Source organism: Homo sapiens, chromosome 2, assembly GCF_000001405.40.
Source record: "Homo sapiens chromosome 2, GRCh38.p14 Primary Assembly".
NCBI classification, from domain to species: Eukaryota; Metazoa; Chordata; class Mammalia; order Primates; family Hominidae; genus Homo; species Homo sapiens.
Genome location: NC_000002.12, coordinates 46,447,971 through 46,674,298, shown reverse-complemented (window position 1 = coordinate 46,674,298; position 226,328 = coordinate 46,447,971). Strand labels below are relative to the sequence as shown.

The following is a 226,328-nucleotide window of genomic DNA, read 5'->3' as shown; positions in this document are numbered from 1 at the left end:
AATTATATATTTTAGAATATTAGATTCAACAATCTCCTTCCTTATGCTTGGGTCAACATTATTCCTGTGAATTTCCTGTTTAGTTCAAATTCACTGAAATATAATGCCACCTACTTACTCAGTGGCCTGATTACTTAGAGGTGAGGATCCCACCTACATCTCGGTGCAGCCCTGTGGCATTGAACCTGCCACTGGAAAATTCAGGAAGAAAACTCAATAGAGGCTTTCTTTGGGGAGTTCTAGGCCAATGATGGTTTTGTAGACTACGCTAAAAGTACTTAGAGTGGACCAGTTTAATAAAAGATTTAAGACCCCTGAAGTCCCATTACTATCAAGTTTCATGTGCTTTTTTAAAGCTTCTCCAGTGAATGCATACAACAGCGAATGAAACCTTTCTGAGGACACGCCAGTGGAACATTAAAAAGCATCAGTTTCTAGAACTCATTAACTTATTTAAATGTACGTTGCTCCCATATTTGCATGAATTCTACAGAACACTAGCCCATAGACCATCTAGATGGTACCAAAGGACTATTACCTCCTAAAAAGGGAAAACCCAAATACTCCATCCCATTCTTAACCAGGCCACCACGATTCCCATCTATTCATCAAAAACATTCACAGAGCTAACTAAACTTCCGCCAGAAATCTGCATTAAAAAGTACAACCTACAAGATAGTGGGATATTTTTCATGTAGTCATCAGAATAAAGACCGATCGAGTATTTAATATATATTTCCTGCACCCAAGGCATCATCATAAATCATATCCAATGTTGTAGAGTCTAGTTTTAAAGCAGTTAATTATTACCTAAATACACTTTTGCAATTGGCATTCATAAAATATGAAATGTCAAGAGGTTTTTTTTTTTTGAGACAGAGTCTCTCTCTGTCACCCAGGCTGGAGTGCGGTGGCACAATCTCAGCTCACTGCAACCTCTGATTCCCAGATTCAAGTGATTCTCCTGCCTTAGCCTCCCGAGTAGCTGGGATTACAGGGGCCCACCATCATGCCAGGCTAATTTTTGTATTCTTAGTAGAGGCAGGGTTTCACCATGTTGGCCAGACTGGTCTCAAACTCCTGACCTCAAGTGATCCGCCTGCCTCAGCCTCCCAAAGTGCTGGGATTACGGGCATGAGCCACCGCGCCCAGCTAAAAGCTATATTTTTAAGTTCCATGCACAGAAGATACTGTTGATTGCTAAAATTTATGTGGCTTAACAGATCTATTCACTCCTCATTGCATTAGCTATGCATTAGCTATGCATTAGCTGGGGAATAAGCAGTCTTTTCTTTTTGTTATGTTTTTAACATACACTACGTGAAAAAAAAAAGAAGAGAAAGAACCCCTACAGGCCAGAAGAGAAAATGGAGTTTAGGGAGGGAGTAGAAATAGGTTAAAGAGAAAATAAGGGATATGTAGGGAATAAGGAGAAGGCTTGTTGTTTGGTGTCTTGCCAGGAGGAAAGGAGGGATATATTATGTTTTGCTCTGTTTTGCTCGTTTGTTTTAAGTACATAGATGAGTGCTTAAGTGTACACAGAAAACCAAAATCAGGGAAGAGAATGCAACAACAGCAAGGAGTTTTAAAGGAATGTGCTAAACAGGTGTCTGTTACATTAGGGCTGTTTTATTTGTTTGTTTGTTTTTGCAGTAAGGAAGTTCATATAGCAAAAATGTGTCTGGATCAGAAACATGAATTAATGATAAATGATTGTATGACATACTGACCTATGTATTATTAAGTAATCATGGAGACATCAACCTAAATATATACGGATTCACACTGTCTACATTTGTGTGTTTATTGCCTACTCTTTTGTCAACCACACACATCAGTAAAAACATGAAGAGCTAGAAAATTTTCAGGATGGCCTCAAAAATGACTTAAGGACTGATGGCTTACTGCAGGGTATAAAGCATTTTGGAAGGAAGACCGAATAGGAACATGATTACATTTCATGAAAATATGAAGTTTATATACTATGTAATCAGGAGTGGTTCACCAGATTATGCAGCACTGAAACTGAAGGGGAGAAGAAGCACTTGCATGTTGAAAGAAGTAATTTTAGAACATATAGAAGGAAATTCTACTGTACTCTTTGAGTTATACATTCATCATACCAAGCAGTGCTAGAGACATGAACAGAATACATGCTGAAGGGATTCAGATAACTGCATGGATAAAGTACTCACAATGAGTTGTTAAAGGGAGATAGAGCTGTTTAGGATATGTCTACACTTTTGTAAAGATGATGTACTGAAGATTATTTTTGTTCTTCCACAAAGACATTTCTTAGCTTGTCTATCACGGTAGTCTTCTGAATGAACTAAGTGTCACAGTACCTAGGAAAATGCCTGGTAGGAAGTAGGCTACAGGTCTTTGCTTGATTTGTTGAATCCCTTTTGTACTTCAGAGAGATATCACCTTCAGAAGACTGATGTTGTTGACCTAATATGCTAATATTTAATTTGGATGAGGAAGTTATCTGAGCAATGCATATAACTGTCATTAATAAATAAACAAATGGGATGAATTACTATTAGCAATGGGATATTAATGCATAGGATGCCAGACTTGGTTAAGACACCTGAGTTTCTCTGTGGCTTCTGCTACTGCCCAGGGAATGTTTCATTCCCTTTGAAGTAAATGGATACAGATAATCAAGGCTAGACGAAGACAGACAGCTGTCTGTGTAGGCCAATTTAGTATTGCTTCAGCCCATATTCTTTAAATATACGCTTATGATTTATTTAAAGACAGCCTGATAAGCACAGAGGAAAGAGGATAGGATGGGCCTCTTCTCCACTGGCTTCAACAATTCAGCTCTGACTCAAACTTGTACCCTCTGCTCAGCAGAATGTGACAATAGCAGTAACCAACACCCCCAGCCCTCTTTGAAGGCAGGTAGGTGAAGGGAAGGTCTGTGGTTACTTGAGCAGGCCCTTGGAAGTCTCAGCGTTCCATTGCTACCCCAAACAGCTTCCTGAGAGGCTCCTAGTAAGCATATTATCTGTTTTATTACATATCAGTATACAGATTGATTCAGTATACTGTTTCCATTTTCAGTATATGTTTCATTTACAGAATGGTGCCTGGAGTTCCACCCTTAATTCAGTTCTTCAGCTGAAGCAAAAAGAAGAGTAAGAACGATTATCCAGTAAATTTGAGAATTTTACTTAAATTCTTTGCCGTGGCCACAGATGATCAGTAGATTGGGACTCTATAGAGATTTGTGTTATTTCTGTATTCACATCATCTAGGCCAGTGACAGAACACGCTTAGTCAATGCTTATGGAAATAGTGAATGGATGACTGACGGAAGACACAACACCAGGTCACTCCCTCATTCTCCTCTTCATTTGGTCCATGGATACACCCCAACGACCACTATACTTTATTCTCACACTACTCCTGGTGAGAACTAATACAAGTTTATGAAAGAAGGAGGCCTTCTTGGGAGGGGATACGCATTTAATGCTAGCCAGCAACAGCACAGGAAGTTCAGTTTTCAAGCTCAGCCATTTAAACTATTTTATTCTGTCCAAACAGTTCCATATGCATTGGGTTAGACTGCACCATATGAAACAGCCTATTTTCAACCGTGATTGGCTTACAAAGAGGCAAATCATAGTAGAAACTGCATTGCTTTCAGAATGACTTGGTAGAAGAAACATGGAGATCAGATTGTGGGGTTCTGAATTCAGCTCTCAACACTGAAAATCACTTTCATTGACTCATTCAATAAATATTTAGCTTACATCATACGCAAGACTGTGAGGAATACTAAGATGTGTGAAATACAGTTGCTGCCTTCTTCAGGCCCACAGCTTACTTGGGGAGATAAAATTCACCAACAAAACACTACAATCCAAGGCAGAGTATGATGGCACCAAAGTCGCCCATTTTTTTAATTAACTGCATTTCGAGCAAGAGAAATTACTTCCTGCTGTAATAATCAGGAAGGCAATATAGAAGACAGGACAGTTGAGCTTCGGATTAAAGGATGATTAAGTTTCATTAAGCAGAGAGTTGGGGGAGGGTGGTTCAAGCCAGCGACAAGGCAGGAGCCAGGGTGCAGAGGCTGGAAGCACAGTGCTATTTTGGTTTGGCTGGACAGATGGTTTGCGTGGGCAGACTGTGCGAGATAAGACAAGAAGCCTGTTTCTTCCATGCCATGTAGTAGGCACGTTTTCATTTGAGTTGGTACATTGAATAAATGAAATAAGAAAGATCAGTAGAAAGAATCCCAGAATGGAAATCAGGAGACCAGATGTCAGCTTTGTCACCAATTCTCTGGGCTTCTTCAGACAAGTCACTATGGGGCTGTATTGTTCTCGTTTGTCAAATGCAGGTAATTTGACTAATCTCTACATGGTCCAAAGAGGTACAAAGATAAAATGAACAATGATAAAGAAAACTCTCTGAAAAGGAAAACTGGTATGCCATTTCCCCTAACACGAGTTGTTATGGATTAAAGTTAAGTTAGACATTCTTGGTAACAACAAACATATGTACCTTCTGCTTAGAGTACTTATTGCATGGTAATCTAATTTGTCAGTAACAGGCGATTGTGATCACCTGGGTCAACCAAGAATACAACAAACTCTCACAGATGGAGGCATGGACAGAGACAGTGTGGAAATAGCTGCTCTATATCAAAGGAAAGGCCCATCATGGTACCTGGGGAGAAACCAGGGGAGGAAGCCTCCTGGAAGTAGGAGACTGGATGGAAGAATTCCTTGAGCCCCAGGAATGTTATCAGACAGCAGAAACCTCCTGGTGTCCTTCCAGTCTACCCTTGCTCCAGCAGCTCATAATCCAGGCACAGGTTGCCGATGCAAAGCAGGAAGAAGTGCTCTTTTCTTTGCCAGTAACCTATCTGGAACTCATCTACAGTGCCAGCCAGCCATCAGGGCAGCACGGGTGTGCCTCCATCACAGCTTCTTGGGTGAGTCTTGCTCTTTTTAGCCAATTTTCCTCCCCTCTTAGGTCCTGGGATGGACCCTACCAGAATAGCCCTGCATTTCCAAAACAGGATTTGTTTTGACAGATTCTCCTCTGCTGACTCCAATCCGGTCAGATGCCTGCTGAGACATTTCCTATGCAGGTCCCAGGGCCTGTGGCTTCTTTTGGTGTTTACATTCTGTGGATTTGAGAAGGCTACCAGGTAGATTGACCCATCTGTGTGGCACTGCCACCAAAGCCACAGGGAGCAGCAGCCATTTTCTGGGGAATTGTCCTTGACACTCCTGATCAGTCACTGACATATGTCTGATCAGTGACCGGATGAGCTCATTTTCCCCAGTGCAGTGAGTTGTCCTAGAAAATCCAGGCCAAACCCTAGGAGGCAGAACCTCAGGGACTCCAGTTTCTGCACAGAGTACCTCCCCAGGCATCTGCTTTCTAAGTTTGGAGTCTCCATCTTACTAGAGCTCACAGGCAGTTTCAGGAAAGGAAATGAAGACTGAGTGGCCATGGAATTTAGAATTGCGCAGATGTGGGGCATTGCTCCACACCGTAGGCATCTGCTTCTTCTGTTCCCTGGGCAAGGTGATTTGGGGCCAGTCTTAGGTGTCTCTGATTGGGAGAGCCCCATGCTCCTTCATTCAACCTGCATCACATCGTGGAGAAGCAGGAGTCGCAAGGGGAGAAGTCCAACCACAGTAGGAAAGTACTAATATCATGCAGAAGAGCAATGCTGCCGCTTACCAGGTATAGGTATGATGAAAACAACCAATGTTGCTGCATACAGAGACTTAGAGCAAAACAGCACTTGTCTGGACCCCTTGGGAAAGTTTCTCTTAAAATTCAAGTGAGCAAGAAACATCCAGTCCAAGGAAATTCTCCACCACGTACGTTTTCTGGTCTGGAACAGAATACCAAAAACTCTCCTTTATGTCTGGAAGTAAAATTTACCTGTCATTTCCTTGCATGCCTGTCACTTACAACATAATTTCAGGAAGATTGGCTGGTGCTCATGGTGTGCTTCTGCTACCACGAGGTGGATGAGTTTCAGAAGAGTATTGTTTATAGCATTTGAGAATCTTCCAGTGTTCTATTATCGTAAAAGGAGATAAAATAAAGGTTAGGCCTGAGTTATAACTCCAAGTCGACATGAGCCCAACGTTGAGCTATTAACAGGGCTGGCATTTCACAGCAGAGCTGCCATAAGCGGGATCAACATTAATTAATAATACCTTGGCATATAGCAGGGAATTGTTTGGCAGCTCAGAAAAGCCCTTGTCAAGACAGGCAAAGGTCTAAGCCTTAAGGCTGTAGATCTGCATGCTGAACCATCCGGAGAACCAGGGTTGAATTAGGTCTCTGAATGATAGGGATAACGATGCTCTTGTGACTCCTGAGGACACAGTGAGATCGGGCAGTTGGGAGTGCATGGATATGCTGCATAAGGATGTATCACCACGTGTTTACAGTCTATAGACTTATGTATGTGATTATTCATGGCTTGTTTTCGTACAATGATACATAGTTACAGTAGATATTTGTGTATTGGGTGTTATTTTCTACGAATGTAGACTAGGCCAAATATTTTCTATTCCTCAATCAAGGTACACTTGGAGAATTGACAGGATGTGTCAGATTTTCATTTCCTGACACATACTTTCTAGATATGTGTCCGCATAGCTTCACTGAAGTAGAATTCTAACAGCCACAGAATTGAAATTGGAATGGCTGGGCAAGATCTGTACCTGGGCTTCCTTTGTTTATGACTATTGGATTGGAAAGGGTTTTCTCTTTTAGCAACCTTTTTCCTTCCAAATAAACCTGACCTATTTTGTTCACTCCTTCACTGTGTCTGCTCAATATTTTTAGACTCCTTTCCCTTGGAACTTTCTAGCACATGGTGCTCTGTGACTATTCTTTTCTGGTAAGCCAAAAGCTTGCCAGCACTAGGACCTACCTATGCCTCATAAGTTGGGATTTCCTAAGAGCAGGAAGGGTTTCTCTCCTTTTTGACCATGGGCACTCTTGGGGTAGAGGCTCCTGCCTCTCGCCTCCCCTCAGGGCCTTTGGAGAAGGGGCTGCAGTTGGCTGACTCAGTTCAGGTTACCATTCAGCCACGTGGTTGCAAGGGACCTGCAGGCCAGTAGACCTGTCTTCACAATAAAGAATTCTGTCATGGCCAGAGCAGGTTTACAGACCGTGGAGTTTTCAAGTGGCTCAGTGGGTCTGTTCCTTCTCCCCCCTCTCTCTCTCACATACTCTCTCTGTCCCTTCTCTCTGTCTCATGCTGATTTTCCATAACTTAGCCTGAAATCCTTGAATATGAGACAATCTTCCACATCTGACTTGTACATTTTGTGTAAGCTAAAATTAAACAAAACCAAAAAGTAAAATATATTGCAAATCCCTGGCATTGCCCTAGAGTCCCTGTAGCGGGTGGCATCATTGTCAGCTGGTGAATTTGGGAGGTGGGGAGTCGGGTGATGATCAGATGCCTGTTAGTTTTGGAGGCTTTTCTCTGAGCTCCACTATATCATATAGCCCAAAATTATTTGGATCCACTTTGGGGCAACTGCTTGGCCTAGAATGTTCCCCAAGTGCTTTTTTTTTTTTTTTTTTAAAGAAATGAATTGGCTGTATTTCACAGAGTAGAGTTAGTGTTTTTAAAAGTCTGAAAAATGATATCCAGATGTTCAACACAAAGTTGGGGGGTGGGGGCTTTCCTCCAATTCCAAGCCTGCCACAGTGATTCTTATTTTGGTTCCTCCCATCTGGACAGCTGCCCCGAGCTCTCTGGGGGGCTACCTTAGGAGACCGCCCGGGAGCTCCAACTGGCCCCAAACCTAAAGAAGGAAGGCGGGCCATCTGGAATGCATCGTCCAGATCGGCTCCACGCTGCCCAGGCACCCTGACAGCTTTTTGGGACTGTGCGAAGCTTGGATTTAATCCATCAGGCTCTCTCTCCAGTCGGAGGCCTCCAGACTTCTCTTTGTCTCCTTCCAGCATTTGGATTCCATAGAGGCATAATTAGACCTGCTAGTCACTTCCAAGTTTGTCTTTCTCAGGAAAAGGACCAAGGTGTACTCTGAGAGACACTGTCCAGCAGCCCTTGGGCTGGGAACAAAGGAAGGGGAATGGTTTAGGCAAGAACGTTCTCGCCACCTCCTTTTATTCCCACTGCAACATCTCAACCATCCACTTCAGTCCAATGATCGACGCTTATTTGGAAAGGAGAAAGAAAATTCGTCCAGGATACTGTGGGGAGCCTTACAAAAAATGGCAACCTGACTTTCCATATCATTTCCACACCATGGAAGGCCTGGCTGGGAGAAATAAAGGGATGAAAGTTATGGGAGAGAAAGGGGTTAGGAAGAAATTTAGAACTGTCCTCAAACCAAATTTCAAAAAAGGATTGAGGGTTTCACATTTTAAAAACCCATACATTCCTGTAAACTATTGATGGATTTATTGCAAATTATTTTTCTAGGGCAATAAACACTTTGTTAGTATGGGAAAAGTACTGACCTGTTCCTTTACAAAATCTAAACCTTCTCCCTCTCACTTTGTTTCTACTTCTGATTTGTTTCTTCATAGACAAGACAAAAGATTATTTCCCCCAAACTTCTGACCAAGGAAGCACAGATTCCAAGTTAATTGGATCTAAATGAAAGAGAATCTACCGGTTGGGTGCGGTGGCTCATGCCTGTAATCCCAGCACTTTGGGAGGCTGAGGCAGGTGGATCACTTGAGGTCAGGAGTTTGAGACCAGCCTGGCCAACATGGTGAAACCCCGTCTCTACTAAAAATATAAAAATTACCTGGGCATGGTAGTGGGTGCCGGTAATCCCAGCTATTCGGGAGGCTGAAGCAGGAGAATCGCTTGGACCTGGGAGGCGGAGGTTGCAGTGAGCCGAGACTGTGCCACTGCACTCCTGCCTGGGCGACAAAGGGAGACTCCGTCTCAAAAAAAAAAAAGAAAGAAAGAAAGAAAGAAAATCTATGTCTCACATCAGGCTAGTTCTCTCAAATGGCTAGAGTGTGCTGACAATAAATTCCAGAATTATCCAGTACTGTCATCTAAGAGTTGCCTTTGAAGCCTCTAGTATGTTTGGCAAACATACTAGAGCAAACTAGGTGTATGTTTCATGCATCTATTCAAGTCACCCATCTGCCAGCTGCCAGTTGCATTAAGCTCTCCTTGCTTCCTCTTCCAGCCCCATTTCCAGCCACTGCTCACTCCTCCAGGTTCACCACCTAGAACTAGCAAAGTGCAACCTAGAACCAAGTTACAATGCTGCTAGCTACACGTAGGTCTCAGCAGAGGTGAGTGGAGCAAGCCACACTTCTATATATGGCCCTGCTCTTTCACCTTCCCCCCCAACACATGCCACCACCACAAAAGCTATACAAATGTATCAAGATTTGGAGCAATAAGGAGGTCATATTGTTCTACAGTGGACAAATTAAAATTGAGCGGCGAAAGTCCTCTGGCTATTCCACATAGCAAATTTTTTATTCTGCTTTCCCCATCTATGTTCCAGCCACCTGTATCATTCAAACTGCTCCAATCTTCTCCAAGATTCTCTGTTGTATTTTCTCCATTACCTCCAGTATCTACCAATTATTTATGCAGAACAATTGAGCCAACCCTTTGTCTCCTTCCAGATGACCACCTCCCATATCGACAGAGACCTGCAAACTATTACAACAGACAGGTTAGTGTACTCCTTCCCCATGCTGGAAAAAAATCACTTGAAGCACTTGTCCTCTGCAGGACATCTTTGTGCTAGATCTCACTGGCAGATGAAGGCATGTGGCCAGGGTGAGGTGGGGCTGGGGAAGTGATCCAGTGCAGAAGTTGGCCCTGGAAGTGCCAGTGACAGGTAGACAAGCATCTCAAGGTCAATCTCAGCTTTGATTTCATACCAGGTTGAGCCTGAGGTTTCTAATCTGGCAGGCAGAGCATAGCCCAGGGAATTTGAAAGGGAGTCGGAGCTCAGAAAGCCTCTGGGTGGGCAGATACCACAGGGACGGTTGACCTGTGGGCTGCAGGACTCAGCAACCAAGTTTGGGTATAGACCGACACTCCAGTTCAGGAACGAAGACCAACAGCAGTAGAGTCTCCTATCATGGGATCATCATTCAGAGTGGAGCTCTAACCTCAGCAGAGGATTTAGGTGCTAGGCAGAATAATGAGCTGAAATGTCCAACATCAAGGTCAAAGCCTCAGGAGAACATGGAGAATGTAGAAAGAGCTATATATAACTCAGGGCCAATATGCACACCCAGTAGTCACTACAAAGGCCTCAGATCTCCAATTCATTTACCAGCAATAACCCTTGGACAGTAACATAGACACCAGGTGCTTAGGCACCTGGCTGTGGGGCATGACCTGATTCTAAGCCCCACTGGTTGGTGGGTGAGTGGGCTGGGCTAGGCTATTTCTGTCCTGAGCCAGCAGGGCGGGCTCTGTTGGACTAGGGAAGGCAGAGGAAGAAGAAACCATGCAGGGAATGGTAATCTTCAACCATGAAGGATAACATGTTTATTATTAGAATAGCAACTCCCTGGCATCCTGGCCAGGTACCAGCCGGATGTGGTGGAGAAAGCACCAGATTAGGAGTCCAGAAGTCCCTGTTCTAGTCTGGCTTTAGCCAGTAACCAGTTGTGGGTGCCTGAGCATGTATTTTCATTAACTGTTGGGCTTTTGGGCTTCAGTTTCCTCATTTTTGAAATCAGGAGGTTAGATTAAATCACTGGTTTTCAAAATGTGATCCTCAGACTGGCAGCACCAGTGTCACCAGGGAGCATATGGGAAATGTAAATGATCGGGCCCTGCCCCAGACCAACTGAATCAGAAACTCTGGGGGTGGAACCCAGTAACCTGTGCTTTAACATGCCTCTGGGGGTTCTGATCTACAACAAGGTTGGAGACTCAATAGGCTAAATAATTTCTAAGTCATCATCTGTTAGGAGAGATGAAATCAATCTCTCCGTTTCTCTAAGTCTTCTCTCTCTCTCTTTTCACACACACACACACACACACACACACACACACACACCCCAAGCCACATATAACTTGGCCAGTAAGACAACCCATCTTCTAAAATCTTGCAGTTAAAAGCCCCATGAGCAGGTCTTGGCTGCATGTACCAGAGACCCAGCCCACAGCTTCTTTCTCCTCAGCCTGTCCCTGAAACCAGAGCCTGCCTCTGCAAGGGCTACATTAGCGTTCTAGCCAGCAGGAGGCAAAGTGTACAATAAATTCTTGTCTCTTCTACCTCCTGCCCAATTAGCCAGAGGTAAGATAGGAAGATTTACTTTTTCCACAAGCAAGGTCACAACCTGAAGTCGTAATAGAAGCCAGTTTCCATCCTGGCTCTCCTGAGGCTGCGGCAGTGGATTGGCTGACACGCAGATGGCTCTGCCTGGTAGCAGGGATTTAATAGGCAAAGCGATGCAGGGAGGAGAACTGAAAGGGAAGAATAGCTGTGCTAAGCCTGTTGCCTTCTGGTTAAAAAAATTTATAGATCTATTTATAACCTGCCTTGCTCCACAAAGGATTTGAGGCGGCTGCCTTCTTGTTGGGAATTCCTTGATGCCAATGCTTGGCATCTGATACCATGGACTTCCTGGCCCGCAGCAAGGGGCCAAGTCTTCCTTGTTCAAGAAACCTCTGTGGAGGATAGAATGGCTACTCCTCCCAGTCTGTTGTAGAATATTCATCTTCCTGCTCATCCCCTTCCTTCTGCCTGCCTCCCCTCGGAGAAGATATGGTCACCATGATCCTGTCTGGTTTTTGTTTTTAAATGATATAACCTGACTCCTAGCTTTACATTTTTCCATTCAGGCCAAATAAACAAGATCCGCAAGGAAAATGTTCAAAAGCCCAGTTTGAGGAGTGGTTGTCAAAGGTCTACACATAAAGGGAATTCTTCACCTTTCCTCAGTGATTTATTGCTATGGGAAATATGCCAACCGATCAATCATCTGTTGGATACATACTCTGAGTTGATTTGGGTTGGCAGGGGGCATGGAAATAAGTTAATACATATTAAATGCTTAGAAGAAAGCCCAGCCCATAGTAAAAGCTCAATAAGTGTTATCTTAAATGAACAACAAAACCAAACAACTAAAATAAACCCCAGTAATGAACATGGATTTGTACTGAAACCACCTAAATTCCCTTTGGGAAAAAGCAGGCTGGAGCTATGGATTCAGCTAGGTTTGTCTCTTTGTGATACTAATTGATCCCTGTGAGTCTGAATTCCCAAATCTGGCCTCTTTTCCATTTTCACTTATCTTCTTAGCCTAGCGTAATATTTAACAATTAAGTCCTTCCTAGCTTTTTTCCAATTTCAGAATAAATAATTCCATTTCCTTAATAAACCTCCCAAAGGAGGCTTATGATAAAGGTTTAGTACCTTTGTGATGTCCTTGGGCCACTAGGATAATAGTAAGCAGAGACTGCCACCCATCATGTTTTGACATTGGCTGAGCCTACCTACATGGGGTGGCCTTGCCCTGGACTGCAGACGTGCTGTGGTCTCTGACACTGCTTTGCATGGTCTGGCCCCTACTCTGCCCCAGCATTGCTGCACCGGCATTATTGATCTGCACGTAGATGCTCATCCCTGCCCTTGCTGTTTACCCATGACACTGCCTGCTCAGGCCCTTTTTGGAATCTGATAAATCATTTAAAAAATTTCACAGGGAAGAGTTAACAGCAAAGAATAGACAAGATACTTCTAAAGAAGAAAAAAGGACTTATCCTGACAGATATCAAGACTTATTTCTAAGCTATAGAAATGGGAACTGTGGGCTGGGAACGGTGGCTCATGCCTGTAATCCCAGCACTTTAGGAGGTGGAGACAGGCAGATCATGAGGTCAGGAGATCAAGACCATCCTGGCAAACACGGTGAAACCCCGCCTCTACTAAAAATGCAAAAAATTAGCTGGGCGTGGTGGCACGTGCCGGTGGTCCCAGCTACTCAGGGGGCTGAGGCAGGAGAATTGCTTGCACACAGGAGGCAGAGGTTGCAGTGAGCCGAGATCATGCCACTGCACTCCAGCCTGGGTGACAGAGCGAGACTCCATCTCAAAAACAAAAAAGAACAAAAAAAAAGAAATAGGAACTGTGTTGTTGGTGCAGGGACATAAAAATACACCAGTGGAATAAGAGAGCCTAGAAACAGACCCACATATTTATAAACACGTGGCAGAGGAGGCAGTAAAGATGGGCAAGCGGGGCTGGGCGTGGTGGCTCACACCTGTAATCCCAGCACTTTGTGAGGCTGAGGTGGGGGTGGATCGCTTGAGCCCAGGAGTTCAAGACCAGCCTGGGCAACATGGTGAAACTCGGTCTCTACAAAAAATACAAAAATTAGCTAGGTGTGGTGGTGGGTGCCAGTAGTTCCAGCTTCTTGGGAGCCTGAGGTGGGAGGATTGCCTGAGGCTGGGGAGGTTGAGGCTGCAGTGAGCCATGTTCATGCCACTGCACTCCAGCCTGGGCAACAGAGTGAGACTCTGTTAAAAAAAAGAAAGAAAGAAAGAGAAAGAAAGAGAGAAAGAAAGAAAGAGAAAGAAAGAAGGAAGGAAGGAAGGAAGGAAAGAAAGAAAGAAAAGAAAAGAAAGAAAGAAAGAAAGAAAGAAAGAAAGAAAGAAAGAAAGAAAAAGAAAGAAAGAAAAAGAAAGAAAGAAAGAAAGATGGGCAACGGGGCTGATAGTCTATTCAATGAATGACACTGGAAACTTGGTTTCCATGAATATGAAAAAAAATGAATCCCTGCCATATACAAAAAAATGAAACTTAAATGTAAAAGGCACAATTTTAAATATCTTTTAAAAGAAACTACAGAAAAACTTTAGGAATTCAGCATAGGAAAGAATGTCTCTGATAAGTCACAAAAGACACAAACCAGAAAGGAAATGGTTAATACATTTTCTCCATTAAAATTTTAAATGTATATTCATCACAATTCATTTTTAAAATAGTGAAAAGACATGCCACAATCTGGGAAAAATTATTTGCAGTTTATGTAACTGGCAAAGGGTTAACATCTAGAATATATGAAGGAAACCAATGAATCAATAAGAAAAAATGAAACACTGCAATAGGAAAGTGGACAAAAGACACAAACTGGCATTCACAGAAAAGAAAACCAAATGGGCAGTGAAGAAGTGGAAAGATGCTCAACCTATCAGTAATAAGCAAAACGAAAATCAAATCTACAATGAAATACCTTTTCCATACCTACCAGACAGGCAAAAATTTAAAAAGTCCAGCAATAACAAATGCTGGAAAGAATGTGGAGCAACCAGAACTCTCAAATCCTATTGGTATGAAAATAAGTTGGTATCATTACAGGAAAACAATTTGGCATTTTCTAGTAAGGAGAAAAATAGGCATACCCTACAATACAGCAATTTTACTCCCAGGTTGGTACCCTAGAGACTCTGTATATGTATATGTAGGTGTATATTATGTATATGTATATCTATGTCTTTACCAAAAGATACGTACAAGAATGTTTTGTGCCATGTGTTCAAAATAACCAACCCAAATATCCATCCCCACCACTAAACAAACTTGTAAATTTGTATATGTTCATCCAATGCAATACCATATGGCAGTAAAAATGAACAATAACTACATGCTTCAATATGGGTGAATCTCACAAATATTGACAAAGGCCAAGAAAAAGAAAAATATACTGTGTTCCTTCACTTAAAGATAAAAACCTGACAGAACTAAAATATTGTTTATGGACACAGTATATTGTTATATTATTCACTATATGTTTAACTAATATATATACTATAACAATATGTTGCATAACATATTGTTATATATGTTAGTGTCTTGGCAAGAAAGAGATAGCACACTGGAAATGGGTGACTAAATAGAATGTATTAGAGGGAACTACAAAATATAAGTTGGGTTAGGGTATACATTCCTAATAAGGCAGTATCACCCTCAAGGGGTGAAATTGCTTCTTAGTGAGCAAAATATAGTATTCTTGTCAAATATAAAACACAAAGATATCTACAGTACATAAATAGATCAACGGTATATGTGTGGTATTAAAATTTCATGGCAGGGAGATGACTGGGGGAAAAAGTCTGAAAAGGGTATTTAGGGGAGTCATGATTTTTAAAAATGATTAAGAAACACTAGGTTTGGGAAACCACCAGGGAATGGTTCAGCACCCTAGGGCTGGCAGAGCAGCCAGGAAGCTTTACCATCACTAGACCTGAAGGAGCTGGGGAGGGCATGGAAAGGGCTGCAGGGTGGAGAAGGCTACCTGCCAGAACCAAGAGTGACCTCGGTAGATGAATGCCACCGATTCATGGTGGGTGCCCCAGCAGAGAGGGAGCAGGGGAGCAGACACCCTGGCCTCATTCTCATCCTCTGCTTTCCTGTCAGTGTTTCACTTTGGCCAAACCCACCAGGAAGCCAAGGATCAAGGGAGCTCCCTGGTGCAGTCCAGATGGGCCAGCCTCATGGGACACACGGCAGTATGGAGAAGCCTGGAGACGGAGCTGAAGGGGCAAATGGAAATTATTCAGCAGATGTATGTGGCAACATTGTAAAGGGTAAAGGAGTCATCAGCAGACATTTCAGCATCATGGTCGCCTCTGAAGGGTGACCTTCACGCTACCTTCGATAGCGGTGGTAATATTCTATGCCTTAAATTGAGTGGTGGGGCCGCAAGTGCTTATTTTATTCTTCTTCAGCAAGACACATATATTATTTACATTTATTTGCAGATAGAATCCATTTCATAGAATATTTTTAGCAAGTTAATATGGTAGTAACTAGGTAGGTGAGGTAAAATGAAAAGAGCATTCACTAGGCCTGGAGACAAAAGGTGGATGGAATCTAGGCTTTACCACTAAGTAGCTCAGATTAAGCAAATAAATAATCTTTGACGAACCCTGTCAGAGGCTGGGGAACCACTGTCCCTAGCCCCACCTGAAATTAAGTACTGTTGTATCAGCAGCCTTTTTGGGGCCTAATCCTCAACTGAAAGTCAAGATATAGTACTCTTCTCACATGGTTGCTATGATTAAATTAAAGTATATACAGTATATGAAATCATGTGCTACACTAACTGGTGCCTACTTACATATTTTTGCCTCTTCTCTATCCTACCTATGTCCTGTTGTGTATTTCTTTGCAAGTTCCTGTGCTCTGGCCAATCCAATCTCCCTGACCCCCGACCCTGTCCCACTTGGTGCTATATCCAGACAGAAGTTCATGCCCCAAGTCCTTCCCCAGCCTGGTCCTCCCACGTGTCCATCAGCCTGGCTCAAGCCCCACCCTTCCAGGGTGCTCAGCACAGTGTCTCTGTAGTCCTTTACAAACTAGATGTTAATAAAAATAGGAGTTAAGGTATCATCACACATGCTCTCACTGAATGCAACTGGGGCCGGGCGCAGTGGCTCACACCTGCAATCCCAACACTTTGGGAGGCCGAAGGTGGGTGGATCACCTGAGGTCAGGAGTTCGAGACTAGCCTGGCCAACATGGTGAAACCTGGTCTCTACTAAAAATACAAAAATTAGCCGGGCATGGTAGTGCATGCTGATAATCCCAGCTACTCGGGAGGCTGAGGCAGGAGAATTGCTTGAACCCGGGAGGCGGAGGTTGCAGTGAGCTGAGATCGCACCACTGCACTCCAGCCTGGGTGACAAGAGCAAAACTCCATCTAAAAAAAAAAAAAAAAAAAAAAAAAGCAATTGGGACTGTTGACCAGTTAACAGACAATGAAACACACCAGCCTTCAACATCTTATTTTAACTTAAAATGTACAAATATGTGCTTCTTGGCCACTGTTTTGATGAAAGACCCAGGCATTTTATTTGAGCATGAGCTTGTCATCATCTTTCTTGCATCATTCCAGTTTCTGTAAGTTGGAGCAAGAACATAGTCAAGTGTTCTTGTCAAGTCTGTGACCTTGAGAAGTGCAAGATCTTGCAACAGACCTGGTACCAGAAGGACTTTGTATTCCTAAGCACAGTGCTAACTGGAGTAGTGTCCTACAAATTTAGCTGAATTGCACAGAGCTTCTTGGATGGGGGCCGGAAGAGGATTGGGACAAGAACAAATAGGAGAAGCTGTAAGATATGGTGAGTGCCAAAGGAAACTCGTCTTAAATGATAACACTGCCTCTGGTGGTCAATCTCTAGATCAATAACTGGGCACAGTTTCACAGGTACCAAAGCCTTCCACCAGGTCTGTCCCTCTCATATTCAGTTGCTGAATCCTCTTTTCGGGTGTGTGTGTAGGGGCTGGGGTTTGGGAGGCTGGGGAGAAGAGGACAAGCATGGTGAGTGGGGCAGGCTTCACTTTCCCTCCTGAACTCAGCTTCCTTGGCATCTCTGTGCCATTCTTTGTCCACTCTTTGCTCCCAGGTCAGAATTCAGTTCTCAGCAATTTACAAAAGTCTTGACTTGGCCCTGGAATGCTGGCAAGCTCCAGCGGAATCAGAGACCTGAGCACAGTTCCCTAGGGCTGTTGAGGCTTCATGTGAGAGGCTTAGCAAATCCCAAGGAGAGAGTCAGTATACACACGTGCATATACATATGTGTGTATGTGTGAACAGGTATGTATGTGTGTGATTCTTCCCCCCACCTAAGCCAGGTGAGTAAAAACTGTAAATTGCAGGGATTAAAGAAATGCCCTTCCAGTTTATGGCCCCAGGAATTTCAAGGTGTGTACACGGAGGCTATAAATTATATTGTTTTTAATAAATATAATCTTATTTCCCCCACATGGACAAGGATCTCCCAGGGTGCAAGGGAGGCCAGGAAAGTCCAGCTTGTCTGGTGGGGATCAGTCCTTCCCATAGTGCAGCCAGCTATGGGGGGCATGCGGGCTGTGTAGGGAAAGACAGCCAGGTGGAGGCACGCTGGCTACAGTGGCTGCGGCAGAGGGTAGGCAGGGGTGGTGACATAGAAACCCAGGCCCCTTTAGCACTGTGTTTCTCATCCTCCTGTCCACCCACAGATCCTGATTTAGGAGAGCTGGAGAATGGCTGTGAAACTGCTGCCTGGCAGGAAAAAGGAAGGGAATTCCTGAAGTGCTCCTGATTAGCGCTCCCAGAGTGTTAGTCATTTATTTCTTGTTAGCATGACTTGGGTTCTTTAAAGATTTGGACTGGATGTGAAGAAGTCCCAAGGGCAATTACAGCCTGGGTTAAAAGCTTGTAGGAGTTAGGACCTTCTAGCACAGGCTCCTGACATTAAAGATGTTCAAACTATTGCCCAGAGAGGTCCACTGACTTGCCCCAGGTCACACAGCTCATTGGATGGCATGCTTCATGTTTTTTTTTTTTTTAAAGACTGAAACATTCAGAAAAGTTTCATTGATTTTTACACTAAATGAAGAGCAAATTTGTAACCGGTTTCTTTGTTGACTAGCTTTGGAACTTTGGGCAGTGATTTTTAAAAACTTATTATTTTTTTGTAGAGGCAGGCTGGTCTCAAACCCCTGGGCTCAAGCAATCCTCCTGCCTTGGCTTCCCAGAGTGCTGGGATTACAGGCGTGAGTCACCGTGCCCAGCCTGTGTAAGTGATTTAACCTCCATTTCCTCCTCTGTAAAATGGAGTAAATAACACCTCCCAAGATCATTGTGAGGATGCATAAGTTAACGTGTATGAGGCATCTATCTCAAGAACTCCAAGGACTCAATAAATGTTAGGTCTCCTTTCCTTCCCTCAGTATTCATTTTCTCCTCCCTGCCCTTTAAAATCACAGTTAACAAAAAATAAGTTCACAGCTGATTTCATAGGCAAGCTCACCTCAGTCCATATTGCAATGCAATGCAAATAGAGATGTCCTAGCCAGTCTGGGTAAGTCAGTGGCATAGTAAAAGGGATTGTGAGCAGGACGCTGAGAACAAGGGATGGGATTGGGTGGGGCGGGGATTGACTGAAGAGAAAAGGTCTCCAAAGGGAAGGTCGGAGGAGACTCTTACCAGTTATTAAAAAGATGTACTACAGAAGGACAGGCCTTGAGAGAGAGAAAGGGAGATGATAGTGACAGGACCAGAAGAGGAACTACTCAGATGCCATGGGTGGGAGTCCGATTAAGCAAGGAGGCCTGGGACGACTGTGGAGCCCACAGATCCCAGGAGCAAAACAAGCAGTCATTCAACTCCAGTCCCCCAAGGCAGACAGGTGAGCATCAAAGTGTGTGGGTTGCCTGGCGATGAAGCCCAAAGAAAGACACCTCCTTCCTCTGCAGCCATATGAGCTAAGGGAAGGATATGCCCGACCTTCTGCAGCTTTGGCAGAGGGGGCCTTGTCAGCTTCATATACCAGCTACCAAAGGAGTGATTCTAAAAACTGTTTTATGTTCATTACACTTCTTATTACAGCTCTTGTGCCAAAGATGCTTGGCAATGGAAAGCAGAGTGCTTGATTTGTGTAATAGATATTTTCACATGCAGCATACAGAAACACAAAAACAAAAGTGTCATAAAATGTTTGATCTGGTCTTTTTGTAGCAGCCATGGAAAACACAAAGGTTTCATTATCATGATGTTCCCCTGTAGGATCTGCAGAACACAACAGAACATGAGGGGAAGAGGGTGTTACTGCTGTGTAAAATTGGACTGAGGGAACACTGGAGCAGAAATGCAGACCTGAGCGCCCAGTGTGGGTGGCTCACCTTTCAAGCCCAATGGAAATCTAGCCTTTTCTTGGAAACTTTCCTAGCGAAATCTTAGAGGCACATGATGACTTTAGGGGTGTCTCTCCAGGCCACATCAGCCCTGAGGGGTAACCCAGTTTGTGCGGAACAATTCAATCACCTTTGGCCGCCTGGGTTCCCAGGTGCTCATTTCCTCGCACAGAAACCCCTCCTTACCATTGGAGGTAAATCTCCTTGTTGGGTTCCACCTGCCACATCCCAGCTACAACCTCAAGACCCAAGAAACCAGGGTTGAAATGCAAGGCACCAAGGCTGCTGCAGCCATCATCCAAACCCTCCACACAGGCCAGGGGCCGCTAGGCACTGGCCCAAGGCAGGGTGTAGCATCCAGACAAGAGGGGAATGGAATTTGCCAGATAATGGATGCCAGTGATTTGAGGAAGGCAACAGCCAAGGGAGAAATGGAAATGCAAACCAGGTACTGTCCAATGCAGCCGTCTACCTGAAAGGGCTCAGGAGAGGGAATCCATCTGGAGGCAAAGCAGTACAGTCAGGTAGAATTCCCTGAGCCTGAGAGCACAGCTCCAGTCTCTTTTTAAGAGGTGGAAGAGGAGGAAAGGTATCATGGCTTGGCTGGATGATCACTGTCCACTCAATGCTTACTGCTGTTATCACTTGCCCTAGAGAAGAGTTCTTGTTCTCTCCCTGCTGCTAATTACAACTCTTAATAGGTTTCCAAAATGCAGCTAATACACCCTCTGCTGAAAAATGTGGGGTGAGTTCCTAGGCATTTGCCAAGAATCTAGAGCTATTAGTGAGTAGCATTGCTACATCTCTTATCAGAGATATTCCTTTCACCTCACCACAATTCCTCATCCCTGGCCAATCCTCTTTGCTGACAAGGTTCCCAGATTGGGGCTGATGGAGTGAATGGAATGTCTTGCCTGGAATCAGGGGTCACAATAAAATAATAGAGCAGGTGAAGGGAGTGGGCTGAGGTCAGTGAGCCAAAGATGATCTAAATGGATGAAGTCAGGGAGATCATGTCAACAAACAGTGGTTTCAAGCTGGCACGCAGGAGGGTGGTCATGGCAGAAATCTGGAACATGGGCTGGAGCTGCGGCCCTGCCCAGTCTTTCTGCAGCAGGAGTCAAGACGGGGCTGCACTGATGGCCTTCCATAACTGGCCCAGCCCTGGGCCTCGGTGTGGGCTTTTCCAGACACCTCAGCTCTCCTATCTGGGCTGCTGAGGGCTTCTTCCCAGAGGTGAAGGCTTGCTCAAGGTCCCTCTTAGTTCAGGGAGTGAAAGCCTGGAGTTTGGGGGCCAACTGTCCGTCCTTCAAGTCCTCCTCACAATTTCTCTCCAAAGGCCTACAAAGTGTCTCATGCAAAACAGATTCTTCAGACCTGACCCCCTGTTCCTCAGTTCCTATGGTATTTTATGTCCCCTGCCCCACCCTAGACTTTTACTACCTTGCACATTTGGCCATTTTCTTAAATTACCAGCTATATTTTTGGTAATTATAGCCCATGTATCTTATCACGCCAATTACCTAGTGAGTGACTTTGGGTTTAAGTATGAGTGCTTAAAATGTTTCTGATCCTTTGCTAAGTGCTGTGTATAGACTATCCCATCTAATCTGCATAACAAATCTATGAGGAGATGTCATAACTTATTACCCTCATTCTTTTGAGAGGAACTAGGGACTAGAAATGTCAACAAACTTGCCCAGAGTTCTGGCTCGCTCTGTGAGTTGAGCAAGTTATAGCCACTGTGCGCCCCAGTCTCTTCATCTGTAAAATGGGGTGAATAACAGTGCCTACTTCATAAGACTGCCAGGAGAACTAGATGAACTAATGCATAAAGTGCTCAGGACAGCGCCGGGCCCATTGGTGTTTGTACCTGGTTTGCATTTCCATTTCTCCCTTGGCTGCTGTCTTCCTCAAATCATTGGCATCCATTATTGGGCAAATTCCATTCCCCACCTTGTCTGGATGCTCCACCCTGCCTTGGGCCAGTGACTGGGGCCAGTGACTGGTCTGTGTGGAGGGTTTGGATGATGGCTGCAGCAGCTTTGGTGCCTGGCATTTCAACCCTGGTTTCTTGGGTCTTGCGGTGGTGGCTGGGGTATGGCAGATAAATAAATGAACATCTAAGAGGCAGAGCTGGATGTAATCCAGGGGGTTTGATTTCAGAGCACAAGTTCCTACCTACTATCTGTGACTTCTTTCCTTGTTGACTGTGTCTTGTTCTGTTTCTTCTGAAAGCTTTGGCAGGGACTTTGATTTTCATTTTACAGATGGAAAACTGAGCTATCATAGACATGATCCAGCCAGGGCCACACACCTGTTTCTCTTCCTGAGAATTCCATGGTGATACTTCCTATATTCATATGGACCAGGCACCATTCTGAGCACTTTACACATATTAACTAACAGATCTCACATGCAGTTTTAGGCACAAAGTGCTGCTATTTATCCAATTTTGCAGATAAGGAAGCTGAAGCACAGAGTGGCCTGATTCTGTGATCATTCTTGTCCTCTGCCTGAGCCCTCCCTCAGAACTGGGGCCAACTAATTCTGCATGCAAGGCCTACAGCAGGTGCTCTAGGTTGGTAATCTAGGGACTGAGTACCAAGGTACTCGTTGTACCACGCTTTGCCCACCTTTTCTGCATTGGTCTGTGGCCAAGGCCTCAAATTGACCCCAGATTTCAATAAGTGTTTCGGCCTAACTTCCATGGGTACATCAGATCCTCCCAGTCTGGCTCACTGCCAGGTGACCAATCGCCATAGTTTGCCATGAGAATGTCCCAGTTTTGAAGCTGAAAGTCCTGTGTTGCAGAAAACCTCTAAGTCCTGCAGCTATTTTCTGACCCAGCAATGTTCTGCTCCTTAGTGGTTATTAATCCTTGCAACTTCCTATAGATTTCCAGAGGATAACCTCTCTTCTCCAAATGATCCCCCAAATCATTTCAATTTAGCAGCAGCTGCAACACATTTTAAACCACAAGAGTATAAGCAACATTATTAGGGATACTCTCTTTCCTGATGAAAGGGATCTCTTGGGTTTACTTTCCTAAAATCACACCAGAAGAACATAACTAGCCAAGTCAGCAGTTTCCTCTCTGCCCTTCACACATGACCCACTGGGCTGTTATTTAATTTTCCCGCCCTCCCTCTGCATTTTCGTTCTCCCCAAGCACTTCTAATGGTTTCCTTTCTGTCAAGGCAAGCAGCATAATGCAGAATAAAGAGATCTGGGCTTGGCATCTGGGAGACAGCTTCAGTAGAGGAAAGAGCATGGGCGCTGTGAGCAGAAAGATCTGGTGTGAATCTTGACTCTGACATGCCGTTTTATGTCCTTGTATAAGTTACTTAACCTCATTGCACATCGCCTGTAAAAGGATAACATGAGAAAGTCCGCAGTGGCGTACGTAAAGTGACTTGCACAGAGTGGGATGTGATAGACATTAGATGATTGATGAAACAGGCCTCAGTTCAAGATGGGAGCTCCTGACAGACTGGCAGGTTCCTGATCCTGATGGGGTAAATGTGTCCAGGGAGGTGCCGCTGGGCAGCTGTTACCTGCCTGATGTGGTCTCCTGACTGGATTCTATGCTTCTTACCTTTAATGTCACTTCCCTAGGGAAGCCTTATTATAAACTCACAGGCTACTGTACTCTTTCATAGTGCTTTTCATAAGTTGAATTCAAATTTTATTTCAGTAATTATTTTATTTCTATCTTCCCACCTGACCACAAACTCCCTAAAGGCAGGGACCATGATCTATCTTGTTCACTGTTGTAGCTTCAGCTGCCAAATCAGTGTCTGGCACACAGTAGGCATTCAATAAATGCTTGTTGAATAAAATGAATAAATTAAGTGGCCATTCAAAGGTACTGGAAGAGAGAATTCCGTAAGGAAGCGTAGGCAGTAACACACCACTAGATGGCGCTAATGCCATGCATGTAAACTATCCCACCAGCTTTCTCAAACCAGAGTGATGGGTGGCTAACAGTCAATTTCCAATTTGACTTGGAAGTGATTCCGCCGAGAGTGTAACATCTTGTACTGAGCACCATGCTAGGCAATTTAACAGTTATTACAATTCTTACAACAATCACAGAAAAAAGTAGCCCATTGTACAGATGATGAAATAAATTCCCAGTAATTTTAAGTAAATTTTCTAAAGAGACACAACTTGTAGGTGATGCAGTAAGGCTCTGAACCCAGATCTGTTGGCCCCCAAGCTGTGTTCTTTCCAGAATATCTCAGTGCTTCCACTTTAGTGGTCTAATGCAACCAATAAACAAGCTTCCTGGTGCGATAGGGCCCCCTGCCCACCCCCACAGTTGGTTATTTTATTACGTACCCAGTTAGAACTCTCCACACAGTCATTGATTTCTTAAAAGTCAACTTATAAGAAAGGGATAATAAAAGGCAGAATAGATTCAATGTCTCTTAAACCAGACTTTTACATCTTGAGCTCCATTGATGAGCGAAGTGTAGCATTCTGAGGAAGGAGGAAATAATCTTTAACGTATCAATCAATCATCGATAGGTCTTCATTCAGCACCTCTGTTGCACACACAGGGCTGAGCAAACACAGATGGGCTTACAATCTGGTTGGGGACAGAAGACATGCACATATGGGACATACCAATATACAACAGTACCTAAGTACCTTGTGGACGATATATACAATATGAGCACTAGGAATCCGGAGGCCAGAAAGATTCCTGTGACTGGGGTGGTCAGGGCTGACCCTCACAGAAAACACATTCAAGGAGACAGCAAGTTAACTAGTCCCTTTCTACTCAAGGTATAGACCAAGGACAAGCGGCATTGACACCACCCGACAGCTTGTTAGCAATGCAGAATCTTGGGTCTCTTCCCTGACCTCCTGAACCAGAATCTGCATTTTAACAAGATATCCAGGTGATCTGCAATGTTTAAAGACTGTTGAGGATCCAGTGTTTGTATTCATATCTCTTTAAAGTGAACGAACACTCTAATTTCACTGTTTAGTTTTAATTTGGCATTTTGTTTTGCTTTTAGAAGAATGTACTAAATACTCTTAAGCTTCTGCCATTCTTCACTCCAAGAATCTATGGAAAATCCTAATAGCTAAATCTTCTGTGGCCTGGTGATTTCTTAACTGGAAGAAAAGCTGTTATCCGAAGCACCTTTTCATGTATTTATGCAACAGGAATTATTGTTCAAGAAACTAGACTTTAAAAAACCAAAGATATATTTTTTTGAGTGACTAAAGGAAGTTTACGTTATGCTCACTACAATTCGGGTACAGTCTAATTCTTTGCAGATTGCTAATCTATGTATGCTAGACTATGGAACCACAATACTAGATCACGTTTCCTCAGGTCATTCCCCACCTCCCCACACTGTCCCCCCATACATCATTTTGAATCAGTGGAAGTTGTTGTCATGTGGAATTTGTAATAATTCTGATAGAGAAAATTAGACACTTCACACACCAGTACATGGACAGGACTTGTTTTAACATCTCAGTAAGAAGTGACAGTGGCCCTGTGTCTAACTGTGGTTCCATGTCTCTTATCCACTCGTGGAAGCTGGGTGCGTCCCTTCAGAAATTCAGTGTGGCAGAAAGAAAAGAGCACTAGAAAACTAAGCAAGAAAACATTCCTCTGGAGAACCCTGACTAACATAAAGCCCAATCCCCATCAGCACACAATATAACAAATATGCATATGGACCCTCTCAATCTAAAATGTTTAAAAATAACAATATATAACTAAACTGGCTTGCAAAAATCACTCATTGTGAAAAAAAGAAAACTAAGTGAGAAACCATAGGCTCAGGGCTGACACACGTTAGCTGTGTAGTGCCACTTCTCTGTGTCTCAGTTCCCATCTATGAATGAAGGAGGTGGAATGAGATGGTTGCTAATGTTGCTTCCTGGTCTAGCATCCCATGAGCCTAGTTAACTAGAAGTTAGAGGATGGGTAGTTATTCATTAAACCCAGAATACATAGTCCCAAACAGAAGGGGCCATATGATCCTTACTTCCAGATATAAAAGTTGAGAAGGCTGGTTACCATAGCAACTCACCTTCATGAAGTCATTTATAAATTCAATTTTGTAAAGTGACAATATTATGTACTGGCACCTGCAAAACTCCATAATGTTTCCTTTGCTTCCATTCTTGCCCCGGGCGATGGTGCCAAGAATTGTCATAATCTAGAGAAGCAATCAGAGTTCTCAAGCTGCCTTTCGGTCTGCTAGAACAGAAGGTGCTGACAGGGGTGGGAGTAAAGGAAGGCCTCCTTTCAGTTTACTAATTCTGCAGCCGCCCTTCACAAACTCCAGCAAATATTTTGCGATGTTGCAAGGTGTTACGAAAAGTGAAAAGCAAGCTGTGATTCAGCTGGTACGAAGACTTTGCAAACAAAAAAGAGTGATCTGTTTGCAGCAGACTATTACTTCTGCCAGAGCCCACAGACTGGAATACTAAAAGAGGAATTTCTGCAAGACATTGCCATCATACTTACTGGATTTTCAAAACAAAACCAATTTTAAATTGTTTGGCCTGGTAGGTTTCACCTTGTGAACCTCAGATTCCTGGGAGCTGTAGAGTCACTGCAAGGGATCTGCAAACCAGCGTGCATGTTCCGTCTGTAGAGTGAATGAAAAATATGCTCATCCATATGGATTACTTTTCAAATACACATAAATGTCATTGTGATGAATACAAGAAATTAATTTGCAATGTTAGTGAAGATACCTCAGCTCGTTATGAATTTTCGTAACTGATATTCAAAGTAGAGCCAATATCATGCTTGAGTTTAAGAAAACTCTTTTTCATGTTGAAAAGCAGTCTTCACACTTGTCAGATCACTTGTCTTGGTTCTTGGGGCAGAGGATATGGACACCTTACCATTAGGAGAGAAGCTTTCCCCCAGGATTGGCTCTGCTTTCACGGCATATGTTGGATAATATACCCACCATTTGGTTTCTAGAACCTTAACATTTGATAGGAAGACATTTAAGTGGCTCGTTGAGCCCTGTTCTTCCATGAGATACGTCATCCCTGAATATAAGTAAGATCTGAGCAGTGGACACAATTCTAGTCCAGACATTTATGTAAGAAATAGAAACTAATTTTGATTTCAAGCCTCCCTTTCTTTGCATTGTCAGAAACTTTATCTCAGTGAACTTGTGGATTTCAACCTCACCTTCCCCTGGAGTTGTATCTAGTTTCCGGGAGGGGGCTTCTGAGATGCAAGATGTGCAGAAAGGGAGGGGGGAAGGAGAGAGAGTGAAGGATGTGGTCCTCAAGATCATTCTTCCACACTGGTATTTATTGAGACATTCTTCACTCTTGTCTGTGTGACCCTTTCGGATTCAGGAGCACTCTCCATTTCTCTGATGTGCTCTTGGGCATGAAGAGACATGCTTCTTTCTCACTGGGGCATGGGAAACTTTGCACATCTGCCTACGTTCTCTTCAGTGGGGACCCATTATGCACCCATTTCTCCTCTGGGGCTTCACTGAGGATGCAAAGAACATGTCTTTTCTGCTCCCAAGTCTCACAAAAACATCTGCAATTGTGTCACCTTCCCAGGGTGAAGTAGCACACAGGATCCAGAAACATCTCTGCCCTCTGTACCTTCCCATGAATTCACTTCCTCCCCCTAAGAAACTCTTTTCTACTCTTGTTATCTTTTCTTCCAAATATTTTATCTATGCCACATTTGTTTGTTTTTTCCTTCCCATAAGGGCAACTTCTGAATCCAAAAGCCAGGAACATACTTTTATTTCTCTGCCTCTTATTATCACATCTCATCTCTGAGATAAGGAGTACAAACCAGGCTAGCTGTCCAAATGAGGGGAAGGAAAAACGAGGTAAGGAATTGGCTAATATTATTCTGCTGATTAATATAGATTTCACGAATCTAGGGCCTGCAAGAAAGGAGGTCAGCCCCAAATGAAACCAAACACTGAGCAAAAAGTGAATTTTTCTAGAATAATTAAAATAGGACCCCCAGCATTGGTGCAGTTTTTCTACTGGCTGTTGGTATTTTCTGCAGTCGGGCATCCAGAGCTAAGTGCCTGGACTTCGGGCACAGTGCTGAATTAAAAGGATCTTTTCTAAAGATTGGGTGAACAATTAAAGCTCCATCAGTCGTATATAGAGGTGCTTCACAGCCTGTCAGACTTGGGTTTTGGAAGAGGAGGGATGGGAAGGGAAGAAAGGGAAAGCAACCTAAGTTTCTAGCTCCACAGTCTCTGCCCCAGCCAGATCCGAAGTCCCTTCATTCACTCATTTATCCTTTCATTCAAAAACCATTGAATTTCTATAGTGGGCTATATACAGGGAACAAGGAACTCTGTATTTTAGTCCTGGCAAATTCATCTAAGACTCTCTTTGAAAAAAAAAAAAAAAGACATGGTTTCTGGATTTAAGGCTCTCACAGTGTAGTTGGAGGAAGAGCCCATGCGAAGATAGGCAAAGTAGCAATTTCAAAGTTATGATGAGGAAAATGCAGGTTGTAGGTGACTGTGAGGCAGGACACCTAGCCAGTCCTTGAGAACTCAGAGAAGGGTTCCTGGATAGGCCAGAAAGATAAGTGGAAACTTGACAGAGGGAGTACCAGGGCTCTGGGGAAAGAGCAACCTTGAACAGGCTAGGCCACAGGCTAGACTGCCTCTTAAGTAGAAGAGGGCCCCAGGAGCAGCTGGTCTGGCTCTGAACCAGCCTCAGATTTCCAGCAGCAGTGATGACTCTGCATTTCAAACTTGGTGATTATGAACACACATTTTTCGGATTCAAAGGAGTTAGCTGCTACATGCCTGGGCAAGAAGATTCCATTTCCCTGTTTCTCAACTTGTGCTGTGTGAATCAGGAGCCTGTAGGAGGAACACGGGGGTGGAGGGTCCTTCACAATGAAAAGCCTCAAACTCTCTTCCCCCTCACATCTTGAAGAGAGAGTGGCAGCTGCCTTCGAAGAGCCTATATTCCAGGCAAAGATGAGTTTGTTGGCAAAACCATGTAGGAGGCACCAGAGTGCTAAATTAGAGCTTTTGCAAGCAATATATTTTTATCATTAAACTCTTGGCTAAAGCTCATTTGTTCCAAATGGGCTGCCTTAGAAAGTATGCTCACCTGAGTATGGGGTGAGGGCTTTGAAAATACAAGTTTGTTCCAAAAGATGCACAAAGAAACAAAATTAACATTTATTTTATAAAAGAAGGATAGTGTGAAAAGGGATACAGCTCTTTGGCTCACTAAATCATGAGATTAGACTATATTTCTCCTGCCACGAAGAGTGGAAAATTAACATCCTGTTTGAGGAACCTCAATCACATAACCTAAAGGCCAACTCCATGTCATGGAGACAAATCAGAGAACCGAATTTGAAGGAAGGCCCAAACATTGCAGATCCCACAGGAAATGATTACATACTATTATTCTTGAGTGAATGTAGTAATATAATCCTTGAGTAAATAATCAGAACAGACTAAGTGTATTTGCGTTAAACTGTAAACAATCATCTAGATCAAATTACTTAATATTTTAATCCATGAATGTAGAATAATACGTGCTTTAGCTTATGCCAATAGGACAATCCTTAGAGATGTCTGAGTTACTTCTGGCCATGAATTTAATCCACAAAGTGATTAAGAAATTAAGAAACAATAAAATAGCCTGGGAAAACAATGTATCACTACTGTGCAGCCACTAAGCTTCTGCATCAACCCGAGGATTTTCCACACATGCTCATCATTCCAGAACTAACTAAAACAGGGGTCAGGAAACTTTTTCTTGAAGGGCCAAGCAGTAAATATTTTAGGATTTGCAACTCTGCCATTGTACACAAAAGCAGCCATACACACTATGTGAATAAATGGCTATGGCTATGTTCCAATAAAACTTTATGTGCATAAATATGCAACTGGCCTGTGGACCACAGTTTGCTGACCCTTGATCTTGAACAATTGCATAGGTGTAGAAAGATGGTCCTTTTGGAGAAATTATGAGTTCTTTAGAGCTCCATGGCAGACCAATTTCTGTGGGGCTATATGGTGAGGGTGCATTAGTCCACTGGCCTGCAAACTGCACCCCCCTTTTTTTTTTTTTTTGAGACAGAGTCTTGCTCTGTCTCCCAGGCTGGAGTGCAGTGGTGCAATCTCGGCTCACTGCAAGCTCTGCCTCCCGTGTTCACGCCATTCTCCTGCCTCAGCCTCCTGAGTAGCTGGGACTACAGGTGCCTGCCACCACACCCTGCTAATTTTTTTGTATTTTTAGTAGAGACGGGGTTTCACCGTATTACCCAGGATGGTCTCAATCTCCTGACCTCATGATCCACCCACCTTGCCCTCCCAGAGTGCTGGGATTACAGGTGTGAGCCACAGCGCCCAGCCCCTTTCTTTATAAATATTATATAAGGAAGCCTTTATAAAGACTGATGGGTGCTGTCAAAGAGGCCAGATGACTCAGCAGGCAGCAGACTTGATGTGGGATTCAGGGAGAATTGTTAGTTTGAGGTATAAACCACAGGAATAACCACAGTAAGCCAATCCCATAGTCTTTTCACACTTTCACCTGGACTGTGGCTTTGTGAGGTAACATGGGGATTCTGTACCTGATACCAATTTCAAAAGTTAAGGTTGTACACCAAAAAGTTCCAGTTTCCTTTCTAACTAAGCAAATGTTTCATTTGGGGCTGGGTAGGTACATTTTCCTGCCATATGCATGGTCCCTGCTGAATAAACATTGCTTTGTAAGCCCCCCACCCCACCACTCCCCACAACCTATCCCCTGCCATAGTTGGCCACTCAGTTATGTGTAACTTGCACTCTGTCTTGAAAAGTGGAGCTGGGCCCTAGTTCTCTTTCAGTCATCTGAACTGAAAGCAAGAGGGAAAATGCAGGCAGAGACACAGCCAGAAGGGTCATGTGGCCTCAAGGCCTGGAATAGCCTCTAGGGGGCCTTGTACAAGATGTGTTCAATGAAAAAGCACAAGCAATATTATGAAAGTGTTTCCTGTTGCGGGAAGTCAGGGACCCCAAACGGAGGGACCAGCTGAAGCCACAGCAGAACATAAATTGTGAAGATTTCACGGACATCTATTAGTTCCCCAAATTAATACTTTTATAATTTCTTATGCCTGTCTTTACTGCAATCTCTGAACATAAACTGTGAAGATTTCATGGACATTTATCACTTCCCCAATCAATACTCTTATAATTTCCTATGCCTGTCTTTACTTTAATCTCTTAATCCCATCATCTTTGTAAGCTGAGGATGTATGTCGCCTCAGGACCCTGTGATGATTGCATTAACTGCACAAATTGTTTGTAAAACACATATGTTTGAATAATATGAAATCTGGGCATCCTAAAAAAGAACAGGATAACAGTGATTTTCAGGGAACAAGGGAGATAACCATAAGGTCTGACTGCCTGTGAGGCCAGGCAGAACAGAGTCATATTTCTCTTCCTGCAGAAAGCCAATAGGAGAAATATCACTGAATTCTTTTCCCAGCAAGGAATAACCCTGGGAAAGGAATGCATTCCCAGGGGGAGGTCTCTAAAATAGCCGCTCTGGGAGTGTCTGTCTTATGCAGTTGAAGATAAGGGATGAAATACACCCTGGTCTCCTGCAGTGCCCTCAGGCTTGCTAGGATTAGGAAATTCCAGCCTGGTGAATTCTAGTCAGACTGGTTGTCTGCTCTTGAACCCTGTTTCCTGTTAAGATGTTTATCAATGACAATGCGTGCCCAGCAGGACATGGAACCTCATCAGTAATTCTAATTTCGCCCTGTCCTTGTGATCTTGCTCTGCCATTTGCCTTGTGATCTTTTATTGCCTTTTGAAGCATGTGATCTCTGTGACACACTCCCTATTCGTACACTCTCTCCCCTTCTAAAACCCCTAATAAAAACTTGCTGGTTTTGTGGCTCAAGGTCACCATCACGGTCCTACCAATATGTGATGGCACTCCCGGAGGCCCAGCTGTAAAATTTCTCTCTTTGTACTCTTTCTCTTTATTTCTCACACTGGCTGACACTTAGGGAAAATAGAAAAGAACCTACACTGAAACACTGGGGGCTGGTTCCCCTGATAGTTTCCAGTTCTATAATCCAAGAAGGCCAGTTGTTCCTATTCAGGAATCCTTACATTCCAGAAAGATCACTCTGCGGATTTACAAAAGCTTCTCTTTCCCTTTTCTTGAGTTGCCTTGAGTGGGCCTCTCTAATGAATAACTGACTTTCCAATACGCACTCCAGAATCATGTGATGCTCTACTGGGCACAATTCTTGCCACATCTAACATTGGTTAGTTGCCACAGAAACAAGCCATGAAACATTTTATTTCATGTTTAGATTTGTCATCCAACACAAGCTTCCATAGGCTTGGCTGACATCTATTTAACTTCTATATTGGCTGGAGGTAACAAATCCAATAAAAATTTCCTTGTCAATGCCTTTAAAACAAACAAACAAACAAACAAACAAAGATTAGGTTTCACTATGTTGCCCAGGCTGGTCTTGAATTCTTGGGCTCAAGTGATCCTCCTACCTTGGCTTCCTAAAGTGCTGGAATTGCAGGCATGAGCCACCAGGCCTGGCTATCAATGACTTTTTCTTTTTCTTTCTTTTCCTTGAGACAGGGTCATGCACTGTCACCCAGGCTGGAGTGCAACGGTGCAATCATGGCTCACTGCAGCCTTAACCTCCTGTGCTCAAGCAATCCTCTCACCTCAGCCTCCTGGGTAGCTGGGACCACAGGAGCGTGCCACCATGCTGGGCTAATTTTTCAATTTTTTGTATAAATGGAGTCTCCCTATGTAGCCCAGGCTGGCCTCAAACTCCTGGGCTCAAGCAATCCTCCTGCATCAGCCTCCCAAAGTGCTGGGATTATAGGCCCAAAACACTCCGCCTGCCGTCCATGACTTTTTGATCTGTCCTTTCCATGCCCACCTCGTCCACTATGGCCTAGTACCTTATCACTCCTATCTGGATTTCACCCACAGTCTCCTATAAAATTGCTTTGACTCTACTCTCTCCCTATTCTTGTCCATCTGTTGTCAGAGCTATTAGATTAAACCTACTTTCATCAGATTATTTCTCAGATGAAAAGTCCAGCTGGGCACAGTGGCTCACGCCTGTAATCCCAGCACTTTGGGAGGCCAAGTGTGTGGATCACGAGGTCAAGAGATTGAGACTATCCTGGCTAACATGGTGAAACTCCGTCTCTTCTAAAAATACAAAAATTAGCTGGTGGCGTGCGCCTGTAGTCCCAGATACTCAGGAGGCTGAGGCAGGAGAATTGCTTGAACCCGGGAGGTGGAAGTTGCAGTGAGCTGAGATCATGCCACTGTGCTCCAGCCTGGCAACAGAGCAAGACTCCATCTAAAAAAACAAACAACAAAAAAAGTCCACAGTACTTTCCTATTATTTCCCAGATCCAATCTGAGTTATTCGATCCAGTATTTTAGGTGTTATAATCTGGTCCCACCTAATCTATTTATTATATTCATATCTCCCATGACCCTTCAACATGAACTTCAACTTCAATCAGGTTAATGTCCTATATCCTCTGTTATATCTCACTCTCTATTCCCACCTCCATGCCTTTGCTTGTTTTTGTCTCCACTACTTCTTCTACTAATTAGAGTATCTCCTTTCTGTGTCAAAGTCTAATTGCAATATTATCTATAGGCCACACATTAGGAAGGATGGGAAGAAAATGAAGGAAGGTTATATCTATCACCTTCCACCTGACAACCTACATTCCAAAGTAACGGTCAATGTCTGGCAACCACTGGAAATGTGACAAAAGTCTCAAAAGCATATGAAATTGACATTTCCGGAAAAAAAGAATGAAATAGACTTTTTTTTTTTTTTTTAGAACTGATACATGCCTGCACCTTTTATTTTAATTTAATTTATTTTATTTATTTATTTATTTGAGACAGACTCTCACTCTGTTGCCCAGGCTGGAGTGCAGTGGTGTGATCTCGGCTCAATGAAACCTCTGCCTCCTGGGTTCAAGTGATTCTCCTGCCTCAGCCTCCTGAGTAGCTGGGATTACAGGCGTGTGCCACCACACCCGGCTAATTTATGTATTTTTAGTAGAGATGGGGTTTCACCATGTTGGTCACACTTGTTTCAAACTCCTGACCTCAAGTGATCTGCCCACTTCAGCCTCCCAAAGTGCTGGGTCTACATGCGTGACGCAGTGCCTGGCCTATTTTTTTTTTTATTTTTTTGAGACAGAGTCTCTTTCTGTTGCTCAGGCTGGAGTGCAGTGGCACGATTTCAGCTCACTGCAACCTTTGTCTCCAAGGTTCAAGCAATTCTCTTGCCTCCGCCTCCTGAGTAGCTGGGACTACAGGCGTGAAACATCATGTCCTGTTAATTTTGTATTTTTAGTAGAGATGGGGTTTCGCCATGTTGGCCAGGCTGGTCTCAAACTCCTGACCTAAAGTGATCTGCCTGCTTCAGCCTCCTAAAGTGTTGGGATTACAGGCGTGAACCACAGCACTCGGCCAAAACACATTTAATTTTTATCCTTCCCAAGGGTTCCCACTAAAACTATATAAAATGCTTGTTGGGGGGTGTGGGGCTAGCATAAACTCTAAGGATAATGATGTGAAAAAAGGTATCAAAGGAGCCAAATTTTGGAGGGTGGCAGGCTTGAAAAACCAAGTTGTAAATGGACATTAAGTAAATACAAGAACAAATTCAATATGCACTCCAGAATTGTCAAAATGCTCAAGAGTTGATGAGATCTCTAGAAGTGGCGTGAATTGGGATGTTGGATTAAGGAAGACTGGTTGAATGAAGGTTGTTTGAGAGTCAGGTGAATTCCTGGATTTCTCCTTTCTCCCACTTTATATCACTGGTTGATTGCTCCTCCCACACTTTGGCCAATGTCTACAGGTTTAGGTTCCAGAGAGGGGAAAAAAGATGGTTTCTGGGTGAAGGAACACCAGGCACAGTTGAGGGCGGGCATGAAGTACTTAAAGTAGGGAGAATAAGTGAAGGTATGTGTATTGACTACTCGGGCTCCCTGCTCTCTTCCTGCACTTTATCCTTCAGGCAAGGTAAATGACAGGGCTATTTTCTGGAGAATATGACTATCTCAATATGAAACACCTAAACACAACGACTTCAAGAGTCTCCTCACAAACATCCTAGATAGATACTCTTATATTAGTGTTTCTCAACTGGAATATGGCAATGTCTGGAGACTTTTTTTTTTTTTTTTTTTTTTTGAGACGGAGTCTCTGTCGCCCAGGCTAGAGTGCAGTGGCACGATCTCGGCTCACTGTAACCTCTGCCTCCCAGGTTCAAGCAATTCTCCTGCCTCAGCCTCCTGAGTACCTGGGACTACCGGTGCGTGCCACCACACCCGACTAATTTTTGTATTTTTAGTAGAGATGGGGTTTTACCATGTGGGCCTGGCAGGTCTCGAACTCCTGATCTCAGATGATCCGCCTGCCTCGGCCTCCCAAATTCTTGGGATTACAGGCGTGAGCCACTGCACCCGGCCCAAAGACATTTTTGATTGCCACAAAACTGGGGGTTGGAGGTGGAGGTGTGCTGCTGGCATCTAGTTGATAGAGGCCAAGGATGCTGCTAAACATCCTATAATGCACAACAGCCTCCCACAACAAAGAATTATCCAGTCCAAAATATCATTAGTGTCATTAGTGTCACTGTTGATAAACTCTGCCTTACATTAAACTCATGGTCAACTGGACCACCAATACAAGCAGTTTTCAAACAACCCAATGATCATCCTACTCTATTAAGAGTGAGCAAGATGTCAGGTGCAGTGGCTCACGCTTGTAATCCCAGCACTTTGGGAGGCCAAGGTGGGCAGACTGCTCGAGCCCAGGAGTTTGAGACCAGCCTGGGCAACATGGTGAAATCCCATCTCTACAAAAATACAAAAATTAGCTGGATGTGGTGCCATGCACCTGTAATCCCAGCTACTTGGGAGGCTGAGGTGGGAGGATCACCTGAGATGGGGAAGTTGAGGCTGCAGTGAGCCATGAGTGTGCCACTGCACTCCAGCCTAGGTGAGAGAGTAAGACCTGAAAAAGAAAGAAAAAAAGAAAAGAAAGAGCGGACAACAAGAAATGACCAGATATCTGAGGAAAACCTCCAACAACAGATTGCTAAACAAACAGAACACAGCAACTTGGAGTAATAGAGACTCTGCAGGAAGATGAAAACTTTAAAATTTTAAACTATAATCGATTTCCACTTATGGCCATGACTGACTGTGAGGGACCAGATTTACCTTCCTGCCCTAAGCAGCTAGAAAACTGGGATATTTGGAAAGTATTTTCTGATACTGAATAGCAGGCTGCACAGGACTGTGACTCCTGAGAGGCGTGAGTCCTGAAGACACATTCCATACCCAAGCAGATGTTGTTAATCTTACTGAGTCAAGAAAAACATTAGGCTGGGCGTGGTGGCTCACGCCTGTAATCTCAGCACTTTGGGAGGCTGAAGCAGGCGGATCATGAGGTCAGGAGTTCGAGACCAGCCTGGCCAACATGGTGAAACCCCATCTCTACTAAAAATACAAAAAAAAAAAAATTGCTGGGCGTGGTGGCACATGCCTGTAATCCCAGCTACTTGGGAGGCTGACACAGAAGAATCACTTGAACCCAGGAGGCGGAGTTCACAGTGAGCTGAGATCATGCCACTGCACTCCAGCCTGGGCAACAGACTGATGCGCCATCTAAAAAAAAAAAAAAAAAAAGCACTCAACCCAAAAGAAAGCACAAAAAGAGGAAAACAGGCACAAACAACAGGTAGGACAAATGAACAAGTAGCAAGTTATTAGATTTCAACCTAACCACTGAATAGTTACACTAAATGAAAATAATCTAAACACTTCACAGACAGGCTGAATTTTTTCTAAAAGTCAGACTGGATAAAAAATAATACCCAAGTATATGCTGTATACAAGAAACCCACTTTAATCATAAAGGCATAGATAAAAAGTAAAATCATATAAAAATATGTGTCATAAAAACACTAATTATAAGAAAGCCAGAATGGTTATATTACTATCAGACAAAGTAGACTTCAGTACAAAAAATATTACCAGGGATAATAAGGGATATTTAATAATGATAAAGGATTAATTCATAAAGAGGGCATAAAAATCTTAAATGTGTATGCATTTTTAAAAAGACCCTCAAAATACATGAAAACTGAAAGAACTGCAAGGAGAAACAGAAAAATCTACTATAGTTGAAGACTTAATCCGTCTGTCTTAGTAATTGATAGAACAAGTGGAAAAAAAATCAGTAAAGCCATAGAACTAAATAACAGCATTAACTAATTTGACCTATTGACATTTCTAGAACACTGATCCAACAAGCGCAAGATTGTTGTATTTTTTTCAAGCATATGGAGAGAATTCACCAAGATAAATCACATGCTGGGCCATACAGCTCAATTAAAAAAAAGCTGTTAATATACTCATAGGCAGAAGAGAAGCTAGTATACCCATGGAACAAGAATACTCTAAAAAATCATAGAATAATAACAGCAAAACCTTAGACATTATAAATACACAAGATAGAAGAAATGAAACACTACAGACATGTGACAAGATAAAGTGAGGAAATCTCCCATAAAGTAGAGGAAACTGCAAACACACATGCACACAAGGGGAATGGTAGAGAAAAGATGAAAACTTGTGTGACATCTGAATAAAAGGAGTTTTGGAAAGAGAACAGAAAATTTGGAGGGGAGAAAATAGTCACATACTACTTTAAGAAAATTTTCTTAAAGGACATTGGTGTCTAGACTAAAAGGGCCTATTGAGTATCCAGTATATTGGATGAAAATAGACTCACCCTAAAGCAAGTCATCATGAAATACTGAGGATGAATGAAAGATGCTACAAGTTTCCAGGGTGGTGGGAGCAATAAAGGATCTGAAATCACAATGGCTTCTTTCAACAGCGACACTGGGATCTAAAAGATAATAGAGCAATGCCTTCAACATTCTGAAGGCAAGTGCTTTTTATTTTGAATTTGATAACTTACCAAACTATCGATTAAACATGAGAGTAGAATAAAGACAAATTCTAGAAATCCAAGGTCTCAAAATTTTACCTTCCATGTATCCTTGATCAGGAATTTACTGGAGGATGTGCTCCAGGAAAACAATGGAGTGTTTGGGAAGCTGAGGTGGGAGGATCACTTGAGCCCAGGAGTTCAAGACTGTATTGGGCAACATAGCGAGACCCTGTCTCTACAAAAAAATAAAAAAAATTACTCGAGTGTGGTGGCGCATGTCTGTTGTTCCAGCTACTTGGGAGGCTGAGGCAGGAGGAATGCTTGAGCCCAGGGAAGTCAAGGCTGCAGTGAGCTGTGATTGCACCACTGCACTCCAGCCTGGGCGACAGAGCAAGACCCTGCCTCAAAACAAACCTAAGGAAACTAAGAAAAAGAAACAAACCTAAGGAAACTAAGAAAAAGAAAGACATAGTGATAAAGAAACAGGACATTCAACACGGAAGAGAGGTGTAGGGAAATCCAAAGGTGACAGCTGCACCAGGTGTAGATATAATCAGTTCATACTAGAGTGAATCTTAAGAGACAGGTACACTGGTGGCTATCATCACCAACATGCGTGCTGCCATTATCCTTTTTCATTTTTTAAATCTGAACCTGACCAAGTTTATCTGTATTTGGCTTGCCTAGATCATGTCCTGGTAAAATTCATGTGTCCTCCGCCACACCTTACAGCTTGGATCAGCTGAAGATACTCATTTCATCCTACAGACATGTTTTCTCTGACCCATTCCTGAGAGCTGGGGGTAATTAAGATTGAGTTTAGAAGGCAAATTCCTGCTGCTGTACATGGTCCACGGTACATGACCAGTGAATGGTCAGTACATGGTCTACGGTACAGGCTGGCCACATGCCTACACCATATCAAGTGCTATGCTCCCCAATACTCATTCGTTACTTTGCCTGCTGACTTTCTAGAAGGGTATTCTTGTATACTTTCCAAAACGCTGAAGCCGAAACTATGACTATGTGTAGCTTATCTTCTCTTAGGAACTTTTATTTTGTTTTGCCCTCTTTTGGCACAGATAGGTTTGTGCTTGCTCCTAAGCTTTTATGTTAAAACTTTCATGCTAATTTATATATAAAAATTGCAGAAAATATTAAACATACAATTGACAGATTTGATGACAGTAAAAAACAATAATATGAAGTAGGCTATTTCAGTTATCTCAGCAGAGGTGGGAGCAGGCAGTAAGAAAGGACTTGAAAAATGCAGTGGGTGTTACAAGACCCAAGGAAGTTTTGAAGGCACACAACACACACTTCACATCTCCCCATAAAGACATTTCTCCCTCTGTTCTTATGCACACCCTTCCCTCTTGAAATGTTCAATTGTCTGATCTTTTAAGTGTCAACTCTAATGTCTCTGCTTTAGAGAGGCCTACTCTGACCACACTCCTCACTCACTCTCTGTCACTTTTCACACTCTGTAAACATCTTGTTTACTTGGTTACTATGTACCTTTGCATAGTCACCACCTCAGTGTAAGCTCTGTGAGGGAAGAGAGCTTGTCTTGCTCACTACTGTATCCTTGGTGTTTGAAAGCGTCTGGCAAATATTAATCTCATCAAAAATGACGTTGAATGAATATTACTGAAGGAAGTTGGTTTTTCAAGTGAATGAAGAGGAAGCAAAAACAAAGTTGAAAACCACAAAAAAGTTAAATTACTTTTGAAACATGGAACCTCATTCATATTTGTTCTCTAAAGGTTTTGTCTTTTACATCTAAGTCCTGGGTTTGATTTTTGTGTGTGTGTGCACATATGGTTAAGAGATAGGAATCCAGTTTGAATTTACTGATGAATTTCCCCAGTGATCTACAATACTACCTGTCATATATCACTTTTACATATATGTAGTTATCTACTCCTGGTCTGTTTTTGTGTTGAATATCGTCTCAATATTTCAGCTTTAAAATATGCTTTGACATGTGGTAGAGCAGGTGTGTTACGAAAAATTTTAGGCCGGGCATGGTGGCTCATGCCTGTAATCCCAACACTTTGGGAGGCCGAGAAGGGTGGATCACAAGGTCAGGAGTTCAAGACCAGCCTGGCCAATATGGTGAAACCCCGTCTCTACTAAAAATACAAAGATTAGCTGGGCATGGTGGCAGGCGCCTGTAGTCCCAGCTACTTGGGAGGCTGAGGCAGGAGAATAGCTTGAACCCGCGAGGCAGAGGTTGCAGTGAGCCGAGATCGCACCACTGCACTCCAGCCTGTGTGACAGAGCGAGATTCCATCTCAAAACAGAAAAAGAAAAATTTTAAATATATATAAACGTAGAGAGAATAAGTTCTTCTGGAACTTTGGGTATATATCAGACCTTTTCCTTCTATTGTTCATGTCTCAATTTCTATTTCATATTTTTTTTCTAATGTCTTTGCTCATGAGTGATAATTACCTGTCATTTTGTTTTTTTTTTTTGAGACGAAATTTCACTCTTCCGCCAAGGCTGGAGTTAAGTGGTGCAATCTCGGCTCACTGCAACCTCCGCTACCGAGTTCAAGCAATTCTCCTGCCTCAGCCTCCCAAGTAGCTGGGATTACAGGCGCGTGCCACCACATCTGGCTAAATTTTATATTTTTAGTAGAGATGGAGTTTTGCCTTGTTGGCCAGGCTGGTCTCGAACTCCTGATCTCAGGTGATCCACCTGCCTTGGCCTCCCAAAATGCTGGGATTACAGGCATGAGCCACTGCGCCCGGCCTGTCATTTTCCTTTCTTTATAATACTTGCTTGGTTTTGGTAATTAGCCTTTTAAGTATTCTCATTTTTTCATTGTTTGAAAAAGTTGTGCAAGTTTGGAATTAGCTGTTATTAGAATTTTGGTATAACTTGCCTATAAAATCACGTCATTCTGGTGTTTCAATTATTGTTTTTTTAAGGAAACTATCCATTTCTTCTATTTTTTCAAATATAGATGCAACAAAGATCACAAAGAGACTGTTATGAGCTATCTTAACTCAATATATCTATTTTTTGAGACAGAGTCTGACTCTGTTGCCCAGGCTGCAGTGCAGTGGTGTGATCATGGCTCACTGCAACCTCCACCTCCTGGGCACAAGTGATCCTCCCACCTCAGCCGCCCAAGTAGCTGGAACTACAGGTGTGTGCCACCATAGGCAAGAGCCACTGCGCTTGGCTTTTTTTTTTTTTGAGGCAGGGTCTTACTCTGTTGCCCAGGCTGGAGTGCTGTAGTGTGACCATGGCTCACTGCAGCCTCAACATCTTGAGCTCAAGCAATCCTCTCATCTTAGCCTCCTGAGTAGCTGGGACTACAGGTGCACACCACTACATCTGGCTAATTAAAAAATTTTTTTTTGCAGAGACAGGGTCTCATGTTGCCCAGGCTGGTCTTGAACTCCTGGGATGAAACAATCCTCCTGCTTAGGCTTCCTAAAGTGCTAGGATTACTGGCATGAAACACCATGCCTGGCCTGTTTGTCATATTTTCTATCATTGGATCTTTGTGCCTAAGTTTTTGGAGAGGTTTCCAATTTTTTTCTTTCCCACTGTTCCTGGGGCTAAGGCCACGATACAAAAGTATTCCCACTGTCTTTCTCATCATATGCGAGGGGATATTCTAGTAAACACACTGAAACTGCTGCTTTTCAGGGCTCCATGCTTTGGGCACATATCTCTGATCTAACCTCCTCAACTTGCTCAAGTCCTGGGCTCTGTCTTCCACGCATACGATACCCTTTAAAGCATAGGCTTTAGACCCTGAGGGAATGGCGGATATTCCTAGGGCAAGCATTAGTACTTTTTTTGAATTTGTACTTGCCCTTTTTTCTAGCCTCAGAAGATAATCATTACCTCTTGATAGTTTAATCATACTCATGTTTTAAAATTATATATATATTTCCATATGTATATGCACAAGTGTGTTTATATACCTATTTTTTCAGGCTTTTTACTGTTGTTTAGCAAGTTTCTCTGGCAGTTGTTAGAAACTTGTCTATCTATCTGATCTTTAAATTGCTGTAATTGTAAATCTCTTAGCATGGCAAATTAAAAACTAAGAAAAGAGCATCATTGCCATCTGGTGGAGAGACCTACTATTACCAATCTAAATGAGACCCAATGATTCAGGCAAGGCCTTCTCATTCCTCCCACATTTAGTAACTGAGTCCTGTCAAATCTTTAATTATTAGGTCTTTCAAATCTGTCCCTTGACTTCCATTCTCCCAGTGCCTTAGTCTAGTTTCTTTTTTTTTTCTTTCTTTTTTTTTGCTAAAATCATTGCTTTTGAATTGGTCTCCTTCTTCTTCTTCTTCTTTTTTTTTTCTAAAGAGAAGGGGTCTCACTTTGTCACCCAGGCTGGAGTGGAATGGCATGATCACAGCTTACTGCCACCTTGAATTCCTAGGCTCAAGGGAACTCCTCCCATCTCAACCTTCAGAATAGCTGGGACAACAGGCGCATGCCACTGTACCCAGCTAATTTTTAAATTTTCTGTAGAGATGGGGTCTCACCATCTTGCCCAGACTGGTCTTCAACTCTTGGGCTCAAATGATCCTCTCGCCTCAGCCTCCCAAAGTGCTGGGATTACAGGTGTAAGCCACTACAGTTGGCTTTTCTCCCTTTAGTTACTATTCTTTCAAAATATTTTCCTTGTTCCTGTTGTCAATCTTATTTTTACACTTCCACATTAATTTGATGTTTTTGTTTTGTTTTCTTTGAGACAAAGTCTCACTCTATTGCCCAGGCTGGAGTGCAGTGGTGCTATCTGGGCTCATTGCAACCTCCACCTCCCGGGTTCAAGCGATTCTCCTGCCTCAGTCTCCTGATAGGTGAGATTACAGGTGTGCGCCACCACACCCAGCTAATTTTGTATTTTTAGTAGAGATGGGGTTTCACCATGTTAGCCAGGCTGGTCTTGAACTCCTGACCCCAGGTGATCCACCCACCTCAGCCTCCCAAAATGCTGGGATTACAGGCATGAGCCACTGCACCCGGCCTTAATTTGATGGGTTCTGTATCAAGTTCTTGCTTATGAGCAAAAACTGTGGAACCAATAACAGCAGTCTGGCTAGAGATGAGAACAATGTAGAAGTCCAATAAATGCTGTCTGAATTGAAAAAGTGGCACCATTTGCTCATTTGCCTAATTTATCTAGGAAGCAGTACACGCGCAGAAATTCCCAAGCTGTTTTCTATAATAACATATTAATGAACGACATTCACATGTGTAATACTCCTGTGGGCTTACCCAGAGTTTTTTTTTTTAAACTTAAAATTATTTTTAATTACAAAAGGCATACATACCTAACACTTTAAACATTCACAGTTTTGTGAATGAACAAATACACTGATAATGCTGAGTGCCAGGGTTTTGACTGTGGAAGAAGATAAAAGTAAGGAATAGGAAAAGGCAAGGAAGAACCCTGTAGCGGTTGGACTGGAACTGGAGATATCAGGAAAACTTGTGATTTCTAATACATGTTTCCTAGCTCTTTCTGTCAAAGGGGCCTAAAAGCAATGACAACCCAGGAGGCTCAGATCATGGTTTCTAAAAACCATTCTCCACTAAAAGAAACTAAGGCTCTTTGGAGAAATGGCTGATTCCAAGGCTTTAGTAGAATATTTTCCTTATAGTAGAATGCCACAGAATAAACACAGAAATAATAATACAATTGGAAGAATCCCCACTTGGCAACACCAGAGTAACAATTAATTCCACCAAGAAATATCACTGGATGCTAAAATGAGTGTGTGAAAGTTTGTTGAGAAACAAAATAGTTATCATCTGAAAGTATTTCCCCACAAAATGCTTACTAACTTAACGTAAAAAATTAGAAACTTTACAGTAGAGTAATATAGCAGATATCACCTAATACAAGTGATCAAAATTAACATCCTTGTAATGGGACAACTGACACCATGATACGGTGCACTGAAAAGAACAATGCCATTTCTGTGGTATCCCCGCCAAAAATGTATAAGCTCAGTCTAATCATCAAGAAATACCAGAAAAACCCAGATTAAGAGTTACTCTATAAAAAGTCTACGGGTTGGGAACAATAGACACTGAGGACTACTAGAGGAGGGAGGGAGGGAAGGTGCAAGGGTTGGAAAACTACCTATTGGGTACTATGCTCACTACCTGGGTGTCGGGATCAATGGTGCCCCAAACCTCAGCATCACGCAATATACCCATGTAACAAACTTGCACATATACTCCCTGAGTCTAAAATAAAAGTTGAAATTAAAAAAAAAAATACAACTGGCCCATAACCTTGGCATTTTGAAAGACTGGCTGAAGAACTGCTCCAGAATAAATGAGACTACAGACATGACAACTAAATGTAATGTTACTCCAGAGTGGATCCAGATCAGACTTTTTTTTTTTTTTGCATATTACTGAAACAATTAGCAAAATATGAAAAAGATTTGATAATAGTAAAGTATTAATGTTAATTTTCTGATTTTGGTAATTGTGCTATGGCTATGCAGGAAAACACCCTTGTTCTTTGGAAATACAAACTTAAGTAATTGGGGTAAAGAGGCACCACATCTAGTAAGGAATATTCAAATGGCTCAGAAAAAAGTACTTACTCGAAGTTGATGATAAAGGGAAACCTCTTCCTTACAGTAGAATGATGACTAATTAATACAGAAATAATAATAGAGTTAGAACAATCACAATTTTGGAAACATCCTAGTAAAAATTTATTCAGACAAGAATCGTCAAAGGATGCTAAACCTAGGAGGGGTAGATTTGATGAGGAACAGAATTGTCAACAAGGTCTCAAAGTTTCTCCTCACAAATTACCCACTAATTGCAAAAGGAAAAACAATAACGATACACTGGAGAAACTGGACATCTTACCCAAGTGATCAAAATTAGCATCACCAATAAGGGACAAATGGACATTCTGTGCATCTGGATGTATACCTGCAATACATATCACTTACAGCATTTCAACCCTCACTGCACTACCCCAATCTAACCATGAGGAAACATCAGAAAAACCCAAATAGAAGGATACTCTATCCTTTAGCTGTCCTGTATTTTTCAAATATATTACTATTATAAAAAACAAAGAAAAGCTGAGGAACTGCTCCAGATTAGAGGGTTATGGCAATACAACATATGATCCTAGGCTGGATCGTGGAGCTGAAAAAAATTACCAATAAAACAGCAAATGAAATTGAAATATGGACTGTAAAGTATTATGGCAATGTTAAATTTCTGAACTTGATAGCTGTACTTGGGTAAGACAGCATGCTTGTTCTTATGAAGTGCATGTGTAGTGTTAAAGGGTAAAGAGTATGATGTCTACAATATACTTTCTAATGGGTCGAGGATTCTAGGATACACACCCCCAGTTAAGGGAACTGGGAGTTAAAAGGTATTCGAAGGCTGCCATAAGGATGTAAAGAGTTAAGTCTCTACCCTTACACCCACTCCAGAGAAAAACAGTACTATTAGCTTCCTGTGTTTTCCACATGGATACAAAAACTTTTGCACACATATGTAATTCTTCTATCATTCTGACAGCTATATATTCTAATGGATGAATATATAAAATGTACTTAAGTGTTCTATTGGCATTTGTTTCTAGTATCTTTTATATTACAATCTGATATCTTAACAGATTCTTTCATCACTTTTACATTTATTTTGATAAAAGTTAGGTTTGGCTTTAATTCCTTGTTTTTAAACTTTTTTTCTGCATTTTTCAACTCTGGCTGTGGCATAAGGCCTTAATTCTGTCATCTTATTTGGTTATAGTGTCTGTTTGTATGTCTTCCTTTTAAAAATATTTTATGTTCATGTTTTGTTTTAGGGTTTTCCTCCTCATCTAGTAAATACTTCTATTCAATTTATGACCATCATTATTATTATTTAGAGAATATGGAGATGGTTCTGAGGTACAATACAACAAAAATCTTCATAGGAGAACCTAAGTGCGGCCACTGGATGATCCATTCATGGAAGGAGGCTACTCAAAGTATGAAGATAAAATGTGAGCTGGACAAGAACTACAAAACACGCTGAAAGAAATCAGAGATGACACAAACAAATGGAAAAACATTCCAAGCTCATGAGCTAGAAGAATCAATATCATTAAAATGGCCATACTGCCCAAAGCAATCCACAGATTCAATGCTATTCCTATCAAACTACAAACATCATTTTTCACAGAATTAGAAAAATCCTGCCGGGTCCAGTGGCTCACGCCTGTAATCCCAGCACTTTGGGAGGCTGAGGCGGGTGGATCACAACGTCAGGAGTTCAAGACCAGCCTGGCTAAGATGATGAAACCCCATCTCTACTAAAATTACATAAATTAGCTGGGCATGGTTGGCGGGCTCCTGTAATCCCAGCTATTTGGGAGGCTGAGGCAGGAGAATTGCTTGAACTCAGGAGGCAGAGGTTGCAGTGAGCTGAGATTGCACAGCTGCACTCAGAGCCTGGGAGACACAGCAAGACTCCGTCTCAAAAAAAAAAAAAAAGAAAAAATCCATTCTAAAATTCATATGGAACCAAAAAATCAATCCTAAGCAAATAAAACAAAGCTGAGGTATCACATTACCTGAGTTAAACTATACTATAAGGAAGCTACAGTAACCAAAACAGCATGGTACAGATATAAAAACAGACCCATAGACCAATGGAATGGAACAGACAGAAATAAAGCTACACACCTACAGCCATCTGACCTTTGACAAAGTTAACAAAAATAAGCAACAGAGAAAGGATTCCCTAATTCAATAAATGGTGCTGGAACAGCTGTCTAGCCATATGCAGAAGACTCAAACTGGACCCCTTTCACCATATATATAAAATTACCTCAAGATAGATTAAAGATTTAAATATAAGGGGCCGGGTGCAGTGGCTCATGCCTGTAATCCCAGCACTTTGGGAGACTGAGGTGGGTGGATCACTTGAGGCTCGGAATTCAAGACCAGCCTGGCCAACATGGTAAAACCCCATTCCTACTAAAAATAGAAAAATTAGCCAGGCGTGGTGGCATGTGCCTGTAATCCCAGTTAGGTTGGGAGGCTGAGGCATGAGAATCGCTTGAGCCTGGGAGGTGGAGGTTGTGGTGAGCCAAGATTGTACCACTGTACTCCAGCCTGGGCAACAGAAGGAGACTCTGTCTTTGGGGAAAAAAAAAAAAAAAGATTTAAATGTAAGACTTCAAGCTATAAGAGTCCTAGAAGAAAACCTACGAAATAACATCTGGACATCAGCTATGGGAAAGAACTTACGGCTAAGTCCTCAAAAGCAATTGCAACAAAAACAAAAATTGACAAGTGGAACCTAATCAAACTAAAGAGCTTCTGCACCGCAAAAGGAACTATCAATACAGTAAACAGACAACCTACAGAATGGGAGAGAATATTCACAAACTGTGCATCTGAAAAAGGTCTAATGTCCAAAATCTATAAGGAACTAAAACAATTCAGAAAACGAAAACCAAGTAACTCGTGGCCAGGTGTGGTGGCTCACTCCTGTAATCCCAGCACTTTGGGAGGCTGAGATGGGTGGATCACCTGAGGTCAGGAATTCGAGACCAGGCTGGCCAACATGGTGAAACCCTGTCTCTACTAAAAGTACCAAAATTAGCCACGCTTGGTGGCAGGCACCTGTAATCCCAGCAACTCAGGAGGCTGGGGCAGGAGAATCGCTTGAACCCGGGAGGTGGAGGTTGCAGTGAGCTGAGATGGTGCCATTGCACTCTAGCCTGGGTGACAACAGTGAAACTCCATCTCAAAACAAAAACAAAAACAAAAATACACACACACAAACAAAAACCCATTAAAAAAATGCCAAAAGACTTGAACAGACACTTCTCAAAAGACAACATACAAGCGGTTAACAAACATGAAAAAATGCTCAACATTACTAATCAGATAAATGCAAATCAAAACCACAATGAGTTACAATCTCACACCAGTCAGAATGGCTATTATCAAAAAGTCAAAAAAATAACAGATGCTGGTGAGGCTGTGGGAAAAACGGAATGCTTCAACACTGTAGAAGCCAGTGCAGTGTAGAATGCGCCTACACTGATGGAAATGCAAATTAGTTCAGCCACTGTGAAAGCAGTTTGGAGATTTCTCAAAGAAGTTAAAACAGAACTACCATTTGAACCAGCAATCCCATGACTGGATATAAATCCAAATGAAAATAAATTGTTCTACCAAAAAGACACATACACTCACATATTCATCACAGCACTATTCACAACAGCAAAGACACAGAATCAACCTAGATGCTCATTAATAGTGGACTGGATAAAGAAAATTGGTACATATACACCACAGAATACTATGCAGCCATAAAAAAGAATGAAAATCATGTCTTTTGCAGCAACATGGATGCAGCTGGAGGTCATTATAGTGAATATACACAGGAACAGAAAACCAAAGACCGCATGTTCTCACTTATCAGTGGGAACTAAGCAATGGGTACACATGGACATAAAAATGAGAACAGACATAGGGGACTACTGGAGGGAAGAGGGGAGGGAAGGGGTGAAAAACCACCTGTTGGACTCTATGCTCACTACCTGGGTGACAGGATCATTTGTACCCCAAACCTCAGCATCACAAAATATACCCATATAACTCACCTGCACATGTACCCCTACATCTAAAATAAAAGTTGAAATTATAAAAACAACAACAACAACAAAAAAAATGAAATGTGAGTTAGGCAAGTCCAGATTCTAGCTGATCCCTGAGAAATGTACTTTTCTCCAAGTCAATGAATCCAATCTTTAATGGATCTGGGATGCTCTCTGACCAGGTCCTGTTATGAGTTTCCTGTGTTATAATTAAAAACCCCAAACTGATTAAGCATGAGAGGATACTTCCTGCTCTCAGATAAATTATTTATTATATTCTGTATTATCCTTGTAATTTTTCTGGATATGAATAAATAACAATGTATCTCAGAAAAACACATTTTGAAAAGCCTTATAAAGTTAAAACTTTAAATGCTTTTCATCAAAATGTTATGACCAATAAAAATGCCATTCATGTATCTCATCACACTTTCTATACATTTTGTAGTGATATGTATTTATACATACTGCAGTTGGAAATAGGGAATGCTTTTTTGGTTTCCCACGGTAGGCTGCAGGTTTTAAAAGCAGAAGTCCTGAACCTCTGAAGGCAACATAAGAAAAGTATTCATTTGAAACCTGTAGTGTTAAAAAAAAAAAAAAAAAAAAAAAAAAAAGAGAGAGGCCAAGTTCTGTGGCTCACACCTGTATCCCAGCACTTCGGAAGGCTGAGGCCAGAGGATTGCTTGAGATCAGAAGTTCGAGAACAGCTTGGGCAACATAGTGAGTCCTCATCTCTACTAAAAATAAAAACTAGCTGAGCACAGTGGCACACGCCTGTAGTCCCCAGCTACTTAGGAGGCTGAGGGGGAAGAATTGCTTGAGCCCAGCAGATGGAGGCTGCAGAGAGCCTGATGATACCTCTGCACTCCACCCTGGGCAACAGAGTGAGCTCTTGTATCCAAAAAAAAAAAAAAAAAACAAACAAATTTTAAAAAGGGAGAGTCAAGATGTTTGCTCTATTTATTTCTTTTAGGGGGCAAGACAGGAGGTAAAAAAAAAAAAAAAAAAGTTTGGTTTTTGCTTCAAAGAGCTTTTCTCAGAGCAGGGATTTATTTTCATTACATGCAACATGGACAAACACTGTTCTGGTTTTCATGACAATTTGAATTCAAAGTAATATGTTTTTCTAAAATTCAGTGTATTTATTTGGCCATATGGATGCTCCTTGTGTTCTTGGTCACATATTAAAGAAACTGGCACTTTGGCTGCAAGAACAAATAAAAAATATCATAAATCCAACTGGTCTTTGATTTGGGTCTAGGTTAATAACTAAAGAACCATTCAGCAATAATGGCTTGAAACATTTATATATCCTATGAAACCGCAATTAGTTAAGAGGCTGCTGATTCTAATAACTATGACACCAGCAAGGGAGTGAGGGGAGAAATGTTAACTCTGGATGCCAAATTCAGAGCAAAGTATCTATTATCTCCTTCTCACTTTTGCAGTATCTATAAATAAAGTGGTGGGGGGAGAATTATATGAATAATGTTAAATAAAAGTGCATACAGAACTGAGAAATATTTTCATGGAATTTGCCACTTAGTTCTTAAAATTCTTATAAGGAAAATAACCATTTACAACAAAAGACTAGTTACACTGTTGCTGTTTAGAACATGAGAGCAAAATGAGTAACAATCAAATTCTCTGGTTTAAACTTAATTATCTTAAAACATGTTATTCTGTAAGTTGACATCTATGCCTTGAAAATTCAAGGCAGAAAGTAAAATCATTTAGAAAGCCAGAAATTCCATCAATACATCTAGACAGATGTTTGCTTGTAGTTTTTGGTATCCAAAACCTTTTTTCCACACATCGCACAGATGCCTGAAACAAAAGAAGATATGTGATCAATCAAATCATAATACCAACTGTTTGGTTTAAGTCAATCCTGAAGCTTAAAACATAATTTAACAGCATCAGGAAAGAAAAGAAAAGAAAAAAAAAATATATATATATATATAATTTTAATTATAAACAGGTTTTAGGTTCTATTTTGCCTTAGGATAAAGAGAGTGTTTGGCTAACAGAATTTATGACAGGCTACATCTTTTCTGTTAACCAAATTAGCAGCAAATGAAGTCGGTTTTATGAATAGAAAACGGTATTAAAAGAAACTTACCTTTTTTGTAGGCACAGCCCTGGCAGTAATGAGAACCTGGTTGGTGCACAGAACTTTTACAAATTCTACAAGTGGAGAACTTATTCTTTCCATATGGATCAAATCTAGAAATTTTTTTTAAAGAGAGAAAATTGTATATTACACTAGAAACACTCTTAAATAACCCCACTTACGCAACACACAGGATTAATCCATGCTCTCCATCCCTCCATCAACCTCTACAATTGATGGGTTTAGCCTATTCCAGATGGCTACTGTCTGATATGCCTGTACATCTCTGCTCTGCTCCATCCATGTGAGATATATACTTATAAAGAATCAGTTGTACAGTATTTATTCTTGACGTGTTCATATCAGTCGTATCTGTCATTCTATTTGTGTGACATAAATATTATGGAAACTGATGAAATGTGGGTGCAAAAAGAGTGACTGATTCCATATAACCTAAGTGACTATTTTAGGATGACTAGGAATCATATGAATTGCTATTGAATTAGGTATGGGTAAGACAACTGTTGAAAACTGGGGGAAAATCACTAGGAAAGTAACTCCACACCTCAAGCATCAATTTTTGCTCTACTTTAAAGAAACTGAACATATTCTGATTGTGATTTTTGTGACGACAATCATGTAAAGCACTTATCAGTCGATTTATGCTCAAAAGGCTTTGTTTCAATACCAAATGATTAATGCATCTACAGTTATGCGCTTTAATTTAAAATAAAGTATGTGTATCTTTTAATGACTGCTTACATTAGCTGACATTTTTAATTAACTGACTCAATCCTTTTAGATAAAAGGGCTTCCACTATATAAAAATGCCATCTTATAGTGACAGGAGTGAAAAAAAGAAATACTTTCCCCTAAAATGGCAATAATACTCTGATTTAAATGTGCTTCCCTAACATTTTTACAAAATGAGTTTTTGTAATGATCCTCATATACTAGATACGAAACACCGTCCTAGAACTGGTGTCTTCTCTTGGGTATAGTACAACAGCCCATTTACAAAGGTTAATTTTTCCAAACACAGAGAATATCACTTTTTTTTTTTTGAGACTGAATCTCACTCTATCGCCCAGGCTAGAGTGCAATGGCGCAATCTTGGCTTACTGCAACCTCTGCCTCCCAGGTTCAAGCAATTCTCCTGTCTCAGCCTCACAAGTAGCTGGGATTACAGGCATGCGCTACCACGCCCGGCTAATTTTGTATTTTTAGTAGAGATGGGGTTTCTCCATGTTGGTCAGGCTGGTCTCGAACTCCCAACCTCAGGAGATCCGCCTGCGTTGGCCTCCCAAAGTGCTGGGATCACAGGCGTGAACCACTGCGCCCAGCTGAGAATATCACTTTACTCCCCACAAAAGATAGGTACTCTTCTTCCTTTCAATAAGTTCAATTTGTTTGGACATGTATTTCCAGAGGCTATTTTTTCTTAAAACCATATTTTATTATTCAAAAATACACATTGTAACCTTGGAAATCTTTTTTTTTTTTTTTTGAGACGGAGTCTCGCTCTGTCGCCCAGGCTGGAATGCAGTGGCGCAATCTCGGCTCACTGCAAGCTCTGCCTCGTAGGTTCATGCCATTCTCCTGCCTCAGCCTCCCGAGTAGCTGGGATTACAGGTGACCGCCACCACGCCCGGCTAATTTTTTTGTATTTTTAGTAGAGACAGGGTTTCACCATGTTAGCCAGGATGGTCTCGATCTCCTGACCTTGTGATCCGCCTGCCTCGGCCTCCCAAAGTGCTGGGATTACAGGCGTGAGCCACCGCACCCGGCCTAACCTTGGAAATCTTAAAACTGGCAGAGTTTTTTCTTAAAGTAACAATGCATCTTATAAATAACAGTACCATAGATTCCAAGCAATACTGTAGTACATTTTCCAAAGTAAGAGAGTACCCAAGAGTTACAGCTACTTTTTAATGATATCAGAGTAAGTTTGAGAGCATAAAGGAACTGGAAGTATATAAAAGCATAAAATCTGTACAAATAATAGCTCAGTCAATAAAAACAGAATGGTTCTCAAAGACCTCAATAAGTCAGTCAATAATATATAGTGTGAATCTGCATTAAAGATGCTATTATGTGCTAGGCACTGTATGTAGTTAAGGCTTTATTGTTGTTATTTCTAATCCTTGGGATGACATCAGAAAACAGGTATTTATTCATTCAGCAAATATATACTGAGTGCTTAATATTACATGGTATTTACTGTTCTAAATACCAAAGATGAACATGATAGGCAAAGCCCTTGCCCTCATCAGATAATATTGTAGTGAGAAGAGGTAAACAGTAAGTAAGGAAACAGACAATCTAATAAAACAAGCAAGGTTTTCAAATAGTAGTATTATAGAGAAAATTCTAACAGGATACTAAGGCAGAGATGAGGAAAAGGAAAGAAGAGATTAGTTTAGATGCTGATTAGGGAAACTTCTCTGAAGCTGAGACCCAAACAGCAAGAAGGAGGCAGATACGTAAGCTCTAACGGAAGACTCCTAGGAGACAGCAGCAAGTACAAATCTCTTTGGATGGGAGTGGGCTTGGCAGAACTAATAAAGACAGCATATGATGAATGAGGAGCAGTGTGGTACAATACGAAGCCGGAGAGGTGGGAGGGGTCATATTAAGGAGGACCTTGTAAGAACATGGTAGGGGGCTTAAATTTTATTCTATGTGAAAAAGAAAACCAGTGGCGGATTTTAAGCAAAGGAACTTTGTAAAGGATCACTCTCGTTACTATGAGACAACTGCGGGAAACTAGAGAAGCAGGAAGATAGTTCAATAGTTATTACAGTTCCAAGTAAGAAATAACAGTGGTTTGGAAAAGGGTAATAGCAGTGAGATGTACAGAAGCAGGTGGTTTCAGGTTACATTTTACGTTTTGGAGGTAGATCCAAAGAACTTGCTGATGGATAGGGGAAGTAGGGGAAAGGGAGGACTCAGTGAGGAATTCTAGCTTTTAGGCTTGAACAAGTGGATTAGAGAGTGGTGCTACTATGATGAGAAGACGGAAGGAAAAAGAAGTGGCCTGTTAGACATTAAATGAGGTATGTCAGATAAACTGCTAGATATACGTTTAGAGCTCAGAGAAGTCAGGCCAGAGGTATAAATTTGGGAGTTATATATATATAATAATATTATAATATATATATAATAATATTATTACATATATATATATATAACATATAGCTTGAATTTAAAGCCAGTAGATTGAAGTCACTCTAAAAGGTCACTTGTGATCTCGACAAGAACAGTTTCAGGGCTGTTGTGGGGATAACACATGACTAGAGTGGCTGAAGGAGGGAAAGGAACTTAAGGACACTGAAAAAGTGTCTAGGTAAGACTTTGGAAAACTTCTGATGTGAAGGGGAGCAAAGAAATCAGATGGCAGATGAAAGGGTTCACGAAATTTTTTTTCTGAAAGAGACTCTCACTCTGTCAACCCAGGCTGGAGATCAGTAGTGCGATCCTGGCTCACTGCAGCCTTGACCTCCCTGGGATCAAGTGATCCTCCCACGTCTGCCTCCTGAGTAGCTGGGACTACAGGCGCGTGCTGCCACACCCAGTTAATTTTTCTGTCCTTTGTAGGACAGGGTTTCACATGTTGCCCAGGCTGCTCTCAAACTCCTGGGCTCAGATAATCTGTCTGCCTTGGCTTCCCAAAGTGCTAGGATTACAGGTGTGAGTCACCTTACCCAGCCGAATTTTTAAGCTGGATATAATAAAGTGTGGTATCAAACACTTGTTTTTAAGATGGGACACTTTTTACGCAATTCTCAGGAAAAAGTAAAGTTTAGAAAGGTCACGAAACATGCTTAACTTGCTTAAGGTCATAAGGCTAGACAGTGAGTCTAGATTCAAATTTAGGTCTGACTCCAAAGCTTATGATCTTTCCACATTTGCCTGCTGTCTCTGATTCATAAGATAATTAAGAAGGAGATAAAATAAAAGTCATGTTTTCTGGTGAAACTGTAAGAGAATAACACTAATATCTTCATATATTGATACAGTGAGGAGGAATAAGGTAAAACCAGCAGGATTATAACAGATAGCTTGGTTCTGAGTGCTAGGAACCACCTAACTCTGTTTTATTGCAAATGGAATGATGCACATCAAATTCACTCCAGCAGACTTAATACTAAAAGAAGGAAATTTATGTGACCCATCGATGGATCCTCTTACCCACCTTGCTTTTTTTGAAGTCAAAGCTTTATTTTCATTCAGCTTTCTTCCACCACTTTCTGTATCAGAATAAAAGATATTTTAGTGGGTTATTTCTATACATTTAACATATAATATTAAGAAGTTCATTCCTTGACTTTCTACCAAAATAGTAGTCTATATCTAATTTTTAAATCCTCATTTAATAGGTTATTAAGATACTGCTTAAAAAGAAAATATTTATTAGGGAAACAGTAAAAATTTGTATAAAATACAATCATTTTATTTCTCAGACTCAAGGGAGTACTTTAGGAATGGGTCTATATTTACTCTATATAGCATAAAATCTAGAAGCCACTATATCAGTGTCATAGACCTTGAATATAATGAAAATGTTTATTTTTCTACCCATTGAAAACATACTTTACTATATGTATTTAATAATAATGAAGGTAAATACTTCATCATAAGTAATTAATGATAATGAAGGTAAAATGGGTTAAAGCATTTATTCAAGAATATAAAAATCAGAAGATTAAAAAAATTTCTCCTCAGAAGAGTGCAGAAATTAAATACAGACTCTAAATAAGCTGAATCAAATCAAATACTCTGATAATCAAATACTGTGATATTGCCATCACTTGACAATCATTTAATAATTTTGCTATCTCCTGATATTAGGAACCCGTACAAGTAACTGAGAACTAAATAGAAGATATTAAATCACTTGAGGACCCAGTATTCTTTAATGTTTAATAGATAAAATACTTTGAACACATAACATTTCATTGTACAAATAATGTAAAAACTAAGGTATTATTCACAGTAAGTATTCGGTTAAATTCCTATTTTCTAAAAGAAGAAATACCTGTGGTATTCCTAGCACCATCTTTCCATGTATCTGGAGTGATAACAGTACCAAGTTTCTTTTCACCTGTTAGAACAAGATAGTAAAAGGAAAATTAAACTTTATTATTTAATAAGTGCATTACATTGTGCCTAAGGTTCACAATGGTATCGACTATCAATGGTATTACCGTAGGAGCCTGTTAATGCTGGGAGAGCAGCCAATCAACTGAGACTCATATTAACTGTGGCCAATGAATGACTGACCCTCAGTAAAATGCGTAGGATAATAAGATGACTTATAATAAGCTTTCACTGTTGGTTTATATTTTAAACAAATCTGGTAAGTCTATTTGTTCCATAAATATATACTAAGCATCTATCATGTATAAACTATACAAAGTGCTGAGAAAAATGAAGTGATGAATCAGACACAATTTTAAAGGGATTACAGTACACTAATTTCTTTAACAGCAATCTGTAACCTGGGTTCCACAGGTGGATCTTAAGAGATATGCGAACAAGGTGGAGTTGTACACAAACCTTTTATATATTCATTTTTTTTTCCTGGCAAGAGTCTATAGTTTTCATCAGATTATCAGAGGGATCAGAGACCTTCCCCCCAAAAAGAACCATTCAACCAAAATGTAAGCTTAAAAAATAAAAAGTATAATAATCGACAGCTAAAGTACTAGAAGAAATTCCATGCAGGAAGAAATAACCCTAGCTAAGGAAATCCAAGAAAAGAAAGTTTGGGGAGAAGGCAAGACAGAGGATTTGGATATGTGGCAATAGGACTGTGAACAAAAAGGAGTAAAGAGGATGAAGGCAAACTAGATAAAGGACACATTCTGAGGAAAGGCATAGAAAGCTTAGAGTACACATGGGCACAAAGAGTATTTTGTTTGGTCAAAATGTGAAGAGGATAAGCCTCAGTGAAGATGAAGCTGGAAAAATAAGTTGGGGCCTTAGTGTGGAGGGTCCTGAACGCCAGGTTCCAAATATAGAATCCCCAAATTATTCTCTGCACACTGAGAATTTATTAAAGGTTTTAAGTTAGGGAAATAATAATTTGCACTTACGTTGATTTTCAATTCAAGCATCTTCTGGGCTTACTCTAAGCCATATCCTGGCATAATGACTAATGAGAATGAATAAGGCAAAGTCCTTAGTCTTTGGTTCTAGTGTCTAGCATTTGGCAGGAGAACAATACTTCTTACATGAATAGAAAGGAAAGATCAAGAATTGCCAAGACAGAAAGGTGTCGTTGGGGTTTAACTGCACATTTTTATATGGGAGGAGAGCTGATGAGATCTGGGGCTGGGGGAAGGCAACAGAAATAGACAAGGAGGTGCAGAACTGAGACCATTCTGAGTACAAAATATATAGGACTGTATGGTCGTTGGGAGGTGCAAAAATGGTCAAAGGGTAGGGTAGAAAGACAGCGGATAGAATCTGAGACCTGTGGGCGAAGAAAAAACAACGAGAAAGCAAAGTTCCCGGGAGAGCTCAGTTAGGTTCTCCCAGCCTCCTCCTCCCGCAGAAGCGGCCCCTTAACTCACATTTTTCGCACACCATCCTTCCCCACGACGGTTCCCCTAGCCGCAACAGCAGCAGCAGCAGCAGGCTGAAAACAACAACACTACAACTTGGAAGTATTCCCCTTCCGGGCTACGTCAACCCACTTCCGGCTTCTAAGCCCATACTCCCGCCTACCCCAAACCTGGAAAGCCGCTGCCCCTTTTGCCCGCCCCTCCCTTTCTGCGACTGGCTGTTAGGCGTGGGTCTCCGCCCCACAGCCCTGCGCCTGCGCGTGGGCCTGGGCCGCCCGTCGTACCTGATGGTAGGAGGCAGTAGTTCCCCGCTTCCCTTCCGCGGGAGGGAGAGTTAGGTAAGCCCCGCTGGACGCCCTCGGCGTCTCGCCTCACGAGGTGCAAGCTACCCCCGCGAATTGCCGAAGCAGCCCTGAGCCTTGGCGCCCCGACCCGCCGGCGCTCGCCGTCAGCTCAGCGCCACTCTTCCGGCGTGCCCTGATGGACAGACCCCCTTTCGGATCCGAGTTTTCGCCTCTGTCCCCCAGTTTTCCCTTGTCTTCAACTCCCATGCTCTTTGATCCTGCCTCTCAGCTGGTTCCTCGCTGCCCACGCTTGCGCCGGCGTAGGCTCGGGCAGAATCCCGAGGGACCCGGGTTGGGGTGGGGCTGCCGGTGAAGGTGCGGCGATGCCCGCGAAGGCTCCTCTGGGTGCCGCTCGGAAGAGCCTTCTCTCCGCTGCGGTGCGTAGCGAGGTGGGCCGGGTCATGCCCGTGGCACTTCTGCAGGCGTCCTGGGGGCACGCCAGGGCCTAACCGGTGCTGGTTCCCTCTTTGCTTACTCTGGTTCCTTCATTCATTCAGCAAACATTTGAGTTTGGGTCCTGCTCACTGTATTACATCCACATCTGCTGCTGGCAGCTGCGATTCCGAGGGTGGCTCAGAAAAATCGCTGAAGGGCTATCTGTTGAGAGAATGGATTCCTGATCCCCTTGCCCTCCCTCAATCAGCTTAAGATAGAATCTATGGGAAACTTTCCCTTTGTCCCTTCTTGCCATCCGTTTGCTTTTCATGCCTAGTGTATTTCCTTATACCAGAGAGATGGCTGTAGCGCATGGGACCTTGGACCACCTCACCTGTTTGCCGTGTTTCCTTATCAGTAAAATATCTGCCTTTGAAAAGCATTGGGTGAATTAAATGAGAGCTATTAGGATAAGGCCCAGGTTCGCCTTTCTGCTTTTCTCACTAGTGGGCGCCCCTCCGCCCACGCGCGCGCGCGCGTGTGCGTGTGTGTGTATAGTATTTTTTTTTCTGAGATATTTCTATTTTCTGGAATATTCTCCATAATGTAACATATTGACTGTTACTTTAAATTAATAAAGTCCTTGTTTAGCAGTACAATTAGTCAGCTCTCAGGTAATTTAAATACGTGTATTTTAGAGACGGTAATTTTTTTTTCCTCCTTCCGTTCGTGCTCTACTTTTGGTTGGAATTTAACACCTGTAACAGACGTTGTCATCTTGGTATTTCTGAAGCATTGGGATCCCTTGGTTTAGTGTGGTGCTCTTTGAACTCTTGATTCCACTGGCCACCATTTGAGTATTGGAATGTGCACTTGGTGTCATTTGGCATTTGCTAGAAGATGTGAACTACTGTAATGTTAGACAAGAGTAAAAAAAAATACCAACAATTCAGCCTAAGTATATTTGTGGAGTTGTTGGAATTATAACCTATGCATTCTAGAAACCGCATAAATAAACTTTGGTTATAATTGCAACAGGCAGTAGATAATTTAATCCACACAGTTGATTTCATCTCTTTGATATTGGCCAAAAAAGTTTAAATGAATTGCTTTATTGGTCCTAGGACATGACCCTTTTGCAGAAACCAGTCACAATATTTAAGAAATTAGTAAATTTGTTCTTTTTAGGCTCTGAGAGATGTTTGTACCATATTAAGAAAATCAAAGGTAGAATAGAAAGCTAAGTCTGTATGTGCATCTACACGTCTGCATCTTTTGTGTTTTGAAACAAATACATTGCTCATAGAAAATTGACTTTATGACCTATTTTTAGGGGTCAAAACATTTAAGACAATGGAAAAAGTCGTTATTGCATATGCTCTTCTTTTCTTGTTTTTTGTTAGCTAGCCATCCAAGAAAACACCATGAAAGATAACGATATCAAGAGACTACTGTATACCCATCTTTTATGCATATTTTCAATTATCCTAAGTGTCTTCATTCCATCACTCTTCTTGGAGAACTTCTCAATATTGGAAACACACTTGACATGGTTGTGCATCTGTTCTGGTTTTGTAACTGCTGTCAATCTAGTACTATATTTAGTAGTGAAACCAAATACATCCTCTAAAAGAAGTTCATTATCACACAAGGTAAGGCTTATGTCTCAATAACTGATTTTTGGATGGAGCTAGTGTTTCTTTTAATGGAAGAATAAAGTATTCATCAAGTCTTTATTAGCTTATTTATAGTGAGCAAAGGGAACCTGATATTTTTCCCCCCAAATTGGTAGGCTGTTACTTGGTGGAAGGCTGCCCACAATGTTTGATTGATCCTTGCCTTGCATTAATTATGGAATTATGACTTCTTCAGAGCATATTATAATATTGTGAGCCTATATAGTCATTGTTTTATGTCACCATTGAAAATAAATACGTGTGACAGTCTATCTTTAAACCTTACTCAATAAGACATTGCAGTTTATTTTTATTATTTTTGCATTTCTGAAAGCCACTTAGTGGGATTTTCAGAAATTGCAATATAAGCCTGTGGTAATGCTTGTTTCCAACATGGCCTTCCTTGACTAAACAATTTTCAGATATTAGAATCAATTTTCCAGAATATTCACTGCAGTAGATATTCACTTGGCTATTACTAATAATGTCCACACTTAACATTATTTTCTACCATGTATAAGCTCTGTTAGGTCATTTACTGCCTATGATTGGAAAAGCTGAATGTATGTGTTATGTTTATATATTCTTAAGCTCCAAATCAAGAAGATCTCATGTTTCTTTGTAGATGTTCAGGTCTTTTTTCATACGGGTTGTGTAATATGAGTGTGATTTCAAGAATTATTTAGTATTTTGCTTTTTCAGTGCAGTTTTCCCAGGAATTTTGTTTTAAAATGAAAAAAATTGTTATTTTCTGCAGATATTTCCTCTATCATCGCATAATACTGTATTTTTTGTATCCTAGCTCTCTGATGTCAATCAGTATTTGATAAATATTGATTAATGACATAGCTCTATATTACCATGGAAACAGAACCTCTTTTCGACTCATGTAGGTCGGATGGGTAGAATATGGGCGGAAGGTGGTATTTGCCTTTTAGGCTTTTTTAGTCTGTATCGAAGGCTGTGTATGTGACGGTACAGGACATGTGATCTGATTTGAGTATACCCAAGAACATTTGAACTGTTTTACACATTATGGGAACAAGTTGTGTTTGTAGATGAAATGGAAGAATTTATTGTCCTTTAAGCATTATCTTGAATCTTCAGGTTATTCATTTCTCTTTTAGGTAACTGGATTTTTGAAATGCTGTATCTACTTTCTTATGTCTTGTTTCTCCTTTCATGTAATTTTTGTTCTGTATGGAGCACCACTGATAGAGTAAGTTTGAAATTTTTACCCTAAATTTATATTTTAAAACATTCATTTACCAAACTGTGTGCTAATTCTTAGCAACTAGAGAAAAACCATGATGTGCATCATTAATAGATCAAGTAAGGACACCAACATCATTAGCAGTGTTATTCTTTTTTAAAAAAAACAGCAGAATAACTTAATTTATTAAATACTCTTGTTACCTAGCCTTCTAGTATCCAATTGCATGTTGAGAGAAGGGAGAGTAGAGAAACTATACTATACCAATAAGTATTTGGCCCTTAGAACCTCTGAAAGAACTTACTATGATTATATGTGTAAGTTATAATTAGCATATCAGTTCTTATAAATGTGATTCTAAAGTACTTGAATGGAGTTTTTCTTAACAAAAGTCAATAGATTCCTGTATTCAAATACTGAATAAGCTGGTGTTTATAGTTTAAAGGTAAAATTTAACACTTTTTCTGAACTGACAAATTTCAAATTCTTAGAAACAAAATTCATGAATGTTTCTTACATAATGTTTATCATAGTTTGAGAAGCTTCAGTTTAGCAGTGATTAATGATCATGGTGAAATGAGTGATGAGATACATATACATATACACACACATATATTTGTGTTGCTAAGTATACCATTTTATATATATATATATATTTATACATAGTTTTACGTACACACACTAAACTGACAGGTTATTCTTTTCTAGATGGGAGAGAACAAGACCTTTGTAATGGAAAATGGTGGTTCCTGTCTAATCCATTTTAAAGCAGAATGAATGTGTCTGGCACAGTGGTTCTCAAAATGTGGTTTTCAAACCAGCAGCATCAGCATTTTATCAAAATGCAAATACTCAAGCTTCAGTCAGAAACTCTAGGGGTAGAGCCCCCACCAATCTTTAGTTTATCCAGCTCTCCAGGTGTTTCCAATATATGTTAACCACTAGTTGTAGAGAACCACTACAACTAGTATTCAATAGTGGTTCAATAGTGGTTCAATAGTGTATTGAACCACTAGTTGTAGAGAAAGTTCCAGAGAGACTATTGAGCAGAAAGCTAACTATCTAGAAATGGATTTTGTTTGTTTGTTTGTGTTTGCAGTGAAAGTCTCAGCATGGATCCTAGGGTCTTTAACACTTCTGAAATCTATCATTAAAGCGAAATACTTGCTAGATTGTTTTTTAAAGCTACATGTTGGTGGTAAAATTATTTATAGTCATCATTTTGGTGGCATTCATGTTACCTTTCAAAGTAAAGCATAGGAAGATATTTCACATTTTATTTATATAATAAAGATTATGTATGTGTATGTTTACCTTTAACACTTTTTTAAAAAGTAATCTTTTTTTTTTTCTAGGTTGGCATTGGAAACATTTTTATTTGCAGTTATTTTGTCTACTTTTACTACTGTGCCTTGCTTATGTTTGTTAGGACCAAACCTCAAAGCATGGCTAAGAGTGTTCAGTAGAAATGGGTAAGTTTTAATTTTATATTATAATGATATTGAAATTAAAAAATAATTAATGAAGTATTTTTCTATTCATGGCAGTTTGCTGATTATTCTGAGTGCTTCTCATTGCTGATGGTGCTCAGAGATGCCTTAAGGGGTCACTGCAATTAGGGACTGGGGACAGGGCAGGCAGAACTACAAGCCCCTCCCTCCACGTTAGCAAGATCAGCTCTCCTTTTTTCTGTATGGTAGAATTCCACCTAGCCTTTTGTTTGTTTAAAAAAAAAAAGAAGAAGAAGAAATAAAAAAAAATTCTACTATTAAAAGAAAGCCTTGAAAACCATGGTTCTGGGATAATTTGGCACTGTGATAAGACTGCTGTAAATAAAATTGCTTACATACATTTTATAAGGTAGAAGTGGGGTCCACAATCTAAAAATGTGTTGTGTAACAATGATAATTTCTTGTTTAGCCTTTTTTGTGATAAGATACCAGAGCTCAAGTTTTATGAGATTTCATTTCCTTGGTGGCCGTATATATTTTCAGCATGGCTAAGTTAAAATTTTAGCTTCTTGAAAGTCATTTAAATGATATGCACCAGAAATAGTGGAGATCTAGCTAAGAAAGCCAGAAGGTTATTTGATTCTTTCCTATTTATCACCCAGCAGCAAGAACTTCTTGAGCACTTAGTCTGTGCTCTGTGTTATTGTGTTATGCTAAGCTGTGTGTGGTTTCTGAAGTATTAGGAGGAATCTTTTTTTTTTTTTTTGAGATGGAACCTCGCTCTGTCGCCAGGCTGGAGTGCAGTGGCATGATTTCGGCTCACTGCAACCTCCATCTCCCAGGTTCAAGTGATTCTCCTGCCTCAGCCTCCCAAGTAGCTGGGACTACAGGTGCATGCCACCATGCCCAGCTAATTTTTCTATTTTTAGTAGAGACAGGGTTTCACCACACTGGCCAGGATGGTCTTGATCTCGACCTCATGATCCGCCCGCCTCGCCTCCCAAAGTGCTGGGATTACAGGTATGAGCCACCACACCCGGCCTTATTAGGAGGATTCTTTTGCTGAGGAGCTTATCTGTTCAAGGGACAAAAATGAGCAAATAACATCAGATTACAAATGTGTAAATCCAGCAATAAGTGGTGTAGGAACTCAAAGGGACAGAGCATCAGTAAAGAATGGAGGGGGAGATGGGAATGATCTATGATGGACTTAAGTCAAGAGTATATGATTTGGTGAGACCAAGAAGGAAGAGAAAGGCACCTCGTGCAAGGAGAATGGATAAAAGCATTGAAACTGAAATGAACAGGGTATTTTTGTGTGATTTGAAAGGTAACAGCCCAATGAGAGCAAAAGATGCATGCTGAGTAGCTTGGCTTCATAAATTACCGACTTATTCCCTTTGAAATCAGTACTGTTTGGGACGAGTGTGGTGGCTCACGCCTGTAATCTCAGCACTTTGGGAGGCCAAGGCGGGTGGATCACCTGAGGTCAGGAGTTCAAGACCAGCCTGGCCAACATGGTGAAACCCCATCTCTACTAAAAATACAAAAATTAGCTGGGTGTGGTGGCGGGTGCCTGTAGTCCCAGCTACTTGGGAAGCTGAGGCAGGAGAATTGCTTGAACCCAGGAGGCGGAGGTTGCAGTGAGCCGAGATCGCACCACTGGACTCCAGCCTGGGCAACATAGTGAGAATCTGTCTCAAAAAAAAAAAAAAAAAAAAAGGAATCAGTACTGTTTTCCCTTGGAACCGTCTTCTAATATTCATAAAGTCTCTAGAAAACAGAAGTGTAACAACTGAAAGCATTTTCTACATTATTACCATAATATCCCAAATGGTATTAATTGCTTTTAGCCTTTTAGTTTGAAATTTTTAAATAGTGAAATTGGATTGAAATCTTATTACTTTGGATTAGTGATTTCTCCAGTTTTCAAGTCTATGTCTAATAATGGGTGTATTTGGGGGAAATACTGTCATGTGATTTTACAATTAGTTCTGCTATAATGTGGCCTGTGTGTTCCTAAAAATCACTACGCTGTACAAAATGGGCAGTAAAAACCACAGAGCTTATGGGAAAGATGGGGTTAGGTCATAACACTAAAACAATTCATCAGTGACATGTAGAGAGAAGATGGGAACTTAATAAAAATGGTAGCACAGTTTTACACGTTTAAAATGGTTACAAAATACAGGCATACCTCATTTTATTGTTCCTCACTTTATTGTACTTCTCAGATATTGCTCAGATCAGATACTGTTTTTTATAAATTGAAGGTTTGTGGCAACCCTGCATCAAGCAAATGTATCAGCGCCGTTTTTCCAACAGCATGTGTTCTCTTCATTGGAAACTCTCACAATATTTCAAGCTTTTTCATTATTATTATATCTATTATGGTGATCTGTGGTCTTTGCTGTTACTTTTTGTAATTGTTTTGGGGCACCATGGCTCATACCCATATAAGATGACGATCTTAATAAATGTTGTACATCTTCTGACTGCTTCACCTACCAACGTGTTCTCTCTGTCTCTCTCCCTTCCCCACCCTCCCTCTCTCTCCCGTCCCTGTTCCCTGAGATACAAAAATATCAAATTTAGGCCAGTTAATAACCATACTATGGTCTCTTAAGTGTTCAAGTGAAAGGAAAATTTTACTTGTCTCTCACTTTAAATCAAAAGCTAGAAGTGATTAAGCTTAATGAAAAAGTTAAGTTGTCAAGAACTGAGACAGACTAAAAGTGAAGCCCCTTGTGCCAAATAGCCAAGTTGTGAATGCAAAGGAAAAGTTCTTAAAGGAAATTTAGTCTACTCTAGTAAACACATGAGTGACAAGAAAGTGGAACAGCCTTACTGCTGATGGGGAGAAAGTTTTATGGTCTGGATGAAAGATCAAACCAGGTACAACATTCTAAGCCAAATCCTAATCCAGAGTAAGCCTCTCACTCTCTTCATTTCTGTGAAGGCTGAGAGAGGTGAGAAAGTTACAGAAGAAAAGTTTGAAACTAGCAGTGGTTGATTCATGAGGCTTAAGGAAAGAGGCCATCGCCATCACATAAAAGTGCAAGGTGAAGCAACAAGTGCTGATGTAGAAGCTGGAGCAAGTTATCCAGAAGATCTAGCTAAGATTGTTGGTGAAGGTGGCTAAATAACAGATTTTTAATGTAGACAAAACAGCCTTCTATTGAAAGAAGATGCCATCTAGGACTTTTAAAGTTAGAGAGGAGAAGTCAGTGGCCACCTTCAATGCTTGACAGGCTGACTCTCTTGTTAGGGGCCAGTGCAGCCAGAGACTTTAGTTGAAGTCAATGCTAATTTACCATTTTGCAAATCCTAGGGCCCTTAAGAATTATGCTAAATCTACTTTGCCTATATACTGTCAATGGAACAACGAAGTCTGGATGACAGCACATCTGTTTATAACATGGTTTACTGAATATTTTAAGCTCACTTTTGAGACCTACTGCTCAGAAAAAAAAAATCCTTTCAAAATATTGCTGCTCATTGACAATGTGCCTAGTCACCCAAGAGCTCTGTTGGAGATGTACAAGAATATTAATGTTTTTTTCATGCCTACAACACAAGATCCATTCTGTAGCCCACGGATCAAGGAGTAATTTTGATTTTCAAGTCTTATTACTTAAGAAACACATTTTGTAAGGCTATAGCTGCCATAGATAGTGATTCCTCTGATGGATTTGGAAAAAGTAAATTGAAAACCTTCTGGAAAGGACCATTCTAGATGGATGCCATTGAGGACATTTGTGATTCAAGGGAGGAGATAAAAATATCAACATTGACGAGAAGCTGATTCCATTCCTCATGAATGATGTTGAGAGGTTCAGGACTTCAGTGGAGGAAACCACTGCAGATGTGGTGGAAATAGCCAGAGAACTAGAATTAGAACAGGAGCCTGAAGATGTGACTGAATTGCTGCAACATTATGATAAAACTGGAACAGATGAGGAATTACTTCTGGATGAGAAAGAAAATGGTCTCCTGAGATGGAATCTACTGGTGAAGATGCCATGAATATTGTTGAAATGACAACAAAGGATTTAGGATATTGCATAAACTTAGTTAATAAAGCAAAGCAATGGCAGGGTTTGAGAGGGTTGACTCCAATTTTGAAAGAAGGTCTACTCTGGGTAAAAGGCTGTCAAACAGCATGGCACGCTACAGATCAATCTTTTCTGGAAGGAAGAGTCAATTGATGCAACCAACTTCATGGTTAAAATTTCACTTTAAGAAATTGCCGGCTGGGCGCAGTGGGTCGTGCCTGTAATCCCAGCACTTTGGGAGGCTGAGACAGGCAGATCACTTGAGGTCAGGAGTTTGAGACCAGCCTGGCCAACATGGTGAAACTCTGTCTCTACTAAAAATACAAGAAAAATTAGCTGGGCGTGCTGGTAGGCCCCTGTAATCCCAGCTACTTGGGAGGCTGAGGCACAAGAATCACTTGAACCCAGGAGGCAGAGGTTGCAGCGAGCCGAGATTGTGCCACTGCACTCCAGCCTGGGCGATAGAGCGAGACTCAGTCTTAAAAAAAAAAAAGAAAAGAAATTTCCACAGCCTCCCCAACCACCACCCTGATCAGTCAGCAGCCGTCAACATCAAGGCCACATCTTCCACCAGCAAAAAGATTACAACTTGCTGAAGGCTCAGATAATTATTAACATTTCTTAGTAATAAAGTATTTTTAAATCATGTGCATTTAAAAAACTAATGCTATTGCCCACTTAATAGACTATGATACAGTAGAAATATAACTTTTATATGCACTGGGAAACCAGAAAATACATATGACTCACTTTATTGTACAATTTGCTTTATTCTGGTGGTCTGGAACCAAATCTGCAGTATCTAAAAGGTATGCCTGCACCCAAATATTACAATAAACATAGCACTTTTCCTTGGAAAAGGTTTCCTTGGTAAAGGTTTGCTTCTGGAAATAGACATGAGAAGGGTTGCCTATTGTGAGTTATTGCGAAGTGATGAGATGGTTGTTGGAAATCTGAGGGAAAATTAACACCAGATGTGCGTATGTGTGGCTCATGACACGTAGTAAACTGAGGTAGCTGGGAGGTGGTTATTTTTTAAAACAGTATTGAGATATAATTCACACACCGTACACATCATCTATTTAAAATATACAATTCAATGACTTTTTGCAACCACCAATCTACTTACTGTCTCTATAGATTTGCCTATCCTGGAAATTTGTTATAAATTGGGTCTTATGTGATCTTTTGTGACTGCCTTTTTTTACTTAGCATAATGTTTTCAAGGTTTATCTATGTTGTAGCATGCTTCAGTACTTCATTCCTTTTTGTGGCTGAATAATATTCCATTGTATGGATATATATCAAATTTTGTTTACCCATTTATCAGTTGATGGACATCTAGGTTCTTTCCACATTTTGCATTTTGGTTGTTGTGAATAAGCTGCATCAAACATTTGTGTATAGGTTTTTTTATGGACATATGTGTTTATTTATCTTGGGTATGCCTTGGAGCGGGATTGCTGGGTCACATGGTAGTGTTAAGGGTTTGAGAAGCAAGCTCCAGTGTTCAAACTCTGTAAAGTGCAGTTTGGTACTATCTGTAAAAATTACAAATATACTTCTTCGACCCAGCAATTCTACTTCTTGGATTTTAACCAGTAGGTATACTTGCACACTTACAAAATGTTGAATATATAAGATTACTCATTTCAGCATTGAAAATTACCTAAATATCCTTTAATAAGGGATAGGGTTAGGATAAATTTAACCCACACTGTGAAGTACTATGCATTTGTAAAAACTAAACACATAAAAACAGAAAAAAACCCCAAAACAAAACTCTTTATTTACCGATAAGTTAGTGGAAAAAAGCAAGGTGAAAAAATGTGTACAGGATGCTACCATTTATGTCAAAAGTTGTCAGAGGGCACAGATACACGTATATTTCTGGAAGGATATGTGAGAAACTGATAAAACCTGTTGTCTCTTGCGAGGGGATCTGAGAAGCTAGAGGACAAAGTAAGGAGACTTTCCACTGAATATCCTTTGCTATCTTTTGAAATTTGAACCACATTAGTGTACTACCTAGTCAAAATAAAAGTTATAATGAGTTAGAGTTTGCCAGTACTTAACTTTCTTCTTGCTTATGGAAAGTAGGCTTATGTCAGGAAATTGCTAGATTTCTCTGATGTCACCTAAACTTCAGTAGACTGCAAAAGTTGTCCTAAAATTTCCAACATACTGGAGAACAGCCTAGTCTCCAGAGGACTATGGCTAAAAATTATCAATTTATAATGTGAAACATTTTATATAATATCACATAGCACATGACATGAAATAGCAATGCAAAAATATTTTAATAACTTTTAAAGCATTTTCATTATAGAGTTTCTCAGAGCAATCTAGTGAGATACTCACTTTCACCATTTTCTAGATGAAGAACTTAGAAAGCTGACAGGTTAAGTGATTTGCCCCAGTTCTGTAGCCAGGAAGTAGTAGAGCTGGGATTGGAATCTAGATCATTAGATGGTGTAGAAGTTAGACGACTCCAGTAATTGAGGATCAGAAAACAGGTTCTTGCCCTGTTTTTACTACTTAGCGGCCAAGTGATCTTAGACAAGCTACTTAACTTCACATATGTAATATGATTAGAATAAAACTAATATGTACTTTGCAGGGCTGTGTCAGAACTGAGTGAAATGAATGAAATCAAATAATAGGTTCTTAAGAAATGTTTGTTGAATGGATTAAAAAATGTCAGGGAGCATTTTATATATCATACTTTCAGTCCTTACTGCAATTTGTCTCAGTATTTCTTCCTAGTTTAGGTGACAGACCAAGGAGCACAGTGCATAGATAACTATGGAGGAGGGCTGGTTTTTTCATTTAATTTAATGTGAAGTTAATTTGAACTTTGACGTAAGAGAAGAATCTAAGTCTTTATGTTTCCACCATACACTAGAGTTAGTTCACTTCTTCTTAGTACTTTTATTATACTTCCAAATTTTACTATAGAAAGCATGTCAAATTTTGAATAAGCTAGGAAATAATTAGATTAACTCGTTGAACATTAGAGTTTGCCTTCTTAAATGTTCACTTTTAAGCAAAAATATTTAAAAACTCAAAGATCTATGGTTTTGCAGTGATAATATAAATATTCACAAAGAATTACTAGTTATATTGAAATTGCTCCAATATGTAGTTAGCATTATTCATATTGAATCACAACTTTATTTTTTAATTTTTATTTTTTTGTGTCTACATAGTAGATATATACATTTCTGGAGTACATGAGATATTTTGATACAGACACACAATGCATAATAATCACATCAGGGTATTCACATCAAGCATTTATCTTTTGTATGTATGGTTGTACAAGCAATCCAATTATACTCTTAGTTATTTTTAAATGTACAGTTAAATTATTATTGACTATAGTCACCCTGTTTTGCTATCAAATACTAGATCTTACTCATTCTATCTTTTTCATGCCCATTAATCACATTCTCTGCACCCCCCACCCCCACTACTACCCTTCCCAGCCTGTGGTAACCATCCTTCTACTCTCTATCTCCATGAGTTCAATTGTTTTTTTAACTACCACAAATAAGTGAGAACATGCGAAGTTTGCCTTTCTGTTCCTGGCTTATTTCATTTAACATAATGACCTCCAGTTCTGTCCACATTGTTGCAAATGGCAGGAACTCATTCTTTTTTTAATGGCCAAGTGGTACTCCACTGCATGTATGTATCACTTTTTTTTTTTAATCCATTAGTCTGTTGATAGACACTTAGGTTGCTTCCAAATCTTGGCTATTGTGATTAGTGATGCAATAAACATGGGAGTCCAGCTATCTCTTCAATATACTGATTTCCTTTCTTTTGGGTATATACCTAGCAATGTGATTGCTGGATCATATGGTAGATCTGTTTTTGTTTTTTTGAGAACTGATCTCCATAATGGTTGTACTGATTTACATTCCCACCAACAGTATGTGAGAGTTCCCTTTCTCCACATCCTCGCCAGCATTTGTTATTGCCTGCCTTTTGGATAAAAGCCATTTTAACTGGGGTGAGATGATAATCTCATTGTAGTATTGATTTGCATTTCTCTGACGACCAGTGATATTGAGCACCTTTTCATATACCTGTTTACCACTTGTATGTCTTTTTTTGAGAAATGTCTATTCAGATCTTTTGCCCATTTGTAAATTGGATTATTAGGGGTTTTTTTTCCCTGTAGAGTTGTTTGAGCTCTCTATATAGTCTGGTTATTAACCCTTTGTTAGATAGATAGATTGGAAATATTTTCTTCCATTCTGTGGGTTGTCTCTTCACTTTCTTGATTGTTTCTTTTGCTGTACAGAAGCTTTTTAACTTGATGTGATTCCATTTGTCCATTTATGCTTTGGTTGCCTGTGCTTGTGGGGTATTATTCAAGAAATCTTAGCCCAATCCAGTGTCCTGGAAAGTTTCCCCAATGTTTCCTTTTAGTAGTTTCATAGTTTGTGGTCTTAAATTTAAGTCTTTAATCCATCTTGGTTTGATTTTTGTATATGGCGAGAGTTAGGGGTCTAGTTTCATTCTTCTGCGTATGGATATCCAGTTTTCCTGCCACCACTTATGGAAGAGACTGCTCTTTCCCCGGTGTATGTTCTTGGCATCTTTGATGAAATGAGCTCACTGTAGATGTATGGATTTACTTCTGGGTTCTCTATTTGTTCTATTGGTCTATGTGCCTGTTTTTATGCCAGTACCTTGCTGTTTTGGTTACAGTAGCTCTGTAGTATAATTTGAGTCAAGTAATGTGATTCTTCCAGTTCTGTTCTTTTTGCTCAGGATAGCTTTGGCTATTCTGGGTCTTTGTGGTTCCATATAAATTTTAGGATTGTTTCTTCTATTTATGTGAAGAATAGTGTTGGTATTTTGATAGGGATTGCATTGAATCTGTGGATTGCTTTGGGTAGTATGGACATTTTAACAATATTGATTCTTCCAGTTCACAAACATGAAATATCTTTCCATTTTTTGTGTCCTCTTCAATTTCTTTCATCAGTGTTTTATAGTTTTCATTGTAGATATATTTCACTTCTTTGGTGAAGTTAATTCATAGATATTTAATTTTATTTGTAGCTGTTATAAATGGGATTACTTTTTTATTTCTTTTTCAGATTATTTGCTGTTGGCATATAGAAATGCTACTGATTTTTGTATGTTGATTTTGTATCCTGCAACTTTATTCAATTTGTTTATCAGTTCTAATAGTTTTTGGTAGTCTTTAGGTTTTTCCAAATACACGATTATATCATCTGCAAACAAGGATAATTTGACTTCTTTCTTTCCAATTTGGATGCCCTTTATTTTTTTCTCTCATCTGATTGCTCTAGCTAGGACTTCCTGAGTCACAACTTTAATTTCAAAGAATTCTATTATTATTCAAGGAGATTGTACAAAATACATGAATAGTACATGCTTTTTCCTACTCAATAATAATTTAGAACAGAAATTAAAATTTCAATTTGAAGTTCTTATGCTGTAGTTCTAATTAATAAAAAGTATTTAAAATACCTTGAAGTGTCAACTGAAGATTTTAGAGCTTTAAATATTTTTATCATTCATCCTGTATTTTAATATGTAAAACACAGTAGAGTTTTGTGTGTATTTTTTTTAACTTAAAGACAGCCCTTTTAGTATTATTAAAATGTGAATAATTCAGATGTTCAGTGTGAACAGGCTAATTTTGAATTGGCATGATATCTCAATTAGTGTTGAATCAATATAAATGTTGTATAATATTTTTAAGTGAAATAAGTTTATATACTAGTTTTTAATGTATTTATTTGCATGTTTGTAGAAAACTTATGTTGAACACATGATAGTCATGTGACGACAGAGAACAACAAAGCTTTGAGCTTGTGAACTGTATAGGAACTACATCCTACAAGTTAAGGATCAATTCTGATACTATTGGGATTTTATACATAACTAAAAGACACTATTTTAACAGGATTTCTCCTTACAGTAAATGTTAAGTTACTCCAGGAAAACAAAACAAAAGAATACTATTATAAAGAAACTTGGAAGTAGACAAGGTCATTTGGTTTCTTAAAATATTCTGCCAGCTTCTTATTGGTATACTTATTAAATAATATACTCAGTTTGTACTAATTTAATTCAGTTATTGCATTGGCATTAAAATTATTTTTTTTTTCATTTGCAGACTTTCTTATAAAGGAAAGTAATAATCTGACTACTATACACCCATATAGTTCATTGAAACTTGTTTTTTGACATATCAGTTCTTTTATGCTGTTATTTGAATGTTTAAGTTAGAAGTTGATCACTTTTGGTGAACTAAATAGATTCCTGAATAGTACTAAACAAAAATCTTGCCAAGAGTAGTGATCTAGCCGAGGTGAAAACATTCAATAAGACCTATTTGTGTAGACAAAGATAATAGGCCTCTTTTTGTCATCTTTGTATTGAAATAGATTTTATATTGAAGCAACCACTGTGGACACTAAGAGTGAAAATATAGTGAGTGACCAAAGATTTACTCATATAAAAAGTAGATAATTTAGTATAAATGTGGGCAAAAAATTTAGTGGCAAAGAGGCATTTGTTTTAATATTCAGTGGGGAAGGAAAACATTTATATTAGAATTTTGTAAAATACCTTTAGCCACTAGGAGGAGTTGTACAGTGTCTCTTTTTTAGATGAAGAGACTAGCAGTTCAAAAAATTAAATCTATTTAAACAAACACTATTTTGATGACAGTGTATTTAAACCATGAGTGTTTACTATGAACTACCCTCAGGTGTCTGATACAGTGTCTGGCACGTAGTAGGCACTCAAAATGGCCTGTTTACTTCAATTAATATTTGATGTAATGAATTCCAGTGGAGTCAAATAATTTGGACAAATAGTTGGAGCACAGTGTCATGAAGGCTGGCCTGTAACATTGCTGTAGTCACTTTTTAAGTTTGTTCACAGGGGAGCCATTTATTTATTCTGAGCCCTATTGACTGTGCATATATTCCTTAACTTTGAAAAAATTAGCCAATAACCGTAGAATTCAAATAGCTTTATTATGGAAACTTACAAAATGAGAGTACATCAATGTCAGTGATGCTAGAAATTAGTTAATAGAAAGGAATTTACCTATTTTATTCTTTTTATCTTATTTATTACAAAATAATGTATATAAATGTTTGTAGTAAAAATTCAAACAGAAAAATATAGAAAGTTAAAGATCCTAGTAATGCTATCATGGAAGCAATGAACAACTAGCAGATTTTATATGTTCTTCGAATTTTGTATTAATTATATATATATAATTTTAAAACAAAATAGTTAAACTAGTCATGGCTTTATAACTTTTTTCCCACTAATGTGTTATGAACATCGTTATCTGTGTGTGTGTATAATCTACCTCTTCTTACATAGTATTCTTAGCTACTGTATCTCTATAAGTAACATAAAACTTCAGCTTATATTGGTTTGAATAATAAGGAAACTGATTATGTCACATAACGGAAATTGGATGGTTCTAGACACAGATAGTCATGGTATGGTTGTGCTTCTTACTGATTCTCCTTGTTATTATCCTCAGGCTGGTAGTGGGATGGCAGCAGTTTCTCTTCCTTGAGTTTTCCTAATCATTGAGAAACAGAATGGGATCATCAATAGTTAATTAATTAGTCTCATCATCAGGGTTGAGATGAATGTTGAGCAATTAATCATCATTACAAGTATTCCATGTACCATGATTTATTTAACTAATTTCCTATTAAGGTTTAATATCAAATTTTCATGATAATAAATAATGTTGTTAGGTATATCTTTGTTCCATATAATTTTGTATACTTGTGCAAAGGTTTTTGTAGACTAGATTACTTGAGTAACATTCCTAGATCAAAGGAAGTTAACAGACACTGTCAAACTAAAGTTATAATTTGAAGAATATGTATATACCCCCATACATATTCCTACCAATAGAGTGTAGGTTTCCCTGACTCCCCATCAGGCCTCTTTACCTCTTATCAATCTACCAGGGCTGCTACCTACAGGGATCTGCTAAGGGGGCAGACTGTGCACTATAGTAGCTTCATCTGATTTCTAAGAGGAGGCGTAAGCCTTGGCCATGAATTTTTAAGTCTCAATTATAGAACCACCATTTATTAAATTTCAGTGGAATATTACTAACTGAATCACAGAGATAGCATTTATCTTACCCAGCCTCCCTACCTCCATTCTCTTTCCTGCCTCATGTTACAGAAAACTTATTAGAAAATAACATCCAGTCCTCAAAAGGCAGCTTCAAGACAGGGAAAATTGGGGCTAGTTAAGATAGGATGTGTGCCCATGTGAAGTGTGAGCAAGAGAAAAGAAACGGCATGACAACCCTAAAAATGCACTATAGAAGAAGGAAAAGGGGTGTGCAGAAGATGAAGAATCTGGCCTGAAAGAAAGTGCTACCCTAGAAGCAAAAATAAACAAAAAAACCTCCACACAGTTTACCATGAAAAATAGTACTAAGGATATGAATTGAATAAATTAAGAGCAAAGATGAGATCATGAAACAAAATGACGTGGAGAAGAAGATTGCAGAATTAGTGAAATAAATTGAGAATGCAAAGGTCACTATTACAGGACATAAATTAAAAATATCAAGAAACAGACAAATTAGAAAGTCAGGTTTTAGCATGGAAGAAAGGTTTGAGCTAATCAAAATGAATGCGGGGTAGGGAGGGGGTTGGGAAGAATAAAGCATTTAGAGAAGATGTGATAAATATAGAGGAGAAATGAAAGGGATGCAAACAAGACTAGTTAGTGCCTCTAAAATACCCAACAAAAAATGATTCAAAGATGTGATAGAAGACAGTTTTCACAAATGAAGGGATTCTCCAGTTTGTACATCAAAGGGACTCACTATATCAAGAAAATAATTGAATGAATTGGAGTTGTAGAACAATGTAAATAAAAACTAATACAAGCAATGGAAGTTGAACAGTGCAGGGAGGAGAAGTGAAGAAAATATAATTGTACCCTTCATATCCCAGCTATTCTAGCTGTCCCCAGATACTGAGCCTGTTGGGTACAATCTCTTTGGGGAATAAGTTTTAAACGAAATCCTACATCTCAAACCATGAGTTCCCACCTTACACCTAGCCCCTTTCCCCTGGTTGGCCCAAAGTACTGGGAGCCAGGCTTATACCATCTAGGCAGAATATTGAAATATTTCTTTCGAGGGAAAATGGTACTGACATTTTGGGATTCTCTAAAGGAAAGTCAGGTTCCTACCCCGTCCCTAGTTCTGTGCATCCCCGTGCTTGAATTATAAGCATCCAGTCAGCTGTTTTAATGTTTCATTTTGTTGTTGCTGTTGTTTAAAAATAGTGTTATTGAGATATAACTGTATACCATAGAATTCACTCAAAGTGTATAATTCAGTGGTTTTTAGTATAGGCACAGTTGTACAGCCATTGCCACAATCTAATTTTGGGACATTTCACCACATCAAAAAGAAGCTATAACTATTAGCAGTCATACCCTATTCCCACTCTTCTCTCCATGGCCCAGGCAACCACTACAGGAGTGTCCAATCTTTGGGCTTCTCTGGGCCGCATTGGAAGGAAAGAATTGTCTTGAGCCACACATGCAATACATTAACACTCACGATAGCTGATGAGCTAAAAAAAAAAAAAAAAAAAAAAAATCTCATAATGTTTTAAGAAAGTTTATGAATTTGTGTTGGGCCACATTCAAAGCCATCCTGGGCCACATGTGGCCTATGGGCCGTGGGTTAGAGAAGCTTACACTAATATATTTTCTATCTCTGTAGATTTGCCTAGTCTGGACATTACATACATGGTGTTTTAAGTAGAATGAGAAGTAAAGAATCACCAGATATTTGAGGAATACGTCAAATAAAATCCAGAAATGAAAACAACAAAAAAGAAACTCAGGGGAAATAGAGGCAGTATATAAAGACAGAAGATAACTTAAAAACTTACTTTTTTTTTTTAAAGTTTACCATAAAAGGTGAACAGGAGGCAGTCAAAATGCATATTCAGAGAACAAGAAAACTTTTGGGGAATAAAAATACTCAACGGAAGTAGAGACAAAACTTGAAAAGATTCCCTAGTCAAACAAAAAGGTAAAGATTGCAAAATGAATTAAAAGATAAAAGCAGAAATTAGTTCAAAATAATAGTATACCTAGCAAGAGTAAGGGAAAAATTCTTAAGTGATCTGATCAAACAAGGTCTTTAAGTAGAAGACAATTTTAAGAACCAGAATACCTGAGATTTTAGATTAAGAAGGCCCATATATTTTCAGCATAGTGGATGAAAAAACACTTTAAAAAACATTTTTGTGAAATTTTTGATAACCAGCAATAAAGAGATCATTCTAAAAGTTTTTAGAGAATGAGAGAAACATGATACCTACAGAGGACGGGAAACCAGAATGGCACTGAACTTCTCAAGTGGGAATCAGAAAACATTGGAGCAGTGCCTTCCAAATTCTGAGGCAGGGCCAGGCGCTGTGGCTCACGCCTATAATCCCAGCACTTTGGGAGGCCGAGGTGGGCAGATCATTTGAGGTCAGGAGTTCGAGACCAGCCTGGCCAACAAGGTGAAACCCCATCTCTACTAAAAATACAAAAATAGCTGGGCATGGTGGCAGGCGCCTGTAATCCCAGCTACTCGGCAGGCTGAGGCAGGAGAATCGCTTGAGCCCAGGAGGCAGACGTTGCAGTAAGCCAAGATCGTGCCACTGCACTCCAGCCTGGATGACAAAGTGAGACTTCACCTCAAAAAAAAAAACAACAAAAAACCCCCCACAAATTCTGAGGCAGAATGATTCCCAAAAATTACAGTAAAATCATTTTCAGACTTAAAACATCTCTAAGCATCTATTTTCCATGTACCCTTTCTCAGGAATCTATGGAAGGAGGTGCTGAAAAAGAAAATTCCTTTCTCAGGAATCTATTGAAAGAGGTGCTTAAAAAGAAAAGAAAAAGGAAGATAGATGGAGGAAGTCTTGGAATTTAGGAAAGAGCAGATCCAAAAGAACTGAGAGAGGCAAAGGGAATTCACAAGATGCTCGTGCAGGGACCCCACAGCACAGCAGTTTTGCAGCAGTCCTAGGTGGCTCCAAAAAGATGGAAGGAGCGGGGAGAAGAAATCAAGCATTTAGAGGTACTACTTAGCTTCTTTGGAATATGTGAAAATTACTTAATGACAGGTACGTAAGCAAACAGAGCAGGGAAAAAGAGGCAGTTCTTAACATCCATGGACAATTAAAGATTATATTTACTATGAGAAAAGAAATGTATAATTGTGGTTTACTGTGTGGTTCACTGTGATTAGCAGTTTTATAATCATCATAACGTAGACATTACTATTGATTCGGTTGAAAGGAGGAGATGTTACCATTGTAGAAGGGGCGTGAGTCAGGGAGAAATGTGTATGTGGAGGTAGGCAGCTTGTAGATAAAAGGTGCTAAATCTTCTCCCTTAGAAGAAGGCAGAAAGTAAGTTAATCTTGAAAAATCTATACTTAATTTATGTTTTTTTTTTTAATTTGAGGTAAATAGAAGAAGCAGCAAAAAGAGTTGAAAATATCTGTCTTGGAGCAGACATCAGGAGTGGGGAGGGATGGAAGAGGAGACTACTATTTTTATTATTAGTTTAATTGTACTCCTTTACTTTAAAGATGTCACATATATTATTTTGATAAATATGAAATTTTTACTTTAAAAACAAGCTACAGAGTTTTTCTATTTTTAAAAATAGGTCTCAGTTCCATTTTTTCTACATTTATTATATGTAGGATCATAAACACTTGGCTACCACAAAATAGAGGGCAACCTCTTGGATGATCATATTTTTTATTTTAATAAACATAAGATGGCCACAAGTGTGCTGGAACCGTGAAAAATGTGAAGGCATGGATTTTGCCTCTTAGCCCAAGGAACTTAGAACTTAGAGGTTAGAAAGATACATACATCAATCTTTTTTTTTTTTTTTTTGAGATGGGGTCTCGCTCTGTCGCCAGGCTGGAGTATAATGGCATCGTCTCGGCTCACGACAACCTCCGCCTCCCGGGTTCAAGCGATTCTCCGTTCTCAGCCTCCCGAGTAGCTGGGATTACAGGTGCCTGACGCTGCGCCCAGCTAATTTTTTGTATTTTTAGTAGAGATGGGGTTTCATCATGTTGGCCAGGCTGGTCTCGAACTCCTGACCTTGTGATCCGCCCGCCTCTGCGTCCTGAAGTGTTGGGATTTCAGGCGAGAGCCACCGCACCCAGCCACATAAATCTTATTGAAACATCTCTGATCGTAAAGTTGCGTTGATTGAAAACCTTCATGGTTCCTTAGTTTGATATTTAAGAATTTTCTAAAATCCTAACCCTAAATCTATCACCATGATACCATTTCACACCAATTACGATGACTGTAATAAAAAAAAGATAATGACAAGTGTCAGGAGGGTGTGGAAAAATTGGAATCCTCATACACTGCTGGTGGGAATATAAAATGGTTCAGCCATTTTGGAAGAGTCTGGTAGTTAGTTCCTCAAGTGATTAAATATAAGAGTTTCCATAGGACCTAACAATTCCACTCCTAGGTGTAATCCCAAGAGAGATGAAAACATATGCTCACACAGAAACTTGTGCATAAATGTTCATAGCAACATTATTCATAATAACCAAAAAGTAGAAGCAACCCAAATATCCATCAGCTGTTGAATAGATAAAATGTGGAATATCCCTTGAAGGGAATATGATTGAGCCATAAAAAGGAATGAAATATTGATACATGCTGCAACATGGATGAACCTTGAAAACATTATGCTAGGAAAAAGAAGCCAGTCATACATGCTTTATGATTCCATTTATATGAAATGTCCAGAATAGGCAAATCCAGAGAGACAGAAAGTAGCTTAGTGGTTGCCTAGGGCTGGGAGGAAGGAGAAATGGAGAGTGATTGGTAATGGTTAAAGAGTCTGGGGATGATGAAAATGTTCTAAAACTTACAGTGGTGATGGCTGCACGACTCTGTGAATATACTAAAAACCATTGATTTGTATACTTGAAATTAGTGAATTGTATGGCTAGAAAGGATTTTCTAGGATAATTTTTGACTCTACTCAATAAAGCTATTTTTAAAAATCCTAACTGTGGAGACCAGCCTGACCAAAATGGTGAAACCCCATCTCTACTAAAAAAAAATACAAAAAATTAGCCACCTATAATCCCAGCTATTCGGGAGGCTGAGGCAGGAGAATCCCTTGAATCCGGGAGGCGGACGTTGCAGTGAGCCCAGGTTGCGCCATTGCATTCCAGCCTAGGCAACAAGAGCGAAACTCCATCTCAAAAACAAAAACAAACAAAAAAAAAAACGGTGAGGGCCGGGCGCAGTGGCTCACACCTGTAATCCCAGCACTTTGGGAGGCTGAGGCCGGCGGATCACAAGGTCAGGAGTTCGAGACCAGCCTGGCCAACATGGTGAAACCCCATCTCTACTAAAAATACAAAAATTAGCCTGGTGTGATGGCACACACCTGTAATCCCAGCTACTCAGGAGTCTGAGACAGAAGAATGGCTTGAACCCGGGAGGTGGAGGTTGCAGTGATCCGAGATCACTCTATTACACTCCAGCCTGGGCAACAACAGCGAAACTCCGTCTCAAAAAAAAAAAAAAAATCCTAACTCTGCCCTACTTTTCCAGCCTTATTTCTCGTTCTTCCACGTGGCCTCTAGCAATCTGACTTGTGTTCTCTTGTCTGCAGTGCAGCTCTTTTCTCCAGTCCTCCAGTTTAAGACCTGATGCTACCTATTCTTTCCAATCCAGCTGAACTTCCTCCTGTTCCATAAAATAGAAAAAGTGAATTCTTCCCAACAGAAAGTAATCTCTGCTCTCAACCTCTACCACACCTTATGTTTCCAGGCACATCACTTTATGTATTACAGTATAGAGGAGGTGTGTGTTAAGTTGAAGCTTAGTCATCATTGTCAGCCACATGTAGTCAAAAATTGGCCTAGGAAATCCTTTAAATTGCTAAAATAGTACAATTCCCTTTACATTGAACTTGGCCAGTTTTTCCTTCCAACATTGGAACACATCTCTGTTCTATTGAATGCTAGTTGAAAAAGCTGACTTATATTTATAGGTGTTACATGAAATAAAAAAGAATAATAAAGCCCTACAAATAGTACAAATTTGGATATATGTGATTGGCTCCAGCCCGTTCTTAGCCCTGCTTCTCAATGGAAACAAGCTAAGGCTCTTATCTTGTGTAGTTGGGGAGTATGAGATGGAGGATGATAGAGGGATTGGTTTGTGAACTGACTTGTCATCATTTGGGACTTTTAAAATTCAGTGTACATTTTGCGTGTAATAATTGGCCTGTTTCTAGTTAAATAAATCATCTAACAAAACAAATGTTTTCCCCCATACTATCTAGAAGAGGCTACTTTTCAATAACTTCACCTTGCAATTTAAACAATTGAATATTTGGACCCCACTTAGTGCATTGCAGTGGGCTTTTACCTGACTGTAACCAGACTCCTGTTCTACATGATGAAGTGTTCACCCTATGAGGGCCAGGCTGAAACTAACACCTACTAAGAGAATGGCAGAATTAAGTCTTTCCACCTTTACACTCTCAGATGTGCACTTAGTAAATAGGAACGGTAGGCAGAATCACCAGATCTTTTGAAATACTTTGTTCTTGTTCTCTGCCTGTTTCTTGCCAAGTAAATTGAATTGGTTTATATAAATGAAGTGTGCTGTAAGAAAGACTAGTTGAGGCCGGGTGCAGTGGCTCATGCCTATAATCCCAACACTTTGGGAGGCCAAGGTGGGTGGATCACAAGGTTAGGAGTTCGAGACCAGCCTGGCCAACACAGTGAAACCCCATCTCTACTAAAAGTACAAAAATTAGCTGGGCATGGTGGCACACACCTGTAATCCCAGCTACTCAGGAGTCTGAGGCAGGAGAATCGCTTGAACCCGGGAGGCTGAGGTTGCAGTGAGCCGAGATCGCTCCATTGCACTCCAGCCTGGACACAGAGTGAGACTCCGTCTGAAAAAAAAAAAAAAAAAGAAAGACTGGTTGAATAAATGATGCACCATCCATACAATGGAATACTGTTACAGCTGTTAACAAGGAAAAACAAGCAAAACTTGGTTTATAACATGATGCATCTGAGTTTTGTTTTGAAGAAATATACATATGTACATGTGTATTTATGCAAATGTACATATATCCTTCAAAACAAAATTATGTGTGTATTTGTGCCTGTATAAAATATTTCTGGAAGAATATGTAATAATTTAGCATAATAGCAGTTGCCTGTGGGGAAAGGAACCAGGAGTTGATGATAGGGGTGGAAGACTTAGCTGTTTCTACAAATGCTCTTTAACATGGTTTGACTCCTAGTGCGTCTGTATATTACCTTTCCAATGGAAAACATTTACATCTTCTTACCAATTAACTATTAATAGTTCATGGTAAATATGTATATGTCATTTTGAGATTTTCATTTTAAATTAGCAGGAAATATATGTATACTGATAATGTGTGCTAGTGCTTGTTGGATTCTCCAGCAGCTCATGTATATACCACCAACGATGTACCAATTTGTGTTTCACAGAGTTACATCCATATGGGAGAATAGTCTCCAGATCACTACAATTTCTAGCTTTGTAGGAGCATGGCTTGGAGCACTTCCTATTCCACTGGATTGGGAAAGACCATGGCAGGTTGGTTTCAGTTACTTAAAGCAACAAAATAAATGTTTGTACAATGATAGTAAAACAGATGAAGCAAACTAGTGTGTATATGTAAATTGTTTTGTTGTTCAATTAAGTAGGGATACCACTTCTATCAGTCACTGTAATCTGGGCAGCTTCTTAATGGGGACTGTCCAGTGCCACAGGTGTCTAGGTAGCCCTGGTTTTATCTTCTAGCACTATTTTTTGCACATGTGTAGATGAATAAACAAGCTTATTTTGTGATTGTATATAGGCGGTTTGTTTATTGTTTTTAAAAAAGACAGGTTCTCACTCTCTTGCCCAGGCTGTCCTCTAATGCTTGGGCCTAAACGATCTTCCTGCTTCAGCCTCCCAAGTGGCTGGGACTACAGGTGTGTGCCACCGAGCCCAGCCAGTATAGGAATTTTTAAAAACTAGGTTAATAGCTGCAGAAATTTCCTATTTTCAACTTTGATATTTATTGCCCTTGTGGTCTTATATTCATATTTTCTGAACTTGATTGATGGCCAAATTGAATGTTCCTCTTGAAATTTTTAGAAGCAGATAGCAAGGTAATTTTTGCAGCAGCGGCCTGTGTTATCAAGAAAGCTCACAAACATCAGATTTTTCGTCTTGTATCACAATAAGATAAAGCTGATATGCTAGGTAAAGCACTGTGAGGTAAGTGCTCTTTTTATACCCATTTTACAGATGAGGAAACTGACACCTAGAGGGTATGTAACATTCCCAAGGTCACTGAACTTACAGTGATGACTGTATCTTTATCTTAATATTAATGACTTTGTAGTATGCCATTATATACTTTATAACTTATTTAACAAATTCACTATTGATCATTTAGATTATTGCCAGTATTTTGTGATAATAAACACTGCTGTGATAAAATCTTTGAATCTATAGCTTCTTGAATTTTTCTAATTAGGTTCACAGAGTAATTACTCCCAAAAAGAATTATGGTATTAAAAAATAAATGTGCTTTCTTTTTCCAACATGAAGATAATTTTTTTCTGATCACGAAGATAATGTATATTTATTTAGAAAATTAAAGCAATATTAGTAATTCTAAGGAAGAAAGTAAAAATTACTTTCCTCCCCAACCACCCAGAGGAAACCTCCATTTGCTTTTGGTGATAATTTTTGCAGCTGTCTCTCTCCATGCCTGTAACTATAATATTCATGTTGTTTTTAATCTGCTTTTTCCCCTCAGCAGTATATTATGGAGCTCATTCTATGTCAATGAAAACTTACATATATGTAATATTCGATTATTTGTGTAAAATATTGTACCAGTTTTTTATTAAAGAACATTTAGGTCATTTCCTATTTTACTATTATTATTTTATTATCAAATATGGTCATTATCATACTTATACATCTTTGCATATTTGTCCAATTTTCTCTGTAGGGTAGAGTCCTACCTAATGAATTGATGAATTAAATCTTTGATACATACCTCATTTGCCAAATGTGGGATCCAGATTGTGTGCCTTGCACATAACTGCCTACATTTAGCTCTATTCTTTGTGCTTTCAGTTAGATGTCGTGTCTCCCCGAAAGTCAAATTGTTGTTTCATGTTTAATAGGTCTGATAGGTTTGCCCTTCCCTGTTTTAACTCTTCATCACTATATTAGAGAAATCCTTGGAGGTTTGGTGTGTGTATCGTCACAGATTCCCATCTCAAGTTTTTGGTGCTAGTAAAGGTTTCTTAAGTTGACATCTTATAGAAGTCATCCATACTTGATGTCATTCAACAGAGTGTCAGTGATTTCTAAATTGGAGGACAATCAAAATCATTGAAAAGTATACACAGAAAATTGAAACTGTGTAGATTCATTGCTATCAAGTAATGCAATTAAATCTAAATAGAAAGTATTGATAAATAAAGTACTATGGGACATTAGCTTTAATGAGTTGGTAAGATATAATAATCATTTTGTATATGATGCAATACATTAGAGTGTAAAGGTTTGATATATTACACATAATTTAAGTCTTTTCTGTTTACAAGACAGTGCAGTAGTAGAAACTGAACTAAGAGGAATGAATATATGTGCTTTATAAAATATGTGTTTAGGTTTGCTTAGAAAATATATATCTTAATTATTTACAGTTCAGTCACCCATTTTGGGATTGTTCAGGCTTTTAGCTGATGACCCATTTTTCTCCCTCAGTGCTTGTTAACAATAAGGATGAACTAGATCCAAATTGATGGTATTACTTTTTAAATTAATGTAAAGTTTCCATTTGAATTACTGACTTTTTAAAAAGATTTTCTAGGTAGCTGGAAATTAATTTAATTTTAAATCTAATTTAAATACATAACAAGTGTTGGTTTCCATTAAGAGTGTTTCATTCAGCTGGAATATTACTGGCCATGTAATTATCTTTACTATTGGGTTGTTTTTAGAATATTCCAAGTTAATGACCCACGTATTCACTGTAAACCTTTTAAATTATGAAATGTATTGTTGAGGGAATGATAGAATTGATGTATAATTAAAAATCTTTTATTCATATAGCACTCATCTGCTCCTTGCCCTTTTAGCAGTTATTTACTAATAAACTAAAGAAATGAGGTTTTTTTTTCACTTTTTATTTCCAGCAAACAAGGTTGTTTGTTTTTTTGTTATTGTTATTTTTTAATAATTCTAACTCCACAGAACAGCATCTCCCAGAGAAGCAATAAATCAGATAAGGGAATATGGCATTTTCTAAAAGTGGAGATGTTGTTAGAGCAAAATTTCATGAGAAGACAATACAGTATACACTTTATTATCTAAAATAGAACATGTATTAAGAGATTCTTGTTCTGTGTTCCTTGTAGCCCAATACCGATTTGATCTGCTTGTGGTAAAGCAAGCTTTTCTGGATTGTGTTCTGGTTTTATTTATATTCCAGTCAGAGAAACAGGAATATCTGGTTAAGCAATTGTACCTTTAAAAACACACACATGCACACACACACACAAAACCCCACAAAATCTACTACATGTTTTAATTCAGTTTTCTTTACTTTGAACTCAAACCATTGTATAACATTCCTGAGGCCAAGCATAAGATTATAGTGATGTGGATTCTGTAATGAGCTGTTTCAAGCATATTTTTATGTTTAAAATAATTTCTTCATTAAATGACTGGAAAGGCCCACTGAAAATATGTGATCTCAATGTAAAAGTTTTTTAACTTAATATAAATCTTAAGTGATTTTAAATAATGGCAAGTGATGAAAGATTAGGCATCTTTATAGTTGGAGGAAGCCTTTCTTTTGTAGAAGGCAGCAAGGGGATATGGTTAAAGAGAATATGGTAGGGTAGCTACCCATTATACTGTTGGTCATCTTTGTTGTTGTTTTAATACTTTAAAGTCATCTTCTTGCCTCTACCTTATTTGCCTTAAAATCTCAGCAAGAAAACAAATATTTGAATTTCCCATAATCCAGATAGGCTTTTTCAACTTCTAGAGAAAGCTTATAGTTGCTGACAAAATAAATATTTGGACTACAGAAAACCTTTGTATTTTATAATTTGATTCTTTATCTGCTGTAACTAAATAGCTAATCAATAAGTATTTGTTGTTATTACTGTATGCATAGCATATGTTCTGTGTAAGTAAGTACAACAGATACTTAAATACACCCAGGACTGGAATTTAATTATTTAATAATTTAGATTTGAACTGTGATTTAGATTTAATATGCTGTAACTATTTCATAGAATATGTAGCTATGAGGTTTTTCATCTGGAAAATGTCTTGTCAAAACATGGCTAGTATTTCATGTTATAAAAAATTAGTGGAAGGTTAAGAAATATTGTTGGTTATTCTGAGCACAGGAAATTGACCATGAGGTTTTTAAACTCACGTTTTATTAATGGGTAGGCAGGTAACATGATGATTAGGAGTTCTGGCATCAGATTACTGGGTTGAAATCCTGGCTTTGTCACTTGCTAGTGAGGATGAAATAATAAAATCCCTCTAAAATACCTAGCTCAGCACCTGACACATGGTTATTACTTAATTAATGTTACAGGCATTTGTGACCTAGAAAAGACATAGTTTAATGACTATATTTTTAGCCTTCAAAAAATGCAAATTCCATGATTTATTTGAGTTCTCATATATTAGAGAATATGTTAATTGTCTCAGTTTGTTGTTTTATTTTTTCTGCCCAGCAGTCTTTCAGTTGGTAGAGTGGACTGTTAATTTATCTATTTCTCTGGTATTTAGTTATGCCAATTTAGGGTATTTGGATTTCACATAATTTTCAATCCTGTCTGACATTTCAGATGACAGTAGAAAGAAAACGTAGCACTTATAGATCTCTCCATGTACCCTGCAGGGGGCTTGGTACTGTGAAATGAGTAACTTAATCCTGACAACCGTAGTGCAAGGTAGGTTTTACTCCCATTTTATACACTAGAAAGTCCAAGTGTGAGAGGGGAGGAGTACACATCTTGCTTAGCATTACTCAGGTGGGAAGAGGGAGACTTAAGATTCACATGAGAGCCCCACTACACCATGATTCTTTTCATTGCTGGAAACTAAAACATAGCTTTTCTTTTTAAAAAATGGTCATAGCTTAGGTCTCTTTGGAATAGCTAAATTACTTATTATATTTCATTTCTTTCCCCACATTGTTTTCATTACATGCCTTGACCGTTGTGGTGGTGTCTGTATTTTAGGCCGTAATTTATTTGTAGGAGAATATTTAAAGCTAATATGCAATGATTTTGTCCCTAACAAATCCACACATGCCTTTAAACTATGGACTTCAGTGCTACAATCTTTAAAAATATTTGAACCAAATAATCAAGTCTCGGCTAGGATGCTTATTTCTTACGAAGGTAAAAAGGAAAATTGATATAAAGTATTTTAAATAACTGAATTTGGAGATTTTGAATTTTAGACACCTGAGATCGTCTTTGAAACAATTTAAAGTTGTTTTAAAATATTTGTACTTATTCTCAACAGACACCAGATAAATGAGGCATTGTTGTATTTAAAAATTTTTTGGGTTTTTTTTTTTCAGTTTTACCACGTTAGAAATCTAGTATTTGTGAAATATGTATATTCATTTCCTAAAGTCACAGATGCCACAGATAATTCTTTCATAAGTTGAAACTAGGAATCATAGGATTATAACTACATGAATTACTGCAAAATGCTGGAGGGAGATTAAAACTAAGATTATGGATTTGATTGATTGAAGAGCTGCAGGTTTTTACGTTAATTGGTATTTCCATTACCAAAGGGATGATACTGTGTTTTAGACCAAAATAAAATACTCATTTATATGAATATGGTTTGTATGTTTCAAGCATGAGAAAAATGTGTTAACATTGAACTGGCATGAAATGGTTTTGGATTGAAAAGGCGTGTTCATCGTAGGGTAATCATGTTGATAATGCTCTGCTAACAGGACTTTCATGTTAGAGAGAATAATGCTGGCCAAGTTAACTCGTTTGCACGAGTTGTGACCAGAACCTTTTAGTGTCATTTTGACAAGAATTCCAGACCAGGAACTACACACCCCTTCGCAAATAACTCTTCCTAAAGTAGTATTCTTAGTCACAGGAGAGTGTATACATGGATGAGTGTAGATTTTTAACTAGAGAAATGTATCCCAATGAGTAGATTCATTTGTGCATGTATTCCTGTATCAGACAATAACATTTACTTTAGGAATATCTGGAAAAACATACTGTTCAAGACCAATTTTGGAGGAGAATATAAATGATTATTTATAACCAGTAGGTCAGCAGGCTTTGAAAGATGAACTCTCTCAGTCATGCAAATGCAAATTTGTGATAAGCACAATTAACAAAACAAACATATTGAAAAGTAGCTCATGAGAGATTGAGAACTGGATTTTATCTTCCTTTTTATCTCGAGAGAGACAGTAATCCTAATGGTTGTGAGTTGTTCTAAATGTCTGTAGGTGTTCTGATTTGCAGATAGGTCAGTTTCTCCATGTTATCTGTGACAGTGTAAATCTCCCCCAAAATTATAAGTAATATTTATTATATTGGAACACATTTTTAAGAATTTATACTAAAATGTATCCAAAATTAAATAATTTAATCTTAGTTTACACCTTTAACTGCTGGGTTAAGGTAGGGGCTCCACAAATAGTTTCGAATGAATGGAGTCATTCATATGAGCCTTTAAAAATTAACACAAATGCCTACCAATGATTAGTTTAAAACCACTATCTGTACTTAAAATTTTGTTTCTTCGAATTTATGAAAAATGACAGCTAGCAGCAGGGTAACCTTCTGAGGTAAGGATACAGATGGTTAACGTAATGCCAGTATGTTGTACAGCTCCTGAATTTGCTCTTGTAACAGACATTTCACATGAAGAACAGCATGTATTAAAGATGATTGCTTTATGGCTGGGCGCGGTGGCTCACGCCTGTAATCCCAGCACTTTGGGAGGCTGAGGCAGACGGATCACGAGGTCAGGAGATCGAGACCATCCTGGCTAACACATTGAAACCCTGTCTCTACTAAAAATACAAAAAAATTAGCTGGACGTGGTGGCAGGCACCTGTAGTCCCAGCTACTCGGGAGGCTGAGGCAGGAGAATAGCGTGAACCTGGGAGGCGGAGCTTGCAGTGAGCCGAGATTGTGCCACTGCACTCCAGCCTGGGCGACAGAGCGAGAGTCCGTCTCAAAAAAAAAAAAGATGATTGCTTTGCAAGGGTAAAGAATAGTTCCTACCACTTCCTACCACACAGTATATTACTCATGAACTATTCGTTCTAAACTGCCGGTTCTACTTATTACATAGTAGTGTCAGTGACCAAAGAAATACTGTTTGTGTAAGTTTAATTTTTTCAAGTTAAAACATGTAATATACAGAATACTGGTACGTGGTACTTTATAGCTTTCATGACAAATTTTAAGAGATTACTTCAGCCCTGCATTTTAAGTATAGTAGGTACTTCTGTCCCTGTTCTGTAGGGGAAACTGAGGCTCAGATGTTAAAATGAGCTGGCTAAGGTCACTTAACATCTGATGTACCACTTATTTTTTAATTAGATTTTTCTTCTTCCTGGTAATTTTAATAATTTTACCCACTTGAGTTGTAATATATTTGATTATACACCATAGGTTGTTTCTTCTATTTACTGGCTAAAAAAATGTAAATTTATAAAAAACTCTCACTATCTTGCCCAGGCTGGCCTCCAGTGCTTGGGCCCTTGTCATTTTGGTGGCAAACACTTGTGAATGACTTCCTTTACATGAATGTCTTTGTTCTAAGTTTCCTATTTTCTTTAAACAAAATAATTATATAAAGCCATCTCAGATTACCATAATTTGGAGAAATCTTTATAGCAGTGCAGCTGAATTATGTATTTAATAGATATCACTTTTTTAAAAAATCCTATTTGTGGCATGAAGAACGTTGAATAGAAACATGTCTGTATGTGAGATAAGGAAATAGTTTTAAAGGAAAACCTTAGGATCTAATTATGAAAATACCTGATTAAGCTAGGATTTACAAATGAATTCTGTTGCCATAGTGTAGTTTAAAAATTTTTAGAATAATTATAAGAAAATCAGTAGGAAACTTGCTTGAGGAATAGTTCTTAGTGGGCAGCCTCCCTCCTTTTGCTGTTCCCTATTTTGATAATCTATTTTGATCTTCAAAAATCATGAAAACGGCCCTTAAAGAAATTCTCTTTTAAAAAAATGACAGGGTTACGATTAAGAAATGCTTATTTCAGGAAAGCCAAGGAGGTACTCTTGTAAGTACAAAGCCTGACCCATCATTAACAGTCTTCAAAGCCAGTCCACATTTTAATTTGCTGATGGCATGCACTTCTTGATTTACATAACATGAATAACCAAGTGTTCCAAGCCGTAACCCTTCATTAGACAAAATTTTTTAACATTTCATTTTTGGCATTCTGTTGGAGGTGAGGTGTGGCAGCTGTTTAAAAGAATGTGCGTGGTGGTATGTATGTGTTTGAGAACAAAGAGCCATACTGAAATTACAAAATGATTAAAATACAATTTAGTAACCCAAATTGGAATCTAGCTGGGATTCATGAGGGATTACTATTCTCCCTATACTTTAACAGTGAGCTTTTTTTAACAGAGTATAGGGACTCATACTTTGCCAATGATTAGTAGACTCTCAGCATAAATAGAGGAAAGAGTATTATCCTAAATGTTTACATAGGGTAATAAATAAAAACTACTAAGGTAAAAAGTTCAGTGCTTTACGTAGATAGTAAACTATGCATAGTATTTTATTTGTAACCCCATGTGTTAAGAAGGGACACTGTTAAAGTAACAATCATTTAAAAGTAACAACCAACAAACTGGTATTTAATTTGGTATTTTAAATAGTTAAAAATCAAATGGAAACAGTGTCTAAAGTCACTAAGATAATTCATAACAAAACCCATTAATCCAAGCTCCACTTATTGTAAATAGAATTCACCATGAGCTAACCTAAAATGTACCTGTGGAGATAAAACAAGAGTGTAAGTTAGCAAAGTATTAAATAAAATTTCAGGGAGCCCCTAAATTTATTTTTAAGAACTTTAGAACTAATTCTCTATATGCAAACACTGATTAACTCAAATATCTTGTAAGTTCATTCATACATGGCCTTATTTGAGGCAGTGTATTTGTATTCACTAGCAAAATTCATGTCAGTAAAATATTTTTGAAGCAGTTTATTTCCCAGATATTTCACTAGTTTGAAATAGTCATTTCAGTGATTAGTCTGAATTTCTATTGAAGCCTAAGCTTTGAATGAAGACATGCTTCTGAAAATAAGGCAGTTTTTCTCTAGTCTGCTTATCAATAGAAAACAAATCTTTGGTTTTTAGTTAAAGTGACAGGAAGGATTTTTGCAAAAAGAAAAACTAAAGAACCAAAGCAATTAAAAAGCTCTTGATAAGCAATGGGGAACTCCAAACCCATCAAGGTCAGTAGAGTACCTAAGGCACCTCAGCTTCAGATGTGACAGTCATCTTTGCTTAGAGTTCTGATAATCTATATACATGATTTTTACCATCTTGAGAATGTGAAGCTGAAAAGGTAACATCCAACAATGATTACTGTGAATAAGAAAATTACTGTGATAAATGGGAGAGACGTTGGAGATCTCTGTTCTACCTCCCATATTTATAATGAGGAAACCAAATCCCAGTCAAGAAACAGGTGACACCAGTTTGTGTAGACAAATTCCTAATCTGTTTCTGTTAGGGCAGGGCAAATTCTAGACTTCTAACTTTGAATTAGTAAACCAAGTGTGAAGGGTTTCAGAGATATGAATTGGAGCCCCCTCCCCCCACCAAAAAAAATCCTCATAAATCCCCAAAGGCAAGTTGGAAATGTGTAATAGTTTACTGTTGTAATTCGTTTATACCATGTGTTGGACAACTCAGCTAATATGTTAATTGATTTATACAATTCCTTTCAATTTTATCTAAAAATAAGCAGACCAAAATTAAATAAGAAAGTTACATAAGATTCCATTTGAGCATACATAAGGCCATGATACTTTAATGTGAACCACCATTTCTTGGAAGAAAGAAGACATCCAAATGTCCGATTCAGAGAGAAAGTTCCTGGCCAGTCATCCAGTAGACTCTCTCCACTCTTCAATGGGAAGGTGATGCTTATATTTTTAAAAATCTCTACAAAGCTCACATACAACAAGACAGTACATCCTAGATTTGTGACTGATATGAGCATTTAAGGCTGTCATTTTCAAGTATAAAAGTTTAGTGTTCCATTACCCAATCTGTGCAGTAGACATAGCTATAAGCTCAAGTCATGTGAATTAACAGAAGCCCACCAAAGACATTTAAAAAATTATAATTTGGGCAACAGCAAGTTTAAATGTAGGAAAGGCTAGAAAAAATGTGATGAGATTGTTTCTCTAAAATGCATTAGGTTGTTCACAATGAAGCTTTGTCTAACACCATTATCTGATGCATCCATTATCTGATGCATGGCATATGCAATAAGGCAGATCCACAGCAGACCAAACAAGGAAGCTGAATTAGGTAATAGAACTAGTAATTAAGATGGTTCACCTCTAACACAGTTCTGTGGCCTGTTCCCCCCAGAGAAAGATTAGAAATGGCTCCAGTGTACCAAATAAGCTTCACAGAAGAACATGAAAATTTTCCTCCAACTTTTTTTTCTTTTTTTTTTCAAGCAGAGCCTTTCACTTAGGGACCAACTGCTTGTAGATGAAATAAATCAACATTAATTACTTCTAGCCTGATGTAATATGGCTGGAGAAAAGGGGTCTCTGGAAGCCGGTATTTTGTTTAACTTACATTCTAGGTGTGTATATAAGTTGTCGCTCTATAACTTCTGCTGTGGTTCCAACATCTATATCTGAAAGGTGGAAGCAGCTGCTCTGTTACAATTTTCATGTAACACGCTTGGATTCTAGGTCTTTCCTCTTTAACACAACTTAAAGAAAGTTTCTTGTGGTTTGGTCAGCATACACACTTCTCATTTCATTTGATGTACACAGCCAAAGTGGGAATTAAAAAAAAAAAATTACCAACTAGTTCAGAGAGCTAAATTGAGTCTATCATTATGGCAAAGTCTGACCCAAAATTTTAATTTGTAATTTTAGCATGTGTCTCATGCACTTTGGGGAGCGTCAAACTAAATCTACAATTGCCAGAAGCCTTGTTACAGTTTAATGCACATTAACTAAAATGTGTACATTTTTAGTGTTCATGATAAATGCAGTTATGACCTTATTACACTTTTGGCATTCTTTAAGAAAGCACATTAAGCTTTAATATAGAAATATTTAGGTTACACTTGTGCTCAAGTAATAATAAAACATTTGTTCTTTTTTGATCTCATACATTCTCTCCTCAGGTATGGCCCATCTCCTGTACGCTTGGAGCGACCTTTGGCTACGTGGCTGGCCTTGTTATTTCACCACTCTGGATATACTGGAATAGAAAGCAACTTACATACAAGAACAATTAACTGGAGCAAAGGGAGATATTTCTTTGTGCAGATTCTGTAAGGGCTGGGCAGAAATGTGTATGGTCAAAGCCAAGCAGTTCCATTTACAGCTCTGTTTTTTACGTAGTTACAACATGATGTGATTGTAGCTTTTTAAACTATGAAACCCCTGAGAGATTGTACCTTCTAGTTGAAATAAAGTATTTATAATAGATTGTGGCTTCAGATGCTGCTTACTGCTTCTTAAACCTTTAAGGAACATTCTTAATACACTTTATAGAATTCTGAGGACAGGTTTTGTTTTCTTTCAAGTTTTGAACTGCTTCATTACCTATAAAAGGTCTGGGTATAGCTGTAGCATTTCATTTGCTTTCTGAGAGAAATGGACAGTTTCCTTGGCCACTGAAGATGTTTCTCACGTAATTAAACAACAGTTTATACATCTTGATCCTATTCTTTTTTTTACAGTGTGTTTCTTTGGAGTTAAAATGGCTATGATAGCCTCATCAAAAACAGTCTTCAATCCCTTCTGGGTTAAAGCTGAACATTCCACATAGCAGCATGCTCCTATCTGGGAGGGAGAAAAAAAATCACAAATATATAAGATCATGTTTATACAATTGGCATGACATAAACACATCATTATAAAGAAAATTATAAAATACAGCTATGCAAAAAGAATACATTCATCATCCATGTTCATAACCCCAGAGGGGATTTTAAAATACTAGTATATGTCCTTCCAGACTTTCTATGAAAAATTATTTCACTCACCACATATTTACTGGGTATCTACTATATGTCAAGCACTGTTTAGGTCCTGGGGATATGTCAGTGAACTGAACGAAAGAGCAGAGTCCCTGCTGTGTGGCGTCCACATGTGCTGACATCTGCTGGGTAAGAGGCACAGGGGAGGGAATACAGAGCAGATGGTTGCAAATGCTGTGGGGAAAAAGCAGAGTGAGGGAGGCGGGGAGTGCTGAGGACAATGGTAGTGGGGGTCCGGGGAGGCTTCTCAATGGGGAAGTTTGAGCAGTGAGGGATACCTAGGGGAAGAGCTCCAGGCAGATAGATCCTGATGCAGGAGCATGCCTGGAGCAGTCAAGGAACAAGATCACACTGAGGATGTGGTATTTGAGCAGAGACCTGAAAAGAGTGAAAGAATGAATCATGTCCATAGGGAAGAACATTCCAGGCAGAGGGAACAACAAAAGTACAAAGGTTCTCAGGTAGAACTTTGAGGGAACAACAAAGGAGACCAGGAGGCCTGGGGAACAATGAGTAAGGCAGAGAGGGAACAGAGGCTTGTAGGCCACTGTGCGGACTTTGGCGTTTAGTCTGAGCTGGGGACCCACTGGAGGATTCTGAGCAGAGCAGTGACATGATTGCGCTTACATTTTTAAGACTTACTCTGGCTGCTGTGTTGAGAACAGATGACCATGGGGCATAGACAGAAGCAGAAAGGTGAGTTGGAAGCTATTCCAGTAAAGCAGGCCAGAGATGGAGGAGGTCTGAACCAGGTGATAGAGGGAAGAGTTAGAAAAAAGTGTCTGGATTCTGGATATGTTCTGAAGGTATGTTGTGCCGAAGGCTAGATGTGTGGTATGGGAGAAAGAGCAAGGTCAAGTACGACTTCAGGGCTTTTTTTTTTTTTTGAGACAGTTTCACTCTTGTTGCCCAGGCTGGAGTACTATGGTTCGATCTTGGCTCATCACAACCTCTGCCTTCTGGGTTCAAGCGGTTCTGCCTCAGATTCCTGACTAGCTGGGATTACAGGCATGTGCCACCACACCCAGCTAATTTTGTATTAGTAGAGATGGGGTTTCTCCATGTTGGTCAGGGTGGTCTCCAACTCCCAACCTCAGGTAATTCTGCCCGCCTCGGGCTCCCAAAGTGCTGGGATTACAGGTGTGAGCCACTGCACCCAGCTGAGGGCTTCTGACCTGAGTAACTGGGAGGACAGGCTTGGAGGGTAAAAGAAGAATCATATCTTAGACATGTTAATTTTGAGATACTCAGCCATGTAGATGGACTTGTTGAGTAAACAGCTGGATAACCAAATTGAGAATTTAGGAAAGAGGTCCAGGCTGGAGATGGAAATCCAGGAATCTTTGGTTGTAGACTGTGCAAGCTACAAGACTGACAGAAGCTCATTTAGGCCTAGGGAGTGTAGCTATAGAAGAAGACATCCACAAAGCTGAGTGCTCATCACTGGGGCCCTCCAACCAGGGACCAAGGAGGTAAAGAGATGGAGCAGAGTCCAATGAGAGGGGAGAAAAACCAAGAGAGTCCAACTGAAGAAAGTTTCAGGAAGGACGCAACTGTGCCAAATGCTGATGAGTCTAGAAATGAGATCATACTGTTTTGCAACTACTTTTTTCCCTTTAGCTACATAATAAATATGAAATCTTAACAGATAGTATGAAGTTTTAATAGATGCAGGGAATTTTTGCCATTATAAACAATTCAGCATCTTTGTAGCTCTAAGTACGTCCCTAATAATTTACTTTTATTATTAAATATTATAAATGGACAAATTATAATTTTATATAAGGTACAAAGCAATATTTTCTCTCTATATATACATATACACACACACACACGAGTGAAATGATTAAATCAACATAATTAACATCTATCACCTTAAATACTTATCATTTTGTGTGGTGAGAACATTTAAAATTTACTCTTTTAGCAATTTGGAAATACGCAGTCCACCATTATTTATTTATTCATTTATTTTGAGACAGGGTCTCACTCTGTCATCCAGGCTGGAGTGCAATGGCACTATCTCGGCTCACTGCAACCTCCACCTCCTGGGCTCAAGTGATCCTCCTTCCTCAGCCCCCCAAGTAGCTGGGACTACAGGTATGCACCATCATGCTCAGCTAATTTTTTTTTTTTTTTTTTTTTTTTTTTTTTTTTTTTTGGTAGAGATGGGGTTTCACCATGTTGCCCAGGCTGGTCTCGAATTCCTGGGCTCAAACGATCCACCCACCTCAGCCTTCCAAGGTGCGGGGATTACAGGTGTGAGCCACCGTGCCCAGCACCACCATTATTAACTGTAGTTACCATGTTGTGCAGTGTTATCTCAAAAAATGTATTCCTCCTAACACTGTACACTTTGACCAACATCCTAATGATTTGCTTAGGATAAACTCTTACATATGGAATTGCTTGATCAAAAGTGTCCATGATTTTAAGGATTTTGCATACTGTCAAGACTGCTTTGATTCAATGACCAATAGTACAACAGAGTGTCCATTTTACTACACGGGTATTATAATTAATTTCTCATTTTTTGCCAATTCTATAGGTGCAAATTGAGCTTACATTTGACTACTAATAAGTTTGAACATATTTCCTATCTTCAATGGCAATCTGCATTTTGGGGGGTGAATTTTTCATTGTTAGCCCATTTTTCTATTGGTATCTGTGGCTGCTTCTGATTAACTCATATGCAAGAGGTTCCTGTATACTAAGGATGTTAACCCATTTTTCTGCCATCCATCTCAGGTTATATGACTTTTCATTTTATTTCTGGCATTTGATGTGGTATTAAGTTTTTATGCAGTGAAATCATTAATATTTTCATTTATGGCTTTTATCTTTATGACATTTAGAAATTCCTTCTCTCCCCAAGATTACAAAACTGAATACATGGAATTTCTGAAGTGATTTGTTAGTAAAGCCATTTATTTTTTGCTTTAGGAAAAACTGTCCTCCAGAAAGTTTTCTTGCTTTCTTTTGCCTCCTGATACTACATTTTAAAAGACTATATATGGGCCGGGCGCGGTGGCTCATGCCTGTAATCCTAGCACTTTGGGAGGATGAGGTGGGCAGATCATGAGGCCAGGAGGTCGAGACCATCCTGGCTAACATGGTAAAACCCCATCTCCACTAAAAATGAAAAAAAAAAAAAAAAAAAAAAAATAGCCGGGTGTGGTGGCAGGCACCTGTAGTCCCAGCTACTTGGGAGGCTGAGGCAGGAGAATGGCATGAACACGGGAGGCAGAGCTTGCAGTGAGCTGAGATCCCGTCACTGCACTCCAACCTGGGCCACAGAGTGGGACTCCGTCTCAAAAAAAAAAAAAAAAAAAAAGACCATATATGGATTCTGTTTCCACAAAAGTCCTATTGAAATCACAACATTTAAAAAATAGAATCCAATAATGTTAAGGCCAAATGGGAAAAAAGGGGAAAAAGTAAACCTATCTTTGGGGCACGAAGGAAGATAAGCTACAAGGTATTGCATGCATCACTGTTACATATATTTTTAGAATTTTTGTATTTTCTATCCTCTTTTCATAAAAAGATTGGAGAAATTTCAACACATTTCTTTTCAAACCTAGTCATCATTTTTTGGTTTTAACCACAAATTTAAACTGTCATCCTAGGTGGCTCCACTGTCTAACTCAATGAGTCTTAAGACAGAGCTGATTTGGCACAGTGCAACTGTTTAAGTAATGAAGAAGGGTTGAAAGTAGTGACACGTGTTTCCGATGCTTTTTTCCATATGTGACTTTTTAGGAAAATATCACTGGCAATGTAGCAAAGGTGTAAGAGTCTCGGCCCAGGAGTCAGGCTTTGGACTGAAACCCAACTCTGCCATTTATTACCTGCAGGATCTTGGGCGAATTATCTGACATCTCCCAGCCTCCACTGTCTCTTCTGTGTAACAGGGGAAACAGACCTACCTCACTGAGTTCATGCAAGGATTAAATGAGATAATGCATGTAAAGCACTCCACCTGGCACACAGTAAATACACAATAAAATTAGCTTCTATTGTTATCTTAGCATCTTTTACATTCATGCTTAAATTCTGTGAGTGTTCCATTACCTCTTTTGCTAGTTTCTGTCCTTGTTCCACACATATAGGTTTTTCTTTCATATCATTCAGTCTTGCTAAAGTTTTGGGGTCATCTCGGAGATCAATCTAATTAAGAAAGGTCAATAATGTCCCATAATATTACAAATCTTTAAAGAAAAATCAAAGCATGTAATCCCACTTAATTCCCACATACCAAAAAAAGATTAAACAAAAGAACTTAATTTTTAAAAACCAGGAAAATAATTGCTTTCTTTTGGCACAATTTTTTCCAAAAATATGATAGAACTCATTAACTTGCAGCTGAGATTAAACACTTACATCATTTGCTCAGCTTTGGGACTGTTTGTCTGAGAGCAGCCTCTACGACAGACCAAAGAGCTTATTCTAAAATGCAGAAAATCAAACCAGACATACCTGAGTTCCTATTAATAAAAAGGGTACATTTGGTGCGTATTCCTTAAGTTCCGGTACCCACTCCTCTTTCACATTTTGAAATGAGGCTGGATTTACCACCGAGAAGCATATAAGGAAGACATCGGTCATTGGGTAAGATAAAGGCCTCAGACGGTCATAGTCTTCCTGAGGAACAAAGAAAAGCCTCATTATGTATTTACATTTCTATTGTTTACTAGTAATATGTACATTAGATTACATGGTCAAAGATGCAAATTCAGGAGTACTCCACTAGTGGAATGTATGGCACTCTAAGTAAAATCAGATAACTCTGTTTTTGTTATTCTTCTTTGTGAAGTTCTGAACACCCATGAGGTAAAAAAAAATGACAATATCATTAACAATGACAATGAAAACTTTGGAAAAATACATTATGATCACTAACGCTGTCACTAAAAACATTTTTAACTAAAAAGTTTGCACAAAGAATTGAATATAGCTAGACATTGCCTAAGTATTATAATTTATAATAATTAATACATGCTAAATATTTACTATGTGTCAGGCACTAGTCTATATGCTCTCTCATGGATTACTTATTTAATCCTTGTAACAACAATATGACACAAGTACCCTTAATCCTGACTTTCATTTGAGTAAACTGAAGCACAGAAGTTAAATTACTTGCGTAAGGATGTGTAGCCAGTAAGTCAAGGAGCTGAGATTCAAATCCTGGCAGTTTTTACTCCAGAGTCTATACTCTTAACCACTATACAGCTTCACTGAGACCTTCAAGCTTTGCTTTCCTTGTTTCTATAGTTTTATTAATTGTGTGTGTGTGTGTGTGTGTGTGTGTGTGTGTGTGTGTGTGTGAAGATTTAAAGAGAAACATACACAGTAAACCCACCAAAATCCTCCTTTACTCTCCAACTTTCATTCCCTCTACTTAATATTTTCATGTTTATTCTTCCAGTTCTTTTTCTATGCATGAATATACCAGTAACTGCACATATTCATACATCTGTACATAAAATGAAATCATGCAGTACTTGTTGTTCTGCACTTTCTTTGTCTTGGACATCTTTCTAAATCAGAATACGTTAGACTACCATATCATTTTACACTGTTGCTTCAGAGTCCCCAGAACAGCTATACTCCTGATGGTTATTTTAGTCTCTATCACAAAAGGCAGTGAATATCCTTTTTTGCATAGACTATTTTATGTGACACAAAATTCTACTTATTTACATTCTCGAGAGTGAACAGAGTCCGGATTCCATTTTTGGCATAGCTAGACTCTCATCTGGTTTCAAAGAAACTTTATTTTTAGCCTGGGCCACCTCCCCTCTTAAATGACTCGTTTCACTACAGAACTACACAAATGTGGAACTAAGGGAATATTAAAAACATCATCTTCCACTTGGAGTTTCAGCAGTAGTATTTCCCTCATGGAACAATTTTCCTTTCATGCATTTTTCTGACATTTTTCATAATATAACTTTCAACTAAAGCATGTTAATGTCCCAAACCCTTGACTGGTGGGTAACCCTTTTGTTTTTCTGTGATGCTTTTGAAGGGCACACCTATAATCTAGAGCTGTGGGCATTAAAAGATTTCTCAGGTGTTCGCTATCACATGACGACAGGGGAAATGCCACCCCCAATCTTCTGCAACTTTTATTTTTTAAAGTGAACGCCTCTAAATGGTTTTGATTAAAGCAGTGCCCTGGTGTTAAGAAATTCACAATGAAGAGATCAAATAGGGTGGGTATGAAACACGTTATACCCCCAGACAGTTACTAGAGGAAGACTTCTTGAAAATTTAACTTTTTAAAAATCAGCTTGTGTTAAACAGTACAATTGAGTGCCTTATATGTACTTTCTGGGCTCTACTGCCTGTTTCAAACTGCAAGTCCATAAAAGAAAAAAAAAAAAAAGAAACAGTATGTCATCTTAGCATCCCACCCAGCAACTCCACACTTCTGAGCAAACATGCAGTTGTCATGGCCGGGAAATGGGGTGTTCTCATTAAAAAGCACTCCTCATCCATATTTAGATTTCCAATTTTCACAGAAATAGGAATGGGGATACTATCCCTTAGGATTATGAGGAATAAATGAAATAGTGCAACTAAAGCACTCCGCATAACACCTCGCACATCGAAGAACTCTTTCAATGCTTAAACATAAATTCTCTATCCCATGGGAAACCAAGTCTCTTATTCCTCTGCAAATCCACGCAGGGTCCCCTGAGTCCCACACTTGCCTCAGCTTTGCAGCTCCCTCCAATCACAGAGAAGTCTTTTAGTAAGAAATAAAATCAAAACACACAAAACTCAGGTCTCTCGAGACAGTATAATTTTCAGATGAATAAAAGAGAATGATATATTATTACTGTACTCATTAGTCACTTAGCCTTAAGACTATTTAAAATGTAACAAAAATAGATTTATATTTAAGAAAGCCAAATTAGAGATTTTAATGGAAATTTTACTTTTCAAGCAAGTTTACCTCCTCAGGGAAACAGAAGTGTGCGCTCTTTCTCTAGTGAGAGATGACAAGAAATAAAAACTAATTGAATGCCATGTTCCCTAGAGATGCTTAACAATATTAATCCAAGTATTTTACAGAAGGTAAATATATTGTACAGATTCCTTTCATAACCACAGTGAATCCTGACTTTCCTCCATGAGAGACGTGAGCACAAAGGAGGACAATTGGACCAATCATTTCTAGATATTTCTTAAATTGCAGGTTTTGTTTGATTAATTAAAATGTGAAGAACTGGGGCTATTAAAAAATAAAACACACATATGTTTAGACCTCCTTGGAAAGAAATGTTACTTCTTAAGTCTGAACAATCTAAAATGAATTCCTTCTGCCTGTCATCTCTGGCTAAATAATTGGCAGTTAGTGGCCGGGCATGATGGCCCACACCTGTAATCCCAGCACTTTGGGAGGCCGAGGTGGGACTCTTGAGGTCAGGAGTCCAAGATCAGCCTGGCCAATGTGGTGAAACACCATCTCTACTAAAAATACAAAAATTATCTGGCCGTGGTGGTGCACACCTGTAATCCCAGCTATTCGGAAGGCTGAGGCAGGAGAATCACTTGAACCCAGGAGGTGGAGGCTGCAGTGAGCAGAGATTGTACCACTGCACTACAGCCTGGGCAACAGAGCTAAACTCCGTCTCAAAAAAAAAAAAAAAATCGGCAGTTAGTACAAGAATGAGACCTTTCTGCTTCTATCCAGCTGAGTAATTAGAAGTCTAATAATAGCAAATTTAGAAAATAAATTATCCCCTGTGCATACTGTACCCTGCATCATATAAAATGGTTCATATGCATCACATAGTATCCTGTGTGAATTTAATATGAAATGTGGGATTTGGGAATGAATAAGTGGAGGTGTGCAGAATCTTTCATCTTCAGCCATATATTTTAAATTTGAGAACACAAAGAAGTCAAATGTAGAGCAACTGCCCTTACTTTTAAAAGATCGACTTATCAAAGTCACAACTTCTCACAGCCAACTCTCCAGTGTCCTCCTAATTAACAAACCCATTATATTTTAGTTCTAATTTTAAAATGTAGGTATTTAAACATTTCAGCATGGTAACTAGAACATTCTCAGGAGTACAGAAAAGTGTATTAAAGACAGCTGTTCAACATCAAAACAATGAAAGAACTGGTGAGTTTAGTCAGCATGGCTGTTGGACTGCATGGCAGACTCTTTAGCTTCTTACCAATTGGCTAAGTACCAGAAGTATCAAGTTTTTAAGTGTGTTCTGGCAGCTTAGTGTTCAGGCTGTCCCTTGTTGAAGAGTCCTCGATATGTGATAATGACAACCTTACTTTAAAAATATCACACATGGCCAGGTGCGGTGGCTCACACCTGTAATCCCAGCACTTTGGGAGGCCGAGGTGGGGAGATTGCTTGAGTCCAGGAGTTCAAGACCAGTCTTCCCAATGTGGTGAAATCCTGTCTCTACTAAAAATACAAAAATTAGCTGGGCATGGTGGCACATGCCTGCAGTCCCAGCTACTCAGGAGGCTCAGGTGGGTGGATCAGTTGAGCTCAAGAGGTTGGGCCTGCAGTGAGCCATGAACATGCCTGGGTGACAGAGTGAGACCCTGTCTCAAAAAAAAAAAAAAAAAAAAAAAAAAACACACACTTACCACCTGATAAGAATCTGCAAACAAAAAACTAAAGAAATGCGCTCTGAGAGGAAACAAAAGCTCTTCCAATGCCACAGAGAAATGTAGCCAATGGCCATCAGCTGGAGACCCCTTTCTGTGTGCAGCTCAGCCAGCAGTGCCCATGAGCCTTACTTCTGCACTATTCTTTGTCCCCTTCATGTGGACCTGGGTGTTCCCTCCTACCTTAGTGATCTCTGTTTAAAATATATGTTTTTGGGATGTGTATGTCTATTTTAAAATACATATCCAAAACATTTCTTAAATAAAAACACTCACATTGGACGATTTACCTTGTGCCATGCTTTGTTAGCTGGTATGCTATCATGTATTATTTAAAAGCAATCAGCAAAGATTTATTGAGACTATAGCCCTCTGGAGCTTGCAGTTTAGTTGGGAATTCAAGATATAAACATATAAAAAGACAGTCATATACAACAATAGGAGGGAATAAAAGTGTAAGCTGGAGCAAGTGAATATAGAAATGCTTAACAAACATTACTAAGCACCTACTATGTGCCCAGAACAGTGCTAACTGCAATAAATAAAGGAGGGAAGGATGAGATTCAAATAACATCTATTTGTAAAACACCTTATAAACATTTACAAAGCTCTCTCATTAAGTATCTATATGTTAAAAATAAGGCAATGCACTTGAATGTGCAGCAGTGCCCACAATGTGCCTGGACACCACTCCAGCGCCTTGCAGACCTCCAAGCCACAGCCTAGAAGAGGAAACTGCAGGCTGGTGTGGGAACGTGCATCAGGTTAGCACCCAAGAAGAACAATTCTGATAGGTGAGGAGATACACACAAATGCATAACAGCTTTCGATCTTAGGAAGTTCATGGTAAGGTAGATAAGATGTATGTGAACATGATATTACAAGTTAGAATGTGGTAAATATAAAAAGTAGTAATGAGGGGACACTAAGAAAAGACCTCTTGGAAGAGGCACTTGAGTTGGTCCTTACAGAATGGAGAGAACTTGAACGTATCCAACATGCTAGGAATGCGACTTTAGTCCAGTCCCTTATTCCTTAGGGCCTTAGTTTCTCTGTCTGAAAAACGGGAGACTTATCAGTGACAAATGCTTTGAAGACCATAAAGTACTATAGGAATGTATTACAATCCCAAATAATGCAGGATAGTACTTTGATGTAAGAAATAGTCATTTATCAAAACCTACTAGAGTTTTCCTCTGTAACAACCTAGAATGAGAAACAACCTAGAACAAGGGGTAACAGATAAGCCCCAGCCTTCCCAAATCTAAAGCAGCTTCTGACTACGTGAAGAGAGACATAAAACATATGACAACTAAGTAAGAATATCCCTGAAAAGTGGTGGCTTTGTGGTCTGTGCAGTAGCAATTCTCTGTGTCACTTCCAAGGCACACAGTAGTAATCTTCATCTACAACATCTGTTTCTAGCGAGAAGTCCAAAACAGGCATCGAGCTCTTGAAACCCTCCACCCTTCAAAGGGTGCTACACAGAAGTCCAGAGGACACATGTCATGAAGCCAGCTTCTGAGAATGCAACTGTTTTCTCCTACATCTAACTTATATATCACAACATGTCTATGGTAATGCTTGGTCAGAGTAGCCTATGAAACCTCATTTCTTTTTTTTTTTTTATTTTTTGAGATGAAGTCTCACTCTTATAGCCCAGACTAGAGTGCAATAGCACAATCTCGGCTCACTGCCACCTCTGCCTCCCGGATTCAAGCAATTCTCATGCCTCTGCCTCCTGAGTAGCTGGGATTACAGGTGCCTGCCACCATGGCTGGCTAATTTTTTGTATTTTTAGTAGAAACGGGTGTTCACCGTGTTAGCCAGGAGGGTCTCAATCTCTTGACCCTGTGATCCGCCTCCCTTGGCCTCCCAAAGTGCTGGGATTACAGGCATGAGCCACCACGCCTGGCCTGAAACCTCATTTCTATTGTGCAGTCATTTTGACACTTTTGAGTTCATTTTATATTTAACTTTGTGAAATGAAAATATCAGTTTTTACCTCTTTAAAAATAACTCTGTTTTTCAAGGAAGCTGGGTTGGGTCCTTTTTGAAAACACTTTGGTAAGTTTGGTTCAAAACTCACCAGTGATGAGTTTACTGAATTTGCCTACCACTTCCTACTACCTCCCAGCACTCTTGGACTAAAGAAAATTTTGGGGAAGAGAAAGGTTTTTTTAGGTGCTATAAATTCTTAAGAGGTCACTGTTTTTCAAAAACTTTGCAAACATCTGGTGTTTTCTTTTCTTTTTTAATTTTCAGTTCAGTTGTGAAATGGTATTTATATGTCACTGGCCTGATTAGCGCTTAGTAAAAGAATTCTTGAAATTAAAGGTTTAGCTTCTTACTTTTAGCTACTGTCATCTTCATATGTTTTGATTTATAATAAGTCAGCCTCCTAATTAATATACCAATTATTTAGGAGCTAGAGAACTAGATCTTGGGCTTCTTTTCCATTGTGCTTTCCTTTTGGCCACCTGACTGATTGTAACTCCTGTTTAGGTTGGCTGGAGGAAACGGAGAGAAAATTTACATCTGGTGGAGCATAAAGAAACCAGCTAGAGGACTGGCCTTGTCATTATCTAACTGTGTTGTGACGAACTGGCACTTCCTCATCTCTAAAAGCAGGGCCCTGAACTAGAAGACCGCCACGTCACATGATGAAAAACACTCAAACTAACACTTCTTACCCTTGTGAGCAGCCCTACTAGCAGATTTAATGTGGGAGGAGGTTCACACTACGGGATAAAAATCAAGTTTTAGGATTCCATTTTATCTAAGCTGACCACCACAAGGCAGAGGATCAAGACTTAGCTAAATACAGCCCTCAGGCAAGCTTCACTTCCCCATCTGTGAAGGGAGAATAAATACACATGTTAAGATAAATGAGAGAGCTGGTCAAGTGTTTCGAGCTCTTTGGCAGACAAGCCTGACTTTCCAAAAAAAGACAAACCACAACTTCGGAGCCAGTGCTATTTCTTCTGTGCATGGTGAGGTGACTTCCCCAGTTGTAAAGGATTTAGAGCTGAAATTCCATATTGTCTGGAGCTATAATTACAAGTCTCTTGCACTAAAACAGAGGTCAGCTGGCCTAAAGCATGCTGAAAGAAGGTAAATGTCTGGTCACATTTCCATGTGGTATACTCCTTTCCTAACTTTTTGGCACAAATTTCATGTTGATAGAACATTCATTCACTCCACAAATATCTGGCAAGTAGGTGCTGAGTGCTGTGTATAGACGAGTGAACACAACACAGACCCTGCCCTCATTCTGTGTAGAGGACAGCAGAGGAGTAGGCACAGGGCTCTCAGCTAGGGCAGTACCACCCTATGTCTGGGGGGCATTTCGGACATTTGGGAGGTGCTGTCAATTGCCAAAATGAATGGGGAAACTCTGCTAGCATTTAAGGGTGGGAGCCGTGGTGCCACAATGACCTGTATGAGGAAAACCAGCTCCAGGCCCGCATGACTAGTGAGTGTACTGCTAGACATTCATAAACATGAAAAACTCTTTTGTGGGAAAACAGCCTGTTGCATAGCAAGAGTGATCCATCTTGAAGTAAAACTGCCATGATGACCAATGTTTGACGCCTACAATTCAAGGTGGTCCAGTAGCACAGATAAGCCCTCACAACCTCCCCGTGGTCATGAGTTTCTAAAGGAAGTCAGGGATGATGAGCTTCCTGTGTCTTTACCCTAAAAGCTTGCTATATAAAGGATACTTTCTGGAGGTTGGTTGTGAGAATCCACCATCTCTTGGCCTACCTAGACATCGTTTCTGTTTCTAAGTCTCTATTAAATATTTCTTTCTGAGAAACTGGATTTGTCAGTCTCTTTCTTCAGCCTCTCAGCTCCCTTGGCCTTTGAAGGTAGGTTTGCATAGACCTGCTCACCATGGAACACCTTTTATAATCGCATGAATCTAGGACCTGATCCTGCTGCATATATAAAAAAATAAAGTTTTTTGGCATAACTTTAGTGCATATTTTAAACTTTTTCTTTTTTGAGCAGGGTTTTACTCCGTCACCCAGGCTGGAGTGCAGTAGCATGATCACAGATTGCTACAGCCTTGACCTCCTGGGCTCTAGCCTCCACCTCAGCCTCCCGAGTAGTTGATACTACGGGCATATGCCACCATGCCCAGCTAGTCAGAAATTTTTTTATTTTATTTTTTTTTTGTAGAGACAGGGGTCTTGCTCTGTTGCCTGGGCTAGTATCGAACTCCTGGGCTCAAGCAATTATCCTGCCTCAGCCCCCTAAAATGTTGGGATTATAGGCATGAGCCACGGCCCTCAGACTTTAATGAATTTTCTAGGAAGGTAATTTCAGTCCACATTGAAGGAGAAAGATTGAACTTTATTTTGTTTGAAACATCACAGGAGGCTGGGTGCAGTGGCTTATGCCTGTAATCACAGCACTCTGCGAGGCTGAGACAGGTGGATTGCTTGAGTCCAGGAGTTCAAGACCAGTGTGGGCAACATGGCAAAACACGATCTCTACAAAAATAAAAAATGAGCCAGGTGTGATGGTGTGTGCCTATAGTCCCAGCTACTTGGCAGGCTGAGGTGGGAAGATCACTTGAGCCTGGGAGATTGAGGCTGCAGTGAGCTGAGATCATGCCACTGCACTCCAGCCTGGGTGACAGAACGACACCCTGTCTCAAAGAAAAAAAAAAAAGAAGAAAAAGAAAAAACAAACATCACAGGATTTACTTACCATCACAGAAAACCACATGCCACTGGCTACATTGCTGTTAGTATCTGAGTCACTAATAAAAAATAACTATGTTAGCCAATATTTGTAACTGTTGCATTCGTGGTCATTTTACCTAATAGGTGCAGGCCTGATTACTTCATTATGATTTCTGGAGTAGTCAGCCTTGGGAGTTTAGGAATTTAACACTGAAATAAATAGTTTTATGATGAATTACTTTCCTTTTTATTTCTCCTTTATATCACTGCCAGGATGTTATACTGATTTAAAATTACATGTATAGGGAGGTTATATTATCTATAGATTTCATTTGAGGATAAGTAAAAAGGAAGTATTTGTTATAAAAATGGGAGATGGGTCTGATAAAATTGAGGTATCAAATCAGGCATTGAACAAATTGGGACAAAAATGACTATAAATGCAAATTGGGACAGGTGCTATGAAGGAAAAGAGCCAGGTTCTGGGAGAGAGAATAACCAGGAAGATGAGTTTCAGTCTGCGCAGGCAAGAAAGACCTCTCTGCAGGGGTGATGTTCAACCTGAGACCTGAGGGACCGCTTAAGGAGACAGACAACAAGACAATGTATGCAAACGTCCCAAGGCAGAAAAGCCCTGACATACTGAAGACCACAGGGAAAGGCCAGGTGACAGGTGGGGCTGGAGAGGGAGTCAGCTTGGACCCCTCTGCAGGGCCCACCTGCAATGGAAAGTCATTAAAAGGTGAGCCCCCGACCCCCGCAAAAAAGTCACAAAATTTGAAAACGATAATCCAGGCTACTTTGAGAAGAATGAATTAGGCAGTCAGGCTTATAAGGGGAGAGGTTATTATAGTAATTCAGCTGAGAGAAGATGGAAGCTTAGACTAAGGGACAGCAGTTGACAGCTAGAGAAATGGTGGATTCTAGATATATTCTGGATATATCTAGATGATATGGCATCTTTTAGAGGGATGAAGAAAACTGAGGGTAGGGTAGAGAAGCACCATAGGGAGAGAACTCAAGAGGACAGTTTGGGACGTGTTAAGCTTGAGATGTCAAGCAGGTGGTCAGAGGAGGTCTCTGCCTCTGAGTTCCAGAACTAGCTTATTACTATGTACCTCCTTTTAGCTGAACCAGAAGCATCTCAAATTCAACATTTCTGAACTAAATTCATTTCTTCCCAATCAAAACTGCAACTCCTCCTGTATTCACCATCTCACTAGAAGATATCACCACTCAATCAGGGTGCACAAGCCAGAAACCTGAAAGTTCTCAGGATCAACCCCTAACACAAATACACACACTAAAGCAGTCACCTGCCCAGTGAGTTTCCCTGTTTCTTCTCTCTCTCCGTATTTCTTCACCTGGGAGCTCCTACTCATCTTCCAGGCTTGAGTCTGGAAATCACTTCATCCAGCAGATCTTCTCTGAACCCCCAGTTCAGCTTAAGCATTGCCATGCTCCACACTTCTGTGGCACCACAAGCTTCTCCTGTCATCCTGTTTGTTTATACTGTAATACGATTGCCTCTTCTGATCTGCATCTTCCCCTTCTGCATCAGGACTCCCTGAGGGCAGGGGACTATTGCTCAAGGCCTGGCTCATGGTCGCAGCTTATTACATTCCCGCTGAATCAATGACGGTAGCTCATGGGAAGGTGAAGTGAGAAAAGTCAGCTGCAGTCATTGTGCAGGTAGCTTGCACAGTGCTAGCTGCACCTCCTTCACCAGCTACAAAGCTTGAGAAAGTGGATCAAATACCTGAATTCTCTCCAGTAACAGGTTAATTTCTCAGGCTGCTGATGTCACTTTCGGCCAGATGTCAAATTGCCTCCTGTGAGCAGGGCCATTTTTCTGTGGCACACCAATGGGTCCAACCCACCTCCCTGAATGTGAGCTCTTAATAGGAGAGCCTCAGACTGAGTGATGCTTTAAGCATTTTAGTTCCTGCTGCTTTTCACCACAACTTTTTCTGCATTGTCTTGACATTTGTCTTATCTAGGTATGGAGAATACAGTTGACTGTCTATCCAGCATTCTTCTCCTACTTCCTCCTTCTTTCGAAAACTCTGATTCAGTGCAGGACCCACCACCCCTTCTACACTCAGACACATGCCCCTGGGGACCCTGGCCCCATACTTAGCTATATAGAGAGTCCCTGGTTGGATTAAGCCAATCATTGAGTTTCATTCCCCACTCCTGCCCCTCCCACTAAGTCGCTGGTTTTTGGTGGGCACATGATCTGGGTTGTCCAATCAGAGCAAAGTATTCACTGGCTTGTCCAACGTAGCTCCTGCTCCACCTTCTCCTTCTGCAGCTGCTCCCCACCTTCTCCTGCAGCTGCTCCCCACCTCCTCTCCTCCACACTATAAAAGGATTTGCCACTCACTGGCCCTATCTCTGCAGCTCATGGAGATTATTCAGGGCTCCCTCTACATAGCCCATTGCTGTGTTTGCTGTTATCACCACCAGGGTGTATGCGACAGCTCAGTCCCAGAATCTGCTCTTACTTATCTCCAGGACTAGCTATGGAGAGGGAGGTGTACAGACATCCCAGCTCTGACACTTCTACCAGAGCAGCCCTCTCACCCTTTTCAACACTTGGCCTACAGAGGCTGAAGTCCCCAGTTGACATACATACTTACACACATCCTTTTAATAGACAAAGGCAACACGCAGCCAAGCAGCAAAGAGAAGACCCTGGTAACTACACTCAGATGAAGGCTGCAGTGCTGCCTTCCTCTATGTCCAGATGAGGCAGCCAGAGTGCACAGAGGAGTTAAGCCATGACCAACAAACCCATGTGGAATGTGAATACTTGAGCCCCACTCTGCTGGCCAAATAAACGCATACAGTGCAATCTGCCATCTGAGGACGAGGATGGCTTCCCGGCAGGCGAAATCAGGATGCCCTCACAGACATGCTTGCACAGAACAGGCCCTTTCAAAAACACACACAATTTCTGAGGAGGAGATGAAAATGTTTTGGAACTGGCAGAGCTGGTGGTTGTACAACACAGTGAATGTACTAAATGCCACTGGATTGTATACTTTATTTTTTAATTTTTCTTTTAGAGACAGGAGACAGGATCTCATTCTGTCACCCAGGCTGGTGTGCAGTGGTGCGATCGTGGCTCAATACAGAGTCAAACTCCTGGGCTTAAGCAATCTTCCTGCCTCAGTCTTCCAAGTAGCTGGGACTACAGGTACGTGCTACCACATCTGGCCAATTTTTTATTTTTTGTAGAGATGGGGGTCTCACTGTGTTGCCTAGGCTGGTCTTGAACTCCTGAGCTCAAGCAATCCTCCTGCCTTGGCCTCCCAAAGTGCTAGGATTATAGGCATGAGCTACTGCATCCAGCCTGATTATATACTTAAAAATGGTTAAATTTATGTCGTGTAAATTTCACCTCAATTTAAAAAAAATACACACAGGGGCTGGGCGTGGTGGCCCACGCCTATAATCCTAGCACTTTGGGAAGCCAAGGCAGGAGGATCCCTTGAGCCCAGTTTGAGACCAGCCTGGGCAACATAGGGAGACCCTGTCTCCATTAAGAAAAAGAGAAAAAAAGAGGAAAGAAATACACACAGGTCCACAAGTGTGCAAAGGTATGATCTTGCCTTACAGGTACCCAGACACACATGCGTGTGTATGCACACATGCACACTCACCTAGATTTCTTTGAAAATTCAGAAAATTCTTGCAGAATTACCCTGCAAGAAGTCCCTGGAGGCCAAGAGTTGATGTGTTGACATCAATTCTTCACAATATGCATCCATCACCACTGAGCACAGCTTATCCTCCTTGCACGGGTTTGATGCCCTCCCCTCCCCTGCCTATTCTGTATTACTTCCCTTTATCTTCTTCCCACCAGCTCTGGCCCTTTTATACTACAGACGGTTCCCCGTGGGGGCTCTTCCCGGCCTATCACAAAACAAATAGCCTCATGACATTACTACAGCCTATGTAACTTTACAGCCCAGAAGAGTGCCTGCTCATGCCTTCACAGCAACCCAGGCTACCCACTGACTCTTCACCATCAGCCTAGGAGATAGGTCAGCTGCCACCTCACTGATGAGGAAATAGGATCAAAGAAGCTCACCACCTGTCCAGAGTCACACGGAGAGGTGGGTAGGAGTGAAGCAGGAATGCAATTCTCCTAACCACGAGTGTAGGACCCTCTCCCACACAACCCCTCTTTGTTTCAACCAGGTAGTCTATCATGGGGTTTCAGACACAGACCTCCTGAGTCTCTGAGTCAGGCTTCCTAGCTGTGTGGCCCTGGGCACAAGTTACTTACCTTTTCTGTTTCTTTTATTTATAAAATGGACTACTAATGGAGCCTCCTCTTAAACACTGGGAAAAGAAATGAGCTAAGGTATGAAAGGCACTTAACACATGTGCTGGCTGCTAATTTATAACCATGTCCACCGAATAGTGTTCCTTTTCCATTCAGTTTCAGCAGATTTGGGGCAGAGTAATAAATAGGCAGAAAATGAGAACTGAATGTGAAATTAACTTCAGCACAAACGCACTGAGAAATTTTGCTGGTTTAAATAAGTGTGTAGGTTTACATGGCAGGCAAGGACTAAAGTCAGGTATTTTATTAAAATACTGAGAAAATAGCTAAACTGATATATCTCAAATACGTTTTTCAAAAAAAATCAAAGGCTGGGAAGGGAAAAGAGTCAAATGCACATGGGCTTTGATGTGGCCACGGAGTCCTCTCGGCCCACTTTGCACACAGCAGGCAGGTTTCAGTGGCTCCCTGTACAATAATGCACACATGTCTACACTAGCATCCTCTGTGTTCCAAGAAGTTCAGACAATCTAGCAGCTCAACTTCTTGATTTCCTACTCTAAAGGACCTGGCTAGGGAGGAGTGCCATTTCTGAAGCAAAGCAAGAGCCAGTGAGACAAAATCAAAGAGAAGCAACAGTACAGATAGAGGAGGAAACTAGTAACAATAGAACTTTATAAGAAAATCACCAGATAAACTGTCATTCCAGTGGTTTCAAGTATCTATTCTCTTTTGTGTATTCTCATAAAAGCCTTAGAGTCAGCAACGGGACAGGTGGTGTCATTCCTCTCTTTCTCCAGGGCAGTGAGGGCAGCAGCTGAGCCCAGGCTCTCGGTGAAGTGGTGGAAAACTATCACTGGAGCAGTTGGGCTGGCAGCAGTGGGGATGAGGGAGTTTCAAACTTAGAGGTATAGACCCTACAGTCTGGTGAAATTGCATAGGAACCGGCTAGGTCCCTGTTCTCATCCCCACCCTGTGCTGCCGATAAGTGAGTCTTGTCAGAGCCTGTGCTCCATCGTTTGGGCCTGTGTTATGTGCTGCCTGGAAAATCAAATCGTGTGAGTCTCCCTTCAAAGAGCCACTGGCTTAGTTAAGCAACCAGTGAGACACTGGCAGCAAGGGGATGTCATGAGAACAGTGGAATGCAGATCTGGAGTCAGAGGGCCTGGCCCGAGGTCCAGGGTGGCCTCTCACTGGCCATGTATGTAATCTTGTTCAAGTCATTTCCCTATCTCTGACCCTATTTCCTCATCCACTAAAAAAATGCGGTGCAGAGGGAGGGGTAGACAGTATGACCTACCTCTTAATGTCATTGTTAGGGCTAAATGGGATAAACGGGTCCAAGGAAGCCTCAAATGTAGGCACAGATGAATACAAGAGCCAAGAGCCATTGATGCTAAGTGCCACAGGGATTCAGAGTGGAGAGAATACATCTGCCCTTGACAAACAGAAAAGGCTACATGGAAAAATAGGTATTACTGGATGTTCTCTGTTAATCTCTCCATCAAGGCACCCATCTTCAGAAGACCGTGCCCTTTAGAAGTCCAAACTATGTAGCTCAGAGTTCAAGGTTGGCCATGCAGTCATCAAACTCCTCTTCCCACCTTAGATTTAATGGCTTCTCCGATGAACGACTACTCTGTAGCCAAAATGAACATAGGCTGCTCCCACACCTCCCCATCCACCCCAGCTTCTCCCACATGACTCTTTCTGTGCTCTTTTCTTGGCCTGGAATACTCTGTCTTGCCTGGGCCCCCTTGCCACCCCAAACCATACACACATACCAGCTACTCACTTAGGAAAACTGTCCAGACCCTCCCCTCACCGTACTCTTCCTGCCTGGCCAATGTCTTTGATACCTGTATCAAAGGTATATATACATATGTACATATATACACATATATATATACACACACATATATATCAAAGGTGTATATATATATACACACACACACAGACATATAAACGTGCGCACACACACATACCTGTATATACATATATATACTAATATATTAGAGAGATATATGTCTATATACAGGTTTTGTGTGTGTGTGTGTGTGTGTGTGTGTGTGTGTGTGTGTGTTTATGGGGTCTATAGTAGGACACTCTATGCATTTGAGATAGGGCTACATTTTGAAAATTAAGTTAATGAAAATCAATTTGTAATTGTTATTAGTCATCTGTAATACGGTTTATATTCAGATGACTGAGACACTTCAAAACACCCAAATCTAATCAAGGTGACTGCAATGTAACTAAAGAAAGCTATAACCTAATGGAGTATGTTTTGGCCTATCTGAAAAATATGTTAACTGAAAAGTCATGGTCTATACAGACTCTACGCAAAGTCTAGCAAAGTAGAAATTGCATAATGAGAATATTAGTGACTATCTACCTCTGTCCAACAGTAAGACAGCGGATGCTGGAGCTAGTGGACACAACAGATCCTGGCCACTGGAAACCCATGCTCTCGTATGGAAGGAAAACGTGATCACGTGACCCCAGGATCCAGATGAAACAGAAATCTCCTCCCAGAAATCCAACTCGCTTTGCTGCAAAGCCTGTATGCCAAGCAACTTCTTTATTAATTCATCAGGAGCCTGGCCCTGAACAGAATATCCACCACTATAACTTTGTTCTTCATATTTATGTTTCTAACTATAAAAAAAGAGAAGACTTCAGTTAAGTCCCAGCCAACTGAACGTATGCATTTATCTTTGACCTCTCCAAAATCCTCTAACATGTACAGTAATTGTTTTAAAAAACATAAAGCCACAAGGACAAAAGAAATAGGAAAAGAAATAACAATAACAAAATTTAGAAGCTAAAAGGCAAAAAAACAAGTGGAACTTACTTAACAGGCCCACGGAGCCAAATTCGGAGCGAGCAATGAGGTGCCAGTTAAACACCGGACTGCACAGCAGACCTCCCTGAGGGTCTGAAGCTATGGGAACCAGAAGAGCGCCTGCTTCTGCAGCTGGACTGAACGCGGAGCCACAAGCAAGAGGGTGGAACGAGTTTGCTTTTTAATACCTTTTCCCCTTCCCTATCATGATAAATGCTCCCCAATCCTGGTGAAAGGCAGATGATACTTATTCTCTGGTAAGGGCAGAACTAGGCTTCCCGAATGGGAGACACCAGGCCCAGTCGAAGCACACAAGGCCACGGTACAAAGAAAATTGAGACCCCCCTCCAACACTCTGCTTCTTTCACTCGCCTCCCAGGATGAATCCCTCGGGCAGAAGAGTAGAAGATTCTTTCCTGGTTTATATGACTAGCCCAAGGGGGAAGACCAATACCTACTAACCCTACAGGTTCCCCAATAAAAAGACCCCAACAGATCACCCTACAACAGTGGTTCTCAACTGGGGGTGGGGTAAGTGAGGACTGGTGTTGCCCCAGGAGAACATCTGGCAATATCTGGAGACATTTCTGTTTGCCATCAATGGAGGAGGGATGCTGCTGGCATCTAGGGGGAAAAGGCTGGGGATGCTGCTAAACAACCTACAGTGCACAAGACAGCCCCCCCACAACAAACAATCCAGCCTTCAATGTCAACAGTACTGAAGCTGAGAAACCCTGACCAACAGGGAAGCTCAGAGTCAACCAGCCCTGCCCATACATGCTTTCTCATGTGCTCAATGCCACTCTTGTAAACACAGATAGACATTTGAGGAACTACCTGAAAGAGATCAAAATTAGAGATTACACAGAGAGACAAAAAATTTGAAACACTATCATTAATATCCTCAGAGAAATCAGAGATGATATACCATCAAAAAACAAACTAGACAGGTACAGTGGCTCATGCCTATAATTCCAAAACTTTGAGAGGCCGAGGCAGGTGGATCACTTGAGCACAGGAGTTCAAGACCAGCTTGGACAACATGGCAAAACTTCCTCTCTACCAAACAACAACAACAACAACAACAAAAAGAAACCAAAGAAACAAACAAACAAAAAACTAGCCAGAAGTGGTGGCATGCAGCTATAGTCCCAACTACTCAGGAAGCTGAGGTGGGAGGATCACTTGAACCTGGGAGGTGGAGGTTGCAGTGAGCCTAGATCACACCACTGCACTCCAGCCTGGGCAACAGAGTGAGAGCCTGTCTCAAACAAAACAAAACAAAACCTAAACCGCTTAGAAGATGCTAAAGAAAAAAAGAACATCCAGACAACAGGAAAAGGCACTTTAAAAATAGAATCACATTTCAAAAACAGAATAGAAGGGGTAGATGATAAACTTGAGGAAGTTTCTATTTCTCCCCAAAATAAAGAAAAAAGACAGAAAGGAAATGTAAGATAATTAGAGGATCATTCCAGCAACTCCAGCATCTGAATAGTGGAAGTTCCAGGGTAACAAAAGAGACTGACTGAAACTAAATAAACCAAAGAAATAATCCAGGAAAATTTGTTAGAACTGGAAGATATGAGTTTCCAGATTGTGGGTACCCAGCCAGGCCCTACCCCAAAGCCTATGATTGTGAAATTTCAGGAGGTTAAAATGGCAGATCCTAAGTTTCAGAGAGGAAAAATGGGTTCCTGACAATGGATCAGGGATCAGGTTGGCAGGGGACTTCTAAACAACTTAAATAGAAGCTGAAAGACAATGGGACAATGCCTTAAAAATTCCAAAGGGAGAAAAAATATAATCTATTTTCAAAGTATCAGTCCGGTATGAAGGAATAAAAACATTTTCAAACATACTAGGTATCCCAAAAGTTGCCTACAATGACTCTTTTCTCAGGAAACTAATAAAATATACATTCCACCAAAGTGAGGAAATAAACCAGTAAGACCTGAGATCCTGGAAACAGGGATCTAATACAAGAGATAGAGGCAAAGAGAATCCTAATAAACCTGAAGGGAAATCCCAGGATAACAGCTGTGCAGCAGGCAAGAGGCACCAGCCCAGCTACAGCAGGTTAGAAGGTGCAGGAGGGATGGCTGCAAAAGAAGAAACTGACAGAATACTTGATATGACTTGCTGCATGGGAGGGTGAATTTTGCATGAAATAGCTGAGACATACAGTGAAAACCAAGTAAGAGAAGCAACAAGATAATTGTTCACTTGAGAAACAGAAAGTGGTACAAGAAAAAAAATATAATCATAGTACACTACATGGCTCAGCTGTGAATAGTCATAAAAATATAAACACTGATCAGTGGTCAAACTGAAATTACAATATAGCTCCTACAGAAAGGTGGATAGGAAGTGGAAGATATGTGTGAAAGGGAGCTCAGGCCTCATCAGTCATCATGTGAATTCAACAGAGAATATTTGTTATCAAAATAAACAGCAGAGTTGAAAGTGGTTGTCTCAGGGTAGTGGGAAATGTCTTTTCTGCAGGAGAAGTAAAGAGGAATATTTTATTTCTTCATAATAACTCCTTCCAGAACTGCTGACTCTTTAAACCATCTGCATATAGAAGTTTGATAAAAATGAGTTTTTTTAAAAAAATTAGGGAACACAATAAAGTATAAAGAAGTAAATTTCTAAAATTATTCATGGTCACCACCTAGAACCAACCACTTTAACATTTTGACTATTTTGTTCTGATTTTTCCTCTGCATATTATACATGTGCATTTTCTTTAAAGTTTTAATCATACTATACATATATATATGGTTTTGATTCCTGCTTTTTCACACTTAACACATCATTAGCCTTTTCACATTTCTTTAAATATTTGTTGAAGGCAGTTTTTAATGGCTGTGATTATTCTAATATAAATCATTCTGTGATTTAGCAACTCCCTTTTTACTATGCATCAATGTGTTTATAATTTATCACTATTATAAATAACATTGTGAAGAATATCATTTTATGTAAATCTCTGGGTACACTGAATGTTTTCTAGGCATAAATTCATAAAATCAGATCACTGCAAACCAAAGAGTCTTTGGCAAATTAACCTCCAAACTGGTTGTTTCAGTTTTCATTCCCAAAAATGGGGCAGAGAGTATTTACTTTCCTTTCTCCTTTTCAACTTGATAGGTTGAAAAACAAAGTTTTTATTCACATGTCTTTACAGAGTGTGTTTTCATTGGCTATTTGTTTTTCTTCTCTTGTGAGCTATTGGTTTATGTCTTGTCCATTTTTCCACTGGGGCTACATGGTAGATTAACTCTTTGGCAACCTCATTTATAGGCTGATCTCTTACGAGTTAACATAAATCAGACCCATGTACCTGATGGTCCTTGAAAGCCCCAATAAAATTGTTTCTGAATCTAAACGGCCCCACAGAAACCTTGCCTATCTGGGAAGCTCAGGTCAAACAGCCGGGTAGTTGGGCACCTTTCTAACACTCCTCACTCACATTTCATGATTTATATGCACATCCCATTTTCTACTTGCATTCTGGCCAGCTCTATTCATCTTCCAACTGGACTGTAAACTCCTACGGGGGAAGAACCCGATCGGATGGAATTTTGTGTTCCTCACCTCACTCTTATGTTTAATGGATATTTATATGTTTGATAAATAAAGCTATTAGGGTGTGGTTGGGGTGGGAGAGTATATGAACAGAGGCACAGAGAAAACAAGAACACTGGAAGGTCCAGACCCAAGCATTAAAAGGAACAAAAAAAAAAAAATTAAAAAAATTTTTTAAGAAAAAGAATATCAGAAGGGTAGAGAAGAGATCAGCCCTCGCCTCTACCTGAGCCAGGGGCGAAGGCAGCACCACAAGTGCACAACTAGCAGAACTTCACTTTGTACCTTGAAACCCTGAAAATAGTCCCCAGAGCCCGGGAAAGAATGGCCATGGAAGAACAACTGAAAAAGAGCGGGGGCAGGAATAAAATGGAAAGAGAAAGATCACAGAGCCATAAAAAGGAATGGAATGTTGATACCTTCTACAACATGGATGAACCTTAGAAAACGTTATGCTAAGTGAAAGAAGCCAGACACAAAGGGCAAACATTGCAGGATTCCATTAATATGAAATGTCCAGAATAGGTAAATCCATAGAAACAGAAAGACAGATTAGTGGTTGCCAGGAGACGGGGGAGGAGGAATGGTGGGGAGTGACTGTCGGTGGGTATGGGGTTTCGTTCTGGGGTGATGAAAGTGTTCTCTGAATTATGCCTCAAAAAATAAAACAAAGGAAAGAGGAGGAAACTTACATATCAAGCAGTTTGACACACCAGCAATTTCTCTGAGTAATTACTTGCGTCTTAACACCAGCTTGCCTAGATGCTACTTCCATACTAGCTTGTTCAGACAACAGGAGGCATTCCGGTCTCCCAGTCAAGACACAAGTGAGCAGGTCAGCATCCTCACCATGTCCCCCTCCTACCGACTTATCACAGAGGGCCACAGGCCACTCTGGAAGCACACCTGACATAAAGCCCAGTGAAGGACTCCTACAGGTCTAGACTTGCTGGAGAACAGTACATGCGCATAGCCAGTATTTCATCCAAACAGACCTGGCAGCCTGTCTGCTTAATGAGCTCTGTGAGTCCAGAAATGAGTCCCACTTTGCTTAAATGGTCAATGTATTCAAATCGCCACCTATAACCTGCTTTAAAGCCACTCAATAATGTCCAGACAGGTCAGAATTTCCTCTCAAATGAGCTGATAGGAAAGCCAATATGGATATGATATAAAGTGATGGGAAAGGTTCTTTCCATAATAATCTTACCACCAGACTCCCCTAAATTTAACACACACCTAGTTCCTACTGGGGCCCCCAACACTTGTGCAAAGTGCTATGTGCTACGTGCAGTCCTGCAGGGACGGCAAGGGGAAGAGTTTACAATCTGCATGGGGAGCAAAGATTTACACATGAATAAAACCAAATGCTAGAGTGCAGCCTGGAGACAATTCACTTAGTGGAAATTCTAAGGAGGGACTCGACCACTAGAGGGCCGGAGTCAGAGGTGAGGAGGTCATGGGGTGCCTCAGCCTCAGTTGGACTTCTCACTTTCTGCAGTGGATGAATACCCAAAGCTCTCGCCTGTTGGACGAAGTCCCTGTCCGAAGGAAGCAGAGCCCCCATCTGCCTGCTCTGTCCCTCCTCGTGTCCAGTCCCTTCCCCATTCCTCCAGGGCCAAGGAGGCTGGTGGAAACACCTCCAGGTAATCAGCTCACTGGGGAAGACAACTCTGTGAAAAGTAAGCTGGATTAAATGGAATTTTAATTGAACTGGATGCTCAAAATTAAATGCTCTCTCAGTGGCTGCTCCTAGAGGGGGCACACTTTGAGCCAACTCATTTATAATCCCAACCATTATGCCATTTGAAAGAGGATGGGTTTTCTAGATTGGAACAAATTTGAAAAAAAAAAAAAAAGAAAGAAAGAAAAAAATGTAAAAGAGCAGGCGCAGGAGAATAAAGGGAGGGGAGAACACTTGCACAGAAAGCAGAGGTCAGCCAGGAAAGAAGTAATTACTGGCAAGATGGGTGTTTGAGTAACACAGCCCTTCCTCTCCCTTCAGCCACTCCTTGTGACCCGCCTGGGGAATGTTAACACAGAAAGGACGTCATTGCCCATCTGATGCTTTGGAACTAATTTAGCACAAACCAAGCTGCCATCCTTCTCAGGGACAGGGTCTGTCACCACCCAGAGGAGTGCTAACCTCAGCCACAATGAACAGAGCCCTGTCCAGGCGTCCTGTCTATCGAGCCCCTTAATATGCGGGAGAGAAATAGCTTGGTGTTTAGGCCGCATCAAGAAATACCTGCAGAGCCTACTGGGCGCACAGCCCTAGGCCACATAGCACACTAATGGAGCCAAGGCACCCCACAAAAAATTCTGCTTCCATTTTTTTTCTCCTGATAGCACTGCGGCCCTTCTCCACCAGGTGAACTGGATAGGGAGCACCCATGGCTGAATCATTCAATTCATTCCAGTAATTACGGATAATCTCAACCATGTGTAAAGAACTAGAAATGAGGGTATATGGGGGTGTGTTTTGTGGGGCTGGGGGTTTAAAAATTTATAAATTAAAAAAAAAAAACACACACACACAATGAGATCCTGTCATTTGCAACAACATGGATAGAACTGGAGATGATTAAGTAAAATAAGCCAGCAACAGAAAGACAAACATCACGTATTCTCACTTATTTGTAGGATCTTAAAAATCAAAACAATTGAACTCATGGACATAGGGAGTAGAAGGATGGGTACCAGAGGCTGGGATGTGTAGTTGGGGGTTTGGCGGGAGGTAGGGATGGTTAATGGGTACAAAAAAATAGTTAGGGCCAGGCACGGTGGCTCACGCCTGTAATCCCAGCACTTTGGGAGGCTGAAGTGGGCGGATCACAAGGTCAGAAGTTCGGGACCAGCCTGGCCAATATGGTGAAACCCTGTCTCTACTAAAATACCAAAATTAGCTGGGCATGGTGGCGGGCACCTGTAGTCCCAGCTACTTGGGAGGCTGAGACAGGAGAATTGCTTGAACCCAGGAGGTGGAGGTTGAGTGAGCCAAGACCGTGCCACTGCACTCCAGCCTGGGCGATAGAGCGAGACTCTGTCTCAAAAAAAAAAAAAAGTTCGAAAAAGACATGACACTATTTGATGGCACAACAGGGTGACTATAGTCAATAATAATGCAACTGTACATTTAAAAATAACTCAAAGACTGTAATTGGATTGTTTGTAGCACAAAGAGTAACTGCTTGAGGGGATGGATACCCTATTCTCCATGATGTGCTTATTTCACATTGCATGCCTGTATCTAAACATTTCATGTGCCCCACAAATGTTTACGCCTACTATACACCCACAACATTTTTTTAAAAATTGAAAAAATAAAAAAAAGAATAAAATAAGTCATGTTCTCTGCACTCCAGGGACAGTGTGTATGTAAGACAGCGGTGGATGTGGTAGGGAGGGAGGGGGCAGGGGGTGGAGATGGGTTGCAAAGAGCAGGTACAGAAGTGCACAGTCATTAATTCAGTGACTCTGAAAGTTTAGCCTGCGTCACAATCACCTGAAGGGCTTTTATAAAAGAGATTTCTTAGTTTTTCATTCAGAGGATTTGGGATAGAGCCTAAGAATTTGGATGTCTAACAAGTTCCCAGGAAATCCATGTTGGTTTGAGGATCACACTTTGAGAACCAGTGCCACCATTCAAGGCCTCGCTGAGCATCTAGTACGTGTAAGAATCCAAACTGATCACTTTCTCCAGCTAAAAAACAACTTTCGTGGAAACAACCTTACTCAACTTAACTCTTACTAGCATTTCACCTCCTTGGAAGGATAAGCCTTCCTCCTCTGTGCCCCCAATAAATAGGCCCCACTGCCCTCCCACCACTCATGGTTGACCTACCCTTCAAAACACTGTGCCTCTGGGGGCCAGGCCTGTGCCTGACAGATCTTCTAACACCTGCCCCTGGCCCAGATCTGGTGCTCAGGAAATGTATGTTGACTGACTGGATGAATGTTCTCTTCTAGGCTTGCCAGCCACCACAGGAAGCAGCCAGGCAGGATTTGGGAGCCCATGCAGAGGTGGTGGCAATGGGGATGGCCCAAGAGGGCAAACAATATGAGCAGCAGGTGGCAGAGGAAGTTTTGCGCCATATTTAGAGAATATTCAGATGAAGGAGGGACAAACAGTTTTGCAGAGGTAGGCTTCCCCTGAATAAGAAAATCCTTGAAGGGAGAAAGGAAAGGCCTGAGGTAGCCCCCATGGGACACAAACGACACCCGTCATTTGCAGGCTAAAGCTGGCCCGCCTGGCAGCCCCCCAAACAGCATTTCCCTGTCCCTCTCTTCTGGGAAGGGGCCACAGCTTTAGGCAAATGGCATGAGCTTCTTCCACACGTACTTGAGCAATGGGGCCATCAGCGCCACCTCGGGCCTGCTCCTTTTTGAGGAAGCATGGTGGTTTAGGGACAAAGTGACAAAACACCCGTAACGTCACGTGGGGCAGAAGTCTTTGTAGGAGCCGTTTTAGCAGCCGTCCCTACGTGTTCCACCTATACACAATGTTCCACCATCTCTTCTAGCTAGAAAAGCGATACGCTTGGAATGTACCTTTTACATGAAACGCTGAACAACAGTGCATGTGATAAAAGAGGCATTTAACATGGGCCAGATGATTAGGGAGAGTGACTTAACATCAAGAACCCAGGGCTTAAAGTCCGACAGCCTGCCTGGTGATCTCGGCTTTGCCTTTTACCAACCGTGTGGCCTGGAGCGAGTCATTTAACCTCCCCAGATCTGCAAAATGAGACAGCCACCACTGGCTTCCTTTACTCACAGAGCAGGTGAGGGAACTCAAGGCGGTACCAGGTGCGACATGCTTTATGTGCTGTAAAAATGTCATTTGATGATGAGCCTGCCACTTTTAAGCCCCTCAGTCTACCCTGAGCCTGAGTAGAGCAGGAAAATCTAGGGATCTGGAGAGGCGGCTGCTTCAGTGCTCTCACCATTCACTCAAAAAGGAACAGAGACAGCAATAAAGACCCCTTTCCCCACATTCTTTTCTTTCTATTAAAATCAACCAGCAACACAGCACCAGATTAATATCTCTTTAATTACCAAGTTGTCAGTCACCAGGTGAAAAACTCCATAATTTAGTTATCAACCCTGCTCCACATGTTGACACTGATAGCAGGGATCTGGGGTCCATAAAAAGACGCTTTGGGGTCACCCCCTCTGCCGTTCCTCCCTACACTATTCTTCCCACTCAGAATATGAGCTCTCCACACCCCTCTGCCTGCTGGAACTCATTTAGGTCAATGCTTCCCAAATCTTCACCTCATGGCACACAGAGAAAATGAGATGATGTGTTCAGCACACATCGGGTGGAGTAGAGGAGCCACTGCTGCATGCCTGAGGTGAGACTGCTCAAGCTAGGACAACCTGAGCCATGGCTTGTCCCAGGCCCTACCCAGCTGCCCTGAGGGCTGAGGAAATCCCTTATCTGGGAGCTGGGAAGCTCCAACATATCTAACAACCCCACAAGGAGGTACTATCATAATCTCCATCTGACAGATAAGGAAACAGGTTTCCGAAGGTTAAGCCCCTTGCTGGGAAGTGGCAGAGCTGAAGTTGGGCCCTGGGAGTCCAGTGTGGGGGTCCACACTGGCAACCAGTACTCTACTGGCCCCCATCTCTTCCTGCAAGCCTAGATCTTCCAAAAAGCTCCTCCCTGTCACCTCTTCCTGTGTGGGACCCTGCAGCACTCAATTTCACACGATGAACTTGCCCAGTTGTGTAGTGGACCTTTCTGTGGCCCGATCCCCCACCTTCTCCTGTGGAAGGTGGGAACACACACCAGGCATTGAATCAACACCAACCGAACTGAGCCAGTGTGAAGCCCCCAGAGCTAGCCTGGGCCCGCACTCTCAGCACCAAGCCCTACAGGGTAACGACATACATCATTTCTAATCCTTACAGCTATGCTGCAGGGTATAAATTATCTCCACACTTCACACAGAAGGAAGAGAGGCTCACAGAAGTGAGCCGGCTGGCCGATGTCTCACAGCTACAAAGAGGTAGAACTAGGATTCGAAGTTCATCTGGAGGCTCCAAAACCCACACTCTTTCCACTGCCAACCTGTCTCCTCCTCAGGGGATCTGGGAGCAAGAGGTCTCAGGAAACATGCAAAGGCCGGAGTCTGAGACAGAGTGTTGGGGGACAGACAGACCCACTGGTGATCACTAAGGCCCCTGGGCCTGTGTAAAGACAAAACTGATGGCCTGCCCCATACCTATGTGCCTGTTTCTCCTTTGAACCTTAAAGACTTCTACTGTATTAGTGAAGCTTTCCTGGAAAAGGGGTTGTGCTGATGCTATTATTTAGCAGCTATGACTTTAGTCCTTGGTTAACCTTTTAGCAGAAACAAGCTGACAGTCAAATGAGAATCAATTCTTTTTTTTTTTTTTTAAATAAACACGGTCTCGCTCTAATGCCTAGGCTGGAGTGCAATGAAGCCTTGTATTATAGCTCACTGCAGCTTTGAATTCCTGCACTCAAGTGATCCTCCCACCTCAGCCTCCTGAGTAGCTGGGACTACAGAGGCATGCATTACCACATCTGGCTAATTAAAAAAAAAAATTTAGTAGAATTGGGGGTCTTGTTGTGTTGTCCAGGCTCGTCTTGAACTCCTGACCTCAAATGATCCTCCAGCCTTGGCCTCCCAAAGTACTGAGATTACAGACAAGAACATGCCACCCTGCCTGGCCATGAATCCCCTTAAGATGTATTTGTTGCATGCCTACAAGGTAGCAGGCACTGGGCTGAGCACTGCAACATGGTAGAGAAAGACACTGTTCTTGAAGAGAGCAAGAACGCATCCAGGAGGTCCTGGCCGGCACTGGGCAGGAGAGCGTTCTACCCAGGGAGCCGGGGGACCCCTGAGAGCTCAGACAGCCCAGCCTCCGTACATGCAAAGCAGCTGTGCTCAGAAACCAAAAGAGGAATGACAAATTGCTGAGGGCAAGGAAAGCTGCTCTCTGACCCAAGTGTGCCAAATTAGGGCAAAGCCAAGCCTGTCAGAGAGAAAGGAAATACAGCTGAGAATCAGGAATTTTAATTTTTAAGAGCCACACATGGTCTTCCATCTTGTTTCTTTGTAACTGCGTCCCTCTCCTGCTGAAGCATTGCTGTTGTGTCTGAGGCCTCTGTAGCACCCACAGCTGCCAACACATGTGCTCTTTCTGGAAACGGACACCCCCGTGGAGAGCTACTTTGTTGGCTTTGTTTTCATACCATTAGATCTAATCTCTTGAAACCCCAAACTGCACAACAAAACCGCAAAAGCCCAATTCTCCATGGGGCCTCTGACCCCGAGGGGCTTAAAGCAATGCTTCCCACCTTTTTCACATCACAGCACCCACAGCAACTGACAATACATGCTCAACCCCCTTAGGCTGTCACTCCCCCGGCCCCTCAGAGATGAGAGCTTGGCATCTCAGCACACCTGTAACACTCATGCTTGAGATACCTGCGGGGAAGCTGTCGTTCAAAGCGTGGGAATGTCACCAAACCTCAGGAGAATCATGATGGAAGTGGAGAAGCCAAACAGATCAAAGGTCCAGGATGGGGATGGGGCACAGATTATGTGCCCGATTATGAGGCATAATTGTAGACCAACGAGAGCTGGTGGGGACTGCCCCCACCCTAAAGTCCCTGCCTGCCAGCCCACAGTCTAAGCTGGCATAACCCAAACCCACATCAGAGTCCCAAGGAGGGGAACACAGGGCATTCAGACTTTGGAGCGAACACAGCAAAGGCTTTGGAGTCAACAAAGGCTATCCACCTTCCCAACGCAGAGGAGGAAACCAGCATTCCCGTGTGATGCGGTGTGGGCTAGAGATATAAATAGCTTCTAAAAAGGTTAGCAAAATGCACACATGACAAATCTACAGTAGGTTACTAAGGGAAACCAGGATGCTCAGTGCCAGCATCTCACCTGTTGCAGCTGATGCCTGGAAGGAACCCTGGGGCTCCTCCCAGGCTCTGCTCACCGGGCTGAGCAAGGATGGAACACGGGGCTACAAGGACCCAGAGTCTGATGTTGTGAGTGGCATTTCCTAAACCCTACTAATGTTCCCTGCAGGCCTTCTCCAAAGTAGAAAACCTTTTTCCTAATCACATCTCTGTCTGGTTCCCATAAGCCCACTTGTTCCCAATTTCCTCATCTGGGAGAAGTCTACCTTGAAGGGTGTTGTGAGGATGACTTGCCTGGAGGTGGGAGGAGCCTGGTGAGTGGTGATCCCATGGCCCTTTCTCCTTCCCTTTTCTCATCATGCCAGGCCCTTCTGCTAAAATGCAGAAGGTGGGGCATGCCAAGCCTGCCTCCGGTGGAGATTCCCTTCTGTAGGGGAAGTGCCTTGTGGGCACCCAGAGGGCATGCAGGGCAGCCACAGCTGCTGGGTTATATCAAGTGTAAAACAAATCTCACTTGTCATTGAAAAAGCAACACCAAGGGACACCAGAGTAAAAGATATTTATAGCTGTCATGGACGCTTCCCTGAACTTGTGTGTTTAAGTTAACAGACATAGAAACAATACATCCCAAAGCACACAAATTGACTTCCACACACTGAGACAGTGGCTAAATCTGGAACTCTAGGGATCCCAAATTCACCCCCAACACACATCCTCCTGAGTGTGGATATTCTGGGACCTGAATAAACTGGGCTTCAGTCCTTCCCTCTCCAGGGTATCAAGTTCTGCCTTCCTGCCAAGGATTAAGAGATCAGCCTAGAGCCCACAGCTAGAGAGCAGCTTGCCAGGCAGCTCCCCACTGGCCTGTCTGGACAGAGAGGGAGAGCTCTTTCCACTTCCCATCGCTCCAAACAGTGCAGTAGCAGGAGGGAAAATCCCATCTCTCCAGTCCCTCCTTGAGCAGACAATGGGGTTGCTGCAGAGCCTACACTGAAGTCCTGAAGGCTGGGCAAGAAAGGAGAAGCTCCACAGAGGCCCAGGCAGGAAGCCAACCCCTCACCCCCAAAACACACGCAAGGCCCCTAGTGAGAAGGAAGATGCCTCGGTCAACTTCCACTCCAAAATGCTTGGCAGTCAAAATGTGACAGCTGCTCCTGGACCACCCATGGGCTTGGCCAACAGAGGGGAAGTGTTCCCTTTGGCAGTGGTGCTCTGAGTGTGCTGGGATGTCCCCAGGCAGTGCACATGATGGGGACTGAAGTCCAATACACTCTCTCTCCCATTCTCTCTCTTTGTCTGCTAATAGCAGCAGAGGTCAAGTGGAAAGCAGCCTGCTCTAGAAGGCCAAAGGTCATCTACAACAATCACCCTTTGACTGGTAGATGCCCTAATATGTCAGTCGGACAAATGATGCCTATGGCTTTGAACTTGACTGGGGTTAAGGCAGGGACCATGAGTGAGCAAGTGGACTAGAGGTTCCAAACTGAGGGAGGCACTGTTGCTGTTATTCAAATACAATGAGTGCCCACATGCATGAGTGAACATTTTGGAGAGAAGGCAACTGACCTGTAGTGCCATGAGCTGCCTCATTCCATCTTAACTCTCTGAAAGTAGAACCAACTGAAGCCTACATACCCTACTTGTCTGTCAAATTCTGCATGGAACTCTAAGCTATTTCTCTTCTATCAATGGGGATACGGGCTCTGCTTAAGACAGAAAACCATCTGATACAACAGGGCATTTACGGCAGGGAGCACTGGGCTTGGAACCATGGATCCCACAATAGGGACTATGGGAATTACAATGCGCAAAGCTGTTGCACACCTTGGTTGAAAAGGTTCTAGGATCTGGCATTCTAGTGGAATTTCTATCAACTCCAGGCACAATATACTGTTCTCTTCCACTCTGTGAACCTTTCTCCCCACAAAACTCCCCATAGTGGAATATAATAATTTCCTGTACTATTTGTCACTCACCCACTATGCACAAAGTATCAGCTGCTTTTAAATATGTTAAAGAGTTTAAGCCAGCCTATGACCTTGTAATGCAGATTCTAATTATTCACGTTTTTACTAGATCACAAAGGTAAATAATTTAGCTAGAATCACATGACTAGCTAAGGTGGAGATCTGAGCCCAGGCCTGTTTTGTTCCAAAGCCCATGGACCTTTCTCTGCTGCCCACTAGGCTTAAGGATTTGTGTATATATATATATGTATATACATATATATATATATATATATATATATATATATATACACATATATATATATATATATATATGTATATGTGTATACGGATACATATATATATATATAAACCCTTAATGTTTTTTATTTACTTTTTATTTACATGTTTATTTATCATTGTTATTATTGTAAGACAAATCTGATATGGATTCCTAGAAGCCTGAGGTCTTAATGACCAAGTGCAATGTAGAGATCTCCTATGTAACACATGAACAGAGACCCGAGACAGACATTTCTCCCTTTGCTGACATCAGCTGTGGTAGATCCCCATTTTAAATTCATTCCTTTGCACTCCCCAGGTGCAAAAGTACCTGGACATAGTACCAGGTACACAGCAGGCACTTGCCATTTGGTCTCATCATTGCTAAGTTGCTTATTAGTAATAAACCCTCAAATGCTGGGAGATGAAATATTACTAGCTTTGATGCAAAAACAAAAGTCTAGACACTGGGAAAAACACCAATGGGGCCTAACACACATCTAGGCCCCACCAATGGTGTCCAGCATTGGGTGAAAACAGTAGTATTTGAGCCTTACTAATATGTTCATCCTGCTTGGTCTATATCTTATGATCCTCCACTAAAAAGAGTAATTACGGCCATATATGGAAAGCCCTGGTTTTGTAAGTGGGGTCAACTTCAAGTGACTCTGGATCTAAGTTCTCTCCTCTGTAGAGGTGCCATCCAACACCCACTCAGAGAATGGCTGTGAAGATTACAGGTACCACAACTATGGATGCACAAACAATCCAATCAACCCCGTGGCATCTCAGCATTCCCATGGTGTCCTGTGTGTATAACTACTTCAAACTGGAGCAGATTCAGACCCCTGTCCCAATCCTAGCAACACCCCTCAGTAGCTGTGTGACCTCAGGCAAGCAACCTAGCTTCTCTGAGCCTGTTTCCTCACCGCAAAGATGAAATACCACCTATCTCATGGGGTTGTTTTATGGACTAAATAAAATAATATTTGCATGTGTCTGCCTCTGGCCCCATATGTAGGAAAAAACTCAGTAAATACTAGCAGGGTTTAAACATACTCAGAACAGCTCTGACTACACACATCCTGTTGAACAGGGAGTGCGGTCAAAAATTATCATGGTCACAAGTAAAGGAGATAAGAGAAAGGAAGGTAGTGAGAAGTTCAAATTAGAGGCGATTTTTTAAAAGCTTCCTCTTTTCAACCAATAAGGTCAACCTCTTGTTTATCAATAATACGACTTAAAAGTCAGTCTTAGTTGATTGAGCAAGCTCTGCCCCTTGCCCTCCACATCCTCCAATGAAGGTAGAAGGAATAACGACTACAGGGCAGGCAACCAATGGGGGCCCAGGAGAGCTGAGAACTGGCTGTACTGACCTGGGCCATTTTGGTGAAAGGGGGTGGTCTCAGGGACCTTGAACTGCCAGCAGTTCTCTATCTTCAGACGTTCCTCTAACAGTTTAGAAACCAGAGGTCACATCAAGGCACTCCCCCTCAATAAGGCATGTTTCAGAATCCAACCTAAACTCTAATCACAGTTCTGAAATCCAAATCTAGACAAGCTTCAAAGTACATCACTCCCTTTATTGAGCACCTAGTGTGTGCCAGGTTCAATGCTAAACATTTGCCATACAATATCTGCACCAGGGGATCATCTTATTTTTTTAAACCCCATTTTGCAGATAAGGAAATTCTACTACTGGACTTCCCCCAAAGACATTCTCTAAGACTTTCAGCTGCTCCTGTGTTCTCAAGGATGTAAGTCTGTATGACATGTGGAAACTTCTGCCAGAGTCTTCAACTCTAATCATAGTGCTGGATTCTACAAAATTCATCACACACAACTTATCCCCAGAGCAAAAGTGGGTTTGGGAAGAGGCTGAAGCTGGGACAGGGAGACAGAGAGAAGACCTTGGCCCTTTAGAAGCACAGCCTGGCCACCTCTGATGTGCAAACCCTGGCCAGAGGCTGCAGGGCAAAGTGTGCATCTTCTTTCTGCACAATTAATCTCTCCCAAAGAAAACCCAGACAAAGTCACCTGGCCCTTCTGAAGTAGGGCCGGGGGGAACCCCTCCTCCTCCAAGATTCACTCTAAACTCCTAACCCTTCCTCCCCACCCCAGGGAGTGGCTACATGGTTGTTGTTTCTTTTCTTTTTTCCCTGTGGTCCTTTGGTAACACCACAAATTACGTTTTCAGGGACTGGAGTCCCAGAGTGCAATGATGTTGTAATAAACATAACCAGGACCAAATGCCTTCCCATCATATTAGATGATGCCATTTCCCACCAATCAGGCTCCTTGGGCAGGCAGACCACTCACCAATGAGGGACCAGACAGAGGCTGTGGGGGGGAGACCTGGTCATCTGCAACTAAAAATAAGGGCGCTTCATGATTGGCTGCTGCCACTTTGCAACAGGAGTTGGGACCCACACACCAGGCGCCACACAGAACGACCCACACAGGCAAAAACTTTCACAGCCCAGGGGTTCACATGGGGGGGGCTTATCCGGCTCTGTTTGTTTTGTTTGTTTTCCTAATTTGCTGACTTGTTACAAGAAATAAAGACCTAATCCAGGGGAAGCCCGTCGCAGACACACCCTCCCACCTAGACACCTCGGTTTCCAAAGGCCCTTCGCAGCCACAAAGAACTGGGGAACAGGAGGGGGGCGTCGGCCAGAGGCCAAGACACTCACCTGTCCGGCCGTGTCATAGAGTCCTAGGAGGTACTGCTTGCCCCCCACGGTGACGCTGACTGCAAGGACAGAAGTGGGGGCGGGGAGAGAAGCTCACAGTGACCTGGGCTCTGGGGCAATTTCGCTCCCCACCCGGACCCTCCTCTCCCAACCCAGCTAGAGGCGTGGGGGCGCTCCCCGCGAGATGTCACCCCCTTTTCCCGTGCGGCCAGCTCACTGTGAACCGGCAAAGGGCCGGGGTGTGATGTGGTCCCCAGCCGTCCACCCCCTTCTCCCAAGTCCCGTAGCCACGTCTCGCTCGGTCCCCTCGAATATTTCCCCCGGGGCCTTGGGGCAGTAGGAAAGGGGATGTGGGAAGGTCAAGGAGGACGGCCCAGGGCGCCGAGGGGTAGGAAGTGCGGGGAGCAGGAGCCGCGTAGGGGGCGGGTGGGAGAGGGGGTGGATCAGCGGGCGAGGGGTTGCCAGGAGCGAAGCTTCGGGGGTGGGGCCGGCCGCCTGGCAGAGGGCGCGGCGGGGGAGGGGAGAGGAGTGCGCTCTGGGGAGGCGGCGAGGGGGCTCCGCCAAAGTTGCTCCAAAGTTCCCGGCCCGGGGAGCGGCCCCTTAGTCAGCAGTTCCGAGGCTTACCTGCGTAGTGGTCGAAGACGGTGGGCACGTACTCCTCCGGGAAGGCGTCGTTGGCATAGCTCATGAGTAGGCACGTCTTGCCCACCGCCCCGTCGCCGACCACCACGCACTTGAGCATCAGCGCGCCGGGCCCGTGAGCCATGCTGCTGCCGGCCGGCCTCCGGGCATGGTCCCCCCGGAGCCCCCGCCCCGGCCCCGGGCTCAGCCCCAGCCCGCCTGGGGGGTCCGCCGCCGTCGCCGCCGCTCCGCGCCGCAGGGCCGCCCCCCCGGCCCCATGCAGCGGCTCCCCTCGCAGGAGGGGAGGGGGCGGCGGGCCCGGGGCGCTGCCGCCGCCGCGGTCGCCGCCCGGATCCCCGCCCCGGCCCCGGTCGCCGCGCCCGCCCGCTGCCCCCGCCACTCGGCGCCCGCGCCCTCTCCCCGGCCCGGCCTCCCCAGGAGGATCCGCCGGATCATAAGACCGGCCGGCCCCGGGGGAGACGGCAACTTTGGGGAGGGCGGCGGAGGGGAGGGGCCAGGCGGCTCTCCCCGCCCCGCGCCAACCCGGGCCCCTCCCGCGGCGCCCCGGAGGAGGGCGGGCCCAGGCGCCTCCCCGAGCGCGGCCCGCGCCACGCGCCCCCGCCTGCTGCCGCCGCGCGGCCCTGCCGGCGCACCCGAGCCCCACTCCCTGCGAGGGCCGCGCGGAGGGGCGCGCAGGAGGAGGAGGAGCCGAGGACCGCGGAGGGGAGGAGGGGAGTCGCCTGGGGAGCCGAGGGCTCCTCGCGCAAGTGCCCGCAGCGCCCGGAAGCGTCCAAAGGCCCCGATGCTGGGAGAAGACGTGGAGGCCTCTCGGGGAACCACGACGACCTCCACGATGACGCAATAGTCATGCCAAATTATACATGCATATTTCACCTCCACCCGGAAGGCCAGAGCCATCCTCTCGGCCTCTAAGTGCACAACGGAACTAGAAATCAAGGAGGAGAGACCAAAAGGGTAAAAAAAAAAAAAAAAAAATTTAAGGCGCGTGGGGTGGTGGCGGTCCTTGAGCTGGAAAGCAGGAACCCTGGCTTATTGCGTGGTCCCCCCCACCACCACCACCCCACGCCTTCCGTAGCACGAGCTTTAATCATTTACTATGAAACCGGTAACTAAGGGAGATACAGCGTGTTGAACCACTGAAGCACGCCCCTCCACACACACACCAGCCAGAAAAAGGATACCCCGTCGGCTCCGGACCCGGCAAATGTACCTGGGCTCCCCCTGGAGGCCACATTCTCCGAGGTCGCCTTTCGGTCCCCAATGTTCCTCAAAGGTATTCCGTTGTAATCCCGGAGAACTGATACACACTAGTGCTCTGAAACTTGGCCTGTGCTCGAGGCGGCAACCCCTGCCCCTCTGCCTGGCGATGCCGGAACACACCCATCTGGCCAGGTCCTGTTCACTGGCCAAGAATGCAGCATTGAACACTGGGCATTGGGGCGGGGGTGCACTCTGCGCTGACACCGCACCCCTCCCCTCAACTTGCTGACTAGAGGTAATCGCTTCCTTTCATCGATTCACAGCGTTAGAAAAATGCAGCATTGAGAGGCAGCGCGGAGGTCAACTGGACCATCACCCTTAGGTTGTAGGGAAGAAAACTGAGACCTAGAAAGGTGAAGCGGTTGTCCCAAAGGCTTCCAGCTGCTCCCAGTACTCAAGGACTTGGAGCACACTTGGGGAAATGCTCACTGTTGTATTCCCGTTCCTCACTATCCAGGAGGCCTGAACTCTCAAACTCCGAATCTGATTTCCACTCTCCCAGGAAGTCTTCGGAAATCACTGTAAGTTCCTTGCAGATTCTCATTGAGCCTCTCCCCAGGACCCACCCTTTGGCCCTGCGTGTCTGCGACTAGGTATGCGCATTGCTAGCTGCTTTAGATGCAATGAATCTGGAAGATATTTTGTATGGACTGAATAACAGGTTGAGGAAGGCAGAAAAGTGCCTTAAGGTCAGTTCCTGGTTCAAGACCGGCCTCTGCTACTTGCTCTTAGAGAGAAAGAGAGCAGGGCCTGCCCCATTCTTGGCTTGCAGGACCATTTGTTCAGGCAGCATTTGCAGGGACTCGTGTCCTGAAAGGAGGGTCTATCCAGGAGCTTGAAAAGGAGAGCACTCAGCCAGGAGAGCTGAGTTTGGTCCTAGCTCTGACCCTGGTTAGCAGTGTTACCTTGAGCATGTCACTTCCCTTCTCTGGGCCTCCGTTTTCTCATCTATAAATGTGAGCTAAGAGTAGGAGAAGCTCTGGGAATGTCATAGCATTCCCAGTGGGGAACTGATGTCCGATGAATCATGCAGTGGTGACTTCATTGGTGACAGTGACCTCATTCTTTTGGCCCACAGAGTTGCCAAAACTGACTGCCAGGAATACTTAGAGCTCTGGAGCTGATCCCACTTGGTGTATATGTGGGATGGGGAGGGGGGCTATCCAGAATGCCCCCCTGTCAGCCCATGAATGCCTTAGCTGGAAGCACCAATCAGACCGCAACAGAAACCTCACTTTCCCATGAGCAAAGAAGATAATGTCCAAGTGGTAAAAAAAAAAAAAAAAAAAAAAAAAAAGTTACAGAAAAAGCTCTCAAATTTCAGGGATTGGAGATAGAAAGCACTTTGTTTCTGAGCGTCCCATAGGCTGTCTGCTTGCTTCTCTCCTTTTATTTGTGCAAATGTTGAAACAGACACAGGTCTGTGTGAGAACAGTGAAATTTCTTTTTCTTTTTCTTTCTTTTTTTTTTTTTTGAGATAGGGTCTTGCTCTGTCTCTCTGTCACTCTGTCGCTCAGGCTGGAGTGCAAAGGCATGATCTTGGCTCACTGCAACCTCTGCCTCCCTGGTTCAAGTGATTCTCCAGCCTCAGCCTCCAAGTAGCTGGGATTACAGGCATGTGCCATCATGCCTAGCTAATTTTTGTATTTTTTTGCAGAGCGGGGTTTCGCCACGTTGCCCAGGCTAGTCTCGAACTCCTGAGTTCAAAGTGATCCGCCTGCCTCAGCCTCCCAAAGTTCTGGGCTTACAGGTCACTGCATCTGGCTGAGAACAGTGAAATTCCTAATCAGCCTTCTCTTACTCTTTTTCCTGTACTCCCTCCTTCCTCTCATACTTAATTCATTCCATATTTCAATTAACAAGCATTTATTGAGGTCTGTTAGATGCCAGATTTTATTCCTGGGCTGGGGACAAAGAGCTGGAAAGCCACAGTCACTTCTAGCTAAACCATTCAAGGAACTTATTAGCAAACAGGAAAGCACTCTATAGTGTGAGCAGTGCTGTGCTAGAGAATAGAGAATAGGCTTCTGGAGGTGCAGAGGAGGCAATTAGTACATAGGTCCAGGTGTGTTGAGGAAGGATTTGCAGAAGTGATGTCATTGACCTGGGGCTTAAGAGTCTAATGGGAGTAAGGTAAGAATGCCTGGGAAAGGCCAAGAGCACTGCATCAAAGCAAGAAGGAACAGCACACAACTTCCTGGGAATGGTGAGGCATGTAAGGTGGACAGAGTGCATGATTAGTGGTGCTGGGGAACTGGTTTGTATTTAATTGGGAACCATATAATGCAGGCAGTCCATGAGCTTCTGAAAGCCATATGAAGAATGCAGGGTCTGGCATGGGTTGGGCAGTCTCCACTGTACAAAGGCCAAAGGCCAGGGCCAATGGGGCCACTGAGGAAGAAATCTGACCCACACGCTTACTACAAAGGCATGGTCCCAGCTCAAGGCTGCGTTCATTGCAAGAAGGGCACTTTTTTCTTACCACAAATGTGACTTCTGTTTGTCAAACCCTGTGCCCATAGGGGTGCATCCACTCAGAGGGGAACCTTGGTCTATGTAGCAAAAGATGAAGGCACTGTCTAGGCAAGCAGTGGTTCTGGGAGCGAGGATGTAATGAAGGGAATAAACACAAATTTCTAGAGCATCTGCTGTATACTGTATCCAGTTATGGTCCCGGGTATTTGGTGCTCATTGATATAGGACATCTTATTTCATCCCCCAAACAACCTTGTAAACTTTGTAGAGAGTATCTATTGGTTTGTCTATCCAGAACAGCACCATTTGCTTCTGCTAAATGTTTTTATAATGTAATCTCTGTAATCTTGGAAGCTGCCGTCTTCTTATACATCCTGCCCCTGGTACCTGTTGATCCCTAGGTGGACACCTGATTCAAGATGGGACAATTAGAACTCTTTCCTGAATTTTTTTTTGTGTGTGTTTTTGAGACAGAGTCTCACTCTGTCACCCAGGCTGGAATGCAGTGGTGCAGTCTCAGCTCACTATAGCCTCAACCTCCCAGGCTCAAGCAATTCTCTCACCTCAGCCTCCCAAGAAGCTGGGATTATAGGCATGAGCCACCAAGCCTTGCCTGAGAATTTTGAATTTGGGATTCACAGCAGGAGTTTCTCCTCTTTTGCTAACTAAACTGAGCGATGTGAGCCTGGAAGCTGTAGGTCATTTATGTTTCAGCCATTCACAAAGTAGCCAGTCCAAGGAAATATAGCTAAAGTGCAGAGAGAAGCAAAGAGAGAGAGAGAACACCACCACCACCACCACCACCACTACTCCCCCATCACAAAGGGCAGAGAGTAAACAGGCCATCTGTGAGTTACTAATTTGCATCACCCCCGAGATCCTGTTGCACAACTGTTCTCTGATTTGTCATTTGAGTTAATAAATCTTCCCCTTTTTTTTTTGCCCAGTGAGTAGGGGTTAGTTTTCTGTAACTGGTAACCAAAGGAATCCTATTATAATATTATATCTATAGTTCACATTAGATGATGAGATTAAGAAGCTTGCCCCAGATCACACAGCTGGTAAGTGGCAGAGCTAGGTTTCAAAATCATCTCTCTTCAAAGCTAATGCATTTGCCATATTCCACATTGACAAGGTATCAAAAGTTTTTGAGTAAAAAAATGACAAGCTTGGACCTGTCATTTGGGAAGGTCACTCTGAGACTCATAGAAAATGGATTTGGAAAGGATAAGGGTGAAGGCAGAAAGAGCCAGGAGGAGACAGATCACAACAGTCTGACCCAAGCATGGCAGTGAACATGAAGAGGAGGCAGTGGGTTTCAGGGAGATTTGGATGATGGAATCCACAGGGCTTGGTAGCAGTGTGGGGATGTGGGGATGACAGAGGAGGCGAGAGAGAACAAGGTTTTTACGATAACTCTGAGGCATCTACATTATGATTTCATCTACTTTTTTTTTTCTTTTTAATGTCCTCTGTTGTTATCTTCCCACTTCTTCTTTGGACTTCTTCCTTGCTTTTTGAGCCTTTCCATCTCCGATTGTTTCCTAACCACGCAACTGACTGTCTAAATCAAGCTGAGATTAGAACTCTAGAGGACAGTATGTTCTAAAACACATTCATTTGCATCATTTTGTGTGTTCCCTCATGTCTGCTTAGGAAATGGAAAAATGGACTCCAAGGGATCATTTGGTGTTGTGGCTAGGATGCTTTAGGTTGCAAGTCATAGAAAATTCAACTCGAACCAGCTTCAGCAATGAGGGAAGTGTATGGACTTCTGTTATGGAAAAATCCAGAAGCAGTCCAAGCTTCAGGCATGAATTGATCAGAACTCTTTTTTTTTTTTTCTGCACATCTCTCAGTTTTTCTTCTTCTCTATGAGTCAACTTTCTACTCAGCATACCTTCTTTCCTGGAAGCAAAATGGTTGCACCAAGTCCAGGCATCACCATCCATATACCATGTTTTCCAGAAGGAAAGAGAGCTTCTCTTGACCCACTCATTGAACAAAGTCTTGAACTTCTTCTGATTAGCTCAACTTAGTTCATCCCTGAACCAGTCATGGTGGGTAGTAAACTGTCAGGTGACTGTTGCCTTAGGCCTGGGCTACTGTCCATCCCTAAAACCATCACTATGGCAAGGAGTTGGGACTATCCTAATTGGGCATATCAGCCCTGCCCCCACAGGGGCTGGGGTTTCACACCTACCCAGGTTCTGTGGTTTCTGCACAGTGGGTGACAAGTCTGGGGGAATGCATGCTGAGGAGGCAACCAGCAATATACATCTACATTATTGCCTAAGGGTCAACGTTCCTAGGCCTTCCCCTGGCTACACTGGAAATAAAGAATTTTAGGAGAGGCCAGGCAAAGTGGCTTATACCTGTAATCCCAGCACTTTGGGAGGCCGAGATGGGAGGATCAGTTGAGGTCAGGAGTTTGAGACCAGCCTGGCCAACATGGTGAAACCCCATCTCCGCTAAAAATACAAAAATTAGCCAGGCGTGGTGGCGGGTGCCTGTAATCCCAGCTACTCGGGAGGCTGAGGCAGGAGAATCACTTGAAACGGGAGGCAGAGGTTGCAATGAGCTGAGATGGTGCCACTGCACTCCAGGCTGGGCGCCAGAGCAAGACACTGTCTCAAAAAAAAAAAAAAGAAGTTTAGGAGAGAGGCAAATGTTAAGAGGAGAGGAAGATGAGATGGCTCCAAATCTAATCTGTGATTTGTTCCAAATTTCAGGTGGATTGTCAATACAGGAGTCCATACTGACTGAATCCCTAATTTTGGCCTGTATTCTTCTCCCTCTGTGAACCATCTTCTTAGAAGTCACTGGTAAGGAGATAAAATGATGGGCATTCTTTAACACTGGTGCTGCCCTGCTGTTATGTTATGCTTCTTCCCACCACAATGCCCAGAATCCTCACACTGCAGCCTCTTCACTCCCCAGGGTGCCTGTTGGCCTTCCCTGCAGCATCCTGCCACATGCCCTACCTACCCCTATCCCTATTTTTCTCCCTGCCACTAAAACCTCCCATTGGCACCCTCTTCTCTTTGCACTCCAGTGTAGGTACACTGCAATGAGTTAAACACCACAGCAATTTCTTAAAGGTCACTGGTTCCTAATGATCACGCTGATAAATAAATCCAGTAGGATTGGTTTGCCTGGTTTTCATTCCCAGTTAGAATGTACATAGATCTCTTTTTCTAGTTGATTACATACCAGAAACTCAGAAGAATGGCCCAGCCTCTGAGAACTTCGGCTCAAGCGCTCTTAATGTTTTGCCATTTTCATTTCTAACTGTTTTCTGCTGCAACCTAAGGTCAGGAGACTAGTCATTGTGACTGATGGCATCACCACCCATTGCTGAACTATAGGAAAGGACATTTCCTTAGAGGTTGCTGGTATGGAATACTCATATGATTTAGGAGTGGTCTCCTCTCATAGGCTCCAAAGGAGGCTAGATCACAGATCCCTCCTCCAAAAATGAAATTAATGATTTTATTTTATGTTTCAGAACCAAGAGTGCCAGAAAACCATCCCAAGACTCACACAGAGTTGTTCTTCCATAGTGGATGTTTTGGCCACTGGACATCAGAACCACATTTTGGGTTTGAAGAATCTTCTACATGGTGAGCCTTGGTGGGAAGAAAAGAATATCCCTTCCTTATAGAAGCTGAAATTACAGACTCTTGCTTTCCTTGTCAGACTTAAAAGCTAGTGTAGCCAGAGTTAAATACAGGGCACATTGTCTCTGGAGGCTGCAGCTTTAGTGGTGGGTACACAGTTCAGTTCCTGACCCAGGAAGTGGCACATCAGGGCAGGCAGTGGTGTTGGTTGTGGTATAATTGAGTTCCTGGTTCAGAAGTGACAACTGTACACATGAGTTGTCTAGGGTTTGGTGAAAGCAATGGTATTGAAAGTGGTTTTCTCATCAAATTAGTTCCTGAGTCATGTGTCGGACACTGTTTCTATCTTGAGCAGCTTCTCTAGCCTTTCTAAATCCTGTGACCTGCCTGTGATCCTTTTAAGATTTCTTTCTGTTTAATCAGCCACAAACAGCTTCTGTTGCTTGCAACCCAGGCTCCTGAGAAGAGACTGGAGAAGCAGATCACTTTATTAATGTGCTTCATGTAGAGGGAGTAGAGATTTCCACCTCTACCATACCCAAATAACTGGTATTGGCTGTACCTTTCTAATGTGAGCAACTTTAAAATTGAACAGAATATATGAAACCTCTCTTTTCAGACATTGAACAGCATGTAGCACAGCACCGTGATTCCTGAAAGTAGGGAACAAATGGGGCAAACCCTATCACTCTAACTTTCTGCTGAAAAATGCTGTCTAAATTGCAGCACAATGAGGGGGAACCCAAGCAGAGCATAGTGGTCTTGCTGAGTTGAGGAGATAGTTGAGCAGACTTTTCAAGGCAGAGTATCAGAAAGGAGAGAATATAACAGCAAAACAGGCTCCTGGAATCCCTGTGAATCTGTTGCTGAATACTAAGCTGCACATGCATAAGGTGAAACTTCACAGTGCGATGCAAAGAACTACTGCGGAGCTGTGAGCTGATTGGTTCCCAGGGCTCACTGGGCAATGTTTGAGTTTCAACTCGCCAATGTGAAGAAACCTTGCTGACTGTCCAGGGAATTCAGTAGAAATCCCAAAAGGGTAAGGCATTAGGAGAAGGGCTAACTAAGCCGAAAAGTGAGGTAACTCTAGACTTCCTCCAACAAGGTTTAGAAAGCAGCCTCAAAAAGAGGAAGTTCATCCGCTACTACCGTAACTGCCAGCCAAAACAAATTTTACCATTTTTAAAACAACAAAATACAGACATTTAACAACATTAAATTCAGAATGTTAAAAATACTAGATATGCAAATAAGTAGGCAAATAGAACCCAAAATCAGGAGAAAAATCATTTAATAGAAACAAACCCCAAAATGACAGAGATAATAACGTTAGCAGACAAGGACTTAAAAAATTAAAATAAAACAAGGATTTAAAGGAAAACATGAACATAGTGAAGAAAAAACTGGAAGATATAGAAAATAACCAAATGGAACTTCTGGAGCTAAAAAATACAACACCTGTAATGAATAATTCAGTGGCTGAACTTAACAGTAGGTTAGACATTGTGGAATGAAATATCTGTGACACTGAAGACATAGCAATAGAAACTGTCCCAATTAAAGCAGAGAGAAAGGAAACAAAAGAAACACAGAAACACAGAGCCTCAGTCACCTTAAGATGATATTAAAAACTGGAGTCCTCGAAAAGGATTAACGGTGATGATTTGAAGGCCAAAAACAAGTCCCAAATTTCATGAAAATTGTAAACGTATAGCGCCAAGAAGCTCAACAAATCCAAAGTAGGAGAAAAACAAAGCAAACCATATCAAGCGAGGCACTTTGTAATTAAATCACTGAAAACCAGTAATAAGTAGAAAAAAATTAAAAGCAGAAAGAGAAAAAAAGACACATTTTATACAGGGAACAAAGACAGATATAATTGCAGACTTCTCTTCAGAAATAATGCAAACTAGAACTTAATGAAATCGCGTCTTTAAAGTGATAAAAGAAAAAGAAAGCACTGTCAATCTAGAATTCTATATCCACCAGAAATATTCTGTAAAATTGAAGGTAAAATAAATGTTTGTCAGACAACAAAAGGCTTAAAGTTTTTTTTAAACCAGAAGATCTTCAATACAAGAAATACAAAATAAAGTTCCCGAGGCAGAAAAAACATGGTACCACATGAAACCACTGACCTACACAAAGAAATGAAGAGCACCAGAAATGGTAAATATATGGGTAAATATGAGACATTTCTTTCTCTGTTACAAAATTCCTTTAAAACATAATTGACCTTGGCCGGGTATGGTGGCTCACACCTGTAATCCCAGAACTTTTGGAGGCTGAGGCAGGTATATTGCTTGAGCTGGAGAGTTTAAGACCAGCCTAGGCAACATGGCAAAACCCCATCTCTACAAAAAATACAAAAATATAGTTGGGTGTGGTGGCACACTCCTATAGTCCCAGCTACTCAGGTGGCTGAGGTGGAAAGATCACTTGAGCCCAGGAGTTCAAGGCTGCATGAGCTGAGATCATGCCACTGCACTCCAGTCTGAGTGATAGAGCCAGACCATGTCTCAAAAAAACAAAACAAAACAAAAAAACCCCAAACCATTCTATCTATCTATCTATCTATCTATCTATCTATCTATCTATCTATCTATCTACACATACATGCACACACTATATATGATATAACATTATATATAATGTTAGATATATAATATGTTAGGTATATAATATAACATTAGATATATAATATAATGTTAGATATATAATGTTAGATATATATATATAATTAAAAAAATAAAAAACACAATTGACCATCTAAGGCAAAACTAATAGCAGTATATTACATGGTTTATAACATGTAGAAATAGAACCTATAACAATAATAACAAAAGGGATAGAAAAACAGAAATAGAACTATATTCTTATAAAATCCTTACATTGCGCATTAAATGATATAGTGTTATCTGAAGGTTGTCTTAGTCTCTTCCTGCTGTCATAGCAATCTACCATAGACTGGGTCATTCATAAATAATAAAAGTTCATTTCTCTTAGTTCTAGAGGCTGGGAAGTCTAAGATCAAGGAATCAGCAGATTTGGCATCTGGTGAGGGCTCACGCTCTGCTTCCAAGATGGCATTTTGTTGCTGCATGCTCCAGAGGGAAAGGAACAAACACTATGACCTCACATGGTAGAAGGGAAAAGGGGGTTAAAACAAACAACAAAAAACTCTTAAGCCCTTTTATAAGGGCACTAATCCCATCCATGAGGGCTCTCCCCTTCCAAATTACCTCCCAAAGTTTCCACCTCTTAATACTATCACCTTGGGGTTTAAGTTCCAACATAAATTTTGGAAGGACACATACATTCAAACTATAACAAAGGTAGACTAAGAAAACTTAAAGATGCATGTTGTAAAACCTAGAGCAATCACTATAAATAAATAAATACATACATAAATACATAAATAAAGCAAAGAGGTCTTTTTAATAAGCCAACAGTAAAGACAAAGTGGAATACCAAAAAAAAAAAAAAAATCAAAAAGGAAGTCAGGAGGGTGCCAAGATCATTCAATGGTCTTAGGAAAACAGTAGTCTCTTCAATAAATGGTGATGAGACAAACTAGATATCCACAAGCAAAAGAATGAGTCTGGATCTTTCCCTCTCAACATATACAGACATTTACTCAAAATGAATTGACAACCAAAAGACATGAGCTAAGACCATAAACTTTTAGGAGAAAACCTAGGGATAGATCAACAGTTTCTTATATATGATGTCAAAAGCATAACAACAAAAGTAAAACCAAAACTGGACTTCATAAAAATTACAAAACTTTTCTGCTTCAAAGGACATTATCAAGAAAGTGAAAAGACAGCATACAGAATGAGAGAAAATACTTACAAATTAAATAGCTCATAAGACTCTAGCATCCAGAATGTATAAAGTTCTCTTATCATTCAACAATAAAATGACAAATAGTTTATTTTTTTAAAGGGGCAAAAGACTTGAACAGACATTTCTCCAAACAAGATATAAATCACCAACAAGCACATGAAAAGGTATTCAACATCATTAGTAGTTAGTCATTAGGTAAATGTAAATAAAAACCTCAATGAGGTACCCCTTTACACCCACTAGGATGGCTATAATTAGGGGTGGGGGAAGGAAAATAAGTGTTGGTGAAGATGTGAAGAAATTGGAACCCTTTAGATTGCTGGTGGGAACGTAAAATGGTTCAACCTCTGGAAAACAGTTCGAAGGTCTTTGAAAAAGTTAATTATAGAATTACAATATGACCCAGCAATTCTAGAGCTAGGTATATATCCAAAAGAATTGAAAACACATCCTCAAATAAATACATGTGCATACCATGTTCACAGTGGCACTATTCCCAGTAGCCAAAAGGTGAAGACAGCTCAAATGTTTATCAACTGGTGAATGGATAAATTGTGGTATATGGATACAGTGGAATATTATTGAGCCATAAAAAGTAATGAAGTACTGACAGCTGCTACAATGTGGATGAATCTCAAAAACGTTATGCTAAGTGAAAGTAGCCAGACACAAAATGCTATATGTTGTATGTTTCCATTTACATGAAATATCCAGAACAGGTAAATTCATAGACAGAATGTAAGTTGGTGGTTGCTATGGGCTGGGGATGGTAGGGTTTGAAGGGAAAATGAGGAGCAACTGCTTAATGAATATGAGGTTTCCTTTTGGAGTGATAAAAGTGTTTTGAAGCTAGATAGAGGCAATGGTTGTACAACCTTGTGAATGTAATAAATGCTACTGAAATATTACTTTAAATTCACCTCAATTTCAAAAAACGTATTCACCAACCAAGAGAAAAAAAGTCAGGTAATATGGTTTGGCTGTGTCCTCACCCAAATCTCATCTTGAATTGTAGCTCCCATAATTCCCACGTGCCACGGGAGGGGCCCGGTGGGAAGTAACTGAATCATGGGCTTGGGTTTTTCCTGTGCTGTTCTTGCGCTAGTGAATAAGTCTCATGAGATCTGATGGTTTTACAAAGGGGAGTTCCCCTGTACAAGCTTTCTCTTGCCTGCTGCCATGTAAGACGTGTCTTGCTTCCCCTTTGCTTTCTGCCATGATTGTAAGGCCTCCCCAGACATGCTGAACTGTGAGTCAATGAAACCTCTTTCCTTTATATATTACCCAGTCCTGGTTATGTCTTTATTCGCAGTGTGAGAACAAACTAATACATCAGGAAAAGAGGAAAAAAGGAAGAAAGAATAGCTGGTTACAATGGAAAACAAATAGCAAGATAAAAGACTTAAATCCAGCCATACTGATAATTATATCATATATAATAACACTTGAGGAGAGTGCAGGGCAGGTGGCCAGGGAAAGCGGGTAATAATGAGAACCTTTGTGTTTGAAGACCTAAATGACAAACTGTTTGACCTCTGAAATGAATATTGGAGAAGGGAGGAGGATGATGGTTCTTGGTTCCTGAGAGGTGGATGCCTGACCTACCCTGAGATAGTGGCAGAATTGGGGGCATGACCACCCCACCCACCACCATCATCCCTTTACTGTGCACAGGCCTGAACCTCTTCTCAGCTTCTGTTCAGCCCAGTGCTTCTCTCCTGGCGCCATCCTGGTGTCTCACATGCTGTAGGGACCAGGGAATCCTGGGGCTGGAAGAGGAGAGGGCTCTGTATGTAGGTGGTAGGAGACTGAGCTGCATTCTGGAGATGTGCAGTTGTGGCCTGAATTGAGTGATCCTGAGACCTTCAGTTAAAGGTGGGAATTTCCAGCAGATGCCTTACAGTCAGGGATATCCTTCAACCCCCTTTGCAACAATGTAACAGGACAGGTTATAAATATACTGAAATAATTTCTTTCTGGTTCGAAAACATTTCCTACCCTGAGCTCCCTGAGTGCCCTGATCAGGCCACTGCATCACCCTGACGTTCATCATCTTTGTACCCCCATCTCCTTCAACTCGAAGAAGGTTGCAAATTCCTAAGATTGTTGAGAGTCTATTGGGGAAACTACTTCCTCACCACCCAAATCATTCATCCATGGGTTCAATAAATTGTTATTATTATTATTATCATCATCATCATCATCATTAAAGACAGATGTCACTCTGTTACCCAGGCTGGAGTGCAGTGGCACAATCACGGCTCACTGCAGCCTCAAATGCCTGGGCTCTAGTGATCCTCCCGCCTCAGCTTCCTGAGTAGCTGAGACCATAGGTGCACACCATCATGCCTAGCTCATTTTTAAAATTTTTTGTAGAGATGGGGTCTTGCTATGTTTCCCAGGCTGGTCTCAAACTCCTGGCCTCAAGCAATCCTCCTGCCTTGGCCTTCCAAAGCACTGGGATTACAGGCGTGAGCCACCACACCCAGCCAAATCATTATTAAGCTACTGCTATGTACTAGACTCTGTGGGCAGGGTTGAGATGAGTGCAGAGTGGGTCAGAAATAGTCCTCTTCCCAAGAAGATCACTGAGGAAGCCCCTAGGCATGGTGAGGGACAGCACTGAATGGGTACAGTCTTTTCCTTGCAAACCAGTACCTTCCCTGCATTATAGGTTGAGCTGTGTCTAACAGCAAATGTGAGGCCAGCCAGGACTTGTCATGGTGAGAATTAAGTCAGTATCATAGCAGTGTTGGGCATCTGAATGTGTAACTCAAGGCTGAGGACTAGTAGACACTGCTTCTGGTGTTCCTGCCCTCCCTCTTGGGGCTGTCCCTACCCACGACTTACAGGTTGGATGGAGGCTTGGGCAGCCAGCTGCCTCTGAAGGGCTATTTCCCAGGGCTCCTTGCTGACTTCATACCTACCCTTGGCCCCTCTGGAGGCTGCCTGGGGCTCTGACCTCCAGCCTGGGCCAACTTCTCCATAGGCAGCTCTAGGAGTATGGTTCTAGGAAGGGCAGAATGAGGGGCTCTGGGAACCCATGGGCAGGGAAAGACAAACCCATGGGCTTTGTGAAAGACAGCATCTGATATTTCTCTCTCACTTTACAAAACTTGTTTGCTTCTTCCACTATTCGGCCTTCTCAGCTCCACTGTGAGGACAACAGAACTCTTCATCAACATCCTGGTTTTACAGAAGTAGTTTTGTGTCTCTAGGTGAATTGAGGCAGATTGTCAGCCTTTATCCAGATTGCCCAACCTACGAGTAGCATCAGGACTGGGGTCTGAACCTCTGATGCCCAGTCCTGGATGCATCTTGTGACACCAAGCGGCTGCCCATGGAGCCTCCAAGGCAGAGGGAGACCTCCTGTTCCAGGGGCAGCCTGGTTTCCACCCTCATGAGGCGGGAGAAGGGAGTCCTGCCCTGGAGGAGTCACCATCCTGTGATGTCCCATGTCTACCCAGCATGTGGGCATGCCCACTAACTATTAACCATATAAACTGCTCATATGCCATGCAGCCAGACTCTCAGATCACTACCACCACCCTGTTCCCACCTTCAAAGAGGGCTATTTTGGGGGGTGAATACTTTGACAAGTGGATTGAGTGGGTACATGAGACCTTCCAAGATCTTCTTAAGTAACAACTGATGGTTGCTTCACTGCTTTCTAAGAAGGGTGAATTTATTTAACTTGTAGTGCAGTGTTTCTCAAATATTTTGTCCTGCAAATTGCAGTTAACAAATACATTTTTCATTGTAAACTGGAATACATACACATACATATATTATGTTTGTGTGTGTGCACATATATCTATACATATAACAAAAGGTTTGATATAACAATACTTAACCTTACCACCTGTAATGAATTCTGGATTTTTGATTCTATTTGGTTTCATTTCTTTTTATTCAGTGATGATCCAGTAAATGATTTCATAGTCCACCAAACGGTCACGGTTCACACTTGGAGACACCCAATGCAGGTCTCTGCTGGCTGAGTGCACTGGCTTGTGGCTGGAGGTGAGTGCTCAGGACCACAGAGGGATAAAGAACCTCTATAACTCAACAACAACAAAAAAACAAACAACCTGATTTTAAAAATGGGCAAAGAACTTGAGTAGACAGTTTCCAAAGAAGATAAGCAAATGGCCAATAAGTGCATGAAAAGATGCTTAATATCACTTATCATTAGGGAAATGCAAATCAAAACCACAATGATACCACAATGGGTAATTTCATATCCATTAGGATGGCTATTATTTAAAAACAAAAAACAACAACAACAACAAACCCAGGACCAGGCGTGGTGGCTCACACCTGTAATCCCAGCACTTTGGGAGGCTGAAGGGGAGGATCACTTGAGGCCAAAAGTTCAAGACCAGCCTGGGCAACAAAGTGAGACTCCTTCCTCTACAAAAAAATTTAAAAATTAGTTGGACTAGCCGGGCGCGGTAGCTCCCGCCTGTAATCCCAGCACTTTGGGAGGCCAAGGTGGGCAGATCACGAGGTCAGGAGATCGAGACCATCCTGGCTAACATGGTGAAACCCTGTCTCTACTAAAAATACAAAAAATTAGCCGGGCATGGTGGCAGGTGCCTGTAGTCCCAGCCACTCGAGAGGCTGAGGCAGGAGAATGGCGTGAACCCGGTAGGCAGAGCTTGCAGTGAGCTGAGATCACGCCACTGCACTCCAGCCTGGGCGACAGAGTGAGACTCTGTCTCAAAAATAAATAAATAAATAAAAATTAGACACGATGGTGTGCACCTGTAGTCCCAGCTACTCAGGAGGCTGAAGTGGGAAGATTGCTTGAGCCAGGAGTTTGAGGCTGCAGTGAGCTATGATCATGCCACTACACTCCAACCTGGGCAACAGAGCCAAGACACAAAAGAAAGAAAAAAAACAAAAACAAAACCAGAAAACAGCAAGTACTGGCAAAGATGTGGAAACACTGGAACCCATGTGCATTGCTGTGAACTGTAAAATAGTGCGGCTGCCGGGGAAAATGGTGCAGATGTTCTTCAAAACACTGAGCTTAGAACTACTATATGATCCAGCAATTCTACTTCTAGGCATATACCCCAAAGAAGTGAAAGCAGGTCTTTGAACAGATATTTATATACCCATGTTCATAGCAGCATTATTCACAACAGCCAAGAAAGGAGAGCACCCCAAGTCTCTATGAATGGATGAATAGACAAAATATGGTATATACACACAATGAAATATCCAGCCATAAAAAGGAAGGAAATTCTGACCTGTGCTACAACATGGGGAATCCTGAAGACATCATACTAAGTGAAATAAGCCAGCCAAGGAAGGACAAATATTATGATTCTATTTATATGAGGTACCTGGAGTACTCAAATTCACAGAGACAGGAAGTAGAATGGTGGTTGCCAACAGTTACTTGGGGAAGAGTATGTGGGATTAGTGTTTAATGGATACAGAGTTTAAATTTGGGAAGACGAAAAAGTTCTGGAGATGGTGGTGATAGTTGCAAAACCATGTGAATATTCTTAATGCTACATAAATGTACACTTAAAAAGGCAGGGTGTGGTGGTTCACACCTGTAATCCCAGCACTTTGGGAGGCTGAGGCAGGTGGATCACTGAAGGTCCAGGAGTTCAAGACCAGTCTGGCTAACATGGTGAAAACCCATCTCTACTACAAATACATAATTAGCCAGGCATGGTGATGCACGCCTGTAGTCCCAGCTACTCGGGAGGCTGAGGCACAAGAATTACTTGAACCCAGGAGGCGGGGGTTGTAGTGAGCCGAGATCACACCACCGCACTCCAGCCTGGGCAACAAGAGTGAAACTCCGTCTCAAAATAATAATAATAATAAATAATGTACACTTAAAAATGGTTAAATGGCAAAATTTGTTATGTACATTTTACTACAATAAAACAAAAAAGGTTTCACTTTTAAAACAGGATTTCCAACTTCTCTAAAAAATCAGATCTTATGACATCCTAGTCCACATTTTCTAAGGCAACAGACCGGGGAAGTATTTGCCCCTTTAGACAGGGATGGAAATGAAGGGCTTTTTTTTTTTTTTGGAGAAACTGCCACTGGAAACTTCTAGATATGCAGCTTTGAAGCAAATGACTCTTGGGGAGAACCTGACTGCTTTGAAGTAAGCTGTCTGCAGATGTTTTAGAAGGAGAAATTCAGTTGTGAATTCTTCATGTAAATTATTTTGGGAGAAAGGTTTCTTCCCCTGCCTGTAGGCATTAGCTTTCTCCAGTCCTGACCAAAGCCTGCTTTGCCAGTGTGAGTGGAGTTCTTGGAATAAAACTCTATGTGGCTCCTTACTCATCAGCAACTGAAGCAGAGATGAAGCTTTTCAGGCCCTTCTGATTTTCTCTCCAGGTGTCTCCTGTTACTTCTAGACCAAATGAACTCTCTCGCCCTTGCCTTCTCTCCCAAGCTTGCTCGCCAGGGAGCAGGGTGCCTGTCCCTGCTTTCTTTTTTTTTTTTCTTTTTTTTTTTTTTTGAGACGGAGTCTCGTTCTGTCGCCCAGGCGGGAGTGCTGTGGCGCGATCTCGGCTCACTGCAAGCTCCGCCTTCCGGGTTCACGCCATTCTCCTGCCTCAGCCTCCCGAGTAGCTGGGACTACAGGCGCCCGCCACTGCGCCCGGCTAATTTTTTGAATTTTTAGTAGAGACGGGGTTTCACCGTGGTCTCGATCTCCTGACCTCGTGATCCGCCCGCCTCGGCCTCCCAAAGTACTGGGATTACAGGCGTGAGCCACCGCGCCCGGCCGCCTGTCCCTGCTTTCTCACAACCTCACCCCAAGCTGAGCTGCTCTGTTCTGTGTAGCCAGAGGCTGAGTCCTCAGACCTGACACCCAACAGCTTGTGGGCCACATCTCTTCCTTCCAATCGCGATGCCTTGTCTTGTGTCCTGGCCCTCGCTGTGTACAGGCTCCCTCTGGCTTTTGGCATATAGTCCAAGACTCCTGCCCCCACCACCCCCAGGCTGATCTTCCTGAGTCCAGGTTTGGCGAAGGTACAGCCCTGCTAAGAAGCCTTTGATGGGCTCTTTTGCATAATGCCCCAACTCTCAGGCAGACATTTCCACCCTTTCCCATTCACACCCCAGTGTCTTTCTAGACATTGTCCTCTGCAAGTCTCTTGACTACTGCCAAACCCACCTGCTCTCCACACGCAGACCTCAGACCCCTTTCCACCAGCAGGCCTTTGCCCGCAGTGTTCTCCCCATCCAGTGTCTTACTTTCTTTCTGCTTATGATGACGGTCCATCTCTCAGCGCCCATCCTTACTACTCCCTCCCTGACTGGCCCCTTGCCCACAGGGCTGCTACCTCGGCTGAAGTGTGCAGTCAGTCTGGCTGTGTCCTTTCCTGCCCCTTATCCCATCCCATTTTGAGTGCCAGATGCTTTTCTCCTATTTTAAACCAGGGCCCTCTCTGAAACCACAAGGCATTGCTTAAAGTTGGGTCTCCATAAAGATGTGATTGATTTTTGTCTATTTGGATAAATTCTGCTTAATAAATACTACCAACTTTCTACATTTTCCAGGTGACTTGCCTCCAAGTTAAGGTACTATGTTGATGTGCCCTGAAACCTCATTTTCTTGTCTGAGTTTTCCGAAATTGCCTTATGTTCTTTCATGTATCTTCATTTCCCTCCCTCCCTATTGGTGTTCTGTTGTTACCCATGGAAGGTCTCAAACCATCCCCTACCTGGTTTAAACATCTTCAGGTCAACAATACATTATAAAGTGTATTCAAATAGGAAGAGAGGAAGTCAAGTTGCTGTTTGCAGACGACATGATTTTATATTTACAAAACCCCATCATCTCAGCCCAAAAACTTGTCGAATTGATAAGCAACTTCAGCAAAATCTCAGGATACAAAATCAATGTGCAAAAACACAAGTATTCCTTTACACTAACAATAGGCAAGCAGAGAGCCAAATCATGAATGAACTCCCATTCACAATCGCTACAAAGAGAATAAAATACCTAGGAACACAGCTAACAAGGGATGTGAAGGACCTCTTCAAGGAAAACTACAAACCACTGCTCAAGGAATAAGAGAGGACACAAACAAATGGAAAAACATTCCATTCTCATGGATAGGAAGAATCAATATCATGAAAATGCCCATACTGCCCAAAGTAATTTATAGATTCAGTGCTATTCCCATTAAACTACCATTGACATTCTTCACAGAATTAAAAAAAAACTATTTTAAATTTTATATGGAATCAAAGAAGACCCCATATAGCCAAGATAATCCTAAGCAAAAAGAACCAAGCTGGAGGCATCACACTACCTGACTTCAAACTATGCTACAAGGCTACAGTAACCAAAACGGCATGGTACTGGTACCAAAACAGACATATAGGCCAATGGAGCAGAGACCTCAGAAATAACATCGCACATCTACAACCATCTGATCTTCGAAAAACCTGACAAAAACAAGCAATGGGGAAAGGATCTCCTATTCAGTAAGTGATGCTGGGAAAACTGACTAGCCATATGCAGAAAACTGAAACTGGACCCCTTCCTTACACCTTATGTAAAAATTAACTTGAGATGGATTAAAGACTTAAATGTAAAACCCCAAACCATAAAAACCCTAGAAGAAAACCTAGGCAATACAATTTAGGACATAGGAATGGGCAAAGACTTCATGACAAAAATGCCAAAAGCAATTGCAACAAGAGCCAAAATTCACAAATGGGATCTAATTAAACTAAAGAGCTTCTGCACAGCAAAAGAAACTATCATCAGAGTGAACAGGCAACCTACAGAATGGGAGAAAATTTTTTCAATCTACTCACCTGACAAAGGTCTAATATCCAGAATTTACGAGGAACTTAAACATATTTACAATTAAAAAAAAACATCAAAAAGTGGGCAAAGGATATGAACAGACATTTCTCAAAAGAAGACATTTACATGGCCAATGAACATATGAAAAAAAGCTGAATATCACTGATCTTCAAAGAAATGCAAATCAAAACCACAATGAGATACCATCTCATGCCAGTCAGAATCGCAATTATTAAAAAGTCAGGAAACAATAGATGCCAGTGAGGCCGTAGAGAAATAGGAACACTTTTACACTGTTGGTGGGAATGTCAATTAGTTCAACCATTGTAAGAAGACAGTGTGGCAATTCCTCAAGGATCTAGAACCAGAAATAGCATTTGACCCAGCAATTCAATTACTGGGTATATACCCAAAAGATTATAAATCATTCTACTATAAAGACACATGCACATGTATGTTTATTGCAGCACTAATTATAAAGCAAAGACTTGGAACCAACCCAAATGCCCATCAGTGATAGATTGGATAAAGAAAATGTAGTACATACACACCATGGAATACTATGCAGCCATAAAAAGGAATGAGATCATATCCTTTACAGGGGCATGGATGAAGCTGGAAGCCATCATCCTCAGCAAAGTAATGCAGGAATAGAAAACCAAACACTGCATGTTCTCACTCATAGTGGAAGTTGAACATTGAGAACACATGGACACAGGGAGGGGAACATCACACACCAGGGCTTTTTGGGGGGTGGGGGTTAGGGGAGGAAACTTACAGGATGGGTCAATAAGTGCAGCAAACCACTATGACACACGTATACCTGTGTAACAAACCTGCACGTTCTGCCATTATCCTTTTTTTTTTTTTGGAGACAGAGTCTCCGTCTGTCGCCCAGGCTGGAGTGCAATGGCACGGTCTTGGTTCACTGCAACCTCGACCTCTCAAGCAATCCTCCCACTTCAGCCTCCCACGTAGCTAGGACCACAGGCGCACACCATCATTCCTGGCTAATTAAAAAAAAAAATTTGTAGAGATGTGGTCCCACTGTGATGCCCACTGTGAACTCCTGGGCTCAAGCAATCCTCTACCTCTGCCTCCCAAAATGTTGGGATTACAGGCATAAGCCACCTCACCCAGCCAAAAAATACTTTTTGAAAGACAGGGCCTGGCGCAGTGGCTCACACCTGTAATCCCAGCACTTTGGGAGGCTGAGGCGGGTGGATCACGAGGTCAGGAGATCGAGACCATCCTGGCTAACACAGTGAAACTCCGCCTCTACTAAAAATACAAAAAATTAGCCGGGTGTGGTGGCATGCACCTGTAGTCCCAACTACTCGGGAGGCTGAGGCAGGAGAATCGCTTGAACCCAGGAGGCAGAGGTTGCAGTGAGCCAAGATCGCACCACTGCACTCCAGTCTGGGCGACAGAGTGAGACTCTGTCTCAAAGAAAAAGAAAAAGAGAAGAAAGAAAGACAGAAGAGGGGATGCCCCACTTCCACATACTCAATATTTAAAATCCCCCAAAGGAGTCATTACTTCTCTACATTTTCTCACCCACTTCCTGGGCCCTGTAAGTTGCCCTGTGCTCCAAGCTCTGGAAAGCCCCTTCTCCTCCTTCCTCAGTCTGCAATCTCTAAGTGTCTGGAGGCCCACGTTTGGTCCTGCTTCCCTTTTGGCTAGGGGTAGGAAGCACACACCCAGACACATCTGACCTCATATTTGCTTACAAATCCCAGCTGGAATGAAGAACAGTTGCTTCAGGGTCTGGGCAGGGCTCCAGGTTGACAGACATATTTTGCCCACCAAGAACTCCCTGCGGCTGCCTCCTCCCTCTCATGGTGCTGTGGATTTGGTACTTCCCCAAGATACTCACAAGCTCATGTGGGCAAGGGCCCAAGAAGAGATTTCCCAGCTCACACTTCCTCTAAAGATCCTTCCCAGGCCAGGCATGGTAGCCCATGGCCATAATCCCAGCACTTTGGGAGGCCAAGGTGGGAGGATTGCTTGAGCCCAAGAATTTGATATCGGCCTCAGCAAAATGGTGAGACCCATTTCTAAAAATGAAATAAAGACCTTTCCCACGCCCACAGATATACAATCACCAGTTTGGAAATGTCTGCTTCCCAAAGGTCATATGGAGAGGCTTCTGGGATGCTGGTAATGTTCTCTTGATCTGGATGGTGGTTACAGGATATTTGCCTCGTAATATTCATTAAGCCAGACATTGCCGTTTCATGTACTTGTCTGACTGCATTTTGTATTTCATAATTTTGAAAAAGGCAAAAAAGAAAAAAAAAAGCCTCCCTTCCATCCCCAAGCCCTTAATCCAATCAATCCACGTTAAATGAACACCTATCTGCACCCAGCCCCTGCTAGGGAAGGAGAGTCTCATTTTCAAAGAAGTTTCCTAGAGGAAGCAAAAATAACTGGAAAAACAAACACCGAATCCAGCTCTGAATTGTATCTGGAAAACAGACCATGCTGTCATTTGGAGGAGGAGTCCAGAGATCAAGGAGTGGTGGGGCTTAAACTGGGCCTGAATATATGGGCAGGATTTATTAAGTGGAGGGAAGCATTATAGCCAAGACAACAGCATGAGCCAAAGCTGTTAAGTGGGAATGAGGCTGTTTTAGCGGGGAGGCCCCAGTCGTGAAGGGTTCACGAGAGCCGAGTCTGGCTTGGAGGGCCCCTTCTGCTGTCCCCAGCACAGGCGGAGTGGGTGCCACTTAGAGCATCCACCTGCTTCAGCAGGGTAGAAGTGTCTGAGCCCTCGTATAAGGACAGGCATGTGCGTTTCACATTTCTTGGTTTGTTTTGTTGTTTTGCTCAAGTCACAGGCCCATGTGGGCTCATAATCTCCATCCCAGACAGACGAGAAGTTACATCTGCTAGACACATTACATGGGCACACGCTTTCCTGCAGAGGGACTTGCTCAATCCCTGCCTTTTAACCCTGCCCTGCCCTGCAGCTGCCTTCATGTCCCAGCACTAATGAGCTATTTAGAAGTGGGAGTGCAGGGAGGGGACACAAGAACTCAGGATGCAGATTCAGGCACAAGGATGTGTGACAGGCTGTGAGATGACTTCCACCTCATCCCCAGTTCAGAATCCTGGGATTCAGGAGCTTCCACCACCATCACAAAGGATATGACTGGTCACCTGAGACTGTGGGCAAAGGTACCATGAAGTGTTGTGGAGAGGAGGGTCACCAACTCCAGGCAGGGCTGCTAAGTTTATTACAAACAGGCAAGACTAGAATATGTTTCCACTTTAGTGAGTGGAAACCTAATCATTCATAGGTATCCTGTACACACAGAACAACTATGATGAAGAGTGAGGCCTAAATCAGAGGAGACGAGGACAATAATAGTAGTAGTGGTCATGATGATAATAATAACTACCAGACATGAAGATTAACCATGCCTAACATTGTGTTAAACGTCTCACTTCTTTCATTTAATCCTTACAATAATCCAATGATGTAGCTGCTATTATTTTTATTATACAGATGAAGAAACTGAGGGCTTGAGGGGTATACTGCTTTGCCAAAGTCGTACAAATGGTAAGTGCAGAACCAGGATCTGAATTCCGTCAGTCTGACTGCAGAGTCCACGCCGACACCGTGGAAGCTGGTGATGCCCATTAGGCCCTGTCTGGGCATGAAGAGGATGCCCTCCCTCATGAGCTGGAACACAGCATCCCCTGTTGTGGGTGTGGCTCTCTTAAAGACCATCTGGTGAATTTTGCTTGTGCTGGTTTCTTATTAAACAACCTTCAGATTTGGCTTCACGTGCAACTCACATAGAGGGAAAGGAGACCATGATCCGCCAACATGACAGCTGTATTTTTCATTAGTAAATTAGCAAACTGGCTGCCTGGGTCACCATGCATACCTGTTAAGGTGAGCCCGCCCCAGAGCTAAAGGCTACCATGTGCCAACTTAACTGAGATTCTGAGTGTGCAAGGATAACCCCCGTCATGGCCCCGGGTGCCAAGGAAATCCCTTTTAGCCTCCTCTTGGCAGACTTGGCCAGCCTTCCCCAGTGACAGCCTGGCTCTTTGGATTCAAGCTGCCTGGTCAGACTGCAAGGGTCATCTGTACAAAGAAGGAAGCAACAGTGCCAGGTTCCAGCGTGCGTTCCAAGTTCCACATTCTGTGTGCAGACTCCCAACGCCAGAGCAAAGGCAGGCCCCTGGCAGGGGACTGGTAAGGCTTCACCTGATATATTTCTTCCTATATACACGTAACCTGGGGCTTCCTAGACCTTGTACTATGTCTGCTTTCATTGACAGTGGTTCCTAAAGCTGGTCAGCATCACGGTTACCCGGGGAGCCTTAAAACACACACACACACACACACACACACACACACACACACACACACACACACACAAAATTGACTTGTCTTATTTAGGAGCAGAAAATGCTTTTGCTGTAGTTACAAAATGCAGGTTTTTTTTAAAAGTACATCCTAAAGTAATGAGGAGTGGATGGCCCAAATAAATTTTCTTTCTGACTTCTAATGACATTTTGTAAGATTGAACCCAAGGGCTTGGTCTTTGTCACAAACACTGGGTGGTTTTTCCACCAAGCTTGGGAAGTGGTACGGGTTTCTGGGATAGCATTTGTGTGTGTGTGTGTGTGTGTGTGTGTGTGTGTGTTGTGTGTGTGTGTGTAACAAATGTTTAAGAGTATGGTACAGTACTGTTAACTGTATGTACGTTACTGTACAGCAGGTCTCTAGAACTTTTTCATCTTGCATCACGAAAACTACACCCATTGAACAGAACCCCATTTCCCCTACCCCCACCCCTGGAAAGTGTCATTCTGTTAATATTTCCTGGTTCCATGAGTTTGACTACTTTAGATATCCCATAAGTGGAATCATGCAGTATTTAATCTTCTATCATGGGCTTATTTTACTTAGAATTATGTCCTCAAAGTCCATCTATGTTGTAACATGTGACAGGATTTTCTTCCTTTTTAAGGCTTTATAATATTCCATTTTATGTATACACCACACTGTTTTTATCCATCCATCAGTAAGCTTGTAGATTGTTTCTACCTCTTGGCTATTTTGAATAATGCTTCCCTGAACATTGGTGTGCAAACATTTCTTCAAGATTCTATTTTCAGTTCTTTTGAACAGAAGTGGGATTGCTGGATTACATGGTAATTCCATTTTTAACTTGTTGAATAACCACCATACTGTGTTCCATAGCAGCTGCATCATTTTACATTCCCACCAACCCAGTGCACAGGAGTTCCAGTTTCTGCACATCCTTGCCAACACTTGTTATTTTCTTTTTCTTTCTTCTTTTTTTAAAAAATAATGACCATCCTGTCAGGAGTAAAGTGATATCTCATTGTGCTTTTGCTTTGCATTTACTTGATGATTGATGTTGAGCACATGATGTTTTCCTATGCCTGTTGGCCTTTGTATGTCTTCTTTAGAGAAATGTCTACTCAGGTGTTTTGCCCATTTTAAAATCAAGTTTGTTGTTGTTGTTGCTTTTGCTTTGAGTTGTAAAAGTTCCTTATGTATTCTGGATATTAACTTCTTATGAGATATACGGTTTGCAGATATTTTTCCCACTCCATTGGTGACCTTTTCACTCTGTGGATTGTTTGATTTGCTGCATAGATGCTTTTAAATTTTATGCAATCTCATTTGTCTATTTTTGCTTTTGTTGTCTGTGCTTTCTCTGTCATATCCAAGAAATCATTGGCAAGACCAGTGTTATGAAGCTTTTCCCGTTTGTTTCTTTCTAGGAATTTTATCGTTTCAGGCCTTACATTTAAGTCTTCAATCAATTTTTAGTTGATTTTTGTGTATGCTTAAAATAAGGGTCCAATTTCATTCTTTTGCATGTGGATATCTAGTTTTCCCAACACCATTTATTGAAGAGGCTATCTTTCCCCCATTATGTAGTCTTGGCACCCTTATTGATGATCATTTGATTGTAAATGTGGGGTTTATTTCTGGGCTCTTCATTCTTTTCCATTGGTCTATATATCTAGCTTTATGCCAGTACCATACTGTTTTAATTACTTTAACTTCGTAGTATATGTTGAAGTCAGGAAATGTGAGACCTTTAGCTTTGTTGTTCTTTCTCAAGATTGTTTTTGGCTATTTGGGGTCCTTTGTGATTCTATATGAATTTTAGAATTCTCCCACCCTATTTCTGCAAAAAACAGCATCAGGATTTTGATAGGGATTGCACAGAATCTGTGGATCATTTTGGTTAGTATGGACATTTTAACAATATTAGTTCTTCCAACATATGAACATGGGATGTCTTTCCATTTATTTGTTTTTAACTTCTTTCAGCAATGTTTTATACTTTTCAGTAAACAAGTATTCTAGTTCCTTGAGGTGTAAAGTTAGGTAACTTGAGAGTTTTTTTTTTTAATATAGAGTTTACTACTATAAATTTTCCTCTTAGAATTGCTTTTGCTGCATCTCATAAGTTTAGGTATGTTGTAGTTTCATTTTCATTTGGTCTCAAGATATGTTCTAGTTTTCTTTTTGACTTATTCTTTTAAAAATTTTTTTTAGAGATAGGGTCTCATTCTGTTGCCCAGACTGGAGTGCACTGGCACCTCATTAGCTTATTACAGCCTCGCACTACCAGGTTCAAGCGATTCCTGCTTCAGCCTCCCAAAGTGTTGGGATTATAGGCATGAGCCATTGCATCCGGCCTGACTTATTCTTTAACCCTTGGTTGTTCAAAAATGTGTTGCTTGATTTCCACATATGTGTGAATTTTCTAATTTTCCTTCAGCTATTGATTTCCGGTTTCATTCCATATAGTTGAAAAGATACCTGGTGTGATTTCAATCTTCTTAAATTTATTGAGATTCGTTTTATAACCTAACATGTGATCTGTCCTAAAGACTGTTCCATGTGTGCTTGAGAAGAATGTGTATTGTGCTGCTGTTGGGTGGAAGGCTCTGCATATATGTCTGTAAGGTCCATTTGGTCTATGGTGTTGTTCAAGTTCTCTGCTTTTTTACTGATTTTCTGTCTGGATATTCTCTCCATTTTGACAGTAGGGTATTGAAATTTCCTACTATTATTGTATTGCTGTCTATTTCTTCCTTTGGTTCTGTCAATGCTTGCTTCATATATTTGGGTGCTCTGATGTTGGGTACATATATATTTATAAGTGTTCTATCTTCCAGGTGAATTGACTCTTTTATCATTATATAATGTCTTTGTCTCTTGTGACAGTTCTTGACTTAAAGTCTATTTTGTCTGACATCAGTATGGCCACCCCTGCCCTCTCTTGTTACTTTTGCATGGAATATATTTTTCCATCCTTTCACCCTCAGCCTGTGTGTGTCCTTAATTTCTAAAATTAGTCTCTTGTAGACAGCAAATAGTAAGATCTTGTTTATTTTTGTTAATCCATTCAGCCACTTTATATCTTTTCATTGGAACATTTAATCCATTTATATTTAAAGTAATTACTGATAGAGAAAGACTGACTGTTGCTATTTGTTAACTGTTGTTTTTTGTTTTTTGTCTCACGGCTTTTTGTCTCTCTTTTCCTCTCTTGCTATCTTCCTTGTGTTTGACTCCCCCATACCTGCCCCCAACCCCTGGTGGCAACATACTTCAATTCTTTTCACATTTTCTTTTGTGTAACTTCCAAAGGTATTTTCTTTGTAGTAACTGTGGGCTAACATGAAACATGTTATAATTTTAACTGTCTACTTTAAGCTGATGAATTAACTTCAATCACAAGCAAAAACTCTTTTTTTACCCCCCAACATTGTTATTTATGTCACAAATTGCATCTTTTTACATTATGTATCCATTAACATATTTTTATAGTTATGGTTACTTTTTATACTTTTGCCTTTTAACTTCTATACCAGAATTAAAAGTGATTTACATATCACCATTACAGTATTACAGTATTCTGTATTTGCCAATATCTTTATCTTTACTAGTGAGCTTTACACTTTCATATGCTGTCTAGTGGCCTTCTGTTTCAAATAGAAAGATTCCATTTAGTATATCTTGTAAGGTAGGTCTAGTGGTGATGAACTTCCTCAGCTTTTGTTTATCTAGCAAAATCTTTAGTTTTCTTTCCTTTTTGTAGGACAGTTTTTCCAAATATAGTATTCTTGATTAGCAGGGTTTTTTTTTCAGCCCTTTGAATATATCATCTTACTCTTTCCTGTACTACAAGATATCTACTGAGAAATCCACTGTTAGTCTTATAGAAGCTCCCTTATATGTGATGGCTCTTTTCTCTTTCTGTCTTTGACTTTTGACAATTTGATTATAATGTGTCTTGATAAGGACTTTTTTGGGTTTATCTTAGTTGGAGTCCGTTAGACTTCTTGAATCTGGATAGACATTTCCCTCCCCAGATTTGAGAAGTTTTGGCCATTATTTCTTTAAAAACTTTCTATCCTTTTTTCCCAGCCTTCTTTTGAGACTCCCATAATGCATATATTGGTCTGCTTGATGATGTCCTGTAAGTCTCTTAGGCTTTCTTTACTCTTTCTCATTCTTCTTTTCTTTTTGCTCCTTTGACTGGATAATTTCAAATGTTATATCTTCAAGCTCACTGATCTTTTCCTGTTGAACTCCTCTAGTGAATTTTTTCAGTTCAGTTATTGTATTCTTCAGCTCCAAAATTTGTTTGGTTCTTTTTCATATTTTCTATATCTCTTTTGATATTCTCATTTTGTTCATACATCATTTTCCTGGGCTTGTTGAGCATCCCAGGGAACCTTTTAAAGATATGGCTTCCCAGACCTTACTGGCAGAGATTCTGATTCAGTAGGTGTAGGGTTGGGGCCTTAAAAGCTGTATTTCCTTTTTTCTTTTTTCTTTTTATTTATTTATTTTTTTGAGACAGAGTCTCACTCTTGTCACCCAAGCTGGACTGCAATAGTCGAGTTCAGCTCACTGGAATCTCCACCTCCTGGGTTCAAGCGATTCTCCTGCCTCAGCCCCCTGAGTAGCTGGGATTACAGGCATCCACCACCACACCCAGCTAATTTTTTTATTTTTAGTAGAGATGGGATTTCACCATGTTGGCCAGGCTGGTCTTGAACTATTGACCTCAGTTGATCCACCCACCTCGGCCTCCCAAAGTGCTGGGATTACAGGCATGAGTCACCACACTAAAAGCTATATTTCTTAAAGATCCTCCAAGTGGTTCAGATATACATCCGGGTTTGGAACCACTTCTAGTAAAAAGACCACCTTCAATCTCTTCCCCTTCCCTTATATAAGCTTTAGGGAAATGGGGAAGTCTAGGCTTATATAAAGAATATAACGTGTTTTGTTGTTGTTGTTGTTTTTGAAATGGAGTCTTGCTGTGTCATCAGGCTCAAGTACAGTGGCGCGATCTCAGCTCACTGCAACCTCTGCCTCCTGGGTTCAAGCGATTCTCCTGCCTCAGCCCCCTGAGTAGCTGGGACTACAGACACGTGCCACCAAGCCTGGCTAATTTTTTTGTATTTTAGTAGAGACGGGGTTTCACCATGTTGGCCAGGATGGTCTTGATCTCCTGACCTCGTGATCCACCCGTCTCAACCTCCCAAAGTGCTGGGATTACAGGCGTGAGCCACTGCGCCCAGCCATAAAGTTTTTAAATAAAAGCTTCGGGGAAGTGAATAGATAATGGATAGAATATGCAGACAGAAAATCAGTAAAGAAACAGAGAACTTGAACAACGCTATAGACCAAATGGAGCTTACAGACATATATGCAGAACATTCCACCCAACAGCAGCAGAATGCACATTCTCCTCAAGTGCACATGGAACATTCTTTAGGATGAATCTCATGTTAGGTTACAAAGCAAGTCTCATCTCTCCAAGGTGCCATTTTCCGCTTAGTAGTACTCCTTTTTCTCTGTATCGTTTGAAGGTTCTTACAACCCTCCTACCTCCAGGAAGGATTCAATCCTGGCTGGATTAAATCCTGGCTGACCATGAGTTTCTTAAGACTTTCCCCAACCCTCCTGACCCCAAATGTGGATATGCTTTCCATTTATGTATTAATTTGGTGTTTCCATTCTGTTGGCTTGCTATCTGAGTCTTAGGCCACTGCTGTGTAGAGAACTTCTGGACTAGGTCTGCCCTAACTACCTCATTATTATTTGATAACAATGAGAGTGAGTGTAGCAGGGATAGAATTCTGGAGATCCTGGTTCAAGTCTCATTCTTCTAGAGTATAACCTTAGATAAATTGTGTTCCTTCTCTGGACCTCAATTTCCTCATCTGTGAAGTGAGGGGTATATATACAGTCTCTGTAATCCTCCTCTATAGCCTCTGACTTTCTCTTTCATCCTCTTGTTCACTGGTATAGCTGAGAAAGTGGAACTCCAGAGACACTCCTGAAATTGTCCTAAGTCAAAGGAGCCAAACGGTGTACGAGCTCCCTCTCTGCCGTCCCCTCTGAGAGCAGCCATGGCCCTGAGTGATGTCGATGTGAAAAAGCAGATTAAGCACATGATGGCTTTCATTGAGCAGGAAGCCAATGAGAAAGCAGAGGAAATCGATGCCAAGGCTGAGGAAGAGTTTAACATTGAGAAAGGACGCCTCGTGCAAACCCAACGACTGAAGATTATGGAGTATTATGAGAAAAAGGAGAAGCAGATAGAGCAGCAGAAGAAAATCCTGATGTCCACCATGAGGAATCAGGCGAGGCTGAAAGTCCTGAGAGCCCGAAATGACCTCATCTCAGATTTGCTCAGTGAGGCGAAGCTGAGACTCAGCAGGATTGTGGAGGACCCAGAGGTCTACCAGGGGCTGCTGGATAAACTGGTGCTCCAGGGTCTGCTCCGACTGCTGGAACCTGTGATGATTGTACGCTGCCGGCCACAAGACCTCCTCCTGGTGGAGGCTGCTGTACAAAAAGCCATCCCCGAGTACATGACAATTTCCCAGAAACATGTGGAGGTCCAGATTGATAAAGAGGCATACCTGGCTGTGAATGCAGCTGGAGGTGTGGAGGTCTACAGTGGCAATCAGAGAATAAAGGTTTCAAATACCTTGGAAAGCCGACTGGATCTCTCAGCCAAGCAAAAGATGCCAGAAATACGAATGGCCTTGTTTGGTGCTAACACCAACAGAAAGTTCTTTATATAAGCCTCTGGGAAGTGAAGCTAGTGTTGAACCACTAAACCATAAAAGTTTAAGTTTTTTGGGGAAAGGAAACTAGTAGTGTTTCCTCCTCTTTGATGCTCTGATACTGTTCTGTTTTTCTTCACGAAATACCCTTTGGATAGCTAAAGTGTTAACTTTGAAATAAAGCCCAAATTAATGCTCAGAATTCAAATTCCAATTCATCCATACATGCCACAGCTTCTGGTCCATTCTGCAGTCTGGGATAAGGGGAGTGATGACATCTGCTCTTCAGCTTGGCCTCAGGTGGTGAATGTGTGAGATGTGAATAGTGTTCTTCGCCTGTGAATCTGGGTGCTCTAGTTTAATATGCATATGAAGTGTGTTTTTCTTTTGTTTCAGCTTCAGTACCCAAATTTATGTTATTTAATGAGGTCTAGAGATCTTCCTCACATGTCCAGAACCAACTTCATGTGCATCCAACCAGCACAGTCACACAGGGGCCAAGCTCAGAAGGGCCCCGCACCTGGGGATTAGTGATCTGTATTTGCTGCCCTGAAATTCCTAATTTCAACTTTGGATGTATGCTTTGTAAGGGATGCTTGATGGAACCCTGGGGCATGTGCCAGGGGTTTGGAGCCTTGGCTCACACATGGTACTGACTCCCAAAGCCTACCCACCTTCTTGGGATGGGTTGTTGGCCAACCAATTCCCAGTCCCCTGGTGCCCTGAGGCCCAGCCTTCCTCCACCTCACCCAGTAAGCATTGCTTCCCTCTGCTCCTGGTGGGGGCCTGGTGTACCTGCAGGGAGGGTCAGAATGGGGTTTCATGCTCTGTGGAGTTTCAGGGCCTGAAATCTCTGCCCAAGGCTGGCAGCTCCATAGCATATTCAGTAGACAACTTGAGGGAAGGGGTGAGTCTCTTACACACCAGATACTGAGCCCGTCCTGGTGTAGAGGTTTAAAGACCCTAGGAGTTACCTATCCGCTATAGGGCAGCCAGCCCACTGGAAGGAGAGATGCCAGCTCATCTTCCCTGATCCTGGCCCAGGCCCACAGTGGTGGCTAGTGGGAAGGGGGACCCAACCACTGCCGAACTTGCTGCACCAGAGTCTTAGGGCAGGACCCTCAGGAGCTTGTAAATGTCTGCACTTGGCCTGCAAAGTATCTCTGTGCCTGGCCGGGTCCTCCCTTGGACAGCTCAGTGCCTGGGGGAACTTGGATGCATCTCTTCTGGCCAGTGTGAGGCACCTTCTGGGAGGAGCCAAGAAATACAGATTGTATAATTTTGGTGACTTGGCATATAGGCATTGCACAATAGAAAAGTAAATGGTAGAATTCATGCTAATAATTTAAACTTCGAATGGTAGAATTCATGCTAATAATTTAAATTTTCTTCACTTAAGACATTAAACAGCAAATAAACACTATGAAAAGTCAAGAAAAAACTACAGAAGAAAGGAAAAAGCTTTATCTTTTAGTGCCATTCATGGCACTTCTTTCCTGCTTTTTGAACAAAGGATCTCACATTTTCTTTACTTTTCTTCTTCTTCTTTTTTTTTTTTTCTTTTTTTTTTTTTTTTTGAGATGGAGTTTCTCTCCTGTTGCCCAGGCTGGAGTGCAGTGGCACGATCATGGCTCACTGCAACCTCCGTCTCCTGGGTTCAAGTGATTCTCCTGCCTCAGCCTCCCGAATAGCTGGGATTACAGGTGCGTGCCACTATACCCAGCTAATTTTGTATTTTTAGTAGAGACGGGGTTTCACTATATTGGCCAGGCAGGTCTCGAACTCCTGACCTCAGGTGATCCACCAGCCTCGGCCTCCCAAAGTGCTGGGATTACAGGCGTAAGCCACCGTGCCTGGCCAGATCTCACATTTTCATTTTGTACTGGGCTCTGCAGATTACATAGCAGGTTCTGCATATGTATGTGTGATTTAAGGTCTAGTGCATGCCTGATGTTGCTTTACTTATTAAAATAGAATTTTTTTGAAGAAAAGAAATCCCAAGATGCTCTGCTGAGGGCAAAGGTTGGCCTGTGTGGTTACGACTCTGTAAGGAACAGAAACTTCATGAAACTCAAACACAAAGTAGGGGACAGGCTACTAGTAAGTTGGGGTGTCTCACAGAACCTAGAATAGGAATCCTTCATGATCTCAGGAGAGGGCTGGAATTGGGACTCAGAAAGCCATCTGAAATCCTCTATATGGCCATTTTTCTTTCTTTAACGAGTGACTTTCTCTGTTGCCCAGTTTAAATGGTGGAATATGCATGCCCCACAATTCCAAAGTTGACATGTTATAGTTCCAGAAACAAACTTGCTTCTCTTGAAGTCCATTCCATTTTCCCAGGAGGGAATCTATTTGGCCGAGCTGGGGTCAGGTGTCTACCTATGGTCCATGTGGTGTCTGGGGTAGTTCCCAGAGAAAGAAGGGTCTTTGTCAACTGAACGGACTCCCCACAGGGTGTCTTCTATGTGGGCCCTTTTGAGTTTCAAATGAACATTGTTTTTTTTGTTTGTTTGTTTGTTTGTTTGTTTTTTGGTTTTTTTTGAGATGGAGTCTAGCTGTGTCGCCCAGGCTGGAGTGCAGTGGCATGATCTCGGCTCACTGCAACCTCCGCCTCATGGGTTCAAGTGATTCTTCTGCCTCAGCCTCCCGAGTAGCTGGGACTACAGGCACGTGCCACAACACCTGGCTAATTTTGGTATTTTTAGTAGAGACAGGGTTTCACCATGTTGGCCAGGCTGGTCTCGAACTCCTGACCTCATGATCTGCCCGCCTTGGCCTCCCAAAGTGCTGGGATTACAGGTGCAAGCCACCGCGCCCAGCCTCAGTGAACATTTTCCAAATGCCAGTGATGAGCCAGGCACTGTGCTGGGTGCTGGGCTGCAAAAAAGAATATGATCTGGCTCTTTTCTTTAAGGAGTCATAGACACATAAACAGATGATGATCATGATAATGATACAATGTAGCAAGTGCCAGCCTAGTGCTGATGTGCAATCCTGTGGGAAGACAGTGGCTGGAAGGGAGGGTAACAGAAGGGTTCCTGGGCTTTGGCAGTTGAGCTGGGGAAAGCGCTCCAGGCAAAGGAAGGAAAGCATGTGCCAAGGCCCTGAGGTGTGAAAACGCAGGGTGCATTACAGGAGCTGTGTGTAGTTCAGCGTGATGGAATGTGAGGGGTGAGGAGGAAGAGACCATGGATGAAGGTGGAAAGATGGGCCTCATTACAGGGTGTTGCTCTGGAGGTTTTCTTGTTTGTTTTTGTTTTTGTGGGGTTTTTTTTGTTTTTTGTTATTTTTTGTTTTTTTTTTTTTTGAGATGAGGTCTTGTTCTGTTGCCCAGACTGAAGTGCAGTGGTGTGATCTTGGCTCACTGCAACCTCAACCTCCTAGGCTCGAGCGATCCTCCCATCTCAGCAGGTTACAGCAGGAAGTGGGAGCCAAATTCCCAGAAGGGGATGGGCTGGGGGCTTGGTCCCCAGTCCTGAGTAGCTGGGACTACAGGCATGCACCACTGCACCTGGCCAGTTTTTTTTATTCTTTGTAGAGATGGGTCTCACTATGTTGGCCAGGCTGGTCTTGACCTCCTGGGCTCAAACAGTCCTCCAGCCTTGGCCTCTCAAAGTGTTAGAATTACAGGCGTGAGTCACCACACCTGGCCTACTCAGGAGTTTTGACTTAATTCTGGTGGGTGAGTGATAAGGAGGTCATTGAGGGACTTTAAGAGTGAATGAAACAATGAGAGCTGGACTTTCAGAAAGATTATTCCAGTGTCGCTCTAGGTGGAGGACACATTAATGTGGGGGAGAGACTGGAGGTAGGGCACCTCTCATGGGGGCTATTTATCAGCCTGAGTGAGAGGTGATAAATAACCTACCCGCTCTTTCGTGAGGCAGGTGAACTTCACGACACAAAGGTGGAAGAGATTAGAATCAGTGACTTCTGTCCTATGCCTCCTCCCTTCCCCCACCCCAATATATTTTTTCATTTGTCCAGGCTTGAGGCTCTATTAGTTTCACATCATCTTACAATTTTTTCTTATGAGAGTCTCCCTATGCTCCAAGATTTCCCCCCTCTCTCCTCACCATCATTCCAGGCCCAGCAAAGCACCCACTTCCCAGCTGATCAAGCCCCCAGCCCTTCCCCTTCCGGGAAGTCAGCCCCCACTTCCTGCTGTAACCCTGGAGTGTCTGAACCCCCTCGGCCTACCCTAGCTCTGGCCCCCTGAGCCACCCTCAATCTGTTAGCTGCCCCCAACATCAATTCACCTCCCCCAAAAATGGACAGTCGTAGGTTTTATGAAGGGTTTTGTGGGAAGTTGAGGAGAGTGTTGCATTGTACCTATGGGACAAACTTTCCCCTAAGTTGCATTTAAGCATCTCTATATTTTCCAACTTTTCTCTCTCCTGGAGCTGCCACACATTAGCTCTTTCTCCCCAGCCTTCTCCCTCTCAACCCCGTGGGTTCCAGCCTTTACCTCACCATGTCCCTTCAGCAACACAAAAGCCTTGGCCTCTCGCAGTCTCTGGACGTAGGGACTGTGTCTCTCGTTGAGGACTTTTCACACACTACTTTTCTATACTGTTAGCAACTTTATCTACTGTGTCTCATCTTTTTAGACACAGCTCCTTATGGACAGAGACTGTGTCTTTTCTCTTTTTTGCATCCCCTGCTGCTGTGTTACTTTAGTGCCTAACACAGTAGGTTCTGAACAAGCGTTGATCATTGTTACATTCTTCTCTCCAGGCCTGGCTCTGGGTTATGGATGGAGGACTCCAGAGCCTCTCTCCTTTCCTAGTCCATAGATTTGGACATAAAAATGGGCAAGGATATGAGATGGTGGTCAGGGGAAAGGTGGTGCATTGTATTCCAAGGATCCTTCTGGACAAGAAAATCCTCTGTTGCTCCCAGGGAAAGACTGTGGATGGGAACAGCCTGAAATTCAGGCAGGATATGCCCCCTGCCTCACTTCAGTCCAGTGGTTGGTTACTCCTGGGCTTGCCTGAGGATTTATTGAATCCCATCCCTCCATGGGAAACAGATGGGAGGGGCTTTGCTTTGGACCTGGGTGCAGAGGCAGGAGGCTCTGGAGGGACTGGGCCTGGTCTGTGTCCTCCATGGGGGCCTCAGCCATGGGAGAGGCACATCTTAGCCTTCATGTCTATGTGGCCATCAAGGCTAGACTTGACCTTTGGGGTGGGCTACCTGTCACCATCCTGTTGAGCTCCGACAGCTACGGCCCTGTAGAGGTCTTTACCTTAGAAAGGTTTGCACTGGGCGCATTCTCTTAGTTGAGTGAATGGTACACACTAATATGCATCTTTTATTGGCATTAACATCCTCCCCTCTAGAAGGCATGCTCCTTGTGTAAGCTCCTTGGTCCCGTGAGCCAAAAGGAGCAAACTGTTACGACGGCAGACAGGCACAACCCTTCCCCACACCTCTCTTCATTAACACTTCCTCCCCAGGCGCAAGGGAAGCTGTCTGCTACGGATGCAGAGGCTTTGCTTATGGTGATGGGACTGCTGTAGACTCACTCCCTGCTGGGGAAGAGCTGGGGGAAGCTGAACACACAGCAGGGAGGTCCTGCCCCACATGCTAGGAGGCCAGCTGCCTCCTGAGGATGGTAGGCAGAGTAACTTGGTGAAGGGAGAGTGTGGATTTGGTTCTGATCTTGAGCTGCCTGGAGAGCCAGAGATGGAGGGGATGCTTTGATTGTGTGGCAGGACCTCAGAGAAGGCAGGGGAACCAACAGGAAATGCTGCAGGGCTTCATCTCTGACCCTGGGCTCATGGGGCCCGTAGAAGTGGGTCAGCAGATCAACTCTGGGCCCAACCACACACACCCCACCTCAGCTCTAGGGAGCAACTGCAGCCCCTTCCTAGGCTCCACAGGGACATTGCTGAAGTCTTTGCCCCCATCCTATGCTCTCCCCAGTCCACCCAGACACCCCTTCCAATTCACAAGTTCATCTCTGAAATCACACCTGGTACTGACAGCACTGGGAAAGGACTCTAGTCTCACCTCCCACCCCCACCTTACTATGGGTGGTCCTAAAGCACGATAAACCCTCACCTTTCCTAGCGCCCCGTGCTTTCCTGCACAATCACACAGCTTACCCAGTGGTCTTGCCTTACAAAACGGCAATATGTCAACCTAAACGGTAGAAGCAGAGACAAAATTAATATAAGTAGAGAGTTTATTTGAGTCAAGTTTGAGGATTGCAACCTGCGAGCATAGATTCAAGTTGCCCTAAATACACACTCTGATTAGCTGAAGTTACAAGTGGATTTTTAAAGGCAAAAGCAGAGGATGGGGTATGGGCTGATATAAAGTTGTTTGTCAGGAATTCTCATTGGTTTACATAAATAACATTGATTTGATTGGCTATACATTGTTAAGCTATAAAGCGTGGGTTACAGTGTCTGGTGAGGCACTATTAGGTTGATCTATAGCTACCTGTGGTGATAGCAAGCAGCTTCAAGAGACGAACACATTGCTCAAAGCAGGGGAGTAGGACATGATTGCTGTCTCGTTTTAGTGTCTCTCTGGGCCTGATAATTAAAAGGACTTGTATTCCTCAGATAAAGGTTCTTTTCTTAACTCCTTTCATTGGGAGGTGAGTTACTCTGCTTCCCATTGCTGATGCAGCAAAAGGGGATCAGTCCAGGCAGGCCCTGGGCCCGGCTCCCCACACCCTCCAGCACATCCTTGGAGTGGGGGCACCGAGCACATGCTTTCATCACTGGCAGATGAGCCTGTAGAGGGTGATGTTTGACTCACCCTAGCTCCTACCAAACCTGAGTGGATTGATGTCCTGGAGATTACAGAAGGTTTAGAGCATGAAGTGACCTTGAGAGCCAAATGTTTGTCCGAATCTGAAGCCCAGAGTAAGCCAGGAAGCAGTCCAGGGTCATCACCAGCTAAGAAGCCTCCTGCAACTGCAAACAGAAAGCCTGAAAAGACTAGGTTGTCATCGTTCATTTTATGAAAAACTTGCTGTACAGAAGCTTAAGAACTTTGGCTTCCAGCAGGACAGAGAGGACAGAAAGTGCGTGGCCACAGCTGGGTCCTTGGAAAATCCTTCATGTCTCCTTCCCAGGGTGTTGTGACCTCAGGGCTTGGTCAAAATGAAGGCCCACAGAGAAGGGGTGCCTGTGGGTGACTGTACAAGGGATGTGACTTGAGGGGCCCAGGGAAAGGCTGGAAGGAAGGAAGAAAGGAAAGGAGAGAGGGAAGGAGGGGGAGGGGAGGGAGTAGAAACAAAATGCGTTGGGGTTCAACCCGTAGAAGGAGAACGATAGGGAGTGTTTGAAGATTTTTGTCTTTGCTTGTTTGGAAATTGAACCTTGGGTTTTCATTCAGTTAAATTCAGTTCAGTAGACCTCTTATTCATTCATTCATTTGACAAATATTTATTGAGTAGTTACCAAGTGTCAGACACTCTGCCAGGCACTGCATCCCTTGCAATGAACAAGACAGTTAAGGCCCAGCCTTCACAAAGGAACATTCTAATGTGGATAAAGCAGGGAGGGGTGGGCACAGTGGGAGGGGTCAGGTTTGTGAAGGAACCCTAAACAAGTGGGCAGGTGATGACTTGGGATTGGTTAAAGTGTTAAGGAGAAGTAAAGGGTTATGGGCAGCATGGCCTTCCATGACCCCAGCTCAAGGAAGGCCTCTTCCTAAATCTCCCTTGCACCTAAAGGAAGGGAAGGAGCCAGACACAAAAACAGAAGAAGGGGAGGAGGGAACTGGGGAAACAGGAAGGGCATTCATTCTAAGCAGAGGGAACGGCAAGCGTGTCACATCTGTCTTGGATTGTTTGGGCTGCTATAAGAAAATACCTTAGGCTGGGCAATTTATAAACAAGAGAAATTCATTGCTCACAGTCTGGAGGCTGGGAAGTCCAAGATCAAGGCACCTAATCTCATTCATGAGGAGCAGAGCCCTCCCAATCTAATCACCTCCCAGAGGCCCCACTTCTTAACACTATCACCTTGGGGATTAAGTGTCAACACATGAATTTTAGGGGGACACTGACATGCAGACCGCAGCAACACTTGAACCATGGGGGCATCAAGGCAAAAACAGCTCTGTTGGTTTAAGGAGCAAGAAGGAGACCAATGGGGCTTTGCTAAGTGTGTGGAGGAGAAAGAGAAAGGATAAGGCTTTTGTGGGTCTTGTGGGCGGCATTTAAGGAATTTGGATTTATCCTAACTAGAGTGGGAAGCCACTGGGAGCTCCAAAGTATGTAAGGGACACGGCCTCATTTTACTGTGTGCCAGTTCTTGCACTTGCCTCTCCCCTTCCTTGCTCAAAATAACTCTCAGCAACTCCGCAGAAGTAGGAAAGCCAATGCCCCATCATCAGCCAGCTCCAACCAATGCACACTTAAAACATTTTTTTTGGAAAGCCCCCTGTAAATAGTTTCTGGGGACAATGATATTCCTTTTCCTTGCAAAGAATACCATTAGCTTCACCTATGTCTTTAGTAGCAGAAGTGGCTAACATGATGACAATCCCACCCCAAGGCAGGAACAAACACATGCACTGTTTACAGAAATCCTTCAGGCCAGCAGAGGAAGCATCACCTTATCCACGCACTCTCACCTCCCTTTCTCCTTACTGGGGACCCTCACCTGCCAGCAGGACTGCTAAACCTAGGCTTAGCTCCCCCTTTTAAATTTTTGTGCCATTACCACACCTCCATACCTTTCAGTTTTCTCTTAGTTCTTTAAAGCATGCTTAAATTTCTTGACTACTTGAGTTGAGAGGCACCTCTTCCTGCCTCCTTCTACCTTCCAGAAACTTTCCCCACTGTGCTGTGGAATCCTCAGACTCGGACATCTCCTGGACTCTCAGCCCATTGGTTTGTTTCATGTGCTTTGGAGTTTCAGTTTGTTGCCCTGGAGAGATGACCACCCCTTTACCTGTGACTTCCCAGATTTTTCCCACTTTGAGCCATGAGGTTCATCAGCCCCACCAAGGGACTAGGGAGTGGGGTGAGGGCTAGGGTATTGGCTCTGGCCCCATAAAAATCAGAAAGATATGGTTAGCAAGAAGGGTGCTGGGTATATCTTGAATGAATGAATAGAGCCTGGCTTTGTGGAATTGTGGCCCTGTCTTTGATGGATTCCTTTGGGCTTTAGATTGGGCTCACTCCCCGTTCTCTCCAGCTGCTGTGTGACCCTGGCAAGTCACATATCTATTAAGTGAGGGACCAGGGGCCCATGACCAACTTTTCTGGGGCTCTCCAGGCCCCCAATCCCCACCCCAGTGCTGGCTTCACCAGCTGTCGCTGACCCTTGACCTCTTCTCATCTCTCTTTCCAGGCTTATTTCACTGATACCGGCCTGGTTTGCAACTGGACTTTGGCACATTCTGGCCTCGGGGATCCTTGCTTCTCTTACTGGGGTTGTGGGCAGGGTTGTACCTTAAACTGCAAGAAGAGGATAAACTACAAATCCACTGGCCTCTGTCTCCATCCAAGGGCAGAACACGTTACCAGGGAGACTGCTTTTGAGGACAAGGGTGGCTGTGTGTGTATGGTTGGGGGGAAGTGGGTGGGTGGATGAGTTTGGAGAGTGCAGGAGAATGCTTTAGGCCTTTGACTTCCCATTCTGAAGACCAAGAGCATTAACAGGCATGTTTCCTGCCTCCAGGCTTACCCACTAGAGAGAACCTACACTTGGATCTTGGGTTTGGGGTCTTAATAATAGCAGTTTGTATTCTCTAGGCAGGGCTTTGCAGCCCTCTATGTGAGAGAATCACTGTGCGTTTATAGGCCAGAGCCTTGAGGCGGGAGCTTGCAAGCCTAGGGTTCTAGTGCAGCGTTGCCATTCACCTGCTAGTTTACATCAAGCAACTTGCTCACTTTTTCTTGGCCATAACTGTCCTGTCATTAACGTGGGAGAGAAAATGCCTATTTGCATTGGGATGTTTGGGCCATAAAATGAGATGAAGCAGAAAGCATACTCTAAAAGGCAAAAGAGGCATCTAGGTGTTCCATGCTAATTTTGATACTAAACCTTAAATCAATGAAACTAGTTTTATTATTAAACAAGAAATAGAAAAATGTTATAGAAGTTCAAAAAATATTTTTAAATCAAATTTAATTTTACTATCCTGTTGCAGTTATCATTTCCTCTTTCCTTACAGATTTTACAATGATATCCTCAAATAATTATGCATAATATGCCTAGCATTTTTTATTTTTTCACATAATGGTTTCACTTGGTCTTTGTAATCTTCATTTTCAATGGCTGCAAACTATTGCAATAGATATATATTTTATAACTCACTTAACAAATCCAATAGTGACCCGAGTATCAACAGTAATTGATATGTGAGCTACTTTCAAGTTTTCATTATAATGAATACTGCTGTAATCAGCACCTGGCTTTTTAGTGAAATCGACCTGTACATAACATTTTATCTAATTGTTAAATTAATACACACACACACACATTATAGAAAATTTAAAAGAAAATCTAAATCACTGGTGATTGTACCACTGAGAGATACCATAGTGAAAATGTGGGAGTCTGTCTTCCCATCCTTTTCCTCTGCATACATTGTGTGTAGTGGCAAATGTATACACATATATACACATCACTGGCCTGATGGTGTATATGCAGTGTTGTATTCTTATTTCTTCCTAGTTACTATTGTGGCAGACAGTTCAGAGTGTGGAGGCTAAGAGGCTGGGCTCTAGACTCAAATTAACCTAAATCAGAGTTCATCCCTTTGGATAAACTGTAACCCTCAATTTTTCACACTTTATTAGCTATTCAACTTTAGGCAATTTTTTTTTGTCTAGGCCAGTTTTTAGAAGAAGAAGAATGCTGGGTGCAGTGGCTCACATCTGTAACCCCAACACTTTGGGGGGCTGAGGTGGGCAGATTGCTTGAATCTAGGAGTTAGAGACCAGTCCAGGCAACATAATGAGACCCTATCTCTACAAAAAATTTTAAAAATAGCAGGGCGTGTTGGCGAGTGCCTGTAGTCCCAGCTACTTGGGAAGCTGGGTTGGAGAATTGCTTGAGCCAGGGAAGTCGAGGCCGTATGAGCCATGATTGCGCCACTGTACTCTAGCCTGTGGGACAGAGTAAGACCCCGCCTCAAAAAAAAAAAAAAAAGAAAGAAAGAAAGAAAGAATTAGATGATCTGTCTCTTAAGGTTGTAAGAGTCAATCCACATAAAGCATTTAGCAGAACATTTGGCACATGACAAATACTTGCTATTGTCATTGGGTGGGTGCATGTTGCATGTCATGAAAAATTCTTAAAAATCAGCATTTTAAATGACTTTCATATTGTTCTTTTATACCTGATTTATTCATTCTCATCATATATAGTTAGTTTAATAATAAGAGAGTGAATTTTGTAAACCTTTGCTCTAGTTTGGACTATTTCCATATGCAAGCATCCTAGAACAGGAATTAATGAGTTAAAGAATATGACGATTTTTAAAAGGCTCTTAATACATATGCCAACTTGCTTTGGCAGAAAGGATTTTAAATAACGGGGCTTAGGCATAGTTTTCAAACGGCAGCAACGAGAAGTGTAGTCTTCGACTTTTTTCCTCCCTCTTTCTCCTCCTTTCTTACGTCGTAGCATTTGGAGCCTAGACTTTTGAGACGGTCCCTTGGTGTGAAAAGGGCCGGCGTACCGGAGAGGGAGGAGGAGGAGAGAGCAGGTTTGAATGTCCGGACAGTCTTAGTAATTGTATCACAGTTGACAGATGCGACAGCGGCCACGTGACCCGTGTATGACCTCATAGCTCCGAGGCTCGTGCGTTCAGAGCCCGACCCAGCGGCGGCGGGAGGAGGGGAGTGCGTTTTCATCACCCCAAGTTGGCAAGTTACTCAAAGGATACGTGAGGGTTTGGGAACTCTCCTTGGTTTCCTGGGCACTGGGAAGCCCAGGCTTCTCTAATCACTGGGAAGCGAGACGATTTAGCCTCACAATTAGCAAACATTTGCTAAATGCAACTAGGTGCCCTGTTCTGGCTGCAGGCCAAGCTCCGTGCCAGGTTTCATCTTACTTCATTCTGATTATCGACATCTCACTGCCGAGGAAACAGACTTGCAGACACCGATGAGAAAACTTAGGAGCCAGCTGGGGAGGGAGGACTGGCCCAAAGTCACAGTCAACAGGAGGAAGCGGCGCGCGCCTAGCTACGCAAAACCGTATTGGACTCGGGGAGCCAGGGGTCGGGGTGGGGTGGGGGCGCGGCCGGCTGGGAGGGCTTCCCTGAAGAAACGTACCGTTTAGGCAGGATGGAAAAACGCAGAGCAGAACGCACCCTGACCTGGCAGAGCATCTGTAGTGGAGAGAATGGGATTTTAGAGGAACGCTGAAAATAAAACAAGAAAACAAAAGACCAGAGGAAAGTATTGCTAGGGTGAAGAGGGAGCGCCTTGGCTCCTTTGCCACCAACCCAGCCCCAGTGAGAGTTTACCCCCTAACTTTGAGGGTGCCCTCCCATCCCCAGAGCCCTTGGTTTTACGTCTAAGTACACTCCCCTTGCAGGGAAGCGCCAGCTCCGTGACCCTGGTTCTCTAAACATTTTCCTTGCAGACTCCTAAAAGAATTTTGAAAATCTGTGTACCCCTTGCACATTTTTAGGTGCAAACATTTAAATTGTTTTCATAAGTTTAAATAGTTACATAGAGTCTACTTTCTGGTGTATTGCAAATATTTGACATTTTAAAATAAAACTGTCACAGTACTCTGAAAAATGTTTCTAAATGTAATGCTATTGTGATTGGATACAACCATCATCCCTTTTAAAACTACATGAACAATTTGAACAAATTTCATTTCTTTTTTTCTCCTTGAACTTATATTTCTCTTCTACTTCCCGTACAGAATTTTAGCAGAATATATTTTTACGGTTCAAAGTCTTTTATGTATCACCCTTCACTCTATCATACTTCTTCCCAACAAAACTATGTGTATAAGACGAATTTACTTTTAAATTTTTCTGTGACCATATACTCAGTGTTAAAGAACATTTTGTCTTCATTTGTACCAGGATGACTAGTACACAATCAAAACAAATGCTTTACAAATTGTAATAGGTAACAAGAAAGCATAAAGAATAATTAATTTGAAATGCATCTTTTAAGGAAATGACGCTTCCTTCTTCATCCCAGTTAGTTCCTATATTCATGGGTGAATAATCGTTATTGCTAGAAAGGGTCAGAGTTCAGCATTAATTCTATTCCTGTTTTTCTTTTTTAAAAATTGATGCTCAGCTCAGAAACCTTTTTCACATAAGGACAAAGGAATGCAAGGACTTTGGTGATAGCAGTGTCATTCAACTGTATAAATTCCTTTCGAGTTATATGCCAAAAATCATATGGGCCGATCATTAAAAATCTATCAGCTGACCGCTAGAATTGATTCTCCTTCACTTTGAGTAAAGGCAGGGAATTGAAAGCTAGTTGATTTGTTCGGTCATTAGAGTTGCTCCTGCTCATTTTCTCAGCATGGATACCAGGATTTAGATTCTCCCTTCACTGCACTGGACATTTTCCCTGGTCAATGCACCATGGTAAGATGTGGGATCGGTAAGAGGTATGCCCTTTTTGGGGGGAAATGGGAGAAAGGGGAGGCAGGAGGGAGAACCACAGCAGCAGCATCCACTGGCATGTACTCAGACAGGTCACCTGTATAAGACAGCCAAGCAGAAGTTGAGGATTTGGTCCCGTGAGTCTCTTCAAATGACCCACACCAAAATACGTATCCTTTGGAAAATCTTCATATCCTTAAGAGTGCCTGCCTCTTAGTTTGTACTGGCCCATTCCTGGATTAGTGAGCAAAGGAAAGAAAGGCGATGGGGTGAGGGGTTCCTGCAAGTTCTGAAGGTTTATTTGCAGGAGGGAAGGTACTCTCCTGAGGGCTGACCTCCCTGAGGGGTGACCTTCTTTCTTCAGGGCCTTTCTTGGGAGGAGGCAAAAGTAAAACCGATCTGAACCCCACGCCCGCCAGCTGTCTCTCCAGACTGAAACTCTTCTCTCAGAGCCTTCCTTCTCTTTTTGGTTCAACTTGATTTGAGCTCTTGAAAGAACCTACTTCTCATTCCTCCATGGGGTGCCTCTCAAGGGCAGAGTGGTGTCTGCAACAGACCCATCAGAGTGGAGGGGAGCATTGTGGGGTCAGCCAAGGCCAGGGAGAGTGAGAGTCCTGTTGGACCCAGACACAGCACTGGCCTCCTTTGCTAGCTTCCCTCTCCTCACCAGCCAGGGCACGCTCATTCATGGTGCCTTTGTGTCCTTAGAAAAAGACCCTCTTTTGGGCAGATGCAGCACCATGAGCCCATGGGGTGGGGAGGACAGGACACCTTTGTACTAAGAAAAAAGCTCCCCTTCTTCTCAACTGATGCAGCCCAGTGCCAAGGGGCATAGCTTGGCCAGGGGAGGGTGGGCTGGATTTCAGCTCCCACATGTCCCCGCAGCTGGACACCTTTTGGCATTGCACAGCTGCCTAACCAGGGGGGTTTGGGGACACTCAGGATAGATGTAGAAGAAGGATGAACGGATACTCTGGCCTGCCCCCAGCCCTGCTCTGAGATGTTTCTCATACGCTTCTGCTGGAATTCCCTGCCAAATGGACTCTATTACATTATACCTTAAAAAAATAAACTAAAGACAGCCAGACTGACATGGAATTCCCTAGCATGCATGGCTCATAGAACTACCCTAGTCTCCAGCCTCAGCACACGCCTCAATCCTTGGGCTCAGCTGAGAAGATGTCATTGAAAGAAATCATTAAACTTCAAGGTTGCAGGCAGCCATGTGTTAGCTATTTTTTTTTTTAAGCCTGGAGCAAGGAGTCTATGAATTACGTTTCCCAAATCCGTAAATGCAACCTGAGAAAACCCCACACCGCGATTTGCTATAAAGAAAAGCTCTGATAGATTTCTCTCTTAAATACAGCACCTCCCAGCAAGTCAGTGCCTAACATTTGTGGGGACCTAGGACAAGAGGACCAAAGGAGATCCACAAACATTGTGTTGACATATGTTTAACTATAATCCGTTAATAGCAAACTGTCAAATGCTGTAGCCCCCTATCTTGACAAATCTTCATAATGACCTGGAAGGTCAAGTTTGAATTAGAATCTCATTGTCCTGAGATAGCCATGCTGAAACATTGTGGTTGTGGGGAGATCTGGCTGCAGGCCTTCCCCATCGCTGACCCCGGAGCCTGCAGCTCATAGCCCATGGCCTGCCCTCCTCCTGTCACACTGAGCTCTGCCTTAATCTTTGGGGAGCCTGATACGGGCATTCCAGACTCCATATCCAAGTTCCAATCACACCTCTTATGGCCTACAGTTTTCTTTTTTTTTTTTTTTTTGGTGACAGAGTCTTGCTCTTGTCACCCAGGCTGGAGTGCAGTGGCACGATCTCGGCTCACTGCAACCTCCACCTCCCGGGTTCAAGCGATTATCTGGCCTCAGCCTCCCAAGTAGCTGGGACTACAGTCGCCCACCACCACTCCCGGAGGGGTTTCACCATGTTGGCCGGACTGGTCTCGAACTCCTGACCTCTGGTGATCTGCCCGCCTCGGTCTCCCAAAGTGGTGGGATTAAAGGTATGAGCCACTGTGCCTGGCCATGGCCTGCAGTTTCTAGAGACAGATCTGAGGCCTTTTGGGCAAGTAATTCCAGGGTCCTGTATACCCAGAGTATGGTCTAGGAAAGAGGAAGGAGGTGTGAGCATGGGTGGAGACAGCCACTGGGTCCTGGAGACTCCTTACCCCACAGAGAAGAGTCAGGCTGGAGGAGAGCCAGAGTAGAGGCCTCTTAAAGTGCATGCCCAGAGCAAGGTCCCTCTTGTCCAGGTCTGAGGGCAGTACTGCCTCCCAGAGTGACAGCAGCTATGTGATATGCCCTTGCCTTCTGGAGGCCAATCCCCGACCCTCACCCCCATCACACACAAACTGGGCAGGTATCTCAAGAACCTTGGTTTTTTTTGGTAACAATTTTATTGAGATAATTCACGTACCATGCAATTCACCCTCTAAAGTACTGATTCTTCAGTGGTTTTTACTGTGTTCATAGAGCTGAACAACCAACCACTAGCACAATCAATTTTGGAACATCTCTTTACCCCAAAAGAAACCCTGTACCTTTTAGTTGTCACTGCCAAATCCCTCTGTTCCTCGAGCCCTAGGCAACCATGAATCTACTTTCTGTCTACAGACTTGCCTATTCTGGACATTCCATGTAAATGAAATCATACATGTGGCTCTTTGTGACTAGCTTCTTAGCATAATATATTCAAGGCTCATCCATGTTATAGCAGGAATCAGTAATTCATCCCTTTTTATTGCCAAATATTGTATGGATATCCCACATTTTATTTACCTACCCACTGGTTGATTGACACCTGGGCTGCTTCCAGACCTTTCATGGACCATCCTGCGAGCGCAGTGCTCTGTATGTTGGCAGCGCACAGCATATGCTGTGTCTGTGGAGTTTCCCGCTGGGCATCCCCTCTCAGCCAGGCCCTGCTGCCACTTCCTTTGGCACCATCATCAAGCCCTTCGTGGTGCTAGAGGAGGGCTGTTTTCTCTCAAGAAGTGGGGAAATGGCTCCCTTCCCTGAAGACGGGCACACGTGCTTACATATGTTCCAATGGCTCTGCTTCTCTACATCTCCCTCAGACTCCCTTGGTTAGGTTCATGAATACATCTTTCTTTATAGAACAGGCTGGGCACAGATGCCATGGTATCTCCTATGTTAGCTGTTGCTGAGCTGAGGTGCCAAGTCATATAACGAGAAAGCCCTTGCAGGATTCAGAATTCTTGGTTGTGAGTGAGAGAAACCCAATTCAAATCAGTTAACAGCAAAAATGGAAGCTGAAAGGTCTAGGGATAGCTCTTATCTCAGGTGGATCCAGGGACCCAAATCATGTCATCAAGAAATCACTTTCTCTCTCCCTCCTTCTCCATCTGTCTTCCCATATCTTGGCTCTGCTTTTCTCCATATCGATTTTATTCTCAGGTAGGCTTTCCCCAAGTGGAACAAGATGACCAACAGCATCTCTGGACACATAGTCTACCAGCTTAGTAGCCAATGGAATAAGAGCTCATCTTTCCAAGAGTTTCGGCAAAACATCCAGGTTTGAAACTCATTGGTCAGGCTTGGGTCATGTGTCCACATATTAACCAGTCATTTTGGCCAGAAGATGGAATACCCTGGTTGGCCAGATCTGGGTCCTGGGCCTACCCCTTGACTAGACGTCAGTTAACCTGAACCTCATGGACTAAGATTGAGGAAGAGGGAGTGGCCCAAAAGAAAATCAAGGGGAAATAAATGCCGGACACACGCAGCAGATGTTACTGGAACCATCCTATGAACTGTCCTGTCTAGGGTCTGCCCCACCAGTTTATCATGCATATCTAGGTAGGCCTGAGCCCTAGTAGTGGACATTCTTAGGCTGAAGCCGGGATCCCGTTAAATACTTATCGTTACATACATGTCGTTACATATGATAAATCAATTCCTTATGAGACCCTAGAAATTGATAGCCCAGATATTCCCCCTCTTAATGAGGGTTTATCATTGAACACGAACAAAGCCTTAGTATAAGCAATGTTGCCCTAATGGTGGAATCATGGGCTTTACGGAAGCACGTTGGAGAAAATATTTTGAATCCAAGAGGCCTTTTGGAGACAGAGGCTCAGTAAGTAGGTACCCATTCATCCATCACATCCATGTTTAGGATCTAAATGTCCTTAATTTCATAGTAATTTATTCATGCCAGGAATGAGCAGAGAATCAGGATGGGGGAAGTATCAGAGGGGCCAAGAAATCATAGACAAGGGTGTCCGGGTAAAGAAGACTTTGTTATAGGCAGCAGCACAACATAGCTCTTCTCTGACATCCCCCTCACTCTTTCTTCCCATCCCTGTTCCTTTGTCACCATGGAAACCAATGATGCTCCCTCCTTCTCCTCCCCTCTCTGCTCACTCGGGTCCCCAGGCCCCACTGCTCTTTGTCTGACTGGCTTCACACCGCGGTTGCCAGCCTCTTTGCAAACACTGAGCCTGGGCATGCAGCTTCACCTTCTTTTCACCCTCCACCCCGCCACCCTCTCCCGCCTCATTTTCCTGCTCCCAGGCTTCTGTTTCATGCCTTCCTTAATCTTGATCCAGGCTTTAGTGAAATTGCCATCTTTCTTCAAGAAGTTGTATGAAAATTAGATTTTTGCCACTCTAACCTGATTTGAAATGCATTAAGAGATCTGTCTTTTGAAACACCTCAAGGTGAGGCAATTTGTGAAGGGAAGAAGCATCCCTTACTGCGGCTTCTGTGCTTAAACATTGTTAGAGAGTGAATCACATTCTATTTTTGTACTAGGAGTGTCTTCTGTTTAACGAAATCCCCCAGCGTGTCTCTGAGTGAAACAGAGACTTTATCATAAAGGAAATAACACTTCGAGTTCAGAGATTGTGAGCTGTTGGCCCCGTGGACTTTTGTTAGGTCTGTATAGTGGCTAAAGAAAATTGAACCAACATTTAAAAATCAGCAGGTATCACATAAAAGTCTGGATTTCTGGCTGCCCTTGAGTTGGACATGGGGCATGTATCTCCACATGGTGAAGATGGGAAGGAGGGAAAAAGGAGTAGAGGCTTCCTGCTTTACGGCTTCTTCCTTTCCAGTCAGCTATGCCTGGCCAGCTTCCCACTTTTATCTGGCCCACCTGGGCCCTCCTGGCATCTGAGCTTCTGACCCTGGCCCTAATTGATCTGTTTTTGTTTGTTTGTTTTTGTTTTTGAGATGGAGTCTTGCTCTGTCACCCAGGCTGGAGTGCAGTGGCACGATCTCGGCTCACTGCAACCTCCACCTACTGGGTTCAAACAATTCTCCTGCCTCAGCCTCCCGAGTAGCTGGGATTACAGGCGCATGCCACCATGCCAGGCCAATTTTTGTACTTTTAGTAGAGATGAGGTTTTGCCATGTTGGTCAGGCTGGTCTTGAACTCCTGATCTCAGGTGATCTGCCCGCCTTGGCCTCCCAAAGTACTGGGATTACAGGCATGAGCCACCATGCTCAGTTTCCTAACTGATCTGTTTTGAGAACAAGGATTCTCCCACAGTGCATAGAGTTTGCTTAAGGGCAGTCATCTGGAGTTCTTTTGAAGTTGGCCTGATACCTGAGAGCAGGTGAGCTTTCTACCAACTACTGTGCTTCCAGAGTCTTCCAATCATTGTTTTCTTGGAACCCACTCAGGCTAGCTCAAATATTATGGGCTTTATGTATGTGAGGCTATGGAGATTGCTCAGAAGTGAAAGTCAGCCTGAGTGAACTGTATAGGGTTTCTCTCTTACCCAACCACCTCCCTCTTCTTTCTTATACCTACTCCTGTCTCAGAGTGGACATACCAACCTGGTCTTCAGAAAAAGAGCCAGGCATAGCAGATTGAAGAGGGAAGACCCCAGGCTGCCAGTTACAGACTGACTCTCCCGTCTTAGGGGACCTAGGAGAGGACATGGGGTGGGATCCAGAGGGAGTTACCGAGGCCTTTGAGTATAGATCTGCTGCCACTCATGAAATGGCAGGTGTGTGGGTCAGGTGGGCCAGTGAGTGAGGCCTTACATCTGTCCCCTCTCAAAGACATTTTCCTCCTTAGCGCTTGGTGAGGGAAGTGTGGGAACACAGGAGGGCAAGGCTGCAGTGAGCCGAGATTGCGCCACTGCACTCCAGCACCGGTGACAGAGCGAGACCCTGTCTCAAAAAAACAGAACAAAACAAACAAAAAAGAAACACGGGAACAGTTAGAATAAAAGGGTAGATTCATAAGCAGAAAAACTCTGGAGCCACTACCCCAGCTACACATATCTAGAGAGATATACAGGGGGCCACACAATGCCATCTGAAATGGAGTAGCAGTTCTCTTCCCATGTTATCAAACCAGCTCGGAACCTTTGTTCACAAACCTAAATGAATGAGACGCAGCACGGTTCTTTGTTTTCTTCCAATCATCTTTCAGCTCCTTGCCACACTTGGTCTCTGGTACCTCCTGGCTGAGCAAGCTTGGGCAATTCCTGAACCTCTCGGAGTCTGATTTCTCATCAGCAAAGTGGGCGTCATGGGCTGAATTATCTCCCCTCAAAATTCAAGTGTTGAAGTCCTAACCCCCGAAACCTCAGAATGTGACCTCATCTGGAGATAGGGGCTTTAGACTACGTACTGGGTACAGTGTACACTGCTCGGGTGATGGGTGCACCAAAATCTCAGAGATCACCACTATAGAACTTATCCATGTAATCAAAAACCACCTGTACCCCAAAAACTATTGAAATCAAAAAAAGAAGTCATGGCGTTAAAATGAGGGCTTAATCCAATCTGACTGGTGTCCTTGGAAGAGGAAATTTGGACATTCAGAGAGACACCAGGGATGCACACAGAGAGGAAGACCACGTGGGGATGCAGTGAGAAGGCAGCAGCCATCTGCAAGCCGAGAGAGGCCTCAGAGGAAACCAAACCTGCCAACACCTTGATCTTGGACTTTCAACTTCCAGAACTGTGGACAAATGAGCATCTGTTGCTGAAGCCACCCAGTTTGTGGTATTTTGTTAGAGCAGCCTGGGCAGATTAATCTAGTGCGTACCAGTGCTCCTTCATGGAGGGCTATGGGATAAAATAGATGACATGAGAGTGTTGGACAGGGTACAATACATCCTAGGTATTCGGCAAGGGTGAGCTTCCTTTTCAAGAAGCCGTCACAGAATGCTTTAGCTCACAGAGCCTTTCTCAGATCGTCTCTTACACTCCTTCTGTTTATTTGATTGATCAATCATTGCTCCTTAATCACTGATTGAGCTCTGTGGTCTGGTTGTTGAACCCTGGCAATGGGTGGTCTGTGCAGCCACACTATTTGCTGCTCTTGCACTTCCAAGACCTGAAGCTAGAGCTGGTGCTCAGAGAAGAGCTGCCCCATGGTAGCAAGTGTCTGTCACTGGCTCTTTCTGGGGCAGAGGGAAGCTCCTGAAACCCTGCCCTCCCCACCTCCTCCACCAAGGGTCCCCCTGCTCAGCACTTTCTGCATGGCTTCCTGGTGGCTGTCTTCCAAGGCCTGCTTTCTGCCCCAGGACCTTACAAAGGCTGCTTTGATGAAAAGTTTGAGGCAAAGTGACTGTGTCATTTGATACAAGAGGCTCAAGGGGGTAAAAAGTGTAGCTTTCTTCTATTTTTGGATTTTCTAGCCCAGCGGAGAATGATCAGCTGAATGGGACTGGGGCGGAAGCCAGGAGCAGAGGGAGGAAATGCACCCAAGCTGGAGAGCCCCTGTGATTAGCAGCTGGAAGCCTAGAGCGTGACCTGCTTGTGAAGAGGCGCCTCTGCAGGCAGACTCTGCGCCCAGAGCTGGAAGGCATGCAGGGGCCACTTGCCCTGGGGCCACCAGACTCCTTCCTCCAATGGCCTGCTCCAACGGTCCCTGCCCCTGCAAAATGCACAGAGCCTGCTCCCTCCCTCCCTCCTGTTGATGGAGTACAGGCCAAGGATAGTCACTCTCTGGGTGAGATTTGAGAGGCACCACAAAAGCCCCTTAACCCTGGGGTCTCCGTCATCCACCGCCAGGGCAGTGGCACAGGGCCCTGCTCTCAGTGGGGGCTCTCCACATGGCTTAATGCTCTGCTGTCACCGTCGTGGAATTCATGATGGGACACTGCATTGTCCTCTTGCACTGGGCCCACAAATTCAGGAGCCGGACCTCCCCACCTCTCCCAGTTCTTGAAATTCAGGTTAGCAGTCACTTCCCTTCCCTGCTCTGGCTGATACCTCTCATCTGTGTAGCTTCTTATTCACCACCAGCCTCCACCTTGTTATCTCACTAATTGTCACTATAACCCTGTGAGGGACTGACATCTCTCTGACTCGTGGCCCTTTGTAGGATTTGCCCCACGAGCTCAGGCCTTTTGATGCCACCCCTTTGCTCTCTTTGAGGAACAAAAATGCCTACCTCCTGAAGCTATCTGTAATCCCCTCCTACTTAAGTGTAAGAAATTTGCAAGTCCGAAACCCATCCTCCACTTCACTCTTAAGAGCCTAAAAAGCCCTCTGAGGGCGCTTAATAAATACTAACTAATGAACCTGCAGCTGCTGCTCCTTTGGCTAATTAAATCTAAGTAAATCACAGACTTTGAATTATGCAACAAGGCTTGGCCAAAACAGCTTAAAAATGTGGGAGCCCTAGCTTTTCTGCTGTGCCCTGTGGAAAAATCCCATCTTTTAATCATGCTTAACCTTCCTGAAGAACAGCAGCAACCTTTAAATAATGAATGAACGTATATTAGCAAGATTTCCCCAAAGCTACACGTGGGAGTCAGATCAAAAAAGGGACAGAAGCAGACACAGGCCTGAGGGCATTCTGGAACTTTCTGCTCAGCCCTGGCCTGCAGGGTGAAATCATTTGGTTCCCCAGAAGCCCAGAGCATGAACTGGTGAAAGGGAGGAGGGGCAGATATGCTGCCACAGGCTCAGCTTCCTGATGTGGCACAGTAAGCTCCTGCCACCCCTAGCCTGCGGCAGAGGTTAATGGAAACCCCATAGCACTTCTGAAGGGCTGTGCACTCGGTTGTTCTCCCTCTCATTCCCCCTAGAAGACCCTCCTGGCCAAGAGCATTGTCTTCATAAAGAGAACAGATTTTGTTTTTTTTTTTTTTTTCTGGTAGGGTCTTGCTCTGTCCCCCAGGCTGGAGTGCAGTGGCACGATCACAGCTCACTGCAGCCTCAACCTCCCAGGCTCAAGTGATCCTCCCTTGTTAGCCTTCCCAGTAGCTGGGACAGCAGGTGCATGCCACCGTACCTGGCTTTTTTTTTTTTGGAGATATGGGATCTCCCTATGTTGCCTTGCCTAGTCTTGAGCTCTTGGGCTCCTGCCTCGGCCTCCCAAATGGCCGAGATTACAGACGTGAGCCACCGCGCTAGCCCAGGACAGACCAGGACAGATTGCATTGAGTCTCATCACCTATAACAGGCTTCCCAGACTTTAAGATGCATATGAATTGCTGGGGGCTGGTGGGTACTGTCAAACCACATCTGCTTCAGTGGGTCTGGGGCAGGGTCTGGGATGCTGCATTTCTAAGACGCCGATGCTGCTGATCCACAGATCACACATTGAAGAGCAAGGATTTAGGTCTTTCAACCCTGATTGCTTATTAGAATCAACTGGGGCACTTGTAAGGCTAACAAATCATCTCTGGATGTCATCTCAGATCAATTAAATCAGAATTTCTCGAACAATCTCTAGACTTTGGTCCTTCTTTTTTCTGAGTTAGAGTCTAGATAATTTAGAGGTCGCCCAAATGAAGCCTAGAAAACTTAACTGACTTGCTTACTTACAAGTCATCTGCTAACTTGGGACTAGAAATAGACATGGCAGGAAAGTGGCCTTTGGAATCAAGGCTTAACCCTCCTGCCCCCGAGTCTCTCCAACTGTAGTCCTGTCCTTGGGCTCAGGAGGGCAGCCTACAATATTCCATTTAGGGAACAGGAGAGATTTTCCCATCTTTCTCTCCCTAAGCCTGCCTGAAACTTTACTATTAGTGCTTCATTATTTGGGCTGAAGCTTAGTGGTCCTTTGCAATGAGTGCAATCTCTTATACATAGACTTTAGCAGCTTGGTGTCCATAGGATGATCACAGTCCCCTGACTGTCTCTGGGCTCTGCTCTGTGGGATCTGGGATCAGGAAGGGAAGGGGCTCTGGAGTCCAACTTGCCTCCCCTTGCAGCTCTGCTGAGGGCACCCAGCACAGAGAGGAGTGCCCTTCCCAGTCTGCTGCCCTGATTGTGTCAGGTCATGGGCTTCAGGCAGAGGTCAGGAGGATGAAGGCAGAGTGGCTCCAGGCGTGTGGCCAGGGAAAACCATGACCTCCCTGCTGTGGTATGCAGTACTCTTCCTTAAAGCAGAGTGCAGCAGTGGCCCGGCCCAGATTGGCTACGGCTGTGCTCCATCTGATGGTTTCAACCCCATCAAGGCTTTCTGGCTCAGCAGCTCAGGAAGGGAGTGGGAGCTGGGCCTAAGGAATTAGGGATGATACACCAGTTATTTGCTTAATTCAGTATCTCCCCCCTCCACTCATACTATCAGAATTCTAATTCTGTTTGAGGCTGCAACAGTGTCCACGCAAAAACCTTACCACCTCAGACACCCTACAGATAGGTGCAGCCACATGACCTTAGTTTGACCAATGGCACGGAAGCAGAAGTCTCTGGGTGGGGCTTCCTGGGATGCTTTTAAAAGGCGGCTCCTTTTCTGACCTGGAGTAACGGACCTGGTACTTGGAGCTGCTTCAGCCAACTTGACACTGAGGCGGGAAGCCATGGGCTGAGGATAAGAGCCCTGTGGTGGTGGAGGAAGGCACCACCTGAGTCCTCTATGACTTCTGAGAGCAGTTTCACCAGCCGTGGATGGACTACCTGGGACTTCTTGGTATGTGAGCAACACAAACCTCTATTTGGTGAAGCCATTGTGGCTGGATTTCTTTTACAGCTGAAAGTAATCCTCAAACGCAGGACCTCAGAAAGTTTTTGGTCTGGAAACGGGAAGGTCCAGGCAAAAAAGCGGCCCCCAGGAATTAAAGGAGGAGGAAGGCTTTTATTTATCTGTTTTGAATTACTATTCCACTCTATAATCTTTAGTGTATTGCCTATTTCCCAAGGGATTAAGTTTATATTCCTCAGACCAATATTCAAGGCTCCCTAACACTTAGCCCCAAACCAATTTTCCAGGCCTGTTACCTTGTACACCATTCCCTGGAGCAAGAGTGACCCTTCCCTCCTGGATACACGTTACACACTCCCACCCTAATCTTCATTTGTGTGAGGTATCCCTCCTGATTTCCACCTGTTCGGGCTTACCTAGCCTTATGAGCTCGTCTTTTAAGAAGACTTCCTCTATCACCCAGGGCTCCAGGGAGCTCTTCTATGATCTCGTTTATAGCTGAGGTCTGTGTACTGATAGCTGCTTTACATTTTCATGTGTGTTAAACTCATCTCCCCAGCAAGGTTGTGAGATCCTCCCAAGGTAGGATCTTGGGAGCAGGGTAACATGGAAAGAACATGTGCTCTGGGATGATCTCAGTTAAGTCTAACGTCTCTGAACCTCGGTATCCCTGGCTGTGAAGTGGAGATGATATACATTTCTACCTGCAGGGTTTTGGTGAAGATAGCCTCCTTAGGGACTTAGGGCGCATGGTATGTTAGCATTGGTGCTGAAGAGGCGCTTGTACATTGGCTTGTTACCTGGCTGGTAACTGCTTAGCTGGGCCTTTTTCCTATCCTTTGCCTCCCTCTCTCTTCTGATTTTCTGCTTTGCATTTGAATCAGAAGATCTGTTCTAAGTTTAGGGAGTGACCATGAGTAGTTCTCATTTTCCTAGAGGGCAGATCTGAGGCTAGTGGCTTCAGTATTCAAACACAATAGGGAAGAGTAGATTTCATGCCTGTGGCTAAACATGTGGGATGAGATGCTCACTTAACCGTTCAGGGGAGTTTACTTTCTCTGAAGATTAAGAAAAATGAATGTATTTAAGTCTAGTTTTACCTGGCAACAGATGGATGGATTAAATGACCTTACGCACTTGGGTGTTTTGGTTTGTGTGTGTGTGTGTGTGTGTTTTATAAATGCCCAGTTCTGTCTGCTCTAAGAAGGTAAACAGGTGGACCTTAAACTTTTTGCTATCCTTATCTCCATCTCTCTCACCTCAACCCCATGGGGCAGAAACCCAGATCAAATAAAATGATCAGAAGAAGTGACCCATACCACAACGGCCCTTCCTTGAAAGTTTAATGAGAAATGATACTTTTATCACTTCCAAATTAAGTACCTGTCACATGCAGCTATCAATGGGATTGGATATATGGAGTTGGGTGGGAAATGAGAAGTCACCATGGACTTACATGGCATGATAATGTGTACTGACATTGAAGTCCCAAGGCAGTCATTTTTTTCACGTGATTTTACTGAGAGTCGCTCGAGAGCCCAATGAGACAGAAACTTATTCTCTTGTCACTCTTAAGGCAGAGCCCTATGCCAGAGGAGAGAAGGGGTCAGTAAAGACTTGATTAATTGCACAGCTGTGTCCAGCCTCATTCAGTTTGCCACATTATCACTAAAGTGTCCTGTGGCACAGCCAGCCATCGTGGCTGGGCTGCTGGGCTCAGAGTAGCCGACAGTCTGCAAGGAGTGTGTGTATTGAAGGGCTGAGGGGCTGGTGACTGGGGGAGTTGAACCCCTTTGTTGCATACTTGCAGGGCAGCTTCACTTTGTGCCTGACCGTGAGCCTTCTGGTGTTCAAAGTCTGTTCCTTTGGGTTGTTGTGTGTTTATTTGAGGGGCTGTAAACCTCTCTACTGTGGACAACTGTATACTTGTTTTGTATCTCTGTGTCAGTGTATTTGTTTCTGGGTTAGCCTTTCTGCATTTTTGTGAGTCTGTGTGCTTGGGTTAGTAGGTGGGTACGGGGTGGGGGTGTGTGTCAACTTTTTTTTTTTCCATGTCCAGCTTTCTAATAGAGTAGAATTAATGACGTCCTCTGGGTCTAATCAGGCACTTAATTCCTCCTTCCTTATGTCCCCTAGGAGTATGCCCTTATTTTGCCACATGCCTCACCCAGGGGATACACAGCTTAGTGATAGGGGTACCCCTTGTCCACCAGGTTCAGCTAGGCCTGTGCCAGGCTCGCTGGAGCTTCACTGCCTCTCCTTTTTGACCATATGCTGTCTGAAGGCCAGCTGTGTACAAGTCTCCTCAGGCCCAGTGCTAAATGAGTCCTGGCCAGTGGCCTGGTGATGGTATCCTGCCATGTTGGCAAGCTGGAGGGAGCTTGGGCATCTTGGCTTCAGGAGCCTAACATGGGGTGGCAGGGCTGGGCTCCCTCCGGAGGCTCTAGCAGAGAATCCTTCTGTTGCCTTTTCTGGTTTCTAGAGGCTTCCCATGTTCCCTGACCCGCAGTCCCACGTCATTCTGGCCCCTGCTTCCATGGTCACATCTCCTTTCTGACTCGCACCCTCCTGCCTCCCTTTTACAAGGGCCCTTGTGACTACCGCGGGCCTACCTGGATAATCTGGGATCATTTCCCCACTGCAAGGTCCTTAAACACAATCACATCTCAGCCTCTTTTGCCATATAAAGTATTCATGATCCTGGGGATTAGGACATGGACATCTTTGCAGAAGATGGGGGCGGGGGCTGCTCCCAAGCAAATCACAGGCTTCCCACCCCTCAGAGGTCTATGAACATGAGTAGATGTGGTGAAACCCAAGCCAGCTTGGTCATGATGTACTTCTATGGTTCTGGAAAGGTGTTCTAAACCCACCTTCCCTGCAGATATCTCCCTGACCTGCTAACATCTGAAATCGTCCTCTTGGGATAAGGCATCATGTCCACAGTGAGAACTCAGTTTCTGTATAAGGGGCATGAACGTGTTTCTTCACTCTCAGGTGTAAATGACTGACAGCAGGGCCCTTCCTAAGAGTGGATTCTGATTGGACAGAGGCACAAAGTGAAAAAAGGAGGTGCCTGGGAGGCTGGGATCATGCACGGATAACACTCTAGCATGGCAGGGGCGAGGGTTCCCAGTGAGGGAGAGAGCAAAGGCACTTGGAAGTATGACCAGAAAGTTTTAATCAAACAGAGCAAAATGGCTGCAATGCAGAATAGGTAGTGCTTGGCGAAGAGAAAGAAGACCATCTCCTTGGTGACATAGATGATGTGAATGAAGATGAAGCAGTACAGGAACATGGCAAACTGGTTCTGGGGCAGCAGGAAGTTCTGGAGGCCTCCTGAAAACTGTGGGGGAGAGAAGACAGTGGAGATGATGATGCCATTGTTGGCGCCAGGCAGATCTAGGTTCAGTCCTGCTCTGACCCTGCCTGTATGTGACCTCAAGTCATCATCTTCACCTAAAGAAAGGGTAATAGTGCCCATTTCCAAAATCATGAGGGCTGGGCAAGGTGGCTCATACCTATAATCCCAGTACTTGGGGAGGCCAAGGTGGGAGGATTGCTTGAAGCCAGGAGTTTGAGACCAGCCTGGGCAATGTAGTGAGACCCCTATCTCTATAAAAAAAAATTTAAAAATTAGCCAAATCTGGTGGCGTGTGCCTATAGTCCCATCTATTGGGAGGCTGAGGTGGAAGGATCACTTGAGCCCAAGAGTTCGGGGTTATGGTGAGCTATGCTCATGCCACTAACTTCAGCCTGGGTGAGACAGCAAGATCCTGTTTCTTAAAAAAATAAAACAAAACAAAAGATCACAAGGAGGAAAAGTGAGATAATGAACATTCCTAGTCAGGTAACTAGCACATAGAAGGAACTCATCATTTTTTACTTTTTGAGCTGCTCTTATCCCTCCTGACTGGGGCGCCAGGCCACCACCTTCCTTTCTCTTTATGGTCTGTACGGCCCATTGGAGCCACACACGTGGGTCTTCTCCCTCTGACTCCAAGAGCCCCACATGTGGATGTTGGGTCTTGGGAGTGTTCTCTCACAGTGCCCTGACATTCAACCTAGTTTCCTGGACAGTGGCCCAATGACATGGTGTCCCTTGCATATAAATGACTGTTTCTCACTCCCTGGGTCCTGACACATATCACGTGGGTCAGCCCATGGTCCTTCAGTCCAGGGTTTGGTGTCTCTTGGAGGCAGGTGCTGAGAGATAGGTGATGGGGTCTCCCTAAACCCTCAGAGTATTTGGGCTGGGGGAAAGCAGCTTGAGTTGTCTGGCTAATTCTGTCTGTGGGTTGCTCTTTTCTTGAATCTATATAACTGGGGCCCAACAGTCTTCATTTTAACTGTAGAAAGTATCAATGTATAAGTAAGGCAAAAGCTGATATTATTTTGATCCATAGTTAAGAGGGCATAACCCATGCATTATTTTTTAAAATATTTGTAAAAATCATGGCATATTTTTGGAAAGCACCAGGTGGCAGGGACCGAGATGCCCTAAACTAGCTAGAAACACACTCAAAGAGGTATTTTCAATTCAATACACTCTCTCTGTCCGTCCATCTATTCACCCTCCCAGAAAAAGAGAAGAGAGGAAGGTACAACATCAAGTCAACTCCCCAATTTTTAGTAAATGCACAAAAAGTAAGCACTTTTGTAAACTATCACCAAAGGCTGGAGGATGGGGACACATCACTGTTGAAACAGCTGCATAAAATGTGAGGGCAACTAGACCAAACTGAGGGGACAGAAAATGACCTGATGATGCTGCCTCTAAAATGAATAGCTAGGAAGGTTGGAGACCAGAGGAAGCAATCCAGTGTTCTAATGGGAGTGGAGGACGGGGCTGACCCGACGGTTCTCTGCAGGCTCAGTATGGCTCTGGACCCCTGGACTTTGCCACCTGTCTGCAGTCTGCACGTGTTTCAGTCTGAAATGCTGATGAGTGATCATTATGACTTTCATTAAAAAAGAAAGTGCTTGTGAAACCCTTTAGACTTTTCAAAATACTTTCAATGTTCTAATTCTTGAGCAGAAGAGAGAAATAGAGAGAGGACTATATACCAAAGATTTCCATCTCATCCAGCAAGGAGAAAGATTTTCAAACTGAAAAGGGGGTAAAATAAATATGGTTAGGAGGAGACACAGGCCAAAGGCATAGTTACAATATCATATCTGCTTTAAATAGTTTCAGGTTCCACTTTGTGACAGATTTTATCCCAGGCTACTGAGAAAAGTCACAAGTTTGCAAATGGAACTTAGAATTCAAAAATATTAGGAAGTGTGCTAAAGTCTAAGCAATAGGCAAATGTTTTCTAGACTTTTCAAAAAGGGTGTGGGGGCAGGGGAAGATTCTGGAAATCCAAGTTCAGTAAGCTTGACTGAGTTCAGTGAAATCATTTCATGTTTATAATGAAGCAGGTATTTTGTGAACAGAAAAAAAGATAATTGTTTAAGAAGCCAGCACGTGCTCATTGAGAACAAATGATGCAAAACCAACCTTACTTTCTTAAAAAAACAGAAACAAAACTGGACCAGTCAATTGGGGAAATGCTATAGGTAATGTAATATCTTAATTTTGGGAAACCATTTGACAGTGCGTCTCCGTTTTTTGGATAAGGTGGAGAAATGTGAGCAGGATAAAATGTAACTCAAGGGTGATGATTAATGGAACATTGCCAACCTATACAGAGACATTTAGTGGTATTTACTTTAGGTCATTTCCTCCTCAACAATTACAGCAATGATTTGGATAAAGGCAGAAGGCATGGTTCTCAGAACTGAGGATGACTCAGAGCTGGGAAGCACAGCTAATACATCATATCCCAATAAAACTGAAAAGTGATAAATGTATGTTGTTGCATTTGGGTCAAGAAGTGAATTGCATGAGTACATAAAAATGGTAGTAGCTAACGTTTATTGAGTGCTTACCTAATGTGCTGGGCTAATTGCAAAGTGCTTTGCGTGTGTTCTCTCATTGATTCCTGACAACAACCCTGTGAGGTAGGTACTACTTCATGGATGAGCAAGCCAAAGCTCAAAGGAAATTAGTAATTTGCCCAATGTCAGGGAGTTTATAACTGGCATTTTAATCCAGGACTTTCTGACTTTAAAGTGCAGGAAACACTGCTTTAAACAACATCTTCCACTATTGAATGCTTATGATAGCCTAGCCACTGTGCTAAGCTCTTCACATCCCATTTAATCTCAAGTAGGCATTCTTATCCCCCATTTAATACAGATTAGGGAACAGTGGTGTACTTCTTGTGAAAAGATGGCTGTTTCAGTTGACTAGAAGGCAGTATGATCCAACAGAATAAACATAGCCCTGATCGGGGAGGTGATGGTTCTATCAAAATCCACTGGCCAGGGTGCAGTGGGGATTCTGGGTCTAGTCTCCAGGCATCAAATTTTAAGAGATGCAGAGAGGACTTGTGAGCGGTGGAAGAGGGAGGAAATGTTGAAGACTTTTCCTTGAAGCTACCAAAAAGGCTGTCGGGTGGGCGATGTGGTTCTGGGGACCCTCCCGGCCTCAGCTCTCCTTAGAGAGTCACATCTCAGCTTCCCGTGGAAGCTCTGTTTAACAGAGCTGGCCAGGTAGGGTAGCGAGCTTTAAGGCAGTGAGCAGACATCTCTGGAAGTGAGCCAAGGCGGAGAGGGCTGGAGACCGCCCGAGTGGATGCTCAGCCCCTTTCAGCCGAGATCCAGGATCTGCAGGGTGGGGTGCCGCGCAAAGCAGGGAAGGTGGGCGCCTGCTCCAGGCCCCATGGGACTTCAGCTCCAGGCCTCCCTCCTCCCAGTGCCCCGTTCCTTGTCACCCACCAGGCGGGGCGCCGCCTCTTGCTGCAGCTGCTCCATCACCACCTCGTGCTGCCGCTCCCGCTGCAGCTGCTCCATCACCACCTCGTGCTGCCGCTGCCGCTGGTTCTTCTCATGCAGGTACTTGAGCCGCGTGAGCTCGAACTCCATGCGCACCTTCTCCAGCTCCATCTCGGGATTGCGCTCAGTCCCAGGGGTCGGGGGCAGCTCTGCGGGTTTGGGTCCGTCGCCAGCCTGGCCTTTGGTAGCACGGCAGGACTTGGGGGACAGCGATTTAAGCGGCCCTTGGCAGCCTCCGTCCTCACAAGCTTCCATCTCTTCCAAGTAGTCATAGGAGGAGTCTGGCTTCTGGGACTCTGCCTCCTGGCGTAGGGGAAGCAGGGAGGGGAGGTACCTTGAAGAGTCAGGATGGGGCTGCCCCTGACCCCATGGAACTCCCGCAGCCCCAGGCCGCAGTGGACTGGGGTGTTTGAATTGTAAAGATCTAGGCTGAATTCTTATTAGAAGTGCTCTTACCGGGAGTTGTCAGGACCTGCGGGTCAAGGAGAGGGCAAACTAGCACAAAGTAATAGTGCCCTAAAGTTGCAAGTGGAGGCACTGGGAGTTGAGTAGATTGATGTCCATTTTTCTAGTGATTTTTCTGATCACCAAAGAGGCAACTTCCGGGCCCATCCTCAACTCTACCTGACTTTGAGGTCAGTTAGATGCCAGGTCTTCAGGAAGTTACAGAGGGAGAAAGAAACCCAGGGTCTGAATTGAGAGAACCTAAATATTTGGGGACCAGGAAGAGGGCTATGGTGGGGAGCCAGGTCCTATCCACCCAGCAAGGAAAGGACCCCAAGTGGGGAGGTAGATAGAGGAGACCAAACCCAGCTTCATATGACTTCACAATCTTATGGAGGGCTACCTGGTCCCTGGTGACAGCTGGTGCCAGTTACAGGGCTGGGGTACATGTCACCTGATGTTCTTGGCAGTTGTCTGGAAGCTCAAAGCATGTGTTCCTACAGTATTCTTGCTCCCCCTGACGGAATAGGCGGGGGTGGTGAGACACAGCAGCCCCCTTACCAGATAAGCCCTTGGCTTCCCTTCAGACTTGGAGTCACCAGGCACCATCTTGGGGAAGGTCGGGCAACTTTCTCCCGCACCCCGGGCTTCCATCATCTCCCTGTCCTCTGCTGCCATCCAGAAAACCAGAACGCTGCCAGGTGGGGTCACAAGACATCATTTGAGGTGCTGACATTTGGCCTCACCAGATTCCACAGCCTGGCCACCATCACAATCCCCTGTCGTCATCATAGCCTACATTCTACAAGTTGCTAGGGCCCCTTTGGTGGAGGGTGTGACACCTTTGAGGTAGTAACATGCTAACATTAAGAACTGCAGGATGGGCCTTTGCTGCCCATAAGGATGGCTTTGAAAACTAGAGTTCCAACTCATGCAACTCAGAATTCCACCATTTGAAATCCATTTCCTTGGGTTCCTTTTTTAAATGAAGATTGTGTTGGAAATGAGTCACAGCTCCACAAACCCTGTTATGGGCTAAACCAGGTCCCCCTCTCTTCCCAAAATTCATATGTTGAAGTATTAACTCCCAGCCCCCAGTACCTCAGAATGTGACCTTATTTGGAGACAGGGTCTTTATAGAGGTGATTAAGTGAAAGTGAGATCATTAGGGTGGGATCCTAATCCAGTATGACTGGTGTCCTTGTAAGAAGATGATGATGTGAAGACAAGGGAGAAAATGGCTATCTACAAACCAAGGAGACCGGCATTGTATTAGGGTTCTCCAAAGAAACATAAAATGACATTTATTACACAGAATTGGCTCATGCAATTATGGAGGCTGAGAAGTTTTATGATCTCCCATCTGCAAGCTGGTGTCCCTGGAAAGCGGGTGGTATAAATTCCAGTCTGAGCGCAAAGGCCTGAGAACCAGGAGCACTGATGGTGGAAGTCCCAGTCCAAGGTCAGGAGAAGACTGACGGATCACCTCATGTAGTCAGGCAATTGAATTGAGAGCACCAGTTCAACTGGCAGTCTGCCTTGTTCCATTTAGGCCCTCAGTGGAGTGGATGAATCCCACCCACATTGAGGAGGGCAGACTGCTTTACTCAGTCCACCAATTCAAATGTTAATCTCTTCCAGAAACACCCAGAAATAACATTTAATCAGAGATCTGGCCATCCAATGGCTCACTGACGTCAACATGTAAAATTAACCATCGTAGACCTGGAATAGATCTTTCTCTCCTAGCACTCAGAAGGAACCAACCCTGCTGGCACCTTGATCTCTGATGCTGACTCTCCAGGATTGCGAGAAAATAAATTTGTGTCATTTACGCCAACCAGTCTGTGGTTCTTGGTTACAGCAAACCTAGGACACTAATACAACCCATCATTCATACTTCCACGTGGGTAGAATGGAGGGCTGGGGAATGTATTTTGTCATCTTCCATTTTGTGAAAAAAGCAGCAAAACATCTTTGGTAGTTGAAAGCAGGATTGCAATATGGAAAGACAAAGGGCTGCATTTGAATTCCAGCTTCGCTACTCTCTCCGGCTGTGTGATCAAGGGAAAGTGTATTCATTTGTAAATGGGATAAAGATTTAGCCACTTCCCTACGTTGCAGCACCGATGTGAAAATTAGATAGGGTAGGAGGGGGAGTTCCAAGATGGCTGAATAGGAATAGCTGCAGTCTACAGCTCCCAGCGTGAGCAACGCAGAAGACAGGTGATTTCTGCATTTCCAGCTGAGGTACCAGGTTCATCTCACTGGGGCTTGTCGGACAGTGGGTGCAGCCCACGGGGCATGAGCCAAAGAAGGGAGGGGCATCGCCTCACCCGGGAAGTGCAAGGGGTGGGGGAATTCCCTTTCCTAGCCAAGGGAAGCCATGATAGACAGTACCTGGAAAATCAGAACACTCCCACCCTAATACTGTGCTTTTCCAACGGTCTTAGCAAATGGCACACCAGGAGATTATAGCCTGTTCCTGGCTTGGAGGGTCCCACACCCACGGAGCCTCGCTCACTGCTAGCACAGCAGTCTGAAATCCAACTGCAAGGCGGCAGCAAGGCTGGGGGAGGGGCGTCTGTCATTGCTGAGGCTTGAGTAGGTAAACAAAGCAGCCAGGAAGCTCGAAATGGGTGGAGCCCACCACAGCTCAAGGAGGCCTGCCTGCCTGCCTCTGTGGACTCCACCTCTGGGGGCAGGGCATAGCTGGACAAAAGGCAGCAGAAACTTCTGCAGACTTAAACGTCCCTGTCTGACAGCTTTGAAGAGAGTAGTGGTTTTCCCAGCACGGAGTTTGAGATCTGAGAACAGACAGACTACGTCCTCAAGTGGGTCCCTGACCCCCAAGTAGCATAACTGGGAGGCACCTCCCAGTAGGGGCTGACTGACACCTCATACCACTGGGTGCCCCTCTGAGATGAAGCTTCTAGAGCAAGGATCAGGCTGGAGTGGACCTCCAGCAAACTCCAACAGACCTGCAGCTGAGGGTCCTGACTGTTAAAAAGAAAACTAACAAACAGAAAGGACATCCACACCAAAACCCTATCTGTACATCACCATCATCAAAGACCAAAGGTAGATAAAACCACAAAGATGGGGAGAAACCAGAGCAGAAAAGCTGAAAATTCTAAAAATCAGAGCACCTCTTCTCCAAAGGAATGCAGCTCCTCGCGAGCAATGGAACAAAGCTGGACGGAGAATGAATTTGATGAGTTGAGAGAAGAAGGCTTCAGACGATCAGTAATAACACACTGCGAGCTAAAGGAGGATGTTTGAACCCATCACAAAGAAGCTAAAAACCTTGAAAAAAGATTAGACAAATGGCTAACTGGAATAAACAGCATACAGAAGACCTTAAATGACCTGAAGGAGCTGAAAACCATGGCACAAGAACTACATGACGCATGCAGAAGCTTCAGTAGCCGATTTGATCAAGTGGAAGAAAGGGTATCAGTGATTGAAGATCAAATGAATGAAATGAAGTAAGAAGAGAATTTTAGAGAAAAAAGAGTAAAAAGAAACGAACAAAGCCTCTAAGAAATATGGGACTATGTGAAAAGACCAAATCTACATCTGATTGGTGTACCTGAAAGTGACAGGGAGAATGGAACCAGGTTGGAAAACACTCTGCAGGATATTATCCAGGAGAACTTCCCCAACCTAGCAAGGCAGGCCAACATTCAAATTCAGGAAATACAGAGAATGCTACAAAGATACTTCTCGAGAAGAGTAACTCCAAGACACATAATTGTCAGATTCACCAAAGTTGAAGGAAAAAATGTTAAGGGCAGCCAGAGAGAAAGGTCAGGTTACCCACAAAGGGAAGCCCATCAGACTAACAGCAGATCTCTTGGCAGAAACTCTACAGGCCAGAAGAGAGTAGGGGCCAATACTCAACATTCTTAAAGGAATTTTCAACCCGGAATTTCATATCCAGCCAAACTAAGCTTCATAAATGAAGGAGAAATAAAATGCTTTACAGACAAGCAAATGCTGAGAAATTCTGTCACCATCAGGCCTGCCTTACAAGAGCTCCTGAAGGAAGCACTAAACATGGAAAGGAACAACTGGTACCAGCCACTGCAAAAACATGCCAAATTGTAAAGACCATCGATGCTAGGAAGAAACTGCATCAACTAACGAGCAAAATAACCAGCTAACATCATAATGACAGCATCAAATTCAGACATAACAATATTAACCTTAAATGTAAATGGGCTAAACGCTCCAATTAAAAGACACAGACTGGCAAATTGGATAAAGAGTCAAGACCCATCAGTGTGCTGTATTCAGGAGACCCATCTCACGTGCAGAGACACACATAGGCTCAAAATAAAGGGATAGAGGAAGATCTACCAAACAAATGGAAAACAAAAAAAAGCAGGGGTTGCAATCCTAGTCTCTGATAAAACAGACTTTAAATCAACGAAGATCAAAAGAGACAAAGAAGGCCATTACATAATGGTAAAGGGATCAATTCAACAAGAAGAGCTAACTATCCTAAATATATATGCACCCAATATAGGAGCACCCAGATTCATAAAGCAAGTCCTTAGAGACCTACAGAGAGACTTAGACTCCCACACAATAATAATGGGAGACTTTAACATCCCACTGTCAACTTTAGACAGATTAATGAGACAGAAAGTTAACAAGGATATCCAGGAATTGAACTCAGCTCTGCACCAAGCAGACTTAATAGACATCTACAGAACTCTCCACCCCAAATCAACAGAATACACTTTGTTCTCAGCACTACATCGTACCTATTCCAAAACTGACCACATAGTTGGAAGTCAAGCACTCCTCAGCAAATGTAAAAGAACAGAAATTATAACAAACTGTCTCTCAGACCACAATGCAATCAAACTAGAACTCAGGATTAAGAAACTCACTCAAAACCGCTCAGCTACATGGAAACTGAACAACTTGCTCCTGAATGACTACTGGGTACATAATGAAATGAAGGCAGAAATAAAGATGTTCTTTGAAACCAATGAGAACAAAGACACAACACACCAGAATCTCTGGCACATATTCAAAGCAGTGTGTAGAGGGAAATTTATAGCACTAAATGCCCACAAGAGAAAGCACGAAAGATCTAAAATTGACACCCTAACATCAGAATTAAAAGAACTAGAGAAGCAAGAGCAAACACATTCAAAAGCTAGCAGAAGGCAAGAAATAAATGAGATCAGAGCAGAACTGAAGGAGAAAGAGACACAAAAAACCCTTCAAAAAGTCAATGAATCCAGGAGCTGGTTTTTTGAAAAGATCAACAAAATTGATAGAGTGCTAGTAAGACTAATAAAGAAGAAAAGAGAGAAGACTCAAATAGACACAATAAAAAATGATAAAGGGGCTACCACCACCGATCCCACAGAAATACAAACTATCATCAGAGAGTACTATAAACACCTCTATGGAAATAAACTAGAAAATCTAGAAGAAATGGATAAATTCCTGAACACATATATCCTCCCAAGACTAAACCAGGAAGAAGTTGAATCCCTGAATAGAACAATTAACAGGCTCTGAAATTGAGGCAATAATTAATAGCCTACCAAGCAAAAAAAGTCCAGGATCAGACAGATTCACAGCCAAATTCTACCAGAGGTACAAAGAGGAGCTGGTACCATTCCTTCTGAAACTATTCCAATGAATAGAAAAAGAGGGAATCCTCCCTAACTCATTTTACAAGGCCAGCATCATCCTGATACCAAAGCCTGGCAGAGACACAACAAAAAAAGAGAATTTTAGATCAATATCCCTGATGAACGTCGATACAAAAATCCTCAATAAAATACTGGCAAACCGAATCCAGCAGCACACCAAAAAGTTTATCCACCACGATCAAGTTGGCTTCATCCCTGGGATGCAAGGCTGGTTCAACATATGCAAATCAATAAACATAATCCATCATATAAACAAAACCAAAGACAAAAACCACATGAGTATCTCAATAGATACAGAAAAGGCCTTCAACAAAATTCAACAGCCCTTCATGCTAAAAACTCCCAATAAATTAGGTGTTGATGGGATATATCTCAAAATAATAAGAGCTATTTATGACAACCCCACAGCCAGTATCATACTGAATGGGCAAAAGCTGGAAGCATTCCCTTTGAAAACTGGCACAAGACAGGGATGCCCTCTCTCACCTCTCCTATTCAACATAGTGTTGGAAATTCTGGCCAGGGCAATCAGGCAGGAGAAAGAAATAAAGGGTATTCAATTAGGAGAAGAGGAAGTCAGATTGTCCCTGTTTGCAGATGACATGATTGTTTATTTAGAAAACCCCTTAGTCTCAGCCCAAAATCTCCTTAAGCTGATAAGCAACTTCAGCAAAGTCTCAGGATACAAAATCAATGTGCAAAAATCACAAGCATTCCTATGCACCAATAACAGACAAACAGAGAGCCAAATGATGAGTGAACTCCAATTCATAATTGCTTCAAAGAGAATAAAATACTTAGGAATCCAACTTACAAGGGATGTGAAGGACCTCTTCAAGGAGAACTACAAACCACTGCTCAAGGAAATAAGAGAGAATACAAACAAATGGAAGAACATTCCATGCTCATGGATAGGAATAATCAATATCGTGAAAATGGCCATACTTCCCAAGGTAATTTATAGATTCAATGCCATCCCCATCAAGCTATCAATGACTTTCTTCAAAAAATTAGAAAAAAAAAACTACTCTAAAGTTCATATAGAACCAAAAAAGAGCCCACATTGCCAAGACAACCCTAAGCCAAAAGAACAAAGCTGGAGGCATTACACTACCTGACTTCAAACTATACTACAAGGCTACAGTAACCAAAACAGCATGATACTGGCACCAAAACAGAAATATAGATCAATGGAACAGAACAGAGCCTTCAGAAATAATACCACACATCTACAACCATGTGATCTTTGACAAACCTGACAAAAACAAGCAATGGGGAAAGATTCCCTATTTAATAAATGGTGCTGGGAAAACTGGCTAGCCATATGTAGAAAGCTGAAACAGGATCCCTTCCTTACACCTTATACAAAAATTAGTTCACTATGGATTAAAGACTTTAATGTTTGACCTGAAACCATAAAAACCCTAGAAGAAAACCTAGGCAATACCATTCAGGACATAGGCATGGGCAAGGACTTCACGACTAAAACACCAAAAGCGATGGCAACAAAAGCCAGAATTGACCAATGGGATCTAATTAAACCAAAGAGCTTCTGCACAGCAAAAGAAACTACCATCAGAGTGAACAGGCAACCTACAGAATGGGAAAAATGTTTACAATCTACCCATCTGACAAAGGGCTAATATCCAGAATCCACAAAGAACTTAAACAAATTTACAAGAAAAAATCAACCCCATCAAAAAGTGGGTGAAGGATATGAACAGACACTTCTCAAAAGAAGACATTTATGCAGCCAATAGACACATGAAAAAATGCTCATCATCACTGGCCATCAGAGAAATGCAAATCAAAACCACAATGAGATACCATCTCACACTAGTTAGAATGGCGATCATTAAAAAGTCAGGAAACAACAGGTGCTGGAGAGGATGTGGAGAAATAGGAACACTTTTACACTGTTGGTGGGACTGTAAACTAGTTCAACCATTGTGGAAGACAGTGTGGCAACTCCTCAAGGATCTAAAACTAGAAATACCATTTGACCCAGCCATCCCATTACTGGGTATATACCCAAAGGATTATAAATCATGCTGCTATAAAGGCACATGCACACGTATGTTTATTGCGGCACTATTCACAATAGCAAAGACTTGGAACCAACCCAAATGTCCATGGATGATAGACTGGATTAAGAAAATGTGGCACATATACACCATGGAATACTATGCAGCCATAAAAAATGATGAGTTCATGTCCTTTGTAGGGACATGGATGAAGCTGGAAACCATTATTCTCATCAAAGTATCGCAAGGACAGAAAACCAAACACCGCATGTTCTCATAGGTGGGAATTGAATAATGAGAACACTTGGACACGGGGTGGGGAACATCACACACTGGGGCCTGTTGAGGGGTGGGGGGAAGGGGGAGGGATAGCATTAAGAGATATACCTAATGTATATGATGAGTTAATGGGTGCAGCACACCAACATGGCACATGTATACATATGTAACAAACCTGTACATTGTGCACATGTACCCTAGAACTTAAGTATAATAATAAATTAGATAGGGTGTTTAGCCCACAAGCTGCCCATACAGGGACTAGGCAAAAGAGAACCATGATCACCATTATTCTGAGCAGTAGATTTTGCCACTGGGGAGAGGAGAATGCTCAAGGTTCACTTTCTGTCTTTGCAAATCGTTAACTGAACCATGGCTTTCCCCTCCCAACATTATGGTGGTGACCATGTAAATGATCTCACAGCTGTTGTGTAAGATATCTATCCTGCCTCAGGCACTACTAGGAGTAGGATTACCAGATAGATACAGGATTCCCAGTTAAATCTGAATTTTACATAAATTTTAGTATAAATATGTTCTAAAAATTGGATGGGACAGATTTCTAAAAAGTTATTTGTCTGTAATTCAAATTTAACTGGGAATCCTGTATTTTTATTTGTTAAACCTGGCAATCTTAACCAGCAGAGATCTGCTTAAAGAAACAATGACATATGTACAAATAATCCACTGCTGTTAAATCACCAAGTATGGAAATGCACAATAAGTACTATGGGTAGTTGTCAGCTATAGATCAAACAACCCTAAATGATCAGTGGCCCACAACAATAAACATTTCCTTAGCTCAGACATCTAAAGGTAGGCTGATTTAGGCTGGATTCAACTGGGGGAGCTTGGCCGAGGCAGCTTTGTTTCATGTGTCTCTTATCTTCCTCTTGGGAATAGTGGGGTAGCTTAGGCATACCCTTTGCTCGGGGATGGAAGAAGTACAAGAGGCCTTGGAGCTGGCACACCATCACTTCCATCTTATGTTATTGGAGAAAGCCAGTTGTATGGGGAAACTCAAAGGATGGTGAAACGTACTCTGCCCAGTTAGTGGGAGGAACCACAAAGAAAGATAAAAGGTCTCGATATAGGGGATGAAGAACTGGGGCCAATCAGGCAATGTACCATAGGAGTCAAGAGGTCAGGGCTCAGGGTCTCATGCCTGTAATCCCAGTACTTTGTGAGGCTGAGTCTAGAAGATCGCTTGAGCCCAGGAGTTCAAGACCAGCCTGGGCAACATAGTGGGAATCCACCTCTATAAAAAAAAAAAAAAATTAGCTGGGCATGGTAGCATGTACTCGGGGTCCTAGCTACTTGAAAGGTGGAGGTGTGAGGATCGCTTGAGCCCACTTAAGTGAGCTGTGATCTTGCCACTGCACTTCAACCTGGGTGACAGAGTCTGACTAACTCAAAAAAAAAAAGGATCAGGGTTGATGTGCCTGGAGTAGCTGAGGAAGGTTTGGTGGAAGAGGGAACATGAAGGGTGGGTGGGATTTGGGTGAGAGGAAAGGATCAGCATGAGTAAAGTGTCAATTGATCCTCATCATCTGTTGCCTTCTGTTTCTCCTCTCTGCCCTTCCCCTAGGAGGCAGACCTCCATGAAAGTGTACTAATTCATTAAGCAGAGCAATGTATTCCAAAGCAACATACAGTCTAGCATTCTCATTTCCCTGTCTCTAGACCCCTGTCCTTTAGGGAACTTCCCAGAAGTGGAGGAAACAGGTCTTACGAGCCTTGGGTCGGTTTGGCACTGGTGACAGTATGAAAAGAGCTTCTGCTTTCTCTGTTGAGTTCAGAGAAAGGAAGTGTATAGTAAAGCCATATGCAAGGGTAAAGGAGACAAGAACACGTGGGAGCCCAGCAACAGGGATGAGGGATGAGCTGGCCTAGCAGGGACTGTGCTGGATTCAGGGCAATTCTGAGACCAGCAGCCAGAGTTGGTGCAGCTTCACATGTGCCTTGTCATTCGTATAACTCAGCTGATTTCGGTGTTTCTGCTTCTCCGTGTCCCCTCACTTCCCATCAACAGCCTTCCTCACCCCCGTCAACCCACAACCTCCAACCTCATACTTCACTGTAGGCAAGGTTCCTGCTTCCTCCTGACTTCAGCTTACTCATAACTTCAGCTTCTAATGGTTCTTCATAGCCTCAACTGTATGGCCTCTCGGTATGCCTTCTGTGTTGTTTGTCCTACTTAAGTCACTCATGATTTCCTGGTAGACCTTTCCAAGGGCAGGAATCAGAATAACCTGGCTTATCTCTACTGGGACAGAGCTTTTCATTCTAGGGAAGCCTGTTATTGGGCTACCATGTGATCCTGTCTCCCTTACCCCTGCAAATGGCTTTACTATAAACCTTTCTCTGAGCTCAGTGGAGGAGGCGGAGGCTCTTTTCACACTGTCACGAGTGCCAAACCAACCCAAGGCTCATGCAACCAGTCTTCTCAACTTCTGGAAAATTCCCTGAAGGACTGGTATCTAGAGACAGGAAAATGAGAATGCTAGACTCTGTGTTGCTTTGTATTGTTTTGGTTAATGAATTAATGCAGTTTCATGGAGGTATGCCTCCTAGGGGAAGGGCAGAGAGGAAACATAGAGGCAACAGATGATGAGGATCATTATCAGATGGGGAAGGTGCCCAGCCCAGTTCAGTCTGGTGAAGTGGAAGGATGGGGAGGGCAGGGTGATACGGCACAGTGCACAGCAGCCTCGGATTGTCTGTCAGCAGGAGCTGCAGATGGGTCAGTTTCCCTTAGAAGGGACAGTGGGAGTAGCAAGCACCATGTTGAAGATTGATGGGCACATTCACAGAGCAACGTATCAATTCTAGATTTCACAACCAGATGAGAGACTTGTGTATTAGTACAGCGCGCACAGGCTTTCATGTACATTATCTCATTTGATTCTCACAATGCCCTTGTGAGGCCATTTAAAGCAGGTACAGTGATGCTGCCTGATAAACAAGAAAATCGAGTCACTCGGGCAGATGAGGTGATGCGTCTCTGCATGCAAAGGATGTTAGTGGTTGAGCATTCCATGACTGGAATGCAGGCTTCCCATCTCCTTTCCCTGTGTCTTTATACAATATTACAAAGATGGTCTTTGGGGCCTGTAACTCTTCAGAGGTGAGAGGATTTTCTGCCTCATAAAAATTAGCATATCCATAGAGGTGTATTACAGCGTTATTTGTAACAGCAAAAGACTGGAAACAAATTTCCACCAGAAGGGATCTGGTTAAACAATTAGTGCTGCATCCTTATGAATACCATGTAGATGCTAAAAAGAACAAGACGAAAGAAAAAATGAGAATACAGTAGCTTCATCAGTGCAAATACCTTGTTCTTCAAGATTTTTTTTTTTTTTTCAGGACAGGGTCTCACTCTGTCACTTAGGCTGGGGTGCATTGGCACTGTCATGGCTCAATTGCCGCCTTGACCTCCTGGGCTCAAGAGATCCTCCTGCATCAGCCTTCCAAACTGCTGGAATTACAGGTGTGAGCCACCGAGCTTGGCCCCAAGATATGTTATTTACTAGGAAAGCAAGAACAGTTCTTCCATATGTATTAAAATATGAAAATATAGTAGAGTATGTCTGAAAAGATACAAGAAACTGCTTCATGGTGGCTGTCTGTGGTCAGAGAGCTGAGGGGTTGGGGGTCAGAAGGAGACTGATTCTTAACTATAATACCATTTTGTACTCTTTGACTTTTTTTTAAACCATGTACATAATATACATATATGTAATTTATATGCATTATATATATGCATATATATTTTATATATATAATTTTTTTGACACAGTCTCACTCTGTCACCCAGGCTGGAGTGCAGTGGTGAGATTATGGCTCACTGTAGCTTTGACCTCTCCCAGTCCAAGCAATCATCCAATCTCAGCCTCCCAAGTAGCTGGGTCTGTAGGCACATGCCACCATGCCTGGCTAATTTTTGATTTTTGATTTTTTGATCCCAGAGATGGGGTCTGGCTATGTTGCCCAGGCTGGTCTCAAACTCCTGGATGCAAGTGATCCTCCCACCTCAGCCTCCCAAAGAGCTGGGATTATAGGTGTGAGCCACTGCGTCTGGCCTATCTTTTCAACTAAAAATGTAAAAAGATGTCTGGAGGAGAGACCTTTGCTCAGCACAGGTGAAGAAAGTTTAGTATGTATAACTTGTTCAAGTTGAGGACAGACAGGTATCTTTGAGCCACTTGGTCATATCCTTGCCACCTCCCTCTACCTCCAATCCAGGGTAGTCTTCCTTCAACCAGGAATGGACATCTTACTGCAAAAATGTCCTCTTCCTTTTCTAACTGCCTCAGCTTCAGACTCTGTTGTGGCTTTGAACACTTTCCTCAGATGTCTTGAAGTGTTTAGAAGATTATAATAGTAACAGTAATAATCGCTTACATTTATCGGGCACTAACCATGTACCAGACACTGAGAATTTTTCACGGATCATTTTACTTAATTTTCAGAGCAATCTATGAGTTAGGTACCATTATTACTTTTATCTTTAGAGAAGTGGAAACTGAGTTGCCGACAGAAGTTACCTGCCCACAGTTACACAGCTAGGAAGAGGTGAAGCTAGGATTTCGGTACTAAAGTCTCTGTATTCAATCCCTTCCTGCTTGAAATACTTAGTGTGGTTTCTGTTTTCCTGGCTGAACCCTGGCTGACATAAGTACTATCCAAGAGAAAGACTTGACTCAGGGTGCTCCAAGGATTCATTGGAGAAATCAGACTGAGGAGGGAGAAGGGAGTATACAGGCAAGTGGGTGAATGCACGTGTATGAGTGTTGTATCAGTCAGGGCCTAGTCAGGAGACAGAAACCACACAATAATTCCAACAGGGAAGGTAGAATATAAAGAATTATTAACTAGGAACAGGGGACTGGTTACTACTTAGAGGGTAAAAGAGAACTCTAATATATCTAGACTAGAATAAACTTAGAAGAGGTGCCCCTCTTTGGAGATGGTATGGCTGAAGCACTGAATGGCATAAAAGTTTGCTGAGGTCAAGGTCAAACAGGTCAACCCTGGTAAGTGCTGGATGTGAACAAAACTCATTGGTAAGCTTCCTGCCATTGAACCTGCCAGGAAGTTACTGAAGAGAACCTTAGCTGGGAAACTTTTTGGGGAGCTTCCCCAAGGTGCTACTGAAGTTTTCTGGGGGTGACAGTCACTAAGTGTTCTACATGTGGGCCAAGCATTAGAGCTTTGCCAGAGTAGGAAAAAAGGAAGGCACTCAAGAACCAGGAAGAGAAGCCCCTTCCTCCAGTGACGTCTCTCCAGTGCTATCTACTGACAAAGCTTAATACTGTGCTAGCTAACAAGGGACATGTTAATAGGTTCAGCTTCAGTTATCACAAGCAGGGAAATTAAGTGAGGATGTGCTGCAGAGAGGCAATACATGGGAAACTGGCATAGTGTGTACTTACTAGCAAGTCAGTTTCCTTTCAACACACCTGCCTCTTTGCCCTGGGGAAATGTCCTGACTTGAGAAGTTCACCCAAAAACAGTATTTTGCAAGCCCCTTCCACATTCATGACCCTGTCCTAGGCACTCCGAGGAAACACCAAGGATCATCATATACAATTCCTTCCTTTCTGGAATTTATAATCAAGTTGGAGACAGGGAATGCATCTTAATGTTCTCTAAATACATCCTATGCTTGCCTGCCTTCCTGTCTTTGCTGGCAGTTTCCTTGGCCTACAAAACCCTCTTATTTCCACCTGTGAACATACTCCCATCTCCAGCTACTACCACCTGTGCTACACGTCTCTCTGGCTGCCTGGTGATAAAATGTTCTGGCCTTGTGTCATCTCTACCACTAGATTAGAGGCTGGCTGAGGACGGAGCACACTACCTTGCTCACTGTAGGTGCCATTAAAGAGTCAGTTTGGTCAATGGCCCTGGCCAGGAGGGACTGGCTCCCTTCTGGTTGGCAAGTATGAAAAAGGCTGGTGGACCAGAGGGTCAAAGAGTTATACCTTCTCTCTCTTTTTTTTGGGGGGGGGTGCGGGGGAGGGATGGAGTCTCACTCTGTCACCCAGGCGCGATCTCAGCTCACTGTAACCTCTGCCTCCTGGGTTCAAGTAATTCTTCTGCCTCAGCCTCCCGAGTAGCTGGGACTACAAGTGTGTGCCACCATGCCTGGCTGATTTATTGAGGGAGACTCCAACGATATCATAAGGGAGACCCTCCGCTATCTTTCAGCTGAGCCAGTTTGTGCACCGGGAATTAAGAAAGCAAATTCTAAACGGCTTCTTGGGAGCGGCACCAACAGCAGGTGCATGACTATGCTCCAAGCCCACATGTTGTAAGATGGAAACAATAACAGCCCCATAGGAGGCAGAACAGGCAAAATTGCCCTCATTTTTAGATGCAGGAGCTGCACCCCCAGAGGATTCCAATAACTTGCCAAGGTTATTTTTAGTAGAGTCAGAGTTTCACTATATTGGCCAGGCTGGTCTCAAACTCCTGACGTCGTGATCTGCCCGCCTCGGCCTCCCAAAGTGCTCGGACTACAGGCATGAGCCACCGCGCCTGGCCACCTTCTCCTTTTTGTGCTCACACACACCCAGCAGAACCAGAGGCCTTAATTCCTAATTCCTAACCACTTTCCTTTTATTTCTCTACCTTGATGTGGGTGGATCAGCAGTAGATGAATTCTCACAACGTTGGATGTACATCAAAGTCTTATAAGTTCAATTCTATTTTAAATGCTTGGGTAGCAGGGTGACAGGTGTGGGAACTTTGCTGTTTAAAGGAACTTTATGCATAATTGGAAAAACTGCTTTCCCTCAGTTTATAATTTATGGGAACCCAATAGTCATTCGTGTACTGGGTTTGGTAAATCAAAGCCCCCTTAAGGTGACCTCGGAGAAACCTGAATAAAGGTGTTCTTGGACTCAAGCAGATTGGAGCTGCAGAAGAAAGGAATGTTCCAAGGTAGAGTCTGTGTTAGGCTGAAATCTGCGGCTTTCATTATTCAGAGCTGGAAGGGGCCCTGGAAACCATCCAGCCTGGGCCCATGGTAGCTATCAGTAACAGCTTACTGATTGATTCATTTGGGATCAGAGGAGAGACCCGGTGGAGTGTAGTGGAAGATGTTCTGCGCGGGTGACAGGAGTCCTGGCATTCTGGCCCCAGCTCTGCCATTAGCCAAGCCAAGACCTTGGCAAGTTATTGGAATCCTCTGGGGGTGCAGCTCCTGCATCTAAAAATGAGGGCAATTTTGCCTGTTCTGCCTCCTATGGGGCTGTTATTGTTTCCATCTTACAACATGTGGGCTTGGAGCATAGTCATGCACCTGCTGTTGGTGCTGCTCCCAAGAAGCCGTTTAGAATTTGCTTTCTTAATTCCCGGTGCACAAACTGGCTCAGCTGAAAGATAGCGGAGGGTCTCCCTTATGACATCGTTGGAGTCTCCCTCAATAAAGCCTCCTTGAATGTTTCATCTGACACCTTTTTTATTTTGCATAAATTAACACAAAATAAGCTTATTCCCCTAAAGAACTCTCCACTGTGTGCACTGCTCTATCCTCCCACTCCCCTCAGCAACAATAAGAGGGTAACCTCGTGCAGCTCTGTGAAGCAAGCATTAACTGATACTGCCCCCTTGTGGTCCCCGCTTAACGTTGGTGGGAGGCTTTCAGCTTAGTTTGTCCAGGGATTCCTGCTCCTGCCCCATTGCAGAATTATCAGAAGGTCACCTCAGAAAAGCAGAACCAACAAGAACCTTGGGAGGGATTTCAGCTTCAGAGAATGCCCGGTGGCAACCCAAGTCAGTAGCACTAGCTTTGTGGAGGTCTGTGTTCCAGGGAGGAGATGAACGTGGGAGGAGGATACGTGGGAGCTGGACCCAGACAGAACCATGGGAATGAGATGGACCATGGAAGGAGCCAGAAGTAGGGGGGCATACGGCGTTTGGGAGGCCTAGCAGGAGGCAGTAAGCAGCCATCCCAGCAGGCAGGTGCAGCATGGCCTGAGGCTCCTTCCAGCAGACAGGAGGCATCGACAAAGCTGTGGAAGTAAGGGGCTGGGTTTGTCCTGTGGCTTGGGGTAGGACATCAGACCCTTGAAGGGATGTAAGGTTAAGAGCTGGGGGACCTGAAGTGGAATGACAGATAGAAGACTGAGGCAGGAGGAGGGGGGGGCGGTCTGGCAGGAAGCCAAGTTCAGGACTGAGGAAATAAGGTGAGGGGCCAAGAGTAGGCATTCGGGTCTCGAACTGCAGTAGTGGGTGGGACTCAGTTACCAGATTTGGGGGTTAGGTTAGGGAAGGTGTGGTCCAAGGCTGACCTGCACCATAGGCACTGGGTATTCCCACAGGTGACTGAGAGGCCCCTGGGTTGACCAGAGTCCCCAGAGGTGAGCTGGATCTATGGGAAAGGAGTCAGTGCCCAGCTGCATGTGAGGGATGGTCACTCCAAACCTGTGTTTAGATCTTTATAAGATTCTGTGTAAGATCTGAGTTTGGCAAATTCTGGAGCACCTGGCTTGTTTCTTCTCTGCCAACCCCAGCAGAGCCTGCACCCACCCCAGACAGCTCAGGCAGGCCCTGCCCCTTCCCTAACCTTGCACTGCTAGAGCCTGATTTGAGCCCCAGTGTAACTTCCTTGCCAGGAAATCAAAGCTGGCATGGGAGCTGCAACCCTGAGAGGAATCCCATCTACAGACTCATGCTAACTCATGGTGACGGGTCACACGTGGTGACGTGCCACTCTTCCCAGGCATATTTGCCTTTGTATCGAGGCCTCTTCATCCAACGATGAAGTTTTAGGTGTAGAGGCAGGTTAATGAGAGAGATGGCTGGGAGTCAGGGGAAGGCTTCTCAGACCCTTTTCTTGTGCCACAAGATGATGAATACCTATCAGCTTAAAACACAAGTACTTAATGTAGGTCCCTCCTTAAAAACCCAAACACGGGCTGTGGCTGTGACTGTGTTGGCTGTCTGCTGGTTAAGAGGCTGCCTCAGTTGCTGGCAGGTTCAAAAATGGCTCATTTTACAGGGACTGAATCAGCACCTGGGTTTCGTCTGAGGTTTAGAGGAGTTTTGAACATGGCTTTGCTTTCAGAGGTCAACCATTTGGGCAGTGTTTCCCAGAGAGTATTTCTCAGGAAGCCAATCCCAAGGGATGGACCATGAAGATCAAGTTTCCATGACTGGAAAGTTTGGGAAGTTCTGTACACCATACCCGCCTGCTAGAAATTCATGATTCATATGGTTGTGTTGAAGCATCTTGAGACATCTGGCATTGAAGGGAACCGCTGTACTTTTTGTTTAATGCAGATTTTCCCAAGTTTATTTGACTCTAGACTCATTACCTCTGGTGTGCTCTGTGTTTCCATCCCTCAGAACTAGTTTCCCACAGAATTCAAGGGGAACCTGCTTTGGCGATATAAGAGAGTGGATCCAATGAAGCTTTGACCTGCAGAAGCTGCCAGAAAGCCTCTGACCTTGGTGTGCACTACCTGCAACTTCAAAGGGGCTTCCACAACAGCCCCAATCCACTCCTGTAATCTCCCTTGACTGCCTTGGGTCATATACCTGCAACATGAGATTGGAAGTAGGATTGCCAGAGTTAGCAGCTAAAAAGAGAGGAGGACCAGCTACATTTCAGATAAATAACGTTTTCATATAAGTATATCCCAGGCAGAATCTGGCAAGCTTATGTGAAAGATGCCTGAGAGGTATGGGGAAGCCTCTGGGAACAGGCGGACCCTGAGAGGTCTTAGGGGAGAACTGTGCTGGGCCCTTGACATCGTGCCGTGATGCCACCACCACCAGTCATTTATGAGGGCACGTATGCGTTAGGCCTTGGGCTAGGGGTCCACATGAACCTTTGTTTCATTCCTTTCATGGGGGATTGTGATTATCACCTCTATTTATGTGTGAAGAAACTGTGGCTCAGAAACGTTAAGCTATTTGCTCATGCATGTCACACAACTCTTAAGTAGTGCAGTTGAGATCCAGACCCAGGTTTGTTTTACCCAGAGCCTGTTTTGTTTTCCTTCTTCTTGGACTTGGTACCATCACACACATGTGGACTGACATATAGGCCCCCACAAACTGCGTTGAAAAAGATCCCATAACCCTTTACCTCTCCCCGTTTAAGGCACCCTGCAAGCTTACACATGACCAGTCTCCTACTGACAACATTGCTGACTCAGGGATGAAGGAAGTGGTGGAAGTTTCGATTTGACGACACTTAATTGAACCTTCTCTCCCCTAATTTTTGATTTTCACTGCTCGCCATTGGCCAGATGTCACCTTCTGTTCCCCTTGCACCATTTCCCTTTTTTGTCCCAAGCAGACTTCCTCTTTGGGGGCCTTGCAGCCTGTGGTACATTTCTTTAATGCACCACTCACGTTCAGATGTTTCTATTGGCTCACGTGTTTCTGTACTTCCAGACTGCAGGCTTTTCTGGGACAGGGACTGTTTGATTCATGTCTACCCCTGTGCCTAGCATGGCACCTGGGACACAGCAGGTGCTCACCTGCATGCTTGTTGGATGATAAGTGAGATAAGACATGCTGGAAATGGCAAAGAAGTGCGTCTTGGCTGGAGAAAGTGAAACCTATCATTATTGATTTCTTGCCATTCAAGAGTAATTTTCTTCATGGCCCTCCCCTGGTTGATTTTCAAGTTTGCTTTAGAAACCTGGGCCCAAGATCGTCTCTCTGGCAGCAGTACTGCTTTTGTCCACAAGATGGCAGGCGAGGCCAGCAGGAAGGTGGCGGTCAGCAGCCAGAGCCAGGTCAGAGCAGGTCACTGATATTTTTCACAAAATGCGGGAACCTCTTTGCCACCTTGTAAATGCACATTGAGAGTAAGAAGTGGGCTTGGAGGCAGCTTCTCTGGCTGACCCCAGTGAAAAGGAGTCTTTTGGAAAGGATGTTTGAAGAGAAGTTGTAACAGCAAGTTGTGAAGGGGCTGCTCTTCATAAACCCCCTTTGAGTAGTGTCCCTTGAAACGCCACGCAGAAGGAAGTCAATAGGAAGCCATCACACTCCAAATGATCCAGGACAACCTCCGCCTTGCCTGGCAAGCCTCCTTTGCTTTGGAAATTGCTCCTGGTTCTGTGGCTCTGAGGGATCCTTCTCCCCATTCCCCAGGTTTATGGAAGTTTCCAAAGGAGCCACATCACTGTGTGCACAGGTCTGTGCTCACCCCAGAGGTCAGTAAAGACTTTCTGACTTGAGCCGACTGGAAAGAAGTGACAGCTTGAAAAAATGGCCTGGGGACTTTCCAGAATATAGGAATTTGCCAGATAGCTCTCTTGCGGGGCCCACCAATACTTTCCCCCCAAAGCCAGTTGTAATGACTAAGGTAAGGCCAGGCTTTCCCACCCCCTGTCCTGGGGGGCATAGGTGTGGCCATGGGAAGAGGTGAAACGCCTCGATCTTGTGCTGAAACAGATTCTAAGGCTGCAGCCGCGCCCACCCCTCCCATTTTTCTTCTGACCTAAATCTTCCCCTGAAGCTGAGCTGGGCTCCCAGCCAGGGTGTCAGCCGTGGACAAAGGCGCCCTGTTTTGAAGGCCTGGTTACTGTGTTTTCCTGCACCATCTGACAAATGGCGTTGGACTCCCCCGAGTCAACGTGATAACAGAAATATACAACGATGGCAGTTGCCTCAGTCTGACCTTCCAGGAAACCAGAAACACTGCCCCTCCAGTTTCTACCACATGGCCGTGGGGTTGCTTATAGGAGCAGCCCACTCCTCCGCCTCAAGTCTGGCTGACCACGTGGTGGGAGCTGGGCTGGATCCTTCCTCAAGCTGAGCTTGTCCTATTTTTTCTGGCTGACTGGGGAGCCAGCCACTACTCACTGCTTTTCCTCAGGGTCTTTGGACCGTGAGTGAGTGACGTCCTCAATGATGGCCTGTTGTTCCCTCCCCCTGCTGCTGCCACCTCCTCCTCTTCAGTGCCCTGGCTCTTCTGCCTCTGGCACTGCAGAGAGAATGAGAAATGACTGGGCTGGGCTGGACACCAGGGCGAGTTCTGCTGAAGCTACCCATTGCTGTGCCACCATGGGGAGACAGATCTTTCAGCTCCCGAGGCACGGTTTCTGCTTCTGTAAAACGGGGATAGTAACACATGCCCCGTCTAACTTACCAGTCATCTGGAGGCCATAATCATATATGTGGTGCAGATGACAAATGGGGTGTGCATTCAAGGTGGACAGGACTCTCTGTGGGCCTGGAAGGTGGAAGGAGGGGGAGGAGGGTGGAAAGGACAGGAGGGATTTAGACATGTCACATTATGGGGGAGACTGTGCCAGGTAAAGAAATGGTGGGAACAACAGCACAATGACAGGAATCCACAGAACATTTCTAAGGGACAGTGGGTACGTCATTCTGGCTTAATCAAAAGCTGTGAGTGTGTACACACATGCATAAGTGCACTCGTAATGGGGACATGAGCCTGGAAACTTGGTAAAAGATCCAATTATAGAGGGCCTTGAAGTCCCAGCTCATTGTTTTGTGGAACATTGCAAATTTATGAGAAAAGATCACATGCAAAGTCGTGTCAGGAAGATTACTGTGGCTTTTGCGTATGACAGGCTGGACAGGCCCGTTTAGGAAATGATTGTAAGTTCTGGGCCAGAGAGGAAGATGTGTGAGACTGAGAAGGTGCCCAGGGGACAGATGTAAAACCCTCCTGTAGAAGAATCAACAGGGCTTGCCTGAGTTCAGGCCTCAGAGGCTAGGGGAGTGGTGGTACCATGGAGAACCAGGGAAGACCACAGAAGAAAGCCAGGTCTGGGCAGAAAGTTTAGCTTCAAAAGTACTCTACGTGGGATGACTGTGTTCATTTGACCACACATAAGCAGTGACAGGTGGGAAGGACAGTGGGGCCCACAGTCAGGTAAGACTCCTCCGACAAATGCTCCTCACCATTCTGGTCTCCTTGTGCTCTCAGAAGGCGGTCTTCACCCTGAGCCTGCATCCCGACTCAGCCTCTAGCTATCAATCAGTTTCATAAATGGGCCAGCTGGCCTGGCTCTCTGCTGAGCTCTGACCCTGGCCTATGTAGAAAGATCCCTGGCCAGAATGTGCCGTGTCTTTGGCTGGATTTTGCTTCACTAGGGGCTGCTGTTCTTCTCCCTGCAAAGCCCAGACTCAGCTGTTTTGAGGGTAGGTCGAGAACTTAGCCCCATTTGGCAGGCTTCATTTGGGGAGTAGAGACCAGAAATTCTGCTCAAGAAGGAGGCGAGGGAGACAACAAAGATGGTAGGAAATTTTCTGGGAAGAACAAAAGGCAGCAAGAGGCGTTTCTTCCCTTCAGTTCGGGCCTTTCAGACAGCTGCTCCTATGATTGATGGAGATATTTATTTGCTGCAGTTTTCTTGGAATCACCAATCTCTTGTCAGTGCTCAGCACCCCTCAGGAGAACACTGCTGGCATTATAAGGTGTGCATTTTAATTCTAAGGGAGTTTTAGGTGCAGGCAAGATGTTGATTAAATATGGAACTGGCAAGAGAAGATAGGTATAAGAGCCTACAGAAGAGTTGGGGGTGGGGGAGAGGACCCAGCTCTGCTGCTGACTGAGTCCCCTCCTCCCTCCAGATTTCAGTTTTCTCACCTGTGAAATGAAAATACTGGGCTACAGGATCTCCAAGCTTCTTTTGTATCCTGGCATTCTGATTGGTTTTGTGCCATGGTCCCAGACTGGAGCTGGGTTTTGTGGGCAATGGTGGAGAAAAAAAGCACAGAATTTGCTGTCTGGACAAGGCAGCCATGGAACTGGCTATCTTGAACCACTCATAAGCTTTTAGATCAGTCTGGATCAGCTGAACAGAAGTCTGATCTTGTAGGCCAATGTAAAACCTCACACTGTTCTGTGGCTCCTACCAGGTTTCACACTGGCCTACCAGGCCGACCAGAGCAATAGTCTCCATATGCTGTCATGGGATCATAAATAAAAAAGAGAGATGGTCAAATAATTTTCAAATATTTTAAAAAGAAATGAAGCCCTTTTTTTAAAAGGAAAATTTCTGTGGACTTCAGATAAAACAGATACAGCTCTGGCTGTTTTGGTAGAAGGGGCCTAGAGGATGGCTCAGCATGCCCTTTTCTCACCTGCCCGACCCCCACGCTCCTTCATGGAACCCACAGACTCTAAGCAGTGCAGTTTTAACATGGCCAACCCATGAGTCAATCTAATGGCAGATATGGGGACAAGTGAGGTCCCTGATTCCAGGTCCATATTATGCTGTTGCCTTTTTAAAAGTCACTTTAAGAACCAGTATGTGAATTCTCCTTCTGTGTCTGCTATGAAAATTATGATGAAGATAAACAATGTGTGTTTTGTTGAGCATTGCACAATGTCCACTACGGAAGGTTCTCCGCACCTCCATAAGAAATTTGTTAGCAATTCATATTAGGAAAATCTTTATCTTTTCCCCAGGAACTGAAATGCCTCTCAGCTCTTTGTTCTAAAACAAACAACATGCAACACACAAAACTTTTGTCTTCCGCTAGGGGTATGTTGCCAAGGTAAGATGTATGTCACAGGGTATTTCCATCTTTGTGCTGCATGGGGCTGCTGTGGACCCACACTTGGCATCCATTCCAAGCTCTTGTGTCTTCTTGTACCTGGGAGGCTAGAAAATTGAAAATGGTATTTCCTAGATTCCCTTGCTCCTAGTATTCTGGATTTAAAAGTTACCACCATCAGATGCACCAATGAGATCTCTAGGAGGAGGACGTGGAGCAGAGGCCATCTTCATGCTGTGCTGGCTCTTGCTGGTGGCAAGCAGGGCTCTGAGGTATGAACATTGCTGCAGTGGTGACTCCATGTCCAGCTGTTAGCTTCATAGGTGTCATGGCACATCAGCAGGGGTGTAATGCCTCCCTGACCCTGCGATTGGAAATTTGGCAGTGTGTTCTTGATTTCAATAATTCTGTGTGCTAAGCTTTGATTCTCTGCCTTCTCGATTATAATAATAATAATCATTATAATTGTTTCTTTGTATGTCTCCCTATTGGTTCTTGCTTCCCTCAGTGACAAACGTCTATTTGGGGTTTTACAGCTTATGGAGCCCTTTTCCTTATTATAATTGACCACCACAGCCAACATGGGAAGCCAATAGGGAAGGTTTATTAAAATTAGAAGACCACATGGTCGTTGCCATGGTGGAGGTATGTACAAAATGTGGTGGGCGCCTAGGTGGGATGCTTCGGGTGACTTGAAAAAGTTGGACGAGGCTTTAGAGGTCGTGGCATCTGAGCTTCGAAGGGTGAGATATGTAGAGACAGATGGGCACTGAAGGAACTTGACCATCAGAGGGAGAAGCACCCACAAGGGTATGGAGGCACCCTCAGGAGAGAGGGCATGTGGTCCAGGACTCTTGGAGGAGGAAGGGCAGTGGCTGGAGATGACGCTGACCTAGAAGGCCTGTGGGGAGGGCCTGGCATGCCTGCCCAAGGGGAGTTTAGATTTTCCCTGTAGATGACTGAGAGGCAAGGCAGTTGAAACACTGTAGGATGGCCTTCAGGGGTGAGATCAGAAGCAGAGAGACTGGAGGAGGCTGTGATGGCAGTTGAGATAAGAGGTGATCAGGAGGTGGCAGTGATCAGGGGATTGGTGATCAATCAGATGTGGAGGGTCAGAGAGAGGAAATGGCCAAGGACCACTCCTGGGTTTCTGGCTTGGCCAACTGGATGAACGGTGCTCACTGAAAAAGCAAGCTCTGGATGAGGAGCTGGCTTGGCTATGTTAAATTTTCAACTCTCTGGTTATCAGCTGGTTAGCTAGGTCTAACACTTGAGAGAGGTCTGTGTGGAGGCATCTATTTTAGAGTTGTTCAGTGTTCAGGTGGCAATGTGATACCTTGGGTATGGGTGATTTTTTTTTTTTTTTTTTTTTTAAGAATGTGAAGAACAAGGGAGGATTTAAGATAAAGCTGATGGTACTCAATACTTAAAGAGACCTACAAAAGAGACAAGGGAAGAGTGGCCTGAGACAGAGAAAGAAAATTAAAGGAGGAGAGAGGTTCAAGGAAGATGCAGTGGTTAGCAGTGTCAGAATTGCAGGGATGTCCAGTAAGGTGAGGACTGAAAAGTTTCTTTTGGGTTCAGCAGGTCACTGGGGACCTTGGCAATTCGATTTATTTTCCATATATATATATATATATATATATATAGAGAGAGAGAGAGAGAGAGAGAGAGAGAGAGAGAATGTATATATGAGTGCCTACTTTATATATAGAGTGCCTACTATACGTATATATAATATATATACTATATACATACTATATATATTTTAGATATACTATGCATAGTATGTACATATATGAGTGCCATATATATATATATCTATATCTACTATATGCCAGGCACAGTTCTTGGAGCTTAGGCTATCCAAGTGAATAATTCCATTCTAGAGGGGGAAGATAGCTAACAAAGAATGAATGCAACAAACAAGTACACTTATAACATGATAGATGCACATTTATACTATATCTATAGGTAAGAGCTATAGATTAAAAAATGTAGAACATACTCAAAGGAAATCCGGAATGTTGGGCAGGGGTTTTAATTTTAAATATGGTGGTCATGAAGTTACATTTGAGCAAATACTTGAAAGTGGTGAGGGGTTGACCATGTAAACATCTGGAAAAAGCATTTTAGAGAAACAGCATAGCCATTAAAAAGGCCTTAAGGTAAGCTACACCTGGCATGTTCTAAAAACTCTACCGAGGAAGCCAGCTAGGGTGGAGTGAGTGAGGGAGAGTAGCAGGAGATCAACTCAGGGAAGTAAGGGCAAAGTAGAGGCAAATCTCCCAAGGCCTAGTAGGCTATGGAAGGAATTTGGCTTTTGGGGGCCTATGGAGAGTTTTGAGTCAAGGAATGACATGGTCTAAATTATGCTGTGGCTACTGTGTTGATAATAGGCTGTAGGGAGGGTGGGGTCACACAGGGAGACCTGCTGTTGTAGGAATCCAGGCAGCTTGGGTCAAGGTGGTGGCAGGGAGGTGGCCAAATTTGATTTCAATAATTCTGTGTGCTGAGCATGTAGAAGTGGTCCAATTTTGGCTATACTTTGAAGGTAGAACCATAAGAATTCCTGACAGATTGGGATGTGGAGGGCAAAAAAAAAAAAAAAAAAAAAAAGAAGAAAAATATTACTTTGTATTTCCTAGCATGAGCAACTAGAAGGATGGCTTTGCCCTCAACGGAAGTGGTGAAGACTATGGGTGAAAAAGGTTTGGGTTCAAAGATCAGAAGTTTAGATTTGGCCATGTTGAGTTTGAGCCATCCATTAGACATCTAAATGTAGATGTGGACTAGGCACTTTTGGTAGCTGAGAGGGGTGGAAGCTGCATTGGTGGTGCTCACCTTGGGAAGAAAATGTAGGTGAGAAAGTGGAGGCTGAAACTGTAGACCACATGTCCCATGAGCTTGGCTGTGAAAGAAAGGTGTGCTCTATGGTGACAGCGCGAAAAGAGGGACGGGTTGAAGGAGACTTTTTTTTTTTTTTTTTTTTTAGGCAGGGTCTCATTCTGTTACCCAGGCTGGAGTGTAGTGTTACATTTAATAGGTCACTGCAGCCTTAACCTCCTGGGCTCAGGCGATCCTCCCACCTCAGCCTCCTGAGTAGCTGGGACTACAGGCATGCACCACCACACCTGGCTAATATTTGCATTTTTTTGTAGAGATGAGGTTTCATCATGTTGCTCAGGCTGGTCTCAAAATCCTGGGCTCAAGTGATCCTCCCATCTTGGCCTCCCAAAGTGCTGGCATTACAGACGTTGGGCTACTGTGCCTGACCAGAATTTTTAAAGAAAGAAGAGCCATGAGCTTGTTTACAGGAAGAAGTGAAGAATCCAGTGGGAATCCAGAGGTTGACAGTCATTGAAGAGAACTTGTTCCTGAGGGAGCCAGGTCCCTGAGGAGTCAGTGACAACAGATACATCTGAACATCCAGATGTCCTTTCCTCTGAGGAGGGGTACGGTGAAGGACATACAGAGTTAAGATTTCTAGGGGGTGGTGACGGAGGGGCAGGGAGTTGGGAGATTTTTATTTACGTTTCTGTAAAGTAAGAATTAGGGACAACTAAGAGAGAAAAGGGAAATTGGGTTGGGAACTTGAGGAAAAACATACATGTTTAGGAGAGTCCTTGAGGAGACCATTGAGGAGCAGCCAGGAATGTTGATGGTACAGCTGATGCCATAAATTTTGTGGGACATCATTCTTCCCCGTGGTGAGATTTTCTCCAGCAGCTCAAAAAGTAGCCCTTGTCTAGAGGGAGGATATTTAGATCATTCCAGGATTCGGAGTTTACTGGGGGTAGATGTGATAGAAAGACAAGAAGATGACTGTGCCGAGGTGGTTGACAATAGAGCAATTGAAGTGGAACCTGGTAGGGTCTTGGCTGGATGCGGAAGTGAAGTCAGGAGGTGCAGGTAGATATGGAGAGCCAGGTAGAGTCAGGAGCTCAGAGGTCAAGTTGTGTGAGGGCAGAGAGTAATTGTAGTGGGAGGATCTGAGTGAGAGCTGGAGGGATGAGAGGTTCTGATCTGGTGTGCAATTGAGATGAAGACTTGAATGATGAGGTAGTTCTTGTTGGTGTTGAGATAGAAGGTATGACCAGGAGGATGGGCAGCCCAGTATAGAAAGAGGGGAGTCACTGGAGTTGAGAATGTTAAGAACCTGAAGACTAGGATGTTCAGTATCATTTACATGGTAAACAATTCTCCCAAGATGGTGCCAGGAATTAGGGTGAAAAGGAAGTCAGTTGGTCTGGATAATAAACCCCTCAATCTAAGTGTGGAAAGTCTAGGCAGTCCCTAAAGAAAAGTAACAATGAGGAGTTGTGGACAATGTGATGCTTGGCTTTGCCACCAAGGAAAGAGGGGTTTTGTCCAAAAGCTGAAGAGAAATGGCCTGGTAAGTTTGTTTCTCTTTCTGAAGTCCCTCTGTGTATTTTTTTGCATCTCTGACAGCCTGTATTCTATTTGAACTCCTACTACTACTGACTTTTTTTTTTACAAGTTTCTTTCTTGCATAATACCGTTAGGTCCTTCAGGACAGGTACACTATGCTCTCACGCTGTAAATACTTATAAACATTGGTTTACAAATGGAGGGTGGGCCAGATTGTGATTTACTTTGGGTACATTGCCTGAAACCAAATGGGCAAGAGCTTTATTTTTTCTCTATCAATTTGCATCTTCAACAGAAGCATCCCATTCCCAATGCTCAAGGTCTGAGGATTTCTGGCCTCACATGGAAAACAAGAGAGATCTAAGAGTCCCTTCTTTGTCACCTCCTGAGACCTTGATCTAGAAGTTTTCACAAAACCTGAGTTTGCTCAGGCTTCTGGTGACCTGACAACTGATGGGGAAACACAAGAAACTGGAGAAGATGCCAAGCCCAGAAATGGCCGCTGGAAACCAAAGATTCTAACAGAAGATTACTTGTACAATGAACAGCAAACCAAATGCAAAGGCAAATATTTAATTTTAGGTGGAGCTTTATTTTCCTTATATCAGAATAACAGAGACCTTGGATCAAAGCCTCTGGGACTAATGACAAAAAAATTAAATTAAGTGTAATTATATGCCACTCAAAGACTCCTGGGAAGCCATTCAAATATGCAAGGGTCCTTTGTGAGAGGTAGAGTTAGTTCTCCCTGATTGAGAAAGGCAAACTGAGGAGGAGGTGGGCTGAGTGGAGGTAATTGTATTTGATAAACTCAATTACTACTTCTCAGCAACTGGGATGTGTCCTGCTAATACAATGGAAAAAATGATTATGTGTTCTATCCCTTTGATGATCCAAGTGAACAAAAGTAGAAATAACAAAGTTTCTAGAACCTGGCAACTTCAAGGCAAGACCAGATCCTAAATTATGGAAGATATTTCAGAACTCATTAGTACAGATTGGACTGACCTACTTAGCCTGTTTGTGGATGGCAGATACCTGAATGCCAGGAAAAAAGGGATGTTGGTAGCCCCTTGAAGGCAGGTACTAGGTCTCTCTTCAGTCTCCTCTTGCACATAGCATAGGCATTGCCCACAGTTGGTCTGGGGAATGCTCTGTTTCTGTCCCCTGAGTAATGAGGCCTTGCTGCTTTTTGGATATAGTTGTATACACAGTAGTTGCTTCTGGTGTTTTCTCTTTGGAGTGGTTGTAAAAGGCAGCTTTAGTTCACACATTGATTCCATGTTAGCCCTTAGAGACTTAGATATGTAAAAATTAACAAACAAATCCAAAACCAAATCTTACCTTTAGCCAAAAACTAGTTATGGCTTGAATTGGATTAACAGCATTCTTTTCATAGTGCTATGAGTGCCAATACATATTTTGCCTCTCCAGTTTTTGAAAACCTATCTTTGTCCTAACCTTCAGACTCCCATGTCTAGCTGCTCCCTGACTGCTCCTGCAGGCACTCAGATTCAACCCCCACCGCCCTCCTAAACTTTCCCCTTCTCTCCACCTAAGCCCCCACTGTCCTCTGCTGGGCCCCCACCCAACTCCCTGGAGTAACCTAGAGTCACCGTTCTGTCTCAGCTAGTCTAATGGCCACCTCCCAAATAGCCCTCTCCCAACTTTCTTCTCAGGCCTGTCCTCTTTCTCCAACTCCAGCAATAGTCATAGGCCATGCCCTTCTTACATCACATGGACAGGGCCGCCGTTCCCACCTGGCCTCCTGGCTCTATCTTCTCATCAATCCATCCTCTACGTTGTTGCTGTAATACTCTTTGAAAACAAAGTGAAAAAAACGAAATGCAGAGGGATTACACTGCACGTGTCATAGTGACTAAGAGCATGGACTTCGTAAACTCCAGCTCTGCCATGTCCTGGCTGGGAGCCTTAGTTGCTTCACTGGTAAAACTAGGACTAAAAATAATCCCTGCAGCAGATAGCTATTGTGACAATTCAGTCAGCAAATCTGTAAACGACAGTGCCTGGTTCAGAGTTACCTTTCGGTGACTGACCACAGCTTAGAGCAATCGTTTCCACATTGTGCTTAGAGGCCTGGGACTCTTTCTGTCAATAAGCAGTTTTTGGTATTCTGAGGAAAGCAGGGGAGCACTGACATATAAAAGACTATTCAGGTTCTACTTTTATTTTAAATTTTATGTGAATGTTTTAAATTGAAAACTGATTTTCCCTTAAGCTTTTCAAAAATTACACATCCTTTAAAAATTATTTATTAATATATATTTTTAGAGATGGGGGTTTCACTATGTTGCCCATGCTGGCCTCCAACTCCTGTGCTCAGGCAATCCTCCCACCTCAGCCTCCCAAGTAGCTAGAGGGGCAGGGAGCTGGACTACAGGTGCACACCACTGCATCTGGCTTAAGCTTTTAAGTTTAACCTGCAGATTTCACTCTATTTTTTGATCTAGCAAATATTTAGAATCGTGTTAAAGGGGCCCCTAAAATGTCCAAACTGCCTTTGAAATTCCATGTATTCTGTTTTTATTTTTTTAAAGGGTTCCAACTATGTAATTAATCAACATTATCTTCTAAACTACTTCATAATTTTCAAAAATATATGAAACATATTTGTGTATATATGTATGTGTGTATATATATGTGTGTGTATATGTGTGTGTGTGTGTGTGTATATATATATATATATACACATATACATATATAGTAACTTTCAGTATTCTTTTGTTGTTCTTCTTCTTTCGTTTTGAAAAAGGGTCTTGCCCTGCCACCCAGGCTGGAGTATAGTGGTGCGATCACAGTTCATTGTAGCTTCAACCTCCTGGGCTCAAGTGGTCTTCCCACCTCAGCCTCCTGAGTAGCCGGGACCATGCTCAGCTAATTTTTTTAAAAAATGTTTTTTTAGAGACGTGGTTTTGTGATGTTGCCAAGCTGGTCTTGAACTGCTGGGCTCAAGCAATCCTCTTGCCTCGGACTCCCAAAGTGCTGGGATTAAAGGTTTGAGACACTGCACTTGGCCAACTTTCAGTATTCTTTGTAAACTTAAAGCCTATTGTAATTTTTAATTTAAAATTATAAGACTAAAAGTAATAGGAATCCTAGATTAGAATCATAAGTCTAATTTGTTTGATACTGTAATTTGAAAATTCTCTTAAACATGATATGGGTTCAAATATTAAATTTATATGTATTCTTAAAATTTAACATGTTACTTTTAGATAGATTTATTTAATCATTCCTATACTTAAATGTAAATCTCTTAGGATTAGAAAGGGACTTATTCAATAAGAAAACAACTGTTTCAACTCAACTTGAGTGACTTGGGGCTTTTGACAAATATGTTCTGAATTTATTAACCAGAGAAGATCCTGGCCAGGGCACAAAGCTTGAGTCTTGCCCATGACACTGCAGCAGGCTCAGGTCTCTGACCTCCAAATGGGCACTGTAAGCCCATTCTTCTATATTCAGTATCAGGTTACACATTGCCTAATTTTTGATAACTGTCTATTACCTCACCAATATTACAACAAACTCTGCTACTCTTTCAGTTAAAATTTCTATTTCTTTGACTTTTTAAGGTATTAATATTTACATGTATTTTGCTCCTGGCTCTTTATACCCTTACAAATCAATTTTATCATCTGATTAAGGAGCAAATAAAATCTTGTTTTATTTCTCCTCTATATTTTTCACTCTGGTATGGCTACCATTGTCACAGATGTTAAAATGACATCAACAGTCCTGACTTCCACTTCTGCTCAATATGAAATAACAGGGACTGAATTGATTGATCCTCTTACCTGAAACAACAACAACAACAACACACACACAAAAAACCAGACAAAGTGTATGAAACAATGGCTCTCAAGACTTTGGGTATGAGGCAACAAAGGACAGTAATCCCTAAAAGACAAAAAAAGCAAGATGAGTCCTACAGTTTCCATACTTTACTGTCTGGAGAGAAATTTCAGGCTGTGGATTAGGAAGGGGGAACTCAGGAACTGCCCAAAAGTCTGCCTGAGTGAAGCAGGTGGAGCTAGGAATCTGGGGAAGCTAAGATGGCTAGTCTTTGCAGAATGGAGAAAGGAAAAGGAGACAGCTATACAGAAAGAACTCTAAATATTAACAGAGGGTCATCCTCAAGTGTTCTGTTGAGTACTGCTCAGTGCATGCACGTGAGAAACTACTACCTGGGGCACCTGAAAGGACAAGAGGGAACCATGGCCCAAGATCACACAGAGGTGAGCAAAGTGCTCATTTCCAATACCAGCCTGGAAGTCCTCAAAACATGCAAAGTATTGGGTAGACTGAGAAGGGTCTTTCCTTGCTAATGGGGAAAATGAACCCTAGAGTAAATGCTGCTCTTGTGTATAAAAGCAAGATCTAGAAGAATCAGGGTTTCCAAATAATGGTATTCAAAAAAAGAAGAAAAAAAAGCTTAAGAATACTTATAGAAATATAAAAATATTCAGCACTCAACAAGATAAAATTCACAATGTCTGGCATCCAACCAAAATTCCAAGGCATGTAAAGAAACAAAAACACAACCCAAATGAGGAGAAAGGTCAGTCAATTGAAACCAACCAAGAAATGACAGAGATAATAAGATTAGAAGACAAAGGTTAAAACAATTATTGTAACTATATCCTACATATTCAAAAGGCTAGAGGAAAGATTGAGCATAATAAGTAGAGAAATGGAAGACCTAAGTTGAACTGATAGAAGTAAAAACTATAATGTCTGAAACAAAAAAAAAAACTAGATGGAAATATTGGCAAGTTATAAATTGAACCAGAAAAGATTAATGAACTTCTGAGGCACAGTAATAGCAACAATTTAAAATGAAACAGAGAGCCGGGCATAGTACCTGTAGTCCTAGCTACTAGGGAGGCTGAGGTAGGAGGATCACTTGAGCCCAGCAGTTCTGGGCTGTATTATGCCGACTCGGTGTCTGCACTAAGAATGGCATTGATACGGTAACCTCCCAGAAGATGGGGGACCATTAGTTTGCCTAAGAAGGGGTGAGGTGGCCCAGGTTGGAAATGGGGAAGGTCAAAACTCCTATACTGATGAGTAGTGGGACCGCACCTGTGAATAACCACTACATTCCAGCCTGGGCAACGTGGTGAGACCCTGTCTCTTAAAAAAGAAAGAAACAGAAAAAATGAACAGAGCACCAGTGAACTTGAGACAACTTCAAGTGATCAATTATACATGCTTTTGGTATCCCAAAGGAGAGGAGAGAGGGAGGAACATAAAAAATAAAAGACATTATAACTAAAAAGTTTCCAAATTTGATAAAAACTATAAATCCACCGAAACCCAATGAACCCAAGTACAACAAACACAAAACTAACCAAGGTGCATTATCATAACATTACTTAACACTCCTGA

The 226,328-nt window shown here is 42.7% G+C and overlaps 5 protein-coding genes, 4 long non-coding RNA genes and 1 pseudogene across 25 annotated transcripts, besides 25 other annotated features; 4 read left to right on the top strand and 6 right to left on the bottom strand.

Annotated features, from left to right (window-relative positions):
* Window positions 1–19,309: 19,309 nt before the first annotated feature.
* On the bottom strand, window positions 19,310–32,230 carry LOC105374584 (uncharacterized). Its single transcript, XR_940058.3, has 2 exons — window positions 32,195–32,230; window positions 19,310–26,284 (listed from the first exon to the last, which is right to left on the bottom strand). It is a non-coding gene; the product is annotated as an uncharacterized LOC105374584 (long non-coding RNA).
* On the bottom strand, window positions 44,123–57,084 carry CRIPT (CXXC repeat containing interactor of PDZ3 domain). Its single transcript, NM_014171.6, has 5 exons — window positions 57,001–57,084; window positions 55,461–55,526; window positions 54,618–54,672; window positions 50,432–50,535; window positions 44,123–50,136 (listed from the first exon to the last, which is right to left on the bottom strand). The coding sequence occupies exons 1-5, from the start codon at window positions 57,014–57,016 to the stop codon at window positions 50,072–50,074; spliced, it is 306 nt and encodes a 101-aa protein (NP_054890.1). The 5' UTR covers window positions 57,017–57,084; the 3' UTR covers window positions 44,123–50,071.
* Window positions 47,684–47,753: a silencer, noted in NCBI's record as "silent region_11452". NCBI's record gives its function as "represses an Ori minimal core promoter by ATAC-STARR-seq in GM12878 lymphoblastoid cells {active_cell/tissue: GM12878}" and the evidence as "EXISTENCE:reporter gene assay evidence [ECO:0000049][PMID:35858748]".
* Window positions 57,258–93,362, top strand: PIGF (phosphatidylinositol glycan anchor biosynthesis class F). Of its 4 annotated transcripts, none has more exons than XM_011532908.4 (7): window positions 57,258–57,329; window positions 59,114–59,362; window positions 60,514–60,605; window positions 61,955–62,071; window positions 81,716–81,824; window positions 86,173–86,224; window positions 92,708–93,362. In XM_011532908.4, the coding sequence occupies exons 2-7, from the start codon at window positions 59,135–59,137 to the stop codon at window positions 92,791–92,793; spliced, it is 684 nt and encodes a 227-aa protein (XP_011531210.1). In that variant the 5' UTR covers window positions 57,258–57,329; window positions 59,114–59,134; the 3' UTR covers window positions 92,794–93,362. The 4 variants fall into 4 exon arrangements, with proteins under 4 accessions (XP_011531210.1, NP_775097.1, NP_002634.1 ...); NM_173074.3 differs by having other exon boundaries at window positions 86,120–86,224; NM_002643.4 differs by lacking the exon at window positions 86,173–86,224.
* Window positions 57,582–57,631: an enhancer, noted in NCBI's record as "active region_15715". NCBI's record gives its function as "activates an Ori minimal core promoter by ATAC-STARR-seq in GM12878 lymphoblastoid cells {active_cell/tissue: GM12878}" and the evidence as "EXISTENCE:reporter gene assay evidence [ECO:0000049][PMID:35858748]".
* Window positions 69,278–80,941, bottom strand: LOC124906003 (uncharacterized). The gene is made up of 2 exons (XR_007086307.1): window positions 78,063–80,941; window positions 69,278–73,705 (listed from the first exon to the last, which is right to left on the bottom strand). It is a non-coding gene; the product is annotated as an uncharacterized LOC124906003 (long non-coding RNA).
* Window positions 88,129–88,312: a silencer, noted in NCBI's record as "fragment chr2:46813126-46813309 (GRCh37/hg19 assembly coordinates)". NCBI's record gives its function as "represses an EF-1alpha promoter that drives an FKBP-Casp9 reporter gene in an ReSE screen in phorbol 12-myristate 13-acetate-treated (for megakaryocytic differentiation) K562 erythroleukemia cells {active_cell/tissue: K562(+PMA)}" and the evidence as "EXISTENCE:reporter gene assay evidence [ECO:0000049][PMID:32094911]".
* Window positions 89,611–131,809, bottom strand: RHOQ (ras homolog family member Q). Of its 3 annotated transcripts, XM_011532726.3 has the most exons (6): window positions 131,111–131,809; window positions 130,487–130,545; window positions 98,048–98,212; window positions 97,643–97,738; window positions 93,575–93,690; window positions 89,611–93,371 (listed from the first exon to the last, which is right to left on the bottom strand). In XM_011532726.3, coding segments are annotated over exons 1-6 (579 nt in total). In that variant the 5' UTR covers window positions 131,253–131,809; the 3' UTR covers window positions 89,611–93,370. The 3 variants fall into 3 exon arrangements, with proteins under 3 accessions (XP_011531028.1, NP_036381.2, XP_005264286.1); NM_012249.4 differs by lacking the exon at window positions 93,575–93,690; XM_005264229.3 differs by lacking the exons at window positions 93,575–93,690; window positions 97,643–97,738; window positions 98,048–98,212.
* On the top strand, window positions 94,061–106,043 carry RHOQ-AS1 (RHOQ antisense RNA 1). Its single transcript, NR_104182.1, has 2 exons — window positions 94,061–94,264; window positions 104,729–106,043. It is a non-coding gene; the product is annotated as an RHOQ antisense RNA 1 (long non-coding RNA).
* Window positions 103,539–103,638: an enhancer, noted in NCBI's record as "active region_15714". NCBI's record gives its function as "activates an Ori minimal core promoter by ATAC-STARR-seq in GM12878 lymphoblastoid cells {active_cell/tissue: GM12878}" and the evidence as "EXISTENCE:reporter gene assay evidence [ECO:0000049][PMID:35858748]".
* Window positions 109,019–109,108: an enhancer, noted in NCBI's record as "active region_15713". NCBI's record gives its function as "activates an Ori minimal core promoter by ATAC-STARR-seq in GM12878 lymphoblastoid cells {active_cell/tissue: GM12878}" and the evidence as "EXISTENCE:reporter gene assay evidence [ECO:0000049][PMID:35858748]".
* Window positions 111,086–111,145: an enhancer, noted in NCBI's record as "active region_15712". NCBI's record gives its function as "activates an Ori minimal core promoter by ATAC-STARR-seq in GM12878 lymphoblastoid cells {active_cell/tissue: GM12878}" and the evidence as "EXISTENCE:reporter gene assay evidence [ECO:0000049][PMID:35858748]".
* Window positions 116,262–116,311: an enhancer, noted in NCBI's record as "active region_15711". NCBI's record gives its function as "activates an Ori minimal core promoter by ATAC-STARR-seq in GM12878 lymphoblastoid cells {active_cell/tissue: GM12878}" and the evidence as "EXISTENCE:reporter gene assay evidence [ECO:0000049][PMID:35858748]".
* Window positions 124,643–124,722: an enhancer, noted in NCBI's record as "active region_15710". NCBI's record gives its function as "activates an Ori minimal core promoter by ATAC-STARR-seq in GM12878 lymphoblastoid cells {active_cell/tissue: GM12878}" and the evidence as "EXISTENCE:reporter gene assay evidence [ECO:0000049][PMID:35858748]".
* Window positions 124,753–124,812: an enhancer, noted in NCBI's record as "active region_15709". NCBI's record gives its function as "activates an Ori minimal core promoter by ATAC-STARR-seq in GM12878 lymphoblastoid cells {active_cell/tissue: GM12878}" and the evidence as "EXISTENCE:reporter gene assay evidence [ECO:0000049][PMID:35858748]".
* Window positions 129,178–129,247: an enhancer, noted in NCBI's record as "active region_15708". NCBI's record gives its function as "activates an Ori minimal core promoter by ATAC-STARR-seq in GM12878 lymphoblastoid cells {active_cell/tissue: GM12878}" and the evidence as "EXISTENCE:reporter gene assay evidence [ECO:0000049][PMID:35858748]".
* Window positions 130,960–131,009: a silencer, noted in NCBI's record as "silent region_11451". NCBI's record gives its function as "represses an Ori minimal core promoter by ATAC-STARR-seq in GM12878 lymphoblastoid cells {active_cell/tissue: GM12878}" and the evidence as "EXISTENCE:reporter gene assay evidence [ECO:0000049][PMID:35858748]".
* Window positions 131,020–131,089: a silencer, noted in NCBI's record as "silent region_11450". NCBI's record gives its function as "represses an Ori minimal core promoter by ATAC-STARR-seq in GM12878 lymphoblastoid cells {active_cell/tissue: GM12878}" and the evidence as "EXISTENCE:reporter gene assay evidence [ECO:0000049][PMID:35858748]".
* Window positions 131,130–131,209: a silencer, noted in NCBI's record as "silent region_11449". NCBI's record gives its function as "represses an Ori minimal core promoter by ATAC-STARR-seq in GM12878 lymphoblastoid cells {active_cell/tissue: GM12878}" and the evidence as "EXISTENCE:reporter gene assay evidence [ECO:0000049][PMID:35858748]".
* Window positions 131,480–131,969: a silencer, noted in NCBI's record as "silent region_11448". NCBI's record gives its function as "represses an Ori minimal core promoter by ATAC-STARR-seq in GM12878 lymphoblastoid cells {active_cell/tissue: GM12878}" and the evidence as "EXISTENCE:reporter gene assay evidence [ECO:0000049][PMID:35858748]".
* ATP6V1E2 (ATPase H+ transporting V1 subunit E2) lies at window positions 131,722–162,452 on the top strand. 12 transcript variants are annotated; one of them, XM_017005225.2, is made up of 7 exons: window positions 131,722–132,082; window positions 132,846–132,909; window positions 137,596–137,688; window positions 138,372–138,486; window positions 146,252–146,358; window positions 154,656–155,354; window positions 161,487–162,452. In XM_017005225.2, the coding sequence occupies exon 7, from the start codon at window positions 161,588–161,590 to the stop codon at window positions 162,266–162,268; it is 681 nt and encodes a 226-aa protein (XP_016860714.1). In that variant the 5' UTR covers window positions 131,722–132,082; window positions 132,846–132,909; window positions 137,596–137,688; window positions 138,372–138,486; window positions 146,252–146,358; window positions 154,656–155,354; window positions 161,487–161,587; the 3' UTR covers window positions 162,269–162,452. The 12 variants fall into 12 exon arrangements, with proteins under 12 accessions (XP_016860714.1, XP_047302213.1, XP_011531453.1 ...); XM_047446257.1 differs by lacking the exon at window positions 154,656–155,354; XM_011533151.4 differs by having other exon boundaries at window positions 131,722–132,909; window positions 154,656–154,709.
* Window positions 162,453–172,339: 9,887 nt separating this feature from the next.
* On the bottom strand, window positions 172,340–174,566 carry LOC124906002 (uncharacterized). The gene is made up of 2 exons (XR_007086308.1): window positions 174,513–174,566; window positions 172,340–173,363 (listed from the first exon to the last, which is right to left on the bottom strand). It is a non-coding gene; the product is annotated as an uncharacterized LOC124906002 (long non-coding RNA).
* Window positions 183,195–183,727: an enhancer, noted in NCBI's record as "H3K4me1 hESC enhancer chr2:46717711-46718243 (GRCh37/hg19 assembly coordinates)". NCBI's record gives its function as "activates a minimal SCP1, AML or CMV promoter by ChIP-STARR-seq in naive H9 embryonic stem cells {active_cell/tissue: H9 hESC(naive)}" and the evidence as "EXISTENCE:reporter gene assay evidence [ECO:0000049][PMID:30033119]".
* Window positions 183,195–184,260: a biological region, named in NCBI's record as "H3K4me1 hESC enhancers GRCh37_chr2:46717178-46717710 and GRCh37_chr2:46717711-46718243".
* Window positions 183,346–183,395: an enhancer, noted in NCBI's record as "active region_15707". NCBI's record gives its function as "activates an Ori minimal core promoter by ATAC-STARR-seq in GM12878 lymphoblastoid cells {active_cell/tissue: GM12878}" and the evidence as "EXISTENCE:reporter gene assay evidence [ECO:0000049][PMID:35858748]".
* Window positions 183,506–183,565: an enhancer, noted in NCBI's record as "active region_15706". NCBI's record gives its function as "activates an Ori minimal core promoter by ATAC-STARR-seq in GM12878 lymphoblastoid cells {active_cell/tissue: GM12878}" and the evidence as "EXISTENCE:reporter gene assay evidence [ECO:0000049][PMID:35858748]".
* Window positions 183,586–183,885: an enhancer, noted in NCBI's record as "active region_15705". NCBI's record gives its function as "activates an Ori minimal core promoter by ATAC-STARR-seq in GM12878 lymphoblastoid cells {active_cell/tissue: GM12878}" and the evidence as "EXISTENCE:reporter gene assay evidence [ECO:0000049][PMID:35858748]".
* Window positions 183,728–184,260: an enhancer, noted in NCBI's record as "H3K4me1 hESC enhancer chr2:46717178-46717710 (GRCh37/hg19 assembly coordinates)". NCBI's record gives its function as "activates a minimal SCP1, AML or CMV promoter by ChIP-STARR-seq in naive H9 embryonic stem cells {active_cell/tissue: H9 hESC(naive)}" and the evidence as "EXISTENCE:reporter gene assay evidence [ECO:0000049][PMID:30033119]".
* On the bottom strand, window positions 189,874–194,734 carry TMEM247 (transmembrane protein 247). The gene is given in 3 exon segments (NM_001424184.1): window positions 189,874–190,055; window positions 193,535–193,894; window positions 194,597–194,734. Coding segments are annotated over 3 exon segments (659 nt in total). The 5' UTR covers window positions 194,714–194,734.
* Window positions 191,536–191,585: an enhancer, noted in NCBI's record as "active region_15704". NCBI's record gives its function as "activates an Ori minimal core promoter by ATAC-STARR-seq in GM12878 lymphoblastoid cells {active_cell/tissue: GM12878}" and the evidence as "EXISTENCE:reporter gene assay evidence [ECO:0000049][PMID:35858748]".
* Window positions 195,831–196,397: an enhancer, noted in NCBI's record as "NANOG-H3K4me1 hESC enhancer chr2:46705041-46705607 (GRCh37/hg19 assembly coordinates)". NCBI's record gives its function as "activates a minimal SCP1, AML or CMV promoter by ChIP-STARR-seq in primed H9 embryonic stem cells {active_cell/tissue: H9 hESC(primed)}" and the evidence as "EXISTENCE:reporter gene assay evidence [ECO:0000049][PMID:30033119]".
* Window positions 196,398–196,964: an enhancer, noted in NCBI's record as "H3K4me1 hESC enhancer chr2:46704474-46705040 (GRCh37/hg19 assembly coordinates)". NCBI's record gives its function as "activates a minimal SCP1, AML or CMV promoter by ChIP-STARR-seq in primed H9 embryonic stem cells {active_cell/tissue: H9 hESC(primed)}" and the evidence as "EXISTENCE:reporter gene assay evidence [ECO:0000049][PMID:30033119]".
* Window positions 212,171–212,250: an enhancer, noted in NCBI's record as "active region_15703". NCBI's record gives its function as "activates an Ori minimal core promoter by ATAC-STARR-seq in GM12878 lymphoblastoid cells {active_cell/tissue: GM12878}" and the evidence as "EXISTENCE:reporter gene assay evidence [ECO:0000049][PMID:35858748]".
* Window positions 212,281–212,340: an enhancer, noted in NCBI's record as "active region_15702". NCBI's record gives its function as "activates an Ori minimal core promoter by ATAC-STARR-seq in GM12878 lymphoblastoid cells {active_cell/tissue: GM12878}" and the evidence as "EXISTENCE:reporter gene assay evidence [ECO:0000049][PMID:35858748]".
* Window positions 225,788–226,075, top strand: RN7SL817P (RNA, 7SL, cytoplasmic 817, pseudogene; annotated as a pseudogene).

What these genes read in the sequence shown, in the direction of transcription:
- CRIPT (NM_014171.6), bottom strand. An exon ending in TGGTGCTAGGAATACCACAG is followed by an intron (nt 54,673 to 55,460) that starts GTATTTCTTCTT and finishes ATTCTGATACAG; the next exon opens with AAAGTGGTGGAAGAAAGCTG. An exon ending in GGGCTGTGCCTACAAAAAAG is followed by an intron (nt 50,137 to 50,431) that starts GTAAGTTTCTTT and finishes CTTTTGTTTCAG; the next exon opens with GCATCTGTGCGATGTGTGGA.
- PIGF (XM_011532908.4), top strand. Translation starts at nt 59,135, where the DNA reads ATGAAAGATAACGATATCAAGAGACTACTGTATACCCATCTTTTATGC. An exon ending in TATGGAGCACCACTGATAGA is followed by an intron (nt 60,606 to 61,954) that starts GTAAGTTTGAAA and finishes TTTTTTTTCTAG; the next exon opens with GTTGGCATTGGAAACATTTT. An exon ending in ATTGGGAAAGACCATGGCAG is followed by an intron (nt 81,825 to 86,172) that starts GTTGGTTTCAGT and finishes TGTACCCTGCAG; the next exon opens with GGGGCTTGGTACTGTGAAAT.
- RHOQ (NM_012249.4), bottom strand. Translation starts at nt 131,252, where the DNA reads ATGGCTCACGGGCCCGGCGCGCTGATGCTCAAGTGCGTGGTGGTCGGC. An exon ending in CGTCTTCGACCACTACGCAG is followed by an intron (nt 130,546 to 131,110) that starts GTAAGCCTCGGA and finishes CTGTCCTTGCAG; the next exon opens with TCAGCGTCACCGTGGGGGGC. An exon ending in TCTATGACACGGCCGGACAG is followed by an intron (nt 98,213 to 130,486) that starts GTGAGTGTCTTG and finishes TTTGTTCCTCAG; the next exon opens with GAAGACTATGACCGTCTGAG.
- ATP6V1E2 (NM_001318063.2), top strand. Translation starts at nt 161,588, where the DNA reads ATGGCCCTGAGTGATGTCGATGTGAAAAAGCAGATTAAGCACATGATG.